The sequence below is a fragment of the Panthera tigris genome, chromosome D2 (genome assembly GCF_018350195.1).
Source record: "Panthera tigris isolate Pti1 chromosome D2, P.tigris_Pti1_mat1.1, whole genome shotgun sequence".
Classification (NCBI taxonomy): Eukaryota; Metazoa; Chordata; class Mammalia; order Carnivora; family Felidae; genus Panthera; species Panthera tigris.
In genome coordinates, this window is record NC_056670.1 from 74,630,348 (window position 1) to 74,903,821 (window position 273,474).

General features: G+C 50.7%; 1 protein-coding gene across 3 annotated transcripts; it reads left to right on the forward strand.

Annotated features, from left to right (window-relative positions):
• Window positions 1-21,179: 21,179 nt before the first annotated feature.
• On the forward strand, window positions 21,180-232,284 carry GRK5 (G protein-coupled receptor kinase 5). Of its 3 annotated transcripts, XM_042960773.1 has the most exons (16): window positions 21,180-21,481; window positions 118,386-118,481; window positions 166,033-166,145; window positions 177,504-177,581; window positions 204,687-204,787; window positions 206,788-206,880; window positions 211,518-211,581; window positions 212,475-212,615; window positions 215,157-215,347; window positions 219,108-219,145; window positions 220,866-220,955; window positions 223,049-223,257; window positions 227,668-227,805; window positions 228,613-228,750; window positions 229,313-229,444; window positions 231,647-232,284. In XM_042960773.1, the coding sequence occupies exons 1-16, from the start codon at window positions 21,430-21,432 to the stop codon at window positions 231,743-231,745; spliced, it is 1,773 nt and encodes a 590-aa protein (XP_042816707.1). In that variant the 5' UTR covers window positions 21,180-21,429; the 3' UTR covers window positions 231,746-232,284. The 3 variants fall into 3 exon arrangements, with proteins under 3 accessions (XP_042816707.1, XP_042816709.1, XP_042816708.1); XM_042960775.1 differs by lacking the exons at window positions 21,180-21,481; window positions 118,386-118,481; window positions 166,033-166,145 and adding an exon at window positions 173,263-173,369; XM_042960774.1 differs by lacking the exons at window positions 21,180-21,481; window positions 118,386-118,481; window positions 166,033-166,145 and adding an exon at window positions 176,212-176,623.
• Window positions 232,285-273,474: the final 41,190 nt, after the last annotated feature.

Below are 273,474 nucleotides of genomic sequence, written 5' to 3' on the forward strand. Positions count from 1 at the left end.
GGGCAATAATTTTCTCACTTTGGAGCCTGATGTTATTTGTTTTGCTCCTCACATAGATCCTTTTATGCAACACTAGTATGGCGGTGGGTACTAGCCCCATGCTTTGGAAAGGATTATCTTAGAAGCAAGAGATGAGAATCAAAAATGGTCTGACCATTTTGGAAAATTCTGTGTCCGTATTAGTAAAGCTGAATATATGACTCAAATAATTTCAGTCCTAGGCATATGCCCAAAAGATGTGTGAGCATCAGTTTATGAAAACAGGCTAGAATGTTCACAGCAACACTATTATATGGCACAGAGCTAAAACTACTCACGTGCCCATCACCCACAGAACGGATAAGTAGATTGCGATATTATTAATACCATACAACAACGAGAATGAATGTACCGCAATGACATGCAACAGAGTGCCAGAGTCTCACAAACGTAATACTGAGTGAAAGAAGCCAGATGTAAAAACATTGATAATCTGTGGTGCCCTTTACATGAAGTTCAAAAACAGGAAAACCTAACGTATAGCGTTTGAAGTCAGAATGGTGGTACCTTGAGAAAGAGAGAATTGGGGGCGGGTAATGAGAAGACAAGAATGGGGTGTGAATGATATATTGTGTGTTGACCCAGCTTAAAGTTAATAGTTGTATTTACTTTGTGAGCGTTCATGAAGCTGTACACTTGGGCACTTTTAAATGTTATACTCCAATTAAATATATATATATTATATATATTAAAAATATATATAACTATAATATAAGCAAATATATATATGCTTATATATATTTGTAGCCCATTGCTTTATATATATATATAAATTTATATATATAAGTTTATATACATATAAATTTATATATATAAGTTTATATATAAACATATATATAAATTTATATGTATATAAATATAAAGCAAGGGGCTACACATTTCTCAACAATTTCCCCTTATTTTAAAAAAAATGTTTATTTATTTATTTTGAGAGAGAGATAGAGTGAGCAGGGGAGGGGCAGAGAGAGAGGGAGAGAGAATCCCAAGCAAGCTCTGCACTGTCAGCACAGAGCCCAATGTGGGGCTCGAACCCACGAACCGTGAGATCATGACCTGAGCCGAAACCGAGTCGGACACTTAACTGACTGAGCCACCCAGGCACCCCAAGTATTTCCCCTTAGTACCTGCCTTCTTTTTAATTGCTGCTCATAATGTGTTTATGAACAGATGTTTGAAAAGGAAAGGGGGTCAAACTATTGGAACTCAAAATCATACTGTAGTCTTTAGGAATATTATTAATCCATACAAAGGAATGAAGGATTGATACCTACTGTAAGAGGGATGAGCTCAAAAAAAGCATTATGCTGAGTAAAAGAAGCCGGACCCCAAAGGCCAGATGTATGATTCCTTTCATATGAAATACGTAAAACAAGTAAATCCATAGAAACTGAAAGCAAATTGGCAATTGCCAAGTGCTGGGAGGAGGAGGAGGCAAGGGGACTGACTGCTTAATGGGTACGGGGTTTTCTTTTGGGGTGACGGAAATGTTTTGGAACTACATAGAAGTGGTGATTGCACAATGTAGTGAATGTTCTCAATATCACTGGACTGTACACTTTAAAGTGGTTAATTCTATGTCATGTGAATTTTACGTCACTTTATCTGAGTTTTTCTTAGGTACGTATTTATTTATTTAGCGTGTGACCTTGCGAGTTGGGGAGGGGGGCAGAGAAAGAGAGAGAATCCCAAGCAGGCTCTGCACTGTCAGCACAGAGCCTGACATAGGGCTCGAACCCGCAAACTGTGAGACCACGACCTGAGCCGAAGTCGGACAGAAGCTTAACAGACTGAGCCACCCAGGCACCCCTACCCCAATTTTAAAAAAAGAAGAAGAAATAGAAACTAACAACAAATACAAAAATGATGCTGTGGTCTAGCCCTGTGATCTTGTAGACACTGTAAAAACAGGCTCCATAGCTCAAGGGTTAGAGCACTGGTCTTGTAGACACAAAAACAGACTTTTAGAGATGGAGAGACCTTCCCAAAGTCACGCAGCTGCTTGGAAGGAGAGGACTAGAACCCAGAACATCTTCACACCTGGCCAGCCAGTATGTGAGCTGGCAAAGGTGAGGGGGAGGAGGCAAAGAAAAGGCAAGGGGTTGCATTCTCTTTCCATGTTCCTTAGACCCATAGTCCTTTACTGTCCACCTCTCCTTTTCTCCAGCATTTGCAAGGGCACCTCTCTCTCCTATTTTATGCACATCTAAGTTTCCACACATAGGCAGTTTGGTTCATAACTAAACTTCACTGTGATGAACCACAAAGCACAGCGGAGTTCCCTCATGATTAGGCTTATTCATCTTGGTTTCAGTTTTAAAATCTTGAAGTTTTAGTTAGTCCTGTCTGTTTGGGTGGGGCCTGTTTACGCTTAAAGATATCATTACCTTCTGTCCATTTCACCCATCCTCCTCCCGCTGCCATTCATCTGAGTGTGGTTCCTGCATTCTCCCTGCCCCAAGCCCGTTTTAGCGTTTGGAATAATGCATTTCCTTTCCTACTTAGGTCCCAGGTAGAGCCTTCTGTGTCGGATGACTTTGCATCAATTAGCCATGTGATTTTAGGGCGCCTGCATGGCTCAGTTGGTTAAGCGTCCGACGGGTCACGTCATGATCTCACGGTTCGTCGGTTCGAGCCCAGAGTTGGGCTCTGTGCTGACAGCTGGGAGCCTGCAGCCTGCTTCGGATTGTGTTTTCCTTTCTCTCTGCCCCTTCCCAGTTCACACACACTCTCTCTCTCAAAATTAAACATTAAAAAAAAAAAAAAAAACCCACCAAATCCAAGATCCATCATACTAAGGGGCATGACAGGAATAATGGTTCAGAATGTACAGCTGGGGTTCAGACACCAGTTCTGGCATTTAGTGCTTAACTCTCTTGTAGAAGTTACTTAACTCCCTGAATGTTCTTCCATCTGTAAAATGGGAGTGATATTAATATCTCCCCCAAGGATTGTTGTGAGGAATAAGTGAGTTAAATTTTAAAGCACTTAGCACAGTCATCAAGTACAGAGTGAGCACTAGAAGCGTTTGTTACATTAAATAAAAGGAATCCAGACAAAGTGCTATGGGAGTTTAGAGAAAGAGAGCTCAAGAAGGGTCTCACAGAGGAAACAAGTGTTATTAGAATAGATAGATTCTGTCCTTGAGGGTGGAATGGGAGAAGATGAAGGGAAAGATGGCACATAGGGGCACCTGGGTGGCTCAGTCACTAAACATCTGACTTTGGCTCAGGTCATGATCTCACGGTTGGTGAGTTCAAGTCCTACGTCGGGTGAGCTCAAGCCCAGCTTCAGGTGAGCCCCACTGCTCTCTCTCTCTCTCTCTCTCTCTATCTCTCTGCCCCTCCTGGTATTCTCTCCCTCTGACCCCTCACTTACTTGTCCTCTTTCTCTCTCAAAAAAAAAAAAAGAAGAAGAAGAAGAAGAAAAAGATGGCATAGAGAATTGGTGACCTTTGTCTCCTTGTTTTTCTATCAGTGTCAGCCAACATTTATTGAGAACTTATAGGGCCAAGATCTGGCTGAAAACAGTAGCTTCTATGGTCTTCACACAACCTGTGACATTGGTACTGTTTTTAATTCACCATCCCCATTTCATTAGGTGAGGATACTGAAGCTTAGAGAGGTTTAGTAATTTGCCCAAATTCTCACAAGTGGAAAGGGAAGGAGCCAGGATTTTTGGAGCCAGTCCCCAAAAGCGGACTGCAGAAGCCCTTCTTAACCTGATGTTGTCTTCCCTTCTGCCATATTTGTTGAAGCATAAGGTGCTTAATAGGGCTTAATAGGAAATATTTGTAAAAAAGGTGGTCTGAATCTGAACCTGGGGGAGTATTGGCCATCTGTCCTTTGGTGAAATGTCCCCAAATACTGTTCCTGAGCCTGACAGGGATGCTTTCCTTTATGTGTTCTGTACTCTCTGTTCTTTCGTCTGAGCAATTCTTGTTGATTCTACCCCTGCAATTGATGTTCACCAGTGTGGGGAACTGCCTGGTATTACCCACTCTATTCTCAGCCTTTTCTTTTCTGGTTTTTTTTTTTTTTCTCAGCCTTTTTTTTTTTCTTTTCTAGGTTCTTCTGCTCCTGTCTTCCTGCAGAGCTTGTGAGAGAAAGGCATCCACTTAGATGTGACAACCAAAAATATCTGCCAAATATCCCCTGGGGGACAAAATCATCCCCATTTGAAAACCCACTGCGCTAATGGTTAATGGTTAATGCCACAGGCTCTAGAGCCACCAGGACTTGGGATCAAATTCTTCTCTTGTCATTTGTGGTCTTAGAGGGCGGGGTGTGTGTCTGGGGCATCAAGCATCCTTTGTGGCTTAACTTTTCTACACCTCAGTTTCTGCATCTGTAAAATGAGAGCAGTCACCGAAATCGACCTTAAATCATTAGCTGTGCAGAGAGAGAGAGACAGTGCAGGCAAAATGCTTAGGGGAGTACTTGGCACAGAGTAGGGTTAAATAAATATCAGTTACTGTTTTGCCCACCAGCAGACCTGCAGCATTTTCAAACAGCAGGCACACACTTTGAATACATTTTGTTTTTCTCAAAGTAATGAAGTCCCTCTCCCTTCTCTCATTCAGGAATGAAGAACGAGGCTTTTGCACAAGCTCTGATCTCCAAATGCCTCAAATTAGGCTCTTCTGGATGTGAGAGGGACATGAAGTCAAGGAAAGGAAGGAGTGAAGTAACGTACCAGCTCACTGCAGCTCAGCGTTCTCTGCCTAACACAGTCCCTGCCCCTGGACTAGGCTGTTACTCAAGAAACCTAGAGTTTTTTATTTTTCCTTTTAACACTAACTCTGAGGAATAAGGGTGACCATCATGGTAAGGCACTTATCAGACCCCCGTCTACCTGAGATGAGTTTTAGCTCTGATTAGAAAGAAATAGTGACCATATCTAGGCTTGATGCAGATTTCTGTTTCTTACCTGTTGGGTATCCAATAGCTTGGTAGAAGTTTGAAAGAAATTCTCTTTGTCAGATGGAAGGCATTAATTTCTACTGTATTAACTTGTGTCTACATTTTGTGTGTGTGCGTGTGCGTGTGTGTGTGTATCTAAATTTGTTATGGTTTTAATACATGGTTTAACTTTCACCTTGTGAAAGTATTGCCTTATAGGTGTCTTTTTGCCTTTTTCCTCAATATAAATCAAGCCAGGACATTTTGTAATTTTTATCTCCATAAATCTCAATCATTCCAAAGTCACTCTTCACACTGGCATTTTAAGCATGCTCAACAAAGCATCACTGTTTCCCTCAACACCAAGCAGAGGCCCGATTTTCAAGTCCTTTGGCCATAGGAGAGGAAGTCTCACTGCTTATCACTTCTTTTCCAAACAGGAAGCTGAGGCAGCTGCCTGTGGTTAACGAGCTTTCCTCAAGTTACACAGGGATTCATTGGCTCGGGGACCATTAGAACCAAGAACCCTTCAGTAAACATGCTGGGTCTCCTGGTCTGCTGATCTCTGACTAAAGCCTGATTTCTCTTATCCTAAAGGGAATGAAATACCCGAGAATCTCAGGCCCAGAGGCCCAGAAGGAATTTTGTGCAAGAGCCTTCCAATGCTCTGTTCAGAACTACAAAGTGAATGGCCTTCAGCTCATCCCAGGCTGCAGCCAGAGACTTCCCCTAAAACAGGAAGCAGAGTCCTCCAATCGTTCATTCCATGCAAACGTAACCGTGACTGGTGTTTAATCACCATATGGGCACTGTTCTGCCAAGCCTTCCCTGCCCACCTCCCCCGTCCATCTTCCAGGTACCTAGAAAGCATTGTGCACATGCCTTTCTGGTTCTCCTTATTCCTGTCATATTATAGCGGGATTTTCTGTTGCCTTGTGTGGGTCTTAACCATACTGCAAACTTCTTGGGGATAGAGTTCCTGTCTTACTCGTCTTTAAGGTCCTAATGGCTGGGCTAGTGCCTGGCTCATAGCAACTGCTCAAAAAAAAGTTTGTCAAATGAATGAATAAGCAGTGGCCGACATGGTGGCCAAAACGTTCCTTCCACACTCGTCCTGGAAAAAACATCTTTTTTATTCAGCTTTCTCTCACTGTCACAACAAGGACACAAAGTGTTCTGCTAAAGGAAAAAGACAAACTGACCTTGTGCACATTACCAAAAGAGTAGAAAATAACTAAATTCCTACCTTCTGAGTTTGGGAGAAGAATTTTTGGACCTTTTTGAGAGAAAGGCAAATGAAAAGATATATGCTATTTTTTATGATGATTAGGAAAATACCTCCCTGGAACCACAAGTCACATTCTGCGAGTTGGGGCCACAATTAGAGACGGTCAACATTACTCTGGGTTTTGCTTAGTTCTTCCTCTTTCTTTTTTTTTTTTAATTAAAATTTTTTTTAAACGTTTAGTTATTTTTGAGACAGAGAGAGACAGAGCATGAACGGGGGAGGGTCAGAGAGAGGGAGACACAGAATCTGGAACAGGCTCCAGGCTCTGAGCTGTCAGCACAGAGCCCGATGCGGGGCTCGAACTCACGGACCACGAGATCATGACCTGAGCCAAAGTCAGACGCTTAACCGACTGAGCCACCCAGCCACCCCAGTTCTTCCTCTTTCTATGGCAAAAAGCATTCTTTTTTTTTCCTCTCTCCTTTTTTCATTGACGAGGAGCCCCAAATTCAACTCTCTCCTGGGTTCAGGGGAGGTGAAGTCTCAAAGCAGAGACATACCTCCTAGCAAAGCCTTCTCCTTTGAGTCTTATCCCCTGGCAATCCCTTCATTGCCTTACTACTCCAGGTTGTCCTCTGTATGGCAGGCAGCAGAGTGATGGAAGGAGTCACTTGTCCTCAGTTTAAACTCCGTGGGTTATTTCACCTTTCAGAGTCTGAGGGTCCCCATCTAAGAACACCCATCTCCCAGGAAGCTGCAGTAAGGGGGGTGCCTGCACCCAGCAGGCCTGTGGTTAGTTCCTGTTTGCTCGTCCTGTGCAGGTTCCTCCTCTGCCCAGCCCCTGGCACATCGTTGCTCTCTTCTGAACCTCTCCCCTGCTTATCTTTGTTGCCTATCCTTAACCTGTCCCCCACCCCCAACTTTTTAAAAACAGATTTTATTTTCTAGAGAAGTTTTAGGTTCACCGCAAAATTGAATGAACTTTCAGGGAGTACTCATCGATTCCCTCACCCCACACCCACACAGCCTACCGCCACCGACAGCCCACACCAGGGTGGTACATTGGTTACAGGACAAGAGCCTGCAAGGATAGGTCATCACCAAAGGCATCACCTGCACGGATAGGTCATGGGATAGGTCTCATTACACTGAGACTCATTCTTGGTGTTGTACGTCCTATGGGTCTGGACGAGTATGTAAGGATACATTTCCATTAACGTGGAATAATTTTACTTCTCTAAACATCCTCTGTGCTCCCTCAATTCTTCCCTTCTTCCACCCTAACCCCTGGCCACCCATCCCCTTTTTATTTTTTATTTATTAATTTAAATTTTTATTTATTTATTTTGAGAGAGAGAGAGAGGGCACACGAGCAAGGGAGGGGCAGAGAGAGAGAGAGAATCCCAAGCAGGCTCCACACTCTCAGTATGTGGAGCCCTACATGGGGTTCGAACTCATGAACCATGAGATCATGACCTGGGCTGAAACCAAGAGTGAGACACTTAACCAACTGAGCCACCCAGGCACCCTGATTTATTTATTTATTTTATTTATTTATTTATTTATTCATTCATTTATTCATTTATTGTTTATTTATTTTGAGAGAGAGCGCACACGCGAGTGAGCAGGGAAGGGGCAGAGAGAGAGGGAGAGAGAATCCCAAGCAGGCTCTGTGCTGTCAGCCAGAGCTCACTATGGGGCTCGAACTCACAAACCATGAGATCATGACCTGAGCTGAAACGAAGAGTCAGATGCTTAACTGACTGAGCCGCCCAGTTGCCCCCGACCCATCCGCTCTGTGGAGCTGTGCCTCCAGTCCTGCCTCGTCTCCCCTTGGATGTTCCTTACACCCCGAAAACTTAACAGACACAAAACCAAACTCTTGTTTTCTCTCCTCAAATCTATTCCTTGCTGCCTTCCTCACCCCCAACCAGCACTCAAATTATACACCGATTTCTCTCTACCTCCATGGCCACCTCCTCAGTCCAAGCCATCATCCTTTCTCCCTGGAATCCTTTCCTAGCTTCTCAGGGTCTCCTGGTGATTAAAGAGTTTCGGTCACCTTCATCATCTGAGCTCTATTTCAAAAGTGAAAGAAAACACAACGCAGGGTCCAGGCCACTCTGTTGTATGTCTCCAGAGTCCCTCAGACCCTGCCACTTCTTTGGGCTCCAGAGGTTCCCAACCATCGACACCTGCATCTCTGTGCTGAGGGCTTTCTTCATAACTGGGGAGGGGGGATGGGCCCATCCCTCCAGGAAGGCAGAAATGAGAGAGAATTAACCCCCTTCCTGGCAGCCAGCCTGCAATGGCCGGGTGAACGGATTTGGTGTAGAAATACCACAGCTCCCCCGCCACTTGGGTAGATGAGCTGAGCTGTGTTTCCCGGAGTGTCCACACCAGTTAAGTTCTAGTCACCCACAGAAGTGACTTAACACACCCTCGCCGGCCATTTCCCCATACGATTTGTCTCAGGGTCTAGGAGAACCCAAACTAGGACACAGCACTATAAAAATTGTAACACAGAATGCTATCCCCAGGCTGGTCATAGGATTTAGGTAGAAATATTCATTTGTAATGCGCTCTGGGCCAGGAGTGCTGGTCATGGGAACCAGGTTGAAAAGCGGAGGATGAATGTCACCCTTCTTAGCCCCATCAGCTTCTCTCTGTAATGCTAAGCGGAACTTGGTTTGGAGACACTACAGAAGTCTAAGTGAGCCTTCCTCCTCGCCCTCTCCCCTCCCTGAGGCCTCCTAACCCATCTCTCTGCCTTCACTCTTGCCTCCTTCCCATTTATTCTTCGCTTAAGCAGCAACAGTGGCTCTTCTTCAAACACCAAGCAGGTCAGTTCATCTCCTACTTAGAACTCTCCAATGGCTCCCCAGTGCATTGGAGTAAAACCCAAATTCATACAAGGCCCTACACAGTCCGAGCCTCTGCCTCCTTTCAGAAAACACATTGGGCTCCTCCCACGCCATTCCTGCTTCAGCCATATGGGTCTATTCCTACTTTGCCCACACAGGACGTCCAGCACAGGATGTGCTCTTTGGTGGGAATGCTGTCCACTCACATCTGGCTAGCTCCTTCTCCTTATTTAGGTCACAGCTTAGCTGTCATCCTCACCAAGAGGACTTCCTTAAAGACCGTGTGTGTTGGGGTGCCTGGGTGATTCAGTCAGTTGAGCATCTGACTTCGGCTCAGGTCATGATCTCACAGTTCGTGGGTTCGAGCCTCGAGTTGGGCTCTGTGCTGACAGCTCGGAGCCTGGAGCCTGCTTCAGATTCTGTGTCTCCCTCTCTCTCTGCCCCTCCCCTGCTCACACTCTGTCTCTCTCTCAAAAAACAAACAAACATTAAAAAAAAAAAAAAAGGCTGCATGTGTTATTCTCTCTCGGCCCTTGTTTGTATCCTTTGTTCAGACACATACAAGCCCCAATAAGGGCAAGGGCTGCTCCTATCTTATTCATTACTCTGTCCTCAGCACCTAGCACAGTGGCTGGCACATGGCAGAATCCTAGCCCATTTAGACGAGTCTGGTTGAAGACCTGGCTAAAAACACACGTATATAGGCACTTCTGACCTCCCCAGCTGACACTTATTTCTCCTAAATGCCTTTGGCAGCTATCATCAACATAATTCTTTTGGAGCTAAATCCTGTGTGTTTGATCAAAAACCTTCTGGGGTGCCTGGGTGGCTCAGTCGGTTAAGCGTCCGACTTCAGCTCAGGTCACGATCTCGCGGTCCGTGAGTTCAAGCCCCGTGTCGGGCTCTGGGCTGATGGCTCAGAGCCTGGAGCCTGCTTCCGATTCTGTGCCTCCCTCTTTCTCTGCCCCTTCCCCATTCATGCTCTGTCTCTCTCTGTCTCAAAAATAAATAAACGTTAAAAAAAAATTAAAAAAAAAAACAAAAAAAACCTTCTACCATTGCCTTGAGCCAATATTTGAATCATGTTGTGTGTCTTAATCATTTCTGATGGCTGTCTTAGTTTGCAGCTTGAATGACACTTCACTTTTCTGAAGCCCCTCATTGCTTGAGAGTGTATCTCCTAAAAACAAGGACATTCTTTTTCATAATAACCATGGTACAATGATCAAAATCTAGGACATTAACATCAACACACTACTGCCTGATCCCCAGACCATATTTAATTTCATCAATTGTCCTAAAAATGTCCTTACAGCTGGCCACACAATCTTCCTCACCCCTCCATGATCCATTCCTAAATCACACCTTGCATTTGGTTTCCTGGTCTTTTAAGTTTCCTTTAATCTGGAACAGTTCCTCACTCTTTCTTTACCTTCCTTGTCCTGTTGAAGGACACAGGCTGTCCCTTTGGTAGAATGTCTCTTAGTCTGCTTGTCTGGTATTTCCTCATGATAAGATTTGGGTTGAACCTTGTTGACAGGTATACCACTGAAGTGTTGTTCCAGAGCTTACTTAACCAATCTGCTATTGGTGGAGGTTTGTGTTGCTTGAAATTTCTCTCCCTATGATGATCTTTATCCATCCTTGTAGGCCATCTTTGCACACATTCTTATCTGTATCTTTGGGGTGTATTTCCACCAGTGAAACTACTATGACTAAGTGTTCTGTGTGTATTTAGGAGTTTTGGTATGTTTTGCCAAACTGCCTTCCAGAAAGGCTGTGCTAGTTCACGCTCCCTCCACAATGAGTGAAAGTGGTGGCTTCTAGATTTTGCCAACACTGGATCCAAGCAGTTTAAAACCTCCTTTCAGCAACCTCCGCTTCTCACATTGATCTGTCTCCTATTCCGGTTTCTTGAATGTGTGACTGGTTGGTCCCAAGAGCCTAGAAGTTGTTTAAAGGCAGGACTCGCATGTTTTACTCATCTTTGTGGTCTCCCACGGTACCTAACTAGGCTCTCTGCCTAGTAGTCACTCAATAAATGTCAAAGGAAGGAAATAACAAATGATTGAATGATGACGGCGTTGTTATGCCCAGAATTCGTGATCCCCAAATACCGCCAGGGAGCCGAGTCCGATGTAAAAGCAAAAGAGCCTTTATTCGAGCTAGCTCGAGCTCAATCCCCCACCTGCACCGATGCAGCAGTGAGATACCGGGGAGAGAGAGCGAGTTTCAAAAGGACAAAGGTTTTATTGGAGCCTAGGGGCAGTTGGTGAGGTAATGGCTGTGGCCTCAGCCGATTGGCTGGGGCAGGGTCCCAGTCCTGTTAGGCAGGTGAGGGGGGGCGGGTTACTCAAGGGGAGGAGGTGTGGTCAAGGTGAAGGACACAGAACAAGATGGAGTCGGCTGGCATAGGCCCGCCCTTTCAGGCGTATATGTTCATTGATTCTGTTCTGACATGCTGGGCAGAAATGGCATCAATAGTGGCAGCCCAAATTCCTACCACCAGAGCCTTTATTTACCTAGATTAGCAAGTGGCCCAGCCTTTTACCACTTTCCATTCCTGGGCCTCTCCAGAGCCCTAAAGAATCTTTCTTGTTGCCCATATTGATCCTAGGTGTGTTCCTCACCTCAGGCATCTGCCCCATGGCAGACAGCCGCTCTGGGCTTCCCAGCTCCCTTTTTGCCCTTGGTCCAGAAGCTTCTTTGGGCTGCTGCCAGTCTTCCTGCACACAGCTCTGGGTCTCAGTGTGGTCACATGCCTTTCTCTCAATTCCCTAGTGCCAGCTGAGACAAGTGATTGTTTTAAAATGAAGGCGTGGGGATCACACATGGGAATTACAATGCAGACAAAGGCAACGATAAAGCAGGACCATAAACCATCCTGTTCGCATATCCTATCATCTGCCTAGCTCCATGGGAACACATTAGGGACCATTTTTGTCCTTTGTAATATCCCTCCTTCCCTCACGTCTGCAGGGATCTGCTCCTACATGGACCACCATAGATCTTGTGTCTTTTCCCTCATCCCAGCCCTCCTGCACCCCTCCCCCCACTCTGGGCTTCTCCCAGAAAGAGAATGATCCCCAGCGATGAGCTGTCCCTCTATGAGGACATCCCTTTAGAGTATTATGCAGCACAATTAAATCCCCACTCTTCCCGACTTCTCCATTCCAGAGTAGGAAGTTGGCTTCATTTTCAAACAACTAAAGCCTCTCCAAGTGTTCTCCCTAAACAAAAGAGCCTTCTTCCCCCTCAGATGAATTTTTTCCTCCATCCTTTCCGTAACAACAACACAACAAAATATTTACTGTTTGCTCAAATAGTTTGTGACTCCTTTTAGTCATCAACATCTCAGAAAAGCTGGAGCCAGGTCACAGAGCACATAGCCTATACAGCACACTCACTACGTTCAAAGCCTTATTATGGGCTCTATCTCTCTGCTCTGTTAAGGCTACTTGGGTAAGGGGCCCCCAGTCATGTGCAAGGAGAAGCTGCTTTTCATTTTCCCAAGGGTTTGAGATGTTGGAGCAGGAGGTTGACAGGGTGAGCAGAAGTGGGACAGGAGACCATGAGGAAAGTAAAGACACAGTTCAGTTTTGCCCTGTCTTTGGTTCCCCCTCAAGTGGGAAAACTGACGTATCTCAGAGAGAAGGGGGAGGAGCGTGAGGGCCGCAGGAGGGGAGCTTGTGGAGCGCTGACCCCCACGTCAGTGGGGCAGCACGGCTCCTGGTTTGGAGTTTCCTAACGGGGAGACTTCACGTGGCTCAAACCTTCTTCCTCCGGAGGAGTCCCACCCCACGCCATGCAAAGCAATCTGTTTGCCTGTTGTCCTCCCGTTGCTCCCCGAGTGGGTCAGCCTGCTGACCTAGGTGTTCTGTTTGTTACTTCTTCCTCCTCTCCTTTGCCTCTCCCTTCTGTTCATCTCTTCTCACCACCCCCCACCGCGCGACTCCTGCAAGATTGCTGCCGCTCAGTAAAAATGCTGCAGTTTTGAATCATTCGAGAAAACCATGCAGTAGAATGGAGCAGTGCTGCATCTAGACTCAGGCACTGGTCTGGGGGTCCCAACCCTGCAGCTTTCTGGTGGGGGGTCTTGTATTTCTCTGGCCTGTAATTTTCTTATACTTCAGATGGGACGAATAGTATCTACCTACTTTTCAGGTAGTTTGTACCTTGTTGTTCAGCACATGAATATCATTCATCACTTGCTCTGATCCAAGTATTCACCTATCACTGGGATTAAACATTAAAAAAAGTTTGTTTTTTTAACGTTTATGTATATTTGAGAGAGAGACAGAGACAGAAAGAGAGTGGGGGATGGGCAGAGGGAGAGGGAGACACAGAATCTGAAGCAGGCTCTAGGCTCTGAGCTGTCAGCACAGAGACCAATGCGGGGCTCAAACTCATAAGCTGTGAGATCAGGACCCGATCTGAAGTCAATGCTTAACTGACTGAGCCACCCAGGTGTCCCTAAACATTTTTTTTTCTTAAATTCAAGTGAAATTCACATTAATGAAATAAAAGTAATCATTTTATTTATTTTTAAAGATTTAAAAAAAATTTTTTTTTTTAATTTTTTTTTTCAACGTTTTTAATTTTTATTTTTGGGACAGAGAGAGACAGAGCATGAACGGGGGAGGGGCAGAGAGAGAGGGAGACACAGAATCGGAAACAGGCTCCGAGCCATCAGCCCAGAGCCTGACGCGGGGCTCGAACTCACGGACCGCGAGATGGTGACCTGGCTGAAGTCGGAACCTTAACCGACTGCGCCACCCAGGCGCCCCTAAAAAATTTTTAATGAATCTCTACACCCAATGTGGGGCTTGAATTTACAACCCCGAAGCCAAGAGTTACATGCTCCACTGCCCAAGTGAGCCAGGTGCCCCCAAATTAATCTTTTTAAAAAATTTCTTATTTTTAAGCAATCTCTACACCCATTGCAGGGCTCAAACTCACAACCGTGAGATCAAGAGTCATATGTGCCACTGACCGAGCTAGCCAGGTGCCCCCCCAAATTAATCCTTCTATTTTTTAATTTTTAAAAAATGTTTGAGAGAGAGAGCAAGAGAGTGCACATGTGCAAGTGGGGCAGAGAGAGAAGGGGAGAGAGAGAATCCCAAACAGGCTCGGCACTGTCAGCGCAGAGCCTGATGTGGGGCTGGAACCCACCAATGGTGAGATCATGACCTGAGCTGAAATCAAGAGCCTGTTGCTCAACTGGCTGAGCCATCCAGGTGCCCCCAAAAGCGAACAGTTTGGTGGCATTTAGTACATTCACAGTGTTGGGAGACCACCATCTTTATTTAGTTCCAAAACATTTTCATCACCCCAAGACGAAGCCTAGTCCCCCCGTACGCAGTTTTCCTATTTCCTCTAGCCTAGCCCCTGACAACCACCAATCTATAATTCTGTCTCTATGAATTTTCTGGAAATGTCATATAAATGCAGTCAGACACTGCCTTTTCACGTCTGGCTTCTATCACTTAGCAAAATGTTTTTGAGGTTTCTCCACCTGTACCCTTGTACTTCATTCCTTTTTATTATTAAATAACATTCCACTCTATGGACACACCACAATTTGCTTATTCAGGCTTCTGCTGGTGGACATTTGGGTTGTGTCCATCTTTTGTCTATTGTGATCATGCTGCTGTGAACATTTGTGTACAAACGTGTCTTCTTCCTCTCCAGTATATATGTGGGAGTGGGAGCTGCTAGACCATGTGTTAATTCTGTTTAAAGTTTCAGAAACACAGATGTTTTTTTAGGGAAGAAAAAAATTAATGTTAACAAAATCAGGGGTGATGGAATGTTGCTACATCTTGGTTATACAAGTATATACATTTGTCTAAACTCATAGAACTGGACACCAAAAAAAAGGCGAATTTCATTTCAAGTTTAAAAGGTGGAGGACAAAAAAGTGTTCATTAATTCTTTAAAAAAATTATTGTTTCATTGTTACGGGAGAAGATTGGTAATAATAAATATGTTCATCCATGGACAGCTAGTTAAATGGGTCATGGTCCAGCCGTTCAAGGGAATGAACATCCTGCATCCTAAGTAAGAACAGGCTAACCTTTCCCCCACCTCTTCACAAAGAGTGTCCAGATTCAGCCCAGAGAGGAGGGGATTCCTTGGAATCCTAGTTGGATCCTGAAGCACATGAGGGTTGTAGAGCTTTGAGATGTAAGTAATGGAAACGTTCCATGACCCAGTAATCACTTCATGAGCAGAATTCCCTTCGTAGTATGTAGGAACAGTTTGCATCATATACCAGCTGGCTTAGCCCACCCATGGACAGATTTTCGGCCACAAAAACGTGGACCCTGAGGCTTGCTTTTGCCATTTGGGGGCTGGCTGCAGCTCTTCAGAGTTCATGCTAGATGGCATCCTCTCCCTATGGATGGAGGAGACCAACTACCAGGAATGAGCACTCCACCTGCCAGCTCCTGCACGAGCTCATTTTTACATCACAATGCCCGTGCCTTTGCTTTTATAGGAGGGGCTCAGCCTGCCCCAAATCGATTGGTCCAAATTAGATATGATATTCCATTTCACGTAACCGTCAAAAAAGCCATCTGTGCAAAGCATTACATTTTTAAACTCCGAGTATTTGACAGATTCCATTTAGCATATAACTGGCTAGCTGGGACTTCAAGGAGGGAGCAGGTATGTCCTCCTTTTATTGGGTCAAATGTTCACGTACCTGCCGTGGCTTATTTTAGGACAGTAAAACCTTCATATTCACGTCTTGGAGATAATTGGGCCCAGAGTCTCGGGAGTAAGAGAAAGTTTATGTTATTGCAGCATTAAGCTCAAAACTGCTGGAGAGCCCTTTTCACCTATGAGTTATCTGGTTTTAAGGGTGCCAAATTTTGCATTCAATTCATCTCACCTCCTCTTTAAGAAGAAATTCTACCTTTATTGCCATGATGGTATCCATAGTTCCACTGTAGGCCTCCAGGCTCCAACAAATGAACCTGGATTTGGTCACGTCTGGCCTCATAGATGCTACTCCTAAGAAGACCAGAAGTGGGTTTTTTGTTGTTGTTGTTCTTTTTTGATGATGGTTTGGATTCTTTTCTTATCTGTATTAACAGAAAATCATTGGCTTTTAAGTAGATTACTAGAAAAGAGACTATTTTCCCTCCTTCCACTCTGGATTAATTTTTATACTTTTGCTGTGCAATTTCCTTACCAACTTAAACATTTTCCTCCACCTAAATCTGAGTGCTCAGTGCTGAACGAAACAAAAAATGTCCAGCTTTCTGTGCACCATTTTTGGAGTGAATATCTTGTGTTTCACTCTGTCTGAAAAATGAATTAAAATTCGTCTGCTTAGTTTAAAAAAAAAAAAATTGTGCTATCAGTTTAACTACTGGGCTGATTGCAGGAGACAGCTGGATTTGAGGGTGGAAGTGTAGCCAGAGAAGCGGGAGTTCTGGGGACTGAGATTGTCCATGACTTTCTGTGATACTGACCTCTGATACCAGGAGGTAAGTTTCCTACTTTTCCTTTTTAATATCTGATCTGGCAGGGACATGGGGATTTTGATAGTTAACTAGAATGGATTAACCGGATCCCAGAGGCCTAGGTGGGGTGACGTCATGCCATGTCTGCTCCAAGTCAGAAAATATTGCTATATACTCACAACGTGCAAGGCATTTACTAGATTCTATAGACAAGGGAATTGGAAGATGATATAGACACATTTCAGTCTGTCAAGTATAGAAGGTAGATACCTAAATGACTAGCCTCACTGCTCACTTACCCGTTGACCTTGGGCAACAGACCTAATTCTCTGAGGCTCAGTTTCCTCTCTATACAATGGAGGCAACAACTTTGTAACTATTCAGGACACAAGCTGATCTACTGTGGAGACATTCCTAACTGAATATGGCACCAAGAAGGAGGCCTTTCCTTCCCACTAAAGAAGGCCACGTTAAAGTGCTGTAGTTCCAAGAGCATAGAGACCACATGTGGCTGGGACCATCAGTAGACGTGTGCATATTGGCAGGAACCTCTTTTCTGAACTTGCATGCAAGAACCCGATAGATGGGTGTTTAGATGTCTAAAGGTCATAATCATCTGACAACAACAGGATGAAGCCTCCCAACACATTTATGAAGATCAGCTGGTTCATCGTGAAACCAAAGGCTGCGAAAGCCCCACATGTTGCTTGGAGGTCACTTGTTTCCAAACTGTGATGGTTCTACTACTACCCCCATTTCATAAATATTATTAATTAGAATGAATAAATTTTTAAAAGTGACTTGACTGTTGGGGCGCCTGGGTGGCTCAGTCGGTTAAGCGTCCGACTTCGGCTCAGGTCACGATCTCGCGGTCCGTGAGTTCGAGCCCCGCGTCGGGCTCTGCACTGACAGCTCAGAGCCTGGAGCCTGTTTCAGATTCTGTGTCTCCCTCTCTCTCTGACCCTCCCCCATTCATGCTCTGTCTCTGTCTCAAAAATAAATAAATGTTAAAAAAAATTTTAAAAGTGACTTGACTGTAAAGATAAATATTAAGTAAATAGAAGAATGATCAGCGGTCTACAGCATGGCAAAATTTTTAATGTCAAATTTGGTAACCCCTGGGACCATCCACGAAGGCACTTCTCAGAGGAGGGAATGTAACTGGAAACTTCACACTTCCAATCCCACTTTCAGCTCTCATTTCTCCTCTCTTGGAATCTTCCTCTCTGTTTCCAAAGTCCTTGTGTTTGTGTCCAAAATGATCCTTATTCTATTCTATCTTGGTAGTCTGCCTTCCAGTTTGCTTTCCTTCCCACTGGCCAGCTCTCATGGGAAATCACCGTTGCTTTCCCCACAGCGCTTGGCACATGGCGGTAAACTCCGAAGAAGGAAAGGATAAACGGAAGAATGAAAGCATTATCTCCAGCTGTTTCCTGATGATTAGGAAGCTGTGATGCCAGGAAAGGCTTGAAAACTCCAGATCCAGTACTATTCAGAAAGCCAGTTGGATTACTCTGGCAAAAGCAATCTATATTTTAGGACCAAGATAAGTTTGTGGCTTTCCTGAATAGTTGATTTCTATTTACAAGAACTCTGACCCAGCAAGCAACATTAGCCATGTAATACAGGTGCCAAATGAAGAGTGAGACACTGTGGCTTTTTTGCATTTCTGGGTCAGCTGATCCCAAGCGGATTTGGAAGTCAGTATTTGACATATTCCCATCCCTCTCAAACTCACCCACTTTTCCATTTGGATTTCCATTCTTGCGCTCAGCTAGCAAGATTCTCTACTGATCTATTGATATTTAATAGACGACTCTTTCTCGAATCAAACCCAGTTCTCTAGAAGACTGCAGCTGTTAATGCAGTTAATTGAAAGGAATAAGGCTATAATGGTGGAATTATAGGAAGCTGTAATGGTGGAGTGGAAAACCCCCTTAAGTCTTAATCACTTAGCCAACTGCCTGCTTTGCTTTCTTACAACACAATTTAAGTTCACTCTGGCAGCCAAATAGGTCAATTGCAGCCAAGTTTTGCTGGCTAGCCTGAGGTAGCCAGAAATTAAGTGCATAGACTCTGAGTCAGACTGCTAGGTTCAAATCCCACATCTTCTGCTTCTTAGTTGTGTGACCTTAGGCAATTTATAAAACTTCTCCTAACCTGGTGACTTTATAAAAGTGGGCTATATTCTCTACCTCATCCGGATGTTGTGTTCAATGCAATAATCCATGTAAAGCACTTAGCACAGGACCTGGCCCACAGTTGGATCCAGTAAATTTAGCCATTATCATTCCATTCTCCCTTTGGAATGTCCTAATTTCCTCACAGAGGCACAGATACTTGAAGTGTAACCATTTATTTATTTTGTAGGCAGGATGTCTTACCATGCAGCAGAGAGAGTAGCTAGGCTTTCACTTGCTGAATGACCGTGCAGAACCCACTTATTCTCTCTGGGTCTGTTTCACATCTGTCAAATCAGTCGGGACAGGCAGGATTTTCCAGAGTTACAAACTCAAATGTCTACAAAGGCCAACTAGGTAAAATTAGGCAATCACTGGGGACCTGGGCTGGGTATAAGATAATAAGAGTGTTGGCTAACAACATAATATGATAACCATAGATAGGATAACCAGATAATATGGCTAACCATAAAACTTTGCTACTCAAAGTGTGGTCCACTGACCAGCAGGATTGACAGAAACTTGGTGTTTGTTAGAAATAGCAGAATCTCAGGACAGACCTAGTGAAACAGATCTGCATTTTAACAAGGTCCCTAGGTGATCTCTATGCACATAAAAGTTTGAGAAGGCTGCTTCGGAGCACAAACCATCTAAAGGCAATCAACTTTGCTTAGTTTTATTTTGTTTTGCTTTAGTGTTCAGTCACACAAACTTTGGGTTCCAACAGGCCTCGGGCTGTAGTTGGTGAGCTCTAAGATGCGGCCAGTTCTAGGATTCTGAGAAATACCCTATCATTATAAATCACGGCTCTGGGCATGTGGATATATAGCCAAGACCAAGCCTGGCTGGGTTGCTTAGAACAGTAATTCCTGCAGTGGAAGATGCCTAAAAAGTCATCTGCTCAGCTCCCAGTCTTCTGACAGGCATACTGTTATTGCCCCCACTCTGCAGTCAAGATCAAGTGAGGCCCAGGGAGACCCCCAGACCCGAACCCAGACACCAGGAAGCGGTGGTGGTGGGTATATGGCATCAGGAACAAGACAATGCTGTGCTGTTAAAATCTGCGACCATTCCGGTTTCCAAGGCTTCGAAAGTCTATTAATTCCTGTACATTCTCCAATGTGTAGTAATTGTTCTCTGTTTCTCCCGGCACCTCCCTGCCACTTCCTGGCAGCCCTAGGGACAGAAGGTTTCCTCCTTTTTGGCAGAGAAGGCCCAGAGCCAGGTTTCTGAACGGATATCCGGCCCACAGGATGCAGAGGAGGCAAAGCCCTCATTGTTCCTTGGGGCCAGCCGCCCCTCCCCCAGCCCGGAGGACACTCGTCGCCGACCACGGGTGACTGAGGGCCCGTTTCCCAGGAGTGGGACGTTCAAAGGAAGCAAGGGAGAGAGGCTGAGAGTAGATCTGAAGGCTTGATGTTCTGAGCAGACAGCTGAAAGGCGCTCAGAGCCCCAAGATAAATACGCTCGGAGTCTGAAAACGTTATCTCCAACACAGGCTCCCCGCCGTTACTCGTTACTGCTGTCCACGGCCGACTCGGGCGATTCCGTGTGCGTTTTCATAAATCGGAATGTTTGACTGTAACGAGGGTCGTGGAATCGCGGGTCCCGCTTGCTGCAAGGCACTTTATTAGCAGAAAGGAGCCGCTTCCCACGCCCGGATCCCCCGAGTGCCCGCCAGCGCGCGGAAGCGGTGCCGAGCCCTGGGGGGGCGCGGTCCGCGTGGACCTGCCGCCGCGCCGCCACCCCGTGGCCACCAGGGGGCGCTCAGGCCGCACGGCTACCCACGCCGCCACCAGCGCCGGGTCGCCGCCGACTCGCAGACCCCTTCGCGCCCTCGGCGGAAACAAAGTACACCTTTGTCGGCGTCCCGGCTCGTGTGCGTGTGAGACCGCGCACACTGGCCGGCCGCAGCGTGCCGAGCCCGCCGGGCTGACCTTCCTCCCACCCGAGCACGCCCGGAGGGGCGGCCAGGACCCGCGCCGGCTCCTGCCGGAACGCGGCGCTACGCCCGCCGCCGCCGCCGCCGCCGCCGTGGCCCGTGGACTTCGCTTTCCCGGCTCTCGGCAAGGCGGGAAGCGGGCCAGAGGGAGCCCGGCCCCGGGACTGGGGGGGCTCCGACTCGGCCGAACCGCCTTCGATTCGCCCGCTGCCCCCTCGCCACCCCGCGCCCCTAGCCTCCCCGGGCCGCGCCCGCCTTGACTCTGGGTGAGAGTCCCGGGGCGGGTCTCGGACTCCGGCAGCCGCGCGCCAGTCTGGCCCCAGCGCCGCGGGTCCTGAGGACTCCAAGTCCCAGCAGGCCCGGCCCTGTGAGCGCCGAGACAGGAGGCGCGGCCCGCCTGGCGCCTGCGCAGTGCGGCCGCCCAAGCCTGCTAGTACCACACCCCCGGGAGGGACGGAGGGGAGGCAGAAGCATCCGAGGCATTAAAGCATCCGAGGGAGCCGGAGGGGTGGAGAATGGAGTGACAGAGAAACGCGGAGGGTGGGGGGTGGGGGGGAAAGTGTTGAGGGAGGGGGGAGGGGGGACACAGAGGGAGGAAGAAGCGGCGGCGGCAGCTCCTCTTCGCAGAGGGGGAAAACTCCGAGGGATAAGAGCAGGAATAATGCGGTAGGCAAGGCGGGCTGCTCGCTCCCGGCTCCCGGCTCCGGCAGCAGCAGCGGCAGCCCGAGCAGCGGCAGCAGCAGCGGCAGCACCCCCAGCAGCTGACAGCCCCGCCGGCAGGCTCCCTCGCTGACCGCCGACTGTCAATGGAGCTGGAAAACATCGTGGCCAACACGGTCTTGCTGAAAGCCAGGGAAGGTAAGAGGCAGGGCTGGTGCGTGCCTGGCGTATTCGCCACGGGCCAGGGTGCGGGTGTCGGGCAGCGAGTAGGCTGGGGTTGTGCGTGTGCAGGATGCCTGCAGTGAGTTGGTCGCGAGCAGGACACCTCGGAGAGCTGCCCTGCAGACGCTTCAGGGTTCCTGCCCTTGGGATCACAGAATCTGGACTTGAGTAGAGAACGAGAAACGTAGAGGTTGCAGGGATTAGGATGTTAAAATATCCCTTAGTTTCCGGCTCTAACCTTACAGACCGTGCCTTCTCGGCAGCTGTTGAAAGGTCAGTTGGAAAAGCATTCATTCAGGAAGAGATGGGCAAACATGCAAACAAAATAGCTTTTCCAGTCGGCCCGGGATGTTTCTGTGAGTGTGAATTGGTGTGTGTGTGAATTGGTGTGTGTGTGTTGGGCGGGGAGGGGGGGGGAGTGGAATTAGCAGAAGCCAAGTCTTTGCTTGCGCAGGCTGAGTTGATATAGGCTATTGCTGGAAACCATCCGCTGGGAATGTTTCTTAGGGAAATCCCGTCGTGTGGAAGGAAGCTTTTTAAAGGCAAAGTAAGATGTTAAGGAATTAGCCTGTTCATAGAATAACGGGAGAATGGCTGTACAAATCACCTAGAAAATAATTCGGTATTTCAGAGTTGGGTTTTTTCCCCTTTGGTGATGGGAGGGAGAGGTAACTGAACTGCCTGATCTGGGTTCAGTTAAAAAAAAAAAAAAAAAGGAAAGGTAAGTGTGCTGGGTGCTTAGATGCATTTTGGGTGCAAATTATTAGATTTCCTGCATTTAGCTGGCAGGAAATATCGTCAAAACGAAGTGGGTAAAAGCCTCGGTCAAAGCTATAAACACACATTTGGCCTCTTCCTTCAGATGAAAAGAAAAGAGAAGAAAAGAAAAAGTGGCCCAGAAACTTAGATGCTTCCTAAAATGATTGCATGTAAACATACATATTTAGGAACACCTGGAATTTATGTAACATCTCTTTTGCCAAGATTTGAGCTCTGGCGTGCAGTCGTTTTACAAAAAGGGGAAGTGGTTTTTCTCTTTCATGGGAGGAGGCTTTATTTGACGCCCCAGGTAGAAGGGAGCCTAAGTAAGGTCTTGACTTCAGAAGGAGACTCAGGGGGCAGCGCACAAAAATGCCTTACCTACTTCATATTTTCATTCACCCACTTTGATGAATGAAGGAAGAATTTCTGGCTCGCAATAAAACGATTCATGTTTACCCAGCCAGTTCCATCACCTTGTGGCTCTGTACACGCTGTGCGGGTGGGTGATGCACAGCCCAGTAACTCAACCCAGGCTTCACGTCGTAATTTCGTCGTCACATGTGCTCTAAACCAGCTGCCTGGAAGGTTTGCTTTGAAAACCCCAGCAGAGTTTAAAATATGCACGTCCGTCCCCGCTCCATTGGTCAGCTTTGGTGAGAACAGATTTGTAGGCGAGGCTGTTACTTGGTGATTTCAGGCTGTAAGCCCTGAGCTTTTTTCTTTTTACCTAACCTGGCATTTTAGCGAACAGGATCGAGGTGGGATCCAGTGGGCTTTCCCCTGGACTGGGCTGTGCGTCCTGGAGGGAAAGAAGTGGCGAAAACAGCCCCCCTCTCGCTGCCTTTGCAACCGCCACCTAGTGGCGAGACGTGGTGGCATATCTTAGGGCTTGGGGGCTGGGAAAGTTTTCCACCCTCCCTCCATTCTGAAATTATTTCTTGGGAAATCACTGGATATGGTGGTGCTGGAGGCTTTGCAAATTTCACTGGTTTCTCCCCTAAGGAGAAATTCTGTTCTTTAGATTTGCCGCTCTACACATCCGTTTGCCTGGGGCATGCTGTTTTCTTCTTTCAGCATTTGGTGGCTTCTTTTAAAATGTTTTGCTTGGAGTTGGCAAAGTGTTATCAATTTTCTCTCCCAAACTGGTCTCTCTCGTTTTTTTTTTTTTTTTTTCCACAGCCTGATATTTTTGTTTGGCAGGTTAACAAATTGGGTTTTTCAGAACAGTAGGGAAGAGAACTGAAGGCCGGAAGCCTATATGGAATGACCGAATTACAGTGATAAAAAGTGCTGGAGAATGTGCCTTTCACTTCCTTTGCGTTTGGAAGTCTTTTCAATTTCTCGGGGAGTTTGGTAGTCATCTCACAGTGAGAAAATAGCTCTGGACGATGTCTTTGAAATGGAGAGGGCCTTGTCTGTAAGGAAACAGAGAGACTGACACATGAATGAGAAAAATTAATCACTGACATGGAAGTTGCATTTTTTAATGTGTGTTTCTCTCTTTATTCCTTTCTTCCTTCCTTTCTTTCTTTCTTTCTTATGTTTAAAGAGAATCCACGATTTTAAGGGCTTCCACTTTCTTCTCACTGGGTCTTTATTAAATATCTGAGCACATGGCTTCTAGTTAGTGTGGAAGGTTTTAGAAATAAAAGCAATTTTGGGGGAAAACTCCTTAGTTTGAAAGAGTGACTTCAAGTATATAACTGAGAAGAGAAAAATAAATTTTCTAAATATTCAGAAATGAAAATTTCAGTTTAATGAAACATCTAACATAAAATTTCTAGTATCTTTAATAATCCAAGTTGTTTAGAATGTTCTAAAGCACTTCTTACTTGGAGATTCTTGTGAAAGGTTACAGATGAGAAATATAATGGGCGTATGTGAAATTTAATTTAGTTCACTTAACAAAATACATTGTAAACAATTTAAAATGTGGCTTTCAAGTAAAAGTCACATTTGTCCCAAACAATAGAGAAACAGGCCTTGAAGAAAGACAGACACACTTTGGAAATGTTATAAAGGAAATTGTAGTTGTCCATGTTGGTGGGTAATTTTGGGGCCTATCTTTTGTTATTATTATGCATTCTTAAAGGCAGATGGCTTCTTAATTCACTGTATATTCAAATTCTTACCATAATAAAATATGTATGAGGGGAAAACATGAATATAGCAATAAAAGAGAAAATCTATAAGTGGATTAGAGTCAAATGATTCATTGTTAGTCATTACAAAACAAAGCAAACTCACGGCACCTTTGTGAAAATTGTTTTGGAATAAGAAAAGATAGATCTCGGAAGATCTAAGTTCAAAATTTTAAACCATCCAAATGTATGTTGTGGGCTGTTTATTTGTCCTGGTCTCATGAGAAAACATTGCCTTGATCACTCTTAGGAACTTCAGATTACTCTCCTAAAAAGTGGTTAAGGAAAAAGAGAAGTTGAGGCTGAATTCATGCCAGTTTATGGAAATGAGCTAAGTGATTAAGGATTTAATGAAAAGAGATCCAGACTAACTCTCTCTCTATCTATCTGTTTACATTTTAGAATCTCAGAAAATTGGCACGCAAGCTGGCGTTGAAATAATAGTGAGAAGGAGTGTTTGCAGAATTCCTTTTGTGTGTTTCTTTTTGGTTTTGTTGTTGCAGTAAAGGTTTTTATGTTTTTCTCATATTCTAGATCTCTCGCCTCACTCATTGAGTGAACAGTGATGAGAAGCCATTCTGCCAGGGCTCACCTTCCTTCACAGGGCCAGCAATGGCCATATCTGATTGATAAGGACGACAGAGGGAGTACTGATCATATTTTCCCGCTCATGATCTCAGCAGACACTGAGCACAGGAACCCAGAAGTCAGAAATGTGATGACTTTGCCATTGGTCACAATTGCCAAAAAGCAGAGTGCGTAGGAACTTTTCTCTCCGACAACTCTGTGACTTGTTGGCCTGGCTCTTCCTGATGAGATAGGGGCCTGGGGAAAAGGTGAGGCTGTGTGCTAGCAGAGGCTAGCAGAGGCTAGTAGGAGGAGGGAGGGAACCTGTGAGGGGCAGGCGCGAGGGGCAGGCTCTTCCCCCACAGCCTCAGCATTCCACAACAGGACCGAAAGTCCGTGTCTCGCCACCCCCCACCCCCGCTCCCCATCCTCTTTCCCTTGCACCCCTAGTTCATGATGATAAAACCGACATGTCCGTATACTTCGTTATTAGAACGCTGGAATGTCTCTGAAGCTTAAGCCTCCTTACTGCCATCGGCAGGCACACTGATTCCACCCCGCGGCCTCTCGCTTCGATCTTAACCGTACGGGAGAGCAAGAGGAACAGCATTCACTGGCGAGAAGCTGCCTGGCCCATTAAGTACAATGCCGATAAATGAAACTGCCGTGGATTTTCTCTAAGTTTCTTTTCAGTACTGACAACTGTAAGGTACAGACACCAAAAGCGATGTTTTCAGAAGGCCTAGCTCTCTTAACAGAAAGACTTCAAGTGACGGTTTTAATTAATCCAGCTGCCTGTTTTAAAAATCATCGGATAAATGCTCACAAGGCTCTTATCTTCCGGTAGCTTAGCTGCTTCTTGTCAGCTTCCAAACTCCAAAAAGCTTGATTCGTGCTGTAGCTCTTGCAGTGGCTTGCTAAATGATACACTTTGGGTCCGGGCTGAAGTCTTTAGTAATGTCCATGCGGATTCAGGAAAGAGCTCAATATATGGCCAAATCCACCTTTACCAAGGGCTATTCACCTCACACCTGGGAGCTCCCAGTGTTCTTGGGAAACCATCCAGGACTGCGGGCGATAGTTAAAGTTCAGATTTGTTGCCAATATATCTGTGGCTCAAGGTAAAGCATTATGATAGCTAGACATTTGTTTTGAAGTAAAAAAAAAAAAAGTCTCATGGTTACCAAAAGATATCACTGCGGTGGACCATGCAACCGAAAGGAAACTTGAGAACATGAGAGAAGGTGACTACAAACAGGTGACAGGTAGAGAAGGAATTTCAGGAATTTCTCCAGTCCTATTCCCTCCAGCCCCCACACCTCATATCAAAATAGAATAGTGAAGATAAAGGGTTTTAAGGTGTGATTTTAAATGATTAAAATGGCTCATACGGGCTTAGATAATGGGAGTGATTTCTACTTTAAAATACTTTCTGTTCTATTTCAGGGAAGATTTTATTTTAAAATATCCTAAAGAAAAGATTTTAATCAATCAATCAAACATCTTAAACTTTATCTTTTTGGGGTAAAGACCATGTTGTTCCATTTACTACCATTCAAACACTGGAGGACACACACCATTTTGTATAAATCATGCTACCTTTTTTTTTTTTTAAGTTTATTTATTTATTTTGAGAGAGATCGAGAGAGTGGGGCTCAGCACGCACACTGAAGCAGGGGAGGGACAGAAAGAGAGGGAGAGAGAGAGAATGCCAACGAGGCTCTGCACTGTCAGTGCAGAGCCCTACTTGGGGCTCAGACTCACGAACTTGTAAGATCATGATCTGAGCCTAAATCAAGAGTCAGATGCTTAACCGACTGAGGCACCCAGGCACCGCCCCCCCCCCCCAAATCATGCTACCTTTAATTTTTAAATTATTTTTTAAATAAGAAGGTGCTATTTTATTATTTTTTATTTTTTTAATGTTTATTTTTGAGGAGGGGGGAGCGGCGGAGAGAGAAGGGGGAACAGAGAATCTAAAGCAGGCTCTGCACTGTCAGCAGAGAGCCTGATGCGGGGCTCCACCTCATGAACTGTGAGATCATGACCCGAGCCGAAGTTGGATGCTCAACCAACTGAACCACCCAGGCGCCCCAATCATGCTACCTTTTAAAAAGAAAGCAGTTGTTTCCTCACTAGACCATCACCCATGCCCCTCCAACCATTGGCTAACCAGAGGTTAAGAAAACCATTCTTAATTTGTCTTCGGAGATTCTTAAGAGTAGAATTACTCACTCATTCATTCATTTATTCATTCATTCAGCATCTGTTGTTGAAGGACCCTGTGGGAGGATATCAGCCTTATACACATGCTGCTACAGGTCAGGGGCCTGTCATCGTTTTCATGTTAGACTTTTAAAAATTTTGTTTACTTATTTATTTCGAGAGTGAGAGAGAGAGAGAGAGTGCACTAACAGGAGAGGGGCAGAGAGAGAGAGAGGGAGAGGGAATCCCAAGCAGGTCCCACGCTGTCAGCACAGAGCCTGATGCAGGGGCTCAAACTCACAAACTGTGAGATCATGACCTGAGCAGAAATCAAAGAGTCCAACGCTCAACTAACTGAGCCACCCAGGTGTCCCAAGTCTTAGGCTTGTTTTTTAAGTTTATTTATTTATTTTGAGAAAGAGGGAGCATGCGTGACTGGGGAAGGGGCAGAAAGAGAGGGGGAGAGAGAGAATCCCAAGCAGGCTTTGCACCGTCAGCACAGAGCCCAATGTGGGGCTTGAACTCATGAGCCATGAGATCATGACCTGAGCTGAAGTCGGATGCTCAACTGACTGAGCCACCCAGCCGCCCCTTGTCTTGGGCTTTTAAACTGGTAAATCAGATATGAGTAGAACTAGACTCCCCCCCCCCCCCCCCTCCAAAAGCTGAAGTTGATGGTGCTGTGACCTGCATAGCTAGGTTACTGTACTGCCTTCGGCGTTTCTAGAACTTGGAACTTGGTCCTCAGTAGCCTGAGGGACCAAAATATACTTTAAGGATAATTCAAAGGTCATACTTGAGGGACAGGCTGACGTGTGCAGGACAACTGCTAATTTTCCAAGACATTGTGATTTCCTGAAGGTCAGTTCCTGCGTTCCTGCAAATGGAAAACACTCGAAGCAGTGGCAGGAGGACCATTTGGTTGAGACATGGCAAGATCCAAGAGGAAGAGTGGTGTGCCGGGGTGCCTTCTAGGTGGAACCTTGGAGCTAGGGCAGTGGCCTGGGTGGGGCTGATGGGCCGCCCTTCTGGAGTGACGACGGAGGAGGCCGCCTTCCTTTCTGGCTTTTTGTTGGGACTGGTTTGAGCACGTCCTCTGATGCAGCCTGTCACCTGGAATGACCTGGAAGGGTTGAAGGCATCTAGTTCTCTAGCTTGGTGTGCTGTCCAAACATGGCAGCTACTAGCTGCTTGTGCTATTTACATTTTAATGATTAAAATTGAAAATTCAGTTCCTTAAGAATGCTAACCACATTTCAAATGCAGTTACTGGGTTGGACTGCGCACATATAGAACATTCCCAGCACTGCAAAAAGTTCATTTGGACATAGCGGCTCTAGGGTTCTGCATATTCAGTTGAAGAGGGCAATAGCCCCCTAGCTTCTGACATGAAAACTGGGGGAAAGGTAAAGGAGTGAGAGTGAGGGAAATGGGAGGGTGTGGAGAAGAGAGAGGGAAAAAGGCAGAGGTAGGGAGGGCAGCTGGGGGATTAGGAATGAGTCACTTCGGAGAAAAATTTAGTTCAAGGACACTCATAGATATTAGTGGTGGTGATGAGCCAGTCATATTTTTATTTTTTCATATCTTGTTGAGAAATTTGCCTAGATTGAGCAACTATCTGACTTTCCTGATTCAAATTAAGTGCATATTATAGATGCAGACAGAGCCCTATGTTCCTTCTTGAAACTCCTGATGTGAGGATATTTTATTTTATTTTATTTTATTTTATTTTATTTTATTTTATTTTATTTTTTAAAGTTTTTTAAATTTACTTTGAGAGAGAAAGAGAGAGAGTGGGGGGCATGCCCGTGTGTGAGTGCAGGAGGGGTAGAGAGAGGGAGAGAGAGAATCCCCAGTGGGCTCTGTGCTGTCATCAAGGACCCTGACACAGGACTTGATCTCACGAACCATGAGATCATGACCTGAGCCAAAACCAAGAGTTGGGCAGTCAACCGACTGAGCCACCCAGGCGCCCTGAGGATATTTTAAAACAATCATTTTATTAAGAAAAAAAAATTATATATACAGTAAATCCACAGAAGGAAGGGGGAAAAAAACCCCAACAACCCAACTCTTTCTGTGGACTTCAAGAAGCTGTTTTAAAACAAGGGTGAAAATAGGTAAAACAATTTTAAGGCTTTCCATTTCTTCTGAACAGGACGGATTGGAATAAGACGGTGGAGAAAGATGTCAAAAACACACCATCTTTGGATCTGCTTTCAAATGATTTCTTCTTAAAAACTGTTGCCTGTGAGATTTGAAAGATTTTAAAGATAACCCAGTTAGAGCAGGCTTAGAGCAGCATAAGCATTGGAAACAATAAAACAGTTAGTTGCTGTTCTTTGGTGTCTGAAGCAAGGAACTCTATTTGAAGTTGTGCCAGAGTCGACTGGTAACATCCTCCTGACAGAAGTCAGTAATAAATTAGGCTAATTTCCATAGGGCCTGCCTTGTCTCTAGGAATTTGCAATCTGTGGAGTATCAATCTTTCTTTAAAAGGCAACAATGAAATGAACCTGGAAGGACAACTTCCGGGCATGTGGGGAAAGCCAAAGAAACTGAGATAAACAGATAAGATGATTGCCCTGTTGTGCGGTGGCAGAGGCTCACTGTGGCCAGTGCCTTGGCTGCCCCAAGCCTTCTCAGTTGGTCTATTAGTCTGTTCCCTACTTTCCAGACTAGAGATTACCCTGGTTTAATAGATGGGGAAACTGAGTTGAGAGAAAGGAACTCACTTGAACTGTGGACTTTCCTCAAGCCACCTTCCGCAGTCCTTTAATGTTCCAAAATAAGTCTTCCCCCTCCATGTCATGTAAGCCAAAAAGCAAACTCATTTCTCAGGGCAGTATGGTTTCTAAATGTAAATGCCCGGGGCGCCTGGGTGGCTCAGTCGGTTAAACTTCCAACTTTGGCTCAGCTCATGATCTCATAGTTTGTGAGTTCAAGCCCTGCATCGGGCTCTGTGCTGACAGCTCGGAGCCTGGAGCCTGCTTCAGATTCTGTGTCTCCCTCTCTCTCTGCCCCTCCCCTGCTTGTACTCTCTCTCTCTCTCTCTCTCTCTCTCTCTCTCTCTCTCTCTCTCTCTCTCTTTCAAAAATAAACATTAAAAAAATAAATGCCCATGAGGTTGCAATTATGGAAGAGAAAGAGGGTCTCTGTCAGATTTCCTGACGAAGGCAAAATGGGAGTATAATTGTCCTCACACACCCTGATTTCAGGTCAATGCCAATTTGAGACATTGGATGAAGTAATTCCTACTAGGTTGTGAATGACTACTGATAGGTGAATCCTCACATTAGGTGTTTCCATTTTATTTATTTGTTTATTATTTATTTATTTATTCAGACAGAGAGAGTGAGCAAGCACGAGTGGGGGAGAGGGGCTGAGGGAGAGAGAGACACCCAGGTGCCCCATAAACAGTTTTACTCTAAAATGGAAACACCTAAACAGTTTTACTTTATTTTTATTTATTTTTAATTTTTTAAATATTTATTTATTTTTGAGAGAGAGAGAAACGGAGTGTGAGCAGGGGAGGGAGAGAGAGAGAAGGCACAGAATCCGAAGCAGGCTCCAGGCTCTGAGCTGTCAGCACAGAGCCCAACACGGGGCTCAAACTTATGAACCGTGAGATCATGACCTGAGCCAAAGTCGGATGTTTAACCGACTGAGCCACCCAGGTGCCACCAAACAGTTTTATTTTAAAATGGAAACACCTAGGGTGTCTGGGTGGCTCAGTTGGTTAAGCACCCAACTCTTGATTTCAGCTCAGGTCATGATCTCACAGTTGTGGGATCGAGCCCTGTGTCGGGCTCCATGCTGAGAGTGGAGCCTACTTCTGTCTCTCTGTCTAAATAAATAAATAAATAAATAAATAAATAAATAAATAAGTAGGTAAGTAAGTAGAACTGTTTATCAACTCAAATGAATCCGTGACTGAGGAGGGGGCTATATGTGTGCACCCATGGCTCTGGTCCTTTCTGGAGCCTCATTACTGATATTCTCCTTCTACCTGCATCTTCCTCCCTCCCCCATCCCTCACACGTAGGGACACATCAAAAGAGCAAGGTCAGCCTCTTGGCCTGTCGTCCTGGCAGAGCTTGGAGAGAATCTTGCCACAGAGGCCACAGAATTGCCCCTCAGGGACAGGGTGTTAAACCAGATGGGTGGTGGTGAGGGTATGTCATTGCCAGCGTGCTGCTCCCTTTCCTCGGCAGAGCTGACGCATGGCACTGGGCAGGCCCGTTCCTGCTGGCATTGGCTTACCCCTTGCCGGTCACGTCTGCCCCATGCCCCCCTTCCTGGGGTGCTTGCTACCCCTTGGGAGATCCCTGCCCTCAGGCACCTCTGCCTGATGGCACCTTAGGTGTGTGCTCGGGTCTCTGCAGTTTTCTTTACTTGATTAAAAAGTAGGGGGCTGGGGTGGGGGAGGTGGGGGGAGCCCGCCAGAGTGAGTCCTCTGCCAGATCTCAGGGCATCCCTGTCTCCGTCCCGGGGCGAGGCAGCCTTTTCCTCCATAAAAGCTTTTCAGGGTTAACCTCTTTCCATTTTTCAGTGGTAAACTTTAAATGTTTGCATTTAGAAGACAGTAACGTGTGTGTGTGTGTGTGTGTGTGTGTGTGTGTGTGTGTGTGTGTGTGTGTTGCATTAATTTAGCAGCTTTCCTTTCCAAGGATCTTTGCAGCTGAGAGGGTCTCTTCCTAGGGGGTCCCCGTCAAACTTGAGATGCTGGAGAGGCAGCATGATGTCACTGCCTGCTAAGGAGGGGACAGGAAGTCAGGCCTTTGCTCTGCCCCTGCAAGGGAAGGTGAACCTTCTAGCTTAACCAGGTCAGGAAGGGAGGGAGGGGTGAAGGATAGAACTACTCAGCTGCAGGACAGAGGGAGCCCAGCCAATGTAATTGGTGGGCATAGCTGATAAAAGGTCTGGAGAAACGTCATTTGAAAACGGAGTTCTACCTTGGCAAGGGTTTTACACCACTTGTGAAATGAAAACAAGCTGGAGGGTCAGCAAATGGCCCAAGAAAAACAGCTTGGTAATGGCTGATGCAGAAATGTGTTCTGCTTCATCTCGATGTTGTCTGTTAGTGCACTCGGGAGGAGCTTGTTGGGATGTTCGGATAACATCTGTGAGGAGGAACTCCAAGCCCTAGGAAAAATAGGGGAGGGGTGGGGGACAAGGAATTGGGCCCCAAACTTGAATGGCAAACAATGTCTTAGGATCCAGCTTTTCTCAAGTCTAGTGCTGTTGTGGGTCCATGTGTCTAAGCCTACAGTCACTGATTAGGGAGGGTGTCTGCCAAATGAGCACGTGTCTGGTCTGTTCAAGAAACACTTGATGGATGCTCCAAGTTGCGTGGGGGAGAGCGGGAGAGCAGAGAAAGTAAGATCTTCAAGAAATGGCCTTGATGTCACAGTAGATGGTAAATTAGGAAACGATTCGACGTGGTTAAGAAAGATTAACGGAGGGTATAGGGCAAATTGGAAAATGTTTTCCAAATGTTTGTCTTAACTGTGAAAAATGTCTGGCAAACTCTCCCACCCCCACCCCCAATTTGGAAGGGGTTTGTTTTATTTGTTTTGGAAGAAATAAATATTTGCGTTAGATCAAAACATTTGGGGCAAACAGTTCTCCCCAGTTCTGAGGCTCTGTGTGGGTTGGAGGAGATGTTTCATGCTCGTGACGCTCATACCTTTTTTGGCTAAATCGAAGGCACCTTAGGACACAATCTTCACATGTTTTTCACATCACCACTTGAACGAGGCTGAGCAAATGGGAAGAAAATAGGAAGCCAATGATCCTTCCAGACCTAGGAAAGGCTGATGGCCTGCCCTGTGAAGGATGCAATCATTATAGAAACGTTGCTTTTCTGCTTATGGGCAAAGAGGCTGGATCCAATTAAGACTAGGAAAACGTATGTTAACTTGGAGAAAAAAATTTCTAAACAGGCAATTCTGTAATCCTCTCTGGAGAGGAAGAGGCCAGCATGGCGGGGCTTTATGGATGATGCCAAACCCTGTGATATAGAATAATTAGCAACCACTGGTTATTTTGCCACACACTCATTCTACAAACCACTAACCATTGCTTGGGATGGAACGCACCGAGCCTAGATATTTGCCCCAGATGTCTTCCCATCAGTACTATCCAATTAGAGGGATTTTGAAAATTAAAGCTTAATTCTCTATAACGTATAACAGAATATAAATTAAAGAAGGACAAACCTGATTTCCTCAGTGGTTCCGTGGGTTACCAAGGTGAAGGTTAGTTTCCGGGTACGCTTCAAGTACACTTCTCGGTTTACATTTTGGTAACTGTTGGGTGGCTGATGGTTTTATATCATGGTGCCTGGTATTCTCACCAGTCTTTCTGGCAGCTTAAACACATCTTAGGACTGAACGTGAGGGGGTCAAGGGTTTGAGAGGTCTGTTCAGAGTCGGCTTGTTCCTGGGCAAGTGCTTAGAAGTGAACCTATGTCTGCGTATCATTTCATTCACCCAGGGTGGGCCTTTGCACTCTGAATGTCTGCTTTAAATATGGGAGCTTGGGGGTTCCACGGAAGCAAACATCTGATGGGAATGGCCCTGGATCGGCTCCTGTGTCTTGCCCGGTGTCATAAATCCAGTATCTGGTGTCTGTTTCCTGTGTACTTGGCACCGTGGCAGGCTCCGGAAAGCGGACAGGGCGAACAATGGAGTCTCCCATCTTATGGAGTCTCCCATCTTTCTAGAAGAATCATTGAGAAATTATAAAGCCCTTTGTGTCCATTGTTTTTTATTTGATCTTTATAATCCTGTGAGTACGCTTTATTCTTCCCGATTCTTGTAGACGAAGAATTGGAGGCTCAGAGGGTTGAACGATTTAGCACAGAGTACTCTCCTAGCTCCAGAGTCTGGACACAACACCAGGCCCCGTCTCCACGCCTGACCCTCTTTCTGCTCTGTCACAGCTGTCACAGCCCTCATCAACCTTACCAGTTATGGGAACGTCAATACTAGCATATATGAGACATTTGAAAAAGAATCCAATGTGTGGCTGTGACTCACAATGAACTAGAAGTCATTCTGTCTAATTTTTAAGAGTAAAAAAAATTTATTTTCACGGACAATATGCCTGTTTGCTAAAGAACATTCAAACAGCAATGTGGAACATCAAGACGAAAGTAAAAATCTGTGTCTTCCCATGCGTCCCGGCTACGAGTTCCACCCCTCAGAGATAGTTACCGTCCGCATTCAGGTGGACATTTTTCCCGATCTCTGTGTCCACGCATACGTTAACATACACATACATTGTACACAAATGACGCACTGTGCACACACCATTCTGCAGCTGTGTTCAGTCAGCAATATGTTGTAGAGCCTCTGCGTATCTGTGTTTATAGTTTCCCATGAAACAGAGTGGTGTTGGGAAAAATTGTGAAACGCTTTGGAAACCGAGTGTGAGTGTCATTTCAGTGAAATGCTGAGTGTTTTCTACCAAAGCCTGAGGGGTAATCCGGTTCTAAAGGGGTCTGTGTCTTTCATCGTCTTGGGCGAGTTTAATAGTGTATTGAACCAAGCACGTATCGTGGGCCATTTAGGTTTTATGATTTTTAAGAATATTATAAACAGCGTAGGAATATCCTATATGTTGTATAACATCTTGATACGCTTATTTAAAGACTCTTAGTTCTAGGAGTCTCACCTTGAGAATCAAAAGCACAAATGAAAACAGTAGAATACAACAAAAACAAGTCACTGGCCCTCCCTTCCCTCTCTGTCTCCTTCCAAGAGAAGCTTGGCATGAGGGCAGAGTCTGAAGCCTAGGGTCTTCAATATTTATTTCAATATTTTCAATATTTCAATATTTATTTCAATATTATTTAATATTTCGGTTTTTAACTGTTGGAGGAGAGAGTGGCGTTTTCTTCCTGGAGGCATTTGTAGATGTGTTGGCTCATGTGTTGGCTCGTACTCCAGTGCTCGCTGCTGCCTGGAAGCAGCTGGGTGACCAAACGGAGAAGGGTTGCCCATTGACTGGATAATTAGTCTGTATGTGGCCGTGGGCTCTCGGTCATCTCTGAGCTCCTTTCTGCCTCAGGAGAGGGGTCTGAGGACCAGAGGAAGCCCACACAGAATGTGGTGCCAGAGCAGAAGCAGCCTCTAACGTAGGACTGGTCCCCAGGCCAGGATTGTCCTCTGAGGCCATTCAGCAGCTCTGGGCCTGAATCCCAGGCTGCCATTTGTTTCCCAGGGCTACACAGTACCACCGCATGGGCAGCTTAGAGCCACAGAAACTCACTGTCTCACTGTTCTAGAGGCCAGAACTCCCTCTGGAGGTGCTAGGGAAGGGTCTGTTCCAGGCCTCTCTCCTTGCTTCCGGTGGCTTCAGGCATTCCTTGACTTGTAGATGTCCATTTTCTTAGCTGTCTTCACACGGTCTTCCTTTCGTGTCCGGAGTTTCCCTTTTTATAAGGACATCCAACTGGATTAGGGCCCAGCCTAATGACCTCATTTTAACTTAATCACCTCTGTAAAGACCCTGTTTCCAAATAAGGTCACATTCCGAGGTTAGGGTTTCAACATATCTTTTTTTTTTTTCTTTTTGTGGGGTGGGGGAGACACAATTCAACCCATTACAAAAAGCCCTACCCATGATCTGAGTCAGAAGCTCCTGGGTAGTACCTAGGAATTTGTATTTTAAAAACTCTCCAGGATCAGCCAGGCATGGAAACCACTGCTCTAAAGATTTCCTGACTTTCTCCTGAGATGATGTTGAGCCTCTGCTCCAACCCAGCTCTCCAAATAGGGCTCCCTGCAGCTTCCCTGGCAGTGGGTATCTGTCCTCTGCTCAAATCTTTCTAGTGTTGGGGAACTCAACTCCCTCCCTCAAGCAGCCCATCCTATTTCGAACTGTTGAAGTAAAGAAGAATATTTATTAGATAGGCTTCTTGCTTTACCCATTAAATTGCAAACTCCCTGAGGGCTGGGACCAGAGTCTTTTTCTTTCCTAGTATCTCCCGGGCCTCACCAAATGCTACTGGTAAACCAAAGTCTGCAGTCAAGCCCAGGTATGCCTGGTACATTAAGTCCTCGTTCCGCTCTTTGGAGGCATCCAGAAGAAATGCACCACCCTCTGCTGAGAGGGGCCCTTCTAATATTAGAAGATAACTGCGCTCCCTACTGTAAAATTGAAACCAGAACTTCCCGCCTCTAGGTTCCCAGGTCGGTGCTTTCCTTGCACATCACATTCAAGTAACAGACACATTCAGCCGAGGATCAGACTCTGTTAGCGGATGGGAGATATTGTGTTGCTAACATCTGGCAGAGCTCAAGGACACAGCCATTTAATAACTTCCCAGAGGTGGGGTCAAGACACCCACTTTCTTTCTTTTCAAGGTAATATTGGTATTTTCTGTTGCTGTTAAGTGTCCTAAGCGAAGATGTTTCGATTCCCGAAAGGTCTATTGAGCCTCTCGCGAAAAGGTTGAAGGGGAAGGCAGAGGTGCCATCGACATGCTGTGTGGGCTTTGGCGCATCACTTGACCTCCCTGAGCTGTATAAATGTACACTTTGCCCGTGTGGTTTCCAGAGTTCTATTTACCCTTCAGATCTGAGAATTTGCTGGGTGTATTTTCCACTGATAGTAATTCAAGTGCAGGTACTTCACAATAAGATTCAAGGTTTATTTGAAGAGCAGCCAGAACACGTTAAAATGGAAATTACTCCAAGGAAAGAATTAGTGCTGGGAAGGGTTACATTGTAATAGAAACAAACAGGAAAAAAACCCCACCGCTGCTAATTTAACTGATGCCTGCAATCTAAGAAAGGCAAATGCATGATTCTAGTGCATTTTCTTTAGTGGATTATAGAAAGGAAAATTAAATCAAAGTCAAAAATAAACATTTTGATTGCTCTTCACTGTATTATCTTAATAAACAGTCTTCCTGGAAAGTTTAAAAATACAGAGTGTTCTGTCTGGCCAAAGAAAACAATAAGTAAATATTGTTGAGAAAATGCGAGAATTTTCCATCTAGACATGAGTGATGGCAACGTGGTCATGTAGACCTGGAGATATCCTACAAGGAGTTCGAGGTTGATAAGCATTGCCTGCTTTTCAAGGCTTGTGGTTGGGGACCTGTTGTCACCCACGGGGTTCGAATGGGAATGGGCACCACCAAGCGTTCTCATAGGCTCCTGGCAACTCCTGACCCACTTGTGCATTCGCCTGCAACGTTTGGTCTAGGCATCTGCCTTATCTTGACTGGCCACACAGATTTCACAGTCTAGGGGGATACTGACAGGATTGGCGGTTCTCTTTTGCTTCAGTTTTCTGTGGCTGTAGGTGGCAAAAGGTGGGTTGGCAATTTGGCAAATTGTCTGAGGTCACAGAGCTAGTAACTTAGCCCCTCAGTATCTTTCTCATCACGTAGGAATAATGCCCTCATGATTATAGAGACCACGTGCCAAATAGAAATAAGAGAGAAGGTCCAGATACAGATCCAAGTGTCGCTAAAACTTGGTATATAATAATGGAAGCATTTCAAATAAAAGGGGAAAGAATGGTTTACTCAGGAAACGGTGTTGAGATAATTGGCTCATGAATCACTGGGGAAGACATAACATTGGGTTCCTACCTTACGCTAACTAAACAAATTATAGATGGATTGAAGATTTAGATTTGTAAAGAATGAAACTATAAGCAGTCTAGAGGAAAGTGTGGGTGAATATTTCTTACAGTTCTGAGGCACAATCATAAGAAAAAAGGCTGGCATAGTTGGCAAGGCAAAAAACAAAACAAAACAAAACAAACCTCTGACAAAAGAGGTCATAACACAAGTTGAAAGTTGAGTGACAAACTGGGAACATAGCCTTAACATATGAGATACTTTCAGAGAAATCAGAAAGAGAAAGTGCCCAGTAGAGAAATGACCACATAAAATGAAGAGGTATTTCACAAAAGAAAGAACATGTAGGAAAGAAGCTATATTAATTGTATAGGAGTCTTGGATGCAAGTGACAACAATCCAGTTTGAGCTAGTATAGGCAAGTGGGAACTCTTCTGGCGGGAAGTTGGGGTATCTTGTATGTCAAGGAAGGGTGGGAAGTACAGGGACCCAAATGGCCTCAGAACCCCTGTGACCTGGAACTTGAACATTACTAGTGCTCTCCGTCTCTCTCATCTGCTTCTCGATCTACCAGCCTCCTATTTTCCTCACCACTTTCTCCATATGTTGGGAAACATGTTTCACATCTTATAACTTCCACCAGTAGAGAGAGACTGGTGTTTTCCTCCCTGATCCTGATTTGAAAAACTAAGGAATGACTCTGATTGGCCTGTCTTGTGTTGGCTGAGCACTCTGGAACAATTAATGTAGATTGCAGGCATTAATTCTTGGAATCTTAGGTTAAAGCCCATAGGGGTGAAATTGTAGGAACAGGGTGGCTCTAGTTACAGCTAGAGAGGATGGGGGTATTAAGTGGGGAGGTGGTTTCTAGGGGGAGAAGAAAGGGTGTTGGTCAGACAAGCACTACATAGGGATTCGCTACACCTGAAAATATGCTCAACTCACCAGTAAACAGAATCTCGTGTATATGCAGAATTTTAGAATGGCAAAAATGTAACATGTTGATAAGGAAGTGTGGGTAGATGGTTTTTTTTTTTCCAAACACTACACTCCCTTTGCTGATATGAGTGCAAATTGGTGTCTTTCTCAAGGAGTCTGATAATATATACATCAAAAGACTTAAAATTATGTAACCTTTGACCTTGAAATTCCAATTCTAGGATTTTATCTTAAGAAGAAAACTGTGTACAAGGATATACAGAGGGTTATAAATGGTAGAGAGTATTTATAACAGAAATTGGAAACAATTTCAGTGACCATTGGTAGGGATTAATAAAATGGATTTTGGAATGTTCAAATAACAGACTCATATGTAGCAATTAAGAATTATGGGGATCTGGGGCACCTGGGTGGCTCAGTTGGTTAAGCGTCCAACTCTTGATTTTGGTCATGATCTCACAGTTTGTGAGATCAAGCCCCGCATCAGGCTCTGCACTGGCAGTGTAGAGCCTGCTTGGGATTCTCTCTCTGCCCCTCCACTGCTCACACACACGCGTGCACACACTCTCTCAAAATAAGTAAATAAACTTAAAAAAAAAAGTATTATGGTGATCTATTCTTATTGATGTGGAGAAATGATCATGACCTAGGGGAGATTAGGAGAACCTAGATTTTGTATAGTGAGCGTACAATATATTTATAATTGGAAAAACAAGATATTTTCATTTGGAGAAGGGAGGATGGCAATTAGTGCCTTGTAAATAAATGTAAGTCTGCTTGGTGGGATCATAAAGAAATAAAACACTTTTAAAAACAATGCATGTTAGGCCCTCCAGATCTCACCAAAGGTTTTCCTCTTTAGCATTTCATCATGGGAAGTCATAAGATTACTCTAGCCATCTTGCTTAAATGAGCCTTGACGTTTCTCCTGGACCCATTTGTTTACTGACTGGCTTGACTGAACCTGTGTAATAAATGCCTTAGTGCATCTGGCACATTTTTTTTTTTTTTTTTTGACTCGGCTAAAATGGTGAATTTGCTTTCAAGGATGAATTTGATTTTTGGGAAAAGCCTATGTTCCTTTATTGTCAGGTTTGGTGCATAAAGAAGGTAGCCCCCCTGGGTAACAGTTTTGGAGGTGGGGAGACTGGGGCAAGAAGGAAGAATGGGAACCTTCCTAGTGCCCTGACCAGCGTTGTGGTTTATCGAAACCCCCTAGGGCATTCGCTTTGTCAGGTTGGATTTTTCTGGTTGCACAGGCACGGTATGTTTGCTTTAATGGTAACCACTGTCATTTGCTTATTTTCTCCTTATGTAATAGTTTGTGGGAGGTGAGCATTTTGATTCTTATGTGACAGGCTGGGCAGTTGGTGAAGAGAGAGACACCGTGACTGTCAGGAGTCCTGTAACCAGGGATGTGCCCAGTTGGTACTGGATTTCTGTCACCCCTATCTGGTGAACTAGTGACTAATAAGCAGGAATACTTTGGGATGCACATAGTCGGAGTTAATTTCACTAATGCGATTCAGGCACCTCCTGGATGTATAACACTAGTGGAGATCTTCAAGAATGCAAAGATGAAAGAGACTGCCCCTCCCTTTCCAGAAGTTCTGATCTCCTTGGGGAGGACAGGTGCATGGCCAACTACATTACAAGGTGGAATCTAAGTACAAAGACGGTCATGATGGGGGGGGGGGGAGATTCGTAAAAGCATCACAGAGAGACGGCATTTGGGTCGCGCCATGAAGTCTCGTGGCTGATTGTGTGGAGCTGCCATTAAAGGGCCCCTCTTGGGTGCCAGGTCTGTGAAAGGGACTTTGTAGAGACCGATTTTGCATTACAATCTGATAAGTTAGGTATCACTGTCGTTTGCACATGACAAACCCACAGAGCGTAAAATACTTGTCCAAGGTCAAAGGGCAGGTAAATGTTAGAGCCTGGATCTGACTGACCCTTAAGCCAGTGCTGTGGGAATCCTACTGCATGAGGTTACCGTGTGGGGTATGGTGAAGACAGGCTCCTGGCAGTGGGGACGGCAGAGCCAAATGGTGGTGATGGGGGAATAGCCTGAAGTAGTCGTTCACCTGAAGCATGACGAAGTTGTAGGGGGGCACAGAACAGGAAGGCTGGACCATCATATGGGGAGGTCTCTGAGTGCCAGGGTGAGAAGTTGGAGTTAAGTTTTTAGGCAAAACAGAGCCACTGAGAGTTTTTGAGCAGAGGAGGCTAATACTGGCCGAGCTGGAAGGCAGTGAATCTGGCAGCAGAGGCTGTGAGGACAGACGGGCAGTAGTTCTGAGAAGCATGTGGTCCTGCGAAAAAGAGGTGTGGGGTGGGTGGGAGCAGCTTTGGGGAGGCTGATTCTACAGAACTTGGGACATGAAGATGTGTGGAAGGACAAGACTATTAAGTTTGAACCCAGGTGACCCTGCAGGGCAGCCGGGAGATACTGCGGGCTCTGGGGAAAGATACAGGCGTGGCCTGGGCCTCACTGAGTGGAGGGATGGCCAGCTCGGAGCCTTGGAGGTCCTCAGGAGGTGAAGGCAAGGCAGCAGCTTTGAAGAACTTGGGAGCAGATGGCATTGTTGTTTTTCCCTGCCCGGCACCAGCTCTTTCTTTTTCTAACAGCACTTCCCTTTTGCTTTGGGACACCACCCCTCCTCTATAGTCAGTCCTCAAGGTTAGGTGGGGGTGACTTCTCATTGGCTTGGCCAATCAGAGCCCCTCTGTCTTTGACCCTCCCCCTCCCTCTGCGGATTTAGGGATGAGGATGTGATTCACTGAAAAGTGCTGCTCTTCTGCTTCTGGGGTTGCCAAGCTGATGGAAGTGAAGCCTGGAGCTGCTGGTGGCCGTTGCCTGAGAATAAAGACAGTATGAATGAGAGAGAGAGAGAGAGAGAGAGATTCCTCAACACGTTATCTGATGTTTGGTCTCTAGCTGTCTCAGGAGCGAGATGTACTAACCTGGGCTTCCTGTGTGGGCAAACCAATAATTTGATGCTTACCAGTTAAGGGGTCCTGGCTCACTCAGGGTCAGAAGCCATGTCTTTAGGGGATACCTGCCTTAAACGGCCCAAGAAGGCAGGCCTGGAGGGGTGGGACGTGAATCAAGAGAATGTGCCCTGAGTCAAGGAAGGCTGGGGAGCATTTATCCCAGGCTTCGCCTGAGCATAGGGGCAGGTGCATTTGATGTTTGCCACAGACAGTACAATCCGCAGCCTGGTTGCCCTTGTGGGACTCTAGTTGTAGAAAAAAAAAAATCAGGAAACAAGTAAACAAACATGCTGGTCACCATGGAAATGTAAACTCAAGGTATTAGGAACAATAGCCGTGTGTGGAGTCCGGAAGTGGAGGCAGACACTGGTTTCATCCCAGATCTGTTTCCTTGTGGGAGCCTGGACATATCCATAAACTCATTATATGGACAGCTTCCCCCAGAGAGGGTAACACCTCTTGTAAGCCTTGGTTTCATCGTCATTAAAACAGCTATAAACTTTACATGGTGCTTATGCAAACCAGGGCTCTCCTCCCAACTGCTTTCTGATACTAGTTTTATCCCCAGTTCACAGACGAGAAAAATGGAGAGAGTTTCCTTAACTTGCCCAAAGCCACAGATATTAATGAAAAAGGTGAGATTTGCACCCAGGCCTCAGTCTGTGCCCTTTCAACAGCCATGTTACTACCTCACATTGGTGTTAAAAAATTTTAGTCAGAGGGGGGCGCCTGGGTGGCTCAGCGGGTTAAGCGTCCGACTTCGGCTCAGGTCATGATCTCACAGTTTGTGAGTTCGAGCTCCTCATCGGGCTCTGTGCTGACAGCTCGGAGCCTGAAGCCTGCTTCGGATTCTCTGTCGCCTTCTATCTCTGCCCCTCCCCCACTTGTGCTCTGTCTCTCTCTGTCTCAAAAAAATAAATAGATGTAAATTTAAAAAATTAAAAAAAATTTTAGTAATAGTAGCTAATACTTTTGCTAAATAATACATAGCACTTGTCTTATTTTCCTGAGTCCTTACCACAAACCAACGAAGCAGGCACAACTGGCTAATCCCACTTTATAATGAGAAAGGGAGGCACAGAGGATTTAAGAATCCTGCCCAACTTCCACAGCCAGTAGGAGGCAGAAATATATTTTGAGGTTATTTTTTTCAGATGGAGTTGAGATGCTGATGTCCCTTATTCTGGAAGCCCAGGATGGGTGTAAACTCTAATTTCTAAATCTGGCTCTCATCAGTTGTGATGTTCTTCATGTGTAGGTTTATGTTAAAGAAACAAATCAGGGGAGCGGACAGAGAATAACAGTAGCTTGATCTGTCTATGAGCATGGGAAAACCCTATCCCGGAATTCACTGACATATAAGTAATTGGACAGCGTTAAAGCAGGGGAATAAGCTTCGAAAACGAAATCATACCTTTCAAGTCTATGCAGATCAGTTCCTTGGTGAAGGAGAAACCAAATGTACTACTGTTTGTGGGCTGGCTGGACGTGTTACCACTGCTGTGGAGTGGGAGTGTATGACAATTTTGTCTTCCATTGAAAGCCCATTATAAGACATACTCGGGCCGCTTCAACTCCCCCAAACTCGTGAATTGGTTCAATAACAAAAAAGCATGAATCATTTTAATATGAAGATGCAAGAACATCTGCCTGAGTAATTTCTGATGCTTTTTCTTTCTTTTTGAACATGTGTTATATTTGGGATTTATTGTTGGAAATAACAGTGGATTTGGGGACTGGTAGCCTATAAGCTTTGTGAGGACAGGGCCTGTCTTATTATTTATTGCTCTTTGCCATATGTCTGTATACAGTAGGTCTCAATGAATACTTAAAAATTTTTTTTTAATGTTTAATTACTTTTGAGAGAGAGAGAAAGAGAGAGAAGAGAGAAATAGCATGAGCTGGAAAGGAGCAGAGAGAGAGGGAGGGAGACACAGAATCCGAAGCAGGCTCCAGGCTCCGAGCTGTCAGCGCAGATCCCGATGCGGGGCACAAACCCACGAACTGCGAGATCATGACTGAGCTGAAGTGACACTCAACCGACTGAGCCACCCAGGTGCCCCTCAAAGAATACTTTTTGAATGAAGGATGAATTTAGGGACACCTGGCCAAGTCCAGGCCCCTCCAGGAGGTTCCTTAGACTGGCAGATGGCCAAGAGCTAATAGAAGCTTATGGTAAAGTTCCAGTTGGTTTGGGGCCCCAAGGTGGGGCTCGGGACAACTAGTCGAAGTGGCCCAGTTTGGGAGCCCAAGAGCCACTTTCCTCCTCGGGCTCAGCCCCAGTCTCAGTCAGCTCTCGCCATCCTGCCAGAAAGGGTGAAAGTCCCTCTCCGTCAGCACAGGAGGGGATAAAGCCGGGGGAAAGCCGAGGCAAAAGACTCCAGAGGCCTCCAGGCCTGGCTTGGAGCAGACCTGAGCCTCAGCCAGATAGGGGCTCTGGGTCTGGCTGTTCCCAGAGATGTGGGGTTGGGCATTGTGGTGACCTGCCCCGGAGACCCTGTTTCTACCCTCTGGGACCTCCAGGTCACCTCCAGCCTCAGCCCTGGGGAGCTGCCTTCATTAAGAGCTAACTGTGTTACACATGTTACATGTGTGCCATGTGCTGTGCTGGGCACTGACCTCATTCTTACCGCTTTTCCTGTTGGTTTGCCAAAATACATTGTTTTTCTAGAATAGCACTTGTATTTCACTTTCCCTTTCTGTTACAAAACATGTTACTATCTCCACGCACAGTCCGCAGCTTAGAACGCTTTATCTCCTTGTACTTACTGAGGTCCTATTGGGATTGTGCTGTCATTGTCCCATTTCACAGAGGGAAAGATTGAGGCCTCAAGAGGATAAGTAATTTGCCCGGCATCATGTGTCTTCTGAGTTGCTTAAACCAAGCAAGGGAATACGACACTTAAACCTGCTTTTCTTCTCTGCTGGGGCAGGGGCCTGTTCCCCGGCTTTGTGTTCGGGAAGGAAGGTACAGGTGTTTGTTTTATAGAGTTATTTATGCAAGTTACTGGTTTTTGCTCAATCACAGGGGCTGGTGAACTGGTTTAGAGCTTTAGGCTCAGTGTTCCGTGTGTATTTTTATTGAGAATAGGCCACCGCCCATCATATCTCTGCTAGATCTGTTTCAGCAAAGCTGGCTGTAAAGTGTATTTCTGTAAAGTGAGCTCATGTAAAGTGAATTACAGTAAAGTGAATCCTATTTCCTGATTGGTTTCCTTCCTAAAAAATAAGATCACTCCCAGAAAGTGTCCCAGGAGGAGTGGGGGTCTGGGATCCATCCGCCTTTGGCCACATGTTTGTCCTCATGCCTGCTCTCCTTCACCCACTAGGCCATGGGTACTGCCCCTGGCACTGTGTTTCTTTGTGCAGATGGTACCAGTGCCCAATGGCACCCGGGCCCTGGTTGTGGTGGTGGTTATTTACCATCTAGTCAAGGAATTGCCGGTTATTCAGACCACACAATATTTAAAAAATTAGAAAAATTTCACATAATGTTCCTGATTTAAGATTTATTTTTAGAAAATTGGAAGTTCTAGGGGCACCTGGGTGGCTCAGCTGGCTGAGCATCTGACCAGCTCAGGTCATGATCTCGTAGTTGGTGGGTTCGACCCCCGTGTCGGGCTCTGTGGTGACAACTCGGAGCCTGGAGCCTGCTTCGGATTCTATGTCTCCCCCCCTCTCTGCCCCTCCTCCTCTCACACTCTGTCTCTCCCTCAAAAATAAATAAACATTAAAAAAAATTTTAATAAAAAAGAAAATTGGAAGTTCTAGCAATATTGGGTAAGAATTTTTGCGTAACAACATTTGTCTACAATTGAGTATAGGTTGTCTATTTTGGGGCAAAGTTCCAGGCTCTCCATTTCACCACAGACCACACTTTTCCCTCTTGCCTCACATTCAGTCCTTTCTACTCAGTTATGTCACCTGGCCAACGCCTGGGCTGGGGCCCTGGTCCTTTTCCATAGCATATTTGCCTTGTAAACTTTAAGTTGTATAATAAGAACAAGTTTCCCTTTAAAAAAAAAAAAAGCAGTTTTGCAGGCACAGAGTTTACTTAAAACGCAATTTCAGCAGGCGCTGATTTTGCTCATTTAATGCTGAGACCTGGCAAGAACCTTGTATGAATACCTAGCAGTAGGAGTAAGTTGGAATGAAGGACAGGGCGGGCACTATCTGAATCTCCAGCACACTAAATGGAACGGCTTCCTGTAAAGAAATGAAAAGTAACATACAATGCTCAGTGATAGAAGCTGTATTCAAAGGGCAGAACCTTAAACTTCAGGGGGACAGGAGAGGGAGTTGGGGAGGGTGGGTGGGGTGAGGTATGTGTCCCATGGGGACACTCCACAACAAAGCAAATGCAAGCAAGGGAGCTGGGAAATACCCCAAGTATAAGCCTGAATGATGCTGTTTACAAGTCCTTACAGGAAAGACTATTACGGGCAAGCTCTTAATGGGTTGTCTGTCTGTCAAGGGGAGAGAGGCTGGGGCGGGGGAGGGGCTGGACTTTTGACGGAGTGACTCTAAGCTTTGCTTCTTGTATTTCCTGTCTTTCCATTTACAATCTGCTTGGGGATTAAAAGGCTCCAGGAGGGAGGGTGCTGAGCGAGGGAGGAAGGAGGTGTGTGTGTGTGTGTGTGTGTGTGTGCGCGCGCGTGCACACACACGCACACGCACACGCACACGTGTGTTTCTGTTTCACGTTCTGAATATTTTCTAAGCCCAGAGAGGGTTTTCTGGTCTGCCAAGAAGAAGATACCCCTTGTAGGCTATGGACGCTGAGGAGATGATGGGTGGGAGAGTTAGATGTTATCGGTTTCCTGGGTGGAGTGTGGGCTGGAAGGAGGGGTGCCTGGCCCCGAAGATCTCAATTAAACTTTGGACTGGCTCACCCAGGGAGGTGGCATGATTTCCTCTGGAGGTTTAAAATAAAGAGCAGAGATTCAATTCCATCTGGAATGATGGGTGTGGCCCTGCCTGGCGGCTGGGATGGACCCAATGATCTCCCCAGCCTTCTTTGTTCTGAGACTAGACACCCCACCCCTCACCCGCCTGAGACATTTCTGGGACTGGAAAGGTTCAGTCTCAGCACATTAGAATTACTGCTAGAAAATAAAGATCCTTAAAGCTGGGTCCTCTGGCTTCTTGGGCAGCAAGCAAGCAAACACCCGCCTTCTGTTAGACCTGTGGAGTCTGCAGGGACTTGAGCTCCAGTGCTAGCAAGTAGAGCAAAGAGAATCTTACCCTTACTTGAAAGAGGCCTGCGCGGTTGTTGATTGTCTTAAGGCCTGACATTAATATACCCTGATTCAATTTGCTGCCTGGAACTGGTTTGCCACATTCTTCTGGGCTTGGATGAGAAACGGTGACCCCCCGCCCCTGACACACACACACAGAGAAGGGTGATCCTATGGTTGGTGTCAGGATTAATAGCGTCTCCTTTCATCCTTCAAAGGGTCCCTGTTTGGACAATAAATTACATAGCCAGCCTACCCGGAAAGACCAGAAGAATCTCAGTAGAAAACTGTTTGGGGAGGGGGCATTGAAACCAAGGCTTTTGAAAGGCGTGATTTCCCATTTAAATATATATGTGTTATTCTTTTTTGTAATCTAAGTGACATTACAGCATTCAGGGCCTGACTTCTTGCAGGAGAGAGAGGAAGGAAGTTTTATAATTGAGAAAGCTCATTAAAAGAACCAGGAGCTTCCCAGTCGGGGGCCGTAATCAGGCTGCCGCTGTGGGGGCCCAAAGGAGGCTTGGAGCTGCCTTCTGTGAGCACGGGGCAGGCCCCCACAGAGCATGGGTTTGAAAGGAAAGAGGACGCCAAGACATCCAGGACTTGATGTGGCATAGCTAGAACATCCGGGAACGCAGATGTCCGAGCCCAGGGGCCCTGAGGTCGGCGGGATGGTGCCAGGCCTCTCGGTCCTTTGCTGGGGCCCCTGAGCCCATCCTTGGCCATGGCTGAGTGCAAGAGTGGGGATTAGGACTTGCAAAAACAAACAAACAAAGCAACCCCACAACCCTAAGACCTACTCACTTCTGTTAAAAGAGAAACTGAGGCATGTGACAAAATTTAAGTTTACTCGAAAATGGATTCAAGTCAGGCAGTGCCAGGTGGGAAATGGGTAGGAGGACTCCTCTGAAAGAACCAGGGGCAGGACTCACACAGAGAAGGTACGCAAGCACAGGAAGACAGTTATTTGACCGGCTACGGCTTAAAGCCTCGTTGGCGGTTTATGATTGGTTGACCTTAGCATTTTGTTTTGATAACCTTGAGGCATTTACAGACTTAGACTGTAATGCCTCCTAGACTGCCACTCAATCGGATGGCCTCCTCGGTTAATTAACTTAGTACTTCCTAGGGGGAGTGACCTATGGCAAATAGCCTCGGTTTCCTCATCTGTAAAGTGGGGATGGTACCACCGCCTGTCTCCAGGGCTTCTGTGAGAACCAGATGGACGAGAGCAAAAGGCATCAGTAAGCCGGGCTAAGCCACGCCAACATGAGAGGAGAGCTCCGTGGCCCTTGGGTGGTCACAAGGACTGGTGTTTCCTATGGGCAAGAGGGAGCAGTAACACTGAGCGCCTTCGTGTCAGGGACATGTGACAGATGGCCTTTAGTGCACTCTCTTCCCAGCCCTGTCAGCGACTGACAGATTCAATGAGGCTTTGCCAGGATGTTCAAGTAGCTTTTCCTAGCATGTATCTTTCTTCAAAGTCTGTCCCACACTGCCGACCACAAACTTCACTGGGAACATCTTTTGCCAAGACGAAGCTGGCATAGCTGTAGAAGGAGGCAGTGTTAGGTATGATTGTGAAAAACGACACAGCGGCTGGCACATAGGATATGTTCATCCGTTCACCCGCCCTCCCAGCAAACGGCTACCAAACCCAGCTCTGGTCCCAGGCACTGGGGTGACTGGGGCGGCTTCAGCAGACACGTTATCCACCTTCATCTGGAACTGGCTTCCTTGAGGGAACAACCTGCAAATAACACACGTGACTTACGATCTGTCAAAGAAAAAACAAAGACCAAGAGACCAGCGACTGAGCACTAAGTGGAAAAGTTTTATTGCCAAATCGGGAGCCTGACAGCACAGTCTCGGCTGTGAGGGATGAGGTCTAGGTGAGGAGGGACGGGGCTTTGGTCTTTCATTGCTAAACATCCTGGAGCTCTTTCTCATCGGGAAGTTACTCTGGGTGAGCATTTTGGGCTTGGCTGGTGATGCCTGGGCTTGTCGGTTAGGTGGGTACGTGGTTAACTGGGGGTGGTCTCCTGTGTAACAAGGGCTGCCCGTGGCATCGTGGCTCTCCTTTGTGTCTGCCACATGAAGGGTGTACTGAGTCAGTATCGAGGCACCCAGTGAGCTCTTTGCTGGTGCCAGCAAGCTGGGTGGCCAGGTAAGAGTTTGGCCCATCTCATGGGTTATGTACCCATTAAAGATGAAAATGATTAAGATAGTGTAGAAACATGAAAAATAATACATAAACTCTTCAATGCAAGGAGTAGCACAGGAAAAGATCACAATTGTAGTAGTCAGAAATCCTGCGGCAGTGAGTGACAGAAATGCAAATGTGTCTGGGAATCCAGGGGTATTCCTGGATTTCTGGATCCAGAGATTCAAACGCCGTCCCTGGGGGCTTTCTGTCCCTGTGTCTCAGCTCTGTTGGTCTCTCGTCTGGTGATCTTCACTTAACAACTTCGGTGCAAAGAGAGCCCCTTTTTGGAAAAGAGACAGGAGTGCCTGGAAAAGACTCTTTTTGGTAACATCATATCACCTGCCTGTGTGGTGGCTGGAGTTGAAAGGAGGGAAGGATGGTGGGGATCACGTGGAATAGTTGATAAAGGAGTGCTAAGTAAGTGAAAGCCACAGTTGTCCACCTCAACCTTGTAAGAATAAGGCATCTGCTGGGAGGACCAGAGACTCAACGGTAACTCATATGCCTGGGTGCTAGGAGCTTGGATTTTAAAATTGTTTTCAGTGACAAAAATCACAGTGTTTAAATGAGAATGATCTGACTCAGAATTGTCCTTCCTGTCACATTATGATTGGGGCCAAATTAGACATATGCTTTTAAGCCTTGATCCAGTAATCCAGGGTTCAGCAAACTTTTTCTATAAAGAGTGGGGAGTAAACATTTTAGTTTTATGGGCCATGTGGTCTCTGTTGCAATTACTAACCTCTATTGTTTCAGGTTTAAAGGAGCCATAGCCTATACCTAAACAAAGGGTGAGGCTGTATGTCAGTAAAACTTTATTTTTAATGGGCACTAGGCCAGATTTGCCCCACAGGCATTATCTTGTTGACCCCTGATACAAATGTCCAAAAAATTTATATTCCGGTAGGCCATAAGACACTGCAGTAAAGTAATTGTTTATTTGCAAACCACGTATCTGATAAGGGATTAATATCCAAAATACAGAAAGAACTCCTAAAACACAACAGCAAAAAAACCAAGTAACCTGATTAAAACAGAAAGGACTCGAATAGACATTTCTCCAAAGAAAGACATACAAATGACAACAGGTACACGGAAAGATGTTCAACATCGCTCATCATCAGAGAAATGCAAATCAAAACCACAGTGACGTATCACCTCACACCTGTTGAGATGGCCATTATCAGAAACAAAAAAATAACCAGTGTTGGCAAGAACATGGAGAAAGCTGGAACCCTCATGTGTTGTTGGTAGGAATGTGAAATGGTGCAGCCGTTATGGAAAACCGTGTGACTGCTCTTCAAAAATTAAAAACAGAATCATCGTGTGATCCAGCAATCCCACTTCTAGGCATTTCTCTGAAAAAACTGAAATCAGGGCATTGAAGAGATATTTGTACTCCCGGGTTCTTTGCAATGTTATTCACAATAGCCAACAGGTGGAGCAGACTAAACGTTCTTCAAAGGATGAACAGGTTAAGAAAATGTCGTATGTACACACAGTGGAATGTTATTCAGCCTTAAAAAAGAAAAAAATCCTGCCACATGCAACAGTGTGGATAGATTTTGAGGGCATTATGCTAAGTGAAATAAGTCGGTCACAGAAGGATAAACACTGTCTGATTCCACTTATATGAGAAATCTAAAGTAGTCACATTCATAGAAACAGAAAGGAGACTGGTAAGGGCTGGGAAGAAAGGAGAAATGAAAAGTTGCTGTTCAACTGGTATAAAGTTTCAGTTATGCAAGATGAAAAAGTTCTAGAAAGAGCTTTACAACACCGTGCCTATTTAACAGTCTGTGTTGTATATTTAAAAAAAATTATTGGAGTGCCTAGGTGGTTTAGTCAATTAAGCATCCGGCTTCAGCTCTAGTCATGATCTTGAGGTTCGTGAGTTCAAGCCCCGCGTCAGGCTCTGTGCTCAGGCCTCGAGCCTGCTTTGGGTTGTGTGTCTCCCCCTCTCTCTGCCCCTCCACCGCTCATGCTCTGTTTCTCTCTCTCTCTCTCTCTCTCAAAAATAAGCATTTAAAAAAATCGTTAAGAGGGTAGATCTCATGTTATTATTTTTTTTCAATCACAAAAAATATACGTAAACTGAATTGTGTTAATAGTTTATTTTTTGGTTCCTCATATGGCTGGGAGCATTTGGAAAACATAACAGTGATCCTATCACAAAAGCAAAGCAAAGAATTAGAATTGCCCTGACTAAGGGGGTAAGTAATGTTCCATCACAACTGAGGATGTCAGTCGTGGTCACATCGAAGATATGGCATCTAGAGGCCCCAACAAGATGGCTCGGTTTGAACACTGGCTAGGTTAGCTTTGTCCTGCCAGTTTGGGCAGTGCATACAGTTATGTCATGAATTTGGGGTTAGCGAGGCATGCATACTTGAAGTTTAAAGCTCCTTCCTGTACCCTCCAGACAAGGTGTTGCTTAGGATTGAAAACATTCATTGTTTGGTCAACAGAAAGCCCTCACTGTACTACTGATGGGAATGTCACCTAAGAAGGCCCTTCTCCTCAGATTTGTCTTTTAGCGTCTTCAGACTCTGCTCCAGCCAGCTGCTATTTTAATGGGCACAGAAGGACCCACTGGGGTCTGTCTGCTCTAGATCTGAGAAGGAGTCTGGGGTCCTGGGTCAGAGATGGGATTCCGGACTCTCTTATTTTCTGCAGATGTGATTATCTGGTGCATGGAGGCAGCCTGGAATGCAGGGTCTCTGTAACCATCCTGAGGCATCATCCACTCCAGGACTCTCTTACCCAGGCCAATGAAAGGCGGAAACTCTGAGAACATTCCATTTGAATAAGATGCGTTTTTAATAAAAAGCAATGGAAAATGGTAAACCTGGCTTGAGGAAAGGGAATGTACTCTTTCATGTAAAACAAACAAACAAAAAATGTGACTGTGGGAAGCATCCAAAAAAATAAGAGGACCTGGAGGCTGGATTTAAAAATTGGCACTGAGGGAAATCTCATTTCCCCAGTCCATGACTCCCCCTTCAGCTGTGCTCATGCCAGTGGAGCAAACCAAAATAACTTCATAAAGTAAAGTTTATGCAGGCAAGAAAGCTATGCCTGGAATATCACACACCAGACGAAAACCTTGAAGCCTTTGTTTACAACTGACATCCTTGGTTTGAAGGTTAGTGGTATCTAGAGAAGATTAGGTTAGACACGTATGCAATTAAAAAGAAGATCACCGTTGACAGTCAAAGAGAGACATAACTGTGTTTATTTACTGTACTTTAGGCCACCTTTGTTTGCTTATTTGTTTTTCCCTCTAGAGATCATGTCTTTGTCCTGCTGTAATTAATTTAACCAGCTTGGGATTAGACCTGGTACACGGAAACTGCTCAGAGAGCTCAAAGTATGTTGGCAAGTGAGGCCTTGTAACTAGCACCTCAGTTTTTTTCTTTTATTATACTAGTAAGAGAAGTTTCAGATTGCGTATAGAGCAGCTTATAGAAAGCTTGGGATTCCATCTCGCCATCTCCACCCCACGGTCCTCTCCTGCTGCTTGTACTTCCTGTCCTTTTTTTTTTTTTTTTTAATTTTTTAAATTTATTTTTGAGAGAGAGAGAGAGCGAGCAGGAGAGGGGCAGAGAGAGAGGGAGACACAGAATCTGAAGCAGGCTCCAGGCTCTGTGCTGACAGCGGGGCTCGAACTCATGAACCGTGAGATCGTGACCTGAGCCGAAGCTGGACACTTAACCGACTGAGCCACCCAGGCGCCCCTAGATCTTTTTCTTATGTTCACTGTGTGTATATATGTAACATACACATGTACATACTTAGTTGTAACACGTGTGTATATATGTATACATACACATGTACATACTTAGTTTCATTTTGAATACATACACTGGGTCATGATACATGGATTAATGCACAACTTGCTTTTTTCACTTAGCATGCCCAGAGCTCCTTCAGGTCAGTATGTGTATGTATATATATATATAAATATATATATATATATACATATATATATATATATGACTTTTAATGTTGCAGAGTATCCCATAATATGAATGCATGATTTATCAAACCATTTGCCTACTCTTTCTTCTTGCTCTTAAATGAAGTAATGATAGCGTGAGATCGTGCACATGCCTTCTGGAGCCTGACTTTGACCAGAACTTCACAGACTGGGGGAATGACCCAGGGCAGAGGATGGCAAATGACTGCCCTCAAGCCAAATGCATCCTCCTCAGTTTTTGTATGGCCTGCAAGCCAAGAATGATTTTATGTTTATGTGGTTTAAAAAAAAAATCAATAAATAGTGTTTCCTGATACATGAAAATCACAAGAGATTCAAAATCCAGTGTCCATAAATAAAGTTTTGTTGGAACACAGCCATGTTCATTTGTTTACCTATTGTCTGGGGCTGTTTTCGTGCTACCACAGCAGAGCTGAGTAGTTGTGACAGAGACCATCTGGCTCACCTAAAATATTTACCATCTGGCCCTTTACAGAAAACATTTGCCGACCCTTGACCTAGGGCAAGTTACTAATCTCTTCATGTCTCAACTTCCTTTTCTGTAAGATGGAGATAATAGCAATAATACCTACCTTGGAGAGCTAAGTAAGTTACTTAATGCATGTATCAAAGAAATATCACATGTGGCATATGCCAGATGTATCATGTAGGAAATGTACATACATAAATTACATGTAAAATGCATAGAATTTTTTAAACGCTCAGTAGAGTTTGGTTACTATGTTTGCATCATTGTTATTAGCGTGAGTCTGTGTGCACATACAGAACAATATCACAGATGCCCAGAAGTGGGCTGGATGGTGAAGGGTATGTTGATAAGTGCTACCTTAATTGCCTTCCAGAACGCTTCACCAGAGTTTGCTCCCATGGATGGAGTCTCTGCTGTCCCACATTCCTGACAATACCAGATATAGGGGCCCAGGCAGTCCATGAGAAAGCTGAGTCTGGGAGGAGCCTGGTGGGCTCTCTTCGGAGGCCAGTCTGCCCCTCAGAGCCCTGTGCCCAGACCTGTGGGCCGTGGCTGTTGCTGGAAGCTCTCTCCTCGAATCAGCACATACTCACCGTTTATTGTGCTCGGCCCTGCACCTGCAAATTCTCATTTTTAGTTTTCACAGCCACCTCTGTGTCACAGATGATGAAACTGGGGGTGGGGTGGGGCGTGGGGAGGGCTCAGGGAAATGAAATAACTTGCTCTGAGTCCCTAAGCTGCCAATGCTAAGTGGGGTTGGAACCCAGCTGTTGGAGACTCCCTGAAACTTTCTGCTGGAGTCCCTTACTTCCAGAAAGGGGTGAGGAGATCCCAGATGCACTGTATCTTCTCTCCTTGCTTTTCCACATTGGCATCCCAGAAACTGGGTACAAGCTCCGGGAAAAATTTGCAGTGAGCCTTGAAGGGAGTGCCTTAGCTGCAGCTGACTTCATCTCCTTTCCTTCTAAGTGAAGAGAATTGGTAATAGTGCGTCTGTGTTTTTCACGCTCCGACGTCAGAGTGTGTGCTGCTCAGTCATGCTAAGAAAGATGTAGTTCTAACAGATAACCCTCCTTTGGGCGAAATGTCTATTTTTAGGCATCTCCCTGCGCTCCTGTCAAGGGCCTTTGCCCCAGCATTCCTCATGACCCATTAGCACGTCTGCAAAACACGAGGCAGATTTACCAACGTGTTCTCGACCTTGTGCACTAGGGAGATGTTTCTGGTTTTGTGTGTGTTTTCAATGACGAACATTTGCATTCTTTCCTCCCCACGCATTTTTTTTTCTCACGTTGCCATTAAGAAACAACAACAAGACGTGGCTTACCCCGAAATTTAGAACTTGGGATCTTAACTCGCATAGACAGTAGTTCTGTCTGAGGAATGTGAACCATTTGACAGAATTTCCTGAAGGAACAAAGAGCCACGATTCCCTGATTAAAACCACATTAAAACAAAAAGCAGCCTATATCCAAAAGACCCTGTAAGAGTACTTTCTTATTTAATCAAAAAGGCAGCCCATGCTGGTTGTTTATGGCCTCACGGAGGCCTTTCTTTGATGCTTAAACTTTTTAAGAACACTCAGAACTTCCTCTTTAGCCTGTCTTTGCTCTGAGTTATTTTCCCAAAAGGCAGCCTTCTTTTCTGCAGCCCGGTTACTAATGGTCATTGTAACAGATGAAAAGCCGAAGCTTCCATTCTGATAGGCTGTGAACATTTATCTGAAGTTGTAATTGTCAGACTCCCCTGTTATTTTCTTGCTGTCTTATAGAGCAATGATGAAAGGGTCTGGGGGAAAGGAAGTAAAAGGAAAAACCTTCTTCCGGAAGGCATGTGCCTGAACCAGGATCTGTCAGCCTCGACACCGCTGACATATGTGGCTGGAGAGTCCTCGGTCATGGTGGCTGTCCAGCACCTTGCAGGTGTTTAACAACACCCCTTGATGCCAGTAGGTGCCAGTAGCCTGCCATCGTGATAACCAAAAACATCTCCAGACACTGCCAAATGTGCCAGCACTGACAGCTACTGGCCTAGATCTTGGTGGTCTTGAACTTGCACCCTGCTTCTTTGTCCTGGGCACCTCCCACCCTCAGCTCTCCCGCCAGGAAGCTTTGTTTTCTTTTTCTCATCCACCCTCACTGCCTCGGGGTATTGCTACATCTGGTGCGCCAAGCTCATCCCAGGCCCAGGTAACGGAAACAAGGCATGTGACTTGGAGCGCGGCAAGCACGGTCCCTCGTGGGTTCCTGTTGCCGCTGGTCTGCATGGTGTGCTGGTGCTGCCGGGAGCAGGTGTGTGAGGACGCTCTGGAGACAGGTGTGCAGAAGGGACACATCAGGTTGCCATGGAGTGGAGCCGGGCAGCTCCAACCTCTGGCCCTGGTGACCTGGGCCACTGATGGAGCCCCGTGCTCTGACCCCCAGCGGCCCAGGCCTGCCATAGGCAGAGCGCTGCCCTGCTTTTCCCCCTTTGGGAGCCTGAAGAGTGCACAGGGTGAAGTTCCCAGGAGGGGTTTGGCTGGGCCTCACTGAGCAGGAGTGCAGCCCCTTCCCAGGTCCAGGAAGTAGGGAGGCTCTGGGAATGTTTCTTCCTGGGACGTGTGGCCCCTCCAGCCTCCAGGGCACTGAGAGCTGGTGCACTGGACTGTACTGGCGAGGCAGGGGAAGGTCGCTGGACCAGGAACTCGAGGCCCGAGTATGGTTTCGATTCTACCCAAAGTAGCAGCATGACCTTGGGCAAAGAGTGCCTTCCTTCTGGTCTTCATCTTTCCCGTAAAGCCCCCTTCCCCTGTTCCTGTAGAACATTCTTAAAAAAAAATTTGCTTTAGTTTATTATTTTGAGAGAGACAGAGCGCAAGTGGGGGAGGGGCAGAGAGCGAGGGAGACACAGAATCTGAAGCAGGCTCCAGACTCTGAGCTGTCAGCACAGAGCCTGACGCGGGGCTCGAAGTCACAGACCGCGAGATCATGATCTAAGCTGAAGTCAGACGCTTTAGCCGACTGAGCCACCCAGGCGCCCCTAGAACATTCTATATTTCTGTTTTTCTCCTGTCTTACAGGTAAAGGTGATACTATTAAGAGATGGAATTGTTACCTTCCTGACTTGCTTTTATTTGTGAATTCCTAAGTGTGTGTGTGTGTGTGTGTCAGGGGGCGGGGGGGGGGGGAGAATGTCGGTGAGGGGCTTAAGGGTCATTTGGTGGTTTTGGCTTTATGTTTATGGGTCTTGGAGGAGACCCCAATAAATAGCATTTCTCTTCCCTGAGCAAATTGAGAGATGAGGTCATGATTGAAAGTTTGAACTTTGGAGCTTGCCCAATTTATTTATCAGGCAAGTCCTCCTCCTCCCCTGGGACCAGTGACTCAGGCGTCCCCAAGGAGTTCTTAGGGAAAGGGACTGACGATGGAGGGTGAGGGTCAGGGTCAGTGTAGACTGCAAAGGCCCTGTCCCATACTGGTTAGGGGATGTTAGCCTGTCTTTCCTTGACATGCTCCCTCCTTGCTGCAGACTGGCCCTAAACCCTGGCTGTCCTAGCCTGTCAGTGACGGAGTACTGCTAGCAAGTCCCTCTGGCTCAGCGGTGGCAGCCCAGGGATGGCACAGCGGTGTCCATAGCACCCCGTGCCCTCTGAGCTCGGTAGTAGAGCTCAGCTCTAGAGAGGTTACACGGGTCCTTGATGGAATCCTTAGATTCCGAGGAAGAGCATGGGCGACTGGAGCAGCCGGGAACTAGCTCAAGTTTAGCATTGCATCAGAAAATAAGTCACCTCAGGTCACCAATGTCTACTTCTCCAGGCTCAGTGGTCTCCTCAGCCTCCTGGACCCTGCGGCTGTGAGAGACCTTGGAGAAGGGGGCCAAGCCTGCTGTCCCTTTTTCATCAGAAGCCTGGAGCCCTCAATGCGGCTGCTCAATTGCATGCGCCCAGTGGACTGAGTCCAACCCCTGCACGGGCCTGTTCCCTGATGAGCACGGAGGGCAGAGGCGTGGCCTCTCCAAGGCTGGACCAGCAGCCTCGGCACCCATCCCCTGCACACACCCAGCTCATTTGGAGGTCATAGCTCACCATAAAAATGGTGTGAGCGGCCAGCTCTTTCTTCACTGTGGCTCTGGGCAGCCCAGCCCAGCTCCAGGCTGAATTTGAGACCTGAGAGTGAACCTCTCTGTGAATAATGACACAATTCTGGAAAAATGCAGCATCTCCCGGATACAGCTTCTGGAGCTTTGCCTCGGGGAAGAGGGCCTGGAGGGTGTTTTTCGTTCAAGCTCTTGGTGGTTCTTTGCCCCAGGGGTGTGTGCTGTGTCGGGTGTGTGCTTTTGCACAGGGCACACGTTTTCAGGTGTTCCTGGGGGCCATTTCTGGGAGTCCCCTAGGGAAAAGAAGAAAGCACAGAATGCTGTGACACTTAATGGACATTATCATGCCTTTGTCGCAGGGGCTGGTGTGCCTCCTCTCACTGTTTCTTGCCTTTAGACCAAACCAAACCCCAGCCGGGGAGGATGAGCCACATGTGAGCCTGCTGGGGCTGGTGGCCGTCCCCTTGCAATGGCACTCTCTTAGTTCTAAGTGCCTCGTCAGTGCTTGTGTTTGCGGTCGGAGGAAGGGGCCCTGGAAGGTCATCTTGGCCAAACGGCCTGTTTTGTAGGAAGATGAAACTGAACTGTCAGTAACTCCAGTCACAGCCCCCTGCTGTCTTCTTGGGTTCTCCGGTGAGTGTTTGGAAGTCGTTTCTAATTTTTCTAATGGAAACTTTGGTCAACATTCTCCACCTGGCAGACTGGCTATATTGGACACATTTCCCAAGTGGGCCTAGGGAGAAACAAAAGCAGTGATTCTAAAACGGGAAGGAGAATGTCCTCTCTCCCAGCTCCCCAGGTCTGACACGATGCCTCTGGAGGCACTGGTAAACCTGGGAGTGTGTCATATCTCAGGAGCTTTGAGGCAAAGTCGCTGAGCCCACTGGGAAGGATGCTGTGGATGGGCTGGGCTGACTGACCAACTTGCAGTCTTGCAGTCTTTGTTTACGTGGCACGTGGGCCGCCTGGAAGAGGGGTTGTGGTGCAGCCAGTCCCAGAGTATGTTTGGGGCTCTGGCTGAGAGTATTGCCATCATTGTCTATTTTCCCACTTAGCCATTAGTAAAATTCACCCTTTTAACGTGCATGGTTCTGCACATTTTAACAAATATAAGCAGTCATGTAACTGCTACCGCGATCAAAAGCATTTTTTATTATGCACTGAAACTCCCCCAGACTCCTTTCTAGTCACCTCCTTCCCCACCCCCAGCCTCTGGCAACCACTGATTTGTTTTCTGCCCCTTCGTCTTGTCTTTATAAGACTGTCACGTACATGGAATTACACAGAATGGAGCCTTCTGAGTCTGTCTTCTATCTCTTGGCATAATGCATTTGGAGTCACCCATGTTGCTACGTGTATCAGTTTCCTTTTATTCCTGAGTATTATTCCATTGTTTGTTTATCTGTTCCCCAGTCGAAGGACATTTGGGCTGTTTCCAATTTTTGGCAATTATGAATAAAGCCACTATAAACATCCATGAACAGCTTTTTGTGTGAACATAAGTTTTTATTTCCCTTGGGTAAGTATCTAGGAGTGGGGTTGCTGGGTCATATGGTAAGTTTATGTTTAACTTTATAAGAAACTTCCAAGCTGTTTCCCAAGGAGTGGTAGCATTTTGCATTCCCACCAGTGATATATGAACATTCATTACCTTTTATTATGTTCTAGGCTCCCAAACTGATCAGAGCCAATATGCACAAGGAACATATTGTACATGTTGCAAGGAACAAAGACTCACTCTGTTTACCTTACCCCTTTTAGTTTGAGTTCCCCCAGAGGTAGACTCTGAGGCAGTGATTTGAATGTAAGTGGTTTATTTGGGGGGTGGTCCCAGTGGAGAAGTGAGGAAAAGGAAGGAAGCAAGCCAATAAAGGGCATGCTTTCAAGCAACGTACCATTTTGGGCAGCTCACTCCATTCCACTGGGAACTCTTGAGAAACAGAATAGAACATGCCTGAGTTCTCTCCCAGCTGAGGGGCCAGGCATGCTCCCCATGCTCTCTCTTTCAACATGACTCTGTCCACTCGTGACTTCCTTCTCTGCTTCATAATTTCTGCTCTTGTGTGTCTCCGGTTCCCATTAACAACTAACTCTGTTGAGCTCACACTCCCCAAAGAGAGAGACTGGTTGGTGAGTTAGTCACTGCCTTTCTGGTGGGCAAAGCCTTCAATTTAGGTAATGCTGTGGAGACTCCGGCTGTCCATTGGCTGCCCTTGGGTCACGTGGTCTGGTCTGGCCAATCAGCTCTGACCAGGAAAGTGAGTCAGAGCATTTGGAGTACCCCTGTCCAATAGAACCTTTCCCAATGACGGAAATGTCCTCTATTATCTGTCCAATACTATATATGCTGCTGGCCATATGTGCCTGTTGAACACTTGAAATGTAGCTAGTCCTATGGAGGAACTGAATTTTTCATTTAGTTAAATTTTAATTAAGATTTGAATTCATATAGTGGCTAGTGGCTACGATACTGGGCAGCATAGTTCTAGAACATGGACCCAGAAGGGTCATTGGCTTCTTCTCTTGGACATACAATGTGATAATAACATTCTCTTGAGATCAGGTTTGTTTGTTTGTTTTTACATTTATTTATTTTTGAGAGGCAGAGAGACAGAGCACAAGTGGGGAGGGGCAGAGAGAGAAAGAGACAGAATCCAAAGCAGGCTGCAGGCTTTGAGCTGTCAGCACAGAGCCCGACAAGGGCTGGAACTCACAAACTGTGAGATTATGACCTGAGCCGAAGTGGACGCTTAACTGACTGCGCCACCCAGGTGCCCCGAGCTCAGTTTTTTAAAAGCTAATTAGTATCCTGATTCAGAATCCTTATCATTCTGATTATGAATCTTTTAAAATCTTTTTTTTTTTTTTTGCCATCTGCTTCAAAAATTAGAAATACCATCATTTTAGGCAATGATGTTAAAACTGACCCAATAATATGTTGGTATGAATTCTGTTATGAATCTGCCTCTGACATATTTCCTTTTTATTCTCAGAAGTTCACTTTAATTCTGTAACCCACTGTGACATTTGTTCCAAACCAAGTTTGTGTTGTCAAACATGCGTGTGACTGATACTACCCCTCACACATGGAGACACTTGGCAGCTGGTCAGGCCCACCAGGAGGTAGGGCTGAAGTTGTCTGTTGGAATTCGGAAGCATGAGTGGTATTCCTGATGGCAACTGAAGTGTGGATTACTGAAGTCAGAGCCAAATTAGTTTCTGTGCCGTCCGAAGATTACATACAGGTGTCTTAACCTTGCCTTTTAATATTACTTTGCCTTGCGTTCAGGAAATGACCAAAAGACGCCTGACTTAAATTCCTTTGGAGTCATTATAACAAGATGGAGCTTCAAGGAACATTGGACAGGGGGTCAAGGAACCAGAGTTCTTATTCAAGCTATACAACTGATTTGCTTGCTTCATAGGACCTTTAGCAAGTAACTGCATTTTTCTGAGCATTGCTTTCTTCACCTGTAAATACAGAATTTTGATTAGATCTGCATTTTATACATGTTCCATGGAACACCACCTGCATATCTGAGAATAAGGATTCTATGGTGAAGTATTTGGGGTAGTATATTGCTTACTATATGTTTTTGGATATTCAGAATGCACGTTCTTATATCAAAGGCACTGAGAAGTCCTGCAGACAAATAAAATGTTCTTGTTCACTGTACAAATAAGGTATTCCAAAATTATTTCAGCATGGAAGCCCACCTTTTTGCTGTTGTTTTATTTTTGTGGACCATCTCTTGGTATTTTCTAGAGTACTGTTGGTACTCTAGATATGTACCTAGATATGGTACTGATATATCTATAGATATATCAGTTTGGGTAACAGGAGTGGGTGATCCTTTCGGTTTAAAAGATTTTTTAAAAATATTTATTGAGAGAGAGCATGAGCATGAGCATGAACATGAGTGGGGGAGGGGTAGAGAGAGGCAGAGTCACAGAATCCGAAGCAGGCTCCAGGCTCTGAGCTGTCCGGCACAGAGCCTGATTTAGGGCTCAAACTTGCTAACCGTGAGATCATGACGTGACCTGAAGTCGGACGCTTAACTGACCGAGCCACCCAGGCGCCCCAGGAATGGGTGATTCTTAAAGTTTTCTGGCCTGGAAGTCTGAGCCCTTGGCTAAAGAGGAAGTTGCCTTCTCCATCATGCTCTTAGCTTTTCTTTTCTAATCTTCACTTCTCGTTCCTTTCTCTACTCCTTCTCCCCCCAAGTTTGAAAGCCTCGCAGATGACTAATTATGGGTCTTTTCTTTTTTCATAATACACATTCTGAGAGGTATGGTGGGCAGCTCGTTGGAGAGAGACTCAGAGCATCACTTGTCTCAAATGTGATATGCTCCAGGAAGCTCTATGTTTTCTTTTTTAAAAAAATCAAACCAAGCTGCTTGCATGCCACCTCGAGTGCTCTACGTTGGTGCTTTCAACTTGTTTCTGTGTCATCGTGCTGCTTGCATCTTCTGAGTTTCAGCAAGATAAGTGAGGTTAGGTACGTGTCTCCATTATGAGTGACAGAAGCTCAACTCCAACTAGCTTAAGTGAAACCAACCGACCAACAACCAACCCACCCACCCCGGGGAACTTGTTGGCACATGTGTCTAGGAAGTTTAGTCCCGAATGGGGCTCAAGTTCTATCATCGGGTGATTGTTCCTCTCTGTTTCCTGTCTCTCCATTTCCAAAGCTCTGTATCGGCTCTGCTTCTCCCTGAGAGTTGGCCTCTCTCTTTGCTGTGATAGCTCATCTCTTTCCCCATCATGGGAAAGCTAGCCAGCTGCTGTCTGTTCCTTAAGATCTGCAACTACACCCCTACCCAAAGAAAGACGCCCCTGTCCCAACACCCATATCTCAAACTTCATTAAAGCATGCTGATCAGCTTTGCTTGGGTTTTGTGTCCATACCCACAACTGATCACTGTGAATGTGGGGTTCTAGGAGTCATGTGCATGTAACAAGGCGGTGCTCGGCAACGTAGCATAGTAAGTGGGGGCAGGACAACTTTTCAGCTGAGAGAGGGGCCCGGGGTGGACTAAAACAACAGTCACATACTAATGGTGCCCACGGTCTCCTCCTCGCAGCCAGGGATACCCTGAGAAGCCACGTGGGGCATGTCTCTTTAATCTTTGGTTTTCCCGGTTGGGCTTTGGAATTCAAAACCTGATCAGACAGGGCGACTTTAGGTTTGAGTCTGGCCTCTTGAGTGAGAGGCCAGACCTTGACCACATGTGTAGTAGCTGTGAGGCCACCGGCGTGTCAAACATTTAACAGTAGCTTTCTGGAAATAAAAACGTCCCGATTGATAGCATTCGCCCAGGTCCATATTCCCTCCGTGGCCTAGTTCAAGCTACCAACCTGACTTCCCTCAGCAGGCAGATGGGAGAAGATACTCCCAATTGGCCAGGTCCAGCACAGCGCAGCGTGAGGCCCTCCAGGAAGATTGTCTGGAAGTTGAGGAGAGGCTATCCTATTCCTAGCTTGGGAATTCTGCATTCCTTGGGAATTCAGCATTCAACATTCCTATGCGTTCAGCAGACGGTTGAGGGGGGAGGCCAAGAGTGGGAAGCAGAAGTCCTCTTGGAAGTCGGATGACCTGGCTTCAGATTCCCACCCACCACGCAATAGGTGTCTGGATCTTTTTCCCCTTGTGAACCAGGCATGCATGTTTGGTCTCAGAGTGCTCCCCTCCAGCCCGTAATGTTTGGAGCCCTCCTCATGTGCCCGGCTCTGTCCTCCCTGATTTCTGCTCCTTAGTTTTCCTCATCCTGTGAATTCCTCTGTGTGCCAAACATCACCAGCCTTGTTTACAGATGAGGAAATTGAGGCTCGGGATAGAGCAAGCCTTTGCTGAGGCTCCCAGGCAGGTGAGCGGCGGAGCGGGGATTTGGATCCAAAGTCGGACTGAATGTTTGCATCCTCCAAGATCCATAGGCTGAAGCCCTCACCTCCAGTGGGATGGTAATAGGAAGTGAGCCTTTAGGAGGTGATTAGGTTTAAATGAGGTTGTGAAAGTAGGACCCCATGATGACATTAGTGTCCTTACAAGAAGAAGAAGTGAGACCAGAATTTTCTCTTTCCCCCATGTGAGGACCTAGTGAGGAGGCAGTCATTTGCAAGCTGGGGAGAGACCCTCACCAGGGAACCACATTGGCTGGTCCCTGGATGTGGGACTTGCCAGCCTCCGGAACTATGAGAAATAAATTCCTGCCGTTTAAGCCCCCCAGTCTATGGGACTTTTTATGGCAACTTGAGCTGACTAAGGCAGTTGGGTTCAACCCCCATTGGAGGGCCTGGGTTCCACTGTGACAGAAGTAAGAATCACTCCTCTAGAAAGGCGTGTATGTATTTCCAGGCATTCTGGATCCTCTGGGAAATCCCTGGGCTTTGCTGGTCCTAATCTAGAATTGCTGGCTCATCCCTCTTAGCTGCACTTAATTCAAAGAGGCCCCTGAGACTGCTCTGGCCAGGTCCCAGCCCCTCGGACTGAGATACCTCAGGTCCCTCTCTAGGCCTCACCCCTCCAGCTGATCCTGGGACCACCTGGAGACAGAGGATACCCCTGGCTTCTTCTAGGAGGATGTCCTGAGGTGAAACAGTTGTGTCTGTTGTCTTGGGGAAGTTCATTTGAGGCTGCTGTGGGCCTGAGCATTCTGAGTGCTTAACCTGCTCTTAGAAACGATACTGGTTGTTTTTACCAGGAAGAGCCCTTCCCGAATGGTCAGCCGCCATCCAATGAGATTTCCCTCCCTTCCGTAATTTGTATGTTTTAATTTTTTATTTTTATTATTATTTTTCATGTTTGTTTATTTTTGAGAGAGAGAGAGAGAGAGAGAGAGGGAGAGAACACAAGCGGGGGAGGGGCACAGAGAGAGGAAGACACAGAATCCCAAGGAGGCTCCAGGCTCTGAGCTGTCAGCACAAAGCCTGACGCAGGGCTCGAACCCATGAACCATGAGATCATGACCTGAGCCGAAGTCGGACGCTTAACCGACTGAGCCACCGGGGCAGTTTTGGTATGTTTTTAAAGGTAAGGAAGTTTAAATAGTAAAGCTGCAGGGTCAGCCAAGGGAACGCACTGTCTAACCCTAGCCACAGGGTAGGAAGCAAGGAGGGTGGGTCTACTGGAGCCAAGGAGGCCTAGCTGCTGTTTCTTGCTGGGCAGCTGGTTGAGAAACCAGCAGGCTTTTTCTGCCGCTTTCCCATGAGGCCTGGATTTGGCCAGTTTGGGAGGGTTGGGATAGGGGTGAGAAGATGTTTTATTATCTAGTTCTGGTTTAGATGGTCCCTCCTGCCAGTTTACAAGTCTGGGAGTGGGGTTCATAATTGCTGGATAAGCTGGCCACAGACCTTCTTATCTTGGCCAGACAAGGGGTTCTAAGTTGGGGCTGGACAACCCTCCCCACAGGCTGGCCAGGGGCTGGAGGCTGAGCCATACTCTCTCTGATTTAGGGACTGAGGATGGTGGCAAGTTGAGAGACAAAGTCTTAGATCAGGTCCCCTAAGGGTGGCATTTGTGCACTCTCTTTGTAGCTGTGGTGTGAAAGAGCAAAGCTGCTCAGGGAAACGTAGGCTGCTGGGGGAGTGGTGTCAGGTGGGAAAGAAGGAGCTGAGCTGGTTGGAGACTCCAGCCAGAGTCTGGATACCTCAGTGAAGAAGTAGGGCTTTAGCACTAGGGAGCTGTAAAGGTTTTAATGTTGGAGCAGCTAGCGGTTTAGAAATCTGACCCTGTGGCCCTAGGTAGCCTCATAGGCTCAGAGGGTTGGACCCATACCCTGGAAACCATGAGAAGGCCTTTTTCTCTCTTTCTGCAGCATGCTGCTCTCACTTTAGCATTTCTCAAACTCCCATCCCCCCTCTCTAGTCCAGGTCTAGGTCCAGTGGAGTGCTCCAGACCCTCCTGTTGGTGATTCCTCCAGAAGGGCTGTGCTTTGGGTACGACTCTGACCTACAGGGATCACGTGGGCTCTTTTCAACTGCCTTTGAAGGCTCTGCTTGTCATGTTGAACCTACCCAGGGGCTTTTATGCACCAAGATGGAATGGTCTGATCTCAGGGAGGGAATCCCCATCAGAGCCCAAACCAGTAAAGCAGGATTTATTGTACCTGTACAACAGGTATCTCAAGACAAGCTCCATGAGGATTCGAAATGGGCCAGAAAATAAGGAGTAAAGGCTGTTTTGTTTTCCTGTATTTCAGGGGCTGCCTCCTGACTTAGCACGTGACCCAACATGGCAGCCTTGTTCCTCAGGTGTGTGGTCCTGTGCCCCTTATGTCTTCATAACTGAGCACCATGAGTTCTTGGAGTCTCTGGGACTGAGAGATCATCTGTCCTGTCCATACTACAGAAACCTCTTGGGTCAGGTGTCTATCCTTGTCTAAGTGGGCACATGATTGGCACTTAAAAAAAAAATTTTTTTTTTTAGTGTATATTATTTTGAGAGACAGAGCACAAGCAGGGGAGGGGCAGAGAGAGAGACACACACACAGAATCTGAAGCAAGCTCCAGGCTCTGAATTGTCAGCATAGAGCCTGATGCAGGGCTCGAACTCCCGGACTGCAGACTGTGAGGTCATGACCTGAGCCGAAGCCAGTTGCTTAACCGACTGAGCCATCCAGGCGCTTGTGCCTGATTGGCACTTCTAAGTGACAAATCGAGATGGGCAGAAGTGGGGGTGAGGGTAAGGGGGATGGCTTAGGCCCTCCCCTTCCTGGAAGAACTGCTCATGGTCTTTTAGCTACGGTTTGACAGAACACTTCAAATTCATCCCGCTGCTCTTAGAAGGTGCCTTTATGGTGTAGGGGAAAAAATGCATTTGACTTGGGTTCTACAGCAAGTAGGTCCAGCAACTACCTGTAGGAGCCTGAGTTTTAGCCTGCATGAAGTGAAGAGGTCAGATGACATGGCCTCTGGGAATGTTCTCGTTAGGTTTTGATTGGGGGCTTTGCCCTGGCTCAGCCACACGGACAGTGGCATGGGACTAGGGAGGCTGCTGGAGCATTGGAAAATAGGCGCCCCCTGCCAGATCCAAAATGGTGGTTGCGGCCTTGCAGGACACGGGGTCCCCTGGGGAGATGAATAAAAGCCGACCAAATTTTTGCAGAGTGAGGAAGAGGGGGATAGGGTGTCCTTGTTTGTGCCGACCCCCAAATGAGTGTCCTCTCTGGAGCCCGCCGGGTTCCGGGACCTATGGATGTGTCACTAGGGGGCAGAGAACAAGGCAGAGATGTGCCAACTCCTCCCCCATTCTATTCACTGGCCTTGCCTACACACCCCCCCACCCCCCCACCCCCCGCCGTGTGCGGTCCCAGATGGAGAAATTCTCCGTATTTGTTGTTTTTCTCCCACCTACTCATGAAGCAGCAGATGGAAAAATGGCATTAGCAAAGTCAACTTTCAAACAACCTTTGTGTTAATTAGGTGGAAATAATGAGATTATTTAAAAACAAAATCCAACGCAGTGCTTTTCTAGTTTTTGGATGCAGTAGTTTTCAGTGCAAAGAAGTGAATTCACTATTGGGGAAGCCCAACTTGGCTTCCCTCTACCTCTAGGCAGACCCGTTGTATTGGGGGGTCCCAATGACCAGCCCCGTCAATAGCTAGGCCCCAGCCCCATTGCTGCCTTCATTGTACGAGACGGGGTGTGATTTTATGGTCAGGCCAGGTGACCTGGGCTTGAATTCTAGATCTTCTGCCAATTAGGACGAGACCTCAGGTGATTTATTTAATTACTCTGAACCTCTGTCTTTTCATCTGCAAGATGGGCATAATAATAGAGTTGTTGAGATTTAAGTCATTAACACGTGGCACATAATAGATGCTGACTAAGTGGGAGCTACTGTCATAAAAGTCGTGTGGCGGTAGCCATCATTGTCATCATGTCAGCATCTCAGGACAGGGAGGAGAGGTGAGGAATGGCTGGGTCACACTGTCTCTGTGATCCCTGCGGAATGCTGTCCTGGATCTGTCTCCAGGCCTGAACGCCAAGGTGGGGTTCATCAGTTACCCGCACAGGCCTGGGCCCCAGCTGGCCTCACTCCTGGGTGACTTGGAGTGGGTAACAAAGGGGGTGCCCTCCTCTGGCGGTTGAGCCCCTGTGGACCCAGGAGGCCATCCTCCAGAGGAGTAGGCTGTTCTGGCCCCTCCTCAGGTCAGGGTAGAAGTGGGGCCTTGGTCATAACCTCATTCTACACTCTTCCGGGCAAGTTTCTGTTTGTTCTCTAATGGAAACACAGAAACAAGCTGGCATCATTTCTGAACAAAGAGGGACTTTTCACAGGAAGTTTGTAGACCTGACACCTTCTCCTTGCTTGCTGTGGCGCGTGGCCCCTTCTCTGACAATGCGCTAGACTTTCTTGGGAACAATAGACGATTGTCGAGGCTTGCTTCCTGTGAGCAGGAAGAATGGGCACAGGTGGGTGTCAGGAGGCCCCGGTCCCCAAGGAAAGGATTTCCTGAGAGCATCTCGCAGCCCCTACAGTGTGGCCGGGGATTCCTCACGGTCACGGCAGCTATGTGTTGGCCCCGTAGCGAGAGCCCAAGGGCCCACGGTATCCACGGATACAGTAGAGGCGATCCGGACTGGTGCAAGCTGCCGGATTCTGCTCTCCTAGCCTCTTCCTGGGAACCATCTTGGAAGAGGCTTCCCAGCCCCAGGCCTAGGATGTTGACCTCCGGTGGGGAGGCTTGCCCCAGCTCGCCTGTGCTTCCAGCTTCGTCTCACACCTGTTTCCTTTCCTTTCTGTTCCTTGATGTGCCTTCCTGGGTGCTGGTCCCACTGCCTGGAACCCCTTCCGTCCTCTCCCTGCCCTTCCCGCCTTGGGTTCCTCACTGACCTTCAGAATTTGGCAGAAACCTCACCTTCTCAGGAGGCCTCGTGTGCTGTCCGAGGTAGCTAGGCTCCCTTGGGGACCGCTGCCAGCCCCATGATTCTTAACCACAGCCCCTGTTCATTTCTTTCTGTCCCCATTACTCCCCGACATCTGTCATTGTGCGTTAGTTGGTTTACCCTTTGCGTCTTGTCCCCCTTCCTGACGCAACAGGTAAGCTGCCCACTGCTGCCTCTGTGGTGCCGGCCTGGCTCGCAGAAGCCCTGCAGACATTGGGTGAAGGCCCGAATTGGTCAAAACGGGGGTCTCTAGGAGACTTTGAGATGTTTCTTCTGAGAGGTATGGCGTTGAGAGTTAAGTATGGTTTTGTAAGTCAGACCATCGGCATTTTCCTTCCAGCAGCTCAGACTTTTTCAAAGAGGAAAAAAAATCACTTAGTTCCTAAGAAGGTTCTGGAAATTTCTTCTGCATTTGGGCGAAGTGGCATGCTAGCCCTCTGGAGCAATACAGATGTGGAGTCTGAACTCTACCCTGCCTCAGAGGGCAAGGCTAAAGTGATAGGACAAAATGCATTTAAATGTCATGAGTGTTATTATTAGTTGTAATCTTATCTTTGTTAATAATAATAACAGGACCCGCCTAGAAGTTGCTGAATAGCAGATAGGCCCTTTCCTAAGCTCGGGCCGTCTGATAGGACTGTGGAGCCCGGGGAGGCGCTGACTGACCCAGTTAACACCACTGTGAGGGACCGAGTGTGGGCCGGAAGCCCCACCCTGGCCACATTCTCCGCGCCCTGGCCATTCAGAGAGGCGCCCGTGGAGGCCCATGGCCTCTCAGACGCTGGCCTCGCCTCTTAGAGGCTCTTCAACCCCCTGCCCCCAGCTGCCAGCACCAGCAGACGGTCTGTGGGTTTGGGAACTGCAGGGCAGTTTGCCTTTAGAGATCTCTGCCTGGTCTTTCCCTTCTATTACCTTCTATTGTTTGCCACCCCAGTGACTTGCTGAAACAATGTGTTTCCTACAGATTTTGTTTGCTGGCATTGATTTCTTTGTGTTGCTCTGGTAAGCAGACATTTAGCATATACAGATCTGTGCGCTCGACAAAGAGAAATCTGGAGTCCTGGACCAGCGGCTGCGCTGAGTCACCGCTCCTTGAGCCTGAGGACCTCGGATAGTCCAGAACTCATAAATGACTCATACCGTCCACGCTGGCCCGCATGTGTGGAGGTTCGGTGGCCAGCTAAGGCGATGGGGGGCGGGGATGTTGGGTCTCCTACTGGTCAGGGGGAGCCTGTGTTTGAGAACTGGATTCGTCGAGTTGGACGAACGTGTATCAGCTGTGAGACTCAGGGGAGGTTGCTTCCCTGATGCACATGTGTTGCCTCATCTGTCAAAACCGTGCCTACCCCAGGGTAGTCGGAGGGGGAGGGCTTATGGAAGTGAATGTTCAGAAACCATCTGGTACAGAGCCTGGTGCTACTCTTGTTTGTTGGTCAGTTGGGCCCTGTTCTGTGGTCTCTCCTCAGAGGTCCCACTGGGAAAGGCTTCGCGTGGACCAGTTGATCTGGAAGCGGAATCGAGGGGTCCGCTACTGTAGGCTGATGTTTTCCTTCTGGACGTCGTGGTGGTGGTCTGTTCGTCAAAAATTGTTCAGAACGCTCTGCACGCCTGCCTTGTACGGCGTGTACAGCTGAATAGGACAGTAGCTAAAGGAATTGGTACTGAATGGGATGGACCTGGGTTTGCACCCCACTCCTGCTCTGACCAGCTGAGTCATCTTGGACATGCCACCTCTCTTCTTTGAGTGTTTCTCATCGGTGAAATTGAGCGTGCAAAATCCCTGTTTCTTAGGGGAGCCATAAGTGTTAGCTGTACCCACGTTCGTAAGGTGCTTAGGCGAGCCTGGCACAGAGCCAGCCCACGGTGGGGCAGGGGGGTGCCCTGACCCACGGGCTGTACCTGAAAAGACCAGCATTCCACATCCTTAGAAAGAGCATTGGAAATACAACACAGTCTTGAAGAAACGGTGGGAGCGGTGGAAGCAGGGAGCAGAGGTGATGATCTACCTTTAAACTTCTCAAGGCCTGACCCTATCGGGTGATCTGGGTCATTTGTGGTCCAGCTCATAGCACAGAGTGGCAGGAGGCAAGACCCTTCTGCAGGGACCTGAGCTGCCTTGGTAAGAGTGGATTCTTGTTCTAAGAGAGCTTCAAGCAGGAACTAGATGGCCCCAAAGTGGGGTTAGGGATACGGCAGTCAGTCTTGGTAGCCTTCAAAGTCCTTTCCAGTCTGGTCACTCTGGGCTTCTTATACAGAACCAGAGAGAATACTCCTCTTCCATACCACACCCATGCCAATCTGTGCACTTTGCAATATGAGTGCAACTAAACTGGGGGTCATTTTCACCAGTTTTAAAGGCCTGAGTTGGAGAGGAAATTACATGGGGTCTTGGGTAGACTTAATGTGGATTTCTGGAAGGAGGCCTTCCTGCTCCACCCTAAGCTCAAAGAAAGTGATTTGGAGATGCACCTACTGGCACCTGTTCTGAGGCCAGTAGTATCAGGTGCCATGGCAAACACTGTGGCATGACGAAGACTTTGATGTGGTCCCTTCCAGATGGAGCTTCATTGTGGGATTCTATTGCCTGCCTTGGTTTGACAGGTTGTAAATAGCAGGAGTAGGTGACCTCAAGAGCATGCAGACTCCACATGACCATGTAGAAAAGATTTCAGGTAAATTCAGCCACAAGCAATTCATGTGGCCCTTAGTGGATGTGGGAAGCGGGGTACCAGCCTCCATGCTCCAGCCTCAGGCTTCCTCAAGCCCACCCAACGTGCCCAAGGTGCTGGCACCTTAGACCACAGGTGCAGGTGGGCCACTGCTCTCTGATCCACAGGTGGGACTGGACTTAGTTCCCTAGGTTTTGTCCCTGTTGGCCACCTACTTTTTGACTCTAGTTTTGGGGTTTATTTGATGGTGGGAAAGTGGCTGGGTCATATGTTAGTTTTATTTTGTTTTGTTTGTTTTTAAGACTTATTTTTTTTTAAGAATAGTTTTAGGTTTGCAATCAAATTGAGAGGAAGCAATGTAGAGTTCCCATCTGTCCCCTGCCCCTGTCCCCTTGTCCCCGGCCCAAGTGTGTGCGGCCGCCTCCATTAACAACATCCCCCACCAGAGTAGTGCATTTGTTAGCAGTTGATGAACCTACATGGACACGTCATAATTGTACAAAATCCATAGTTTACCTTAGGGTTCAATCTGGGTGTTGTGTATCGCATGGGTCTGAACAAATGCATAATGACACATCTCTGTCACTGTAGCATCATACACGGTATTTTCACTGCCCTAAAGATCCTCTGTGCTCTGCCAGTTCATCCCTCCCTCCCCCCAACCCTTGGCAACCACTGATCTTTTCACGGTCTCCATCGTTTTGATTTTTCTGGAATGTCATATAATTGGAATCACAAAATGCATAGCCTTTTTCACACTGGCATCTTTCACTTAGCAAATATGCTTTTAGGTTTCCTCCATGTCTTTTCATGGCTTGATAGCCCATTTCTTTTTGGTGCTAACATTTCATTTTCTGGATGTGCCACAGTTTCTTTATCCGTGCATCTACTGAAGGACATCTTGGTTGCCTCCAAGTTTGGCAATTATGAATAAAGTTTCTATAAACACCTGCATGCAGGTTTTTGTACGGACATTAAGTTTTCAACCTCTTTGAGCAAACACCAAAGAGTATGATTGCTGGAAGGTAGGTAAGGAAGAGTATGCTTCATCTTTTTTAATGTTTATTTATTTATTTTTGAGAGAGATAGAGAACGAGTAGGGAAGGGGCAGAGAGAGAGAGAGAGAGAGGGAGACAGAATCCCAAGCAGGCTCCACGCTGTCAACACAGAGCCCTTTGTGAGGCTCGAACTCACAAACCATGAGATCATGACCTGACTTGAGAGAGTCAGACGCTTAACTGACTGAGCCCCCCAGGTGCCCTTGAGAGTATGTTTAGTTTTATAAGAAATTACTGGTCTTCCCAAGTGACTGCCATTTTGCATCCCCACCAGCAATGAGTGAGAGCTGCTTTTGCTTTATGGCCTTACCAGCATTTGGTGTTGTCATTGTTCCGGATTTCGGCCATTCCCTTAGGTGTGTAGCCGTACCTCACTGCTGTTTCAATTTGCATCTCCCTGAGGATTTATGATATGAGGCATCGTTTCATACGTTTATCACCTGCATATCGTCTTTGATGATGTGTCTGTAAAGTTTTGGCCCATTTTCTAATCAAATTGTTTGTTTTCTTATTGTTGAGTTCTAAGAGTTTTTGTATATTTTGGATAACAGTCCTTTATTAGTTGTATCTTTTGAAAATATTTTCTCCTAGTCTGTGGCTTGTCTTCTCATTCTCTTGACATTTCTTTTACAGAGCAGAAGTGTTCTTTCTTTCTTTCCTTCTTTCTTTTTTGAGAGAGAGAGAGAGGGCACAAGTAAAGGAGGGACAGAGAGAGAGAGCAAGAATCCCATGAGGGGCAGACAGTGAGAGAGGAAGGAAGGGGGAGAGAGAGAGAGAGAGAGAGAAAGAAAGAGAGGCAGGGCTCACCCAAAGCAGGGCTCCTGGTTTTTTGTTTTGTTTTACCTGAAGTGGGGCTCAAGCTCAGTAGGAGCAGGGCTCGAGCTCACCCAGTGTGGGACTTGAACTCACAAACCGTGCGATCGTGACCTGAGCCGAAGTCAGATGCTTAACAGCTGAGCCACCCAGAAGTTTTTAATATTAATGAAGTCTCGCGTACCAATTCTTTCTTTCGTGGATCAGGCCTTTGGTGCTGTATTTCAAAAGCCATCGCCATATGCAAGGTCATCTAGATTTTCTCCTGTGTTATCTTCTAAAACATTTTTTTTAAATGTTTGTTTATTTTTGAGAGAGAGACAGAGAGACAGAGTATGAGCAGGGGGAGGGCAGAGAGAGGGGGAGACGGAATCTGAAGCAGGTTCCAGGCTCTGAGCTGTCAGCACAGAACCCGACGTGGGGCTCGGGCCCACAATCTGGGAGATCATGACCTGACTGATGTTGGCTGCTTAACCAGCTGAGCCACCCAGGCGCCCCCGTGTTATCTTCTCATACCTACGGGTTTTCAGTGGTGTTGCCATCATCTCTGGTTGAGATTTCTGGGTAGCCTTCCCTCAATCTTTTTCTTTAGCTAGTTTGAGCTGGGTGTATGTCATTCGCGAGAGAGCCCTGAGGTGCTTGGTTTGAGGTGGAGCTCGGTTTGCCTTTGACATCTGATCGGGAACTGGTTCCAGCCCAGCCATGCTTCTGAGGAACGGGTCCCAGGCACTGGCTGGCATCCAAATTGTAGCACTGACACAGGAGGCCAGCGGTTTCCCTTGGGCCACAGGAACACAAACCACATTTATCTTGGAGATATCTGACCCTGACAAGGCTGGGAGATATGAGCCAGCAAGTGATACACATTCCGGGGTGGGCCGCACATCAAGGGAAAAGCACACACATGGAGAGAGAGTCCAGGCGGAACGTTGGTTTCCTGGCTTCATTAGGCTCTTCCTTCCCTCAGAAGGTGATCAGCGCATTGACTCTGCCTGTCGCCCTGGCACTGACAGTGGTGCCTGGGTCATCAGAAACCTGAGAGACTCGGGACAGGTCTCTTTACATGGCTGTTCTCTGGTGGCTCTGTTTCCTTCAGTGTTGCCATCTTACCTCTTAAAAGCACAGGCTGGGCGTGTCTTCTCTAAAGTGTTGCCTGTTAAAGGAACTTGCGGTTTTAGGTTTCTCTGTCCCCTTAGCTGGCAGGCTCCTGCGTCCTTTAAAAGAGCTGGCCCCCTCTGGGTGGGCTGTGAGGCCCGGGCTGCAGCGCCCAGAATACTGACAGAGGAGTCAGCATCGAAGGGTTCTCACCTCGGACCCCAGCTCTCCCTAGGTGCCCTTGGGCAAATCTCCTGGCTGCCGTGAGCCACACCACAAAGTTGCTGCAGAAATGCAAAGACCCTTTTCGTGTGAAATTTCTTGGAGAGGGCGATGTTGCAAAGCAGATTTGAATTATAGTTTGACCACATGCTAGCTTCCTAAGGCTGTTAGTTGCCTCACCTGTAAAATGGGCTAACGCTAGTCCCTACCTCCCTGGGTTTGGGGCAGATGAAACAAGATGGACACCGGAGCACTGTTACTGGCACTTTGGAAAGACTCAGCAGACAGTGGCCTGTTGTGGGTGTGACCGTCGCCCCGTGGAGAGCGAGGTTCCTGACTGTCACTGAGGGTACAGCCCAGATAAGCACCCAGAGCCACGTTTTAAGGGCACACAGCTGATCAACATCTTTGGTCTCTCTTTTCCAAGCAGTGGTCTGGACTGGTTGTGGTCATATGACCTGCAGCTGACCTGGGACAAACGGATCAGGGCAACCTGGGAGAGGTTCCTTTGCACTGGGCTGGATTGTATCTGTGACCACTGATCATGTTACTACTTCCTGGAGACAGCGAGTCCTTTCAATTTCGTCTTTCATTTATTTAAACTTTCCTGTGAAGGAGATTTGATACAGAGGAAGAGCCCGTGTGGCAAACCCTTCATTTCCTGTGATAAATGATGACCTTTGGAACTGGGGTCAAGTCTGAATTTTCCAAGGCAGGATTCTTTTTTTCTGCCGTGGTTTTAAAGTCACAACATGCTGTTCCTTTTGGCTGCTGTTCCTTCTGGCTGCTGATCCCAGTGAGATGCCAAGAAATTAAATGGGTGCCGTTGGAAGGCATTCAGAAATTACTCATTGGACTAAAAATGCAGCATCTGTTGGGGGACAGGGCTGAGCATGTGTAAAAATGGGTCTGATGCACTTAGCGTCAACATCAAAGAGGAAAGAAGGGCCACTGGCCTATTGCTGGGCAATATTTAAGAAGCAGACGGGGATCAGGTTGTATACACAGCTGTCCCGGCATCGAAGTTGGTGGAGAATGCCCCTGGCTGGGGTTGGAAGGAAGTCTTGCTGTCCTTCCTCATTCTTCTGCTAGATGAACATTTCAAACACATTTAGCTCCAGAGATGGAATATGCTGGGCTTTTGCTGGAAAGGTATACAGTTGAGATCCTGGTGTATAGGATGAGTTTTTAGAGTGGAATCAGAGTGTGGTTTTGGTTTTCTGGAAGTTGCTTTGACATTTTAGAAACACAGCTAGTGGAGCATGGTAGGAGACTCCAGTGGGGTATGAGATGAGCTCCAGACTGTGAAAGTGAAAGCAAGGAGGGATTCGGGGGGGAGGAGAAGTTCTCCTTTTACATATGAGAAAACCAAGGCCCAGAGAGGGTAAGTGAAAGGTCTAACAGTATACAGCTAATTAGAGCCAGTTTGAGACCTGATCCCAAGACTTAACATGTAATCTTGGGACTCTCCCATGAAGGCCTATAACTTGTTGCAGTTCACAAGATTTTTTACAATGATCGATTATTATGCTATTTGTCACTTCTGTACCAATTTTTATTGGCAAATAAAGTTTATACCATATGATGTGGTCTTTTTTTAAAGGGACATAATCATATCACAGAAATTTTTTTTTTAAGATTTATTTATTTTGAGAGAGAGAGAGAGAGAGCGCATACACGTGTGAGCAGGGCAGAGGCAGAGAGAGAGAATCTCAACCAGGCTTTGCGCTATCAGCACAGAGCCCAATGTGGGGCTGTGAGATCGTGACCCGAGCCAAGATCAAGAATCAGATGCCTTAAGAGACTCTTAAAAACTGAGAACAAACTGAGGGTTGATGGGGGGAGGGAGGGAGGGGAGGGTGGGTGATGGGTATTGAGGAGGGCACCTTTTGGGATGAGCACTGGCTGTTGTATGGAAACCAATTTGACAATAAATTTCATATATTGAAAAAAAAAAAAAAGAATCAGATGCTTGACCAACTGAGCCACCCAGGTGCCCCTACCTAAAATTTTCTATAAAGAGCGAAGTCCACCCACCATTAGTGTTTTGGCACATTTCTGTTCTGCCTTCATTTGTGCCTGAGCAAGTGAATGAGAAGAGAAAGGGAAAAAAAGGCCCACGAAGTAAATACACAAGCAGATATAACTATAATATTGTTAGATCTATCATTTAGCATGACCTTGAAGTTTATTAGAAATTGAGTTGGAGTCTCCTGATGGCCATATTTCCTGCCTTCTCCTGTGACTTGGGAAAATTTCTGTTCCTTGGCCAAACCTGGATTATATGATCCAGCTTTAGCCTCATCTGGTGAACAAAATTCTAACCTAAATGTCCTCAAGTGAAGAATTAGGTGGTGTTGGGTCCAGAAGGTGGCTTGGTTGGAATCGTCTTGCTGGACACTGTCCATGGGTTACTGACATCTGGATCAGCTTAACCAGAACCATGAGTGAGCCTACCAGACCACCGTGCCACAGTGTAGAGAAGTGACAGTGGAAGGTGGCAGCCTGGGTTCCTCGCGGCTGGTTCTCATTGCTCTGCTCCAGGGTGTTGGGGAAAGCCTCAGTGCACCCCCTTTGCTCTCCTTTGTAACACCTCCACCATGACTGACTTCCACTCTCCAGAATGGCATTCAGGAATCTGTATTCTTTTAAAACGACTTTACTGGGAAATAATTGACAGATGTTAAACCATACCTACTCAAATACAAAATTTGAGAAGTGTGGGCTCCCTCTCTGCCCCTCTCCTGCTCTCACTCTGTCTCTCTCTTTCAGTGTCAAAAATAAATGAACATTAAAAAAAAAAAAAAAGGTGGGACCTGGGTGGCCAACTTCAGCTCAGGTCATGATCTCTCAGTTCCTGAGTTTAAGCCCCGCATTGGGCTCTGTGCTGACAGCTCAGAGCCAGGAGCCTGCTTCGGATTCTGTGTCTCCCTCTCTCTCTCTCTGCCCCTCCCCCACTTGCACTGTCTATCTCTCTCTCAAAAATAAATAAACATGAAAAAAATTAAAAAAAAAAACAATATGAGAAGTATGGGGCAAATCCTCACACCTGTGAAGACACCACTACAGACAAGCGAGTGAACATATCCATCACCCCTAAAGGTTTCCAGATGCCCCCCATAATCCCTGCCTTGTACCCCTTATTGCCCTGCTTTCTGACACTATGGAAGAGTTGACATTTTCTAGCTATTTCTATCAATGGAAGCATATAGTAAGTGACTTTGTTTTTGGCTGGCTTCTTTCACTCAGCATTTGAGATTCATCCAACTTGTTGCATGTATCAATAGTTCACTCCTTTTCATCACTGAGTAGTATTCCACCATTTGGATAGACCAGAGTTGGCTTATCCACTCACCTGTTAGGACATTTGGGTTGTTTCTAGTTTTTTTGTTATTATAAATCAACCTTCCGGGAACACTGTATATGTCTTTCTATGGACATATATATTTCCTTTTCTCTTGGGTCAACACCCGAGATGGCATGGCTGGATCATATGGTAGGTATAGGTTTAGCTTTTCTAGAAATTGGCAAACAGTTTTCTGAAGCAATTATACCACTGTACAAGGAATCTTCTTTTTGTTTATTTTTTATTTATTTTATTTTACTTTAGAGAGAGAGTGAGGGAGAGGGTCAGGAGTAGAGGGAGAGAGAGGGAGAGAGAATCCTAAGCAGGCCCTATGCTCAGTGCAGAACCCAACATGGGGCTCGATCCCACGACCCTGGGATCATGATCTATGCCGAAATCAAGAGTTGGGCGATCAACTGACTGAGCCACCCAGTTGCCCTGGAATCTGCTTTTTAAGTAAGCTTTCCCAGTGATTCCCCTAAAGCCTTTTCCTTTCTGAGATCATCCATCTAATGGCCCTGTGGTTGGCCCTGAGTGACAGGTCTTGTGAGCATGTCTCTTCCACCTGTTCTCTCAGACACAGCTTGGCTTTGGCACCTCCCCGCAGGCTGCCCCCTCTGCATGGGGGAGCTGGAGAAGCAGAAAGGGCCTCTCAGACTCTCTCTGTCCATACATGCCTTCAACCCACCCAAACGACAGCAGGTGCATTGACTTTCTGTAGGGTTGACAAGCTGTGTGGCAAGGAAATGCCTCATCCTTGGCCACAGTGTCTCACACAGAGGCCTTAAGCGAGAGGACAACTTCTGTGGTCTCCTTGTGAAGGCTCGGATTCCTCGGGGGTCATTTCTCGGCTGACTTCTGGATTGACGAGAGCCCCTGAAGGGACAGTCTGTAATCTGATCTGCCCCGAGAGGTGAGTCCTCTTCAGAGAGCTCCTCTTTTCTTTCCCCTCCCCGCCTCCTCCCAGTGCTTCTAGCCATCACCCAGCCATACCCTGAGCTAGGTGCTCATCGCAGAAGGAGGAACAGGTAGCTTTGTCCCTCGTGGGGCTCAGCATCCTGGGAGGAAGGACAGGACGGCTAGATTTTCTGATGAAAGGAGGCCCAGAAGGGGGCAGGCCTGGTGCTCCCAGTGGGGGTGTCCGTGGAACGGTTAAGCCAGACTTGACTGCAGTGGCGAGGGCCAAGGCTGCTCATCCCCGTCCGCGCACACCCTTCACGGCACACCACGACTCCCGAGACGTGACCAGTGGCAGCCCCCTGGCATTCTGTGGCGAAGGCCGACCCGGGCCCCGCAGGGTGAGGATCGTGTGCCAGGCCGTGGCCAGCGGTGACACGCATGCCAGTTGCTGCTTGGTGTTTCGTGGCACCATTTTCTGGGGGCCGACGAAATGGAAGGAAGACATGCCATCACTTCATTCCTTTTGTGGCGGAATAATAGTCCGTGGTGTGGATGTAGCACGCTTTGTTTTCCCCTCCACGCATTGACAGGCCCTTGGCTCGTTGCCGCCTTTTCGCGCTTATGAAGGATGCCCCTCCTATGAACTTGGGTGCACTAGTACCCGAGTCCCTGCCTTCAGTTCTTTGGGGGTGTACGCTTACGAGTGGAATTGCTGGATGATAGACGGGGAGCTTCTGTGTTTCGTTCTTTGAGGATCTGCTAAGCCGTTTTCCTCTCGGAATGCTGCCGGAGGCACCGATTTCCCATCACCTGCAGGATGAAGCCTCAGTGCCTGCCTCTTGCATTCAGGACTCTTCTGATTCTGGCTCCGCACCAGGATCTACTCCCACCGGATGGATTTGCCACCGCGTGGCCTGCGTCCTTCCTCTCACCTGAGACACCCCTTCCCCTCCCTCCTGGACCTAGTGCGCACGCTAACTTCACTGCCTCCTTTGGGAAAAATTGTCCCTCCCTGCTGCTCCCAAGGCGGTCTGGGACCCATGATCCCGACTGACTGGCTAACGTGGGTTAGTAATCTCCGCCCTGAGGTTACTCTCTGCCCCTCACCTCTCGCTGTCTCGCTCCCGTTAGGGTTCCAGCGCATGGAAAGCAAGCTCAGGCTGTTCCCTGCGGCCATGCCCGTGCCTGGCATCCCCAGTCGGTGACTGCTGGCCCTTGTGCAAGCCGCTGCTCTGCTGTCGGCCTCCCTCACGTGGCGTCCTCGTCACACAGAGGAATCTGGCTGGCCCCGGCATGAGTGTGCTGAGCTGAGCCTTCATGCTGGCAGGCTGCCCCGTGTTCCCAGGGTGGTGACTGGCTGCCTCCCCCTCCTGGGCCCCTGCCCATCTGGAAGCATGCCCTCGAGCGCTGCCATCCCCGAGCCAGGCCATCAGGTCACCCAGTCCCCTGCTGCGGTGGCTGGGAAGCCGGCTGAATGCTCCCACTAGGAACAAGTCGCAGAGAAGCAGCCTTTCGGGGGGCCGCTTCTCCTTAGGGGCTGACTTGTGGCACTGAGAGCAGCCTGAGTGGCCTCTCGCCCCAGCCAGGAGCCCAGCGTCTTCTTGCAAAAGCCCATCCAGCTTGTCACACTGCAGACTCTTCCTCGGAAGGACGCGTCCACGCCTCCAGCTTAGACGAGCGCGGGGGCTTCCTGCACGTCCGCTCAGCTCGCACTCCCGGCTGCCTGTCCACGCCAGTCTTCCCAGGGTTCAGATCCGAGCTGCACCCTCCAAGCCCCAGGCCGCTGATTCACTCACTGGCAGCCCCTCCCCCACCAGTCGGGTCCTGGGGGTCCTGGGCCGTCTGAACGCGCCCCCCTCTCCCTCTCCCTCTCCCTGTCCTGTTTCCCGTGCGCGGTGTGCCAGGCCTGGAGCCTGCTCCCAGCTCTTCACCAGGCCTTCCTCCCCGGGAGGCGTATTCTGACCCCCGCTCTGTTGTCCCCGCGGCCTCCCCCACTTCCCTTCACAGCCCTGCTCACCAGACTGTCTTTAACGGTCTGTTCTCCTTCTCTGTCTCCCTTGCCGACCTCACCACAAATTGTCCCGCTGTGTCCCCAAGTCCTAGGCCAGGGCCTGGGCATGACGGGGCTGGAGAAACCCGTGCCAAGTGTGGATGAACTAAGAGGTGGATGGACCGACGGGTGAATGAACGGAGGAGCAGACAGATTTATGGGTGGATGAGTTGTCGGGCAGTTGAGCTCATGGGCGGATGTACTGACAGGCGACAGGCAGACAGCGGATGGGCTGAGGCCCTTTGTGGGTGCAGGTTTCCCCCGGGAGTGTGAAGGGTGTGCCCAACCTGTGACAGTTTCCTGCTCTCACATTCAGCAGCTGGGCATTGAGCTGTCAGTAGGGCCCAGGGTTGGTGAAGGCCCCGAGGCTTTTAGGAGGCTTTCTAGAAGCATTAGAGCTGCTATCTCTTGAGCAAACAAGATGGTCTAATCTTAAAGGCAGTTCTTGCAGGCAGGTCTTCAGCGGGGCTAGGAGGAGCCAGCATTCATTCCAGTGGAGCTGGTCTGCTGAGCCAGGCTGTTCCTCTTCTTGGCCTGGAGGGTCACAGATGTCCACTGGCGATGGTCCCTCTACTGGAGGGGGCACATCTGGGGGCCTCTTGAGGTTGCCGAGAGGCCTGGCCTGCATCTGATTTTTTGTTTTGTTCTGAGGCTCCCACTTTAGTAAAAAAATTAATTCCATAGGAAGGTTATAAACATTATGGGATTTAAAACTATTTACCTTTATTAAGATGGTGCTTTTTAAACAAAGACTGCATAGGAGTTGTAGTCACAGGGTAATGACAAAATTTATAAGAACTACTGATTTATCGCATGCTCCGGGCAGGCCAGAGCTGTGATGACAGAGTCCCCTATCCCTGTGGCTGAGCATAGTCACATTTGGAGATCATATAAAATATTTGACCTTGAGGCTTCCACGAAAGTGAGGCCAAGGCACCCCTCCAACCCTCATCTCCTGTTTTCCTCTCCTACTTCCACCCCCTCAAGTCCTCCCAGGCTAAGAAATGAGGATATAGAAGTGGCGCCTGGGAGAAGGGGCAGGTCACACACATTCCCAGGGCTGGGGGTTGCCAGGTTTCAGGAATCCCGTCCCTGGTTTCCCTGGCCAATCAGCACAGGGCTGGGGTTGCAAATGCAATCACCCAGAACCGCTGTTCTGAGCTCTGATGCCAGCCTTCTGGGAATAGTGCCTGTTCTGTCGGGCCCTGATTGTGCTGATGGTCTCGGAGTCCTCACGCATCAGTCCCGGCCGGACATCCCACCTCTCCCTCTGCAGATGGGACCATGAGCCCCCCTCCCCGCAACATGACTCGCTCAAGGTCACACGGTAACAAAGCTCAGGCAGGAACCTGCTTCTTCAAGGCCTGGGTTGGGGGTGCCCCTGGCAGGAGGATGTTTTGGGTTCATCTTTTCCGTCTCCAGGGCTTAGCGCAGACTCTGACCTGTCAGTGGAGGATCAGGAAATCTTTGTTGAATGAGTAATAGCAGCCGGCATTTACTGAGTGCCAGAACTGCGGTAGCTGCGAATCTATGTGATTTCATTGAATCCTCCCCCGGCTCGGGGCAGCACCTTCATCCCCTGGATGATGTGCAGCTGGAGTGCACGCAGGACCAGAAACCTGCCCAACCTCAAACTATTAGTAAATGGAGCTGAGGTTTGGACCCAGATAGTGAATCAGAGCCACTGCCGAGACCAGCGCTGTCCGATAGAAAAATCGTGTGAGCCTCCTGTGAAATTTGAAAATTTCTAGTTGTCGCTTAAAAAAACCAAAAAAGTAAAAGAGAAACAGCTGGAACTACTTTAATGATGTATTTTGTTGAATCCCATACATGTAAAATATTATCATTTTAACATGTAGTCAATATAAAACTATGAATAAGATAGTTTAGATTCTTTTTTTTTCCCCCCAAGCAAAGTGTTCCATATCCAGTGTGATTTTAACTTACGGCACATCCCAATTTGGACCGGCCACATTCTGGGTGCTCAGTGCCTACCGGTGTCCGGTGGCTTCTGTGTTGGGCAGTGCAACTCTGGGCCACTCTGCTACTGGGAGTTGCCGTTTGGAGCTGAGGGCAGCGTGAGTGTGTGGTAAAGGCGGGGGTAACAGATCGGACGGCGGACCCGAGCATGTGTGTGGGGTTCCTGAAAGCACTCACTGGGTCTCTCTCCCCAAGTGTGAGTGCTGGGTGAAAGCTCCCTCCTTAGCAAAGGAGTGTCTCCTGGGGGGCCGCCCCTGAAAAAAATCAAGCATCCTGCTCACTTTCTGGGAGAGCCTGGGCAGGGCTTTGGAGAACGCAGACATCCCGAGCTTCCGGCCTCTGAGTCTGCTAGTCTGCGTGGGGATCTGGCTCTGAGTGGTTGTTGCTTTTGGCCAAAGGTGGTTGCAAAACTCCTGGAGCACAGAACAGGTACGGTGTGTTCTTCAAAAAAAGGTTATGAGGTTTCAGACACAACAGAGGTTCAGAGTGTAAAAATAGAGGATGTCTCAGGGCCGATGTCAGAAGTGAAGTCATCAGACCCATACATACATCATGGGGTCAACTTCGGCTGGCGCATTTAGGGCACCTTGGGCTCAGAAGTGGCCTGTGGCAGGGGGGAATAGAAATTACAGACCCAGGAGGGGAGGTGGAGGGGTGGGCAGTAAGGAACCAGTGTCTTCTCAAATGGGTCTCAAATGAAAGGGGTCAGGACTGTCACTTAAAACAGTTTCTAGATTGGTCCTAAGGTGCAGTGGGAAGACGGTGGATGGTGACAGAAATCCTCCCACCCCAGACTTCCCCTAGGTTGATTCCTGCCTTGGGGGCAGAGATGGGAGGAATCTGTGGCCAGTCTCTGCCCCCACAAGGTTTCTGAAAAGGTGAGTTGGGGTTGGAATAGCTAAGGCCGGCCAGGGGCAGCGCTCGTTAGAAGGACTTGATTTATGTTGCTGGAAATGTTTTATACTGAAGACCATCCACTGGCCAAACAAGCGTTTGGTTGAAAGATCCAGCAGGGAAGATGGATGCTGGGCCAAGAAGCCCTGGTGGGCCGCCGAACAGTCACCGTGGCTTGTGGGGGCCGTGGCATGGTTCTTAAAGTCCGCCATGCGTGGTGATAGGGTGGTGGCTAGGAAACCGAGTGGGGACCAGCAAAATATTTTAGCATTAAAAAGGCCTGACAAGGTCGGTTGATAACAGCCACATTCTTGGAGGCAGGAGTGGAGGAGCAGGGAGCTGCTACGGGGGTTGGGGCTGGGCCACATGAAGTCCACATATCGTCCCCGTGGCTGGGTTCATGTCCCCACTGCTTGGCTTCCTGGTAGAAAACCCTAGGGCAAATCTGAGTCTCAGCTTCCCCGTTTGCAAAATGGGGCTAATAACCCCTGCCTTCCTTGAAAGTTCAAATTAGAGGGGTGCCTGGTTGGCTCAGTCTGTTCAGCATCCGACTCTTGGTTTCGGCTCAGGTCATGATCTCTCGGCTCATGAGTTCGAGCCCTGAGTAATTAGATACCGTACATGTGGAAGGACTCTGTGGAGCAAAACGCCCCACAAATCTGGGGGTTATTATTTTTAGTAACGCCAGTGTGGATGTTTTATTTTTATTCACTTCACTGCTTCAAGTTATTGTCTTGTTGGTTTATCAGGACTTTTAAAACATTTCATTATGATAAATTTCAGACATACTCAGAAACGGAGAGGACGGAATACTGGACCCGCTTCAGCGATTTTTAACATTTCATTAGGGAGCTTTTGAGCTCATTTAATAATAATCCCTTTCGTTAATTGAGTTCCCAAAATGCTTAAAGTCCTTTGAACTAAAATCTCACTGGACTGAATTGCCAAAAAAGAAAGCTTCCCCCTCTTTTGGGGAAAACAGTGCTTTTGTATAGTAGGTTGTGGTTGGCTTTTCAGCAACGTCTAATTGTTTGGTGGACAGTGTGGCATCACACGCAGGGCCTGGACAACCCTGTGACCCCCTTGCCTTTCCTTAAACCACAAGGGCAAGGTCAGCTCTCTCAGGAGTTTGGGGGATTCTGTTGACTCTGCTTTTCAACTTGCTATAATTTGAAGGCAAAAGGTTGTTCTGGAGTCTAAATGATTATTTACAAGAGAAACTTGGGAGTGGCTGGCAGGAGTAATGAGGGAGTCTGTCGTCTCCATCAGCCCGCCACGCAGGCGCCCCCCCCCCCCCCGCCGCCCCGGAAGTGGTCACTTTGGGGGATGGTCACTCACTCCCTTGCCCGGGTGCGAAGGTTCTGGTGGGAAAGGTTGGGAGGTGGGGAGGCGGGGGTGAAGGCTGACTGGGCCTGCCTCTGTCTGTTCTGGCTCAGAGCTCCTGTGTGTCATTTAGGCTTCTTAACTTGTGGTTCCTTTTCTCATCTATAAAACGGGGTTGATGATGGTACCTGGCCAATCTTACTGTGGGTGGCTATGAGGGTCAAATGTAAGCTCCAGGAGAGCACCATCCCTTTAGTTCACTGATCTGTCCTCTGTGCCTAGAACAGCACCTGGCACATATTAAGTGCTCAATAAATTTATGTCGAAGAATAGGAGGATGGGGGGGAAGGAGGAAGGAGGGAGGGAGGACAGAAGGGAGGGAGAAAAGAAAAGAGGGAGGGAGAGAGAGAGAGGAAAACTACATTTATCTGTCTATTCATCACACGTCTTTCAGGAATAAAGAAATGTCATTATAAGGCCCCTGAGGGGAAAAAAAAATGCCTGATCCTTCTGGGCTTGGAATGCCTCTCTACTTTTTCTTCTGTAGAAATTATGTTCTTATTCCAGGTTTAGCTCCAGTGACGTTTCATCTTTTTTTAATTTTTTTAAAAATGTTTATTTATTTTTGAGAGAGAGACAGAGACAGAGCATGAGAGGGAGAGGGGCAGAGAGAGAGAGATACAGAATCCGAAGCAGGCTCCAGGCTCTGAGCTGTCAGCACAGAGCCCGACGCGGGGCTCAGACTCACGAACTGTGAGATCGTGACCTGAGCCAAAGTCGGACCCTTAACCAACTGACCCACCCAGGCGCCCCAGACGTTTCATCTTTTAATCAGAATGTTTTGGATTTTCTCTGGCAAAATCCACGGCCCCCTGCCCTGTGGTCCCACCCCGTTGTTCACGCTTCTGGAAAGCCCAGATAAGAGGATGGTCATTGTTCCGCTTTGTCAGACGGCAGCAGCAAGCTGGTCATCAGATGTACATCTACGAGGTTGGCATGGTCATCTCCACATTACCATAGGGGACACTGAGATTCAGAAAGGTGAAGTGACTCTCCCGGGTGGACACAGCTAGTAACACGGTTGGATTTAGATCCAAATTGAGCCTTGTCTAATTCCAAAGCCACGCTCAGAGCCCTATTCCCGCTGCTTCTGAGTGCATCCTAATCCTTTGCTTCTGGTTCTCCCTCTCTGGGTTTGGCACTTCTCCTAGGTAGAAATGGAGCCCGTGCCCGTGTCCGCTGCTCCCAGGGTTAGTGCAGAGCTAGGGACACCGGAGGTGTGCAGTAATCAAGTGTGGGTGCATCTCTATGGATGGTCAGTGTAACTCCACGTTATTATGGACAGCGGGGTGGGATCTTCCCCCCTCCTCACCCCGGCTGCCTGCAGGATCCCCCAGGAGTTCAAGAGCCCCCTGGGGCAGGGGCCTGGCTTACTCCAGCCCCTGTGCAACAGGGCTCAGCACATATCAGTTCTCCGTGGGACTGGCAGGTCCACCAGGGTTGTGGGCAGGGGGGTTGGAGGAAAGAGTGGAGGGGCTCTGGACACCCAGATGTAAACTCTGTGCAGACAAGGGCCTTGTCTAGCTGTCTAGTTGCAGGTGCAGTGCCTGTGGCAGGATGCAGCATGCAGTAGGGCTTAATAGATACGGACTGCAGGCATTGTACAGCCGGTGGGCCAGGCTGAGCGACTGCCCAGCGTGACCCTGTCTCCTGCGTGGACAGCAGCTCTGCTGCCCCTCACTGGTGTCTCTGGTCCGGCTTTTGCCTGGAGCGTGGCCTCATAACCTGGTGTGGTTGGATAAACATCCCCTAGGCCAGAGCCGGCCCCGGGGCCCTTGCTGCACCCACTATTCCTTCCGGTCGTCCTCCCTGCTCTTCTCACACACCCGCCTCTGCTTCTCAGTTCCTGAACACTCCTATCCCAAGTGGCCAGCAGGATGGTCCTCTGGAGAGGGGGACACAGTGTCCGAGCCACTAGTCCCTGGCCTTGGGCGTGCCCTGGAGCTTTCCTTTAAATGGTGTTCCGACCCCCAGCTGCATTTCAGGTCATATTCCCAGAGAGCCTGCAGATGAGGGCTCAGTCTGTTTATTTTCCGAGATTTCAGAAAACATGCCTCTTTTTTTTTTTTTTCCCCTCTGACCTTAAACAAAACTTCTCCCCCTCCGACACTTATTTGTATTTTTAACTCCATGAGAAAGTATGGTAAGGGAGCATATTTTCGTTTCAAAACTGTCATTTTAAAAGATTTTTTTTCCACTAAAAAATAAGCTTTGGGGGATGGAGAGCGTAAGGTGGGGTTTTTTGGTGATGGTGGTCCTGTGGGAGCTACTTGGAGCTGTTTTGTGCCTAGAGCTCCTTGTACGTGGCTTCTGCTTGAGAGAGGGCTGTGCAAGGTGAGCCTGTGGCTGTTTGGGTCACTGTTGCGATCAAGGATTTGGGGGCCTCTCTCTCCTCTCCCCCCCGGAAGAGCTGGGGCTGCACCAGCTGAGAGCTGTAAACAAGAATTTCCCTCCCGTGAAAGGAAGTGCTTAATGTCTCTGCTTTTGAGGGCTGGTGTCCTGGGCAGGGTACGGGCTTGTGCCTCTCCTCCCACCATGAGGGTCAAGGATGCCAGCAACCCAGGGGCGTGTTTGCAGTCCCTGAATTCTCTTCTGGCAGATGTGGGCTCAGAATTCCAGAGAGGGTCGAGGACTTGGCCATCATCTCACAGCCACTCGGAAGATGATGAGTGGAGTTCTGAACGAGAGCGGCTTCCCTCTCCCTTGGTCTTTGTACCGTGGGCGCCCTACTCTCGAGTCTCCCTGTGGCCCAGCAGTGGTTTGTTGATTGGCTTCCTGGAGGCATTTTGCTTCAAGCACAGACTGAGCTCTTTGGTCTGACTGGGATAGCCTAGGTGTGGTTCCCCTGTGTTCAGTTTGTACAACTGTGTTCTTTGTTCAACCACTATCGGGGCCAGGGAGGTTAAGCACATCTTTTCAGAGATGTTTCTAGAGTTTAAAACTTAGTTCAGTAATTACTTATTCATTGGGAAGCCGCTCTGCACTCAAGTAAAATAGAAAACGGGTCACTTCTCACAAGGAGTACTTGCTTAGCAGAGGAGGTTAAATTATGAGAGACCCCCAGATGCTGAAAAGCTTCTGGAAGAATGTCTCCAGCCCCTTCTCTCCCCTCTGCTGCCACTCTGCTGGGTCAGTCTCATTCCTTCTCTCTCCTGGACCTTTGCAATGGCCCCTGACATGCTTCCTGACCTTGCTGGCATTGTGGTGGCTCTAACCTTGCATCAGACATGCTTCCCTTCCACAGCCTGCCTCCCACTTCTGCCCAGACACCTCTGCCTTCCCAGGCACCCCGAGATCCAGGCATTCCCAAGGATCCCTCTCTGCTTGGACTGCTCTCCCGCCCTCTGCTTGGCAGACACCTTCTCGTCCTTCTGGGTCCTCCATTGTCCCCTTCTGTTCTTCTATAGCCTTCTGTTCACACAGGTCCTGTAGATCTCCTTGTTGGGCATAATCCTCTGTTCCCATGTCTGTCTTGTCGTCCACACTGGGCTCCTGTAAGGAGGGAGGGGGCTTTTATCCCTGTGTTCCTGGCAGCAAGCCCAGTGCAGTGCAAGTCTAAGATGGGCGTGTGTTTATTTAGTAAATGCACCCGGGATAGATGGGGAGGGTTGTAGCAAAGCGAGAGGGACAGGAACGGGGGGTCCCTGGCTGAAGTAGAGGGAGAAGCTTTGCCGAGGTGAAACTTGAGCTGGCCGTTGAGGGGTGAGTAGACATTCGCTTGGGTGGTTTGGGGTACAGGGTCTCAGGTAGTGGCAACAGTGTGACAGAGGCTGCTGGAGCCAGCTGTGGGCCGATAGAAGCCAGGAGGCCCAGCTGCAGCCGTGAGCAACGCCGGAGGGTGATCTGATGGGGAGTTTTTCTCTGTAACCTTTAAGTTTCCTGTGGGTTGATGTCTTCCACTTTCTGTAAGCTGACATGAGAGGCAAAGGAAGGTTCTTTTGGACTTCCCAGGTGTCACCAAATTCAGCAGGAAACTCAGGGAAGCCTGTGGCACCCTTTCAGCTACATGCCTGGCATCCTTGGAAAGACAGGTGTCTGACCACAGGCGCCTTTTGTGATCCCCCATTCGGAGGTAGTGGCTGGGTGAGTGGGCATGACCTGAATGTGGTGGCCACCGAGGGTGTGACCACAGCTAACCGTGGGCACTGGGGGATGCAGAGCTGTTCTGTGGAGCCAGGAAGGAACTGTCTTCAAGGACCTCCTCCTTGGCTTTCACAGTCGCCTGGTGCCTTCGCTTAGCCTTATCCGCTCATTGTTTCTGGGTTGTGCCCTGGGCTGGTAGCTATTCTGGGGGTCTTTCAGAGAATTCTAAAAAAATAAATAAACCCCAAACTTAGTTCTTACCCTCAGGGAATAAGTACTTTTGAAGTCAGGCACAAACTTAAGGATGCCATTTGCCAGGACGGGGTGGGACTCTCCAAACACTTTTGACTTCATGGTGCTGAGAGAACACTGCACAGACCCAAGTTCAAATCCCAGCTACCGCTTATAGAGCGCTTACTGTGTACCTGTGACCTCTCATTTGATCTTCGCAAGCACAGTCCCCTGCGGTCTGTGTTCTTTGCTCAGTTGTTCGTTCGCTTGCTCGCCAAGATTATTGAGCTCCTATTGTGTACCAGGCATGACTGCAGGTGCTGAGTAAGGCAGACCGACGTTTCCCCCAGGAGTTTCCACCCCAGTGGGAGTTACCGAGGGTGGCAGAAAGCAGCATAGAGCTACAGTGTCTTCCCCAGGAGCGGAGCAGATCCGACAGAGGCTGAGATGCTCATTATCTTTTGTGCCACATTAGACGGAATCCTGGTTTTAGCTTCATCTAATTCCATAGTTTCCAAACTTGTTTTTAAATGTCTTAGGAACCTGTTGTTCAAGTGAAATCCCCCACTTTAATGGTTTCTAAGGGGTGCCAGGGGCACCCTGTGGGGCCCTTGTGAAACAATTTGAAAGACCACAGTCTAGCCAAGCTCTCGTTTTATCAGTGAGGGCTGCAGGAGAGACAGTGCCTCCAACTTCCTGATGCCATTGTGACAGAGCGCCTTCCAGGGTGCCACCATATCCCCTATTCAAGCAGCCCTTTCTCCTCCCAGTGCGCTTGGCTCCAGGGACCGTGCCCATTGCACATGCTCACTGGCCAGCACTTGGGATTTTTCTTCAAACTTAAAGTGTCGTTCTCCCTAAAGAAAATGCTGAAATGCTGCTGAGGAGTAGATAAATATGCATGCCCTCTGAGCCTGGGCGCCTGAGCCACAAATGCCTATGAACAGCTGTGTTTTTAAAATTGAGAGGTGCGGGGCACCTGGGTGGCTCGGTCGGTTAAGTGTCTGACTTCGGCTCAGGTCATGATCTCACGGTTTGTGAGTTCGAGCCCCGCGTCGGGTTCTGTGCTGACAGCTCGGAGCCTGGAGCCTGCTTCGGATTCTGTGTCTCCCTCTCTCTCTGCCCCTCCTCTCTCTCTCTCTCTCTCTCTCTCTCTCTCTCTCTCTCTCTCTCTCTCAAAAATAAATAAACATAAAGAAAAAATTTTTCTTTAATTGAGAGGTACACAGGATGTGGGCCTGGGAGGGAGGAGAAAACAAATATTCCTTTTTGTAGCCACACAACTGACATTTAAATATATATATATATATATTTTTTTTTTCTTTAATGTTTTATTTACTTATTTTTGAGAGGCAGGGAAGGGGCAGAGAGAGAGGGGACAGAGGATCCGAAGCAGGCTCTGTGCTGACAGCAGGGAGCCCGATGTGGGGCTCAAACTCACGAGCTGTGAGATGGTGACCCGAGCTAAAGTCAGACGCTTAACCGACTCAGTGACCCCGGTGCCCCGAACCACTGACATTTAACTGAAGACTAGTGTGTTACCTTCCAGAGGACTAGCCACAGGGTTCGACCCCCAATCTGGGGTTAGCACTGCTAGCAACGCTCCAACAAGAGGCAGGAGCCCGGGCCCAAGAAGAGTGAGCGGTATGTGTTTTGTGGGGATGGGGAGGGGAAGGGGCAGCCCAGTCTGGACAAAGATGTCAGTGTGCAGTTAGCGAAAGACAGAGGTTGCCCCCGCTGTCATCTATATGGTGGCTCAGCTTAGAAACTCATAGTCCCAGAAAGAGGACATGTTTCCCTTGGCTTCCTCCCAATCACAGGATGGAATAGGAAGGACATCAGGACATTGTCTCACCTGCTGTCTGCTTCTAGGAGATCAGTAGCACCTGTGTTCTAGAGCATTCTCCTTTATATTAATATATTGACCTAGGGGTTTACAAAAGATCATTTTTCTGGGTAAGCTTTTCATTGAGGTGTACTGTCCATGTAGAAAAGTATAGAAGCCAGGGCGCCTGGGTGGCTCAGTCGGTTAAACGTCTGACTTCGGCTCAGGTCATGAGCTCACAGTCTGTGAGTCTGAGCCCCGCACCAGGCTCTGTGCTGACAGCTCAGAGCCTGGAGCCTCCTTTGGATTCTGTTTCCCCCTGTCTCTACCACTCCCCTGCTCCCACTCTGTCTCTCTCTCTCTTTCTCTCTCTCTCAAAAATAAGCGTTAAAAACAATTATTAAAAAAAAAAAGAAAGAAAGCATAGAAGCCGTGATGAACTGCTGGGTGGGTTTTCACAGGGCACACACATCCTGGAACCAGAGCCCCCACCCTGGAGCCTTCTCCAGGCACCATCTGCCCCAAGGTGGTTCTAACACCATGGGTTGGTTTTGCTCACCTTTGAACACTGGATGACTAGAATCTTATCATGTTTGCCTTTTACATCTGGCTTCCTGTACTCACCCCTGTGTTTGGGATCCAGCCACATGGTTACATGTAGCTGCAGCAGGTTCGTTCTCCTGCATAGAATCCCACTGTCTTCCACTTACCTTTGATGTTCACGGCAGCCTGTAAGCGGCACAGGGTGGGGATTGTTGTTCCTGTCTTATGGAGAAGGAAGCCCACAGCTGGGAGAGGGAGGCAGCCTGCTGCGGTCACGCAGGTCATCAGAGGTGAGCTGGGGCTCCCCCAGAAATGTGTCCCCTTAGTCTCCATTCCCCAGAAGCCGAGACAGTGCAGTGAGAACCTTTTCCTCCCATACCATGTAATGTGTTCTGGAACTTTCCCCTCCAGTCCCCTCCGTGCTGCAATAGGAGTTAACTTTTACATATTCTTTTGTTTTGGAGAAATGGAGACTCTGTCCTTCACTCCTCTGGGAAATAATTCACATTCCCTGGAAGTCACCCTTGGCTGGCTGGCTGAGGGATGCCAGCCTCCTGAACTCACCCTCCTTCCAACCCTATAATTATCCATGTTGCTCACCCCCAAGCCCTTCCTTAGTTAGCTGTGATTCCCAAACTGTGAACCCAGCTAGCAAACCTCCAGAGGGTTGGCTTTTCCTGGGAAGGCTGCCTCAGGTGGTCATGTTGGGAACCTTTTCCTCAGGCCTAGTGTTGAGGTGGGCACATAGGCAGAGGTGCCTACTTTGTCCTAACAAATCACTAGGAGGCCCTGTCATTTTCTCCTGCTGTAAACCCCACTCCTGCACAGCCCTGGCACAGGCACAGAAGCCTGCTACTGGAACATTCTGTGCCCCAGCTGCTCCTTATTCTTTGTCTTTAAATGGGACGCCTGTTGTCCCACCCCACCACCGCCTCCCCAGTGCAGCAGCAAAGTGTGTTCATAACTCTAGATCTTTATTTCTGGGCCCTAAAGGTCAAACGCCCTTTCGTCTCCTGGAGAAGTCTGGAATTGTGTCACCCTGAGGAGCTGGGAGCGGATTGTTGGTTGAGCGATAGTCCAGATGGCAGTGGCTCGGGATGTGTCCCATCTGACAGCCTGCCAAGGAAGTGACTTGATCTTTCTGGGAGTGATTTGTCACCTTTGCCCTAGAAATCACCAGTGGCGCTTTGGTCCTCCAAAAGCCCCTGGCTCTCCGTTTTGACCATGTTTCCTTACAATTGAATCCTGGGTTTTCTGAATTCCCATGCTGGTTTTGCTTTGCAGCTAAGCCTAAACAGCAAACATGTAGCATGCATAGCATTTTTCTCCCTGCCTGTGCCAGTGGCAGACATTGCTAATCGATTGTGGCACTCCTGTCCACTGAGCCTGACCCCTGTCTTAGGTCCTGGCACTCCAGGCAGCCACGGCCATCTGTTTGGAGCTCGCGGGCTTAGCGAAACCTTTTTGCCATTGTAGCTGCAAGTGGTACAAACAGAAATCCTGCTTTCTGCCCAGGAAACTTGACTTCCAATGAAAGTGCCCAGAAATGAATGAAAGATACCTTTCTGAAGCAGTTGTTAGTTGCCTGGACTTTTTCTGGGTGGGAAGGCAGGGAGTGGGTGATGAGGCAGGTCTTGGCTACTGGGTATTTTGAATTCAGGAGTACACATTCCTTTAGGATGTCATTTACTGCCTCCAGAATCACACTTTGAAGGAGACTGGAAGATAGTAAAATAAATACCTGGGCTTAGTCCCAGCCTCCTGGGGTCTCATAACTGTGGGTGGTTAGTGGAGTCCTCTGGTCACAAATGTGACTTGATACAAGCCCCCACTTTGGAACAGACTCACTTTCTGCTTCCTGAGTGAGACCCCACCTGGCGGAAGGCAGGCTCTTACTGGGGGTGGGGGCAGCCCAAGGGTAGCGGTCACTTTCCCGAGGCCAGGTTTGGTCTGGGCACTCCTTGCTCTGCATGTTTATTTCCAAGGCAGCACTCCAGGGCTCACTGGAGTGCTGACCACCTCTGTTCACAAGAGCTGGTTGTTCGTTTTCTCCAGCAGGCGGCTTAGGCTGAGGATGGGGTCGGGGGCCACGTGGAACCCCGCGATTCCTCCTGTGGTCCCACCTTTGTTACTCCCCGCCTCCCCCCACCCAGTGCACTGTGTTATTACAGCTGGACTGGCTTGGTGTATCGGCCTCTGGCCAGCCTACCTATTGGTTTAAAACCAGACTTAATCAAAACGTAAATACTTCTTGGGGCCAGAAAGCAGGTCTTTCCAGGCGTTTGAGCAGAGGCAGCAGAGCTCAGGAGCCTGAGGAGAGGGTGGGGCCTGTCAGGCTCCTTGTACGCAGAGACCTGGGGTTCCCCGGGGCCTCTATCCGGGGCCTCTAGAGGAGCGCCTGTTGCCAGGGTGACCGACGCCCCACCTGCCCCACTGCTGCTTGTGGACGCTATCACTGGGGCAAAGGTTGTTCTGGTGCTGACAGTATCTGCTCCCTTCCTCCTTCCCTGACTCCCCTCGCCTTCCCCACCCCCTCAGGGTCAGTGACAGGAGGTAGCATTTCACAAGGGGGAACTCAAGGCTCAGAGGGGCTCAGATGTGACCCTCTCAAGATTGCTCAGTGAGTAGAGGATGGTCACGTGCATTTATGGAGGGCTACCTTTTCACATGGTCTGGACTCTGAGGCTCAGCAGTGACCAAGGCAGATGCTCTCCCTGCCCTAGGGTGGGGGTGGTAGACTGGCAGTGAACCAGGAAGCAAACAAGATCGTGTCATGTGGAAAGAAACAATTTATAAGTACATAAACAGGAATAATTCCTGATAGTGATAGATACTGTAGAGTCGATGAGATAAAGCAGAATTCGATGAGGGGAGGGGACAGTCCCTGCAAGGGGAAGTGTCACTGTAGAGGGGCCCAGGGAGCCTCCACGGGGGCATAGGATCACAGGGGTCAGAAAGGAGCCATCAGAGGATGGTGGGGCAGGAGGCACAGCTGGTGCAAAGGCCCGGAGGTGGGCATGAGAAAGAGGTCAGGTGCCCAGTGGAGTGTGCGTCTGGGGCGTGGCAGGGGCCGAGCCGAGAGGCAGGCGGGCGCGGGTCGTGCGCAGGGCGGTTGCACGTTGGAGATCATTGGAGGACTTTAAGTGAGAGAATTCCATGGTGTGCTTTGAGTTCGGCCAACCCTGGCAGCTGGGCGGGGATGGTTTGAAGGGGGCGAGAACAGACTGGTGGGAGAGCAGGAAGGAGGCTGGGCCAGTTGAGTGGCAAGAGAGGATGCTGGCCTGGTCCAGGTGGCAGCAGTGGAGACGGAGGGAGGGAACAGGCAGGTGTTTTCGGGTAGCCCCACAGACTCGGAGATGGACTCAGTGTGGAATGTAAGGCGGGGAGGGCAGGTGAAGATCCGGGGTGTCTCCAGGGTTTGAGGCTGGAGAGGGCTTCTCTAATCCGCTCGCCACCCAGGGTTGCACTGTGCCCCGCGTCCCCTCCCCAGGCAGACCCGGGATCCTGGCTTACCCTGAAGTGCCAGTGTGATGCCCGGCTCCTGCGAGTGTCCATCATCCCGCCTGGAGGCAGGCTGGCCAGTGTGATGTTACCCGGAGCTTGGGGATGGGTCTGGACTGTGTTTAGTGCCCGAGAACAGCTTGAGGGGCCGCCTTGGGCACCCCTGGCTGATGGGCGCAGGGAGCGAGATGCGGCCGGCAGAGGAGTGAACCGGGGAGAGGAAGGGCATGGGGAGAAGTGGTTGGTCCTTGGTGACAAGGATGGGACAATAGTGAGAGCGGCGGGGGACGGAGCTCTCACCGTGCACTGAGTTGGGAGCCGTACGTGTTTTCTCAGTTATTCCTCCCAACCCTGAGTGGCAAAGCAAATCTCATTCTCATTCACAGATGCAGCGAGCAGGGCTCAAAGAGTGTTTGGCCCAGGGTCACCCAGCTAGTGAGTGGCCGGGCTCCCTGACCTGCCCCGACTCCTTAGCACTCCAGCACCGTCCTCAGTGTCCCATGTTGTCCCATTGCCAGTCGTCTGCTGAGGGCCTGTGTAGGGGTGGGAGCCCGACAACCCACTTCCCCAGGGAGGTGCTCACTCTGTGCACGCGGCTGAGACTGCAGGGACAGTGCCGACAGGGCATGTATCTTAATGGGAGTCATCTGAGGGCTCCCTTCCCCTTCTCCTCCCTCCCTTTCTTTCCTTCCTTTCCTGGAGGACTTGCTTCTGGGGTCAGGCCTGGTGGCAGCTATAGGGAGAGGGGACCTTTGGGCCTGGGCAGGAGCTCTGCTGGGCCTGCCCTTGAGGGCGTCTGAGCCCCCACAGCTGCCTGGGGCCTGCCACCTGCAGCTTCCTGCCAATGGGTGGGAGGTGGAGTCCCTTCATCAGGTGTGGAGGAACTCAAAGGATTCCCTTAGGGTCTGAGGGTGAAAATAATGCCAGGAGGTTGTTACATCAAGTTTTCTTTAGCAGGGAGGAGGGGTGGTCATTATTCTGACGTCCAGGAGAGGGGGGTGTGATATGCCTACCTTTTCCAAACCGCAGTTCAGGGGCTCTGGCCTGAAAGATGACCATCTCTGTCTTTATGGGGATAGGGTGTGAAACTCTGGGGCTGAACGGTGAGGTGTGGTGCCCTTCATTGCTGCCTTCTCTGTGTCTACCCGCCTCCCTACGGAAACCCCTGGGTGCAGGGCTGCTTCTGCTGCTGACCCCCGGCAGACACACAGGAAGTCCTGGTTGGTGGGGCGGGTGAGACCGAACGAATTGCCCGTGGTCTTACATGCTTCTGTCTTGCTGTAGACAGGCACTAGCCAGGCCGGTAGCCGCTCGCCACATGTGGCCGTGGAGCCCTTGAAATGTGGTCAGTCTGAACTGGGATGTGCTCTAAGGGTACGATATACACCGGGTGTCAAAGACTTTGTGTGAAAAGAAGTAAAAATGCCTCATTAACAATTTTTTATGCTGATTACATGTTGAGTGGTAATATTTTGGATTTACGGAGTTAAATAAAATATGTTCTTAAAATTAATTTTACTTTCCTTTCTATACCTTTTAAAAATGTTTATTTATTTTGAGAGAGAGAGAATGTGAGTAGGGAGGGGGCAGAGAGAGAGGGAGAGAGGGGTAGAGAGAGAATCCCAAGCAGGCTCCACGCTGCCAGCACAGAGCCTGATGCGGGGCTTGAACTCACAAACCATGAGATCATGCCCTGCACCGAGATCAAGAGTTGATGCTTAACCGACAGAGCCACCCAGGAGCTCCTCTCTTTCCTTTCTAATTGGCTAGCAGCCAATTTAAAATTGCCTACGTGACTTGTATTATATATCTTTTGGAGCTTCTGACCGTCCAGCTTCCAGGTGTCCCTACCTCAAAGGCATTGATTGAGTGTTCATGTTTGAAAGATCTGGGTTAGAATACTAATTCTACCGTTCCTGGCTATTACCAAAGACAGGACCCTAAGCCTCAGTTTCCTCACCTCTGAAATGAGGATGGTCAGTCAAACCTTACAAGCCAGTGTCAGAATTAAAGGGAGGAGGCAGGAAGTGCCTCGTGTGTAGGCCAAGATGTTTCTCAAGGAGGCAGGCTGTGATTCTGGGGGTGTTGGTCAGATCATGATGGAGTCCTGCTCCTGGGACTTAGGTACAGGCGAGTGACATAAAAAGGAAAATGAAACCACCACTTTTCACCGTTCCTCAGTTTCCTCATCTGTCAGAGCCAGAACTGACTTGTCGAGTTGTGGGATTGGGGCGGGTCAGCCTGTAAAGAGTGTCCTTTGGCAACAGCACCTAATGGCTGTTATTATTTTTATTTCCTTGGCCGCCCCCCACCCAGTTTTCTGTATCCAGCACTTTCTCTTGAAGCTTTAGAAACAGAGACTTTAAGTGATTGGTAGCAAGCGAAGGCACACAGCTCAGGCCTACTCCTTGGCCTGACCTCAAGGTCAGGTGTGGCCAGCAGGTGGGGGCTGGTCCATTCCAGCTGTGCGGGGATGCAAGGGAGGAGGTACAGACTCTGGCTCTTGGGGTTCCCAGAGCATCAGCATGGCCGTGGCAAGTGTCGCCCAGACCTGCCGTGGTGGCACAGGAGCTGGTGCCTGGCCATGAGGAGCCGTGGGAGGGCCCGGGTGAAGGTCTCCTTAACCTCACCTTGTGAGTGAGGGTACACTGAGGGTCTGGCCCAGAGCCTCTGGCCTTCCAGTTCCCAGAGCTCCCTTCATCAGGGCACAGGGCTCTCAGACGCGGCAGGAACCCGGGGGTAGAGCAGGGGGCAGGTGGAAAGATGTGTTGGGTTCATCTCTGAGTCCTGAGTGGAAAGGAACACGGCATAGCCTGCTTCTGGGGTGATGCCTTTGCTCGGTCATTCATTCAAATACTTTCTTCTTTACAGACACTTCACTGGGCGCCAGGCAGTGTCCTGGGCACCGATCACTGGTGGCAAAAGGGATGTGGTCCCTGTTCTCTTGCAGGGAAACCTAATAAAGACACAGATTATGACATGTGCTTTAAAGGAAAGACTGGGGAGCAGTGGGAGAGAGGAAAGTGGAGACATAACTCTTGGGTTGACAGAAAGGGGGTTCAGGGAATGATGTGACGCTAAGTGAGACCTGAACACGTGGCCAGTGAAGCGGGGGCGATGTGTCTCAGAGTGCTCAGAGAAGCCTTATTTGTGATGGTAAACATTTGGAAATAATAGCCTACGTGTCTCTCAATACAGAGTGAATGAATTATTTTGACAAAACCTATGTGAATGCGTATTGAAAAAATTTTATTCTCTTTAACCTTGAACTATGTCGTTAAAAACAATGAAACGGGAAGTATATATCTGGCAGAGGGAATGACGTGTGCAAAGGCCCTGAGGCAAGAAGATATAACTTTCTCAGTGAGGAAATAAGTGAAGGCCTGGCTTTTGCCCTGGAGGCCACCCCACTTTGGGCCTCTTTCTGTTCAAAAGCTGCCCCTGAGACCAGGAAAGACCCCGTACAGAACCTTATGAAGACCTTTCTAGGAGGAGCCCTTGGAGTCAGTTTGAGGACAGTGTGATGGTGGGGGAAATTGAACCATTGGGGCAGTGCCTGTCTGGGCCAGATTTATGGGAGGGGAAAGCCTTTGGGGTGAGTCGGCCCTCTGGCTGGAAGAAACAGAGCCTAACTGAGCTTCCACCGAGGACCCATGGTGATCCCCGTCTCCTTCTAGGGAGGCATTTTGCCTGCGAAACAGGCGATCTGAGTGAAGTGAGTCACTGTGTTCCCCCCTCTGTTAATCATAGACACCTCTGAGCAGGTCTGTTCAGCCTGAACTGCACTCACTGATGAACTGCGATGCCTAGACAGGCAAGCTGGACACGTGCCTCAGCTTTGTGTCCATGCACGGCTGGCTCTTCTAGGACTCTCTGAAAGTTAGTCAGGGCCTCCCGGACCCCGGAAACCTGGATTGCACAGAGAAGACCACAGATCTGTCCAGCACCTTGCTTTTCTGATGTGGAAACGGAGGCCCAAAGGTGTCCAATCTGAGGTCACATAGAGAGACAGGGGGCCTGGCTGCCATTTGCGCTCCAGAGCACTTTCTCTTGGCCCTGAACGTGGGTCTCTATGTCCCTAGCCAAGGTTAGTCCTGTTGACCTCTTTTGGGGAAAGATGCGTTGTGTCTGACTCTGACCCCTGAGCCTGGTGGGTGGGGTGGGAACCATACATGTGAGGTTCTGGCCGGGGCCTCTGCACCTGCAGATGTTTCCTGCAGCTGTTCTGCTGGGGAGCACTTCCCTCCTCCACTGTGTGACTCTGGCTGCTGCGTCCTTTAGTAGGTACTGGGCGTAGGGCAGGGTGCCAGGGGACCATGATCACCCTGCCAGACCCTCCTTCAGGCTAGTCCGTATCGGGTGGTGGTTAAAGGGTAATGGGGAGTTGCCTGAGAAAATACTGTATGACCTGGTGATTCACTTCTCCTCTCTGGGCCTCTTTGTCCCCAGCTGTTCACTGAGGGGCAGGGCTGGGTGATCACCAAGGTCCCTCCCAGCTCTGACATCCATTAGTTCTGACTCTGGTGGAGAGGAGGGGATAATTACAGCCCTCTCTCACTGAGCTTCACTGTGCCAAATGCTTTACACACATCATGTCCTGACTCCTATGTCTGTGAGGCACACAGGAGTCAGTTGAAGCAAAGAGAGGTTGAGTGATATGCCCAGAGTGGCACAGCTAGTAAAGGACACAGCTGGGATTTAAACCCAGGCAGCCTGGCTCTGGAACATATGGTCTTAATTATCACTGTGCCAGGCTGAATCAGGGCCCTTCAAAGATGTCAACATCCACACGCAACCTGAGTGTGTTACTGACATGGTGAAAGGGACTTTTCAGATGTGATAAAGTGAAGGATCTTGAGATGGGAGGTCATCCTGATTATCCAGGTGGGCCCAATGTAATCACAAGGGTCCTTACAATAGAGAGACTGAGGAAGATTGGACTACAGGGCAAGAGGCCAGAGTGGTGATGCTTGCAGGTGACTGCTGGTTTTGAAGATGAAGGAAAGGACCATGAGCCACGTAACGCAGGATGGATGGCCTCTAGAAGGTGGAAAAGGTGAGAGCACAGAGTCTCCTCCAAAGCCTCCAGAAGGAACCGGCCCTACTTGCACCTTGATCTTAGCCCAGTTTGACTTCCAAAACTTTAGCGTAATAAATTCATGTTATTTTAAGCCACTGAGTTTGCAGTGATTTGTTACAGCATTGATAGGAAGCTAAGTCACCCACGTTCCACTTGCTGTCGCCCTGTGGCAATCTCTGCTTTTTGTATTTGGATTTGATTCTGAATTTCTAAGGGTAGAAATCTCATCTGCCAAATAGAGCTCTCCTTGGCCATTTTACAGTGAAGGAAGGATATTTTAGAGGAAGACTTTGTAAGGCCAACTGCCTTGTCCCTGTTTACTCTGCTGTGTAATGGAATTAGGAGGAGAAGGTACAGAGGGAACATGGTCATGGGGGGCCTGGGACCCCAGTATAGAGCCTGCCTCTGCAAGTCCCCAGGTAGACGCTCCACTTCCCCAACCACTGTCTTTAGTCTCCTCTGAGCGTTCCCGAACACTGTATGCCTGCCACATCTTTGTGGGCCAAGCAAGCAGAGCCAGGGCGAAAATCTATGACAGCAGTAGGTGGTGGGCTAGTCCTCAGGTCCTTGCAGGGAACACAGGTGGTTCCTGGGCTCATGGTTCAGGCTCATGGTTCATTCTCAGGTACAGTGTGCTCCTGGTGGAAGTAGCCCATGAACTTTACTGGGTTAAGAATTTACATATCCTCTAAAGGAAACAGTTCTTTCCACAGAGATGCTGCCTTGAGCTGATCTTTAAGGACAAAGTGCCGGCTCTGTAGACCCCAAGGTGAGGCCCTCTTGTTGCTTCCGGGAGCACACAGACATCCCCAGAATGTGGCTTTACTGCTTTCAGATCCATCACAAGGACCATAGGACCTGAGAACTCCTCCACCCAGCTCCTTGTCTGGAGAAACTGAGGCCCAGAGAGGGGAAGGCACACCTAGGCTCTCATGGCTAGTTAATTAATTGTTTCCTTGATGGAGATTCCAAGGTCTCAAACGACAGGGGATTTTTCTGGGATCACATTAAGACAGGAAATGCATTTATTCATTCATTTAACAACATTTTATTGGATACTTGCTTGGTGCCAGGCACTGGGTACATTCATGGTGCCAGCTTCCAAAAAAATAGCCTAAGGGATAGAGAGGAGTGGATGGTAATAAGCAGGATTAATAGATAAATGAATAAACTAATTTCAGGTCATTATAGTTTGTAAAGGGAATCCACAAGACGTAGCAATGGGGAGTACTGATGGGGAATCATGCTCAGTAGACAGGGTGATCAGTGAAGACCCCTCTGAGGAGGTGATTTCTCAGCTGGAAAGTGAAGGTAGGGCCATGGGAAGAGTGTTTCAGGCGGAATAAACAGCCAGGACATAGGCTCCGAGTGGGGAGAGCTGATGTATATGAGAAACAAAAGACAGCCCAGTGCAGCTGGAGCTGAGTGGACCAGGAGATGAGGCCAGGGAAGGGAGACAGGTGGGCTTTGGCCTGAAGGGCCTTATGGCTCGTGGCAAAGAGTTCAGGTTTCATCCCGTGGGCCACGGGGAGCCACTGGAGGGACTGGAAGTAGTTTGCATTTGTAGAATGCTACAGGCTGCAATGGGTCAGGCAGAAACCAGATGGAGGCAGAGAGGCCAGTCTGCAGTCATCCTATGAGATGTGATGGTGGCTTGGCCCATGGCAGTGGCCGTGGAGGAGAAGGGAGATGGCAGAGTCAATATGTCATTTAGAAGTAGAATCCATAGGACTTGATGGATGGTTGCAGGCAGAAGGCAGTGTTAGTTAACTGTACTTGTGTAACAAATTGCTCTAAACTTAGCAGTTTAGAACAACAAACATTTGTTGTCTCGTGGTTTTTGTGGGTCAGAAATTTGGGAGCGACTTAGCTGGGTGGTTCTCACTCAGGGTCTTTTATGAGATTGCAGACAAGATGTCGGCTGGGGCTGCCATCATCCGAAGGCTTGAATGGGGCTGGAGGCTCCACTTCCAAGGGGGCTCGTTCACATGGTTGGCAAATTAATGCTGGCTGTCTGCAGGAGGTCTCAGCTCCTCCCCACAGGAGCCTCTTCATAGGTCTGCACAAGTGCCCTTCACGAGAGTGATCCAAGAGAGCAGGGAGGAGGGCACACTGACTCTCATGACCTAGCCTCGGAGTCATACTCCATCACTTCTGCCACATCCTGTTGATTACACAGGTTCAGTATGGGAGGGGACCATGCAGGCTATGAATGCCAGGAGGCAAGAATCACTGGGCCATCTTGGAGGCTGCTTACCATAGAGGCCAGGAGGAGGATGGAATGAGGAATGACACATAGGTTTTTGGCCTCAGTGCCTGTATGAATGGTGGTGCCATCTGCCAAGAGGGAGAAGCTGGGGGAGGAAGCACGGATGAAGGTAGATGGGAATCAAGAACTCTCTCCTGGACCCCAGTTTGGGAGGCTTCATCTCTGCATTGGAAACTCTTTTCTCTGTAGCTGTCTCTGTGCTGCGCCAATTTTGGGCTTCTGTGGCCTCAGGCTTTGGGGGAACGTTCTGAGGGGTCAGTTCTCATGTGTCTCTTGAGATAACTCCACATCAGCCTCGTGGGCTGGGAGTTAAGAACCAGGCGTTCTCGGGTTCAAATCCCAGCTTAGCCACTTAGCGGCTGTGTGAACCTGGGCCAGATACTTGGCTTCTCTGGGCTTGTTTCCTCATATGCACAGTAAATCAACTTTGCTGTGGTGTCCTGAGGCTCAGGGAAAATGGAGCACTCAGACCAGGGCCTGGCCCTCCCTTTCCTCTTTGTACCTCAGACCTCCCAGCCCTATATGGGCAGTTGCATCTACACCACAGCATACCCAGGTCGCTGGATGGATAATGATTGGGAGGGCTTTCTAAAGAATCTGTTCAGCTTCTTTTAGGTAGGTGATGCAAAAATTCTGGGGGCAGCAGAAGTAATTATTACTCACAGGGAAATGCAAATATTTTTATGAATATCGTATGAAAAACTGGGGCGTTTTTTTCATGAGCAAATAGTCCTGTTTATTTCTCCAACAAAATAGCCACAGCTGGGCCGCTGGAGCCAACTTACAGCTGCCAGTGGCTTTTCTCCGGGGTCAGCTCACACCCCCCTGTCCCCCCCACCCAGCCTTTCTCTTCCTTAACCGAAAGAAAACATAGCGAAGACAAAAGTAACCAAATTTGGGCTTTGCTGAGAGAAGAGGATTACTTTTGCAGTGAAAAGTTAGTTTTTGTGGCCAAACTTTCTCAACTGTGAAAACCGGTGTGGACAAAGTGTAGTAAGCCCCAAAATACATTTGAAATATGGTTTTCCTTGGAAAGGACATTTTTAAGAAGGTCATCAGTGTTTGCAAGAGGATGAGGTGTCTGCTTTCGCTTGAAGGAAATTTCTCTCAAGCCCTGAAGAGACACAGAGGAATGGAGCAAACAGTGGAAAGCCCCAGGGAGGGGAGGGGAGGTCTGGGGGGGCCAGGATGGGGAGTGGCGGGGTTTAAATCATGTTAGTGCCTACCTGGTACCTGGTGCGGCGCTAGGGTTTTAAGCAGGTGCTCTGTCTGACCCTTACAAAGGGCTTCTGGATGTTTTCCAAATCAGAAAACTGGCCCAGAGAGGTTGGCGAGGTGGCCTGGGGCCACTCAGGCCACAGACAGAGGCATCAGAAGTCCCACGCTGCCCATTTGATGAGAGCCCCCACCCTGCCTTTCTGCGCTGCGCATGGAGAAGGGGCTCTAAGTTCAGGGTTGGGAGAGCTGACGTAACTGAGGGGAAGGGCAGGAGAGGCTGTCTGCACCCTGCCCCCTCCCAGGGAAGGCAGCTGGATTCCCATTTTGAGGGAGGAAAACACAAGCTCAGAAAAGGCTATGGTGTGTGGTATGGTTTTTTGTTTGTTTGTTTGTTTGTTTGTTTGTTTGTTTGTTTGTTTTGAAGTCCATTTGGAAACCATCTCTTCTCTTCTGGCCCTGCCTCTCTGTCTATCCATCTACTTACTCATAAATGATTTATTGAGCCTTTACTATGTGTCGAGCACTGTTCTGGGTGCTTGGGAAATAGCAGAGAATAAAACAAGATTCCTGCCCTCATGAAGCCTACATTCCAGTGGAAGGAGGGGCAGAGATAGGTGACAAACAATGGACAGAATAAAGGAGCCACACAGAATGCTACAAGGTTATGCGTGTAACACAAATGAAAAAGTAAAAGGGTTCCAGGCAAAGGGAACAGCAAGAACAGAGAAATTCAGACGAACTAAGACCCTGGGGCCAAATCCAGTCCGCTGTCTGCTTTTGGAATAAAGTTGTATTGGAACACAGCCCGTTTGTTTACAGATTGTCTGTGACCCAGAGACTCCATGTGGCCCTTACAGAAGATGTTTGCTGACTCCTGAGCTAGAGCAGAGGTCCTCAGGTGGGAAGGTACCCAGGGCATCTGAGGATTTTGAGGAGAGTGTGGTGTGAGGGAGGGAGTCGGGGCAGGTGAGGTCAGAGAGGAAATGGGTCCATATCACGGAGGCATGATTTCCCTGTGGTACCCTCTGACAAACATGGGATAGATGCTGACATCCTGCTGATGGGGAAGGTGTGTGTGTGTGTGTGTGTGTGTGTGTGTGTGTGTGTGTGTGTGTGTGTGTGTGTGTTGGGGGGAGGAGTGGTAGGATGGACAGATGGCTGCACCTGGAGTCAGAAGAAAGACCTGGGCTGGAGACCTGCTGTCTGTCCCTGGCCAACTCCGTGTTCTCAGTTCTCTTATCTACACAAGTCGTGTGGCTAGCGTGTTGATGGTGGCAGTGGTGGGCAACTGGGTGGTGGTGAGGATGCTGGTGGTGGCAGCGGCCATGTGAGGGGGGAGGAGGGCGTTCTTGTTAGTGATGGTGGTGGTGGCGATGGCTTAGTGGGGATGGTGGTGATGTTGATGTTGGTGGAGGTGAGGATGGTGGCGGGCGATGGTCGTGGGGATGGTGGTGAGGAGGATGCTGGGGGGCGTGGCGACGGTGGTGGTGGTGATCACGGCTGCATTTAGTGAGCCCCTACTGTATGCTGAGAACTTTGCACACTTAGCTCTAATTCTTAACCCAGCCAAACAGTTGCATAGCAGCCTCATCCTCTGCCGGAGAAAACACCGAGTGACTTAGTGAGACCACGCAGCCGCTGTGTGGCATGGCTCGGGTGACAGTGCGGGTGACAGATAAGTACCCACGTATCACATCGCAGTGAGGAAGCCTCGAGGCAGTGCGCATGCGAGTCCCTGGTCCACAGCCCAGCTGTCACTCAGGGGCGGCAGCCTTTGGTCGAGGTGGCCCAGTCTCAGCCCCGCCCTCAGCAGCAAGCTTTCCTACCTTGCCTCCCCGCCCTGCCAAAGCCACACCAGCGGCCTCCTTTCTCACAGGCTCAGTGTGCTGGAGAGGGGCCATGTCTCCCTGTCCCCATGGCTACCGTTTACCAGGCCTGGTGTTGGTTTGGGTTTTCCTAATTTGAGGTTGTGGGATCCTTCTGGTGGTGGCTGAGGTTTTTCTTCTCTGGAAACCCCACTGTGGTGAGGCCGTGAGGGGGGCCCGGAGGTGCTGGGACCTGCCCACAGGCCACAGGCCCCACGTGGCTTGTGCCACCCTCCGTGTTTCATGCCACTTCCACACTGCACTTCCGTTCAAGGGCATGCTGGACGTTTCAGGTTCTCACGGCTGCAGCTGCGGCTCGGGGAGACGATCTGGGGTCGGATAACTGTGGGTGTTTGCCTCCCCACGTCCTCCGGGCCTGGGGTGTGCGACTGCCTACCGTGGTTTTTGCCCGCCTTCCTGGTGGGGGCGGGGAGTCCCCTGAACAAAGGGAGCCCCCAGCTAAGCAGCTGAGCTCAGCTCCCAGGCGGGTTAATGGGGCCTGGAAAGGCCTTCAGTCTCTCTGCCTTCTCTCTTCGCTGACTCTGGGCAGGTGGCTCCTTGGGCTGGCTGCACCTGCACCAGACTGGCAACCTTTTGAACGGAGCCTGGGCTCAAGCCTGCCTTCTGGGCCTATCCCTTAGGTCTCTGGAGTGATAAGAAGGGTCAGTGTCTGCTGGGAGGTGACGCTGCTGGTTGTGTCGGGCCGTGGAAAGCAAGCAGACTTGGGCGGGGAGAGGCTCAGTGCCCCCCCACTGCTTCCCCCTCTGGCCCACCCCTGGGGGTCCTATGCCAGCTAGGAAGGTGCAGAACACCCTCGAAGACCCTAGGCTCTGTGATGCTTCCTGAGGGGCCGTGGACTGTGTCCAGCATGAACGGCACAGTCTCATCTCAGGAGATTCTGGGCCAGAGATGCCTTTGGTGGCCCCAGGTTACATTTTCCTCCAAACATTCCAATCAGCGGGTAGTTATCGGGGCATCTCCACCCACCCTGTCCCCGGCACCACCAGATCCTGACCTCCCAGCTCCAGCACTCTGGGACAGTGTGGTAGTGGAGGAACTGAGGGCAGGAGGCATCTAGAAACTTCACAGAGGAGGGCGCCCTGAGGCAGAGACCACGCAAGTGCTGCGGGGCCCAGCTGGGTCCTATAATTGGAAGTTGCCTTGTTCAGGGCTGGATGAAAAGAGACTTTGAACCAGTGAGATGCTGCACACCCGCCTCATCAGCTTCAGCCGGGGGGCCGCTCTGGTGGTGGCAAAGGCGGCCGAGCCCGGCTGGATGGGACAGAAATATCAGTGCTGGGAGGGCAAGGGTAGGAGGCAGCAGACGCAGGGGTAACCTACCTTATCAGAAAAACCGGCCTCCTCCGCTTTGCCCGTGGCCTCTGAGAACACTCCCAGCCTCCCCGTGGCGGCATTTTCTGGAAAGCCAGTCCTGCTGGCAGTGCTTTGGAAACCGAGTCTTGAAAGCTCACCTGGGTAGAAAGGACTTGAACAGATTCTTTAGCCCCACAGACGTCACAGGCGAAATTGTAACACTACCTTCCACTTGACTGGCCAAGAGTGGGTGAGTCATCGGCCTCTTGTGCTGGGAACACAGAGAGAGATCCTTCCCACGTACAGTCACCAGGATACTCGAGAACTTCCCAGACCTCGATCAAAGTGCGTCGAGAGAGGCTCCTCCACTTTTCATGCTCCCCGCACCCCCTAAGTGTTGTAAAGACCTGCTTTACCACATAATTCGGATTTCTAACAGGTTTAGTCCCTTGCGTTACCATAATGCTGACTTTTTCTGAGCCTTGTGGCCCCCAGCAGCCCACAGGCCATCCGCTGGAGGGAAGACCTTGTGGCAGCAGGAGGAAGGAGGGGCCCCAGTGGGAATCCGGGGGCTCCTGAAGCCTGCGCCCCTTCCCGCCACGGCCCGTGCCTTCAACCGGCAGCACCCAAATGTTCTAGAAGTGAGGATGGTTGCTTCTGTGGTCTTGCCCAGCCCACCTTTGGTGATGTCTGGCACTGCTGCCGTGGGGGCTTCTGTTCCGAACGTTCGAGCCCGAGCCCCAGGGAGGCCTGCTGCTTGGCCAGCCTGCCTTCTTGCCCCGGGGCCTCCCTTCCGCAAGGGCCAGAACTGATTGGATTGTGCAGAGTCTAGGCTGGCCCATGACCTGTGGCCGGGACTTTAGAATCAGGGTTCTGGGGACACCTGAGTGGCTCGGTCGGCTAAGCGTCTGACTTCGGCTCAGGTCATGATCTCATGGCCTGATCTCACAGCTGGCGAGTTCGAGCCCCGCATCAGGCTCTGTGCTTACGGCTCAAAGCCTGGAGCCTGCTTCAGATTCTGCGTCTCCCTCTCTCTCTGCCCCTATCCCGCTCATGCTCTGTTTCTCTCTCTCTCAAAAATAAATAAACATTAAAAGAATCAGGGTTCTGGGAGGCAGGTGGTGAGCCAGGCCAGGGGGACCTAAGGACTTGGGGTCCTTGACAGCTACAATACATTTCTTTTTTTTTTGAATTTGAATTTGAATTTGAATTTGAATTTTTAAAATTTACATCCAAATTAGTTAGCATATAGTGCAACAATGATTTCAGGAGTAGATTCCTTAAGCCCCTTCCCCATTTAGCCCATCCCCCCTCCCACAACCCCTCCATTAACCCTCAGTTTGTTCTCCATATTTATGAGTCTCTTCTGTTTTGTCCCCCTCCCTGTTTTTATATTATTTTTGTTTCCCTTCCCTTATGTTCATCTGTTTTGTCTTTTAAAGTCCTCATATGAGTGAAGTCATATGATTTTGTCTTTCTCTGACTAATTTCACTTAGCAGAATACCCTCCAGTTCCAACCACGTAGTTGCAAATGGCAAGATTTCATTCTTTTTGATCGCCGAGTAATACTCCATTGTATATATATACCACATCTTCTTTATCCATTCATCCACCGATGGACATTTGGGCTCTTTACATACTTTGGCTATTGTCGATAGTGCTGCTATAAACATGGAGGTGCATGTGTCCCTTCGAAACAGCACACCTGTATCCCTTGGATAAATGCCTAGTAGTGCCATTGCTGGGTCATAGGGTAGTTCTATTTTTAGTTTTTTGAGGAACCTCCATGCTGTTTTCCAGAGTGGCTGCACCAGCTTGCATTCCCAGACAGCTACAATACATTTCTGATACTAACTACCCCAGAGTTTTAGCACAGACTGCACAGATGAAGGGCACAGTCCCAGAGACTGACCTCCCTTCAGACCCCAGCAGCAAGTTTGGGGGTCCCGGGCTGCACTCACTTCTGACCGGCAGGCTGCAAATTCAGGGATTCTCTCACCCCCTCAGGCTGATAATTCACTAGAATGACTCACAGACCTCAGATCACTTTACTTACAATGTTGTTAGAGCAAAAGGACACATCCAAACCAGCAAACATGAGAGATGCATAGGGCAAGGTCTGCAGGAGACACATCACCTTCCCGGCAGCAGCCGGCAGATTCACCTGAGCCTGGTGCCTAGAGCTTTTACCGGAGGTTTCATTACTTAGGCGGCAGTGATGGAATCGTTGGCCATGGGGTTGAGCCCAATCTCCAGTTGCTCATCTCTCCCTGGATAGTATCACCAGGCTCAGAACCTACCCGATCATATGGTTGGTTATTCTGGCATGGTCAGCCCTACCTTGAGCCATCTTGTTAGCATAGACTCTGGTATGGTTTTGGGGGCCCCGCATGAATAAAAATGCCATTCTGTCACTTGGAAAATTCCAAGGACTTAGAGGTCACCATCCAGGAACCAGAGACAAAGGCCAAATTCTTCAATGTACACCAGTGGCCAGCTGGGCCTGTGCAAGGGGGTGAGTGAGTATGGTCTATAGAGGGGCAGCTGGTGGAGTGAGGGGCAGACACCCCAGCCCCAGCTTCTCCATGTCTCCATGGCCTTCTTATTCCCAAAACCCAGCTGCTCTTGGCTGCCTTTCCTTGGATTCTTAGAGGCCCCCATGATCCTGGTAACAATCCCCTTTGCAGGTCAACTCAAATGAGTCTCTCTTCCTGCTAACCTTGGCTGGAACTGTATTCACCAATACTGTTTTTCGATTTGAGTTGACAAGTCTTTCCTAGAGGAACATACTCTGTGGGAAAATATTCTCCCTCCTCAGAGCCCTCGAAACACGTCAGGTCCTCTGTGGACCCGGCAAGCCCATCTCCAGAGGTGGTTCACTCCTCTCTGGGATCCGTAGAACAATCAAGGTCCAGAGGCTGTCAGAATGTAGAGGCACGTGGTAGGGGAAGTGTGTACTTATTGTTGGTACAGGAGGGGTTTGTGGGGGGTCCTGTCCAGCTTGTTAGGAGCCAGGCCAGGGCCTGGGGGCATGGAATAGGGTTCCCTGAGACTGGCTCCCCCACCTGGACCCTTATGGGCCAGCACCGAGCATGTTGGAAACAGGAGGGCCCTTGTACAGTTTGCCTCTTGCCCTGGCTGGTGGCCTGGTAAGTGGCTTAAGCTGATTCAAGTCAGGCAGGTTGCAGGGACCTCGGTGCTTGTCAGGCAGATCCCAGGATCACTGAATATGGGGGCTGGGAGGAACACTTTTGGTGGTTTGTCCCAACTTTGCTGTGTCTCTTCAAATCCTTTTTTAGAGAGAGAAATTCCCAGAGAGAGTGGTTCCATCTCCCATTTCCCATGTGATGTTCAGGGACTTTCTCTGAATTTAGGGCAGTGATTCTCAAGCTTGACTGAGCATCAGAATCACCTGGAGGGCTCATTAACACACAGGCTGCTGGGTGCACTCCCAGAGTTTCTGAGTCAATAGGTCTAGGGTGGGGCCCGAGAATCTGCATTTCTAACAAAGTCTCCAGTGATGCTGATGCTGCCAGTCCAAGAGCCACATTCAACCTCAGATTCAAGGGCATGAAGGAAGGTTTTTCCACCAAATGCATGGAAGCTTCCCCTGATGAACTGCTCGTTGGTCAGCAGGGAAGAAAGAACTTTAGACTGAGAGTCCGGCACCTGGCTCCTGGCTCAGGTTGTGACACGGCCGCTTGAGTGATTTAAGGCAAGGTTTTTGCCTCTCTGAGACTATTTTCTCACCTGCAAAAGGGGTTCCGTAGCAGGACCTGCCTCATGGACTTGATGTGAGAATTAAGTGCGATGATGTCATAGCTGATTGTCCCCTGACCCCAAGAGCACAGGAAGTGTCACGTTGCTTCACTTTCCGGATCAAATATATCATACCATAAGGTTAATGAGAATTCCAGGGCCAGTTGTTTTGCAGAGGTCTGTCCCACTTCCTTCCAAGGATGGGAAGAGATGCTCCAGGGCCCGAAGGAGTCCAGCCAACGAGATCACAGACCATCGGGGTCACTGCCGCCGCTGGTTTTGTCAGTGTCCTTCGGAGGAGGAGCCTCTGCTGGCAGTTCCACTCGGCTGTGCCTGTCTGGCCACGGGCCTGGAGGCTGCTCATTGCTCAGAAGCTGTCATCGCTGGGATCCAGCTGCCACAGAGCCAGAGCCCTCCCCCGTACCCTCCCCCCCCCCCCGGAGTAGTCATGGGTCCACCTTGCTCTGCCCCCTCTCGTTCTCAGTGCTGTCTTCTCTCAGTCCTCTCCTCTGCACAAATAAATACCTCCCTCTGGCACAGTACAAGCAACAAGAATAACAGTAAGCCAGTTTCTTCCCCCATAGTGACAGCTCTCTTGTGGCAGTTTATTTGGGGTGATCCTTTTATTGTTCCCTGGGGGTATCCATGGGAGCACAAGAAATGAGTGCGTGGCCCATGCTTAAGACATGGGAGCCACTATTACTTTGCCTTTTGTCCCCAAGTCCCACACTCCACTCCCTGCTAAGACTTGCCCTCCTGCCAGAGGAGCCCCCCAGCCCTCTCTGTTGGCTGCCTCTCTCCTGCCCTGCCACCCCCTTATCACACTTCCCTTAGCCGTGCACCCCCCCCCCCCCCCAGTACACCTGTGTGAGGCCATTGCTGGCAATAGAGGGGGACGCTAGGGACTAGAGAAAGCAGCAATGCTTTGCTAAGCAATTTCCTTCCTGCAAGCTGTCCCCTCCCTCCTATGGGGACAGTTGGGGGTGAGGTCCAGAGTCAGAGAAGACTCCCATCTTCCCATTGCCCACCTTTCTCCAGGCTTTGCCTTGAGAAAAGGCAAAACTCTTTCCCGTTCCAGGATCAAGACCTGCCATCCTGATTCTTTGGTGCTTTTCCTCAGAACCGTGGCTGGCAGACTTCAGCCCATTTCCCCCAGCATCTTGGCCTCTTCCCCCTTCCTGTCTGGCCCCCTGGTCCCTGTTGCTGCCATCCCCTTCCCGGCTGGAGCTGCTCCCCACCACCCCCCCCCCCGCCCCGCCTGCCAGGCCACCCCCATGGTCTCTGCTCTTTGAAGCCTGGAATGAACTGGATGTCCCTGAGGGCAGGGACTGTGTCCAGTTCACTGATTGTTTCCGGCACACAAAAGATAAACTATGAGCAGCAGTGGGTCAGATGGTAAAGCAAATAAAACCCAAAGCTGCTCAAGACAGGAAATGGCTGGGAGTTCATTCACCGATCCCATTAATTCCTCTCCCTGAGCCTCTGGCTTCTCATCTGTGAAATGGGGCTAATGCCACCTTAATGAACACCAAACATACAGAACCCAGTTCAGTGCTAACCTCAGACTGCTGGGGGTAGGGTGGGGTGGACATTGTCATTTATTCCGGCAAACATTCATTTACCCAGTCAGTCGTCCTAACTTAATGAAAGCTTGTGATTAACCAGGCATTGTGTTAGGTGCCCCACCCCCGGAGGGACACTGAATAGGTCTAGGCCGAACCGAACCGGCAGTAGGCTGTAGGCCTGGCAAGTTGGGGGGCGGGGAGTCTTCCTCTCAAGGGCAGCCCTGGAAGGGACAGCTGGCTGGGGCTTGAAGAAAGAGCGGGCTTCAGCAGGTGGAGGGGTCAGGAACTTCTCCTGTGGGGTCATGGGGGAGAGGATGATGCATGCAGAGATCACAGGGACAACACTTGCATCTGGTTGGCAAATACTGTTTGCACATCCACAGTGGGCCAAGGAGAGAGCAACGGAGAGCAGAGAAACCAAGGTCTCTGCCACCATGGTCTTCCTTCAAACAGGGAGACTAAGGATTGGCAAGTAAATCACTAAATAGGAAGATGTCAGGTACTGGTAAGAGCGGGGGCTGGTCCTGGAAATCTGGTAGTAACTTCACACATACAGGTTGGACCCGTCAGTGAAAATGTGCTTAATGTGTTGGGAGAACAAGTGAATCTGTTGGGACAGATAAGTGAAATCTGTCAGCTGATGAGTGTGTGCAAGAGAGACAGGCTGCCCAACTGACCAGGGCTTCCCAAACACTGTTTAATGGCAGTGGTGAAGGCAGAGAACGGGCCCCACTTCAGCTACTGAGGTCAGAGAAGGCCCTCCTGGATGGCCATACGGTGCACAGGAAGCCTTGAAGCCGAATGCCTGCGTTAAGACTTGAAGCATGGATGAAAGTCATTTACACAGTAGGTAGGCAGGAGATGTTACTGCCAGAAGGAACAGTGAGTGCAAAGGTCCTGAGAGCAATGGCAGGGAAAGAAATAAAGCTTGGAAAGACTGTGACCACATGGTGAAGGGCTTTGAAACTGGTCAAGGAGAACGGATGAGCAATGGTTGATGGGCAGGCCTGGGAACTGGCCATCCCAGCTGCTGGGGCCTGGCTGGGCCCTGAGTAGTGGAGACGTGGTGGCCTTAGCTCCCTGTAGGCCTGACATCCTCCCAAGCAGGGAGGTGGGCCTGGGGCAGCTGGGGTCACAGGGCCAGGACACGCAAGGAACTTCTGCAGCAGGGTGTTGGGCCTCACCACCTCAGGGTCCTGAGAGACAGTCAGGTCTGACTGAAATAATAGAGTGTTGACACTTCAGTCATCAAATATGTCATCTAATAACCCAACAGCACACGTAAGAGTTAACTATTTGTCTGGAAGTGGCGACCTCTTTGAGTTATGGAGGGGCAGGGTTTGTGTCCAAGGAACTGGAGGCCAGGTGAGTTCAGGATCCCAGTGGCCATTTAGGGGGACACCCCGTGGACAGCATCCCTGGATTAGTTTCCTTTCGCCGCTGTAACAAATACCACAAACCCAATGGATTAAAAGAACACAAATTAATGAGTTACATTTCAGGAGGTCAGAAGTCTGACATGGGTCTTACTGGGTTAAAACTAGGGTGTGGGCAGGGCTCCGTTTTTTCTGGAGGCTCCTAGGGTGTGGGCAGGGCTCCATTCTTTCTGGAGGCTCCCAGGGAGAATCTGTTTTCTTGCCTTTTGTGGTTTCTAGAGGCCACCCGCCTTCTCGTGGCCCCTTCCATCTTCAAAGCCGGCAGTGGCTCTTCTGGTCTTCCTCACACAGCATGGCTCTAAACTGACTCTTCTTCCCCCTCTTCCACATGTAAGGACTCTAACCATTACACTGGGTCCACCGAGACCACCTGAGATAATGTTCCCGCTGTTATCCTTAATTCCATCTGTAATATTTGTTCCCCTTTGTGATATAGGCTAACATGTTCAGGTGACACTTTGGGGAGCATTATTCTGCCTACCACAGTCCCTGCCCTGTTCTGGGGGCTCCTACTCCTTAGGAGGAAAGGAGCCCCACATGGGCCGGAAAGTCTGCCCCCTTGGCCCGGGACAGCTCCCTGGGTGGTACCCCCTCCCTTCCTAACTCCAGCTTCAGCGACATGTTGCCCCGTTACTAATGTCTCCCCCAAACCCTGCCCTTCTGAGTGCTGGTCCAAATGCTTGTTAAATAAAGCAATGTGTCTCCACCTCAGCACTATCGACATTTTGGGGCAGATCGTTCCGTTGTGGGGGGCTGCCTCACGCATTGTACAGTGCTCAACTGCATTCTTGGCCTCTGCCTACCTGATGCCAGTAGCACCCCCGCCCCGGCTGTGACGACCAAAAATATCTCTAGACATTGCCGGTTGTCCCCCAGAGGACAAAGTTGTCCCCCCGCGTCGAGCCACTGAAATAAAGCCTTTGATGTCTGTCTTCCTTGCTAGGTTGGAAGCCCCAAGATGGTGACACCCTGTGTCTCTTGCCCCAGCTCCTTCTAGTAGATGCTCAACATATATTGGCTGAGTGAATGAATGAGTGTGGGTTAATGTTCCTAATGGTTCAATTAATCTGTAAGAACTATGCGCACACACACACACACACACACACACACACACACACACGTATATGCATGCAAAATAGGCTCCTGGTTTCCGTACGCTGGCCACCTGAGAATCACCTGGCGGGGGGTAGGGGGATGGGCCTTTCCAGAAGTCACATCCCTGGGTTCTGATCACAGAGAGTTGGGAGACAGCCTGATGCAGTAGAGCCTGGTGATCTGTACTGTCCAGAAGACTTCATCAGTTCTGCAGAAATGTGGAACTACAATATGACCCAGTGATTCCACTCCTGGACATATACCCAAAAGAGTTAAAAGCAGGGACTCAGATATCCATAGCAGCACCGATCACAAAAGCCAAGTGGTGGGAACAACCCAAGTGTCCATCAGTAGATGAATGGATGGTGGCGCCTGGGTGGCTCAGTCGGTTAAGCGTCTGACTTCAGCTCAGGTTGTGATCTCACAGTTCGTGGGTTTGAGCCCCATGTCAGGCTCTGTGCTGACAGCTCGGAGCCTGGAGTGTGGTTCGGATTCTGTGTCTCCTCTCTCTGCCCCTCCCCCACTCACGCTCTGTCTCTCTCTGTCTCTCAAAAATGTATGAATGTTAAAAAAATTTTTTAAAAAATGGATGGAATGGATAAACCAAATGTGGTACCTACACACAATGGAATGTTATTTGGTCTTAAAAACTGAATGAAATCTGACACACGCTGCAACATGAACGAACCTCGTGTACGTTACACTAAGTGCAATGAGCCAGTCACAAGTGGACATACTGTGTGATTTCACTGGAGGAGTGAAATTCACAGAGACAGAAAGTAGAATGGTGTCTGCCAGGGGCTGGGGGGAGGAGGGAGCTAGTGTTTAATAGGTCCCGAGTTCCAGTCTGGGGTGATGAAAGAGTTCTGGAGGTGGATGGTGGTGATGGCTGCATAACAATGTGAATGTATCCGTGCCATTGGACCGTATACCTAATCATGGGTAAGATGGCACATTTCATGTTGTGTATATTTTATCGTACACACACAAATGTGCTTTCTTCCAGCCAGATCTGGGAGTGAATAGTGCAGGAATAGGAAAGGACAAGGACTTAGTTCTTGTTCTAATGGCCCCTTTTGACCTCCCAGCCTGGTGGGGGCTGAGACGGGAGCGTCTGACTTTGCTGATGTCTCCAGAGGGCGGCCCTTTTCTAGGGGATGCACATTTTAATCCCTACAGAGGCCAAGCAGGCCACAGGGCCTGTCCACGGGAGCAGCTGTTCCCTAGCTCTAACCCATTCTTGCCATGTGGGATGCTTCGTTATGGAGAGAAATCTGAAATCTGAATTTGCATGTGAAGTCTCCTCGTGGTTTGAAATCTTGACTACTGGTTCAGTGAACAGCAAACAAATAAGCCACGTGTGGGTCAAGCAGAACAAGTCTGCAGGTGTCTGGGGTGACGTCTTTTCTCAGAGCTTGCAAGCTTGGGCCCCAGCTAGAGAGATCCCCTTTCCTGCTCCTCTTACTCGATGATGCATCACTTCTGTGGTCTGACCCCATCAAGTTTTTTTTTTTAATCCCTGAGAATTTCCCTGGCTTTCAATGTACCCCAAAGGGAGGTTTACAGACAGAAGGGTGAGGGTGAGCGCCTGGGGTCCAGGGTCTACTCAAGTTGGCCTTGGCTCTGCTATTAATAAGCCAGTAAAGAAAGCCACTTGCTTCTTTCTTCCCCATGCCTCAGTTTCCTTATTTGTCAGGGGGGAACAGTAATAGTCCTGCCTTGTAGATTTAGAGTAAGGACTGCAGAGAGTCCAGGGAAGGGCCCCGGGGAAGGACTCTGCAGTGTGCGCACATGTGTGTTGACCCTGGTTAGAGGAAAGAGCAAGTGTGGAGTCAGATGGGTCATCAGCCGGCGAGTTGCTCAACCTTGGATATTTGTTTCTTCATCTGTGACGTGGCTCACAGTGATCTCTTCCTCAACAAGACATTCTGAGGATTACACAAGATAATGTTCAAATGGTGCCTGGCCACAGCAAATGCCCAATGCACACTTGTTCTGTCCTGTAGAGTCTGAGGCCTTTGCCCTCTGCAGAGGCTTGAGAGGAAAAGAAGACAGGACAAGCAGAGAGCAGAGAAAGGACACCTCCACCATCAGCTCCCTCTCCTATTTCCCAGCCCCCAGGGTGGCGGTCCTGGTCCCAGCCTCAGAAGCCAACCCACTTGCTAATGGGGAACCCGGCCTTAGCTTTCCAGGGCAGCAGGGTTGACAGTTGGGGATCCCCACTCCTTGAGACCAGCTCCCTGCCAGCCCTGGGGCACACACTGGGCCTGGGTGGGAACAGCTAAGCCCTCCTGTATCCCTTGGTTTGCTGGTTGGAGAGGGGGGCCCAGGTACGCTCTGGAAGGGTTAAAGGCTGGAGGTGCTGCACACCCAACCCAGAGCAAGGAGCAGGCCCAGGGTGCCGAGGCCCTACCCCAGATCCTGTGTCTCTAACTGGGCTCTAAAGTCCACAGGTGTTGGGGTGTTGACTACATGGAGGAGGGTGAGAGGCCCTCAATATCCTAAAATACTGAGAGACCTAAAGAGCTATATGATCTTTAGTGATGTGGTATCTAAGGCCACTCTGGAGGTGGATGGTGGGTAATGGCATCTCAGTCCCTGGAAGGTCCTGGCCACTAGACACAGAGGGGCCTCCAGGTCTGGGGCTCAAATGCCGGTGGGCTCAGGAACACAGGCCAGGGTTGGTGCCTCCCCTTGCTCTTTGTACACCTGAGCGTTCAGACATCTGTCCACTGTCCCTTGGATAAGACTAGTGTGGTTGGCGGGAATGCCCTGAGTGTGTACCTTACTCAGCTCCACGTGTTTATTGCATGTTCATTACGTGTGCATGTTCATTGTGTGTGCAGATTCATTGCACGTGTGCTCATCATGCGTGCACATCCATCACACGTGCGTATCCCTAGCATGTGTGTGTTCATCGCACATGCACGCAGAGGAGGATGCAAGGCAGGACGGGGCCCTTCAGGAGTCCTTCCAGCCTTGAGTATACATCCTCTGAGACCCTGGGGTTTGTGGGGGAGGGAGAAGAAGGGGGTACACAAGACAAGTGGAAATTGAAGTCCTTGTTCCCAACATCTGGCCTCCAGTTGGGGAACGGGACTCTCCACAGGAAACAAGAGGACAAAAGGAGGCAGTGAGGCGGCTGCAGTCCACTCACTTGTGGATCCATTCCGCAAGGACTTCCCAAGCCCAAAGGCAATATTAAGTCCAGCCGGCCTGGCCCCTGCTGTGGGAAGGTTGGGGTCTAGTCTGACGCCAGAGACTGGACACCCAGGGGGCCTGAAGAGCAGGGGGAGATGTGGAGAAAGAACAGGGCAACTGGTGTGGGTTCAGGCACGGATGACCGGAGGGGCTCGTCTGCTCCTGCTGCTTGAGGAGCCCGGCCCAACTGTGTGGGGAGAACACACAGGCTTGATGCTGGCCAGGAGGGAGTGTGTGTGCCTGGGGGGTTTGGGGTGTGCCACTGATTTGACGTTGAGCCCCCTGGCTGTCTCCCAGCCCCTGGAGCTGGTGGACAGGCTCGCCGGGATGGGAAACAGGCTCTGGAGCCTTCCACAAGACTAACATGAGCCCGACATCTTTTCCCCCCATTTCTGCAGGGGGTGGAGGAAAGCGCAAGGGGAAAAGCAAGAAGTGGAAGGAAATCCTGAAGTTTCCTCACATCAGCCAGTGTGAAGACCTCCGAAGGACCATAGGTAAGCTGCCCCGCCTGGAGGGGGCATGGGAAGGGGCTGGGAGGGGAGCAAGGAGCCCACTTACAACCAAACTATTTGGACAGTGAGTCAAATACGAACCAATTAGTGCAGCAAAGTGATTCCAGATAGGAGCTCCAGGCTGACATCCTTGCTAATTGACGTAAAGATGGAACTAATGCTCATTGACTCTTTGGTGTGTGCTGGGCAGGATTATCTCCCAATTACCCTTGGAGGCAAGTACTGTTTTGTTTTGTTTTTTAAGTTTATGTATTTATTTTGGGAGAGGGGATAGTGGGGAGAGAGAGAGAGAGAAAGGGAGAGAGAATTCCAAGCAGGCTCCGTGCTGTCAGCTTGGAGCCCAACGCTGGGCTCAATCCCATGAACCGTGAGATCGTGACCTGAGCAAAATCAAGAGTCGGACACCCAACCAACTAAGGTACCCAGGCGCCCTGCAAGTACTGTTTTTTTTTTTTAACTCCATCTCTTGGGTGGGAAAAGTGAGGTTCTGCAACCAGCCCAAAGTTGCACAGCTTGTAGGAGGGTGGTGGAGGTGGGCCAGGCCTGGCACTGAGCGCCCACATATAGCTTTCCACCCTTCTTTCCTGGAGACTGTGGGCTCTGCCCTCAGCAAGCAAAGCTTTGGGAATTGAGGGTGAGGCGAATGTCTAGGCTCCCTGTCCTCTTGCTGAGGATGTTGATGTGCTCACTGAGGGGCCACCCTGTTCAGTGGTAACAGCCCAGAACTCTTTATCCGGCACCCACACAGCAAAGCACCTCGAACAGCAGAGGGACCTTGTTTCTTAAGGGGCTGGCACAGCCAAACTCACCAAATGAGGACACAGGGCTCCCACGGAGGGGGTGGGCATGGTGGGGCTCCTCCTTACTGGTGGGGGCCCTGACCCTTCTCCCCTGTGTGCCCCATGTACACCAGCCCCTACTGCGTGAAGGCTTCTTATCTGCTCCTGTCTGTCGGAGCGCTTGTGGATGTGCTAACCACTGTTTATTAGACCGAGATCCATTGAATGCTGGATAGAGGATGGCCCTGTCACCCAGAACTCTGTGGGCCTTGCTGCTCTTGGGACTTCTGTCCAGGGCTGTGGGTGAACTTCCCAGTGCCTGCTATGAAATGTGAAGCCACTCAAAACCACTTAGCTTTTCCGAATGGCTTTTCCATGTGGCCTGGTCTCCACCAGTCCCCCAGGCCAGGCGGGACTTACATGGCCCTCCCAGGGCTGCTCAGTCCTGGCCGCTTAGCCCACCCTCCAGATTCTTCTGCCTTGCTGTCGCAGCAGATGACAACTGCTTGTTCTGTGTGCCCTGCATGCCCACCATGGAGGGAGGAGCTCGCTTAATTAGTGTTTATGAAATGAAAGTAAGCCACCTGTACCTGATGAAGACAGATGTGAGCAGGTGAAGAAGATGGGGTGCTAATGCATGGGAAGTGTCCTCAAGACCTACCTCAGATCAGACCCCCACGGTGTTCTTAGGGTGAGTGGAGCTGGCCTAAGGGATCAGGGTCTCTGGGTCCAGACAGACTTGGGTTCAGATCTCACCCTCTCTACTGGCCCCCTGACGAGTCACTTAATCTTACTGAGCCTCTGTTTCCTCGGGTGAAAGAAATGATCATGAACCCAGTCAAGTGAGACCATGTGTAAAGGGCTGTCCTCAGGAGCCCAGGACACCTCCCTTAGCACTTCAGCTTTCTTTCTGGGAGGCCCGGCAGCCATCACTCTGCTAGGTCCTTCCTGTGCTGGGGGTGCCACATTCACCCTTGATGTTCACCCTTTGGGGCACATGGGGCAGGGTGGGAGAGAAGATGGGCACATCTCCTGGGGCTGGGAGAGTTTTGCCAGTTAAACTCCAAGTGGCTTTCAGAGAGAAGACAGGAAGAGCTTATCTGGAGTTGGCCAATTATTTCATGGGGCCATTTTGTTCTTCACTGCTAATTTATGCTTGGAGAGAATAGGGCTAGGGGTGGAGACCTCAGTTGCCATGGTTGTCATACCCCCTTGGGGAGACAAGCCCTCTCCTGTCCAGGGTGAGCAAGTTCACCGGAGACCAGAATGTCTTTCCTGGGTGCTGAGCCCAGTTTTCCTCGGTGGGCCCAAGGAGGGGCTCCCACTCATGCTTACAGCCAAAGGACTGATGCAAGAGACCTTTCTGGGGTGTTGATTTAGAGGAGAGAGCTTGAATAGGAGGTAAGAACCCCTGCCCTCAAAGTGGAGAGCTGTGCAGAGAGGCGGGGTCATTGTGTGAGAGCCAGGCTTATTTGGGAGGGCCTTACCTGCAAAGCTTGTTCTTGGGAAGCCATTTGCTTCTCTGCTTTTGGGAGGACTGCCCACAGGTGGTGGTACCAGGAATGCCCTGTGGGGCACAGTCAGGCCCCAAGACCACTTCCTCAGAGAATTTATTTATTTATTTATTTATTTATTTATTTATTAAAAAATAATTTATTGTCAAGTTAGCTAACATACAGTGTATACAGGGTAGTCTTGGCTTCAGGAGTAGATTCCCGTGATTCATCACTTACATACACCACCCAGGGCTCATCCTAACAAGTGCCCTCCTCAATGCCCATCTCCCATTTTCCCCGCCCCCCCAACCCCCTGCCCCCATCAACCCTCAGTTTGTTCTCTGTATTTAAGAGTCTCTCATGGTTTGCCTCCCTCTCTGTTTGCCATTTATTTTTCCTTCCCTTCCCCTATGGTCTTCTGTTAAGTTTCTCAAATTCCACCTATGAGTGAAAACATATGATATCTGTCTTTTTCTGACTTATTTCACTCAGCATAATACCCTCCAGTTCCATCTATGTTGTGGCAAATGGCAAGAGTTCATTCTTTTTCATCACTGAGTAGTATTCCATTGTATATATATACCATGTCTTCTTTATCCATTCATCAGCTGATGGACATTTGGGCTCTTTCCATACTTTGGCTATCGTTGAAAGTGCTGGTATAAACACTTGGAAGCATGGGCCCCTTCGAATCAGCACTCCTGTATCCCTTGGATAAATTCCTAGTAGTGCTATTGCTGGGTCATATGGTAGTTTTATTTTTAATTTTTTGAGGACCCTCCACACTGGTTTCCAGAGCGGCTGCACCAGTTTGCATTCCCACCAACAGGACAAGAGGGTTCCCGTTTCTCCACATCCTCGCCAATATCTGTTGTTTCCTGAGTTGTTCATTTTAGCCACTCTAAAGTGTGAGGTGGTATCTCATTGTGGTTTTGATTTGTATTTCCCTGATGAGGAGTGATGTTGAACGTCTTTTGTTCAACATTTCCCTGATGAGGAGTGATGTTGAACGTGTCGGTTGGCCATCTGGATGTCTTCTTCGGAAAAGTGTCTGTTCATGTCTTCCTCAGAGAATTTAAATTACCCCACTGGCCAGGGTCTTTCAGAGCGCACTGTTCTCTTCTGTGGGGGTACCCTGCCTCAGCTGTGGTTTGCTGTCTGCTCACCCCAAGTGGGAAAGGCTCTTTGGGAAGGACCTTTTAAATTCTCTACTGTGTACCTGGTGCCTGGAGGCTCACAGCAGACAGCTGGGTGGCTGAATGAGCAAAGGAAAGGATGAAGGGGCATAACAATCAACTTACACAGTGTTTCCAATAAATGGAAGAGCATTGAAAGCCGTGTAAAGGGCATTCCTGCCATGCAGGTTAAAGAAACCTGAGTATTCTCTATATTTGAGTCATGTGTTGCTTAAAAATAGAAAACATATAAGTATGAAATACAGGACTTCTGGTTCCAGACACGATAGAAGAGATGTATTGTCCCTGGCCCTCCCACCAAGGACAGGCCAAAGCTCTGGACATTACGTACGAAACAAATATAGGAAAATTCTGAAAAGTGGAGACAAGAAGGCAGACTGGCTGGGGGCCCGGGAATGTGAAGAATGACCTGACAGTGAGCTCCTGGGTTCTCTTTTCTGCCTTCCTTATTCCCAGGCACCGGGTGCGGGAGACACTCACAGCCCAGAAATGCCAATGGGTGTAGACAAAAAAGATCAACCCCCTCCCCCTCCAAAGAAACCCCAGCGTGTTCTTTTCTAGTCAGAGGCCTGGGAAAGGGGCTCTGAGCTGAACGGGCAGCGGTTGGTTTAGCTGGCTGCTAGAGCTGTCTCTCTTCTGCTGGTCCTCATCAGCAACGTGGGTGCCTCAGTTTCCTTTTCCGCTCACTAAATCTGGTTCCAAAGACCCGGTGCACGCCTCCTCTCCACTCCTCTCGGATGCTGTTCTGATCCTTCGAGGTGAGCCAGTCCTGCCCTTCCCAGCCCCCTCCCCCATACCCCACACTGCATCCCTGCCCCCCATGAGCTTCCTAGCACCACCCCAGAAACACCACAAATGTCCCTCACCTTCCAGTTGGCCAGACCTCAGTCTCACCTCTGGTCTGGGGGATCTGGGAGCATGGGATTCAGCTCTCAGATTTTCTGAGGACCCCACCCGCGGGCCCCCTCCCCATCTGCCCCTGTATGTCCATAAACAGGCCTCCTGGCAGGGTCCACCCCCTGGGGAGGGTGAGAGAAACGTGCGTGCTGGCGTGTGCAAATGGATTCTTCTGTTCTCCTGGAGGGCATTGAAAAGACTCAGTGTGTGAGAGAGCAGTGTGAAGAGAGGCCCGGGGAAAACAGGAAGGCCGCCATAAAGCTGCCGCTCGGGGCAGCGGGTCCCTGTGCTCGGGCCTTCCCGAGCGTTCACCGTCCATCAGCCTGGTGTTCGCCCAGCCTCTGCTGGGGTCCTGCTGGAAGGCTTTCTAAAGTACAAATCTCGTTTCTGTTCTGGACCAATATTCAAACCGAACAGTGGCAAAGGCCGCATTTATTTTTCTTGTGGATACGCGTGCTCACTTTCTGAAGCTCTTTGGGAGGATGCCCTGGGGTGGGCTTTGGGCCAAGTGACAGGGCTCCTCTGGATCAAGAGGGCAGCATGAGGTGGTGTGGTGGGTGGGTGGGAGAGGCTTGGGAAGAGCCCCCGAGGCCCCAGGGGCGCTGCCCCCTCCAGATTGCCCAGGACAGAGGTCGGAGTAGGCCATGCCCTCACTTGCCCTTGGCACCACCCTGTACGGGCACAGTCTTCTCCCACAGCCAGGGTGACTTTGCAACCCGGAGGCTGCAGCCCATGAAACCTGTGGAAAGCACGTCAGCAGTTCTCTGTCCCTCCTGGAGTAGAAATCGAATTCCTTGTGAGCACTTTAGCCGTTGGGTGAAGCCTAGGGACCCCTTCTCAGAATAATGCTTTTCCTTATATAAAACAAAATACGTAGGGTTACAAAGGAAACCGGTTCTTTTCAGATTCAGTTATGAGATACTTTAAAAATTGATGATGTTGAAATATGTGTGCTCCTTTGTTAACACTTTAGATAGTAGTGTCCAACTGGCTGGTCTAACAGCTGTAACTCTGGGTTTGTGATGAGCGGAAGTGATGTTTCCAGATGCCTGCCACAGTGGTGTTATGAATGCATCTGCAGTATCTTGTTGACGAATGCTTGGCACCACTAACGTCACTGTCGGTTGTTGTTGGCATACGTGACTGAAGGAAGTGCTCATTTTCAGGTAAAGGCTGGTGAAAAGAGAGATGACATTTTTCTCCCTCCAAGTCCACGAACCCTCTCAATCTTACCCACGGACCTCTTGGCAATGCCCTTCCCAGCCTGCCCTGCATGGGCAGACCCTCACCCTCGTCTCGGGTCACCCCCTCCTGCCCCATTCACGAGCCGCACGGGTTACCTTTCTGTTCTCCAATTACGCCAGGTATGTTTCCAGCCTGGAGCCTTTGCACCTGCCTTTCCCTCCACCTGGAATGTTCTTCCTACGTTTTGCCAGGTAGTTGTTAGGTCTCAGCTCAGATAGAAGCCTTCCCAATCAGCTTCTCCCTCTACTTGCTGCCTCTCACATGGTGCAAAAAAATTTTTTATGTTTACGTTTGTTTGTTTGTTTGTTTGTTTGTTTGTTTGTTTATTGAGAGAGAGAGAGAGAGTAGGGGAGGGCCAGAGAGAGTGAGGACAAAGAATCCAAAGTGGGCTCTGTGCTGACAACAGACAGCCCAATGAGGGGCTAGAACTCACAAACCATGAGATCATGACCTGAGCCAAAGTCGGATGCCTAACCCACTGAGCCACCCAGGCACCCCTCACAATTTCTTAATGTTCTTTGCCCATAACTGTATCTGAAATCATCTTTTGTTCAGTTGTTGATTTGTGTATTCTCTGTCTCCCCAACTGGACTGGATGTTCCACAACAGTAGTGACTGTGTCTTGTCTGGTTCACCACTAGAACAGTGCCTGGCACATAGTAGGGCCTCACCAAATATTGGGTGAATCAAGGAGTGAGTGAGGTGTGCAGTGTTGGAAGTTGGGGCTCTTTTAAAAATCATGTGACCTGTGCTTGCTGTACCCAAATTTCATCTTAGCCAGTGTCCTCCACTTAAAGTACAAGAAGCTTGGACTTGGGAAGCATCTAGTCTATGGCACCCTTTCCCCAACCCTTGCTGTGTGCATGAAGAAGCTTCATACACTTACAAGACAGGGCCGTGGTCTCACATCTGCTAGATGGGGGAGTCCAGCCAGGCCCCTATTCCTTGAGGCTGCAGTTTGACCAATTCTCCCAGGGATGTGAGGTTTTCATAGAGTGCCTGACTCAAGGAACTGAAAGTATCTTCTCCAACCACACATTTCGGACCTAAGTATACAGGCTCCAAGAGTAGAAGTGACCTGCCCAGGAGGGTCCGGGCCCCAGGCCCTGAGCTACAGCTTTCCACTCCCCAACATCAGATTGACTCATAAACATCTTGGGCATCAGGCCACAGCCAGTATTCAAAGCAGAGTTGGTCTTTTTCTGTCTTTATTTTATTTCATAAGAATGGATTGTGTGTTCATTTGCTTATTCAAAAAGTACTTATTGAGCAACTTATTATTTTTTAAGTGTTTGTTTATTTTGAGAGGGGGGAGGGGCAGAGAGAGAGGGAGAGAGGGAGAATCCCAAGCAGACTCCATGCTGTCTGCATGGAGCCAGATGCGGGGCTTGATCCCACAAACCATGAGATCATGACTTGAGCTGAAAATCAAGAGGCGGGTGCTTACCCCACTGAGGCACCCAGGCACCCTGTTGAGCACTTATTATGCACCACCCACTGGGGAGGTAGACCTGGTTCTTGCCATCTTGGAACTCATTCACAGCTTTGCCCAGGAGACTGGGAAATAAGGAGGTGATAACAAATCAAGAGAGTTGCATGATGGAGATACCAGCTGCTGAGCTAGAGAACAATACTGAGGTCTCCACCCATGAGGAACATTCCTGGAGGACGTGGCCTCACTCTGAGCCTCCCAGGGCATCTCTTTGCGTGAGATCTCTGAAGGTATGGACCATGTCATTTCTATCATGGAGGTCTCCATGGCTGGCACAGTGAATGGATGGATGGGTGGGTGGGTGGATGGATAAAGTGGCTGAATGGACATTGCCTCCCTACCCAGCCTGAAACCAGACCTGTGATTGTCAGCAATGAGTATTAAGACAGAGATTCCTTGCCACACGTATCTGTTTCCAGTGTGAGCCCAGACGTGAGTAACTGATTTCAGACAGCCCTGGTGGAGGGTGGGCAGACCACAAGGGAGGGAAGCGGTTCTCTAATGTCTGTTCAAAGCACCATCGAATAATGACATTATTAGTTAATAAACTAATTGTTCCCATAAGACAATTAGAGAACCCAAATCAAAGACGTTCTCAGAATGCCCAAAACTGAGAAGGTTGGACGTCATCATGAAGATAAAAGATTGTTGAGGTCTGTAAATATTCCTCAGTGACGCAGAAAGTTCTGTTGGGCAAAAGTGTGGCATTTTTATTTATTTAGTTCAGGCTCATTGCGTACTTTATTCTTTCATTAAAAAAAAAAAAGTATGAGGGGCTTGAGTGAAAGAGTTGATTATTCCTCTGTTTGGCAGTATTTCTGGAGGAACTGTCCAAAAGCCATATAATAAATCAAGTCCCCCTCCCCACCCCCTGGCGGGACTGACGTTCACGAGGAGGCCCTTCACAGAAAGTAACTGCCGTGATGCCCTGTGCACTCACAGATGGATGGGGGACATTTCGTTTGCCTTGTGGGAGAGCTTCTTGCCAAAGCCTTAACTCTCCAGGAGCAGAAGCTCTAGATTATTGGGGATGCCTAGAAGAAAATATAGATTCTTAACTTAAAAACCAAAACAAAACAACCCCAAACACTGTAATAGCGTGAAAATTGCCTTGGACTGCTCGTTTATTCACCCAACAATGCTCATGCTCTTTACACAAGAAGTCAGCCTACAACTATTTGTGGAGCCCCTGATGTGTGCCAGGCATTGTTGAGGCCCAAGAGCTGTAGCACTGGCTACAGAAGCTGTGCAGTCCTGTGGAGGGACCTCCAGCATTGGCACTATGGTCAACGGTGCCCCCAGCCATGTGACGTTAAGCAACTTGCTTAATTTCTCCGGGCTGCAGTGTCACTGCCTGTAAAATCGAAACACTGATGCCACAGCAGGAGAACTGTTATCAGGGCCAGCAGAGTGCCCGGCACATGCCTTCATTGTCATTGTCCTTGTCATCCTCATCCTCATCGTCATGGTGCTGGTGGTGGGAGGGCAAAGGCGAGGACCCTTTGGGAGGGCTTTAGAGAGGCTGAATTGGCTACAAGTGACGAATGGGGCTCTTTTTGTGCTGACGTCACATGGGTCCAGTCCCCAGGGACACCTGCCTTGGGGTCATCGGTGAATCCTACCTTTCCTCGAGCCCCTACCTCCAGACCCCTTCTCCTGGAGGTTCACCCTGATTCCTGCAGTCCTCAGCCTTCTTTCCTTCCCTTTGCCCCACCGCACACCTTGGGAAGCCCATAGTGTCACACACTCTGCCCTGACCCCTAGCCTGGTAGATCTCTTTGAAAGGACGTGTGGATGTCCTGAAAGGTGGCACCCCATAGTCCTAACAGTGGTTGCCCCAGGGGAGGCATGGAAGTCAGAGGGGACATCAGCTTTATCTATAAGGTGACTTTTTTAAAAAAGGAGAATGCATTGGCATGTTATTTGGGTACTTAAAAGTTGAATGAGGGGCTCCTGGGTGGCTCAGTCGGTTAAGCATCCAATTCTTGATTGCGGCTCAAGTCATGATCTCATGGTTTGTGGGATCGAGCCCCGCATTGGACTCTGCGCTGACAGTGCAGAGCCTGCTTGGGATTCTCTCTCTCCCTCTCTTTCTGCCCCTCTCCCGCTCATGCTCTCTCTCTCTTTCTCTGTCTCAAAAAACAAACAACCAAAGTTGAGTGAGTAAAGACTGAATCCCCCACCTGATTCCACGGCAGGGCAGAATCTTCTTTCCTTGTTGACTTTGTGTCCCCTAATGAGTCTGTGGGCTCCGAGAGGATGGTCAGAGCCTCATCCCCTTTGATCTGCAGGACCGTGGCTGAGGGGCGCCTGCTCCATTCTGCTTGGATGCTGGCAGGCAGGAACCGTCCTGTAGCCTTCAGCAGGTGGGGTTGTAGGGCCTCTGTCTGGTGAGGGAAGCCCAGGCCCCCATCAGCCCAGTCTGACCCTGGACACTATCCCTAGAGACTGGGCTGCTCAGCTCTGCTTTCTGACCAGCAGTGGCCCCTTAATCCAGCTCCCGGTGGTCTGCCCGCACACTGTTGGTGCTCACTGAGTGTTCTCCTTCTTCCTCTTCCTGTGTGGAATGGGACGCCTTGGGTCCTCCCCCAGGGATGCAACAGGGACTGGTCTTACTGCAAACAGCCTCCCCTTCTGTGCACCCTTCCTCAGGGGCCATTGGCTCCCCCTCCCCGCCCCAGCATCCCGAGGCACACTTAAGGGTCTGGAAAGGAATCTGGGCTCCTGGGACAGGTCCCACCCCACCTGAGGGCCTGCGTGACCCAGTCCCCGTCCGTCCTCCTGGCACATGAGCTCTTGATTTCATCGTCAGGGAGACCAAGTCTTTCTGCGGACGTCATTCCCGTCCTTGGGGCGATAAGGGCGCGTCACGTCTGTCATTCTGCCACTTACCATGCTCTGATAAGGCACAGCATCTGCTCGTCCTTGGAGGGCAAGATAAATTTAGATGTGGTGGATTTAGAACATCAGGTGACCTGTTTGCAGCTGTAGCTCTCAGGAGGGACAGGGCAGCCTGGCTTATCTGCTCGGTTTTCTGGGTATTAGCCTCACCTCTCCATCAAGACCAACAGCCTCTTGAAGGCAAAGGGGTTGGGTTCCCGGTGTCCAGAGCAGGCTTGGGTGCATGTGAGATGCTCAGTGATCCTAGTTGGTGGGTTTCGAGTTTGGAGGTTCTTACAATAGGGTATTGACCAAGATTTTACAGGTGATCTGGAATTGTTTTCAAAGGCTGCTCTGCAGGGAGGGGGTATGGTCCAGAGCAGGCTTCTAACTGCTCAGGGTTTCTTTTTACCTTTTATGTTTGTACCGCTTTGTAAGATTTTATTCCCAAGGTTAAAACCATGTTTAAAACCCACTGCTGTAGGCCAGGTCTCCCATTTTCCATGTAGATAAACCGAGTCCCAGGGAAAGAAGTGACTTGCCATGTTCTCCCCGTGACTTGACTCCATGGTAGGCTTTCCTTTGCTGTCTTGGTTTACTTTCACTGCCATAACAAAGCGTCACAGACTGGGTGGCTTAAACAACAGATTTACTGTCTCACAGTTCTGGAGGCTGGAAGTTTGGGATCAAGCCTTTCCCCTAGCTTCTGGTGGTTCCTGGCAATCTTTGGCTTTGCTCTGTTTGTAGAAGCATCACTTTGATCTCTGCCTTCACCCTCACCTGTCCTTTTCTGTATGTGTGTTTGTGTGTTCACGTTTCCCCTTTTTATAAGGACTCTGGTCATACTGGATTAGGGTCTACCCTAATGATCTCATTTTAACTCTATTACCTCTGTAAAGACCCTATTTCCAAATAAGGTCATATTCTGGAGTATTAGAAGTTAGGACTCTAATCTGTCTTTTCTAGGGTATTCTAATACCCACATTCTTACCTGGTCTTTGGAAGTCAAGTTCAAGGGGCCAGAGGCTCCCAGTTCCCACCAGGTCTGAGCATAGACCCCCCCACTCCCTGCTGACCCTGGCTCAGGGTTAACTCTGGCAGGCCCAGGCTGACTGCTTCCCCACAGGCCACAGGACCATCTAGAGAGGATTAACAGTTTTCTGAACCATGCTGCACGCTACGTTTTTATTCTGTCTTTATCATTGTTGTCTTTGTTCAAGTCATTGTAATTGGTAAATTACTTTGCTTAAACACATACAGAAAATTGTAAGGAAAGTTCACCCATAACTTTAGCACTCAGCTAGTCGTAGTCAACACTTTTCATGTAATTCCTTCTAGCATTTTCCCCCATGCACATACTTACCTTTTCTTTCTTACTTTTTTCTTAATATAATTTCAAAAATATTTCTCATGTCATGAACATTCTCCATACATGTGATTTATGTTTTTCCATTTGATGCATATTTATTGAGTGTCAGGCACTGGGGATACATCAGTGAAGAAAACACAGAAATTTCTATTCTCATGCGCTGCCCTTCTCCAGGGGAGTGGGCATACAAATGGGCAATGGGGAACTGGCCTAATGCCTTCTACCTAGCATTGGTCCAGGTCTGCAGTCTATCCTTACCTGTGGCTTATTTATTTTTTGTAGGCGTATTCTTCCTTTAAACTATCTTGAAAATAAGCCCTTGCCCATAAGTATAGCATAAACTTGATTTTTGAAGGCTTCATGTTGATTATACATACACATATATATATATATATATATACATATATATGTGTATGTATACACACACACACACACACACAATGAGAACTATTTGTTTTCTTTTCCAGTGGTTTTTACCATTACAGTTAGTATTCAGATTAACACCTTTGTACCTCATTGTGGCATTTTGATCTCTGGCTCAGAGGCCAGAAAGCCCATACTGTCTTTTTGAAGGCCAGACACATTAGCTAAACTCAAGCAGTGAGTGTAGTGGCCTCTCCACCTCCTTTGCTTCCTCTGGAATGTTCCATTTCCAGCCTGTGCTTGCATCTGCAGACGCCATTAACCTGAACCGTGTCTCTCTGACAGACAAAGCAAACCAGGTTTGGTGAGCGCCCTGGGCCCTGCTTGCCAGCCCCAAGTCACGGCAGTCGTAGGCATGAGAAGGGCTTTTCTGTCTGTTTTAAGGCTCGTCGCCGAAAGTGGGAAAAACAAGCTAGTTTATGCAGCAACGGGGACCTCAACCCAGCACAAGGGGCCAGCTGACCCGCAGCAGCCTGAGCATGACAGCGTTCTGCCCCATAAAGAGACACTAGGACAACACTTTTAATGGTCTCTGCCCAGACTCTATTTACGAATTTATTTCCCGGGCTCCGTCTGCTCAGCAGCCCCTTGGCAACATCTCTCGCGGCATCTGCCTCAACGCATTAAACACCCCTTGTTCCGAGTACCTCGGAGCTAGCACCCAAGAGAGTGAGAAGAAAAAATGTGGGTGGAAGGAGATTTGGGGCCAATATAAACGTTTAAATGAAAAAAAAAAATCACCAAAGAACAACAACAAAAAGTTTATCCCCTAAAGAGCGCCTGTGGGCACGGGTTCCTGTTGACTCCTAGCTGTGGCCCTTCGCAGCCAGTGTCAGAAAGGAAAATGCAAACTCAAGAAACATTCTGAGTGCTGGTGTTTGTTTTTTTCTGTTTCATGGTTGTGCTGTCCTTGTATCATCTTTAAAAATTATGTTTAGAATTATCTTTTAGTTCGTTGTCTCTTTACAAAAATAAATCCATCCGTTGATGACATTTCCAAAATATAATCTAAAGAGAGGAAAATTTAAATGGCCAGTGAGATACCCAACTACGAACATTTTGGTCTGTGGCCCCGTCATAGTTCTGCTTATGGCAAGGGAATTGTATCCTCTGTCATTTGTTTCCCTGCCCAGAAATCAGATACTGTTTTATTTTGTTTTGTTTATTTTATTTTATTTAATTTTATTTTTTAAATGTTCATTTTTGAGAGAGACAGAGAAAGAGAGCACAAGTGGGGCAGAGCAGAGAGAGAGAGGACAGAGGATCTGAAGCAGGCTCCGTGCTGACAGCGGTAAGCCCGATGCGGGGCTTGAACTCATGAACTGCAAGGTCATGACCTGCACCAAAGTCAGATGCTCAACCAACTGAGCCACCCAGGTGTCCCCAGATATCGTTTTAAATGGAAACATATGGCTGTAGAGTCCCTGCTAAACTGGGAGCGAGAAGACTGAGACTCTCATGCCTCCCCCTTGATTCCAGGGCCTTGGGAAAGTCCCTTAACCTTGATTTGCTCATCTTTGAAATGGGGACCCAGCAGTCCTTACCTTAGTGGATGATCAGGTGGCCACAGGAGTTCCTGGTAGGAAACGCTTTGTAAAGTGCTCGGCAGTTTGTTGCTGGCTGTTTTCAGTGTGGTCGTGTGATCCTTGGGTAGGACAAGCGGCTGACATAATTTTCCTGTAGCCCTGATGAACTGCGTGCAACCCTTTCTTCTAAAGCTGCCTCTGTGTTTGATCTTGGTGCAAATCACCACCCTAATCCGTGCTGCCCAGAGACCCGGGGGCCTCCCTCTCCCTCTGCCCTGCCTCCCTTCCCCTGCCCAGCACACATGGCCAATCCAAGTCCGGGCCCCTCTGCATCCCAGTATCTCTGGAGTCAGGCCTCTCTCCCCTAACCCTAACCCTAACCCTAACCCTAACCCTAACCCTAACCCTAACCCTAACCCTAACCCTAACCCCCACTGTTTCCCTCACCCTGGCCACCTCCCTCTCCTGCCTCAACTCCTTTGTCTCCCCCTACCCTGACTCCATCCAGGCTTACCTGTGTCCAGCCACGCTCCACACAGCAGCCAGGAAGCTCTTTCTAAAACGTCCATCTCATCATGCCAGCACCTGCTACGATAGGCCGAGGGTCTTATCAGAGCTGACCAGGCCCTGCCTCACCTGTCCTCGCTTACCACTCCAGCTCCTCACCCCCCACCCTGCCCCCGACTCAGCCGCTCCTTCACGTTTCCTCTCTTCTCCATGCCTTCGCCAGACACACTTCCCTAATTCTGCCTGGGAATCGACTCAACCCTGGGCCTCTCTACCTTGCAGGTCACTTCCCCCTGGAAGCCTTCACTGGCGACCCTACCAGGCCTGGGTTTTGTCCTTATCCTTGCCACAGTCTGATGACTGACCTCTGTCCTCCACTTGACCACAGGGCTCCGTGAGGGTGGAGCCTGGATCTGCCTGGTGCTGTTTCCCAGCCCTCAACACAGGTGTTTCCTCTTCACCAGGCTCTTTTGGAATCTTGATTTTCTTTCTTTCTTGTGTTATTTTTAAAAAAAATGTTTATGTACTTTTGAGAGAGACAGAGACAGAGCATGAGTGGGGGCGGGGGGGGGGCACAGAGAGAGAGGGAGGCACAGAATCCGAAGCAGGGTCCAGGCTCTGAGCGGTCAGCACAGAGCCCCACATGGGGCCCGAACTCATGAGCCGTGAGATCACTACCTGAGTCAAAGTCGGATGCTCAACTGACTGAGCCACCCAGGCGCCCTTTGATTTTCTTTTCTCGCTCAGATATTTTTGTTCTCCCCTGGGGATGGAAAACATAAAAATCTTAGTCTTCCCAAATCCTGGAATGATTGCTGATGGGTCTTTTTTTTCTCTCTGAGTCCTTTTAAAAGACACTGCTTTTCTCTCCCCTTCTGGGCCCCGGCTGGCCTGAGGGGGGAGGCATAGGAGAGTTGAGAGAGGGGTGCATGCTTCCAGCTGTCATGCTGGCCCCTTCTGGCTGTCAGAGCCTGATTGGCCAGGCAGAGGTGGACACAAAAATGGATGCTGCTCCGGGACTTTGGCTGAGCCCAGCTTGGAGCAGAGCAGAGCACAGAGAATGGCTTTGCCCAGAGACTCAACATCAGGCTTCGGTGTCGGCCTGGGAGCGCCCAGCCGCTGTTGGCACCGGGCTTATGTCTCAGGGACAAAGCTCCTGAAGGGCTAACCCAGCTCAGTCAAGTCTGGGGGGAGACAACAGTGAGGGGCATGAGCTCTGGTATCAGAGGGACCTGGGTTTGGCGAGGCTCGATTCTTTACTGACTGTGACTTTGGACAAGTGATTTGCCTTCTCCAATCCTCAGTCTCCCTACCTGCAAAATGGGAATAGGAGGGTCACAAGGAGCAAATGAAGAAACGCACCGGGAGGGCTCTGCAGAGGGTCTGGCACGCGTCAGGCACGCAGACACCGAAGCTGCCCTGTCACTGCTATCCACTGCCATCATGTCGGCAATAGTCCTGCTCTGTTCGAAGCTTTGTTTCCTGGTTCCCCTGTGGATGGTGGTTGCCAGGTCCTGCTGGGTTTAAGTTTATCTGTTCATTCATTCGTTCATTCATTCTGTTATGCCCTTGCTCTGTGCCAGGGATCTGGGGAGCTGCCAGGTGGTGGAGAGCTGCTTTCGGGAGTGGCTCCTGGCACCACGGGCTGGGCCACCTTTATTGCCTTTATGTAACCTGAGTATCACCGCTTTCCCCTTAGCCTACTTCCATCCCTCAAAGCTCTGTTTACTAACTCTGTGCAGACCTTCGAGGTTCAGGATGGTACCCCGCCCCCTGAACAAAGGCCACCTGACCCATCCCTCCGCATCCGGGCAGGAGGGGCCTCAATCAACTCAGACACATGGGGTGATAGCCAGTTCCAGCCATGAACCCCTGTTCAGCTTTTACTCTGGGCAGGGCCCTGCCGAGGGTCCCCAGGGGGGAGGTGAAGAGGTGTCCTTAGTTGGGAAGACGGGGCAGAAAGCACACACGTGATGCTGGGTAACAGCCGTGTGAAAGTGGGCAGCTGTCAGATGTTCGTCTTCAGTACCAAGTGCATGGAGGTGGGCTGGGACGGGAAACAGACATCTCTGCGGGATGGGAAGGTGGTAGAAAAGGAAGACTTTTGGAGTCAGCAGGCGCAGCATCGTACAGCCGGCAAGCATTTCCCTTCCTAGGCACTTACTGCGGCCAAGAATTGGGCTATTTGCTTTACAGGCACACACTCATTGAATCGTTATGAAACCCCATGGGCCAGGCGCCATTTCCCTCACCCTCTATTTTATGAATAAAGATGCAGAGACTCAGAGAGATTTGTAAACTGCTCAGAGTTACAGAGATTTGGAAGAAGCAGAGCCCAGATTCAAACCTGGGCCCGAGTCAAGCCTATGCTGGCCGTGGATCCCCACCACGTTGGCCACGCTTTCCCCGTGACAGTAGGGCACCATGGGGCACCTTTGGGGAGTGATGTATGCACTGCTTCGACGGGCTTAGTGCAGACAAGTCATGAGGGAAAAGGTCCAAGGGAGGCTGCGTCAGGCCCGAGACACCATCTGTGCCTCTGGCCTGAAAGGTTAGGTCTTTGTCCTACAGGTAGTAGGGAGCCACTAAATGTTCCTGTGAGAGCCCCTGCAGCAGTCCGCAGGGTGAGAACAGAGAACGAAGGGGAGCCATGGACAGAGCAAGCAGGGCTTTCAGAGTGATATGAGATCCATTCACTTCTCCAGATATTTATCATTTACTTTGCGCCAGGGAGAAATGAGACAGTGCTTCTCAAGTGGCCAGCCAGGACCTGAAATGTACCATAAATGGCCTCCATTCCTGGGGACGCTCTTCCATAGCTCAGGTAACACCATGGGAGGCAGGAGCTGCTGGGGCTTTGGTCCCCTGTGGTGTCAGGCTGGGAGCAGGTTTCTCTGTGACGCTGGGTCACAGGATGCCTTTCACACCACCCATGAGGTCTCTGCTTTGGCAGCTGTTTCTGCTGTCCACCTGTCTCTTCCTCCCTCTTCTCAGAGGTGGTTTCTCGCTCCCCTGCTGTCGGTCCCCCGCCCCGCCCAGGCCTTTCGGAAGGCAGCAGATGGGCATGAATGTGACACTGGCTGTCTCTGAGAGACCACCTTGGGGGCCACCAGGTGGGGCTTGCAGGGCACGTGCTAACTGGGGGTCAGGATGTGGGTGTGGATGCAGAGGGGGCTGTCCACCCCGACAGCCTCCTGGTTGCCTCCTTGGGCCAGCCGGCCATGAGACGTATTCTGTTAGGGCTTTTGCTCCCCTCCATTCCCATCTGACTTTAACATGGAAGGAATAGTTCTCAGCCACGCTTACCTGCTGCTGGGTTAACTTCTCACCCATTCCCACCCTGCACCCTTCCTAGATTTCCATGACCCACAGTGGCTTTACCAGCCTCACCAGGTAGAAACCTCAGAGTTCCTGTCCCCACTCAGTTAGGTCAGCCCCCTCTTCTCCATCCTACTGCCCTGACACTCCTCATCCTGCCGGGACTGATGCAGTAGCCTCTTCTTCATTGGTCCACGATTAATGGCTCGTTTCTTTTTCCTTCTTGCCCATCCAATCTGACCTTGTTTGCTGACTTTAGCACTTAGAAGCTTCTTAACTTTTCTGAAGACATCAGAGCTGAGACTTCTAGCAGATCTAAATGGCTCACCCACTGTCCAAGCACATAGCCCTAAGGCAGGGCATCTTACCAAGCCTGGCCTCTGCCCCCTTAAAGTGGCTCACTGACTTGCTGTGTGAAGCTACCCAGAGTGGTCCTCTCCCCAGCCCCGGAAGCCTTCGGGCTTCTCATGCCTTTGAGTAAACCTCTACCAGCATGGTGGTTATCAGCACGTCACAGCACAAAATCCCTGCTTTTTATTTACGAGCTGTGTAGCTTCAGGCAATTTGCTTAACCCCCCTCCCCTTGCAAAAATAATAATGATAATGATAGCCATCACTGACCATGTGATAACGATAGCCATCACTGACCATCATTTATCATGTGCCAGATACTGTGCCCAGCACTTTGCATTGCCTCTTTGTACCTACCCCAGAACCCTAAGAGAGAGGCGTTTTTAGGCTTCTTTGACAAATAAGGAAATCAGGGTTTGTGGCAGTGAAACCCCTTGCCTAAGGTGACACACCACTCAGAAGCAGAGGCAGACTCAGGTCCTGTCCTCGCCTGGTCCTCACCTGTAGATACGGGGACCACGCTGGAGGTGGTCTCAGAGTTGCTGGAGACTTTAAATGCAGGGACACATTTGGGAACATCTGTCCAGTGCTGAGCACCCAGGGCCTTGGTAAACAGGTTTTCTTCCTGCTTCTGGCTTTGCTCAGGCCACATCCTCTGTCCTCCTCCCTACCTGGCCAGGTCCTACCTCCAAAGTCAATGGAATAACCACCCACCCCCTCCCCCCGGGGCCCTAGAGTGTTCCACACATGCCGCCACCAAACCCTGGCCACGGGGAACAGAACTGGGCTTCAGGTGTCTATTTTCCTAGAAGGTGCGTGACACTTTTGTAAGCCCTGGCCCTCCCCTAGTGCCTGGGCCTCCGTGGGGAGATGGGAAGGTGTCCACAGAGCCAGCGAGTCATCAGAGGAATCTACGAGGATGGGGAAGGGAGGAGCGGAAGATGAGAAGCCACTGTCATGCAGGGACCCGAGGAGTGGTCCTCTGGAGCCCGTGCAGCTGGACACCTCCCTCCACCCCTGCCTGGCAGTCCTGTCCTCACACCTTCACGATCTGCCGTTTGGGGCATTTGCTTGTTATTCCCTGACTGTGACCTCCTGGGTCAGAGTTCTCATTTCCGGGGACAGGAAGGAAAAAGCCCCATGGGGCCGGGTTTATGGAGGGTGAACACTCTCCTGTTGCAGCTTCCTGCCTGTGGGGCCCTGTAGTCGAGCCTTGGCCTCATGGCACTGGCTGCCCCGCTCTGGGAGTGGCCTCAGGTCTCTGTGGGACGTGTGAGCTGGAGCTGTGAGGCTGAGCACCTCGGCCAGCTCGCACGCCACCCGCCTGACCATCAGACGCCATCAGAGGGGGCTAGCTGGCCGACCTGTGGGCCCTGCTCGGAAGGACTGGGGGGTCCTCGCTGTTCACCCGATCCCTGGGCCCTGGCTGGGGCCCTGGTGAAACCAGCTCACCAGGGAGCTCAGTAGAATGAGCCGGTCTTTCTTGTTGTCTTTTGCACCCCTCTGAGGACACAGCCGGCTGGGCCCTCTCTCAGGCTAGAATCTTTCACCCAGGAGTGGAAGGCATTTGGGCTGATTTGCTGTCCGTGGGACTCCCTCTCCCCACCTCAGCATCAAGGTGTAGTCCTGATTTCTGGGAACCATTTCATTTTGGTTGACTGCCTCGTCCTGAGGCCTCAGGTACAACCGTGACCCAACTTATGTGAGAGGAACCTCGGCTTTTGTTATCCGTTGCTGTCCAGCCTTCTGGAAGAATCTGCAGGGATTCTTTCTTGTTGATAGGACACAGCGTGGCATTTGTGATCCATCCCTGTATTATGTGAGTGAGTGTGTGTGTGTGTGTGTGTGTGTGTGTGTGTGTGTGTGAATGTCTCCAGATTAAGTACCCTGAAGGCAGGCTGCTGGCTGTCTTGCAGGCCTCCCACCTCAACAGATGTCAGGGAAAATGACTCTGACCCGGAGACAAAACTGGCAAGAGATGGTCGTGGTTATGGTAGAGAGTCTCCTAGGCCAGAAGCTAGATCTTTCAAATTCTGTATGGCCCCTGATTATGAGTCACACTGCCTCCCTACGGCTCAAAGAGAAGGGACTTGTCAGGGCCACTGGCTGGTGAGTAGGAGAGCCTGACCCAAGGGTCCAAAGAGGCAGTGTATGTGCAGGGGAAGGGGGAGCTGCCTCTGCTTCTGCCTCCTGCTGAGAGGGTCCCAAGGGTTGTAAGGCTCGGAGAATCTCCCCAGGAGCAGCTTTGATCTCTTCCATGTTGGTTTGCAGCAGGAAGTAAGCTCAGCCCCTCCCTTTGGCCACCGAGCTCACGAGTCCTTCCGTCCTGGTGGCTCCTTCCAGGTGGCGGTGCCAGTGCCTGGAGCTGAGGATCCACGTTCTGGTCCAGTTTCCCCACTAACAAGTTAGGATTTTTCTATAATGTGAGAGCTGGAAAACCTCCGTCCTGTGTGAGCCTTACTGCCTCGCTGCCAGGTGGGGAAACTGAGGCCCTGCAAAAGGGATGGACAGGGCAGGCTGGAGGCTGAGGATGTCAGGAAACAAGGAAGAAGCAGGTCTGTTGGCTTTGTGGACCCAGGAGGTGCCTGGCAGTTCCCAGAAGTGGCATCTCGCGTGTGGGGCGTAGGGCTAGAGCTGGGGAGAAGCATTTCTGGGCCTGTGGCAGGAAGGGACTCGGCCCTGGTTCCTGACCTCCTCACATCCTGCCTTAGAGGTAACTGCAGGGCATATAGGCAAGGCTGTGCACTCCAATTTAGGGAAGGCCTTTCTCCTAGGCTCCGAACCTTCCCTAGGGGACGAGGACAGCTTGGCAAGTGGAGAGGACAGCCTCACTTGTTCCTGTGGGTGTGGCCAGGGGATGCCAGGTGACACTGTCCTTTGTCCCATTCTGTTCCAGTGTCTCTACCATCCCTGCTACTTGAGGGAGGGCAGAGTGATGCCCCCCGCCCCCCGGGAGCTCTTCGCTTGCCCACCAAACTTTGCCTGCCTGCCCTCGTGGACAGGGGCTGAATCTCAGTCCCCGGTGCCCCCGACATGTAGCCAGTGCCTGCACACAGTAGGTGCTCGTGGTCTGTTTACTTAATGAGGAGCCCTGAAGCCTGGTTTTAGTTTCTCCTCCCCGCCCAGCACCGCCACGAACCACCCACCCGTGTCTCTCTTCGTTCAAACTGCGAGGAAGCCCACAGCCAAGTTTCATGCTGAAAGCATAGCGCTCCTGCGTCAGATGTCCTGGGGGGAGCTCATTTTATTCTCCCCTCCCTCTTCGCTGCTCATTTCCTGCTCTTTGTCTTTCATTGAACAATTGAAACGTGCTTTTATTGGGACACGCTGCGGGTCCTTTTTGGAAAGTAAGCGAGCAATAAATAACTCCGTACATTAGACATGAAAAGGTGAAAACTCTTCGCGCTGCCCCTGGGAAGCGGGTGTGTCTGAGTCCTGCTCCTCCTCTCTGCAGAGTGGGCAAAGTGGCAGCCGTCCTTGCTGGCTTCGAGGAACACAGGAGAGGACTGTATTATGACAGGCCAGCGTGCCGGGCTGTGCCAGGCCAGGGCCTGCCCCAGGGCTCTGCGAGGTGGGGTTGCTCAGGCAGAAAGATGCAGTGGGCCTCCACGGAATTGGCCATGGGACAGCCGGCCTGGGGGGGCTCCGAGCTTGCCCAGCTGGGCACAGCTGGCCAGCTCCCCGTTTTGGAGAAACTGGCTGAGAGCTTGGCTAGACAGGCCATCGGAAGGTGCCCTGGAGGGGAATCAGACATCACCAGCTGCAGCACTGGTGGCAGGCCAACTATGTTTGATGCGTCGCTGTGCTTCCCCCTTCCTGGTAAAGAGACACAAGGACCGAGCTTCCACAGTGAGCCCAAAGGGCAACATTGTCCAAAAAAGGAGATAGCTGGATCGAGAGGTATAAATAGGAGTGTGTGTGCTGGGGGTGGGCCGGGGGTGCGGGGAGCAGATGACAGGACTTCTCTGCTCACTCCCTCGGCCACCGCAGGAGGGCTGCTCTTGAAGTCCTGGCCACCACAGGAGATAGATTTTTTTTTTGAGATGTCGGCAAGAGAGGAGAGGCAAGCTATCCCCTACCGTCCTCCACTCCCCTCCCCCCTCCCCTTTGCTCTCGCCATGCCCTGCCATCACAAGAGAGAGAGTTTGAGAGAATGAGCTCTAGGTGGAGAGGTTAAACATAGTCCGTTTGCTGAGTTCAGAGGCGAGCTCGTGTGGGAAGGACACAGGGAGGGAGCTGACGGGCTGTTAGCCCTGGGCCGAGGCTTCAGTTACAAAGGCAAACAAAAGGAAGACGGCAGCTACAGGCAGGGGCTTTGGGAGGTGGGCTGAGGGGATGCTGTGTTAGATCATATTTCTGATGGTTCTGGAAGGAGAGCGATGTCTTTAAAACCAGACTAGTCTCCTTCTTTGTGTTTCCACTTACTCGCTGAACAGCCTTGGGCAGGTCTGTCACCTTTAGGAAGCAGTTCCTCACCTGTACTCTGGAGTGAATAAATAACACCTCCTGGCATCTCCATGAACTTCAACTAAGACCCCTGTGCACAGGGCGGGCCCCTGCAGGGTGGAAGGCATCTCTCCGGAGCCTGAGATGGTCGTCAGCAGTGGGTGTGGGGTCTATCTCTCTGCAGTTCTGCTGATAGCCTCTCCAGGGTCTCTGGCCGGCAGCCAATTATTTTCCCAGTTGGGTCTGGATGGGGAAAGCCAGCTCTCCCTTCGGGGAAGGATTCAGCTACTGGTACCTCCTATGCCTCTGAATTTCAGGGTTTCCTATGATCCTCAAAATCACCACCGGCCTGTGGGGCTCACTCAGGCCACATGCCGCTGGCTGTTGCTCTGAGTGTGGCTGTGTCCCTCCCCGTGGAGGCAGCGGGCTGCTGTGCAGCTTGCCAAGCTCTTCTCACACCCCCTGAGCGCACGCCGTCCCCCAGCAATCCTGCGGGAAGTGGCATTTTCCTTCTCCGATCAGGCTTCCAGAAGTTGCCTAAGTTGCCGGTTTACAGGCAAGGCCTAGATGTGACTTCGTACTGCTGCCTCTCGGGGCTTGATGGTTGTGACGACCACCCAGCATCCTACCCAGGACGGGGTGAGGACACAGTGCAGCTGGGGCCGGAGGGTCGAGCTCATTCCTGCTGGATGAACTTCCCGCCAGGCGGGCATCCTCCAGCTCCGGCATGTCGTCTCTGGTCCTTTGGTCCCAAGCAACCTCCTGCCTACACCTGCCTCATTTTTTTCAGTCTGCCATTTGGCCACGGAAGGTGGAGGTGGTAGGAGAAGTGAGTTACCGTCCAGTCTGAATTGGCGTGGATTTGCCAAATGAAACATTTTCCTTATGCCCCAAAACAGTTTGCTTGGTTACTCCTTAACAGGCCAAGTGCACTATTTTCCGTGAAAACATTTCCACCGTTAAAGAAGTATCTCTGACCCAGAAGCTGGGTCCTGCTGCATCCTCGTTACAGCTCACATTTTATTTGGGATCCAGTGTTTTCATAATGTCACCACCTCTTGCTTTGCATAAGGACTACACTCCCTGATGGAAATATTTTGCAAGAATGTATTCAGCTGTTGAGGAGGTGCAAAACTCCTTCAGAAGGTCCTCTTTGTCCAGCTCAGAGAAGGACCCCTTTTCTGTGAAGTCCCTGCCACGTTTCACCGGCCAGTACGGGGCTCTCCAGGGCGTCATGAAATGGATCAAATCCCATCACAGCAAAAGCCATTTAAGGTCCATGGAAGTGTTTGTGGAAACAATTGCAAACTCCTTTGCTGACAGCCCACTTCTTACGTGTGATTTTTTTTTTTTTTTTTTTTTTTTTTTTTTATGGAACATGCACCCAGCACAGCAGAAGAATTTGGATGGCCCTCAGAATGTGCTGGAATGGAATTTGGCTGGGCTCTCCGATAATGGCTGCGAGAGAATGTTTTCCTGCTCATTAGGCAGATATTCAATGGACTTCCTTTGTGTCCCGGATGCTGGGTTAGTCAGAGAGACAAGTGCCACCCAGGCCCCATCTTCAAGGAACCTGGTTGATAGGGAACAGAAGATGTATGTACACTTCATTCCTCAGTACATCAGATGACATTAGGAAGGGTGGCAGTCACCTCTTGGTGTGTGTGATGATTGTAGGTAGCACACTGAATTGTGGTTATGCATTTAAAAAAAAATTTTAATCTTTATTTTTTGAGAGAGAGAGAGAGAGAGAGAGCACAAGCAGGGGAGGAGCAGAGAGAGAGGGAGACACAGATTCCGAAGCAGACTCCAGGTTCTGAGCTGTCAGCATAGAGCCCAATGAGGGGCTTGAACTCACGAAAGCGAGTTCATGACCTGAGCCGAAGTCGGACGTTTAACCGACTGAGCCACCCAGGTGCCCCGTGGTTATGCATTTTTTTAAATGTATGTCATAAAAAATACACAGTAACAGCAGTAATTTCCCATATGTAATTGCTTAACAGGTAGGAGGGAGAGTCCATTAACACCCAAGTTAAAGAGAAATATCGAGTCGATGCTATAGTAATGGGAACTGTTGCAGTTGATAGATTATGGCAAAGGTTGTGGTAAAAAAAAAATCACAACAGTGGCTTACAAATGGCTGATGGCTACAAAAGTTAGGGTCATGTTTATTGTGTGCTGATGGAATGCCAGGGGCTTTACCTATATTATTGTCCAAGCCTCAGGAAGCTCCCGAAGATGGTAGTGTTTCCATCCCAACTGACAGCAGATGAAACTGGGTCTGAAAGAGGTGAAATGATTTGCCCGAAGTCACATGACGAGTGAGTGGAAGAACTTGGATTTGCACTCTGGTCTGTCTGGCTCCTGATAATAAATTCTTAATTGCTATACTAGAGGACAAAGTACTGCAGTTGGTCAAATAAAGAAGTGATTTTTCCCTCCCTCGGGTATAATCCAAGAAAACTTCCTGGAGGAGGCAGCCTTGACTGAGTGGTAGGATTTAGCAAGGGAAGTTTTGGTGGTAAGGCAAGTATCCCATGGATTAGATACCCATGATTACTGGCTGGATGGTTTGAACAGCACATTTTTTCTTCACATAAATGAAGTCTTGAAGTAGGCTGTGGATTGGCAGTTCTGTGTCATCAAGGACCCGGGTTCCTTCTCTCTTTCTGCTCTACCAGATACCTCATGGCCTACCATGGCTGATGCAGCTCCAGCCATCACATTCTTGTTCCAAGCAGTAGAAAAAAAGAATAGAAGGAAAAGGAAAAATGCACATTTCTCTCAATGAGTCAATGACCTTGAAGGAGCTTTTCTGGAAGCTGAACCTAACAGCTTGTCCTCATCTCACTGGCCAGCTCTGCTTCTGAGGGAGGCTGCCTACTGTGTGTTGGGCATATGCAAGTGGAGGACAGACGTCCTGTCCTAGAGGCTCTTCCAGTAGAGTGAGCTGCTTCCAGTTTGAGGCGTTAGAGGGATCAGCAGTTGAGTGGAGAGGAAAAAGCTTCCTCTGGACTGGAACTTGCTTTTGGAGGGGTCCCCGGAAGCTTGGTCTGTTTTGGATTATTCAGCACGTTCATTTGGTGTTTAATTGGAGTGTAGAGTTGCAGCAATTAGGCTGCCTGAGGCGGCCCCTGCCTGCCATCCCATCAGTGCCTTTGAAAAGACAAGAACCACTCTTGAGTACAAACGAATCCAGCTCCCCGACCTTCCACCCTCCAGTGCAATTAGAGCAGAAGCCACAGAGCCCGCTTTTCACTGAATCCTGGGCTGTGATTTAGAGCCCAGCGTGGTGCTCACAAGCCCCAAGGTGGGCATGGGGGGTTCTGCGCAGCTCGCGGGCAGGTGTGAGACCTGGGAACCGCAGCCTGCCTGGTACCTCCCTCCCGGCTCAACACCCCCACCCCTACCCCGGCCCTGGGGGCATGCGTTTGCTCTTCACTTCTCAGCTCTCAGGGGTGTGTGCTGGCTGGTTGCCGGGAATATCAGGTTTGGAGCGTTCTTTAAAAATCAGTGATGCTCTTGTGAGTTGCCAAAGTTGGCCTGGGACTCGTTCATAGAGCGTCGATCCTTATTCGTGTGAGGCCCTCTCTGCTGGGACTTGGGTTCTTTGGGGTCTGAAATGCTCTGTTTTCACTTTTGGGGACTCAGGTCATCAGACCATGGAAAGGTTAGGGCTAAAATGGGTGCGAGTGGGGGGGATCAGCCTCCACGCCTCCGTGTTCGTGACCAGAAACTTGGCTGCAGGCTGGTTGGAGGCAGAACTGGGAGAGCAGGCTTCCGCCCTCTGGTGCTCTGTCTCTGTTCTGTAATTACCTCCAAGCAGATAATATTGTAGAGGCTGGAGAGATGCTTTCCTACGGCCTTAGAAATCAAACCGCTATTAATATGCTAATTAAAACCATTTGTATTTACCATCAAAGCAGGTCCTGGAGAGCTTCTCCTCAGCAGCATTATTAGACATTCTGTTCTTGAAATAGAAAGTCCATATTATTTTTTAATGAAAGCTCTAAATCCAGAGCTTCCCTATGTTCTGCCAGCCCCTTTCCTTGAATTTAGCGGGCCCAGCCCTGGGCTCCTGAAATGAAGGCCAGGTGGGCGGAGGGTGAAGACAGATTGATCACCTCACAAAGCAGACCAGAACTCAAGATGTCGGTTAGATGCTGGGGCCCTGCAGTTCCCGGGTCAGTTACCTGCTGATGTCATCATACGTGTAAGCATTATTTTTAGCAGTGGCTTCACTCCTAAAACCAGTCCGACTGGATTTATTTTTAGACCGGATGATGCAGGTGCTGTTTGGAAAATGTCTGTTTCTCCCCATATCACTTTTGTCCTGGAACTACCCAGTTTATGAGGAAAACAAAATGGCACCCACAGCCAGGGACAATACAGCCACTTGTTTGGGAAACAGAGGGATGAGGGCCTTATTTGCTTTGAGGGTAGATTCCAGGGAATCCATAGCTCTTGACTTTCCAAGGAGCTGTGTGGGACAGGAGCCCCCTCTGATCTGGGGGCTTTCGTTCACCGGCAAACGAGAGAGGGACTTCTTGTTCCATTCATGGATTGAAGATATCCCATGAAGGTTGTAGGACTTTCCTAAAGAGTAGGCTGTAGATTCCAGAAGAATAATACATTAGCTATGGTATTTTATACATCTAACAAATATTTAGACTTAATGTGCCAGACCTAAATGTGCCAGACCTAAGTTAGAAATTTAGGAATGTTCCACCTACCATCAATGAGTGATGTAGTGAAATAAAACAAACATCATGCTCATGGATTCTGTAGATCCAGAATTCAAAGAGAGTAAAGCAGGGATGGCTTATTTTTGCTTCATGTTGTTCAAGGCCTGAGTGCAAGACTTGAAGGTTGGAAGACTAACCCACTTACACGTCTGGCAGTTGATGCTGGCTGTTAATGGGTCCCCAGCTCCTCCCCATGTGGCTTTACCATGTGGCCTGGACTTCCTCACAGCATGGTGGCTTATCCCACGGGTAAGCATCCCAGAAATGGAGAGTGAAGCAGGAGCTACATCCCTTTTGTGACCCAGCCTCAGAAATCACAAAGCATCGCCTTCGCCACATTCTACTCATTGGAGTAGTGACAAACCCCTACCCAGATTCAAAGAGAGGGAACAGAGACACCAGCCCTTGGCAGGAGGCGGGGCCTCAGTCACATTGCATGCAGAACATATGGGATATAGGTATATTTTAAGAAGTATAAGAGAGACTTGGAAATATGAACAAGGAAGAAGAGGGTATAAAAATGGCAAAGCACATAAAAGGTGAGGAAGAAAACTCTAAAAAAACGAAGGTGGAATAATCAGAATTAAAGCATTTGAAGCTCTGTCTTTTGGAAGCAAATATTGATTAACCTCAGATTTGTTAAGAACAGACAGCAAAGGGGCGCCTGGGTGGCTCAGTCGGTTAAGCGTCTGACTTCAGCTCAGGTCACGATCTCGCGGTCCGTGAGTTCGAGCCCCGTGTCGGGCTCTGGGCTGACGGCTCAGAGCCTGGAGCCTGCTTCCGATTCTGTGTCTCCCTCTCTCTCTGACCCTCCCCTGTTCATGCTCTCTCTCTGTCCCAAAAATAAATAAACGTTAAAAAAAAAATTAAAAAAAAAAAAAAAAAAGAACAGACAGCAAAACTTCAAAACTGATAGAGTAGCAGTTTCTAAATGTGAATTGGGACTCTCCGGGGTCCCTGAGACTCTTTAAGCAAGATGGAAACTGTGTTCATAATGATACATAATAACCCATAACGGTACTATTCTCTTTTTTCACTCTTATTCTCTCACAAGTGCAGAAATTTCTAGAGCCCATTTGACACAAGATGATATCATCACTTGAACAGTTAACAGAATATATATGCTTGTGTATTCCTGTGTTTGCATTTTTTCTCAATTTTATTTTCTAATATGGAAAGTATTAATAGATATAACCCACATAAACAAAAGCAGTTGGGGGGGGTGTTGATAATTTCTAGAGGTGTGACGATTTCCTGAGGCCATGAAGTTTGAGAACCTCCATTGTAGGAGAGGGCACAAAAGTGGGAGAGAAACAGAGACAATCCTTGTGAAATATCATTTCCTGGGCTCTGAGAAACAAATGGTGGTGATTGTTCATTATAAGTTATTCTTCTATAACTTCATTCATAGTTATTCTTCATTCTAAGATAATTCAAGATAGAAACTTTTAAATCTAGAGGACTGATGGAGAACGGTACTAACCTGTGTGCAGGCTGGAGAACAGGGACCTGGAAGAATTTCAGGACTGGGTCATGTTCATCCTGTGTTACAGCGACACCTACTGAACACCGGGGATATTGCAACCCAGCTGTATGGAACAAATGACCAGCAAGAGTAAATACTGTATTCATACCAAAAAGGACATAGAAAAGAGCAAATTCTGTCAGGCAGAATATGACATTATACCAGGCATAGACAGACATTCTTAGACAAAACAGAGGGCAACTCAAAAAAGACATAGTGAAATTTCCATTGCCTATGCACCCTCTTCCTCAGTTAGATGGAAAATTAGTGGTTTCAACCGGCAGCCCAGGGCAGAGCCTAATATCAGAGCCACCTTGGAGCATTTAAGAAATAAATAGTTCTAAGGCTTTATGGAATCAAGAGTCTCTGGGCCCAGAATTTTATAATTTTAAAAAGTTCGCCAGAGAATGTAGTCCTAGCTACAATATCTGGCCCAGAATGGGTCTGCTGACGATGGTTTCTGTCCCATAGGAGCCATGTCAGGGCTGGACAGGCTGAGCTATTCTGGTGTCAACCCCAAGCTCTTCCACTGGTCCCACTGCTGTATTCCTTCCACTGCTGTCAATGCCCAGGTTTGGAACTCCAAGTCCTTGGACTTTAGACCGTGTTCATGCCTCTTGATTTCTGGGGTCCTGTCTGATTTCCAAGTTTGATCTTGCTCAAGTCCTGTTTGCCCAATGCCCTATCAGAGTACCCCCTTTACTATGCCTGGGTGTCTACTCCCAGCATGGCCTAAATCCAAATTTGGGACACTTTGGGCCCTTCCGGCTCCTTCTCTCTCCTTTGATCCTAGGCTTATTTCCATTTATGCCCCAGAACCATCAACACGGAAGGGTCTAGAATCGAGAGAACTATCAAAAATAATAAAAACAAACAAACAACAAAACTGAACCCCAGCCCTTTGTGTGCCAAGGGCTAGCCTAAGCCACCACTGACCCCTCTTGTCACAAGCTTTCAACACAGCCTATGGGGGGATTTGTCTTCTCGTATGAGAACCTTTCTCAAAACTGACAAAAGGAAAAAGGCTTTGCTTTACTGAAATTTGCACGGCCAGCCCTCCCTTTCGCAACCTACCAGTTCCAGGCTGTCTCATGATACCTCCACGGCTTTGTCAGCAGAGAACCAGCCCCAGGACAAGGAGCTTCCACGCCCACAGAAGAACAGCATGTGGGTGAAACCTGGCTAGGGAAGTGAAAAATTCTTAATAACCAGTGGGGTGTGAAAGGGGGTGGTGGCCAACCAGAGCCCAGAGCCCAGGCGGAGTGAAGTTGATGCCAAATGCTTCGCCCTATCCAAGGTAATGAAAGTGATCTGAGTGGTGTTTTTTTTTTCCTTTTAAATGACAGAGCAGAGCTGGCTGGGGAATAGGGTTTGACCAACGTAACCATAAATGTAGGCGAAGCTTATTTACACTTTGAAGATAAAGCAGCAAACGGGAGACAGGGTGGGCTGTGGCCTTCCACTGCGTTTGGAAGCTGTTCCCTTTCTCTGGGCAAATTCCCTGAAGTCCGAGACCATCCCAGCACAAGGAGGAAGCGCCTTCGGAAGGACCTGCGTCATGTGTGCAGGTCTGCCCCCGGGAGATGGTGGCTGAGGCACACGTGGGAGTGGCCCACTGAGGTGCCTGCGCTCGGGGAGATGTTGCAGGGGCTGTGGCCCGTAACAGGGAGGGCGTCCCTCCAGCCCTGGTGGGGAATGTTCCATTCTGGTGCACACCTGGCTGTTCTCCAGAGATCTGTGTCCTGAAATTCGTTCAGTGTTAGCGATAGCAGCTCAAACTCGGCACCCCTGTGCCGGCTCCCACCGTTTACTGCTCTGCAGGTGTTTCTTTCCATGCGAGCAAGGGGCCCTTGGTTCCCTGGTGGCCTCTCACCTCCCTGCCTGCCGACATGGCCATGCGGTGAGTCAGGGCTTCCCATCTTCAAGCAGCCACAACATCCGCATGTGGGTGGCGGGTGGGTGGGGGGATGCTTCTTCACGCATATGCCCTGGCCCCTTGGGGACTGGATTTTAGATGGGTGTTGAGGCAGCCTTCTGAGCCAGGCTGGGCAGTGTCTGCTGAGGAGTTCCCATCCCCTTGGGGTGGCTGTGTCAACGACACCCCAAGGGGAGAGGCCTCAGGGTGCAAAGTATATGAGCTTTGGACATTGCTGCAGATGGCCTGGAATGCTTTGGCCCCTTCTTCCAAGGCCCCGACTGATTTCCCCATTGTGCAGTGGGAAGGACCAAAGGGCCAGCTCTCCCCAGTTCCTGGAGCACCAGCCAGTGTTCTGGGGCCAACAGTGGTGAGGGCTGGGAGGCAGCATTCCGGGTTGGCTGCCCAGAGGGCATGGCTCGTCCCGACTTGGGTGCTGTGCCCACTGTAGCAGGTGGCTGTCACTCCCACGAACAGCAGGGTTCTCATTGCCATTGCTCAGCTGATTGTGCCTGGTACATAGCAAATGCTCTGCTTATGCCAGCTGCCCTGATCATGTGATCTGTCTGGGGTCACCCAGAAGGTGAGTGGTGGGGCCAGGATTGGCCTCATGTCCATCTCACGCCCCGGCCCAGGCCCGCCTACCCTGCAGTGGGGCCACTTTCTCGCTGGACCTCCATAGGCGTCTCAGGGAGGCAGGGTAGAGGGTCAGTAGCTCCATTTCACAGACCAGGAAACTGAGGCCAAGGGATTTGTCACAGATCACTGAGCTTATAAATGACAGAACTAAGCCTCAGACTTTGCTCTTTTGATCACCCGCCCGATATTAGCCACGACTCAGGTTGCCATGAGAAAATGACACAGGCTCAGGGGCTTGAACAACAGAATTTATTTTCTCACATTTCTGGAGGCTGGAAGTCTCAGGATGGGTTTCTGGTGAGACCTCTTTTCCTGGCTCGTAGATGGCTGCCTTCCTGCTGTGTCATCACAGGGCCTTTCCTCTGTGCTCATAGAGAGAGAGACAGCAATCTCTAGTGTCTCTTTACCTTCTTATGAGGACACCAGCCCTCCAACTAGGGCTCCATCCTTAGGACCAAGTTTAACCTTTACTATTTCCATAAAGGCCATATCTCCAAATACAGTTGCTTTGAGGGTTAGGGCTTCAACATGGTAATTGTGGAAGGGGCACAATTCAGCCCATAATACACCCTGAGCCCCTTTCATGGCTTTGAGCCCCCACATCACAGCAGGAAATAGGTGCTACTACATATCAAGGTACTCGTTTTTGAGTGGTTGTGCTGGAGCCTAGAAATGGGTTTGGGCCAATCTGGGAAGGCTTCCTGGAGGAGGAAGGGTGTGTGTGTGTGTGTGTGTGTGTGTGTGTGTGTATGTGCGCGCACATATGCTAGACTTGGGTAGCATGTGTACTTAGGGGGAGTCTAGCCCATTTCAGGGAACCCCATATACAGTCCACCCCAGTAACTCAGATGAGCTGTGGCTATTTCCCAGGAGCCACTTTCTCTCTGTGGCCATGGTAAGAGGGGACCGTCTGGTTCCTACTTGGCCCAGCAAGGGAGCTGTAGCTCCATTCAGCCAATCAGGTGGCGTTTCAGGTCTTCAATGTGGAAGGGAGTGGGATTCCAGGTGGGCGGGGAGGGGCAAAGGCAGGCAGAAGTAGAGCCAAGAACCCGTGGAACCCCCTCCAGCAGAGAGAGACATCTGCAGGGCAGGGTGGCAGCATGTGGTGGCCAGGCCCCTGCCACTGTGGTCTGGCTGCTGGGAAGGCCGATCCTTCCGTCAAGATGGACTGTGTTAGGACAGCACTGTGTGCACAGGCCCTTGCCGTAATCTCTCTTCTTCACCTCGTGTCTGTCCTCTGCCCTGAGACTCACACGCCAGATTCAGCTGGTAAAGGGAGTCCTCACTGCCAGGTTTAGAAAATTGAAATGTCTGCAGTGTCTTTGTTTCTGGAGTGAGGACAGTGGTCTTGGGGCAGGAGTGTGGGTTCATGCACCGAGTCCTATGTGGGGTCCAGAGAAGATCCAGGTCCCAGGCAGGGTTGCAGAAGGTATCAGCAAGGAGGCTGGGGAAGCTGAGGAGGCTGGGAGGCTAGGCAGGCTGGGCTGGGAGGCTGGGGAGGCTGGGAGGCTAGGGAGGCTGCGAGGCTGAAGAAGCTGGGAGGCTGAGGAGGCTGGGAGGCTGGGGAGGCTGAGGAGCTGGGGAGGCTGGGGAGGCTGGGAGGCTGGGGAGGCTGGGAGGCTAGGGAGGCTGCGAGGCTGAAGAAGCTGGGAGGCTGAGGAAGCTGGGAGGCTGGGGAGGCTGGGGAGGCTGGGGAGGCTAGGAGGCTGCTCTTTTGGTGGAACTTCCTATTTCTCACATTTCCTCCATGAAGGCCACAGGACCCAGCCCTCCCCCAAAGTAGAGTCTGTGAGCCCATCCATACTGGGGGTGCAGAGCCTGGTTTTGGCCTCTCTCGTGTCTGTCCCTCAGCTTAGCTCACTTGGGCCCCTGGTGGGCTCCAAAGGTGTTCAGTAAGTTGCTCTTTTCAGAGTTTCGACCCGAGCCTGTCTGTGAGGGAAAACTCCATCCTGAAGTACGGGACGTGGTTGCATCCCCCTCGTCATGGGAATATTTATTCTCCCTGCATCTCCCATCCCTTATATTCCTCCTCTGCACCTGGCCCAGGGCCCTTTGCTCGGGGTCATGCTCTGTTCCCAGGCCCTGTGTCTCCCCGGGTCTCTCTTCCTCCCTGATGGAGGCCCCGAGTGTTTCTGAGCCTGTGTGTCCTTGCTTCTCTGGTGGGAAATGGTCGCTTCCTCTTAAGGGAAGAGCAAGTTGCTGGCTTCCCTCTGTTTCCCAAGGGTGAGCCTCTCCACTGCCACTTTATGACCTTGGGCAAGTCCCTGAGGCTGGCTGTGCCAGGGGGCGGTACTCTCCACCCGCAGGGTAGCAGTAAGTGAGAGAGTAGAGTCTTAAAGCATTGGGCTCCTAGTAGGTGCCAAGTACCCGTGTGCCCACCACGGTTTGAGTGTTCTGGAGTCCGGTTGGTGACCGTGACCAGATGGCCACACACACATGTCAGTGTATGGCCTCTGCTGCTGTCTGACTGTCTAGGTGGAGAGGCCTCATCTTCATCATGCTCGAAATCATTGCCTTCTTCAGTAAGCGCCAGCCACCGTCCATTCATCCGTGCTCCCATTTCTGCGAGCCTGCCTTGCACCAGGCTTTGCTCTGGGGAGCACAGTTAGGAATCCGACCGAGTGGGGCTTATGCTCCATATCCAGGCAGCAGGCGGGGAGGGAAGTAAATCAAGCAATCTTACCCGGGCCGATTTCGAAGATCACCAGGAGCCCGGGTGTTGAGTGCCAGGAGCCCGGGCTAGGGGCCCATGCTGGTGCCCAGCACCGGGTGAGGCTCAGAGAGGATTCAGAGTTGAAAGGCAGCTTAGCTCTTGGAAACATGGGCTCCAGCTGCAGGCTGCCCCCACTCCGTGCTCTGTGACCATCAGAGGCAGTGATCCTGCAAGAAGGAAGTCAATATTTAAAAAAAGGAACGTCAGTTCTTAGGAAGCCCTTAGTTGCCCTGTATACAATCTTGCATTTAGCCACTTACATAAAGCCTGGGGTCAGAGACTGCCTGGATGTCTTCCCCTTGAGTACACACACCTCACCCACCTTCCCAGGCAATATCGGCCCAGGTGCTGGTGTGGCCAGCTTGGGATTGCCCCTTGCCTGTGTCCTTCGGAAACCCTAGAGACACATGAGTCTGATGTGGCCGGGAACAGGGGCAGTTTGCACAACACATGCATCTTGGGAAAACAAATGTGGTTCTCCATGTGCTCCCTGGAGTTCCTGGAACCAGAGTGTTTATTTTATGTAATATACAGCAAAACCAGTTCTGTTGACTTCAGAACCTTCCAGCATCCGAACGATAATTTTTCCTCAAATACTCTTTCAGTGTGGATTACTCAGAATATCGTAGGGAAGGAAGACTGAATTGTGTTCGCTGGGGAGGAAAAATGTTCTGCATCTCAGGCTACCCTCTTTCGAAATGAACACAAGCTTTTTGAGACTCGGGTGCCTTAAATCCATCAGGGAAACAGTCCTGCATGTGCTCACGTGTAGGGCCTGCCAGAGGAGCGGAGGGCCCCTGGAGCCTTATAACGGCAACCTGGGTCATGCCGAGGGAGGTCGGGTGGGTATGTTGTGTGGGAAGCAATGCCACGGTCTCCCACTCTGCGGCAAAGGAGCATGTGAAACAATGCTTGATTTAGATGAGGCTGAAGTGGGCGAACATTGGTTCTAGTTAAGCCCTCTGTGGCCGTGCGTGTTCACACTCTTTCCTGGCTGAGCAGTGAAGGGGGTGGGTGCAGCGGATTTGGACAGGAGTACCGGCGGCGGCTGCTTATGACAATGGTGGATAGGTCGTATTTACTGAGGGTCTAGCGTGTGCCAGGCACTGTGCTAAGCGCCTTGATTGAGCCATACCTATGAGGTAGGTCATCGTCTCATTACCTCCGTTTTAGGACCAAGAAAATGAGTCTCAGGAAAGGTCATACAGCTAGTAGGTGGCTGGATCAAGCAGCCTTGATACAGGTTCTGCTGCTATAGCCAAGACCCAGGCTAACACTGGTTTAAACAAGGTGGAAGCTTATTTCTCTCTCCTGGAACAGTGCTTGGGTAGGAGCCTAGGGCTGCTATGGAAGTTCTGTATGGCTATTCAGTTCCAGTCCCTTCTGACTGTAAGGTGTTTCCTTCTTCTTCATGGTCCCATGTGGGACCCCACAGCATCTGCCTTGTAGGCATGTGTGTCTATGGGAAGGGGGACAGTGAAGGAAAAGGCACACGCCCTTTCCCTTGAAGGGCATAACCCGGAACGAACTTGGAGCCTTTGCTTCTGCACACATTCCTTTGACAACTTGGTCATATGGCCACACCTAGCTGCAAAGGTGGCTGGGAAGTGAGTTCCTGCTTCTGCCTCTCACCTCTCCACTGCTTCTCATCCTGGAGGAGTTCTAGGTTAGCTCCAAGGAAGAGAGCCCAGAGCTGGACCGGCTTCTTGGATGCTTGGGGTAGTAGGTGTTTCTGGTGATCACTTGATCCTCTGGCCTAGCACAGCTCAGGGCACCAAGTAGGTGCTCAGTAAATTAATCTTAAAAGAAAGGTGGGGAAGGGCGTCCTGGCCTGTCAAATCCAATCCCAGCTAATGAGTTGAACAAAGCTGGATGCAAATATGAGGGAGCTGGAAACTTTGGGGACAAACTACCAGAAGGCAGCCAGGTCCGGGGGGATTCCCTTCCACAGTGGAGCTCTGGAGCTGTTTTGGTCTGGATCAGAGGTTCAGGGTATCCTGTTGGCTCCCTGGCTTTACCCCAACCGTGAACAACGTCTGTGAGCTGTGCTTCAAGTTGGAAATTTGATTCCGAGCCCCCTTCGGGAGGAACTGGATTCCTTCGTAGTGGTGGACACTTGGGCTGTGCCACGTACATTCCTGACTTGGTTCCAAGTGTGCATAGGTCCGGTTTGTCAGCTGCTGGCCCCCAGGCGGACCCTGTCTGTAAGGAAGGTTCTCAGCCTCCCTCCTGCGGGCCTCTGGTCGCCTACTTTAGCTGGCCCTGACTCAGCTAGAGCAAAATGCAGTTACAGGCTCGCCTGTCAGAACCCAGGTCCCCACTACGAAGTCCTCGGAGGCTTTCTGGTACAGCATGCTAAGAGCTGCTGAGAGTTCCCCTATCCCTTTTACCACTTACATTTTCTGAGCAAAGCTTCTTTCCGTGCAGGTGCTCAGAAGGAAAAATAAGTAAGCATTGGAGGTTCCAGTGTGGAATTTTTCAATCATCTGAACATTGTTCTTGGCAAGGAATAATTTAAAACAAACAGCCGTTATGGGTTACATTTTCAGACCAGTTAGAAATAGGAATATTCTCTGATCATCCCAGTCACTTCTTTTTTTCTGTTCCCAGTTATCTGTCTTGTGCTGAGTCGCTGAGGAGGATCCCTATTAGGCTTAACAGCAGTTAAATATTTGTCAAACTGTCTGTCACGAGCCTGGCAGCCAGAGGGAAGGGAAAAAGCATTAATGGAGAGCCGAGCTCCAGGCTGAGCCGGTGCTTACGTGGTCTAGACAGTTAAGAGATACGTGGGGCCCTGAAAAAAGAAAGAGAGAAGGGATGAAAGAAAAACATGTGCTTTTGGGTCCTGCATGCTTTGATTCTGTACTTGGATGTACAGAAAAAGAAAGCTTCAGTTGAAAATAAGTGGTTTTTGGCAAGAAGCAGTGCTGCACGTTGCAAATTGATTGTGCTCTTCTACTTAGATAAAAATGAAAATGCATGAGGTATTTTGCTTTTTTTCTTCTTGACGATTAAAAGCCTCTACTTGGCTCCATGCAGAGACAGCCCTTGAAGATTTATATGAGGCACCTGTGTGGCATCGATTACAGGTCTTCAGGCTGCCAGAAGCAGCTACACTTGCCCGCGCACAAAATGCCAGATCCCAAGAGGGACTTTTAAAAGATTCGACTGGGCGTCTCTGTGCCAGGCCTGGGTGGGACCCTTGGGTGAGGGTCTTTGAGTTTTACTAAATGACTTCCACTCCCTGATCACTATTGGAACGTCCGAGGCGGCTGAGCGAGCCCTGAGGTGATGGATAAGATGAGACCCTTTCCCTACCCGGGCCTCAGTTTCCCCACATGGGAGGTGAGGGTGTCAGACTGGCTTTCCTCCAGGTTTTCTGCAGAGTAGATGGCCACGCTCTGCAACATGCCCTTTCTCCAGCTCTGACATTATTGCATTGTGAAGGGGGGCCATGTCAGTGCTGGAAAGGGGCTCCATTTCCAGTATGGCAGATCCATTCGTTAACTTGACCCAGCGCAGGGAGGAATTTGGAAACAGGTATGTTAGGACATAGCCAATGGCTAGCAAATTGATGAGTTAGGTCGTTAATGTATTCTATTCATTCACTCGTCGAATGTTCCTGCGCCACGGCTCCAGCCAGGCTCGGTGCCAGGTGCTGGGCTTTGCAGGGAACAAGGCAGCCTGGCCCTGCCTGCTCCAAGTTGGGTCTGGCCCTGCTTGGACTTCTGTCCTGTTGGCTTAAGGACTTGCCTCCGTGTAGGTCCAAGCCCAGGAATGTGCTATGAAATGCAGTTCCAACACCCTATTAAAAGCCAAGCATTTACTTCTAGACACCAAGGACTTTAAGACTTCTATCTTCAAGGAGCAAGGGATTTGTTTTGACAAAAGAAGTATAAACAGGATCCCAGTGAATAACTTTTCTCATGGCTGTTTCTGCTTCAATCAATCCTATATTTATTGGTGACCTCATAGTGTCCAGACTGTCCCAGACTCTACAGAGGATCCAAAGGGGGTGGCAGCGGAGAGAGAATTTACAGTTTGCAGCTCAGCCAAAGAGGCAAGGCCAACTCTGGGGATAAGAGCCTGAGGAATGAGACAGCACATAAGTTACGTGATCACAGGTGTGCTGCAGGCCTCGGAGCTGAAGGAGCTCAGAGCCAGGGAGGGGACAGCATACTTGGATCAGGTGTTCTGGAGGAGGAGAGGAGAGAAGGCATTCCAAATCATTCTCCTGTGCTGGCCCAGCCCGCGGCGTGTAACTGTCCAGCTGATAGCCAGCCGCTGAGCTGTCATGGCTTTTCCAGTACTTCGTGTGTGGAGGCTGGAGCTCCCAGGCTCAGCGTGCAGAGCAGCCCTGGGCCCGTGATCGTGGGACGACCCCTGGCCACAGGGAGGTCCGGGTTACAGGGGTGCCCCATTCCCCATGGACCCCCCAGAAGTTGCCAGATGGTGCCACCGGTGAGATCTCGCCCCACTTCTCGGGGTCTCGGGTCCTTGCCTGCTGCTGCTGTGGATCCCTGGAAGCTAAAAGTTCCAGAACAGTTGTCCCACTACCAGGAAGAGCTGAGTTCAAATCCTGCCTCTGTCATTTGCTGCTCTGTGGCCTCGTGCTAATCCTTCTCTGTGCCTCTGTTGGCATCTAAAAATAGGTTGATGATAGCATCCTTTTCATAGGCCTATTAGGAGGACTGCAGGAAACAAGCATGTAACATGCCTAGCAAGGTGCCTGGGATACAGCAAGCAACCCATTCACGTCAGCTATTATTGTTCCTACTATCGTCGTTATACATCGGGTGGCAAAGTGGGAAAGCCGCTGCCTGGCCCAGAGGTCATCTCTTTCTGGAAACTAGCTCTGCCAAACACTCTAAAAGTCCATGTCTAGAATCCTCACCCCCTTGAGCTGTAGCTCAGCCAAGCATTCTGAATCGAGACTGCAGCTTTCTCTGTGTTAGTTTCTGCGGAAACAACATGCCTCTCCCGTTTCTTGTCTGGAACATGGACATCGGGTGAACTCTGTGCCGTGAACATCTTCCCCGCTCTAGCCCCTCGTGCGTCTGGGGCTGACTTAGGCAAGGACGGCTAGATGGGAGCTGTTGACACGGTTTCACGTTTAATTGCCAAAAACTTGGATCGGGTTCCAGCAGGCCAAGCCCTCCAGGGAAACAGTTTAGGTGCATCATGTGACTGGTATTCTGGGAAGTCATAAGGTAGCGGCTAGAGGAAACCAGTTTACCTGCAAGAAGGCTCCGGGACCAGAGAATAACTGTCACCTGACATTCATTTTCTGCATCCCAAGAATGAGAACCTAGGAGCAGATATTACAGAAAGGCAGGTTTGACCTCACAATAAGAATGGACTGTTAACATGATGTTGACAAAGGGCACTGGACACTCTGCAGGTAAAGCGCTTCCAGTTCCTGGAAGTGTACAAACTCAGGTCGGCTGAGTCTCTGATGGGGCTCATGGCAAGAGGATTATTGTAGCTGGGGGTCTTCAGACCCTGAGACGTCACGACTTTCGGGAGGTCATCAGTTGCTTCCACCTTCCCGGGCATTCATTTCTCAAGTGACCTTGGCCAGCACAGCTGTGAGCCTCACTGGGCCCTGGCCCCCGGCCCAGGAAGAAGCAGCTGCCTCTCTGTATGGAGGCTGCTATTTGCCTTGGCCCCTGCTTGCCCAGCCATTTCCTGGCCCCGCCCTGCCGTGGCTTTTGCTTCATGAGCTCACAGCTCCAGGTGAAGCCAGTCCCTGGGGCTCTGGATGGCGCAGCCCTGGAGGCTTCAGGGCCCCCACACCTCCCAGGCCAGCGCAGCTCACAGTAAGGGTGGGCCAGGCATCGCCATCGAAGAGTAAACCAGAAAAGCCCTCGAGAGAGACTGAGGCACAGAGAGCAGGGAGTAACAACCCCAGGGCCTCATGGCAAAGTGTAGTGGGCTTTGATAGAAACCAGGGCTCCCGGCCCCCAGACAGCACCCTTCCTGGGCCTTCTGGACATTTTGCCTCTAAGCGTGTGCTTGCTCTGTTCCTGCGCTGGTCACAGTGCAGATGTGGGCGGGAAGGCAGCTTTGTGGGCTGCAGGCCCCCGAAGGTTGTGTGCTCTACTTGGAGTTCCCATGTTGGAGAAAGGCCCCATGCCCCGTGGTGTCTCCATCCCCACGAGGCTCCTCACAGGAACTGCCAAATTGGGAGTTCATTTAAGCTCCGCTCATTCATCAGGCTCACTTTGTAGAAGGGGAAACCAAGGTCCAGGGACAATAATAATGGGTCTGAGGTCATAGAGGGGTCAGAGAAGGTGCTGGAGGCAAAGTCCAGTCCCCTGGCCCCATTCCTATGGCTCTGGCTGAGCTTTCCGGAAAGCAGGGTCGGGCAGGACCCCACGTTCAGGCCCACCTCACTTCTGGGGGCTCTGGACCCACCCCGGTGTCCCCTCCGAGCATAGCACGCAGCCTTGCCTCGGCTCGGGCACCCTGAGCCCTTTTGTTTCTCTTGGACTGAAACCCTGCTAGGAACGACTCTGTCCTCTAGTTCTACAGGGGGACCTTCATTTCTGGCAGATCACCCACTGGGGGGGGGGGGTGTCGGAGGGCGGGGTGTGGGCCCGAGACGTCTACTCCCCTGTTTGGCAGCCAGTGGCCTCCACGTCACATTGATTTGTTCATTCCCTGGTTCCATCTTTTGTCTGTTGACACATACACCTGCATTTCTGCTCCAGCCGGGCACTGCTCCAGGGGCTGGGGCTGAAATGTGAGCTCAGACCTTACAGTTAACACAGAGCCGGAATCACCCCGGGAGCTTTAAAAACCTCTGACGCATCTCCAGAGATCTGATGCAGTTGGCCCGGGCATGGCCTGGGTATTTCAGTTCCTAAAACTGCCTGTATCTGCATGGAATTTTTTTTTTCCAAGGAGAAAAGAGCTGGTAGAAAGAATGTGACTGTAGAGAATAGCATCCTCAGGCTGGTTGTGGGCAGAGTGGGGCAAGGGAGGGCCTTGGGTCACAAGGGAGGGACAGCGTCCACCATTGGTGTTGCTGTCCCCGTGGCCAGCACCACAGCAGGCCTGGCACCAGTCTCCAGAAGGTTGCATCGCAGGCCACTCAGGGTGAACACGGAGTGCCCATAAGACCTGCATGTGACCCAGGTCCTGCAACTAAAAGGGGGACATGTCTGGTGGTTACAGCTCCTTTGCTTCCAAGGGCCTTCTTGGTCTCAGTGATTTTGTAGCTGTGTTTTTAGAACAGGCGCTCTCCCCTCGTTTGCAAAAATACTGAAAATCTAGACACATAGAAAGAACCAGAGGTCACACATCGGCGTGTCTCCCGTTTTGCCGGGAGCTTTTCAGGAGCTACCACGGCTGATATACCGGGGGCCTTCCTGCTAATGCCCCTTGGTTTGCCTCGCTCAGCTAGCGCTAGCGTGGAAGGAAGGCTTCCAGTCACAGAGCAGTGGGCTCACAGCACAGGAGAGGGCTCGGAGCACAGTGGTTCGGGACTCTCATCTGGTGGGGGCAGGTAGAGGAGCCGGGCCTGGAACCCGGGTCCCAGCTCGGCCCCCGACCCTTTCCAACGTGCCACGCTCATCCCAGCTACTGCCTGCACAGTGTCTCTGTCCACCTGGCTGCTCCCTGGGTCCACCTGCACCACCCACTCCTCCGCTTCCCCACCCAATTCTTAGTTTCATCACCACTGCGAGGGAATATCTAAATTGTTTGCTTTTCTTGGCCTTGAGGATAAGGGAAAGGTCATTGCCTGACTCTGGGGCCCCATTATTGCCCAGAGGGCCCTGCGGCGACAGCATATGCTCTGTGTCCTGTCCAGCTCAGCCCCAGCTCCTTCCCAGACTCGCAGTAAAACTCGAGACCAGAATGAGGGGGACAAGAGGCCCAGGAAGATGGGGCTTGGCTGGGGTGTGTTTGTGTAATGTGCCATATGTCATTTTCTTTTCACATAAAAACATCTCTGTTGAAGCAATAGGAACCCGCTCAGCTGACCAAATACCAAATGTTTCCCTTCTCCTCTCTTGCTCCTTCCAAGAGGTGGGCTGTGAGGAATTGCCGTTATCCGTGATGCTATCTCGCCTTTCAAACGTCAGAGAGCTTCTTCCTTAGAGCAAGCACTTGATTGTTTTTTCCAGCCTTGGCAGGAATTTTTAAGAGAAAGCTCTCTTCAAATCCCTTTTCTGTTTATTGTTGTAGACCTGGGGTATGGCAAGGTGAAGGGCTCGTGGCCCCTGCCTAATCCACTCTCCTCACATCTGTTTTCCTAAATTACCTTAGGACACATCAGCGCCTCCCCACCCCCCGAAAAAAAACAAAAACCTAAAAACAAAACCAACCCCCAAAACCTGGTATTTTGGAAAAAACAATGTTAAATAAAACAAAATGAAACAAAATGAAGTAATATAAACCTCCAGTTGGTAGAAAAATGGCTCCAGAAATCGCCTTTGGGGCTCCCCCCGCCCTCCAACCCCTCATGTACAATAAACATGTGGTTTCATTTCCAAGGGCTCCGGTGTTAGCGTTTCCATTTCCTCAGGAAGCCGCCTTTCTTGCTCTTACTTCTGAAATGGAACGTGCATTTTCATTGGCCCAAGTTCAAGGAGCGCCTGGGGCAACAATGAAAACAGTCCCAAGCAGGTTTCAGTCAGCGACACCCCCCCCCCCCCAAGCTGTGACTTCTCCTTGCTCCCCATCCGTGAGGGACAGAGGCCAACTCGCCCAGCCGGGGGCAGAGGGTGGCGGCCTCGCTCACTTGGGTCTGTGGCCTTCTGAGGGGAGCCACGCTGTCCTCGCTGCCTGCGTTCTGGCCTTCAGTTGGGAAAATCTGGTTGCCCTCCAAGCATCCGCATACCACAGCTCTTAATTAAGAAAGTATGTTCCCATTTCATGTCACTCGAAAAGAATGAAAACAGTGACAGCATTTATTTATCTGCACTATCAATATCATTCCTGGTTCTGAGTCCACCGGGGGTTATGAGTCTTGAAGGAATTGACTGGGTTGTGAGAGCCTAACCTCGGCCATGTGCTGTGGGGACGTGTGGCTTCTCTCTGAGAGGGAGGCTCCAAGTGAGGCAGAGGAGGGCCGGCAGCGCCCTGGCCCCTGCCCTCTCCCAGCCGGGAGTCCACTGCTCAGCGACAGGAGGGGCGGCCTTTGCCTTCTTTGGTGTGATGTGGAGTCCAGTCCCCTTTCACTGGCTACCTCCCATTTTTTTTCTGAACCTTCCGAGAAGTAAAAGCCACCATTTCTTGAGTCTTCTAGAAGAGCTGCGATCTGTCTGAGGGGCGACTTTTCATGTGGGACCTGCCAGGTGCTGACACCGGGCAGGGGCTCTCCCGTCTTGCTAATCCCCCCGGGCGGCCTCGGCCTAACCCAGCGTGTCCGGGTGAGACGTGAGGCGGCTGGGCCCCTGTTAAGAGACTTGCCCGAGACGATAGAGCAAATAAGTCCATGCCGGCTGCTGGAACAGAACACCACAGACTGGGGATTTGAAACAACAGACATTTCTTTCTCACAGCTCTGGAGGCTGAGAGTCCAAGATCAAGGTGCCGGCAGGTTCGGTGTCTGCCGAGAGCTTGCTTTCTGGTTCACAAACGCACATCTGCTTGCTGTGTCCTCGCATGGCAGAAGGGGTGAGGGAGCTCTCAGGAGTCTCTTTTGTAAGGGCACTAATACCGCTCTTGAGCAGGCTCCCTGCTCGCCACCCCATTGCCCAGCATCCTGTGCGCTGTACTTGAATAATATGTGCTCTAATATGATCCGTGGTGGGACACTGAATCCATTCCAGTCTCCTTGGCCTTGGAGCCCAGCCCTTTCCTGGGCCCAGCCTGCCTTTGCAACATATTATCTCCCACCACACTCCTGTGTGCACCTAGGGGCTGGTGAACCCAGCCTCTCCCTGGGGCACTCAGCCCTTTGATCAAGGACACAGCTCGCTGTCCTAGAGCTTATAAGGGGCCTAGAGCCTTCCCCATGTCCACACCTTCCTCTAGATATGCTCCAGCCTGCCATATCCACTAGACCTCTGTTAACCACAGCGAAGGTCAGATGTCATGTCACACAGGCCACACCCCCATTCTTGGTCTCAACTGACCACCAGCTGTTAACACTAAGCCCATTACTGGATCATTAACCGGCCAGTAAGTTTAAGATATGTTCCCTCCCACTCTTCCACACACCCCCCCAGTTGTTGAATTCAAGAAGAGAGGCTTAAAGTTGAAGGAACCTTTTTGTATCAAAAATCAGGGGAGCTTGGTAAATGAAGGACCCACAAGAGTAAAGCTAGAATAATTAGATGATTGGTGGGTACTTTGGGATAGAGGAGCCCGATGCTCCCTCATAACTTGAATAACGATAGCTTCTTTCTGGCTTGGAGGGAAGGGCCAATGAGACACATAGCCCAAAGCAGGATTTTCACGTTCTAGAAGAGTGGGCGTGTGTGTGTGTGTGCAGCACGTGCATGCCTGTGTGCATAACATCCCAGGGTTCTCTCAGCCTGAGAGATAGAGAGATTCAGAGACAGAGAGAAAAAGCTCTGCCCTTCTTTCCTGGAAGATCCTCCCCACCAAGCCCAACAGATCACACTTCGGAGGAGGGGTGTGGGCAGGGCCCTTGCAAGCTGGGTTCCAATGACAGGGAGGCTTCTGTGGAAACCAAAAAGAAAGGTCCCCTCTGCAGATGTATTACAGACCTCCCTGTGCTTCCAACTTGTATGGTCTGACTTTGCAGAAGCGACCAGCACCTTGGGTTTGCACTTGCCAATTTGCATCTCCTCCTGTCATTCTGATCAGTTTCCAAATTCATAGGCTCCCTTCTATGGCCTCCGTCTTTATTTCTCAAGGAACCACAAATGTTGCATTTTGATTTTGGTGGTGGTGGTGGCGATGCTTCCTCAGAAGATAAGCCCATTTATCTTTATAGAAGCCTGAGAAAAGAATCCAAATAGATGATTACCGATTCTTTTCTTTCTTTCCGGGCTTCCAGTGAGTGGCTTTCTTGCCTGGGATCCTCTGTACAGCTGGGAGAGGCATGGAACTGAGGTGCTGACAGCTTGTGTTGGAATCACATGGTGTTTACTGTGCTGCGAGTTTATAACAGTCTTGTTTCCATACTGACAGCAAACGCCATATGGAGAGAAAAAATCCTGTCAGATGAACCCTTAAGGAATCACAATATGGTACATGAAATCTCTTAATTGCTTTTGGAAATGGGGAGGGGCCCATCGTTCAAATCACATCAGCCATGCGGTTCTCTCTGCCATAACTGAATAAAACTGGAGTTGGACACAAGGTACTTTACTTCCATCCTGTCTGTGCTGGGAAGGTTTGGCTGACTGGGAAAGGATGAGGTAGCTTGCTTTCCTCACCTCGGTGGGGGGATCAGGTTCAGTGGGAGGCAGTGAGAACGCAGGCTGTATCTACAGGGCATCATGCTAACAGGTGCAGGCCACAGACCTGTCACCCTCTTAGCTCCCTCCCTCCCAGATTCCCTGGTGTGGCTGATGATAACACTCATCTAACTTGACATTTTATTACTGTCACTTGGGATCTTGTCTGCTCACGCACACATTCCACCCTGTTCAACAGAATCCAAGCCTCCTGAGGGCTGGGATTGTATCCCGTTCCCTCCCCCCCACCCCCTCCCACCAATTCTGGCACACATCGAGGTGGGTTAAATGTTTGTTGGAGTGGCCATTTGTGAACCATCTGTGCATGGAAAGGTAAGGGAGTTCAGGCAGCAGTCCAAGGCGAGTTTCATCCCCGAAACCACTTGACGAGGGATCAAGAGGGGGAACTTGGAAGGTGGCTATCTGTGTTGATCAAAGCATCCACTCAGGAGAGAATGAGAAATTTTTGAGTGCCTTACACAGTGTACTTAGAACTGGTGACTGCCCACAGAAACAGTTCCTGCCTTCAGCCAGTTTACCCATGAGAGGAGAAGTGGGCTGTAAAACTCTCCAGCCTGTATGCCTAGGCACTTGCTCTTTTGGTTGCCGGAGACACAAACCCAACACCAAATTACTTCAACATTCTGTCGGGTAAATAAATGTGCAGGCACCAGGCTGGCCTCGGTGAGGCTGGCTTCACGGGCTCCTGAGATGTTCACACCACGGGGTTTCTTCCTTGGGCACTCAGTCCTGCTTTCTCCCCTGCTTCATCCTCTGTGGGTTCTCACGGCCCAGTGGGAAAGACAATTGTGCTAGCTCTTGGTGGACTGGTCCTAAGACCTCGGCATCCAGAGGAGAAGCAAATGTAACTTCCTGTAACTTCTACAGGACTCCCACCAACTCAACTCTTGCGCCCTGGAGATGGAGGGCTCTGATTGGCTAGCACTGAGTCACATGTCTGTTTCTGAACCTATCACTCTGGCAGAAACAGGGACCTCTTATTGTTTAGGGCTGAGTCCTTTGTCCGGTCTTGTGGCTGGGAGATGAGGGCTCTGATTGTAGCACAGGGTCATGTGCCCGTCGTGCGGCTCCCTTCGAACCCAGGGCTGGATTTTTGCAGACTCAGCGGAGATTCCTTGAAGGAATGGAGATGGAACAGACCAAAAACCCGACAAACACAATGATGACATGGTGTTTAGTAAGCACTTTCTATGTGTTATGCTCTGTTCTGAGTCTTTCCTATGCATTGTCTTAGTCCTCATGACAGTCCTAGAAGATAGGTATGACTACTGTCCCCAGTTTACAGATGGAGAAACTGAGGTATAAAAGTGTTAAGTCAGTTGCCTCAGGGCACAGGCAGTGACTGGTGAGGCTGGGGTTTGAACCCAGGCAGTTTAGCTCCCGAGCCGGTGCTCACAGCCACCACTCTCCTTTCAAGTCAGAGCTTTACTTTCTGTAAAGCTCTTTGGGTGTGAAAGTGAATTGACGTGATGGTGGCATGCATATCCTTATTGTGTTCCTGATGTCCAGAGGAACCCCCCCCCCCGCCCCCCGCCCTTGCTCCTCCTCTGCATTTGAGGAGGATACAGTCGTTCCTTCTGGTTTGCCCCTGAGGTCACCTGACTGTTTCTAATGCAGCTGCACAACCAAAGATCCAGTGTTCAGTGCTTGAGAGGGCAGGAGGCACCGTGTCTCAGTCAGTCCTCTGAACATCTTTCTGGTCAAAGAAATCACCTGTGGAGGCTTTGGCATCATTAAGGAAGAACCAGAAGATCCCCTCTCCCCCATCTTACTTCCAACGTGTGCCTTTATTTTTCAGAGGAAGACTGAGGCCTAGAGAGCAAGTGAGTTGCTTAAAGTCACATAGCAGGTCATTGGCTCACACCCGGTCTCCAGGCGTCCAGGCTTGGAGTGTTACACTGCATTTCCTCTTTAGAACTCTCTTGGCTGCTGAGTGGCTGAGGGCTGGTCACTTCTCGTTTCCATGCCTCTAGCTCCTCAGCTGGAAGATGCAGGGTTTTCAAAATTTGAAATGCTTTGAATGATAAGTAATTTTGAAATCAGCTCATAAATCAAGTTTTTGGATGTGGTTTGAGCTGCAGGCATTGATTCAGAGATTCATGACACCGTGAGGACACGGTGGTGGGTGTCATTTTCCCAGCTCTGACCTCTTCTGTGCGTGAGCCTCATTATCACAACAACTTTCCTTGCAGGGTCAAGAACACGGCAAGTAGACCCTGGCCTCACCCCCATGCACCCCAACACCCAGAGGGAGAGAGAGCACTTCTGCTCGGTGTGCCCAGGCACAGTCTGTGGTCCACTCTGATCGGAACTGGCTTGGGTTACATGCCTGCCACCCTCATCCGGCCACTAACTGGGGAGTGTGACAGGGTGATCGGCCACCCAGGGCGTGGAGGCATCATCCCCAGAACTGCTGGCATCTGGCATCAGGAAGGAGGAGCGAGCTAGGAACTAGAGTTTGGGTCATAACCAGTCCTTCCTCTACACCGCCCTTGTCCCCTCTGAGTCTGCACAGCCTGGAGATAAATAAGGGGTCCTGAGAATTTGCCAGTCATCTTGCTCCATCCATCTGGGGCTCTGGATCCAGGTGTGGGTTGATTGGACGGCCCAGCCTGGCTCTCTCCTGCATCTCACCACATTCTTTTTTTTTTTTCCCCCTCTGTTTCCAGACAGAGATTACTGCAGTTTATGTGACAAGCAGCCAATTGGGAGGCTGCTTTTCCGGCAGTTCTGCGAAACCAGGCCCGGGCTGGAGTGTTACATTCAGTTCCTGGACTCAGTGGTAAGTCCCTGCTCCTGGGGAGGCCCTGTGGTCCTCTGTGACCAGTGATTATGTTTGCCCAAAGGAGAAGATAGACCACATCGTTTATAAGGGTGAGAATGAAACTGTTGCTCAAGAGATGTCCAGCGCAGACTTTGAGAGTACTGACTTGTCTGCAAGTCTGTACCTGCTGGGTGACCACGGGTGACCCGCCTTCCTCTGTGGGCCTCGGTGACTGCTGCTTTAAAGTGAAGCCCTGTCAGTTCTCTGATTCTGGGATCCTGGGTTAGTATACCAGGTAGTGCCTGAGGAACTTGGATGACACCCCAAGATGACGCTTTACTGTCTACTTCTCTACTAGAATGCAAGCTCCGTGAGGCCAGGACCCTGAGATTCCTAGCACAGGGCCTGGCACCTACAGGCATTAAGTGAACTTTTGTGGGATGAACATGTGTTGGTCATTTCAAGCCAATCTGACAGTTGCTGGCTCCAGCGGCTGCTGGCATGTGTAGCTATGTTTGATACCATATGGAGACTTTCTTCAGATTTCCTAGTCATTGGTTTAACAAATGGTGCTTGATCTGCATGGGCTTTTAGGACAGGGTGTAGGAATGAGCAGGAATTTCTCAGCACTTGTGCAGGAAGGCCTCTCACCTCAGCCTGGAAGACCGCCCTTTGGGTGTCTATCTAAGGAAGGTGGACAGTGGGTGGGAGGGCAAGGAATGGAGACCAGTCATGAAAGGAGTGGGGTATTTCCAGGCTCCCGAGAGACCGCTGTTTTCTAGTGGCCCTAATGCCACCCTTGGCTGCGGCCATCCTGACCTCTGTCTCGGTTTGGGGGACAGCGCTGTGGGGCCCAAGTTTCTGTGTCTGCTTCAGGGTCTCAATGTGGATCTGTAGATTTGCAAGCCAAATTGCCCACTGAGCGTCTCTGCCAAAAGTCGCCTTCCCCCAGATCCCCAAAGCTACCAGGCCTGACATGTTCCCCACTCCAGTGACCAGCACCCATAGTCACCCAAGCCTGAAATCTTTGCAATGTCCTTGACCTCTCCATCTTCCTCATCTCCTCCCCCATCTAATCAAAGACCATGTGCTTGGTTCCTTGGCCTCCCACGGACCAGTTCCCTCCATCACCTCTGTCTTGGTCTCAGTGGAGGCTCCCAGCATGTCTCACATAAGCGACTACGATGGTTTTCAACCTTGGTTGAGCAGTAGAAACACCTGGGGAGCCTTCAAAAAATACCAGTGCCTGAGCTGAAGCCCAGACTCATTAATTTGAATCTCTGTGGGGTGGAGGGTGAGAGCTAATATTTTCATAACTTCTCATAGTTTCAAACTGTAAAAAGTAAAGTCAAAGAATAGTCTATGCGCCCTTCACCCTGCTTCAACAATTACAAACTCTTGGCCGGTCTTGTTTGACCATGTCCTCCCCGTCTGTAGCATTTTGTAGTAAATATCATATATATTTTGCCCGTGAACATTTCAGTAGGTATCCCTACATGATAAGGGCTCTCTCTCTCTCTCTCTCTCTCTCTCTCTCACACACACACACACACACATCACCACAATACCCTTAGCGCAGCTCTAAAAAAGTAATTATTATCATCAAATATTTGTGTTTAAATTTCCAACTTTCTCATACTTTTCATAAATGCATGTTTTGACAGGTTATAACCATCTCCCCTTGTTCATCCAGAAGAGTGACCCATAGTCTGAATTCTGCTCTGTCACCCCATGTGTCATGTAATAGGTTTCTCTGTGTTGCTTATAAATTGCTCATCGAATCTAGAAACCTGATCATATTCAGGTTCCCTTTTTTTTCGCCCCCCCCCCCCAGCAGGGGCTGGGGGACTGACTTCATAAGTGGTTTTGTGTTCTTCCATCAAGGGACATTACTATCTGCTTATCTTTCTTTTAGAGATGGCAGCAGGTTTAGGTATTCAGTGCCTAAATCTGTTGATAAATTAGGGGTTGCAGCATGCTGACATTCTAATTTTGTCATTCCTTCTTCATTTGCTAACTGGGTGACAGTTCCTTTCAATTACTGTTTGGTTACCCACTGATAAAGTTCGTTCATTCTATCCCTGTATCTATGCTTTTAAAGTACCAAATCAGTTCACCAGCACCCTTCTGTAGTAGTAACCAATTTGTTTTGAAGGTGTGGATTTAAACACGGATGCATTTCGATGCATGGTGGTTGATTCTCCATGCTCTCATTCTTGGCCCCCGGGTTGGCTTCTGAGCCCTTGAGAAGACCCAGGAGTCATGGACAGTCTCTTTGCTAAGTGGTAGGATGTGATGTGACAGCTCATCTTGTATGTTTCCTGCCCTAGACGTAGAGTCCATTGTATCTCCAAGGAGCCCTGGTTCCTTCTACTGGGAAATGGTACTTGGAGACCACAGTTTGACACTAGGGGTGCTCATTACCAGTGGATGGGCCCTTATTTCTAATAGACATTGGTATTTTCCAAGTCACCCATGACTGTACTGTGTATCCAGGGCTGGGGGACATGGACAACCAGGATAAAGTCCACGTTCTGAGGCCGAATACCAGACCTCCCTCTGACAAGCCCCTGAACCTGCATTTTCATCCTTGACCTTCGCCTGGGTCTTTCTTGAGCTGTGCATTCCGGCCCTGCCACCTGACTTGCCGCCACAGAGGCTGAAGTCTCTCGGCCCCGGCTCCCTCACTCTCGATGCCTGAAATGCCCCCCACCTCCCCTCTGCCTGTTGAATGCCTGCTTGTTGTCTCGTACCCTACTCTCAGAAGCATTCCCCAACACCCCCTCCCTGCTGCACCCTCTGCTCTGGGTCCTCCCTCCAGCACGCACCCGAGCCTCAGTACTGGGCTGTGCTGGCAGAATGGTATGTTAGTAGGGAGTGCGGGCTCCAGAGAAAGACTGAAGGAACTGGCTGGTGGGGAGACCTTGGGCCGGGAGACCTTGTGGAACCCTCTGTGAGAGTTAGCCAGGTGAGTGTGTGGTGGAACAGCATGGCAGGCAGGGGAACAGCTAGTGTGGTGGCCTGCAGGCATGGAATCTGTGGCTGGAGTGGAGGGAGCAAGGGCAGAGGGGGGTCTAGGAGAGGTGTGGTCATGAAAGACTTTGTGCCATTAAAGAACTTTGACTTTGACTTTGAGTGAAATGGGGAGCCGCTGGAGGACTTTGGACAGAGCAGGGGCATGATCCGACAGGTTTCTAAAAGATCCCTGAGGCTCCTGTGTTGGAACAGGTAGGAGCTCTGATAGGAGCTACTAACGATGGGAGCTGATGGTTGCTCGAGCCAGCGTGGGAGCATTCGGCAGTGGTGACAGTGACTGCATTTGGGGCGTGTTTTTGAGGCAGAGTTAACAGTACTTTCAGATGCAGTGTGGGCGAGACAGAAGACTTATGGATGGCCTCAAAGTGTTGACCTGATCGGATGGAAGGGTGGTGGGAGAGAAAGGCTGTGGGAGGTGCGTTTGGGGGAAGACCAGGAACTCCGTTTTAGGCACACGCGGCTGGATGGTCTCTCGGACACCCAAGTGGAGATGATTGAGGGGAGATTGATGTTCAATTCTGGGGTCTGCGAGAAAGTTCTGGGCTGGAGATGGAAGACTGGGACTTGTCAACACACAGCTGGTATTTAGGGCCATGGGCTGGGCAAACTGACCAAGGAGACAAATGTGGAAGGAAAGATGAGGACCAGAGCCTGAGCCCTGGACCAAGACTGCTCCCCATTTGGAAACGATGAGGCATCACCAGCTTTGAGACTCATCTAGAGAGTTGATGAGGCAGAGCAGGGCAAGGCTAAACCCAGGAGCCAGTGGAATTTTCCAGCCACGTGTCTTGTTAGACACTTATAGTCAGTTTGAGAAGAAGAAAAAAAAATCCAATGGATGCCCATTTTCATTCTGGTCGTGCAGACGCTCCCTTTTGCTGGGCCTGTACCAAGAGCTTTTTTTTCTGGAAAGGAAATGTGAGTCTGGCTCCTCTGTTGATGCGACAAATGCTCTTTACATACGTCTTAACGCGGCCGCCACTCCTAGAGCCGACCCGCCCCTTGCATTTTGTCTGCATCTCTGGGAATGAGCGGGGCCTTTTCATCACCCATCTTGACGTCAAATGACCAGCCTTTGGAACACCTCTTTTACGCAGGAAGACTTTATTGAGTTTTCCAGGGCTGGCGCAATTCTTGTCTGAAATATGTTTTTTCCTTCCATCCTGCCTGGAACTCCAAGGAGGCAGCATACAGCCCCGGTGCTCCCTGGCTCAGCCAGCACCGTCCACACCATTCCCACCTCTGTGTTGAATTCCTACCAAGCGGAGTTTATTAAAAATAACCCGTCCTCGTCAGGCTCTGACGTAGTCCCCGGGAAAGGCTGCTCTCCTGCACAGTCCTAATGTCTGAGTTTCTCAAGTCAAGCAGGGGACTCATGGCTGTCTTAAAATGGGGCCTGGGTGATTCGGGGGTGGGGCACAGGACGGTGTGTGTATCGTTCATCAGAGGTAATTCTGCAGGGGTCATTCAGCCCTTCGTCTCGGTTTTCAAGGGCTTTCTAGGAGTCTCAGAAGGACTCTCTCATTGCCTCCCACAGAGAAACAGAGCCAGTGGCCAGAGTCAAAGCCATGACTAGATTTGGTTTCAAAGAGGATTTGACCATCTGGTCAGGGTTCCAGTGTAACCTCCTCAGGACAACAGAGTCTTTGCACGGACTCCTTAAAGATTGATGTACTGCCTCTCTCACCTGTTTTCTGGGAGCCTTGATGGCATCCCGGCTCACCTGAAACCCTCCTATCCCCCCACTTGGGTGTGACTGAAACTTGGCAGGTTTCTTCTCTTTGGGGTTAGGGGAGGTTTGGCAGTTTTTCAGCACTCCTTTACTGAATATATCCAGTATATCCTACTCCGTTCTAGCAGTTGGTGGCTACACGCTGAGCAGAAATAAGTGCCCGCCCTCGTGGCACTGGCTTTTTGATTAAATGAAAGATTGAAAAATAAATACGTAAAGGAAAATTTCAATGAAGTGAGTGATACTAGCCACGAGTTTAGAAAACTAAGTATTCATCATCTATTGCTGTGTAAGAAATTACCTCAACACTTAGCGGCTTGAAACAACAAGAAACACTTACTATCTCACGGCTTTTGTGGGTCAAAAATTTTGGAATGCTTTCCCGAGATGCTACTGGCTCACAGTTTCTTAAAAGGTTCTATTAAGATGTTGGCTGGGGCTGCAGTCATTCAAGGCTTGATCTGTTTCCAAGTTTATGCACTTGGCTGGTGGCTGTTTCCAAGTTTATGCACTTGGTGGTGGCTGTTGGTTGGAGGCCTCTGTGTTTTCCATGTGAACCTCCCCACGGGACCGCTTGAGTGTCCTTCTAACATGGCTGGCTTTCCCCCAGAGTCCGTGGTCCAAGACAGCCTGCTAGAAGCTGCAATGTCTTTTATGACCTAGCCTCAGAGATTCCATACTATCATGGCCCCATTATCATGTTTACACAGGTTAGCCCTTTTCAGTATGGAAAGAGACTTCTCAAGAGCATGAGTAGCAGAAGGCAAGGATTATTGAAGTCTCCATCTTGGAGACTGGCAGCTACAACTATGAGGTTACAACGAATGAAATCTTGTATCAGGAAATGCTGAAAGGCACTTCAAGCCATTCATTAGACTATAGGGAATCACTTGAAATCAGTGTGCAATCACCTGGCTTTAAATATGCCTGGTTATTCTGAAATTATTTGTAAAACAATTTGCTGTGTCTCATCAGAGTAGTCAAGCATCCTGCTTCTCTTATAATTCAGACCCAGTATTTGTCTTGTCTTTCTATCACTTTTGTGCTCTCCCCCAAAGAGAAAGCTGGGAGGGGAGTAACCATTCTTCAGATGGACGTAGAGACCCTCAGAACAGTTGGTGAAGCCAGACCCAGGGATCAGGGTCATTTGAAGAAGTCTAACGCTTATAAAATGGGTTCATATAGCAGAAGCCTATAGAATTTTCCAGTGTCCTGGATACCCCACCCATTCTCCTGTCCTAGAAGCTGCCATGTTGTTAATGGTGTGACCCACAGTCCACAGTTTTCTGGAGCAGGGATGAGCATGTGAGCCAATGTAGGCCAATGAGCTCTTTCTCTAGAATTTGTAAGCTGGAGAAGAAGTCCTTCTCTGGTAAAGAAGCCTTAAAATAAAAATGTTGAGAGCTGTTGACTGCCATGTGCCACTGGAGCAAGCCAGTCAGCACTGAGAGAGAACGAGGCACGTGTGGGCACGTGCACACACACACACACACACACACACACGTGCACGCGCACACACAGATGAGAGTGGGTTCCAGAAGCCCTCACGTTGCTGGTTCCTGGTGGTCCAGGCCTGGCTGCATTTTCATTCTCCTCACAATTTGGTTATTCAATCCATCCTTGATTTCTAGGAGCTAAGAGATAACGGTTCTGCCCGAACTAGGTTAGGTTGCTGTTCTTCTTCCTTAGACCTGAAAGAGTAATAGAGAGAGTGAAAGGCCTTTGCACAGTGGCCTTATGAGCCTTGTTGGAGAATGAAGATGGAGAAATAATTCTGGGGCTAGGGGAGAGAGGAGCAGCAGCTAGGCAGCCCAGGGGTGGTGGACGGGGTGGGGAGAGAGCCACTCTGGGCTGAGGCTGTCAGGAGGACGATGGGATAAGCAGAAGGTGAGGGTGTGGCCCCTTTGCTATGGGAGCCTGACAGCTGCTGGTGAATATGTCACCTCACCCCAGAGGTCCTTCCTTCTTTTTAACCTTTGCCCCAGCCAGGGTATGTTGCACAAGCACACAAGGACTGTGGTGCTGTCGAGGATAGTCTGGGGTCCCCTTGGGGTCACTGCTACCACTCTCGGGTTGTGTTCCTACATGGCCAGGAGGCAGCTCCTCCCTCCCTTCTTTGTCTGGTCACATCCCATCTGTTGCCTTTGGGGGGGCGGGGCCAGTGGCTCCCTTCCTGACCTAGGCCCAAGAGGGCTCTTCAGATGGCAGCTGGAGACCACAGAACATTCTGCCCAGGTAGATACAGGCTTTGGGGCTGACCAGGCCCACCCCACTGTCAGACCCCTGGGGGATGCCCCTTTGTAAGTACTTCTTCATTCCAGCTGGGGAGCAGAGAAGCAGCAAGGTCAGGGCCCAGCTATCTGAAGGACTGTTCAGTCAGGATCCCGGCAGGAGATGGAAGGCCCACCCACGAGTGAGTGCGGGGCTGCTGATGAAGTGCCAGGCAGGATGGGGACATCAGTGGCGCTGATGCGGTAAGTCAGGGCCTTTGCCACCTCTAGGTCTGCAGGGACCAGGGAAGGGACCGATGCAGGCCAGCATACACCAGCTGGGTCTTTAGAAGTGGGGTCCGGGAACCATGGTGCCCAGGTGGGCAGGTGACTGCCCACCCTGTCGCCTGCCCAACACCAGGGTGGAGAGTGATTCCACAGAGGCACATGGAGACCTCCAGACCACACGGGCAGCACAGGCAAGGCGCCGAGGCCGGTGTGGGTGGAGCTGGGTGTTTCTCCAGAAAGGGCCGTGGTGAGCAGCACTGCCAGCCAAGCACGTCACTTGTCCCTGCCGCGAGGACTGTGGAAAAGCTGACCACATTGGTAATTACAGCAGCCGGAGGTGGCAAGACCTCATAGCATCTCTGACTTCATCTTCTTGTCGGGGCAGGAGAAGGTCTCCCAGGAGGAGGAGGTGACATCTGAAGTTGGTCAGAGGCCGAGAGGAATCCGGCTCAGCCTCCTCTCTTTAAACCAGTGCCGGCTTCTTTGAAAACGTGGCAGGTCCCCTTTTACTGGCTTGCGGGCCTTGCATTTTTAGAACTCATCAGAGGAAAGTGTGTTTTAATAGGCCATATTTTCACCGGCATTTTCTGAGATTGATGATGTAATTAGAGCAGACCAAGAGGATGAAACATTAGGTTTATAAACTAGGATGCGCACAGATGTTTATACTCTTCGGCAGGCACAGATCTGTAAATAATTCTTTTTGCCTTAAACCTAACGTAGTGTTTTGCTCTTTGTGTTATAGCAGCATGTCCTCCACAAAGGCCATTTCTGCGTTTGGCATAAATCACAGCGCGAACAGAGGCTCATGAAATGGTGCCTCCCTCCGTTGGAAGAGAAATGCCCTCCAACTGGATCGGCATAGGTGCCCTTTGGCACTCTGGCTGTTAGGGTTGAGCTCACAGGTTTCAAATGGGCCTTACAGCAGGGACGACGGCTCGTGTCCCCTCTGGTGAGGGAAGGGGAGAAGACCTATCACCCTCTCTGGGTGGAGGGAACCCCCTTACAGATGGAGGTCACGGGGGCATTCCTCGCATGTAGTTTTCTCTCTTCTCATTGAAGTCTTTGTGTGCCCTTGCCCGAGCCAATGCTAATTGTAAATTTCTAGGCTGTTGGCCCAACCTCTTGTTTGCTGCTTATGTTTTCTGGTTTTAGCTGATTTCAGCAGCTTCTGCCCACTACCTGGGCAAGAGTGTTCCCATAGCAGTGGATTCCCGGGTGGTCCCCTGCCTCTGGTGCTGTGATCTGCCTGAGCTCTGCCGGCCAAGCTGAGCCGCCATGGTGCCTTCTCTCTGTCGGAGGCCTCTCGGGGGTCACTGTAGAGACACGGCCTGTCACTCCAGGTGACTTAATCAGTGTGGAAAGCCCAGCTGGAAGCCTTCTGTTGGTTTTCTGCCTCCCAACACAAATGCTCTTCAGGTGGTGGTGACCTGACATGGACTCTCAAAGAAAGGCCTTTTGATCCTGGGCTGGGGATGTCTGTCCCCGCGTGCTCCCGGCTGCCTCCCTGTGGAACTGTGGCGCCCAGCCGCCCAGCCGGGCCTCTGCTGGGAGGCAGCTGACCTGAAAGTGATGTTATTTTTTTAACGTGGGTTTTAGTACCCAGAGCAATAATATTTTCAGCTGGTTATTGAGGCTGATTAATGAGCTTCAAGCCTCCATTTGGTTAAATAGAGCTGCCTTCACAGATGTATTTTGGGACAGTGCAAATCCAGGGTTCTGCATGGGATTGAGTTACCCCGAAAGGTGGTCGGCCATTTGCCCGGGGCCTGGGCCCTGCAAAGCAGTCTGGGTAATTCCCATGGTGCCAGACCACTAGGCGGGTTTTCAGGCCAACGGGACACTGGGTGCTTCTCTCTTCATCCTCGAAAAATGGTGGTCAGTCGTGCTCTAGAACGATGAGCCCCTTTGGAGACATAGTTCCCAGCCCTCTCACATGCTCACTTTATTGTATTTGAACTGGTTATTGGTGCTCTCAGAGCCTCAGTTTCTTCATCTGTAAATTGGGTGAGCCTATAACCTACTCCACACTATGTGTGTCCGGGGGGCGGGGGGAGGGCAGATGTGCACACATGTGTTAGTTTGGGGGGATTGTTGGGGAGCATATGGGGGACAATAGCAGGAAAAACTCCAGGGGAAAGAGCCACCGTCTCTCCTTAAATAGTCTCACGAAATCATCAATCAAATCAATTCAAGAAATGATCAATCCCACGAGACTAGTCTTAATAAAGGTGTGGAGGCACTGGCCTTGGCAGGGACATGCACTGAGATGGGTGGCCCAATGGAAGTCAGGAGGCTTGTGCTCCTGTCCTGGCTCTGCTGTGACCAGCTGTATGATTTTAGGTCAGTCCTTTCCTTCCCTGAGCCTTGGTGTCCAGCTCTGAAAAGTGAGGGAGTCGGATACCTTCCAGAACCACGATCCCATCACTCTGTGATTCAAGTGATTGAAGTGTTCATATTTCTTCCTTGGTGAAAATCACCGAGTCTTGATTCTCTGTGAGAAGAGAAACGGTAGCACAAGGAAACTCAGCCACGTTGTGGGGAAGTGTGCCAGGCTGCATCCGTGGGCTTTCCAAATGTGCCTGTGCTTTCCCTCGTCCAGGAGGCTCTCTTGGACTGGCCTGGGGGAGAAACTGGACCCTAGGCACTGGGCTGAGGGGTTGCCCTGAACCGCGCCCGGAGGGCTGGGGCGCCTGGCTCCACGGTGTTTCAGTCTGTCTGTGTTGACGTCATTTCCTCTGTCTCTTTTGAAATAGCTGTGCTTTTGGACCGAGGTTGACAAATCCTTGGGTGGTGGATTTTGAAATGGTTGTAAACAATGTGCAATTAGTTCTCTTGTCTAAATGAGAAAGGCAGGCTTACCCAGGCTTCTTGTTAACCGGAGGCCTTTCCTCCTCTTGGCAAAGGCATCAGATGTGAGTGAAGGAGCCCCTTTTGAGGTCAAGGAAAATAAGGTTTGTCTTTTGGAGGTCCACTGACTTGGCCAGCGATCTGGAGTCCTAAATTCCTTGGTGTTGTTGACAAAGAGCTCTGGTGTGGAGGTCGGCTGCTACCTCCCTGAATGACCCTGGGCATGTCTGCTGAACCTCTCCTGCCCTTCACATGCAGATGAAGGGGTATGGCAGTGGCCCCCCCAGCCTCCCATGTCACTATCTGGGCTTTTTTAAGGTTAGATAAGAACATATGAAAAATCTCTGTGTGTTCATTTTATAATCTGAAAGCTGCAAAAGGTAAGGCATCGATATTAATGTTTTCTCTTGGAAGGCATAATAGTGACGGGGTGATAATTATGCAACTGTTCATTGAGCAGTATTTATTTTTTTTAATTTTTTTTGATGTTTATTTATTTTTTAAGAGAGAGAGTGTGAACAAGGGAGGGGCAGAGAGAGAGGGAGACACAGAATCCGAAGCAGGCTCCAGGCTCTCTCTGAGCTGTCAGCACAGAGCCTGACGTGGGGCTCAAACCCACAAGCTGTGAGATCATGACCTGAGCCGAAGTCAGACGCTTAACCGACTGAGCCACCCAGGCGCCCCCATTTGAGCAGTATTATTATGTGCCTGGCTCTGGGCTAAGAACTTTATCACATTCTGTCTGCACAATTGCCTTGTAGTAGGTGCTTTTTCTATCTGCATTTTAGAGTTTAAGGAATTTGTCTAAGGTCACGCAGCTGTAAGGTCTGACTGACCTGAGGGCAGGACAACCTCTCTGGACCTTCCCGTTTGGTGGCTGGTTATTTTCCAGGGGCTTCCTGTGATTTATCGAAGTTGGTGGCTCTCAACCCCTAGCTGCCAGGGGCCCTGCCCTCGCAGCTAGAGGGTCTGTCGGTTGGTGTGGGGTGGTCTGTTTGCTCCTGATGATTCTAACGTGCAGCCCGAGAGGAGAGGGCCTGCCCTAAGCACGTGTTCACGGATGGTGCCAAGTAGGCTGGGCTGGGCGTCAAGGCTCCTTGGCCAGGTCGGCTCCCCAGTCCAGGCCTCAGCTTCCTGCCCTGTGGAGGAGGGATTAGTCCCTTGACCTCCATGGTGTCTTCTCGGGGGCCGCTGAGGTTGTGTAACCATGAGCAGCTCATGAGCAGTTCTGATACTGTTCTTGTGCTTTTTCTCTTTCAGGCAGAATATGAAGTTACTCCAGATGAAAAACTGGGGGAGAAAGGGAAGGAAATTATGACCAAGTACCTCACCCCAAAGGTAAGAGGCTGCCCCAACCCCACGGCAAGAGGAAAAGGGAGGTCTTTTAGAGGAATTTGGGCCCTGGATCCGTGCCAGGCCACGTGGGGGGCTGTACAGCACATGTAAAGCACGCACAGCCACGGGGCTGCAGAGGCCCCGTATCTCATCCTCCCCCAGCAAGTGCCCAAGACTGGCGAGGCCCAAGGCGGGTGGGCCTGGGTGGGGAGGCCTGCTCGCTGGGGCCCAATCCCCTCCAGGGACCCCATGCTGGCCATACCCAAGGATTTGTAGCTGGACGGGTGGAGGCCTGGCCCAGCCGGGGTCAGGAGTGCCCAGAAGAAAGGGCACAGCGGGCGTGGTTTGGAGAGGTTGGTGTGGAGGGAAAGGGCCCAGGGGTGGGCAGGAAGGGAATGGGGTGGCAGAGGCCACATTGGGTGAATACATGCAGAACGTGGAGGACCCTAAAGTGTGTTCTGGGTGTACTGATGGGAGAGGGGCGCCCACGGCCCTACCTCAGGAGCACCCACACCCCAATGCTGAAGGAACAGTACCAGCCCCTGGGGTCCTGGTGATCTTGGTTCCCTGGAACCTGTTCCTTCTCACCCCCAACTTGACAGATAAAGGTGGTCTCCATCTGGTTCAGAACTTGGCCTGGGAGCCTGGGGTTCTAGTGCCACTTTTTCTCCCCATACAATCCAGTCGTGTTCCCTCACTGGGCCTCAGTCTCCGTTTCTTAAATGTGGCCCTCCCTGCCAGACCCACCTTCTAGAGGTCTTACGAGTCTGAGTTGAGACCTGTACCCACACAGTTTTGGGTGTGTCCTGTACCCTTGTGGGCCAGCAGTGGCTTCCTCCTCCTCTGGGACTGGGCACGCCCTCTGTCCCAGGCTGCTGGTGGACTGGGGCTGCCACAGCCTGTGTAACGGGGTCCCGGCTGTTCACCCGTCCACACAGAGTGTGGCAGGGAGTAGCAACACAGGCGTGCAGATCAGGAAACGGCTTCAGCCCTGGTTTACCATGTGCCCTTGGTCCTCCTCTCCCGGGGTCTCAGTGTTCTTTGCCGTAAAGTGGGTGAGACTTGACCAGATAATGGCAGAGGGTCCCTGCAAAGGGGCTCATCGTGGACTCCGTTCTCTCAGCCTACACTGAATGACACGTGATTCACAAGATAAGAACCAAACAAGGAGAAAAATGGGAGATGCTTCAGTCAGAGAGAGAGGGGTGTTGCCAACGAGGCATAGAGACTCCCCAGATGTGACATTTAGCCCCTGATAAAAGACCAGCCCTGCCCCTACCTGCCTGCCACCTTGGGGGTGCTGCCCCGTGGCTGGTGTCCCTTCGCAGCCGCACCAAAGCAGGATGCAGTTACACTGGTTTTCGGCCGCTGCTCAGGGTGACTCCACTCAGACAGGGAGGGCTGTGGGCAGAACAATCCGGGTCACGTACAGCTCCTTCAGCACCAGGTGGCCTTCTGACAGCCAGCGACACCCTTGCAAAGGCATCCAGGGTGACCTCAGGGCTTTCTACCCACAGCAGCTCCTTCAGACTTTAAAATCAGGCCTCCTCTCCCCTGCTCGTACAGACTGTCTCTGCATATTTGTGTAGGTTTTAACTCCGTGACATGAAAGTCCCTTGAAGTGGTACACCCCATCTTGATGTTCTCAGCAAGGGTCCCAGGGGGTCCTTGGCAGCTCTGGTCCCACCTCACACCCTTGCTGCCCTCTCGGGAGTTACGGAGGTCCGGGGGGCCCTGAGCGTGTGGGGTTCCCCCACCGCCAGGGTCTCTCGTACCACACCGAGTCCCGCTCTGGGTGCTCATCTCCAGCATCTGCAGGTGGCCGGGGGCATCCCTGTGCAGTCTCACACCCAGAGATGTCTCCTGCGTCACTTCCTGCCACTCGTGCCGAGCCCTCACCCCTACTTGTCATTCTCTCGCTGCCTTCCCTTGGGGTCTCTCTGTTTCTGCTTCCTTCTGTCCATGTGACGGGCAAGCGCTCGCGGTACGTCGGCACATTTCAGAGATGAGAGGATTCAGTGCGTAAAACGCCCCCGGACGCTGAGCGGGGCCGGCTCCCTCTGCACACGGCGTGGCCCTGGGCACATGTGGCTGCCCGCTCCGTCTGCGGGGCCCCTGGGCAGCTCTGCCCTGCTTTGTTTCAGACACGGGCCTCTTTGGCGTCTATGGAAGCGCTCAGGTTGAAAGTGGTCAAGAAGGAGACGTGTCTGAGCGGGGTCCCTGTCCACCCACACTTACAGCTGCTGACGTGTGGCTTTTGACCTGGTCACCTCTGGAAACAGCAGGAACGCCTTGGGCATAAGCAGGGCCCAGAGGCCCGGGGAGGTGGGTGAGAGCAACAGCTCACCAGCTGAGCGCCCCCCAGGCATTGTGTGTGCTGGCTTCCGTCTCTGGGACACGAGAGGTGGCCAGGTGGCGGCCAGGGCCCAGGGAGGCGAGTAACATGCTGCGGCCACTCAAACGCTAGAGTCTTCCGCTGCCCTCAGCAAAGGCGGTTTCCTCAGTGCCTGAGCTTTGCCAGTCTGGCTCTGCATCTGCGCCCAGTTTGGGGCTGCCCGCCCGCTTGTCTTCCCCCAGACATGTGTTGAGGACCCACTGTGTGCAGACACGCTCACCTGATCCCTGCAGCTACCACGTGATGCGATTCTGTTGTCTCCGTCTTATGGTTGTGCCCGGGGAGGCTCAGGAGGGGCTGTCACCATCCCAGGTCATGCAGCTGGGACTTGAGCCCTTGGTCTTCACCCCGTGGTGCACTGTTTCCCACTCCTGGCCCCTCACTGCCCTCCTGCCACCCTGCCCGGGAGCATCTGCGGGCCTGGCTGTGATCCACAGTGAGGATGAAGTGTTCCTCTGCTCGGCCCTGCCAGCTCCTCGGGCCCATCCAAGGGCTGCTGCAGGGGACTGTTTCACTCTCTGCCGACCAGAAGCCTCTGCTGGTGGACCCCATCCCGCCCTCCAGACCTCCCTGCCCCTGCTCAGCGCTGCCTCCATTTCCTGGAGGGATGGGGCCCAGACTCCTCATCAGCTCAGATGGTTTTACAAGTGCCTCAGAGCCTGCCAACATTTTTTCCTTAAGTACTCCTCAATTTAAAGAATTTAAACCACACCATGTGTTATGGCCCAGGGGCCTGGGGGAGGTGGTCGAAGCAGTCCCATGGGGTGACTGTTTTCCTACAATAAATTTCACACTGCCTCCCAGTCCTTCCTGTAGACAATCTCTCAGGAGCCGTTTTCGCTTCTCAGTTCTGCAGATGGCCCCGGTGCTGGAGAGCCAGGGGCTGAGGCTCCGGCATTGGCCCTCAGGTCTTTGAACAACCCCCAGAGTCATTGTCCCCAAACCCAGACTGTCCTTACCTTGAGCCTTTCAAGGCGTAGCCCCCGTGTCTCAGCTCTAAGCAGCAATTCCAAAGGGTAGGCTGAAGGACACTGATCATCTGAGAAGCTCTGTGGGCAACTACATGTGGGCAACACTATCTGCTGCATGTGCCCTTGTGAAAATTCACCTGGCACGTGAGCATCTCAAAGGCCCTAAGAAGTCCTGCAATAAAGAAACCTGTTTAACCGCAGACAAAGCATTTCCCAAACTTATTTGACCATAAAACCTTCCACCCTCCCGCCGCCCAAATTTTACACCCTGCTGAATACATCTGTGGCTACAGAACACATCCAAGGGGCTTCATGACCTGGTTTCCTTCTGCTTCAAAATGCTTTCTCCTGATACCCCTCCCACAGGCCCCACACTGGGCTTTGGCCCAGTCTCTTCTTGACGACCACATCTCGTTGTCCCTATTCAGGCCGTTCCCCACAAGGCCCTTCACCTAGACCCTTACTCTGTTTTTCTCCCTTCCCTGTTCCTCAGCCTGATACCTTGGCTGCACACAGCCCCTTGCCACTGGTCAGATGCCATCACACCTACTTGGGCGGTCACCAAGCACGCCGCGCTGTGTACTCATGCAAGTACATGAGGTCGGTGCTTCCGTGCCCCGGTGCAGGGGTTCTGAGGAGCCCGCCCTGCAGAGGGTGACACACATCAACGGGTCCGTCAGCGGCAATGTGACGGGAACAGTGGCGGAACTGTGCAAAGGGAAAAGGGAAGAGGGGAGGAGGATCCTGAGAAGCTGCCCCTAGACCACCCTGGACAAGCCAGGGAGGCTTCTGGGAGGTGAGGCAGCTGAATCAAATTTTAAGGTGATGAGGAGGAAGAGACCAGGTATGAATGAAAGGAAAGAAGGGCGTTTCACGGGCAAAGGTATAGAGCATCACCTGGGAATGTTTTGCCCCCCAGGGGACAGTTGGCAGAGACTGGAGATATTTTTGATTGGCACAACTGGGGGGAGGTGCTCCTGGCATCTAACAGGTAGGGGCCAGGGGTCCTGTTGAGCGTCCTACGATGCACGGGACAGCCCCATAACAAAGTATTTTCTGACCCCAAATGTCAGTGGCGTTGAGGTTGAGAAACCCTGGTATAGACGTGGGCAAGGGTGTAGCAGGAGTAGAAGGTAGGGGGATGGGGATCCCCTGGGCAGCAGGGCCTGGCAAATCATGCTGAGGAGATTGACAGCATCCTGGAGGCAGTGGGAGCCGTTTGCGGTTGAGGCTGGTTCCTCTGACCACATGGAGAACAGGGGATTGGTGGGGGGACTGGAGGCAGAAGACTAGGGAGCTGATGCAGGTGCCACGGGAGTGACTGTGACCCACGCTGGGACATGACAGCACGAGGGTCTTGGGAAATGTTAGCAGGAAGGAGTTCTTGGGGGCGGCTAGGTGTGGGGTGTGAAGGGGAAAGGCAGGAGACCCAGGTGACTCCTGGTTTTCATCTTGAGTCACTGAGTGGGTGCAGCGCCCCCAGGAAAGACAGAGGACATGGGACGAAGGTCATTGCTGCTCACTGGGCAGAGATGGTGGCATCTGTTCTTTGTGGGTGTCCCCTGCACCTGCCAGTGCTGGACTCACGGCTTGCAATCATTGTGAGCTGCTTTGAATGAGACCGCGAGAGGGCCCTGGGAAGCTTCCTTCCGCGAGCCCCTCACCTCGTGTCCCTTGTGTCTTTTCTTGGGGAGCTGCCGCTTGGCTGGTTTTTGTTCCCCGGCGTCTGACATGGTGTGTTTGCTAGGAGTCTGGCTGGAAAATCCCTCTCGTTCTAAGTCAGAATTTATGCCTGGAGCTGAATTCTCACTCCCTGTGCGATGACGCCCTTCAAACCCTGGCTTGAAGGCTTCCTTCCTGAGAGGCAAGCCCACTCCTTGGATACTGCCCAGATCTTGCATCGGTTGGCCAGACATGGCCAGCTTTGCGCTGGGGGCTGTTGGAGACACCAGCCCTGGGTGGGCTTTGGAGTGCACCGAAAGCGGGGCTCTAACACAAAGGCGGCAGAGAGCTGCAAGAAGACCTTCTGGAACCAGGTCGACCTGGGTCAGAGGGCAGACTTGGCCTCTTTCAGCTGCGTGGCCTTGGGACAGTTACTAGCCTTCCAGCTGTCAAGTGGGTGGGGTGGTGGCGAGGGTCCCAAATGCCAGCAAGTACACAGCCCAGGGGCTGGTCCGTGTTAGACACTCGCTCAGTGGGGGCTAGCATCTGACTTTCCCCCTCCTCTCTGTGCTTTCAGTACGAGGCTGTTGAATGAGGAAATCACTCAGACATGAACTCCAGCTGTGGGGTTGAGCGAGGCCAAGGAGGGGTCTGGAGGGCCCCCAGCCGCAGCGGCTGGCCAGAGAGGCCAGGCTCGTTAGAAGGCAATACGTTCGTCAGGATGATTAATACTAGCCGCTACAAGAAACAACCCCCAAATCTCAGGGCCTTCGCACAACAGAGATCCTTTCTTTCTTAGGCACAATCCGATTGGGTCTTCAGCTCTCCTGGGTTGAAGACCAGGGGTCCTGGCTGCTTCTGTGGCCCCACCATCTTGAAGGTGTTGTCTCATGGTCACTGCCAAAGGGGAGGAGATGAGTGAAGGAAGCGCTCAAGCATGAACTGCCTTGTTAAAGCTCCCCTGGCCAGCAAGGGAGGTTGAAAGATTTGGGGGAGCATACGGAATATGTCTTTCTGCCTGCCTTCTCACCCCCCAAACCCCTAAACTGAAAACATTGTCTCTGTGGCAGGTAGTCTCTGATGCTGGTGAGACAGCCATGAACATGGCATGTCCTAGAAATAGTCAAAGGTATGTCAGCTTGGAGAAGCTGGCCCCCGGGGCAGATCAGATGTGTGTGCTGAGCTCTGTAGAGATCCAGGCGGCTCATCTTCCAGGTACCTGCAGACCAGAGGTGATATAGGTGTTCGGAGTGGTGGGGGGAGGGGCAGGCTTGCTCTGAGCTGGGGTGGACCAGGAAGTAGTTTTAATTATAGTAATAAATAATAATATGTGATCACGAAAGCATCCATCACTACAGACTTTAAAATATTGGCTTTACGGAGATATAATTCACATACCTTAAAAGTTATCCTTTTAAAGTGTGCAGTTCAGTGGTTTAAAATATTCACAGAGTTGTACCACTATCACCACTATTTGCATCCAGGACATTTTATCACCCCCAATAGAAACTCTACTCATTAGCAGTCACCCCCTGTCTCCCTTTCCTCCCAGCCCCTGGCAAAAACTAACCTACTTCCTGTCTCTGTGGACTTGCCTATTCTGGACATTTCATATAAATGGAGTCATAGAGCGCGTGCCTTTTGTATCTTCTTCTACTCAGTATAATGTTTCAGGGTGTACCCGTGTTGTAACGTATTTAAGTACTTCATCCTTTTTCATGGCTGGATAGTATCCCACTGTATGGATAGACCCCATTGTTTTTATCTTGTCACCAATGAATGGACACTTGGTTTGTTTACACTTTGGGGCTATAACGAAAAACATTGCTGTGAACATTTGTGTACAGGTTTCTTCCTGGACATGTGTTTTCATCCCCCTTGGAGAGATACTTAGGAGTGGAGTAGCGGGTCACAGGGTAACTCGGTGCTTAGTCATGTGAGGAACTGTCGAGAATACTCTGGAAGGGGCTGCGCCATTTTGCATTTCCCCCCCCGGCTGTGCATGAGGGTTCCCGTTTCTCTGCATCCTCACCAGCACTTGCCACTTTCCCTCTTTTTAATTTTATTCATCTTAGAGGGTGTGAAATGGTATCTCGTGGTGGTTTTGATTTGCATTTTCCTGATGACTGACGATGCCGAACGCTGTTTCATGTGCTTATCAGCCATTTGTGGATCTTCTTGGGAGAACTGTCTATTCAGACCCTTTGTTCATCTTTAAATTAGGTTGATGATCTTCTTAAAGTTGAATCCTAAGGCTTCTTTGTATGCTCTGCATACGAGTCATTTATCAGATATGTGACTTGCAAATATTTTCTCCCATCCTGTGAGTGGTCCTTTTACTTTTGTGATAGTGTCCTCTGAAGCGCAACGGGTTTTAATTTTGATAAAATTCAGATTCAGTTTTGTTACTTGTTTTTAAATGACTTGCTTCCACTTTGTCTTATCTATCCTTGTCAGAAGGCCTCGGGGTTTTGGGGAACAGGGTGCATATGGGGACAAATAAATCATAGTGCACGTTAGGCGCATGAATCTGGCTTCCCCTGGAGAACCAAAGCCCCATTGCCAGTTGGGAAAAGCAGGGCCAGGCACGGTCCTTCACGAATATTCAAAAAGTCCCTCTATATTTCTTAGGCTGTCTGTGTCCAACACTGCAATGCCACCTTACACACCTGCTCTTGGCTCCTTCTATAGCAACGCTCCAAGCTGGGTATTAGTGTACCCATTTTACAGGTCAGGCAGCCAAGGTCGGGGAAAGGAAGAGGCTGGTTTAGAATTGTGGGGGCAGGGCTTCAGGCGAGTCCCCGAGTGTCCCGCGTCAGCCATGTTGTTTGTAGGACGGTTCGCCATGATTCATTTTAACTGGGCTCGTAAGCAGTTGTGCTGGGCCTCCGTCTTTGAGCTGTGTCAGCCCAGTCACTGAGGCCTGGCAGATGGCACCCAGTTTCGATGTGGGTTTGCTAGGTAGCAAAAGGGGTAGCTCAGACCTGGTGGTGGGTTCTGCTGAAAGGGCCTGGACACCAAGGTGCACTGGTAGGTTGGGTCAGCCTTCTGGCATGAACCGGCTTGGCAGCCTCTGTGGGATGCTGGGAACGCCCAGGGCGGGCAGCTTCTAGAGGGCACTTCTTGCCGGAGGTCTGCCGGCAGGATATTGTTCTCTGGGCCCCACATAGACACATGCCTCTTTGCTTCTATAAACAATGATAGGGTAAAGCAGGGAAGTTTGTTCTCGTTAAGGGGAAGTTACCCATCAGCCTGAGTTTTTGCACAAAAGAAATCTATTCCTAGTGCTGGTGTGGCTCTCCGGAAAACATCCACCTTTTAAAAAGTAGAGAGCTTGAATGAAAGGAAATAATAATTATTCTGAGTTCCTCTTTCTCTGGCCCCTTGTCCCCTGCTCACTTCACTGGCACCTCCCCCTTCCCGACCCGGGAAGCAGATCAGCAGTCAGCTAGCCCAGGCTGGCTAGCTTCTTGGTGGGGACAGCTCCTCGGCCTTTGAGGAAGGCAGTCGGTGGCTTCAGTCCTTGCCCTGAAGAGCACACAGAGCCCCAGTTCTGCCCCTTCCAGCCCTACATCCTTGGAGCCTCAGTCTCCCCATCTGAGTATCATGGCCATCCTTCATTCCTTTCTAAAAAAAAATTTTTTAACGTTTATTATTTATTTATTTATTTAGAAATGTTTTAATGTTTATTTTTGAGAGAGAGACAGAGACAGAGACAGAACATGAGTGGGGGAGGGGCAGAGAGAGAAGGAGACACAGAATCTGAAGCAGGCTCCAAGGCTCTGTGCGACAGCTCAGGCTCCAAGGCTCCAAGGCTCCAAGGCTCTGAGCTGTCGCACAGAGCCTGATGTGGGACTCAAACCCACAAACTGTGAGGTCATGACCTGAGCCGAAGTCTGGCGCTTAACTCACTGAACCACCCAGGCACCCTTATTATTTATTTTTTGTGAGAGAGAGAGAGAGAGAGAGAGAGAGTGCAAGGGAGGGTCAGAGAGAGAGAGGGAGACATAGAATCTGAAGCAGACTCCAGGCTCTGAGCTGTCAGCACAGAGCCTGATGTGGAGCTTGAACTCATGAACCGTGAGATCATGACCTGAGCTAAAGTTGGACACTTAACTGACTGAGCCACCCAGGCGCCCCCCCCCCATCCTTCATTGTTGCTGTGCCTTCACAGATTTTGCTGAATCTGCATACCAACCTTACACTTGTTTATAGTTTTTTTTTTTCTTTTAAGTTAACTCATGTCTTTCTGTTTAATTTAAAATAAATGAGTTTCGGGGCACCTGACCGGGTCGATCGGTGGAGCATGCAACTCTTGATCTTGAGGTTGTAAGTTCGGGCCCCACGTTGGGTGTAGAGATTACTTAAAAATAAAATCTTTTAAAAAATAAAGTTTCAGGGGCGCCTGGGTGGCGCAGTCGGTTAAGCGTCCGACTTCAGCCAGGTCACGATCTCGCGGTCTGTGAGTTCGAGCCCCGCGTCAGGCTCTGGGCTGATGGCTCGGAGCCTGGAGCCTGTTTCCGATTCTGTGTCTCCCTCTCTCTCTGCCCCTCCCCCGTTCATGCTCTGTCTCTCTCTGTCCCAAAAATAAATAAAAAACGTTGAAAAAAAAATTTAAAAAAAAAAAAAATAAATAAAGTTTCAGAAGAAACTTGTATTCAGGAACATGCCTGGAAAACCAGTATTTGTTTGTCGTACAGAAAGACAACTGGGAAAGTGGCATTAAATCCTAGCTGGATCCTCTTGTGCCTGCCTAAGGCTCTGAGCCTAAGGCCACCTTTCTCTTTGTTTGAAAGGGAGATTAGTGAGTATGGGAGAGGTGTTAGCAAGATGGTGGTATCACACCGAGACTTTCTTCTTGATGACAGGAGGCTCAAAGGAGAATTGAAAAGGGAATACCTTGTTCACCGAGAGCGATTCAGATTATCGTGTCCCTGCACCTCCTAAGACCATCTCATCATCTTCGGAAAATGCTGGGCTGGCTAACTGTCAGTTTCCCAGCTGTGATGCATTTTATAAATGCTGGCCTGTTGTTAGGGAAAGCATGATCTAGAGCAAGGAGCACTGGACTGGGAGACAGGCTCATTCCCCATCTCCCTTCCTGCAGTCTGTGGTCTGGGGGGGAGCTGGCTTGGAGTCTGCCTAACCATCTAACCAAGCCTTGGTCACCAGGGTAATAACCCAAGGCATGGGATATGGGGGGCTTGGGCAAATCCCTCCCTTCCATGTGCCTGCCCCATCCTTCATGGGGTTTGGGCTTCCAGACACTAGCCCCGGACCCAGCATTTCATCTCTGCTAGACTGCTTGGCCCTCATCTGTCTCCCAGCACCTGGAACAGCATCTCTATCCTGTTGTCAATGAACCCAGGGAGCTCGGAGTCCGCCTTCGCTTGAGCCCCTCCTGAGCAGCATGCGGCTGGGCAGCTGGCTGGGCTGGAGGGGCAGCTGGGCCATGCACCCTGGCTTTTCCCGCTTTTTGCCACAGCACTGCAAAAAGACTCCCAGAAGAGGACTGAAAAGGAAACTCAAGAGAGCAACTTCTGGAGTTTTCTCCAGCAGTGGGGAAGTGGAGGCTGGGTCTCTTCCTCTTCCAGTTTTGGGAACAGCAGAGAGCGGAATTCAAAACGAATTGTGCTTACTAGCTATCAGGGGCAAGACAGAAGGGATCTAGCATCTATTGAGCAACTACTGCATGCCTGGAACTCCGTGTCCCTGTTGTACTCAGTCCTCATAACAGCCAGCTGAAAGGAGGAGAAATGAGAGCTCAGAGGGGTTGAGTAATTGCCCAAGAACACCAAGCTTGAGCAGAGTGGGGAATTGAACCCGGGCCTGAGCTCCAAATTCTGCCCTCTTCTCACTCCCCTCACAGCCAGATGCCTCCTCTCCCTGAGCCTCAGTTTCCATCAGTAGAGTGAGGAGGTTGGCCATCCAACTCCACATCCCTGTACATCTAGGGACGGCTCTCACTATGTGCCAGACAGGAGTCCAAGGGCTTTAAAAAACTCACTTAATCCTCACATCTACCCCCATGGATTACTGTCTCCATGTCAAAGGTGAAGAGATGAAGACACAGAGAGGTTGAGTAACTCTCTGAAGGTCTCAGGGATGGGGGAAGCTGAGACTTCAGAGTCTGTGCTCTTGACCCTACCCATCCTGCTCTCTTACGATGACCTAATCTGGCTCTTGGGCTCTGCTTAAGTCTCTTCTTGATTGAAAGTTTGTTAATGACACAGAAGCACTCACCAGGGAGCTAGGGTGCTGTTTGGAGAACAGCAGGGCCTATGAGGGCTCATTTGAAATTCACCCCAGTGCCTACCACAGCACCACTCCTGATGAAGGGCCCCCTGCTGCTTAAGCCGCCTTCTTGAATGAAGGCCTGAGCCTCAGAACTGCTGGTACGTTGGGAGAGTTGCTGAGAGCCCATCCTGCAGGATCATTCCTCTAGTTTACACTGAGGGGACAGAGGATACCTCCCGGGGTGGGCCATGGCATCCAGGGGAATCTCATAGGCCACCTAATCCATGGCCTTGCAAATAGCTTTAGCTAAAGATTCATAGTATGTAAAGACACAGACCAGGGGCGCCTGGGTGGCTCAGTCGGTTGAGCATCCGACTTCGGCTCAGGTCACGATCTCGCGGTTCGTGAGTTCGAGCCCCGTGTCGGGCTCTGGGCTGATGGCTCAGAGCCTGGAGCCTGCTTCCGATTCTGTGTCTCCTTCTCTCTCTGCCCCTCCCCCATTCATGCTCTGTCTCTCTCTGTCCCAAAAATAAATAAACGTTAAAAAAAATAAATAAATAAATAAAAAAAGACACAGACCAGCTGCAGTTGAGCAGCCTGGGGGCTGGACTCCCTTTTGCCTCCATCCCCATCCCCTATCTTTTAAAGAACACTTCGGAGTCGGGGGGCACCTGGGTGGCTCAGTGGTTGAGTGTCCAACTCTTGACTTCAGCTCAGGTCACGGTCTTGTGGTTCATGGGATCGAGCCCTGTGTTGGGCTCTGCACTAACAGCATGGAACCTGCTTGGGATTCTCTCTCTCCCTCTGTCTCTGTTCCTCCCCCACTCATTCTCTCTCTCTCTCTCTCTCTCTCTCTCAAAATGAGTAAACTTAAAAGAAAATAAAGAACACTACTGGCTTGGTGGAACCCAGCTTTAAGACCAGAACTAAGCCCAACTTCTCATTCCCTACGTGAGGGGACTGAGGCCCAAAGAGGGGCTGCACCCTTCCCCCATAAGTGTCACATGGCTTGGAAGAGGAGACTGGAATGTTCCTTGCCAGGCTTTCCCCAACCCTACGCTGGAAGCTTGGTGAGAAGACACCAGAAGGAACTGACTTCATTTTCCAGTTCCTACTGTCGTTGGCCTGCAGCTGGGCCTGAATTCCCCCGAGGCTCTTATTCTTCTGTGTCTAAATACGGAGACCTTTGCTGCATCCAAGCCAAGCAGAGAAGCTGCTGGTGCCGGAAGTTCCACCATGTAATCATCCGTGTTTTTAAATGGAGACACTTGAAGGGGGAATCGTTAACTCTTTTCTAAGAGTGGATTCTAAGACAGGGGTGGGGGGGCTATGTGAACAAGTAAGGTTAATTTAGTACCGACTGTATGCTATATGCTCTGTACCTCTCTCTCGTCCCATCTTCATGGCAGTCCCGCGGCCTGGATGCACTTGACCCTTCTGTGTTGGGCAGAGGTCTCTCGCTATTGAGAGGGCAGGCTGGGAAAGTTGAACACAGGGACTCCAACAGGTACCTGTATGCAGGTATATATATATAGCAGCACTATTCAGTCTCCAGAAGGTGGAAAGGACCCAGTGCCCGTCAACAGATGAATGGATAAACAGAACATCGTCTGTCCACCCAGTGGAGTATTATTCAGCCATAAATAGGAACAAAGTCCTGACATAGGCTACCATGTGGGTGAACCTTAAAGACATAACACAAAGTGAAGGAAGCCAGACATAAAAGGCCACACATTGTATAATTGCACTTATGTGAAATGTCAATATAGGCAAATCTGTCGAGACAGAAATAGATTAGAATTTACCGGGGACCCATGGGAGGGAGAGATAGGGTGTTACTGCATAACGGGGTGATGAGAAAATTTTGGAAAAAGATGGCGGGTGATGGTTGTCATTATAAATATACTTATCACCACTGAGCTGTACTCTTTAAAAATGGTGGAAATGGCCATTTTTATGTTACATATATTTTATAATAAAAGAAAAAGCTCAACAACAAAAAAAGTGAAGCTGAGATATAAGCCCAGTCTATCTGATTCAGAGCCTGTGATCTTTCTCCTCCACGGTGCTGTCTTCTCAAAAGTTAACCAGAGATAGGGGCGCCTGGGTGGCTCGGTCGGTTAAGCGTCCGACTTCGGCTCAGGTCATGATCTCGCGGTCTGTGAGTTCGAGCCCCGCGTCGGGCTCTGTGCTGACTGCTCAGAGCCTGAAGCCTGTTTCAGATTCTGTGTCTCCCTCTCTCTCTGCCCCTCCCCTGTTCATGCTCTGTCTCTCTCTGTCTCAAAAATAAATAAACGTTTAAAAAAAAAAAAAGTTAACCAGAGACAGACTTCACCCCAAATCAGTGTCCCAGGTGCTGCAGGAATGAGCAGGTCTGGGAATACCAGGGTGCTGCCATCTGTAGGCTGTACGTGCTGGCTGCTCTTTCCTGGCCCTTATCCAGCTGCTGGCCCTGAACCTGAGGCTTGGCTTTCACTCTGCCCCGGGTCATTAGCACTGTCTCTTGTCCGAATCTCCCCGCACAGCCCTTTTAACGACTGTGCATTTGTCCTTCAAAGAGACATACTTATCTTTCTCCCCTAACCTTTCCTGGAAAACAAATTCTCTTTGCCCGCAGCCTGACTTCTTTTCAGCTCCTTCTGACATCCTGGAGGCAAACATGCCAGCCCGGGCTCCTCACAGCATGCCCGTCTGGGTCCCTTTCCTTTCTCGTGACCCTCCAGGTCAGAAAATTGGATGCTCCTTTGATGCCGATGGAGCCAGCTCTGCCTCCGATCCCCATTCCTGAGTGTGTGTATAGTATTTCCTGCCCGGCATTCCTGTCTTTAGAGTGGCTGGAGACAGAGCAGTCGGCCTTAGGGTTCCTGAGGACACCCGCCCTCCCCCACCTCCCTAGATCTGCCCTGGGTGGGCAGCGATGCTGGGCTCTGTGCTGCCTGTTCTCCGCTGACTGTGTAGCCTGACGGGCCCCTCCCCGTCCCTGGGCCTTGGGCAGAGAAATGACATCATGGGGGGTAGGGGGTGGGGGGTTTCGGTTAAATTCCCTGGATCTTTGGAAATTCCTGCCCCTCCTTCACTCCCAAGCCCCACGGAATGAAATCTTCACTGGAGAAATACCTTCCAAGGCCAAGATATTTCCAACACAACTTCAGACTGAAGCCGGTTTGGAAGCCGGGGAACGGGAGGGTGTTTTGGAAGATGGAAAGTTGGCTTGCTGTGCCCGCGCCTCTCACGCACAAGGAATGAAGGACACTCCCTGCCCTGAGCGTCCTGCACGCCAGCCCCTTCGGACCAGAGCACCACTCATGAGTTACCTGCATGCGGCTGCACTGACCCAGAGGACAGGGGGCTGGATTCAAACAACTCGCCAGGAAAAGTCACGCTTCTCTGGGTCCTGACAGCCAGTGTGTGCGGCCTGCGGGTAAACAGCACATCCTCCCCCATCCAATGCTTTGCGCCCACAGGTCATGACCGGGGATTATCAAATTGACAGAGCCCGGCTGGCCCCTCACTCCACGTCCAGACACGTTTCATTCTGTTAATTATCGTCTCTTGCTTTTGACGTAAAGAGTCAAGGCCTGGGTCAGGGTCACTCATGTATTTTCCTCTTTCTCATTAAATTGCCCAGCTCTCGGGGCCCCTGGCTAAATTCTGCCGATGTTTAAAAATGTCCTGTCTCTCTCTCTCTCCGTGACCCCTAAAAATCCTTCCTCCCGATTTCTGCAAAGCCACTTGAACAGCAAAGGAAATACAGGTCAAGCCCCTTTAAGCCCCAATCTGCTTTTCCGTTTTTGAAGGGTTGTGGCCATTTCTCAAGGGCTGTGTTTCTCCACTTTGCTGACCCAGGAGACGTGACACCTTGTGACTTGGGGCGTCCAGGTCAGCAGGGGCACTGTCCGAAAGGGTGGGAAGCCCGTTCAGAGGCAGCAGGCTTGCTCAGAGCACTTCCAGGCCTCACAGCCCTTCACTCAGTTGGTGACCTCTGTGAGTCTGCTGTTTGGGGTCCTCAAAGACAATGCTGCCATCTTAAATTCGTCCAGAAATTTTTGCCACAGGACAAGAATTGATTTTGTTTTTAAGCTTTTTTTATTTTTGAGAGAGAGAGAGAGAGAGAGAGAGCGAGAGAGAGAGCACATGCGAGCCCGAGATGGGGAGGGGCAGAGAGAGAGAGAGGGAAAGAGAATTCTAAGCAGGCTTCATACTCTCAGTGCAGAGCCTGATGCAGAGCTCGATCCCACAAACCATGAGATCATGACCTGAGCCAAAATCAAGAGTCAGATGCTTAACTGACTGAGCCACCCAGGCGCCCAAGAATGGATTCTTCTAGAGCGCTGGGCTTCTCACAGTACTTCAGTGTGCAAATGCCAGGACCTAAAAGCAGGAAAGGTCCTCCTCCTCATTGCTTAACCAAGCCCCCTGCATCCTCGGGGACTTAGTCAGACCTCACCGGTGATCAGCCTTGAAGCCACTTGTATCCTGATGATACTGCCTCTCTGAGCTCTTCTCCTGGGGGCTGAGAGGCTGCACCACGCTCTTAGTCTCTTAGCCATCCTTAGTCCCCAGCAGTCTTGAACTGCTTCCTGCCATTGGCCGAGTAAGTTGGTCTATGAGGTCCTTGGGATGCAACTCATGACCTGAGCTCAGAACAGACACTCAGGGAACCTATGTGGCTGACGGACTAATGCAGCTCAGACTCCAGCAGGAGAGGTGGGGAGCTCCTTGCTTCTGACTGTTCACAAGCACCTCCTCAGCTCTGCTTTCAAAGACAGCTCCCATCCCTTGCAGTGTCCTCCTGGCCTGGTGGGGTAACCAGCTATCTCCAGACTCACCTCCAAAGTGGTACAAGAGACTGTTCCTCGGGGGCGCCTGGGTGGCTCAGTCTGTTGAGTGTCTGACTTCAGCTCAGGTCACACTCACACTCCGTGAGTTCGAGCCCCGCGTCGGGCTCTGTGCCGACAGCTTGGAGCCTGGAGCCTGCTTCGTATTCTGTGTCTCCCCCTCTCTCTGCCCCTCCCCTGCTCATGCTGTGCCTCTCTCTGTCTCAAAAATAAATAAAAACATTAAAAAAAATTTTTAATAAATAAATAAATAAAGAGACTGTTACTCAAAGAATGAAGGAGATGGCCAGGGTTGTCCCGCGTATCTGCATCATAATGGGATCGTGGGCCTTACAGAGGATGCCAGGCTACTTCTCAACAATGTCAGGGTATTGCCTTCTGAACCTTCTCCCCTTTCCACGAGAAGCTCCAGGGAGCCCCGTGAGCTCCTCAGACTCTGGGTCTTTAGCTGTTCACCATGGAAAGACAAAGGTGAAGATCGGTCTCCTGAAGACTTGGTAGCAGACAGAAGGTGGACTCCTGGGTGTGTCTCCAGAGAAGGCCCCTGTGAGACAAAGTGCTGTCCATTGGAGATGAGGGAAGATCCAGGTGTTGTGGGGACTGAAGCTGAAATAACTTGGAGACGGTCCTCATTCCAAAAAGGAAGAGAAGATGAGGTGCAAAAGCATTTCCTGAGAATGAGAAAAGAAATCACAACAAATGACTGGAGCCTCGGAGACTCGGGCCCTTTTTATCCGAGATCTCAGTTTACCCAAAGTGAGTGAAGTGAGTATCTCAGTGCCTGTGCAGAAACGCTTCCCTCCCACCTAGAGCTCTCGGTGGCTCCCAGGACAGCAAGCAAAGGGCTCCACAGCTTAAGCTTTCTCTGCTTCAGGGAATCGCTTCTGACTGGAGACTGTGCCCACCCTGAAGGGAAGCGGTGAGCTCCCTTAGAACTCAAAAGGGGCACAATGGGACTTGTCGTTTTTTGGCTTCTACCCCCGGGACCTCTGGCCACCGGCTGCCTGTCCAGCCTGTGTCTCTGCCCAGTGGGGCTACATCTGGCACGGTGCTCGGGCCTTAAAGCCCACCAATCAGGCTGACCACGTGGACCCTCGGGGAGGCATTGGGGACGGTTCAGCTGAGAGCCGGAGGGTCCAGACATCAAGCCTTGAGTGGAGGGAGCCACAGCCCCACGGCGCTTTGCTCACGAGCATTTGTCTGGGCTGATTTATTTCTTCCCCCCGGTGGCCAAGAAAACAAAACCCTGACTTTGTCCTTCGGTTCTATTCTCATTTGGGGCTCGCGGATTGTGTCTGCTTCCCGGCCGTGGTCAGAGGGAGGAACTGCTCGACAGTGGCTTTTGCACATGGCACTGAAGGTTTTGATTAAAAAGGTGGGATAGTGGTGCTTTTTCTTCCTGCCAGCCGGACCTCACATCCACCCTCGAGTGAGGAAACTCTCTGTCCAAGGCTGCCGTTCAGGAAACTCCCTTCTTTGTCTTCTTGGTCAAGATTGTACAAGCAGGTTTCATTTCAAGCCAGGATTTGGGGTTAAAAGGAGCCCTGCCCCACCCGCCTCCTGCCAGTCCTGGTTCCCATCCCTAGAGTCAGGGGGGCTGGGCTGAGTTCACAGAGTTTAGAAGCAGCCGACTTGAGAGGTGACGGGGAAGGAAACGCAAGGAGAGAGGAAAGGTCTGGTGGCTCGGGTCGTGTTTGGGGGGTCCTCCCTGCCCTACCGCCTCATTTTACACGTCGTGAACTCGTCCGCGTTATTGGCGGCAAGCGGCAGATGCCTAACTCCCAGTTGCTCAAACAAAGGAGGAATTTATGGGGAGGGTGGGGATATGATGAAATGAAACCAGAGGGAGACACAGCTGTGCTTAGGCCGAGGGACCCGGGCACCGGGATCTGCCCCCGAGGGCAGCTCCCGGTTCTCCCCCAAGCCTCCAGCCCACAGTTTCTGCCCGAGGCAGGCGCTCCCAACCAGTTGTAACTAAGAACATCTCGAAGAACTCCAGCCTGGTTGTCGCAAAGGCAGGGTAGACCAGATGACCTCATAAGGGTATTACTACTTCTTCTTTTCTTTTTTTTAATTAAAAAAGAAATTTTTTTAATGTTTATTTACCTTTGAGAGAGAGAAAGAGACAGAGCACGAGCAGGGGAGGAGTAGAGAGAGAGGGAGGCACAGAATCCAAAGCAGGCTCCAGGCTCTGAGCTATCAGCACAGGGGCTTGAAGTCACGAGCCGTGAGATCATGACCTGAGTCCGAAGTCTGATGCTTAACCAACTGAGCCACCCAGGCGCCCCTCATGAGGGTACTTCTGATGGACAAGACAGCGTTGCTCTCTGCTTCCCTCTTCCCTGCTATAAATGTGAATGTACGCACACACATTTATTCAACAGATACATTGAGTACTATTGTGTGCCATCATCAGTTCATTTCAGCAGAGCAGAGCAGAGAGATAAACAGGTTTTGGAGGCAGCCAGGCCTGGATTTGAGTCTCAGGCCCACCTTTTGCCAACTATTCCGTCTAGGAGCATGTAGGGGGTACTAGATGCCCATCTAGTATTCTGATTCTGGTAAGACAGGAATGACCAACTTCCCTGCCCTTCAAAGAGCTGTCTGTGGCTCGGTTTCCATGTCTACAACCCCGGAACAACAAGCCCCACCAAATGGCATTGTTCTGGGGAGTAACAGAAGTATAAATCTGTGGGAAAACTCACACCGAGGGGCCGTAGCTATCAGGCCGGCCCCCCTTGCAGGCACCCACACCGCCTCTGGCCCTGGCCCTGCTGGAGGCCTGGCTCCTACCCCTGCCCCCGCCCACAGCCAGGCCCTGGCAGCTCCGTGCGCAGGGCTTCCCGAGGCTGACGCAGATCCCCTCGGGAAGGTCAAGGGGTGGCCAGGGTACGGCTGTGGGCGCACCCTTCCCCTGTTCCCTTCCTGGAGGAGAAATGGGAAATGGGGGTCGCCCCCCAAGAAACAGCTGTCTGCACCCTGGAATGGGCCAGACAGGCAGACCTCTCAGCAGCCCTTTCTGGAAGGCAGGGGGCCCTCCAGATGCCCTTTCCCACTCAGCTTTTCCTGAAAGCGGAGCCCGTCCACACTGGGAAATTGCAAATAGTTTACATGGGGAATGTCAGCTGCCCACATATGAAAATATACACATCATTAAGCCCTAAGTGCTTGCGTCTGGAGATAGAGCGGACAGTCTCCTGGGCTGACCTTTTGTTCACTGATGCAACCACGGCTAATGAGCACGGAGCTCCTCGGTGGGATGTTTTCATATGTTGAAGCGAAGCATATGTTGGCTATTAGCCTGTGTGTGTGTGTGTGTGTGTGTGTGTGTGTGTGTGCATGCACGCGTGTGTGCACACACACACACACGAGCACGTGTCTGTGTGGTACGAACAACACTGTACAAATAGTGTTTACCCAAACATGCAGAGTCCATTTATCTCATTATCTAGCCCCCATGGACCTCTAAGACCAAAGTCACATCCTTCTCACAATGGCATTCTTGGAGGACATGGTGGTGTTTAGGAATAAGGCTCTTTGACCGGATTACCTGGCTTTGAATCCTGTCTTTGCTCCCATGCTAGCTGTGTGACCTTGGACGAGCTATTTCACTTCTCTGAGCCTATTTATGCATCTGTAAAATGGAGATTGTAATAATTAAAACGTACCTTGAGGGAATTTAGAACGATAACCCCATGTAAAGCTTCTAGGACTTAACATATAGTAGGTGCTCGGGAAATAGCAGTGGTGATGATGGTGACACTTCTTACTGGGAGCTGGGATTGGGTGGAAGATCTCTCCTGCTCAGAAAATCAACTTGGATGAGGTTGTATTGGAAGTGGGTCCTGAAGACTGGGTGGAATTTGGACATGTCCTGATGGGGCAGGAAGGGCTTCTTCCAAGGGAATGAGCAAAGGTCCAGCAGTTAGAAAGCGAGAGCTTGCCCAGGAAGCGATGCATATGGGGTGAGCATCCATGAGCCAAAGGCAGGAAGGGGAAGCAGGTCAAGAAGGGCGTTTGGGTTCAGGACCAAGAAGGCAGTGGGCTCTGTCCTGTGGGGTGGAGACCATCTCTCCTGTGTGGTATGGAAAAACTCCCTTGGGGACCATTGTGTCAATGCTGGAGCAGGCGGTAGCAGGTGCGAGAAGAGAATTCTTGAATGCAGGGCAGTGAGGTGGGGGATGGAGAGGAGGGGTGGGTGAGAGAGATACCAGGGCTGGCATTGCTGTATGTGCATGTCCCCTCTGTGAGGTGAGGGACAAGCTGGATCTCAGTGGGTCCAACGAGACCAAAGCTATGCCCTTCCCCTAGAGCTGGCTCGGGACACCTGGTTTAGAGCCAGTGCAGCTCAGATCCACTCAGTCCGCTCAGATCTGCCATAGAGGACCTCCAGGTGTTACTGCTGGCTGTGCCATGGGCCACAGTATGACCTTGGAGGGGTCTCCTTCCTTCTTGGTCCCTTGTCTTGTTAACACATCTATGCTATGAGAGGCTTGAACCAGCTAGACTCTGACAGGTCTTTCCAGGAAAGCCCTCTGTGATCACTTCCTCCTGTTCCACCTTGGGTCCTGAATCTGTGAACAGTGCAGGGCATGTGTTTCCAGAAGGCTCTGAGGGTGACCCCAGGGGCACTTCAGGATTATTGGCAACTACTAAGGAGGTAGGGGAGGTAGTTCTGAAGGGCTTTTCACAGCCCAACCATGCCTCCATCCCTGGCTGCCTCCAGAGACACCAGCCACATACAACTGGTCCCCTTTCTCACGTCTTTACACAAGAGACTTTGAAGCTGGGGGATGCTTCAGGAACAAGGTTTTCAGACACGCGGAGTTCCTCACTCATGCGGGAAATGACATCCCTTCGTGTTGCCAGTTGTCACGATGCAGGGGGAGACAGCAGTGCCCAGGGGGAGCAGGTGCAGCCGCTGGGGCAGCCGATGGCAGGGCCCTCAGGATGCCACCCTCGGGCTAACGATTCAGCAGTCCGCGAGAAACAGCCTCGCGGAGACGGCAGTGTGCCATCAGCGTCAGCTCTTCCTGCTTTTTTAACATCTTCTAGATGAGTTCTCCTCACCCGGCGCGCCCCCTCCCTGCTTTCTGCGGCCTCCTGGCCCTTGTCCGTGCCGTGCCAGCCTCCTCCACCTGCGTAAACCCGGCCTCTCCCTCAAGGTCCAGCTCTCGCCTTCCCTCCCCGGGGCTCCCTCCCGGGCCGATTTCTCATTTTCCCCCTCAACCGTTCCGGCAAGGGCTGCACGCCTCACGTCTGAGATGAATCACTGGGTAATTATTTCAGGTGTGCCATCTGGCCTCCCTCTTCGGAGGCCGGGGAGGCTGGGCCCCCCGCGGGGTGAGTGCGCAGGGAAGCGCGCAGCGAGGGGCTCCGTGGCGCCACCGTGTGGGCGGACTCCTGGGCGGGCCGAGGCTGAAGGACCTGGCTGTGGAAGCAGAGCTGGGGTTGGGCTGCCCTGAGACTTCAGCACCTCTCTGTGAAGTCACTGAGATAGGTGTTGGCGCCCCCCAGGAGGCAGATCCTTGGGTGCGGTGGGTGATCAGCGGCTGCTTCCTGCACCTAGTACTGAGTAAAGCACCCTGGGGTGGCTTCCTGCCGAGGCCAGGCCCCTGCATTCCCCACCACCATCTGTCCCTCTCTAGCCCTGCCTCAGTCCCCGAAACGCCCGGATTGTCCTGCTTCGGGTGTCACACAGAAGGCCCTTAGGAAGCTGCAGTTATGACCTGGGAGGGTGGACCCCTGAGCAATCACAGCGCCCAGTGGCCCTGGGGTAGTTCTAGACTTCCCGCGGGTATTTTGTTAGCCGGAAGTCACCCAAACCAAGTGTGGAGCGGGGGTGGGGGGTGGGGTCTACAAATGCAGCTTCAGGCCAAGTCCTCAGCTCTTCCACCCCCACCCCCACCCCCTCCATCCTTCCCCTTACAACCTTCTCTTTAGAAACCCTGAGGCCTCCGGGGCATTGATTCGTTACTGGTTACTGGTCATCAGTACTGTGCCTCAGTGTTGCAGAGGCTACTCTGGATGGAGCAGAGGGTAAGAGGAGTCTAGCTTGGGCCACCTGTCAGAATTTAGGGTCACGGGCAACAGTAGAGGCAGCGTGACGGCACAGAGCACTCAGCCAGGGTGGGAACAAAGGGGAGGAGAGGGACCCACGGGACAGTGATGGTGCGAAGCCCACTGGCCCCATTCACCCCCTTCAAGGGTCTTCCCTCCCCGTGTTCAAAGCGGCAGGAGGGGCTCTGCTCACTCTGCTGTGGTGCCCAGAAAAACACCCATGCGGCCTCCACCTCTTGCTGCCTGAGAAGGTGGGTTCTGATTAGCGCGGACGGCAGGAGCTGCCCGTATCCCCAGAACCCGTGGCGTAAGCATTGGGAATGGCAGAGAGTGAGTCTGGGCCACCAGGGCAGGAGGTAAGAGGGAGCAGATATTCTGAGGGATTCGGAGGGGCAGTTACCGCCCAGCACACACGTGCCAAGTCTGTCCGGCCAGCTGCGGTGCTGGCAGCCGGTCCCCAGCCAAGAGGGGCCCAAGTTCCTCTGGTACCGGAGATAGATTCAAGGTCAATTTCTCACTCCAAAGGAGGTGGAGCAGGTTCTTTCCCCTGGGGGCGAGGGGGGCTCTTATCCAGAGGCACAGAGTCACGGAGAGTGGATAAAGCACACCCAAGGTTTAATGCCCCCTCTCTTCGCCAGCAGCTTTGGGGGAAAACAGTGGGGAGGAGCCTTAGCCAACGAGGGGAGCATAGTACAGATTCTCTTGCTCTGGTTGTGATTTCAGGGGCAGGACAGGTGCCCCGTGCAGCTTACAGTTCCTGAAGGAAGCTGAGTTCTTTCTTGTCAGTTGTGGGGCGGGGGGCAGAGGGGGGGGGATGGAGAGCAGCCCCTGGCAAGCATAGCCATGTCCCCAAGGCATGTCTTGCGGTTTTAAGCTGTCCTAGGAGTTGGCCATGGAGCACTCCTTAAGAGCAGCTGGGGGTCATCCTGACTGTCATCAGAGTGGGCTTTCTGGCAGGGCTGGGCATACGATCACATGGCGGTTGGCCAGCTGGTTAGCTTCAGTGCCCAAGACCATCAGGAGGCCAGGCATTCATGACAGGGCCTCCAGCAGAGAAACCCTGTCCCTAATTCCTTCTTCCTGTCCTCCGAAGATGTACCACCAAGAGCTAATTCCACACCTTTCGCAGGAAACTTGAGGCCTAGATTCACACTGCTGTGTTACAAATCAAGGCTTGCTGGCTGGAGCTACTTGAGGAGACCATCTGGTGACCAAAGAAATAAAGCGTCACTTCAAAGTACTACTGGCCCCAGGGGACCTTTTAGCAGAGACCTCCATTAGACCTGCTCTCCTGGCCGCTTTCCGCCCTGCAAATATCTAAGGACCATAGGGCCTTTTCTGTTTGATTAGAAATTAGGGGGACACCTTTGATATGGAGGAGGATGGCTCCCACCCTTCTCCCCGCCCTGACCTCTGCTTCATCCCAGAGGGACAGTTCCTGCTAGAAAGGGCCACACTGCTAGCCGTAGTCCCCCTGCATCCCTGAGCCTTCTCGCGGTGAGGGTGACATTCCTGTCCAGAGCCCGCCTGGCCTGAAGGATTCACCCCTCCCTTCCCTGGCCCCCCTCAAAGCCTCCTGGGACCAGAAGGGATTAGCTTCCTGGAATGAGATCTGAAACTGTGGAATTCTGTCTTCAAGCCACAGGGGGTGGATTGGGCTGTGGTTGCTCTGGGTGCCTGGGGGCGCTTTGTCTTATGGGGTGTGTTAGACCTTGCCTGTGGACTGGGGAGAGCCTTCCTAATGTGTCTCCCTTGGAAACTGACTTCTCTGACCTGGAGGGGAAGGACCGATACCCTCCGATTCTACTGATGCAGGTTGCAAATGTCCCACTGAAATGTCCCCTAGGTGTCACTCTCCTGGTGGGTTTGGGTTTCGGCTCCCAGCTTAAACTGGCCAACAGCTTCTGATTCCCTTACTGGCAGAGGTGTTAGTCCCTGGAGTCACTTGAAAGGAGGGTTGGTGGGAATCACTTAATCTCTTCATGTTGAGCCAGAGACTGAGTTTAAACCCATGGTCGTTAAACCTACTCATTAACTCCTATTGGGGCTTTGGCCGTGGGCAGCGTCCCCAGAGAGAGAGAGAGTAGTGTGACTTCACACACACAGCTGGGTCACCCCTAGACCCTGCACGGCCCCTCCCATCTGCTTAGGAAGGAAGCAGAGTGCGGTCATCCAGGCATGTGGAAAGATCCATGAGGAGTGGGAGGTCTGAGCCCAAACTCTGCTTGGTCTCTCACCCTGTCTTCCATGAAGCCTTTCCTTGATGACCTCGCCCCTTAATGATCTCCTTCTCTGAGCTCAGGAACTCGTTGCCCTGAGCCGTATCATCCTCCATTTCAGTTCTTCCTGCCTCTGCTGGAGGGCTGCACAGTGCCCTGCTCATCCTGAGGGCTAAGGGACTCCTGGGAGACGGGGGAGTGAGTGGGAGGAGCACAGGGGGCCCAGACATCCCCCCACCTTCAACCACACTCGCTGTAGACCCACCCACCCAACCTGTGTTCAGATCGCCTGTCTGCCACTTATTGGCTGGGTGACCTTGGGCAAGTGACTTAACCTTTCTGAACCTCAGCTTGCTCATCTGTGAGATGAGCATTATAATAGTATTTACCTCACAGAGTCTTAACAGAGATTAGATGAAATAATGCATAAAGGTATTTCTCACAGTGCCCGACCAGAGTTGGCTTTCAGTGGAGGCAAACCAGGGCTACCCGTTAAGTTATTTCCACTGATTTTAGATACTGGATCTGTAGATAAATTTCATGTGGAAGAGGAAAAACGACGTTTGCTAGTAAAAAAGAAAAAAAAAAAGTTTGAGAGCCATTGAGTTCAATCAGCCCCTTTTATATACATCACCACAGATGCCCAGAGAGAACTTCCCCGTTAGGGTATTGCCTGATTTCTGTGTTTTCTGTCTTTACTGGAGAAAAAGTGATTTATAGTCGAGGGCTACCCTGGCTTCACCTTTTAACACCCTCATAATGTGCCCGACACCAGCTTCAGCCACTGCTGGTGAGGGTGGATCCTCCCTGGGCGGAGTCTGGTGACAAGACAGGGGCAGAGTGGACTGCATGCAGGTGGGCAACTCAGGTGCCTCTTCTGAGATCCAGGAAATGGTGGTTTCCCCCCATGACCATCCCGCCCAGCATCTCCGACTCCTCCCAGATTCGAGTCGCATCCTGGCACAATACCTTGTTTCACGTGATGTAGTGGGGACACCAGCCCTGCGCCGGGCCCTTCAAACCAAGGCTGCCCAGCCATCAGCTCTCTTGAAGCAAATTTGCCTGTGGCCTCTGGGTTTTGTTTTAGGATCCGATTGCTCTGAAGTAGCCCAGAGTTACTGATCCCCAAGAGATTCAGCTGCCAGAATTCCCAAGAAAGTTCCCCGAGTCTTAGATGCAGCCCTCCCCGCCCCCCCCCCCAACTATCAATTCCTGAATCTTGAAAGACCCACAGAGCATCTCTGCAGCAGCCCTTTCCTGTAACAGAGGAGGAGACAGAGGCACAAAATGGCCAATGGCAGAGGGTGGACCGGTGTGTGGGGCTCCCATTTCTCTGTCTTGGGCTCCTTGTGCAACATCGAGCATCATTTCCGCAAAACGAGCATCAGAAGCCAATACACTACAGGCTGCTTTTCTGCAGTTCCACTTTTCAACATTTTTAGCTGGGGAGGGAGGTATGGCCAGGGACAGAAGGGGAGGCAAGGTGGGAGAGAACCACAACCACCCAGGACTGGTGATGGCAAACAAGCCTGCTGTGTGGTGTAATTGGGTGCGCCCACGGCATTTGCCATCACTGCGGCCACCCCCCCCCCAACATCTAAGGCTCCCCCATATAGGGGCCCTCCTCCAGAGGGGGCAGGACCTAGAAGAGAAGAAGGAACTCAGGAATGTGGGCTTTCAGAGGCTTGATGAATAGAAAATGAGCCACTGATTTCATTCATCAGGACCCCTTACTGCCAGCGCCCCTCACATGGACCCCCCCACACACACACACACAGACACTGCCCAGTGGGCTTAGCAGGGAAATCAGCTCCATAGTCGCATTTCAGTAGCTGAAAGGAGAAAGCAGGCCTTTCCAATTTCAGCATCTTTGGGGGAGAAAGATGTATTTACCTCCCCTCTGTCTGAGCCCACTCCTGGCAATTTTCTCAAATATCCCTGCCATTTGTTAAAAACCCAGCTTGTGGCCCAGCTGGTGCACGAACAGCTGATGGAGGGTGAATGGTCGTGGGAAGAGGGAAGGTGAGGCCGCCTTCTGGTGGGCCCAGCACCTTCCCAGAGCTGACCGCTGCTCTTGGGTGCAGAAACTCTCAGAACTGTCCTTTCAAGCTGAAACGCTGAGGCCACACACAGCTTCACCTGGAAGGAGAAGGAAATGACGGCAGTGATGTTTATTGCAAATTCTCCACCAGGTGTCACATCTGGGCCACATGCCGGACCCAGAGGTTTCACTGATTCTCTTGGGGAGACACTCTTATTCCTGATAATCTTCCCGATAACAGGGGGCTGAGTCCAGACCAAGGTCCCACAGCTACAAGTGGCAGATCTGGGATCCGAACCCCCGTCTGTTAGTTGTAGCTGTGCCCGCCGAGCACCCTTACCCTGGCGCTGTCCTTTTGCTGGCCCTTCTGCCATTCCAGACCCTGTCACAGAGGCCCTGAGGGCTGGGCAGGTGTTCCCCTTGCCTGCTGAGCAGACAGGCCCAGCACGGGCAGGGGTCATCAGCAAGGTCACAGGGGGCTCCCCGACCAGCCAGGCCTCGTTGCACAGCCCCGTAACCACGAGCTCTCACACATCTCGTTTGAGTCTGACCACAAGCCCGGGACACAGGGACATCATTATCCGTGTTCTGCAGAGGAGCCAAGTGACCACGCTGCACGTGGCCCAGGGCCAGGTGGCGCTCCGCTCCTGCCCCTCACTGACGCCCCACTCTTCTCTTCCTCCAGTCCCCAGTCTTCATAGCCCAAGTTGGCCAGGACCTGGTCTCCCAGACGGAGGAGAGGCTCCTACAGAGGCCCTGCAAGGAAGTCTTTTCTGCCTGTGCACAGTAAGTGCTCGCTCCCTCCCCAGACCGAGCATCGGGGCCCTTCAGCCTCCTCTGGGCAGCCACACAGCCTCCCCCCCGCCACCGACAGAGCCTGCCTCTCCCCCACACCTGGCGTGCTGGGCACCAGGGCAGGGCTTCAGTGCCCGGGGGCCCCAGCCAAGCCACCCAGCTGTTTGTATACTTCTTATGAAGGGAAAAGATACCAAAGATCCAAGTCCAAAGAAAACATCTGCCTCAAAGGGTGTTGAAAGCAAGTGGTCTCCAGGCTGTTGAGACAGAGGAATGTGTAAAAACTTGACCCCGTCTGGGTGGTTTGGAAGTCCTTCCCGGCCCCCAACCCCCACTGCTGCCACCAACCAGAGCTGGGTGGTGCTGCTGCAGGAAGGGGGGCTACAGGCCGCCTTCTCAGTCACCCCATCACCTTGTCTGCAGGCCATACAGCGATCCTGATGCAATAGCAGACAAATCGGTGTATGTGCTGTTGGCCAGGCACCAGTGAAGTCCCCACTGGTCCCTCACACACATACTATGAAGGCCTGAGCCACTAGGCACACACACGTTCATGTGTCCACATGTGTACCCTTCCATATAAGCCAGTATGTGCACCAAAATCTTCTGGAGCCTCATCACCTCTGGATGAGTCTGGGGACTTGCTGTGCGCCCTTGGTCACCCTTTGTACCACAGACAACCAGGCATCTGCTGTGTGTCTGACGCCTAGCACAGGGGATACCATGGTGAGCAAGAACCCAGTCCCAGCTTTCAGGAAGCTTACAGCCAGGCAGGAAAACCAGTGCCCCTGTGCACTGTGGGAAGAGCCGGGAGCACCATCATGAGAATGGACATTTGGGGAGGGCCAGCTGGGGACCCAGCCCTGGTAGGTGCCAGGGACAGACCCCCCATAAGCAGAAACAAACGTGGTTGCTGCCCTCTTGGAGCTGGCTGAGGGTTAGATCTGACAGTGGGTGAGGTCCCTGGGCTGTCACTGTGACCCCGAGGGAGTGGACAACCTGGTCCCCTACACTAGCCCCTGCTGTCATGTCTGGCGGGACACAGTGTCCCACATGCCTCTACTGTATATGCCCCGCACTGTACCCCCCCCCCCGGCCCCCGCAGCCATCTGCAGGTCCCAAGTGCTTGGGCTACACTTGGTCAGCATTGCCACTTTTTTTTTTTTTTTTTAATTTGAGGGAGAGAGGGAGAGAGAAAGAGAGAGCCCAGGCTACACACGCCAGTAGAGGAGAGGGGGAAAGAGAGTCTCTGAGCGCAATGCAAGTCTCCATCCCGTGACCCTGGGATCATGACCTGAGCTGAAATCCAGAGTCAGACGCTCAACTGGCTGAGCCACCCAGGCATCCCAGCGTTGCCACTTTTTAAAGGGAAGAAGCACATCCATCCCTGCCTGCAGCCAGTTTCAGAACCCTCCCTCCAGGCCTGGCCCAGAGCAGGCGACCAGGAAATTCGGCTGTGGAGATGGAAGCTTCCCAGGGGCTTCACTGGTCCTGGACCAGATCCAGAGCCTGGGATCTCAGGGGCTGCATCCCTGCTCTGCCCCTACCCCCCACACACCCCTGCACCCCGTTAAGTACTCCTCTGTCCTCATTGCAGCTCAAGAGTCCCTTCTTGGGGTGCCTGGGTGGCTCAGTCAGTCGGTTGAGCATCCGACTCTTGATTTCAGCTCAGGTCATGATTACATGGCTGGGGGTGGAGGGTGGACCTCACTTAACCCTCTCTCATGAGCACATGCCTCTGCAGCGGTTTATTAGATGTTTGTTACTTGCTGGTTGTGTCCCAAATCGCGATGCCAACTTCGTGCTCACGGCTGTACCCCATGCCTAGAGCAGTGCTGTGGCAGGTACCCAGTTAGGGTTTGTAAGATCAGCCCATCACTTTGGCAGGATGCTGGGCCTCTGAGGCTGGTGGTTAACCTGCTGGATATATGGCTCCGTCCGTCTGCTTAAGGTCAGGATTATAAAATGTTTGTTGGTTCCCTCCGAGCTAGGTCTGTCCACGACTACCTGAAGGGCGAACCATTCCATGAGTATCTGGACAGCATGTATTTTGATCGCTTTCTCCAGTGGAAGTGGTTGGAAAGGTGAGTGCTCCCCTTGTACACCCACCTACAAGTGTGTGCCAGGGTGTGGGGGGCAGGGGGCGAGAGTACATGCCTGTCACCTGAAAACCCACATACAAATCCGTTACCTCCATGGGTCCATGGTTCAAATAAAATTAGCCATCCTCCTCCCGTTGCTGAAGTTCTTGGCTATTCTTCTAGAAACGCTCTGTTCTTATTAAAGTGTACACGCGATTCACACCCTCATACATGCATACATACTTATCCTTATTTTTTTGGTTCACTGTCTTTGGGAATTCTTCCTCTGCCAGTGAATAAAGAGCTGCCATATTTTTGAGCAAATTGCACATCCCTTATTTAGCCCAATCCCCTGTTGATGGACATGGAGGTTGCTCTCAATTTTATGTACCATCTTCCCTAAATAATGAATAGCTTTATACATATGTCTTCCTGCCCTTTCGCAAGTACGTCCATAGAAATCTCTAGCAGAGGAATGTCTGGTCACAAAGCACTGCTTTTAAACCACGAGGGACTGCTAGATTGCCCTCCCAACAGCTGCCCCCATCTCCAGTCCCAACAGTGCCCCAGTGCCCTCTTCCCTCTCAGCTTCATTAACACCAGTCTCGTGCCTTCTCATGTGAGCATCGGGCTTTCCCTCTTGTTTATGTTTTCATCTCTGATAACGGGTGAGACCAAGCATCTTTTCCTGTTTTACTTGCTGCCTTTCTGCTGCAAAGTGCTCTCGCAGACATGGTGGTGGCTTGGCCTGACAGCTGCGGCCTCCATGTGACCGATGAGGAGGGAGACCCACAGAGAGGGCGTGGTTGGCCTAGTCACACAGCAGGCGAGCAGTGCAGCCGAGGGGGACCCCCAGCACCAGGCTCTGCCTACCATACTTTTGCAGGATTTGCAGAACGGGGCGATGCCTATGTTGTATCCGTGCTGGGCTCAGCTGCGGGACGAGGGTGGGAGCATCCCCTCCCACAGCCCAGGGTTCCCTGTGCCAGAGTTCCAACACTCATGGGTATCTGGGCACATTTTGGTTAGAAGGCAAGGAGCCATCTTGCTTCTGTGTGTCACCACCTTTGCTGGCCAAGTGCCCTGCAGACTCTGAGGAAGCCGCAGGACAGGAACGCCCTAGAAACCCCATTCATGACCCTTCCCTTCCCACTTCAGGAAGCCCAGAGGAAAACACCCTGTTCTGTACCACTGGGGGGGGGGGCATTTCTTTCCACCCCCACTGGTGGGAATTGACAGTGGAACAGGGGACAGTCTTCTCTGTTGGCCACTCACTGCCACTGGCCCTCTCGCACTTGCACATCATGGCTCCAGGAGAGCCAGAGAAGTGAGGGGTCAGTGCAGACATCCTGCTGAGGGCCCCAGAGCCACAGTCTGGGTCTGAGTCCCGGCTCGACCGTCTCCAGAGGGACCTCAGGAAGGGTTGCTCACCTCTCCCCGCCTCAGTCTCCTTATCCGAAAAATGGGGATAATAATAGTGCCTGCCTTTGTAGGCTTGGGTGGGGATGAGATGAACTAAGCATAGCCCACGCCTAGAATAAGGCAAGTGCTCCAGAAAGGTCAGCCGTCTGGCCCCAGGAAGTCAAACTGCTGGATACAGTTGTTGTGGTTGCCGTTGAGGTCATCAGTGTCGCTGTGTCTGTCATCCTCAAGCTTCTGATATGGGAAGGAACAGCTGGCCCTTGTGTTTCTGATGATCACAGGAAAGTCTGGTGGGGACGTAGTCATCGTGCCCCCTTGCCCCGCCCCAGAGCCCTAGGCTGTGTGCCACACGACCCGATCTGTACCCGCCTTCCCAGGGTGGCAGTGTGGGTGTGTCGAGACGTGGGGTGTGGGCTCTGCGACATCCTTCTTGGGATCCCGGCTTCGACACCACCACCACCCCCCTCATGACCTGGGGCAACTCACTTCCCTTCTCAGAGCCTCGGCATTCTCGCCTGCAGAAGGGGGACAGTCCCACCTCCTGAGGCAGGCGTGAGGATCACATTAGTGTGCATGCAAGGTGCTTCAAGCAGTGGGGACTGTTGCCATAAAGACCCCCAGAGGAGACATGTCCTTTATTCCTGGAGTTTTAGTAGGGATGGCTGACTACATCAGCCTACAAAGCTGCCTTTTCAGTATCTCCATTTTACTGAAGACACGAGCCTCAGAGAGGTTGATCGATTGACCCTGGCTCGCACGCAAGGGCCTGGCACGGCTGGAACCTGAACCCAAGGTTCTTGATCCAGTCCTTCACCCAGTCCTCACTCCACCCAGCACTCTGTTCCAATAGAATCCTTTAGCTGTGGCCACTGGCTTGCATTTTACTTGTCTGTACTGAACACTCGAAATGGGGAAACAGACTTTTTGAATCCGTGCGCTGGCTGCAAAGAAGTCAGGCCCTTTTGTGGGCGTTAAGTTGTTGAAGCCGGTAGGGCAGGACTGGCCTAGAAATGCCCCAAGTGACTGACAACAGCCTGCTTCCTCCCTTCCTTTTTTTTTTTTTTTTTTTTTCCCTAACAAGATCATGGCCTGTTGGTGCTGCCCTGTTGAAATATTAAAGGGATTTTTTTTTTCCCTCCCAAGGTTAACCAAGAAATTCCTCGGAAATTGTATTACACTCATTTCCCCTAGCAGAGGAGCTCTGTGGTAATGTCGACCGACTGTTTGTTCTCCATGTATCGTAAACTGTTAGGCCCGGGCGCCTTCATGTGGTTTCGAGGGCGGCTGTGGAAAGGCTTCCCAGGGCCACATGGCGGGTGCAGCCGTATGGCAGGCCTCGCTGCAGCCCGTTTGCTCGCGTGCAGAAGGACATGGGGCCGGGGAGAGCCCTGCGGAGGGGTGGCCCTGTGCTCCCAGAGGGGTCGGGCCCCGCTTCCTAAAGAAACAGAAGAGACAGCGGGTCAGGGCGCGTGAACTCCAGGCAGAGCCCTGGCATCTCAGGACTGTCCTGAGAGAAGTGTGGTGCCCAGGACCTGAAATCCAAATCCTCCTCGGGACCCAGCAGCCGGAAAGGTTTCCACAGAAGCTTCATTCAGGAGCTGCTGGGTGAGCAGAGGCTCACTGGTCTTTCCCAAGCTGACCCAATTATTTGGGCCAATTCAGTCACACCCCGGCCTCTGCCCTGGTCCGGCCTCTGGGGTGGGGTCGGATGCTCAGAAATAGTCCTGGAGCTCCAAGAGCTAAGTTCAGCATCCTAAAAGTGGGTTGTTCTTTAGCCGCTCATGGTCCAAGGACACTCAGGTTTTTCCATATCTTCGCCGTTGTGAATAATGCTGCCGGGAGCACGGGAGGGAAAGTGTGGCAAATACATACAACGGAATATTATTCAGCCTTCAAAGCGAAGGAAATCCTGCCATTTATGGTAACAGGGCGGGGGGGGGGGGATACCCGGAGGACATTACACCAAGTGAAATAAGGCAGACACAGACAAATACTGCCTGATCTCACTTATATGTGGAATCTAAAATAACGTCAGAGTCCTAGAGGCAGAGTAGACTGGTGGTTGCCAGGGGCTGGGGGTGGGGGAAATGGGGAGACATGTAGGTCAAGGGGTATAAAGTTTCAGTTCATCGTGCAAGATGAATACGCTCCAGAGATCTGACGTACAGCGAAGTAACACTAGTTAATGGTACTGTATTGTGTGCTTGAAATTTGCTGAGATGGTAAATCTTAAGTGTTCTCACCAGGGAGAGAGAGCGAGAGAGGAAGAGAAAAAACGGTAACTATGTGAGGTGCCAGAACGTTGGTTAGCTTGATCATGGTGATCGTTTCACATGTACATGCATCGTTTGTGTACGTGCATCAAAACACCAAGTTGCATGCCGTTTGTCAGTTATACCTCAGAAAAGCTGGGGTGGCGGGGCGAAAGGAAGCTGGTTGTTTTTAACCAAACAGGCCAGTGATGAAAAAGCCCAAGCTGTCTGCACCATAGGGTTCTTTGAGGCAATTTTAGATGACTGATTATTTACTCTGTGAAGTCCCACCCTGGCCTCATAGAGGGCCTGCCTGATTAGACATCATAAATGGCCTCAGCTAATTAAAATGGGGGGTCAGGAGACACAAAGCGATGATTACTTCATAAATCCCGCTTTGGGCAGACAGGACCGTCTAGTGTTCTGGAGCTCAGGGGGAAATGTGATAAAGGGACCCTCGGGGGTGGAAAGGCTGGGGACCGGTGGTAAAGGATGACCAGCAGCCTTTCTCCCTGGGGACCGGAGGTGGGCAGGTGGGCGAGATGTGCAGGTGTGGGGAGGACTGCTGTGCCCTCCCTGGGACACTGAACCTCTGTGGCTCCTGGGCCCCTCCCTTCTCCCTGCAGAGAACACAGCTTCTTTCTGAGCTTAGCCACCTGATTTTCACTGGGGAGAGAGAGGGGAACCACACGGAAAGTGTGGTGAAGCAGCTTTAGCGCACATCTCCAGGCCTCCACTCTTCCCTCCAAGCCGGCGAGGACTGGCAGGTGTCCCAAGCCGCAGGGGGCCGAGGGCGGGTGGCCGGGGATGTGAACACCCAGCCGCGGAGCCGGTCCTCGGGGGTCCCACCCACAGGGAGGATTCCTGGCTCGGTCGGGAAGTTGTGCGATGCTGCTGCTGTTGATTTCTTGTGGATTCTGCATCTCCGCAGCCTGAGACCCATGTTGGATTCTTGCTTTTTTCCAGGCAACCGGTGACCAAGAACACTTTCCGGCAGTACCGAGTGCTGGGAAAAGGGGGCTTTGGGGAGGTGAGTGAACGTCCACGTCTTTGGAAGTTCCCAGACTCTGTCACTGTTTTTGTCCCTTCCGGAGGCACCTACAGTGCCCTGCGCCCCCTGGTGGAGAGGGAGGTGGGGCGTAGGGCCCGGAGGTGCCACCAAGGTGAGACACGAGGCTGTGCCGCAGGGCCCGTGGGACAGAGGTCCTCTTGGAACCAGCCTCAGTCAGGGTTTGAGTCTGAAGAGGAGAAACGGGTGTTCTTAGCTGTCTTTGGAGGGAGGAGTGGCCAGATGCTGCTGTTAATAGGTGCTGTTGTATTTTGTCTGATGTTCCCAGACTGGGAGGCAAGGCTTGTTATTCCCATTTTAGGGATGAGGAAAGCTGAGGGTCAGAATGGTTGATAACCCGGGCCAAGGTCACACAACCAAAGAGGCGTGGAGTCAAGAAGACGAGACCCCAAATGCCCCGGCTCCTGTTCTGCTGAATTACAAAGTTGGGGTTGTTGGGGGTCCGACACCAAAAGAAGCTTCCCTTACCAGCAGCTGGTGCCTGGAAGTCCCCAGTTAGCAACGGCTGCATCCGGTTGGAAGCGTGGGACGGAGAAAATCTAGTTGCCTCTGAGAGAGGGACAGTACTTTAGGCCTTGGCCAGTCCTCTAAACATCTGCGTAAATGGCTGATGGTGCACCTTCAAGGGCCAGGATTCATGTGAAGGACGAAGGAGGGAGGGTAAGGGGGCACTAAAGCCAGATCTTGAGGGCAGGGCCTGGGGCAGGGGTGGGTCCAAGGCCAGGCATCCTTGGGCCCCGAGACTGGGAACACCCTTAGGCTTATCAGTTCCCAGCCCTGCAGACCCAGCCACGGAAGAGCCTGGGGCAGACCTCCACCTGTTCCGTACCCTTGTCGTCTTTCTTGCACCTCAGGTCTGTGCCTGCCAGGTCCGGGCCACGGGAAAAATGTACGCCTGCAAGCGCTTGGAGAAGAAGAGGATCAAAAAGAGGAAAGGGGAGTCCATGGCACTCAACGAGAAGCAGATCCTAGAGAAGGTCAACAGCCAGTTTGTGGTGAGTGTCCAGGCCCCAGCGACAGGCCACCCTTCTGGTGACCAGGGCTTCCGTGCCTAGGGAAGGGAGTGGCCGTCCAGTGTGGCAGCAGTAAGCTGCGGAAAGGCGGCCAGGCATTCCCTCCATCACAAGGCTACTCGTGGTCAATTGTGGCTGCCTTGGTCCTGTCACTAGAACTGGCCTGGCTCCCCTCTGTGTGGGACCATGGCCTCTGTTCTCCGGGACCACCTGGGAAACTCCTCAGAGGACAAAAGCAGCCCACCTTGGGCCCGGCCAAGGAGCTTTGTTTCCACAGATCCCTGTAGGCTGGTTTCATCACAGGGGAGACCTAAGCGTCAGTATCCTAGAGAGCCGCCATCTGTTTACGTGCCTTGTGTCACCATGACCAGGCCAGGCTCTGCTGCAGGAACTAACCCCCAGCTCGAAGTAGCTGGAAACAACACGGGCCAGCGTCACACACGTAGGGTCCAGCCAGATCCGGCCACCCTCCCCCACCTTACAGCTGCCCCACCTGGAGTCTTGAAAGCGTGTGCCGGGGGGCTTGCCCAGGGACCCTCACTGCCTCAGCTGCAGGAACATCCCTCACTCCGCCCACAGGCTGTTGGCCAGAACCAGTCCCTGCAAGGGACAAACCAGCTGCAGGGAGGTGTGGAAGAGTACGTGGGTGTTTGGTCAGCTCGAAGTGCCTCTGCCACATGTCACTGTAAAAAACAATATATATGTACAAGGTCGACACTCAAACAGCACGGACAGGCTCAAACTGAAAACAAAAGCCTCTGTCTTTGGGTAGCCATTCCAACATGTCTGATTCATGTATCGGCTTTATTATTTTTAGCCAGGGGAGTCCTACCAGACATCTTTCACTGCAGTGGTTTCCCCTTAAATTGTAGGTCTTTTCCTGTGGCCAGATCTAGGGTGGCACCTCTTTTTTTCACGCCGCGCACCATCCCCTGCGACACAGCAAAGAGATAAACCATAAGCTGTGCAGCCCATCCCCACAGATACAGATCGGTTCTGGTCTCCAAGCCACTGCGAACAAGGCTGCCGTGTCACCCCTTGAACATGCCTTTGGCACATTTCCGTGTGTCCGTAGGATGTACTCCCTGTGGAGGAAGGCAGTGTCAGAGGGTGTGCGCGTTTTCCATTTGGAAGCAGTTCCCAGATGGCTCTCCGTGAAGGTTGTGCCAGCTAAACGCCCACCAGCTGTGTGGGAGCGAGAGAGGCCATCAACCCAGTGCTTCAGTCGTTCCCCGGAGGGCGTGGTTCTGTAAGGCGACGCTCAGAGGAGACGGGAGCGTGCATTCTCCCCGTCATCTCAGGCTGCCCTCGGCTGCCGGCCCCATCACACCGGCAGTGTGATGGTGCTGTGCTCCCACCAGCTGGCATTTTGGCCCTAGGCCTCTTTGAGGCCAGAACCTTCCTCTCTGCTGCCAGCCCCCTTCAATTGGGACCATAGGTCACTGCCTCAGTGCTGCCTGTGGAACCCCCATCATTAAAGGAAGGGGCAGCACTGGCTCTCATAGGGGTTGGTGATGGTGGGTCCTCCTCGGGGGAGAAGGGCCGTGTGCCTGATAAATGGGGTGGCACATCATCAAGGACCCAGACCGCCTTCCACTGTGCCCTGTCCCCTGCCCCTGGCAGGGAGTCCCTGTAGTGCCCTCCAGGAGCCCTTCCTTGGTGATCGTAGGCAGGTGTGGGAGGGAGGGCCAGCTCAGAGGCTGGCACCCAGCACAGTCCCCAGAGCCCTCCCACTCGGCTCCCGTTCTGTTTCCTTCCCTCAGAAATAATTCCCATCGTTCCTGACTTTTGCATCCGAGTTTTATGGCCCAGCCTATCCCCAGCCTGGTCCGTGGTGGCCAGATTTCATTTGTATTGGCTCCCTAAGTGGAGAGGGACGAGAACCACCCAGCATACTTTGCCTCAGACCCAGCCCTGCCGCCTCTCCCACAGTCTCATGGCCTGCATCCATCCTTGGGCAGCTGGTCTGCACCGGCAAGGAACTAGGTCCTGCCTGTTGATGGTCCCTGTGACCGGATGTGTCCTGCATGCAAGAGGCGACAGTCTTTGCCAAACTGCGTTCCACTTCACAGAGTCCCACTGGCCACCTCCACAGCCTACTCCCAGCGTCCCCGTGACAATGAGACCCCAGCCCAAAAGGCATCTGGGCCCTGCTTTTCTTAACTGGCCAGCTAAGGCAACCCACAGTTTTAACTAAATGAAGCAGGCACGTGCTTTTGTCTGTGTAAACGTATAGGCACCATCTGTCAGGCTTCCCGAAAGGGCCGAGTACCAGCCTGCCCTCCCCCACTTTGCCTCCTCGCCTGGAACCACCATATTGGAAGGTCCGAGTCCTTCGTCAGCCAAGAGGGGCAATGGGCAGCGGTGCCGTGAGGCTGCCCAGGTGCAGGGCGATGGCACGAAGCTGCTGAGAGCCCCCCCCACTCCGGCCCTCCCCCTCCAGCCTCGAGGACCCTGAGGAGGAAGAGTGGAAGCGGATAGCGGTGGCTGGAACCTCACCGCAGGGCTGTCTTGTGCTCCCAGGTCAACCTGGCCTATGCCTACGAGACCAAGGATGCGCTGTGCTTGGTTCTGACCATCATGAACGGAGGCGACCTGAAGTTCCACATCTACAACATGGGCAACCCTGGCTTCGAGGAGGAGCGAGCCTTGTTTTATGCGGCAGAAATCCTCTGTGGCTTGGAAGACCTCCACCGGGAGGACACCGTGTACAGGTGAGCGGGCTCGCCGCCTGGTCCCGCCACCAGCGGCTGAGTGGGGGCTGACCTTCCACACCCGGGGTCAGGCAGGGACCCCCGCCCTGGGACTCGGGGCCCGGCCGTCACCAGAGAAACTCACGCCCTGGACCACGTAAGTGAGGCGGGCTGCTTGGGGGGCCAAGTGTATGAGGTGCTAGTCCTTCAGAGTTGATGAGGATGGGCCAAGGCCACCGGTGCCTTCCAGCCCGGCCTGCCAGAAGCTCGGTGAGCCGGTCCCAGAAAGACAGTAGGATCGTCACCACAGCAGCACGGACCTCGGTCCATCCCATATTGTTTGACTTTATGGGTTCCATAAGCAGTGGTTTTCAAACTTTTCTCACTGCCCCTCTCAAGGAAATTTGAAAATCTGTGTGCCCTCATACATCAAGGAGACATCCTAAATAGTATATCATTTGTTAAAACAGTAGCTGATATTTTGAAGCTCAGCAATTAACATCGCATTTTTGAAGGTAGCCAGTGGAATCTAATTGCTACAGCAAATGGATTTCCACCAAAAATGCATGACGGGGTGCCTGGGTGGCTCAGTCGGTTCAGCGTCCCACCCGAGCTGCTTTCGGCTCAGGTCATGATCTCACAATTCATGAGTTCAAGCCCTGCATTGGGCTCCGCACTGACGGTAAGGAGCCCGCTTGGGATTCTCTCTCACCCTCTCTCTCCTCCCCTGCATATGCGCTCTCTCTCAAAATAAATAAATAGACTTAAGAAAATAGTTTTTTTTAAGTCAAAACACCTGACGGGGTGCTTGGGTGGCTCAGCCGGTTAAGCATCTGACTTTGGCTCAGGTCATGATCTCACAGTTCGAGAGTTCAAGCCCCATGTCAAGCTCTGTGCTGACAGCTCAGAGCCTGGAATCTGCTTCCAATTCGGTGTCTCCCTCTCTCTGTCCATCCCCCCCCAAAATTAAATAAACATTAATAATTAATTAATTAATTATAAAAAATGCATGAAAACTCTTTAAAGGTGAGGGATCTATCACTCTCTTCCCCACTCCCTTCCTCCCCCACAGAATGTTATTATAACGTCATCTCTTTTTTGGCCTAAAAGTCTATCATTGAGCAGCATGTGGACCTGAAATGGATGGATATATATAAGATTTTTATTTTAATTTCCTTTCACCATAGGCTCTCAGTGTTAAAATAACTTGTGTTAAGTTGCCATTGTAACGATTTTAGTAGAACCCATTTCTTTTTTTTTAAATTTTTTTAAATGTGTATTTATTTTTGAGTGGGGAGAGGGGCAGAGAGAGAGGGAGACAGACAGAGCACCAGCAGGGCAAGGGTAGAGAGAGACAGAGACACAGAATCTGAAGCGGGCTCCAGGCTCTGAGCTGTCAGCACAGAGCCTGACTTGGGGCTCGAACTCACGGTCTGCGAGATCATGACCTGAGCCGAAGTCGGACACATAACCGACTGAGCCACCTGGGTGCCCCTAGTAGAACCCATTTCTGATTGGGGTCCTGGAGCAGGACACCATAGCAATCAGAGCGAGAAGGAGCCTGCTTTTCTTCTGTCAGTTGGAATCTGCCCATTGAGAAAGGGCACGTGGTGGGGAGATCCCAGAGAATGCCAGGACAGGGCCTTCTCAGGTTAGAGATCTAGAAATACACGTTCTTGAAAACCTCAGCCCACAGAGAACCCCCTGGACTGTTCCTGCAGACCCAGTGGACACACACACCCCAGTTGGAGACCTTTGCCACAGAGCTCTTGGCAGGGATGATCTTGGGAGTCCAAGAAGGTGTTGAAACAAGAAGGAATGGCCTTGACCACCCCCCCAACATTCTCACGCCCCCACCATTCTCACACCCCTAATATTCTCACACCCCTGACATTCTCACCCCCCCCAACATTCTCAGCCCCCAACATTCTCACCCCCCAACATTCTCACCCCCCCCAACATTCTCACCCCCTCAACATTCTCACCCCCTAAACATTCTCACCCCCTAAACATTCTCAACCCCCAACATTCTCACACCCCCAACATTCTCACCCCCTCAACATTCTCACCCCCCACAACATTCCCACCGCCCAACATTCTCACCCCCTCAACATTCTCACCCCCCACAACATTCCCACCGCCCAACATTCTCACCCCCTCAACATTCTCACCCCCCACAACATTCCCACCGCCCAACATTCTCACCCCCTCAACATTCTCACCCCCCACAACATTCTCACACCCCAACACTCACACCCCAATATTCTCACCCCCTCAACATTCTCACCCCCAACATTCTCACCCCCCAACATTCTCACACCCCAACATTCTCACCCCCTCAACATTCTCACCCCCACAACATTCTCACCCCCCCAACATTCTCACACCCCCAGCATTCTTACACCCCAACATTCCCACCCCCAACATTCTCACCCCCTCAACATTCTCACACCCCAACATTCCCACCCCCCAACATTCTCAAACCCCCAACATTCTCACACGCCAACATTCCCACCCCCCAACATTCTCACCCCCTCAACATTCTCACACACCCCAACATTCTCCCCATTTAGGCTTTTGTTTTGTTTTCATTCAAGTGAAAAGAGAAAAAAAATCCCTTTGGGTTGAAAAAAGAAATCTCCACTTGATGGCTTTTCTCTTAAAACAAAAAGAAAGGCGGTCCTCCAAGCTCTGGCCCTTATTCTCGGGAGGAAGAGAACCACAGCGCTTCCCTGGCTTCCACCACTTGGACCACTTGCCGTGGCCTCTCCATGGGTTTGGGCTCTGGCCCTAGTCCGCCAGCTATCTTTCCAACCCTGTGGCTGCTGGCTTACTGAGAGGGTGGCTCTTGCCCTTATTTGGAACGGTTAATACATCAAAGAACGCGAATTAAATAAGAGCAACAAAGTATTTGTGTTTATTTGTGATAAATAACCCCATACAAACGCATTATCACCTTGTGAGGCTTCCCCACTGGATTTGAACACATTAACCATTCCCCATGAGGACAGCTGCCAGCAGTTAAATAAACAAAGCCAGTCGGTGGAGAGTCGGATCCTCAATCCAGATGCTAATGGCTTAACTGAGTCGCACATGCTATCCTACTGGCTGTTCTTTTACCCGTGGAAAGGACCTTCTAGTAAAACCAGACACTGCTGCTGCCTCCCTACCCCAGTTGGGTGGGGAGGGGCTTGTTATTATGAAGAGTGACTGTGTCATCAGAGAGAAGAGAGGAGGGACAGATGGAGACGGGCACACCTACAGCTGTGCTTTCTTGGGCTTATGACTCTGCTGGAGTTGGGGGACAAGGGGTTTCCTTCCCCAAGGGGGCCTGCCCTCTACAATTCTCTGCCCCAGTTCTACAGCTGGTGCTGTGTTCTCAGTAACTTCTCCTCCCTAATTCCCAGGCCCCGCTCTGCCTTCAGGGCATCCCAGAGCATCCTGAGACCTCCGGGTGTTCCCAGCCCTAGAGGGGTCTGTCACCACACCAGCCAGAAGTATTCTCCGCCCCTGGTGTGGTCAGTGTGTGGATAGGAGCCAGGGCTGGCCCTTGCCTGACCCCTTCCCAGTCATCTCCAGGTCGGGAAGATGCCTATGGCAACAGCGACATTTGTTTTACATACTGGGAGGAAGGAAATTAGTCCAAGACTGTCTGGATCCAGAAAGAGACCAGACAGCCTGAGCCAAGAGATGGGAAGGAAACACGGCAAGAAGTCAACCCAGACGCCATGCCCTGGTGCTGAGTGCCCACACTCACATGCTTGTCCTCTTCCTCTTTCAGAGATTTGAAACCCGAAAATATCCTGCTAGATGATTATGGTAAGTTGGGGGGCCGCTTGGGAAACCCCTTTCCTGCTCTGTAGCCAAGGAGAGCATCATAATCCAAAAGGAGCAGGGGGCCTTCCTGCAGAGACTCTCAGAGGCACGACCCTGGGACTGGGGGAGAGCAGTGGGCAAAGAGGGAGAGCACCCACTCCCTCTCCCCAATCCTGGGTACCCAGGGCAGGCAGTGGGCATGGTGAGGCAGCAGTGTGGCTTGGCCAAAAGAGAGACAGAGAGACGGAGAGCACTGACTGAGGAGTCCAGAATTTCAGAGATCCTGGGCAAGTACTTCACTCTCACACAACTTCCTGGTACCCCCATCTCCCTTGCTGGTGAAATGGAAACATGGGCCCTGCTCTGCCTACTTCAGAGGGTGGGGTGGAGGTGAGGCTCCAATAAAATAGCTTAAAGGGCAATTGTTTCACCAGCTATAGCCAGCTCTAAATGTGTTAGGCATTATCTATGCATTACCATTGTTGTTTTCCTGAGTGTGTGTGTGTGTGTGTGTGTGTGTGTGTGTGTGTGTGCATGCACACATGCATATGCGCACATGTACACACACACAGGTAACATGTTTAGCCTCTCACACCTGGGGAATGGTGTTCACATCTGTTATCAGACTAGATGTTCCCATTTCTGCAGAGGGGGCAGGGCCAGCATCCCTGTGCCCATATTATAGATGACAAGATTGAGGCTTAGAGGAGCCGACAAGCCAAGGTCACCCAGCAATCAGTGGCGAGCTGAGACCAGCATGCCTCAGATGCCAGGCAGCCCCTGGCAGGGGGAGGGAGAAAGGGAGGCAGGTCATTGGTGACTTGGAGAGAGGTTTGAGTGGGGAAGTGGGCAGAGGGCCCAGGGCCTGCGCCCTTCTTGGATGAGCCCAGGGCCCACTGGGGTTCTTGTCCCCACTGGGGTTCTTCTGCTGCTCTCAGAACCATGCCCACCACTGATCTGCAGCCTGATAGCTGGAACCTGTGTGCTCTCTTCTCCCCTCCCCACCTTCATCAGGGCTGCTGAGCCAGGGAGTTTGCACCCCTCTGGCCTGGTGGGGAGTCCCTGGCATTGGACCTCACTGGGGTCCGGGCTGTGGGGCCCTGGTGTGGCCATGACCCTGCCTCAGTGGGCCGCCAAGCAAGACAGAGCTGTAAGCGCTGTGTCATCTTGGCCTTTGGAGGGGAGTCCTGGATTCCATTTCATCTCAGTCTCCCCATGGCCTGGATGACTTCACTCTTGTCTCTCCAAAGGCAGAATGCAAAGAACCTCCAAAGAGCAACAGGGAAGGACAGGGAGTTGCCTCCCGAATTGCTTTATAATTTTTCCCCTTAAGCAAACTGTAAAAGTTCAGGAAAATCTCACATTTTTCCCATGAAGCAATCATAGAATCAGGCCAAGGTCTTTTAAACTTGGTGATCTCAGCCTTCCAAGAAGCCCATTAGGGCATTTTATGGGTAGGCTGGCCATCGTCCAGCCAAATCCAGACATCCTTTCCCGTCTTTATGTTTTCCTCCTGTAAAGTAATGATTTACCCACGTCCTCTGACACCTGGATGCCCCCAAGGGTCTGCAGTCACCCTGAGGTAGCTGATTGGGATGCCCCTCTTGGGGCCGAGAGTCTGTGTACCTTGACCAGGGGCAAGCAAGTCTCTGGACCGCCCAGGGTGGGCCATGTGTCCACTGATTGTCCCAGCGACCCTTTGACTCTGCTCTCCCCGCCTCAGGCCACATTCGGATTTCAGACCTGGGTCTGGCTGTGAAGATTCCCGACGGAGACCTGATCCGCGGCCGGGTGGGCACCGTGGGCTACATGGGTGAGTGTGGGCCCGGACCCTCTCTGAGCCCACCTCTTGGGCCTCCCTCCTCTATGCAGCTCTGATCAGAAGTGGAGCCACAGCAGGCAATGGGAGGTCTTAGCTGGGGCAGGTGGAGCGTTGAGGCCCAGGGTTCATCTTGCCTAAACTGAGCATTCTGAGCCCCCCACCACAGCCCCACCTGCACCTCAAAGCCAAGCCACTCTCAGGATCAACAGTCAGTGTGGGCACATGGTGCTGTTTGGGGGAGGCTAAACCCAAGTAGGGGTCTGGTGATTGGCAGGCGGCCTTTCAGGGGGTCCCTGAGAGGAGTGAGGTCACTAGGAAAGGCCCAGAAAGGAGAGGACTGCACCACCTGCTGTGTCACTAGGCATGATGCTAAGTGGAGACCAGCCTGAGCCTCCTTGCCCTGCCCCCCAGCCCCCTACCACAAGCCTACTCTAGGACCACCATCCTGGGGGCTGCAGGGAAAAGACTGGAGCTACATCTGGTCCTCCTGAATCCCTCTCTGGTGATGGGCATCCCCCGGGCTTCCTCCTGCATGTACCTCACACACATGTCCACTTGTCCCAGGGGGTAGGGGGCTCCAGAAAGCTCTGGGTACTGAAGATGCTGCTGTCCTCCACTAGGCTCATGCCAGCAGCACTTGTACAGGATTCTGTGTGTTGTATCTATTGCTACAAGGTCCTTTTCAGGTTGCATGTTATTGGGGAACCTGTGTGTATCTATGTTTATGTGGCTGTGTGTGTACCCATGCAAATGCGGATAGATGGATGGATGGATGGATGGATGGAAGGAAGGAAGGAAGGAAGGAAGGATAGAGGGAAGGAAGGAAGGAAGGAAGGAAGGAAGGAAGGAAGGAAGGATAAATGGATAGAAGGAAGGAAGGAAGGAAGGAAGGAAGGAAGGAAGGAAGGAAGAATGGAAGGATGAATGGATGGATGGAAGAATGGAAGGATAGATGGATGGATGAGTGGATGGATGGAGGGATGGATGGATGGAAGGATAGATGGATGGATAGAAGGCTGGAAGGATGGATGGAAGGAAGGAAGGATGGATGGATGGATGGATGGATGGATGGATGGATGGAAGTATGGATGAATGAAAGGATGGATGGATGGATGGATGGATGGATGGATGGATGGAAGAATGGAAGGATGGATGGATGGATGGGTGGATAGATGGAAGGATGGATGGATGGATGGATGGATGAAAGGATAGATGGATGGATGGAAGGAAGGGAAGATGGATGGAAGGAAGGAAGGAAGGAAGGATGGATGGATGGATGGATGGATGGAAGAAAGGAAGGATGGATGGAACGATGGATACATGGAAGGAAGGAAGGAAGGAAGGAAGGAAGGAAGGGTGGGTGGATGGGTGGAAGGAAGGAAGGAAGGAAGGAAGGAAGGAAGGAAGGAAGGATCTGCACACCTTTGTGTACCTGTATGTCTGTCTCGCACAGAGTGCTGCCTGCCTCCATCTGCAGGGCCTCTGTTATACGTGTTATCCAGCACATGTGTGGATGCATTTGCCTCTGGATGCTTGTCACCTGCCTGAAGACATGAAACTTAACCTTTTTTGCACTTCTATGGTTAATCTAAAATTCATTTTATCAAAGTAGTAGGGAAGCCATAGTGAGAGGCTGTTTGAATTCCAGGTGAACTTAAAATCCTCTTTTCTTTGGGTGGACACACTTTCCTTCCTGGCAATAAATATGTGTGCAGCACGTACCCTGTGCCAGATGTCATACCTGTTACTGGGACACAGCAGTGAATAAGGCAGCTCAGATTCTAGCCGGGGAGACATGAAGGGAACAGGTCGTTTCCATCCACTGTGATCAAGCTTCTGAAGCCAGAAGCACAGAGGAGAGCAGTCAGGGTGGGCTCCCTGGAAGAGACGGTATTTATGGCATTTGGTGAGTAGGAGTCAGCAGGGGAAGCATGTCCTTGCCATGAAGCTTCAGGCGTTCCATGAGCAACACCATCACTCGTGGATGCAGTTGGTGTGAGTCACAACCCTGGCCCCGTGTGCCCTGACTCTGCCCTGCCGCCAGCTCTCTCTTACCTCCCTTCGCTCCCCCCCTCTACCCCCAGCCCCAGAGGTCCTGAACAACCAGAGATACGGCCTGAGCCCTGACTACTGGGGTCTGGGCTGCCTCATCTATGAGATGATCGAGGGCCAGTCGCCATTCCGGGGCCGCAAAGAGAAGGTGAAGCGGGAGGAAGTGGACCGCCGCGTCCTGGAGACGGAGGAGGTGTACTCTTCAAAGTTCTCTGAGGAGGCCAAGTCCATCTGCAAAATGGTGAGCTCCTGGTGAGCCAGACGCTGCCCGTGGGCTGGGTGTCCAGTGGTGTCTCCCCTCCTGCGCAAACAGGCTGACAGGGACAGGGTCAGGCACACTGGGGTAGGAGTAGTGGCAGCACCGAGCCAGAGGAACGAGCAGTCCTGGTCGTGGACTGGGGTGGTCGGCCACGGCTGCCAGGAGAAGGCCTGGGGTGCAGGCAGGGAGGCCCCATGACAGGGAAGGGGCTGGGGCGAACCGCGGGAGACACTCAGATCCGGCTTTGTTAGGGCAAATCAACGTCTTGGAGAAAGGAGATGATCCCAACTGGTTCCCCAAGACACAAAGGGATCTTGGGGCATCCCCTACCCTTGACCTTGGCGCCCTGCAGCCTCGAACTCTGGATCCCCAGGCACTGACTGAGGCCAGCAGGTGCAATGCAGGTGCTGGGGTGGTGATATTTTCAGTCTTTGAACATCTTACAATAGAGTTTTCCTTCCACTCCATGGAATGCTGGCCACACTAGCTTAGGTCCTGCATGACAGCAATCTAAGGACCGTGGGACTTCATCGTCCATGGGGAGGGGGAGGGTGGGGAGGACCGTTTAGACAAGCTGGGTGGGCAGGACCAGACTGGGGCTAGGAAGCCTGATAGAGGAAGTAGTGACTGGGGCCATCAAAAATGGAGCTGGGCAGGGGGTGGGGCACGTGGGTGGCTCAGTCGGTTAAGTGACCGAGTTCGGGTCAGGTTACGATCTCACAGTTCGTGGGTTCAAGCCCTGTGTCAGGCTCTGTGCTGATGGCTCAGAGCCTAGAGCCTGCTTCACAGTCTATCGTCCTCTCTCTGCCCCTCCCCCACCCTCTCTCTCAAAGACAAACATTAAAAAAAATTTTTTTTTGAAGTGGGGCTGGGAGAGAGTCCACCCCTGGCTGCTGCCCCTCCCCACCCAGCCCAAGTGGCTCGCCAGAGGCTTTGTGGGGGGAATGGCCCCACCTGGCTCTCATGCTCCCAAGTTCTGCCTGTGTCCCCTTGGGGCCTCTCCCTCTGATGCAGGCCCAACTGTGCTGCACCCCCACCCCAGGCAGCGGCCCTCCAGTGCCGGCCGCGCATGGACAGGAGGGCCTGGATGCCCCACTCCGGGTACCCATGAGCCCTCGGACCGCCTCTCCCTGGAGCGCTGCTGCACCTGGAACAACAGACAGCAGGGGTGAGGCTGCCCTCCCTGCCTCCTCTCTGACTCGTGTGTATAAACCACAAGGCTGGAGGGTACAGAACGGCAGGCCCGACATACTGATGAAAGTAGTGAAGCTTCTGCTTCCAGAAAAGCCAAGGCCGCACTGTTAGTGGCCCAGGGACCGTGTGGCATAGCTCCCCACCCTGAGGAGGACCCTCTCTGGAGCTATCCGCTCACTGCTTGACCACTTCCTCTTACCGGCTTCAGTCTGACGTCACAGAGCCATGGGAAGAAGGATTCGGGGCAAGATCTGACCATTTGAGCACTTCTAAAAAAGAGGACCCATAGATCTGCCATCGACATGTGTGGGAGTCACTGAAGGAGGCTTGCAGACACACACCCAAACCACGTGGCCTGTGGGCTGGCCCGTAGCCGGGCACTTGCCTGCACCCCTGGGCCTCCCAGAAACCCAAGGAGTCACGGCAGCCAGAGTCGGGGTGGGGGACAGAAGTCAGGTAGGTGGAAATGTGGGACCCTGAGGACATTTGAAAACTGGGGTAGGAGACCCGCCAATATTTGGCTTAGACGCAAGGTGTCTGTCCAGTGGGGCCAAACCAGGCGAAGGATAGAAGAGGGAAGTCATCAGCCATGGTCAGAGCATCACCAAATATCCCAGGTCAGGGTCGGGGACTCAGAGAACCAGAGCAACCCCAGCAGGACACAGGACACGCTGGGAGGACGGGAAGGCAGAGAGGCTCCGGCCCGCTGTCTGGGTGCCTGTCCGGGCACCAGGGCTAGAGGCACTGCTGGCCCTCTGCTGCCCCCTGGTGGCTACTGCGGGAAAGGCGGTGGCTGAGCCTGGGACTCTGCGTGGACCTTGGCCAATGGCTTTCAAAGGTCGAGCCAGTGTCCCCTCATCTTTCTCTGCTGGAAGAACTGACAAAGCCCTCTGGCCTTGCTTCATCTTCTTAAAAATGACCATAGGGTCATGGGATTCTGGCCTTGGGCTTCCTGGCCACCCCTCCCCACAGCCTGTCCGGTCTGGCAGCCAGGCTGGCCCTGTCGCCTCCAAGAGGTGCCAGCTCAGGACACAGCAGGGCCTGTCTGTGAGGAAACCATGAAGGCTTGGGGCACATTGGACTGTTTCTAGACCCTGGCAGCTCCAGCCCTGCCTGCCCAAGAAGGCCACTCCACAGACTGCAGGGAGGCTGGTCCCTGGCCGCCTGTTCCTTCCCTGATTCCACCCTGGTGCCACAAGACCCTCTCCACTGCCCCCTGGGGTCCAGAAAATTCATACGTGTCAGTGCCCGGTCCGCTGGTCCAGTCCCTAGGCCCAGACCTCAGCCCCACCTCTGTAGGTCCCTGCTGAGTTCCAGAACTGGCCCTGACCTCCTCAGAGGACCCTCCCTCTGGCCCTTCAGCCACCTCAGCCTTAATCAGCCTTCCAGCCCATCTCTTCTCCTCCTTCAGGAAGCCCACTCTGCCTGCCCCACTTGCCCAGCTCACACCATCTCTCCCTCTCACTTCTGGTGTATACCTGATACCAGGGCTGCAATCAGGTAGCACATAGATGGGTGTTCAGCCTGCACGGTGTTTTAGAAAGAGGTGGATGGCAGGTTAATTGCCAAGACTTCAAGCAGGAGAGATTTCACATGAGAACCTGGACTTTCGGCCCTGGGCACAAGCCAACACTCCTGGCAGAACTGATGGGCGGCCTGGCACAGCCCTCCCAGCCCACCTCGCCTTTATTGTCCTTGTTCGTGTTTCTGGCTGGCTGGCCCTGCAGGCTCTGGGGTCTACGGCTGGGAGGACCAGCCTCTACGCAGGGAGCCTTGCCTCTTTGGGACTTCTCAGAACAGGGAGGAGCCCTGGCCCAGCAGAGCCTGATTCCTGGAGCCTTTGTGGAACTGCAAAGCCTCCGGAGAAGACAAGCTAAAGTCCCGAGGCACCGGCTCACTGGGCAAAACATGCCTGGGTGATCGGTGGACCAGAGGTTGACATAGTGATTCTCACAGCTTAAGTCTTTTCTAGGCTGTGACCTGGTGTTTGCCCAGGTGCCGCCTTTGAGTCCTCTGTTTGAAGGGAAATGGGAAGGGAATGGCTCCTGCAAGCCTCCGCCTCTAGACCACAAACCTCAGCAGGCCCACCTGCCCGCTGGCCCACCACCGCAACCCCAGCCCCCACGGCCAGCTGCAAATGTACATTTTAGGAGAGCACACACGGGGTGCCAGCGTATTGGAGAGAGAATAGCCTGAGGTCAGGCCATCCACTCTGATTCTGGTCTCAGAGCAAACAGATGCCCGGGGGTCAGCTGGTGGTCCTCCAGCATCACAGCCTGCCCTTCCCAGCCCCCTCCCAGTGCCGCCCCCCACTCTCCTGCCGCCTCCCCCCCCCCCCCCCCCCGCTCATACCTTTACCCGTCTGGCCTGGCTGACTGCTTCTGCAGCCTCTTCCTGCCCTATGAACCTCCCCACCTGTGGCTTCTGAGAAGGACACTCCTCTACCCTGACCAGCATTCTCCCCAGCCAGTTCACCCTGGCCCATCCCCCGCCCCTTCATCCTTCGCCCAGACTCAAAGACAGGTGTTCCCCAAGGCTGCCCTCGGGTCTCCACCACCCGCTTTTGCCAGCCGATGCCTTCCCCACCTCCCCACTCCTGGAAAGCCTGTAGCAAATGCCCTTTCCCTGCAAAGCTTCCCCGTCCCCCCAGCTGGCAGCCAGGTCGTGTTCCTCTGCCATCATGGTGTCGTACCTGTATTGCCCTGATGGGTCCTCTGAACGTGGCCTTGCTGAGGCCAGGTACTCCGTGCCCGTCGCCGGTCTCTGCACAGAGGTTTGTGCCAACTAGATACCTATCTACAGGGTACTCGGGCGTTGAGTAGACGAATGAGTGAGACCTGCAGAGACCATCCGTGCCCTTTGTAGCTTGCCTGTAGCAGAAGAAGTTACACAGGGCCACAGACATGGGTGGTGCCCAGTGTGCCGCAGGGTCGGTGTACTGCTGTGGGGAGGGCAGGCAGGACCCCCCGCCCTCCTGAAGCCTCTAGGCATCTAAGCACGCTGCAAGGCCCGAGCAGGCCAAGGCAGTGTCCCCTGAGTATCTGGGGGCGGCTCGGGCCCCGCAGAGGCTGGAGGAGGACGTGTGGGAGGCTCCGGGGTGCACCTGTGAAAGGAGGCCTGAAGCCCCAAAGCCCCTGTGGCCTTCAGCGGGACGAAAGGCCCACCCAGCCATGACCTCTCACGGCTCTCTTGTCACAGCTGCTCACCAAAGATGCAAAACAGAGACTGGGCTGCCAGGAGGAGGGGGCTGCTGAGGTCAAGAGACACCCCTTCTTCAGGAACATGAACTTCAAGCGCTTAGAAGCCGGGATGTTGGACCCTCCCTTCGTTCCAGATGTGAGTTGCCTCCCCGACCCAGGCTGCACCTGTGCACAGACTCACGACTTCAACTTAGTGAATGTCCACACTGGGCCCTGGGAGGCCACCCCGACCGACCTTGAACTCCTAGAGGGCAGGGCCAGTGGGCAAGTGAGAACAGCGGATGTTAGTGCTCTAACAGCCACAGCTCATGGTTCCGGTGCCCAGCTCCATGGTGGGCGCTTACATCAGCCCCACGGCATAGGTTTTTCTAATGTCCCCACTTTGCAGGTGCGAAGACTGAGGCCAACAGGGGATATGTGACTTTCCCAGAGTTCCTAAGCATCACAGCTGGGAGCCCAGCCCAGGCCCGTCCGGCTGCAGAGCCTGGGTGCCCGGTAGTGAGAACTACCTGGAGGTTGTCTCTGGGCTACGTGTCTCTCTGGCCCTGGGTCCCCAGCATCAGTTCTCTCTGTGGGGGACAGGCTGGAGGCCCCAGCTGGGGCGGCCCTCGTTTGGACGGAGATGCCCGGAAACACTTCCATCATCCTGATCCTGTGGGCTTTGGGGAACAAGAAAATCTGCTGGGGGCGTGGGGATCCCCAGGGGTGCCAAGGAACGTGAGGTCAGAGAGGGCATGTTCAGTCTCCCCACCGTGGCCCCAGCCTGGAGAGTGGGGAGGCCTGCAGCCGGCCTGAGGCCGATGGCGGGAAGGAGCCCCTTGGCAGATCTGGGAGAGAGCAGCACCGGTCCCTTGCAAGGTGCCCCCTGCCCCCCATCAGAACCCGAGGCTGGGGGCACCGGGCCTGGGGCGGGACCCTGTGTGACCGAGCCCTCCGCCCGCAGCCCCGCGCCGTGTACTGCAAGGACGTGCTGGACATCGAGCAGTTCTCCACCGTGAAGGGCGTCAACCTGGACCACACGGACGACGATTTCTACTCCAAGTTCTCCACGGGCTCCGTGCCCATCCCGTGGCAGAGTGAGGTGAGCAGGGCGGTGGCCACACGCACCCCGAAGGGGGCCGCTGGGTCGAGGGCACCAGGCCTGGCCCAGGGCACCGTGGGCATGGGGTCAGAAGAGGAATAGGAGGTGACATGGACACGGCCGTCTTTGCCGGCTGTCTCGGGAAGTCTGGCTGGGAGAGAGGAGGAGAACAGGACTGTGGCTGGACGCACAGGTGGGAATGAGCTGGGGGAGTCGGTGCTGCTTCCAATGGGTTGGAAATGATGGGGCAGGGGAGGGGGCGCTGGCAGGGGGAAGGGCCCGGAGCATGTGGGTGACCTGGGCTCGGGGGGGTGTAGGGGGGGCTGGGGTGTGGGCTTGGTAGCTGGATGATGAGCACACCCTTGCGGCCAGCCGGCAGGGGAGAGGCAGTGGCAGGCGAGGAGCGGCCTGGGCCCGGGGCCCCTGAAGGACGCAGGGCAAGGGGAGGACCTATTGGAAGCCGGCTCCGGGCAGGGTGGTGGCCCGGCCTCCGGGGCTCCTGTCCACCTAAGATGACGAACACAGCTGTTCACGCTACCTGTGGTTTGCACCCCTTCCCCAGATGATAGAAACCGAGTGCTTTAAAGAGCTGAACGTGTTTGGACCTAACGGTACCCTCTCGCCGGACCTGAATAGGAATCACCCTCCAGAACCGCCAAAGAAAGGGCTGCTCCAGAGGATCTTCAAGCGTCAGGTGAGGGATGCCCCCACCATGGCCGGCTGTCCTGGCGTTGGCCCCGGGGACGCCCTGGGGCCCAGGTACTTCCCTGAGACCAGAGCTGTGGCCTTCTCCCAGTAGCCCATCCAGCCCCTGAAGCCCACCGGCTGGGTAGAAGGGGCAGGGCCGGCCCAGAGCTCACCCTTCACGAGGGTTTGTCAGCCTCGGCACCGTTGGCATTCTGGGTGAACTCTCTGTCGTGGGGGCCGTCGTGTGCAGTGAGGGATACCCAGCAGCCTCCGGGCGTCTCCCCGCCAGGAGCACCCCACTCCCGCTGTGCAAGTCAAAAACGTCTCCAGACCTTGCCCAGTGTCTCTGGGGCGCAACCTCCCTGACAGAGAGCTAACTGCCCCATGTGGCCATTGTAAGGACTCCAGTTCTGTAGGTAACTGCTGAACGTGACAAAGAACGGGGAGAACAGGTGTGGGAGAGGTGGTCCCCACAGAGCCTCAGCGGCTCCTGGGCTGGGGCCCCATACATGGCAGCTGTGCCCCCCAGCTGGCAGCCAGAGGACACTCTGCCCCTTGGGAAGACGCATTTTTCCTCAGAGCCTGCCCCTGGATTAAGGGCTGGTGTGGGCCAGACAGAAGACGTGTCCCCACAGGCCTGTGAGTGAGAGGCCACCGAGGCCCCCACCTCATCCCCTCGTCCACCCTCCTGGCCTGGCCCCTGAAGGAGGCGTGGCCCCCCATTGCGCCCATGCCACAGCCTGGGAGGCTCCTGTGACTTATACTCCTCCCCGCCCCCCACCCCAAGGGAGCTGTGCCCCTCCCAGGAGGACGAAGAAGGAGAGGCTGTGAAGCTCTGGTCCCCAGGCCCCAGGAATCCCGGCTCCCCTAACAGGATGGGGTGGCTGTTTATGGCATTCTGGTGTGGACCAGCTCTGCACTGGCTGCTTTTTGAGAGCTTCTCCTAATTAAGCTCCACAAAAGCCCGGGCCTCCGTCCAACCATTCATTCCTTCAGCCAATATGTATTGAGTGCCTACTCAATTGAGTGTGCTAGGCTGTTTTCTCAGGGCTGGGGATGCATCAGCAAGCCAAACTGGGATCCTTCCTTTGGGACATGCTGGTGCCATGTGAGCCCAGCGTGTGTACGATTAACCCACTTCACAGGTAGGGAAACTGAGGCTGAGGGGGTCAAGGAACTTGCCCACAGTCACAAGGCCAGTGAGCCCCTGCGAAGGATCTGGGGTTAATGGTGGGGAGCACGGATCAGACATATGGAGAGAAAATGCAGACTGATGCCAAGTTTGGGGTTTTATCTAAAAGCTTCATGTGAGTTTCACATCCTGTTCCAAAATATACTCATGTTCATATACTATAAAAATATAATTTTTAAGTGCTTCTACCAAGGAAAATGGAAGCTCCCGAAAGAAAGGAACCTGTCTCCTCCCACATGGCTGAGTCCCCAGGTCCTGGGACAGGCATTTGCTGTGGAGGCTCCCCGACTTGGGGTTCAAATCTGGCCCTGACTCTTCCTGCTACTTGGGTGGCACTGTACCGCCCCTGTCCCAGCCTTTGTGTGCCCGTCTCAAAGGTCAGTGCCCAGAGCAGGGAAGAGGGAAGTGGAGGTCAGCGGCCCTCTGCACAGCGCCCAGCACTACCACCAGGGAAGCAGATGGCCCGGGTCTCTCTCCTCCTCCCTGCAGGTGTGGGGGACCCGCACCCACGGGTATGCCAAGAGGGTGCCAGGGGCACCAAAACAAGCAGCCTGTGGTTCTCGGGCCAGGCACTCACTCAGGCCCTCTCTGCACACAGCCTGGCCCTGTGGAGAAGCAACTCTTCCCCTACACTACAAGCAGGGCAGCCAAGACATTTAATAACTCACCCAAGGTCACTCAGCTAAGTGGCAGGTGTCAGGCTCAAACCCATGGCAGTTTAACCTTGGGCCTGCGGTACTTAGCCGCGTAGATGTTCTGGGAGGGGCCACCTTCTCCCTCCCTGCCTGGGATTTTCTTAATTCCATACCTCCCCCTGCCTTGAGGGGTGGCCTCTGACCCTGGGTCTGTGGCAGGTGGGGGCGGGGGGGGGGGCGGTGATGTACAAGGCAGCGGAAAAAAAGAGATGGTCAGCAAGCCCTAATCGTGGCCCTGTTTTCAGATTCAGAGGCCTCTCCTGTCCACTAGGACTAACTCTCTCTCTCTCTCTCTCTCTCTCTCTCTCTCTCTCTCCTCCAGCATCAAAACAATTCCAAGAGTTCACCCAACCCCAAGACCAGTTTTAACCACCACATGAATTCAAACCATGTCAGTTCAAACTCCACGGGAAGCAGCTAGTTAGCGCTCTGGCCTTGAAGTCCACGGTGGGACCAGCCCTAGACCCTTGTCCTTAGAAACAGAACTTACGGACAGGGGAGCCCTCCAGGAGCCGGGGACGGAGGCCACTCACCCCCTCGACGCAGAGCCTCCAGGTTTCTCAAAGAGATTTCCACTCAGGTCTGTCTCCAGAGGTGGCCCTCAAGCCGAGGTGGAACATTGCAATAGAAATCCAATTGGATACGACAATTTGCACGTATTTTAATGGCGTCATACCTAGAACTGAATTTTGTCTTTATTATTTTTAAAGAAAAGTTTTGTAAATTTCTCTATTGTCTCAGTTTACATTTTGTATATTTGTATTTAAATGAAAGTCAGACTTTGAGGGTGTATATTTTCTGTGCAGCCACTGTTAAGCCATGTGTTTTAAGACATTTTAGAGTGGGGGGGTGGGGGGTGGGGATTTACAAAACAAAAAAATGTGACTCAAGACTTCCAGAGCCTCAAATGAGAAAATGTTTTTATTAAATGTAGAAAAGGACTCACATTTCACCTTTAAAGGATTGGTCGTATCCATCTGTGTAACCTTTCCCTCACATTGATGTCACCGTGCTTTTGGCTTGTAACAATCCGAATTAAGTGCTCAAGACACAATTGGGACTTGGCCCCTCAGTCAGAATGTCCTCTGTGGGGTCTCCGGGGTCACCTGGGGCCGATGTGCACTTTTCCTTTAGAGGCACACGATGCCAGTGTTGCTTCAGCCTTGGCCTTCTCTTCCTTCTGGAACGTGGCCGGTACGCAGAACTGGGTCTCTTTCTTCCTAAGCAGGTTCTGACTGCTAAAACCGGTATGCTTTAAGAGGCTTGCCTTTGGGGATTTTTGTTTTATTCTATTTTTAAGAGAAGCATAGCGGTGATAAGGTGTAGTCATGGAACCCCAACTATCCCAAATCCTCACGGCCCAAGGAAGCATCAGGGAGTGAGGGTCAACGGAATCATCCTGAATGAGTCCCTGGAGGGGGAGGGAGGCTTGCCCAGGGACTCCTGGCACATTCCTTAAGCGTTTACGGGACCAGAGGGTCTGGAGAGCTTCCCAAGGCCCCACAGATTCACCGGCCCAGGCGGCATGGATGGAGTTCGCTCTCTAAGCAAATGGGATGCTCTAGGGGAGGGCCGGGACCCAAAGAAGCTCAAGGCCACTGTCCCTTCCTGGGAGGAGTGGGACAAAGGCAAGATGTAATGGGGCATCTCAAAACTCCAGGCACAAATAGCCCTCAGGAGGACTCAGTGGCTTTGCTAGACCAGGGTCTTCTGAAGGCAGTGTCCAGGCCCTCTGAGCACAGCCGTCCAGCAGCAAGGAGCCACCGGCCCCTTCCTGTTGCCTCCACAAGGTGACAAGAAGCAAATCCACCCTCGCCTCCCCCCACTCCAGAATAGGGTGAGTGGTTGACAGCCCTGCTCCCCTGCCTGGCTGCGTCCCCGGCGGCTGAGCCAGCCTCCTCCTTCTGACGGCAGCCGCCTGGCAGTCGCCAGGATTTCACCCAGTGTGGAGCCTGCACTTCTGTGATCCGCATCTCCCGTCAACATGCAGATTCCTGGGCTCCACCCCAAGCCTGTGGGATGGGATGCTTTAGAAGCAGGGCCCCAGAATCTGCATCTAAAGAAGTTCTCCAGAACATTCTGACGCACCCTCAAGGAAGGGCACGTGAGCCTTGGCTGCAGTGGGGCTTTGGATGTGACCCAAAACGATTTCTTTAGGTGACACGGGCAGTGCGAAGCATGAGCTTTTAGGGAGGAGACAGTGGCGGGGCACGGCAGCCCCATGCCCCACGCCCATGCTATTGCCCCCAAACTGGAGCACGCTGCTGGAGAGGGGCTGCCTTTGGGACGGGTCATTTTAGGGCGTGTGACCGATAAGTGGGAGAGAAGCAACCGGTGGGCTTCCCTCGGGTCCTCTAATGCGCAGTATTATTTTCTTCAAGACCGGCTCTCGCCTCACGAGGCTTCTTCTGTTACTTTCCTGGGCTGCATACAAGATAAGTACAAACAGCCATACTCCGTTTCTGCCAAGGAAGTGGAAAGGCCCCTGGCCAGTATTTTAAGAGCCTCGAGATCTTGCTGACCCTCCTTTCTTAATGGAAAGGACAGTCATCTTCCTGGGACCATCACCAGCCCGAGCCCCCACTCTCCTTCCTTCCTTGTGCCCCGTTCACAGCAACTCAGTGCTTCCCGGTGACCCGTGTAGAGAAGCCATCTCTTAATTCCTCAAAGCTCCACACTGGCCATTTGTAGGACCAGAATCGTCAAGAGACAAGAGGGAAAAACATCCATCGCTGTGTGTTTCTGCATCGTGGGAGCTCAGACGATACGCACAGGCCTTTGTGGGACTCTTAAAACGACTGGAGTCTTCCTTCTCATTCGCTGCCTGTCCCCACCCAGTGCCCGTAGGACGTGGGGCCAGAGTCACCCGCCTTCCTGATCATCCTGTTCCTACTGCCCATTGTTCCCTATGAGAGAAGGGAAGTCCGTTTCAAACAATGCCTGAAAATCAGCCCTCCTTTCCACCAAGTCCAACAAGTAGGTCCTGCCCCCCAGCCTCTCCCTAGCTTCTACTCCGACTTGTTTTCTGTAGCTGCATTTTTAAAAGGCATTTTTAAATTAAGGAGGGGGAACCCACTTTCGCACCCATCCACTTATCTGGGATGAGGCGTGTTTGGGCAGTGAATGAATTTAATTTTTTTTTTTAAACCGCATTTGAGCTCTTCATAGAAGGGCCTCTCTTTCTCCAAGCATGACATTTGTCTCACTGGACGCTCGCCGACCTCGTGCCTTTGAGGTGAGACGCAGGGCCTCGCAGAAGCATCTCTGCTTCTACTTTTCCGGAGACAAGCTGCTGCCCCCAGTGGGACGGGGTGGTCTCCGCCAGGAGCACCACCACCGACAAGTGTCTATCGAGCCCCCAGGGGGGCTCCCATAATGTCGCCCATAACCACACACACGCCTGACCCCTGCCTTCACAGAGGACGGCACCCTCCCCCGCCCCCCAAACGCACCACTCACTTTCTACTCTTTCTAGGCCGGGAACATCACTTTTTAAGCCATGAGGTCTCGAGGTCACTTGCACCGTTGCTAAGTGTTGCCATGTCTGGAGCAGCCCCGGGCTTATTTCCTGAAATGCACTGTTCTTAGCAGATACTGGGGCTCCGAGGGGCAGGCAGCAGGGAGGCCGGCTGGGTGGAAGAACGCAGGGTGCCTCGGCTTGATGCACCCTTGACACGCACCACTGCAAAGAATGGTGGTGAGTTCTGGGGACTCGTGTGGACGCCACCTTGGCCTCGAAGGCACAGCAGCATGCGGCCGCTTGCCCTTGAGCCTGGCAAGCCCCGACAATGCCGAGGACATGCCCTCTGAGAAGCCAGGCTCTCCACGCCCGCTGTCGAAGCTCCTCGTTCTTCCACACCCCTGTCCTTTCCCGAGAGGTTCAGGGCGTCGGTTTCCCACGGACTCGACTGAGCTACTGACCCAGACCTCAATTCGGAGGGAACACGGCCGCCTCCTTGCACCTGGCGTCCAGGCCTTGCCAGAGGAAACAGGAGCCTCGCGGACGAGCAGAAGCCCACCGAGATGAAGTGCCACCCGGGTGACATCAGCTCTCCTCTTGGGCTTCTGTGGACTCCCCCGTCCGTGTGAGCACCTGCGTCCTTCCAAGGGCAACCTCGCCCGGTGTCCCCTGGCCTCATAACCCCACCCTCTGACACAGGACCTCCTAAACTTTACAGCCTTTGTTCCGAAGAAGGAGTGTGAAACCTCCACGCATTTTGAAGGCACAGGGCTGAGACGTGACCAGCAGGGAACTCACTTCTTTCTGTCACAACAGACCAGTGAAGCCTCGTCCCGAGGCCCCTTCCCCTTCCCCCGGACCCCACCCCACGGGCTTTCACAACCAACCCGTCCAGCTGTCAAAGCCCAGAGGGTGCGGGTCAGAGCCTGCTCGGGTGCAGGGCAGGGTTCTCGGCTGGTCTTATGCTGGGGACGGTGGTTACAACATTTGGAAACTTAGCTCTCCCCAGGACGGAAAGACGCTTCCTCAAAGAATCTAGATTATCGTTCTCCAGTCCATCAAGACGTCATTTTTGTAATAGATCAAAAGCAAATGTTCTCGATTAGAAGAGCTTAGTGGCTGTTGGTAGCGTTAAAATAATCCTTCTAGTATCCAAAGGTTTCTATTTTTTTTTTTCAGGGAAATTTAAACTTTGATGGTGAATGAAAATAGTTCCCTTTTGGAGGTCATTCCTGAAGATAACGGCTTTTGTTCTGTTCTGAATCTTTGTCCGTTCCGTCTCCTATGTCACTGTGCTGCTGTATCTAGATCGAACCACTGTTGTTGTTTTTTTAAGAGAAATAAATTCCTTAATGAAAAGAGTATTTCTTTCTGCACACGGCTGTCACCGCTGAGATGCCAGCATCTGCTGCCACCGCGTCTTGATTAACCCTCTCCTTAGGTGGACAGCTCAGGCCCCGCTGAAGCTGTGGCCCATATACACCACCCCCCACCCCCCCCCCAGACCGCGGGAGAGAGTCCACTGGGGGAAAGGGCATGCTCTGAACCTCTGAACTGGGGGCCCCGTCACAGGGGGGCTGTTCCCTCGGGGTCCCCAGGGCTTTCTCTGGGACCTTCTCCAGAAGCCTCCACTGACTGAGCCAGCCTCCCAGGCAGACAGAAGCCACCATCCTCCTGGGACACACGGTCTGAGGGAGAAACTCCCGGCCCACAGCACCCACCCACCCCACCACTTACACCCCTCTGCCTGGCAACTTTGGTCCCTTCCCAAGCAGACGGGCAGGCTGGGGGCAGGTGGCTCCTTCCCTCACCTCCTGCACCCACTCAGGTCCCTTCCCTTCCTCCAGCTCCAGACAGCCATGGATTCAGTAACCAGGGGCACCAGAATGGTCTCCACCTCCTTCGTTTCCAGGATAGGTTCAAAGTGGGCATCCCCAGGGCACCAAGGAACTTAAGGCCACTATCTCCCTGGGAGGGGCATCCACAGGGTTTCAGGATCTAACTGCCCCCCTACCCCAGAGACCGTGAAGAGGAGGAAAGTCGGGGCCTCAGGAACTGGTTCTCAAGGTGCAGAGGGCCAGGACTCCTGGCACCACTTTGCTGCAGGCATAGGTCAGTTGCTGGGGGCCTCGCTCCGCTGTTTTGGGGGGAGCAGCAGGAAAGAGGCCCGTGCAGTTGGCTAGAGGGTGAATTCTCCTTCCTACTCAGCCATTCAGCAGGTGAACTCCTACTATATCCTCAACACTATCTCGGAACCAAATCAGATAAGGCCCCTGCCCTCCTGTACCTTGCATCCCAGGAGGACGTTGCCACCGCTGGTAGATAAACCAGAGGGCGTGGGAGACAGGGCAGTGCCTCGCACACTTTGAGGAGCATAGACTCACCTGGGCGTTTTGAGAAAATCCAGACTCTCAGTAGGTCTGAGTCTGGGTCTGCATTTCTAACAAGCTCCCAGGAGAACCTGCTGGTCCAGGGACTGCCTTTGCGAAGAGGGGCCTAAACCCCAACATCAGGCCAAGGTCTGTAGTCAAATCAGGACCTACATTCCCATTGCTGTCCCTTTCTGGAACTGCATCCAGAAGTGTAGATGTCAGGGAGGCACCTGGGTGGCTCAGTCGGTTAAGTGACGGCCTCTTGACTTCTGCTCAGCTCATGATCTCACAGTCATGAGATCGAGTCCTGCATCCTGCTCCACACTGGGCATGGAGCCTGCTTAAGATTCTCTCTCTCCCTCCTTTTCTGCCCTCCCCCACTCACACATGATCTCTCCCTCTTTCTCAAAAAAAAAGAAGAAGAAGTATAGATTTCTTATCAATATTCACATATGCACTACCCTTGAGGGGAGTTCATACTGTCTTCTCAAAGTCCGGCCCCTGGCCCAGTAGTGGCCACCGCCCTGGGAACTTGGGAAAGAGGGCATTCTCCACCTCCACCCCGGATCTAACCAGAAGCTCGGAGGGCAGGAGCTGGTAGCAGGCCTGCCAGGTGATTCGGATGCACAGTCAAGTTTGAGGACGGCTGATTTACAGAGCGCTTTCCCCTCCTTAAAATCTCATTGAAACACCCGGCTGACAGATTCCTGTGAGGAAACGGCAGAGGCTCCGGTGGTTGAGATGCTCACCTGTAAACGGGAAATGGTGTGGAGACGTGTTTGCCTTTGTTCTTTAAAACTAGGAGCGAGGAAGGGACGCCTGGGTGCCTCGGTCGGTGAGGCGTCCGACTTCAGCTCAGATCATGATCCCGAGGTTCGTGAGCTCAAGCTCCGTGTCGGGCTCTCTGCTGTCGGCACAGAGCCTGCTTCATTACAGTTTTGTTTATTTATTTTTTTTGAGGGAGAGAGAATTCAAAGCAGGCTCCGGGCTGACAGCACAGAGCCTAATGTGAGGCTTGAGCTTGAACTCACGAACCAGGAGATGACGACTTGAGCCAAAGTCAGACGCTCAACTGAGCCACCTGCGTGCCCCACAGAGCCTGCTTCAGATCCTCTATCCCTCTCTCATGAGCTCTCTCTCTCTCAAAAATCAACATTTTTTAAAAATGGGAGCAAGCGGGGGCACCAGCGTGGCTAAGTCAGTGAAGTGTCCAACTTTGGTTCAGGTCATGATCTCCCAGCTCGTGAGTCCCACGACATTGAGTCCCACGTCAGGCTCACTGCTGTCAGCCTGTCAGTACAGAGCCTGGAGCCTGCTTCGGGTTCTGTGTCTCCCTCCCTCTCTGCCCCTCCCCCACTCGCACATGTGCTCTCTCTCTCTCTCTCTCTCTCACAACTAGACATTAAAAAATTTTTCAATAAATAAAAATGGGAGCAAGGATACAACATATATTGTTGTCATATTGCCGTATATTTTTAAAAATGAAAGGATAAGGCAAAATTGAAAAAAAAATTATACAGAGAGGTGGCCAACAGGGGGACAGGCGGAGGGGGTAGATATAAAAACCAGACTTCGCTGAATGTGTCTTGTCTTGTAGATTTGATTTTGGAAGCAAGTATCAAATGGAAAACAAATCTGGATTTAGTCAGGAGAGACTTTTATTCGAAAGGAACTATTGCAACAGTGGGTAGAGATAGCATAGAGGAGAAGATACTTTGACCCTAAGATCTGCAAGGTCTCAAGTCTCAGGTGAATAGGGGTTTGCTTTACGGAGAGGAGCAAACAAGGTTCCTCATATCCCACTTGCCCACACCCAGATCTTTCTAGAAGAGAATGCTGGAGGCCAACTTATTGTCAGAAGGGGCTGTATGCTGACAGCCATATTGGGTGAATATGGGCCAAAGTTCAGGGTTCCGGAGCAAGGGGAGAGACTGACCCAAAGTTTGGTTACCAAGCACTTTGATGAATCAGTCAGGACTGATCAGACGGTCCAGGTAATCATTTATGAGGCAAAGGATGGGGATTTGGAGGGCCCAAGTCATAGTCAAACAAGTGGCGGTGGGGGTGGGGGTGGGGAATCCCTGGGTCTTATCTAAGTCATAAGGAGAAGGGTGGTTTGGGGCTGTCCTCCCAGAGAACAAAATGGTAAGAGGGACTCGCAGAGAGGTGAGCACAGGGCTCAGGTAAAATTCAACAATGTCACGTGTAAATGGTTTAGATAATTATAAATATTTTTTTATTACATTTATTTATTTTTGAGAGACAGAGTAAGAGCACAAGCAGAGGAGGGGTAGAGAGAGAAGGAGACACAGAATCCGAAGCAGGCTCCAGGCTCCGAGCTGTCCGCACAGACGTGGACCTCAAACCCACAAACCGTGAGATCATGACCTGAGCCAAAGTCGGTCACTCAACCGACTGAGCCTCCCAGGCGCCCCTGGTTTAGGTAATTATAAAACAAAACTAACAGTTTTTTAATTAAGTAGGTGTCACACCCAATGCAGAGCCCAAAGTGGGGCTTCAACTCAAACCCTGAGATCAAGACCTGAGCTGAGATCAAGAGTCGGATGCTTAATTTGACTGAGCCACCCAGGTGCCCCCAAAACTAAACGTTTTTAAAGCAATCCCTAAAAATCAAAAGATGAGTAGAACAAATCTGGCTGGGTATGCAGTTGGTGTCATAACCACACAGAGAACATTTCCAAGTGGCTTTAAAACACAGAAATGAGACGTGCATTCTTCTGGGCCATATCCTAAGGACAAAAAGAACTGCCAAAAAATGTTAAACTATCTTCCCTAAGAATATTGTTAGTAATAATATGGGTATTATTATTCTGCAATTCTTATATGTTATAGGGAAAAACAAGTAATTCTGTCAATGACATTAAGAACAAAAATTTTCAATGTAAGGAAAAATAATAACATAAAGTCAAAGTGAGGTAAAAGCAATTTGATACAAAAAATTAACTTTCTCTTTTAAAAAAAAAATGGGTACCCTTTAGAAGAAATGACCAATCTGGTGGCAGGGAGGACCATGGGTCCCAGATGGTGTCCTCAAGTACCATTTCCAACTTAAAAGCCACCAGGGCTCCCAGAGAAATGGCTGATTCCAAGTCTGGAGTAGGAAATGCCCGAGAGGAGCCTGGAGCATTTTGCTCATCCCAGCAAACAAGGACGTTATCAAAGATTGTTAGGATTGTGTCCAAAATACTCAGGAGCAACTTGAAGGAGTTCCCACTGGCCCAACAGGGGACAATTGGAGCATTAGTTAGAATAATAAGTGACAGAAATTAAAACACATTAAGCCTGTTTAAATCCAAGAGCTCAAAATAAAATTTTCTTAAAAACAACAACAACAAGAACAAGAAAAAAAAAAACAAAACAAAAAAAAAAAAACACCAGAGATGCCTGGGTGACCCGGTGTCGACTCTTGATTTTGGCTCAGGTCATGATCCCAGAGTCATGAGATCGACTGGGCATGGAGCCTGTTTGAGAGTCTTTCTCTCTCTCTCTCTCTCTCTCTCTCTCTGCCCCTCTCCCCCACTCACACTCTCTCTTTCTCTCTCTAAAAAGAGTAAATATATTAAATAAATAAATAAATAAATAAAAGCCCCGTTAGTCACCTTTAGAAAAGTCTAGGTGGGGAGCCTGGGTGGTTCAGTTGGTTAAGCATCTGCCTCTTGGTTCAGATCAGGTCGTGATCTTACAGTTGGTGAGTTCAAGCCCTGAGTGGCCTCCTCACTGACAGGGCAGACCCTGCTTAGGATTCTCTCTCTCTCTCTGTCCCTTCTCTGCTCACACATGTGCGTGCGTGTGCTCCCTCTCACTCGCTCTCTCTCAAAATAAATAAACTTAAAAAAAAAGTCTAGAGAACTAACACATTATCTTGAAAACTAGTAAATAATGAGAAAGAATCAAGTCCCATTTGTCACCCAAATAGTAGATGGAGTTGATGCTGGCCAGGAATACAAGTTTAGTTTAACATTCAAAAGTCTATCAGTGTAATTCAACACATTAAAGAACAAAGAACAATCATATGATCATCTCAAAACATACAGAAAAAGCATTTGAGAAAAAAAAAACAACTGAGCACTCATATATGATAAAAAAAAATCTCAGAAAATTTAAGATAGAAAGGAATTTCCTGAACCCAGCAAAGCATCTAACATCATATTTGGTAGTGAAATTTTGAACACATTCTCTCTAAAAGCAGGAAAAAAGGAAAGACTTCTAATTAACACCAAATTAGAGGTTCTAACCAATGTATTACCGGAAAAAGAGTTTGAAAGACATAAGATTGGGAGAAACTAAGTAGAGCTGTCTATTTATAGATAACATAATTGTATACAAAAGAAATCCAAAAACAAAAAACCAAACGCAACACATGCACACATGAAATCTGATAAACTCAGCAAGGTCTCAGGACACAAAGTCAATATATAGAAATCAATGGTGCACCTTTATATTTATATTAGCAACAAACAGAAAATGAAATTTAAAAATTTATAACATCTGAAAACATAAAACACCTAGGGATAAACTTAACAAAAAATGTAAAATATTTCTACGCCAGACAAAAAAAAAATGTTGCTGAAAGAAATTAAAGAAGATGCAAATACTCCCTGCTCATGAATTGGGAGACTCCATACTATAAAGATATCCATTTTTCCCAGTTTTAACTATAGATTCCAGGTGATTCTCATCAAAACCCCAGCAGGATTTTTTTTGTACAAATTGTTGGGTTTGTAGGATTCTTATTCCTTGTTCCTAAAAAGCTAGGGTTGCTAGTCTTTCTAAGCAACCACATCTCTGAGCCTCCCTCATTTCCTCAATACAAATGGGTCTCTAGCCTCCTTGTGCTAATTCTGTCCTCTTGCGCAGATTGGGCAGCCGTATTTGGAGCATTGTGTCTACACTGGGAGTGTGGACTCCCGATGAAGGTCTGATTAAGCTAAGTATGCACTTCGAGGGCGTGGACTGAAGTTAGTTTCCACACATGTATTATTCCACTGTTTGTACCAAAGTATTTCAAAGTAAACTACACACAAGATAACCGTGGGGGGAGGCAACGCCTCAGACCCCCAATATTACGGAGCTCATCTAAGCGTGGAAGAAACTGAACTTGGCTTTTGCCCAAATGTGGAAGTAGAGGTTTTCAAAGCAAATAAATGTTCAGCTACTGGGAGAAAATACACTCAGCAAGGCTAGGGAAAACATTTTACATTTAAAGTTGGTTTCTTGTGGGCCACCTAGAGTTGGGTCTTGCTTTTTTTTATCCAATCAGACAACCTCTCTCTTTTAACTGGTATGTTCGGACTAATCACATTTAAAATAGTTATACAGCAATTGCACCACTAGGTGGTTACCCAACGAATACAAAAATACTAATTCAAAGGAATACATGCATCCTGATGTTTGTAGCAGCATTATCTACAATAGGCAAATTATGGAAGCAGCCCAAGTGTCCATTGAATGATGAATGGATAAAGAGGATGTGATACACACACACACACACACACACACACACACACACACTAGAATATTACTCAGCCATCAAAAAAGAACAAAACCTTGCCATTTATAACGGCATGGATGGAGCTGGAGTACATTATGTTAAGCAAAATAAGTCAGAGAAAGACAATTACAATGTGATTTTACTCATATGTGGAATTTAAGAAACAAATGAGCAAAGGGGAAAAAAGAGGGAGAGCGAGAGAGGCAAACCAAGAAACAGACTCTCACCTGTAGAGAACAGATGGTTACGGTGGGGGTGGGTGGTGGGGGGATGCGTTAAATAGGTGATGAGGACTAAGGAACACACTTGTTGTGATGAGCATTGGGTGATGTACAGAAGTTGAATCGCTATATTGTACCTGAAACTAATATTACACTGTATGGTAAGTAACTGGAATTAAGAACATAAAAAATAATTATAAATATGGGTGGATTAAAATATACCATCTTGTTGTTTGCTATTCCACTTTTTTAAGTTTATTTATTTTTGAGAGAGAGAGAATGAGCGGAGGAGGGAAGAGAGAGAGGGGGACAGAGGATCTGAAGGAGGTTCCATGCTGGCAGCAGAGAGCCTGACGTGGGGCTCGAATTCACAAACTGCAAGGTCATGACCTGAGCCGAAGTTGGATGCTTAACCAACTGAGCCACCCAGGTGCCCCACTCTTTGTTCTATTTGTTCTTTGTTTCTCTTTTCCTCCTTTTCTGCCTTCTGTGGGTGTAAGCGAGCATTTTTTGTGATTTCATTTAACTCCTCTATTGGATTATTATGCTTCTTGTTAAAGATGGGTAGAGACAGGGTGTGTCTGACCAAGGGGGAGAGGAGCCCCCTCCACTAATGACGGGCCAGGAGGATGGGGAGAGATCTTCCTCTCCTCATACCTGCCTCCTTCTAATTCATTCTCAAAAAGGCATCCAAGATAGGGGCACCTGAGTGGCTCGGTCGGCTAAGGTCATGGTCAGCTCAAGACGTGATCTCATGGTTCGTGGGTTTGAGCCCCTCATCGGGCTCCTCACTGTGTGGAGCCTGCTTGGGATATTTTCTCTCTCCCTCGCCCTCTCTCTCTCAAAAGAAGTAAATAAACTTAACAACAAAAGACAGCCAAGATAGAAAACTTGCTCCTCTGATGGGTTTTCCCCCTTGTAATGTGACATGAAGAATAAGCCTTCCCCCCACCACCACCTCAAGGGTTTGTCCCCAAGTGGAGGGTGGCCTCCAACAGAGAGAGAGAAGGGGGCAGAGAGCGGGGACACTGCAGACAAATTAGCTAGCAATTTAATTAACAAATTAATGAAGTAGAGAAAAGCTTCCAAGTTTCTGCCCGTCTGCATAAGGAGTGGGGCCGCTGTGGGGCCCGCTTTGTAAATGCGCCTGTTTCCCCCATGGCTCTGCACACAGCGTGGGAGCCAGGGGAAGGAGCAGCCCAGCATCAACACGTGAACACCCAGTCAAGAGCAAGGAGTCTGGGCAGATGATTCTGATTTTGCATTTGCAAAAGGTCCCCTTCCCAGATAGAGACCCGGGTCCCCCGGGCTCTGAGTGAGGATCGCTCCCTGGGACTTGCGGGTGGGCACCAATCTGTTACTAGTTACACACCTGAAGCCCGGGAGAAGATCTGGAGGCTTTCATGGAGGGGATTTGGTGAAAAACCACTGGAGTGCTTGTACTGAAGCCCCCCAGGGGGAGAATGTTCTGAGAAACTCAGGGCCTTGTGTAGATACTAGGTTCTTGAACTGCCCGAGTGGGCAAAAGTGGCCAGATTGGAAAAAAAGACCAATGTTCTGTAGTGACTGTTTGAAAAGTGGGTGGAAAGGGTAGGTCGGCTCTGGGCCCGCTCCCAGGAAAGGGTCCACCTTGACACAGGGCTTGGACCTGGGGTGTGTCGTTGGAGAAGCCCCCGGGAAGGACTGACTCTGCATCTTTGGGTCATGGGAGCATATTCTGGGTCCAGTTTCAAGCTGTGCCTTCCCACCCTGTGGTGTAATTTCTTCTGGGTCCCACCTTCAGAGGGTCTGTTATAGATGCAGGGCCTCCTGGGGGAGGAGGGGAGACTGAGGGACTTGGGACCTTCCACACAAGTCCCCTCTGCAGCATTCAGGTGGTTTTAGAGAACAGGCAGGAGCCCACAGCCCAGAGAGAACCGTGGAGCCCACGGTTTTAGAGAACAGGCAGGGGCACAGGCCCAGACAAGGACAAGTGAACACAGAAGGGGTCTGAAGTGTGAAACAGATGCTTTGTGGATGACACCCCCAAGCGTCTTTCTTAGTATACTGAAAGAAGGTGAGCTTCAAAGAGGGGCAGAGGGCTATAGACAGAATGCTCATTCCAGAGCATAGGCTAATCATGTCTCCTGCTGCATAAAACACTCTATAGCTCCCCATTACCACCTCTCACCTCTCACTTCCAGGCCTTGCACATGCTGTGCCCCTGCCTGTACCACCATCAGCTCCTCTTCTCAGCTGACTCCTTTTTTTTTTTTTAATGTTTATTTATTTTTGAGAGAGAGAGAGACAGAGAGCTGGGGAAGGGGCAGAGAGAGGGAGATACAGAATCCGAAGCAGGCTTCAGGCTCCGAGGTGTCAGCACAGAGCCCGATGCGGGGCTTGAACTCACGACCATGAGATCATGACCTGAGCAGAAGTCGGACCCTCAACCGACTGAGCCACCAGGTGCCCCTTGGCTGACTCCTGTTTGTCACTCGGGTCCTCAGTTGGCCACCCCGCTCTGGGCAGTGATACCTTGCCTGTCTGGGCTGGCTGCCCTCCCTACGTGCTCTTACCTATGCAGGGTTGGACTTGGTTGGTAAGCTTCTCTCCTCTATTAGAACATGAGCTCCTTGAGGGATTGTGGTAGGCAGAACAGTGGTCCCTGGAACCTCTGTATGTTATGCTGTATGGACAGGTGGAATTCAAGCTGGGATAGAATTCAGGTTGCCAATCAGCTAACCTTAAAGTAGGGAGGTTGTTCTGCATTACTGGGCGGTGGGGGGGGGGGGGAGTCAATGTCATCACAAGGGCCCTTAAGAGTAGAGGAGGAGGCAGAATAGTCAGGGTGATGTGAGGAGGGCTTGACTGACCTTTGCTGGCCTCCAAGATGGAGGAAGGGGCCCCAAGCCATGAAACATAGTTGGCCTTTAGAAGCCAGAACAGGCCAGAAAACACATTCTCCTCCAGGGCCCCCAGAAAGAACATAACTGCTGACACCTTGATTTTAGCCCCGTGAGACCCATGCCAGCTTGATCTCCAGAACCAAATGTATATTGTTTCAAGCCACTGAGTTTGTGTAAGAAGCCGTAGGAAACCAACACAGCGACTTGTTCATAGTGTCCCCAGAGTGTAGAGCTGGGACCTGAGAACGAATGCAGGAGGATGGCAGAGCCACTGTCCCATACGCCATCTTTAACCTCTGTGGCACCAGCATCAACTTTACACCCAACTTCCCCTGGGGGAGCCGTCCTAGGGGACAGTTGCATGGGGCATATGGGACATCAGCATGTCCAGATCACCAGACTCTGTGGTCAAGTCAGGCACGCTCCAGGCTCCAGCCCACATGGTCCCCTGACCAGCTGTCATGGCCCCACCGCGACAATCTCAAGATTGTCCTGGGGGTGCCTGGCCAAAGTGACTCCTCGGGTCCATTAGGGATCCCTGGGTTGGGCCTTCTGGTCTCAAGGCTCCTGAGGGCTGCCGGTGGCATGCCAAAATAGCCCTGCAGATTCTATCTGAAAATCTCTGTCTTTGCACAACTCCCTATGGCTTGGGCCAGAGGAGTTTCTGGTGTCTTGGGCTAACATTGGATCAGTTCCCTTTTCTGAACGCCCGGGGATTTGGGCTCATTCCCAGAGCCCTGAAAGTCCATCATGTGGTGAAGTAGGAGGGAAGAGGAGGAGAAGAGGAGGAGAACTGATCACAGGGCCGATGGGAGACATCTATGGTGCTACTGAGCCCTACCCAAAACTTTGACAAAGACCAAGAGAGCATAGCAGGCACTTCAAGGTCAGGCTGTTTAACCAGCCCTCCTGAGAATTATTTTCGTTGGCTTGATTATCATGTAATTACATGCAATGAAATTCAACAATTTTAAGTGTACAATTCAATGAGTTTTAACAAGTGTATATAGTCAGAAATCCCTCAGTTAAGATATAGGACATTTCCATCACCCTGAAAAGTTCCCCGGTGTCCCTTTGCAGTCAAGTGCCTCCCATCCCCCCTCCACATTCCTACCTGCTATCTGGGAGCCAGGAGGATAGATGTGTACTAACCCAGATAAAGGACCACAGCCCAGTGGGGTCTCCTAACATGAAGCTTATTTTCGTTTATGGTTTTCATCATTATTATTATTAATTTAAAAAATATTTGGGGTCACCTGAATGGCTCAGTCGGTTGAGCATCTGACTGCTGGTTTCGGCTCAGGTCACAATCTCACGGGTGTGTGGGATCGAGCCCCACGTCAGGCTCTGCGCTGACAGCACAGAGCCTGCTTGGGATTCTCTCTTGCGCCCTCTGTGCCCCTTCCCCGTGCTCACTCTCTCTCTGAAAAGAAATAAATATATATATATATATTTTTAGCGATGTACTCTAGGTCAGTAGAGGTCACAGAGCACCGCAAGTGTAGGCAGGTTTCCAAGGGACATTTCCCCACCTGCCAGTCCCACCCAACAGCCTTGCCACCTGTTTTGGACTTCTGGCCTCCAGAATGAGAGATAATAAACATGTGATGTTTTAAGCTACTAAATTTATGGTAATTTGTTACAGCAGAAATAGGAAACAAATGCAGTAATTGATATGAATATATTCATTATATTAATCGTGTCTCACACGAATATTGTGCTCCACTAATTATCAAGCATTTTACATCCTTGTCTCCCCACTTAGATAATAAATGCCTTAAAGGTGTGTGTCACCTTCTACCCTTCTCTTGCACCCCAATAGCGCCTAACACTGCTCTAGGAACTTAGGACGTGAGGAGGAAAGGAAGGAAAAGAGTAGTGTTTATGCAGTATACGTTATGTCCCAGACACTATCCTAAGCATTTCATATGCTTTATCTCATTAAATCTTCACACTCCTTAAAAAAAAAAAAAGAAAAAAGAATCTATTTTACAAATTCAACATTTTATAAGTCCTCATGTTTCCCTTGTTTATTTCCCTTTGGCTTTGCGGGTTGTCAGTAAAGTTCCATTTTGAAAACCCCTGCCGGTGTCCTTTAAGCCAAGGAAAACACAGAAACGGGAACCACTTTGCCCATGCTTGGCCAGAGAGAAGAAGGAGCCGGGGGCCGGCGTGGGGCTGAGCCTGGGGCTTTGAGCAAAGAGAGCTGGTGCAAGACCGAGCTCTGCAACCTACTGGCTCCAGGACGTTGGGCAGGTCACCTCCAGTCCCTACATCTAAATCTCTTCCTCTGTCAAACCCATGCAACAGTCCCTCTGCGGTGTTTATTGAACTATTGCATGCCAGGCACTGTCTCTGGCCCTAGAGATACAGCAATGAACCAAAGAAGCCAAAGTCACAGCATTAAGGGGGCTGGTCCTCCAGAGGCGGTATGGGAAATAAATAAGACACATGAATAAACACAAAGTCTGTTTGTCAAAAACGCTAAGGAGAGAACAATAAAGCAGGGAAACAAATGCCTTTTGATAAGTGAACGGATAAATACACTGTGGTACATCCGATATCGTGGAATACTACTCAGCAAGAAAAAGTATCTATACTCACAACCTGGATGGATCTCAAGGGGATTATGCGTCATTCGCAAATTCTAGAGATGGGAGACAGGTTAGAGGTTTCCAGAGCTTGAGGCGGCGTGGTTGTAAAGGGTGGCATGAGAGAGATGTCTGTGATGATGGAATAGTTCTGTACCTTGGTTGTAGTGGTGAATACACAGATCGACACATGGATAAAAATGGCGCAAAACTACACACACACATTGGACCAACGTCAATTTCCTGGCTCTGGTATTGTATTATCATGACGTGAGATGCAGCCATTGGGGGAAACTGGGGAGAGGGTACCAGAGACCCCTCTGTACTGTCTTGCCACTCGCTGTGAGTCTATAATCATTTCAAAATTAAAAGTTTTTATTTAATATGTAAGAAAAAGTAAACTAAAGTAGGGAGGAAGTATAGGCACTGTCTCTGTGGGCAGCCAGTGTTGAAATTTCAGCTAGGGCATAACATTATGTGACCACTACAGAGGGCAGGTAGGTGGTTTAAATGAGATATGATGTGAATCCAGAATGCTGCAAATACTGAATGCTAGTGTATTATTATTCTTGTTAGAGAATGTAGTGTTGTGTTTGAAAACCTCCATTCATATTGCTGTGGTCGCGTTTCTTTTAAAAGTCCCTAACTTTTGGAGATGCATACAGAAACGCTTACAAATGACATGACACACGGTCTGGGATTTCAAAATGAAAAAGAAGACAGAGAAGCGGTTGGAGAATGGATGCACACAGGGTTGGCGATGGCTTGGGGCTGGGCTGGGCTGGGTTGTGAAGACAGTGGTGACCTTCCTTGAATTCTGTCGCAAGGACACAGCAGCCTCCCTTCCCAATCCCAATCCGAGCCCAGCAGAGGTCGTGCCTTCTGCACGCCCGTGAGGTCATATCGTTGGCTCCCGGTGTTACTCTCATGGACTCCCAGTGGACCCACATCTTTGTGGGGGGTCGGTAGGGGTACATCTAAAAGGGCCCCTCTTTCTCCTTTTCCAGCTCAGGCCGTTTCTTTGGTTCGTTGTTTGGAACTGTTGTCAGTTCATCGCTGTTTTCTTTCTCAATCATCTGTTCACTAGAAAGCCAGAGTTGGAGAGGAGGCAGGGCAGCGGAACGGTGTTCCGGCAAACTTGTTCTAGCAAACAGAACCTTCCCCACCCCGCAACAAATCCTCATGAGTCGTCCAAATGCCAGAAGCAGACAGCCTTTCGATATTTTTGTTGTGTGATCTTGGGGAAAGTGCTTCTTCTGGGTTTTGGTGTCTTTTGCAAAGCACTTTATAGTTTGGCCCCAGCTGCAAAGAACTGCTCAGCTCCAGATGGCAGGCAGTCTGGGAGGGCACGCCTGTCTTGGAGCTGGGAAACTGGGCACAGAGGGTGCTGTTGTTTGCTCTGAACTGCATGGTGGGTGATGGTGAAACCACATATGTCTTCCACCATGCCCCACGGAGGGCAGACGGGCAGCCTCGCCCCTGCAGCCCCAGGCGCCAAGTCCAGTGATGCAGGCAGGCATCTGCCAGTGTGCCTTCGAGGCAGTCAGAGCCCGACAGCCCCCACATGGAGAGAACCACCTAGTGTCAGACTTGTCTGCCCCCTGACCACCCAGGGGATAGTCACAGCACCCCAGCCAGGTATCTTAAGGAAAAGGGGGTTTCCGCTTCCTGCAGCCCTCTAAGGAACAGTGGCCTAGGTGAGAAGTCTTTATTTTCTATAATTTTTTTTATGTTTATTTATTTCTGAGACAGAGAGAGACAGAGCATGAGCGGGGGAGGGGCAGAGAGAGAGAGAGACACAGAATCGGAAGCAGGCTCCAGGCTCTGAGCGGTCAGCACAGAGCCCGACTCGGGGGCTCGAACTCACGGACCGCGATATCATGACCTGAGCCGAAGTCAGCCGCTTAACCGACTGAGCCACCTAGGCGCCCTAAGGGGGCTTTATTAATAACGACAATGCTAACGATACTTTGTGGGTCATGTGCTTAGTGCATTTCTTACTCAATTCTCCCAACTACCCAGACTGGACGTCATTATGATTATTACCTTTATTTCACAGATCGGGACACTGAGGTCTGTAGATGTAAAAGAATCTACCCAAAATCATCTCGCCAGCAAGGAACACAACCAGGACACAAAGACCAGGTCTGTCTGATTCCCTAGGCCTCACTTTTTTTTTCTTTTCTTCTCTTTTCTTTTTTCTTTTCTCCCCTCCCCCCCCCCTTTTTTTTTAATTATCCCTTTATCAGTGGAGGACAGTTGTTATTTCTCCTGAAGCTCTCCGGAGATACTCTCTGCATACGTATTCCTATCTTACTCAAAACAGGGGCTCTGTAGACACTCTCCACCTGGCTTTTCCCCTTAACAACACACTGTGAAGACAGATCCGTACCAGCACATACAGATTTGCCTCTTCAGTTCTCATCTGCGTGGTGTTCTGTACGTACGGGCATACAGATTCTTTCCATCGGTCTCCTATAAATGACCACTTAGGTGGGCTCCAGAGATTTCTGACCCCAACACCACTAATGCCGACTCCCACACCCTGCCCACCTTGCGAATGCCTCTCGTCAAACAACGTGGCCGCATCTTCTCCCTGGGCTGGGTGTCTACAAGTCCTTCCAGTCCCCACTACAGCCTGTGATCCTTCCGTTGGAGAAGGGCTGAGTGCCTGTTCTCAGTCCCTCCTGGTTTGGGGGGAAGGCCCTCCAGGAGGGCGGGAGGGCAGTGAAGCGTCCGCTGGTCCCTTTGCCCTCCTCCTCCAGACAGGGCCCTGTGCAGACCCCCCCCCCCCCCCACCGCCCCAGAAGACCCGCCTGCTCCCTTGGAAGAAGAAACCCACTTGGCACTTTGTGCCCTCATCATCCTTTCTTACCCTCCCTACCTGGGCCTGAGCCTCTCTCACTTTTTCCTGTTTTGTAACCTCAGGACAACTTTCCTCCCTTATGCTCCCTCTGCAGAGAGCTGATGCTGTCACAGGATGGGGTGGACGGAGACTGGTCAGGGTCAGCACCGCCTCTCCGGGGAGGTGGCCCTCGGATGGCGTGGGGACTCTGTGTTGGCAGGCAGCAGGCCCGGGGCCTGTGACAGGAGCCGCCTGGACATAAAGCCACGGCAGGACAGCAAGGCCACAGTCAGGCTGGTGAGTCACCCCAAACCCAGAAGTGCCCCCTTGTCCTGACCAAATCAAATTCATCGCTGATTGAACCGCACCAAAGCTTCCAGTAGTTTCCCTCTACTCTTACAAGACTTAAGAGAAAAGCAGGAAGGGGAAGAGAAAAGAAGCGTCAGGGTGGCACTAAAGAATGTGGGCCTTGGGGGCAGTGAGAACTGGCTTTGAGTCTGGAGCACAGCAGCGACATGACCTGGGAATTAGTTACCCACTCTAGGCCTCAGTCTTATCAGCTGTGACATGGGGGCAAGAGTATCCACCTCATGGGGCACCTGGGGGGCTCAGTCCATTAAGCATCTGACTCTTGATCTCAGCTCAGGTCATGATCTCACGGTTTGTGAGTTCAGGCCCTGCATCGGACTCTGAGCTCATGGCTCAGAGCCTGCTTAGAATTCTCTCTCCCTCTCTCTGCCCCTACCCTGCTCATGCTCTGTCTCTCTCTCTCTCTCTCAAAAAATAAATACACTTTAAAAAAAAAAGTGCCAAATCACACATGAGTGAGCCCACGGTTCTGTCACTGACAGTCATTCGATAAGGTCTGCCAGGAAGGGCTGTGTTTTCCAGTAATACAAAACCAGTCTCGAATCTAAACCTACACAATTAAGTCCTTGGATTTTGTTCATTTCCTCTTAACGTATGTTCAATTCTTTGGGCCCCTTCCATTGTTCTCCAGGTGGTGTACAACATGTTTATTACAAGATCCAGCTTTGGATAAAGAGAGAGAGTGGATCATGGCGTTGCCACGTGCTAGCTGTGTGACCTTGGGCAGGTTACTTAATCTCTCCGAGTCTGTTCCTTGTCTGTTAAACTGATCGAACGGCAGCTGTCCCAAATGGCCAACGTGACATTTGCTGAGGTAGGAAGCATCAAGCCCCGAGTACCATGCTTGGCAGGGAGGTTTGTCCCAAGAGGAAGAAGTGTTTCTGCAGAAGGGGGACCTCCCAGCCCGCTAAGGACACTTTGGGAGTAAGAGAGGCTGGTGTGATGGCCCCAGGGGCTGGGAAGGGTGGGGCCACCCAGGCTAACTTCTCTTCCAGCTTGCTGGCCGTCAGGTATCTACTACTGCCTCTGAGATCTGAGAGCCCAGCCCCCAGCAGGCCATGATTTTAATCACTCAGCAGTCAGGTAAGTCTCTGTTTCCTCAGTGCTCACAGGGCTCCTGAACCCTGAGGGAGGCTCTTGGTACAATCCCAGACCTGGTGGGGGCTTGGCGAGCCGGGCAGAGCCTGGAGGGTCACTCATCCGCTGCTGTCCCAGTGAGAGGGACTAGGGAGGCAGCCAGACTTGCTTCTCTCCGGGAGGTGCCCAGGAGTGGGGGAGAGGTAGTGATGGGGGGTGTTAACGATACTTTGGGGGTCATGTGGGCTGGAGGCACCCCTGAGCCTCTAAGTGCCCTACACCCTTCCCAGTGGCCTCTTGGGATGAGGAGGGGTGGCTGCATTCATTCTCCAAACTGCCTCCACCCCCCAGGATACATTCCAGGGTCAAAGACTCCAGAGACCCCACCTGCCTCCCCGCCAGCTGCTGGGAGGACCACTGTCAGGAGGGGCAGGACCGGTCCAAGAAAAGCCTCAGTGCCTCCTTCCTTCTCCATCCCACAGTCTGTCCTGCTCTCTTTGTCTCTGTCTGGTCTGTCTTTCTCTCCCATGCTCTCCTCCGGCCCCACCTCCCCTCAGCCCTCCCCTCACTCCTGGGGTTTTCTCTCTCTGAAACGAAGCCCGTTCCCTGTGCGCCAAAACCCCAACCCTCTGAGGTTTCGGGACTCAGGCCAGGCCCCCAGAAGCCGAGCAGGGAATCAGCAGCTCCCCGAGAGCTGTGGCTTTGGCCACCCTTTCATCTGGTCTCTTTAACTCATTTCTTTCTAACACATCCCACATGGAGTGACAAACAGCCAGTGCATCCCCTCCCCCAGGGCCCCTTCCTTCCAAGGCACTTCGTCATCCACAATTTCTTGTCTCCAGAGCAGGGAGAGATGAAGGAGCCTGACCCCCGCCAGCAGGGTCTGAGGGCAGCGAGCTGGGCTTTCTGGGTGTTTCCCACAGCCCATCCAGTCCACCTCGGTTTGGAATCAGCTGAATTTGCCACACACTGGGCTAGAATGGCGTAATATGTGCGGAAGATGCCCGGGGGCCAGGAGGATGGGTTATTGGGAGACCCTCTTCATCTGCAGGAACACATCTGACACCCTGGCTGTCACTGGGACTGGGGACAGAGGGTGGTCCCCAGCAGAACGTGTTGCTGGGCCCTCGGGCCCTGGCTGATGGCACAACAGGGCTCCGATTCAGTCGGTGGGATTCAGTCATGTCCATTATTACCTCTGCACCACCCTGTGGCATCTGGTGCCACCTGGCACAGCAGACCAGTGCCTCGGGCACCTCTCAGCAGCTGGCCAAGCTCTTCTGAGTTCACCCCTTTGCAATCGCCAGGCCTCCAGCTGTCCAGCCCTATTTTAACTGGAAGTAGGTTGGCACAGAGCAAACCCAGTGCCCTCTGCCAACTTCCTCACCACCTAGCTTCTGACTGCACAGCCATCTTTACGCCCGTCCCACAAAAGGGAGCCCAAACCAGCAACAACAAAGAGGAAAAAACAGCAATAAAATGGGATGGACTCGGTGGGTTTTTACACCAGGTGTTTTGGGGTGGGGGTGGGGTGGGGTTCAGAGAGGTCCTTCTGTGCAGCCCGGCCTGGGCCTGAGACAAGGACTGAGCATCTGGGCCGAGTTACTGGCCTCGTTACAAAGGCCACCCTTCAGTGGCCCGGGCCTCACCGAGGATGCCAAAAACAACACAAGGGTTTGAGGTTGGAAAGTGTAGTTCAGGGATTTTGCTCATGTTTTTGTAAATGATACACAAGTATTCACCCAAGTGAATGGGAAAACCTTAGGTGATTTAAACATAATGCAGCAAGGAAGGCGGGGCAGTGGTGACGCCCTTGGGCTCTGTTCCTCTGGAGGAGGAGGACGGGCAGGCTGTGGGCGGTGTTTTCAGAAAAGGCTTTGTCCTCTCAGCAGCTGGTCTCGAAGTTGGGTGTTGGGGCCATTTCTAGAGGGCCAGGAGGGGTCAATGACAACACACCTCTTTGCAACCTAACTTGTGGAAATTCTGAAAAGCTGAAGAAGGAAATGAGTTTTAAGAATAATCTTTTTAGGGGCGCCTGGGTGGCTCGGTGGGTTAAGTGTCCGACTTCGGCTAGGGTCATGATCTTGCGGTCTCTGAGTTCAAGCCCCGCGTCGGGCTCTGTGCTGACAGCTCGGAGCCTGGAGCCTGCTTCAGATTCTGTGCCTCCCTCTCTCTTTGCCCCTCCTCCACTCGTGCTTTTTGTCTCTCTCTCTCTCTCTCTCTCAAAAATAAACATTAAGAAAATTTTTTTAAAACGATATTTTTATCTTCTAAAGAATTGATCTGAACTTCATCTCTGTCCTAAATCTGCTTAATAGGTGTTTCTCTGTTCATTTCCTCCTGTTCTTCACTGACCACTGCTTTGTTCTGAGTTCACCGCTTCCCCGTTTTGTCCTATTTGCCCGTTGCCCAACGGAGGATGTGTTTCTGTCCTACGAATGAACCCCACCCCCACCCCCGGGCCTATGAATTAGATGGGTAGGTAGATAGATGCTAGATAGGCAGCCCTATCTATGAGAGAGAGCACCTGTGCCTGGGAGTGCTCAGTGATGTGCTGATACGTGTTTAGCAACAGGTTCTTCGGGGAGGGCGGCGAAAAGCCCTAACACCGGCCATCCCTGGGGTTAAGTATTCCCACCACAGCCGACTGTACCACCGACGTGATGTCCCGGAAGGCGGCCCTCAGAAGACATGCACGTGATTGGCTCTCACGGGCTGTATTAGCTGCATCCAGACACCACATGGGACATCATTATGGGATGGATACACATGGCCTCTGGGGCCAGAAGTCCCCCTGGTTCCTTCTTCTGTCCACCATAGCCCCCCGGGGGGGGGTGGAAGCACTTTCCTCTCAGCTAGTTTTACCCTTTCCCCTCAATTCCTGCTCCACTCTATCCCCCAGCAAGTGCAGACCAGAAGGTCAACAATCCTTATCAGCCTGTGGACCAAAGCCAGCCAGAATAACACGGCCTTTATTTGTTTAAAAACAGAACTATAAACCAAACCAAATAAATTTATTTTTTTCCAGATATGTAAAAAGGAAATATATGCTTGTTATTGAAAGTGAAGAGTGAGGAAAAGGAAATGGGTGGTGGCCACTGAAGGAACAGACTCCCGCCAAAGTGGCCAGGCTGGCGTTGGCATGAGGGGCCCCAGCCCCAGAAGGTCATGGCCTCTCACTATGCAGTTTGTGGTTCATGGGGCCTCAGGAAAGGAGGAGGGAGGCATATCTGGGCTGAAAGAGGTCAACTCGGAGCCTTAGGAAGGAAGAAAGAAGGAAAGGGAATGTATGTATGTATGTAGGGTCAGGGCTGAGGGACAGGACCCCAGGAATCATCTGAGAGCCACCGAGTACAAGATGGTCACATCACTTTTTTATCATTATTTTTGAGAAAGAGAGAGAGCGCGCGCGCACGCATGAGCAGGGGAGGGGCAGAGAGAGAGAGGGAGAGAGAGAATCTCAAGCAAACTCCATCCTCAGCGCGGAGCCGGATGAGGGGCTCAAATTCACGACCGCGGGATCACGACCTGAGCTGAAATCAAGAGTTGGACACTCAACCGACTGAGCCACGCAGGTGCCCCAAGGTCACATAATTTATATGACCATTTATATAGTTGAGGCAATCCCACACCCCATCCCATGCAGGGAGGCTGGCTCCCCTGAGTAAGAGCAAGGGGGACACGGGAGTCTGATCAGCTGGCCCCACTGCCCCGCTTGGCGAGGTCATCTTGCCACCAGGTATGATTCTGCTGTTTAAAGATGCATATTTTTCACCAGGCCCGGGCCCTCCATCGAGGCCGACCACTCCGCTGGGCACTGGTCCTCAGACCCGGGAATCTGTCCCACCCTGGAGGGAAGCAAGACATGTTGGTCTTCAACCCAGCGCCCTCCCGGGGGGTTTCCACGGGAAATTCTGACCCAGCACGATTTTTTACCTGAGGCAAAGGAGCAGGGAGAGGGGGACGATGAGGCTCCTGGAACCAAAGGAGGGCAGACTTAGGGGTCTATCGGGTCTCGGGAACTTGAGAGAATAAAGCTGCTTCCCTCTGACCCAAAGTCTCCTCAGGCTGACCTCGCCTTGTCCGTAGGAGGCTGGACAACTACTGCTACCAACAGGTCCCCGTGGTGATTCTGGGGTGAATCCCGGGCACTTCCAGGGGTGGCCACCCCCACCCCACCTCACCCTCGCTGAGGTCTTAGCCCCTCCTCACTTTATGGCCTTAAGCCTCTGGTGAAATGGGGCATAAAGTTCTCCCCTGGAAAATTTGGGGACCCCCGAACTAGATGTCCAGCCACTTCCCCAACATAGGAGGTGCTTGTGGGTAGCGTTCAGACCCAGACTTAAATAACATAAATTGACATCCTGGAAAAATCATTTCCTTTCCACGGATTTTTAAGCTTTCCTGTTACCTTACCGGGAACGCCTGTATGGGTCCACTAGAACTGCCACCGAGTGCCACAGAGTGGGGGCTTAAACAGCAGAGATTTATTCCCTCACGGTTCTCCAGAGCTGTGGAGGCCAGAAGCCCAACAGGAAGTGTCAGCAAGCTCGTTTTCTCCTGAGGCCTCTCTTCCCGACTTGCAGACGGCCGTCTTCCCCCTCAGTCCTCACGTGGTCTTCCCTCTCTGTGCCTCTGTGTCCCCATCTCCTCTTTCCGCAGGGACACCAGTCAGAACGGATTAGGTCACTCTCAGGACCTCATTTTCACTTACTCACCTCTTTAAAGGCCCTGTCTCCAAATACGGTCCCACTCTGAGGCCCTGGGGGCTGGGACTTCTACCTATGAACTTGGGGCGAGGGAGCCATAAACATTCAGATCATAGCATTTTGAGAACATGGTCTTACGAGTCTTGCCCCCCCCCCCCCCCCCCCCCCCGCTTTCAGGCTGCGACACGCCAGGCAGGTCTCTTAAATTCTGTGGGCTTCTGTCAGTATCTCACAGCAGGTGGTGAGGATTAAGTGAGCTAATAATATACATGGAGTGCTTAGCCTGGTTCCAGGCCTGCAGTGAGTCCTTGATTAATATTAGGTATTGGTCATGACCAGAAACAGAACCACAAAACAGCTGAATCCAAGTGTGTGTGTGTGTGTGTGTGTGTGTGTGTGTGTGTGTGTGTGTTTCTTTTTTAAAGGAAAAAAATCTAGAAACCAACAACCCACACAATTCCAGCACAGGTAAGCAGTCACTCTGTGGAAGGAAGGGAACGTGTGCACAGCTCTCCATGGGCTCTTCCTGGGGCCATGTTGAAATGCAGGTCCCTGGGCCCATCCCAGAACAGGGACTCTCCAGGCAGGGGGGGACTTGGGAATCTACTTTAACAAGGGCTCTGGGAAATTCTGATGTCCTCTACGTGTTAGAGTCACTGACCCACAGCCAAGCTTGTCTTCCTGTAGGGCCTGCAGGCCGGTCAGCCTTTAGACAGGCCCATCGTCCTCCCTGCTAGCTTCTGAATGAAACAACCTTTCTCAAGAACATACATTGTCAGAAGTATTTCCCCATCTGGACTGTAATATGGAGACACAGGGAGTTTTGTTGCTGTTATGTTCTGTTTGTTTGTTTTTAATATTTTTAATGTTTTTATTTATTTTTGAGAGACAGAAAGGGAGCAGGGGAGGGGCAGAGAGAGAGGGAGGAAGACACAGAATCCAAAGCAGGCTCCAGGCTCGAAGCCGTCAGCACAGAGCCCGAGGTGGGGCTCCAACTCACAAGCCGTGAGATCATGACCTGAGCGAAAGTCAGACACCCAACTGACTGAGCCACCCAGGCACCCCCACTTCTGTTTGTTTTTTAAGTCAACTTTTTTCTTTGGAGATCACCGCAGATTCATAGGCAGTGTTAAGAAAGAATAGAGAGAGATTCCATGTACCCCTCACCCTGTTCCCCCCAACGGTGGCATCTTACAAAACTCTAATACAACATCACAACCAGGATATTGACACGGATCCAGCATACAGAGGACATCCATCACCACCAGGGTCCCTAATGATGTCGTTTTATAACCACCCCCTTACTCATGCCCCCCCCCCACTGCCTCCTTAATGCCTAGCAGACACAAAGTAAGTGGCAAAAAGGGAGGCCACTGCAGAGTGCACATGCTTGAAACAGAGCTACCGGTCCAGAGGTAGGAGAATGCCGAGGGCTTGGCAGCATGAGCCAAAGGGGCTCATTGTTCTAGAAAAATACTCCAGAGACAAGTCTGTTAAACAAATCAGCACTGATTGAGGGATTGAGGGAAGCTGTAAGGGGGGTGTGCGTGAACTTGACCTCTACAAAGACTCAAAGGGGCAGCGGAAGGGATACAGGACGGGGCATCAGGGCTGCATGCTCTCTGCCAGCTTCTGTTGGGGAGTTGGGGGCACAGCCCATGGTGGTGGGGGAGGGTCACGGGATTTCTGCCTCTAACCCTAACCCTGCATCTGGACTGACACCAGTCAGCCCCTTCCCACTCTAGACCTCTCTGATACTTCAAGTAAGTTTCGTAGGGTAAATAGCATCTTGGAACCTGTTTTTTCTACAATACAATAAAAAATAGGCCAGTGAACTGGTTCCACCTCTGAAGAAACTGTGTGGTTTCTACAGCCCGAGCTTGAGCAACCCTGGAATATCAGGAAATTCTTTCCTTGTGGAAAGAATGTGGAAAGATGTGGCGCCTTCTCGCTCTTATTCCCTCTTCCATTTCATGCAGAAAGCAGGGCAAATGAGTTGTCTCAAAAAATACATTTTATGGTCCCTTTTTCTCATTCCTGTGCACCCTTCCAGCACCCTCGCCTCCGCTGGGACCCACAGAAGGAGGGTCTCGTGGGAGGAGCGGCACACATCCCCTCTGAAATAAGCTGCCAAGTGGTTCTTCTTTTCTTTTTCATCTAAACTCCAAGTACCTCAGACCCAGCACCTGCCGTCTTCCCTGACGGATCCTTTGAACTTGTTGCACGTTAAACCATGGAAGGTTCCATTTCTCAGTGGCCTTCCCCCACCCCACTGGTGTCGGAGAAACACCCTGTTCCTCTTTTTCTATCTGCCCCCCCCCCCCCAGCAACAACAAAAATGGAAACACAAGCCTCCACAACGTGCTGGGCTCTCTGTAAACACCCGGGAGAAACCACAGCCCTGTCTCCCTTGGTCCTCTGCCTTTCACGTCTCGGCTGAGAACACCATAAACAGTAACCGTGCTGAGGGCACACGGGCGCATCCAGACGGGACAGATGTAATTAGCAGCATCGTTCCTTTGTCTGTGCAGAATAGATAGCAGAATGCCACCACCCACATGATGCTTTGGCAAAAGTACTGTCACTCATTTTCACAAACAATTCGACGGGCTTTTAAAAAATGCCTACCACAAGCAAAGAACGGCCTGGGGAAAAAAAAAACAACAAACAAAGAAGAACAATTCAGTCTTGCGTTCCAAAGTTATTTGGGAGTTGTCCTGGGGACAGAGAAGCCAAACCAACTTGGTGACTCTTCAGGCCAAAGTTTGGATGGAGAGACAGCCTGGTGCTCACAGGGCAGGCAGGGGCACAAGAGCCAGATTCGCCGTTAGAAGTGAGTTAAAACCCGGGTGTTCCTTGCACCATGATATATGCCTCTGAGCCTTGCTTTTGCCATCTGCTTAATGGGCACAGCGATACCTGTATGTTATCTCCGGACTTGCAGTGGGGCTCAAAGGAAATCATTTGGAAGAGTGAGTGCTTTATGGGGTGGGCATTGTTGGTCAGGGAGCTCCTAAGACCGTCCCGTTGCTAAGGTAAAGCAAGGGAGCAGAGCCTCCCTCACCACACCCTACAACACCAGGCACTAACTCCTCCACGGTGGCAGTGCCACCAGCCTCTCCTCGTGAACTCCAGAGTTAATGAAGTAACCTTTAGAAAACCCAGAACCTACACGGCCCAGACTCAGAGCAGAGAAGAAACACAGTCCAGTGCGTTTTCCTTCTGTTCCCCCAAAACGCTGAAGGAGCTCAAAATACCAAGTTCCCGGAACTTAATAAAATCCCTTTTTCTCTCCCACCTTCTTCCCTCACCCCTCCTCTCCCCAGTCCCCCACCCCCAGCCCTCCCCAACAATGTTTGGCATCTCCCCCTGCCCCTCCCTCCCTCCCTCTCCACCTTTCTGGGTCGTGTGGCTCAATCTAACCTCTCTGGGCCAGAAAGAACCCCTTCTTCTTTGTGTGTGGGATGGACCCAGCTGGCAAGGATGGGGTTCTTGTGGGCAGCTGGTAACCGAGGAAGGCTCCCGGGTTAATATTTATTATTCTATTGAAATTGTTTCATTTCATGGTACCCTCAAAGCTCTCCAGGGCCCAGACTTAAGAGCCTGTACAAATGTTGAAACAACTCTTGCCACTTGGGATATTTTTTCTGTCCTAAATCTTTTAAGCTCACTTCCTGCTTTCCCTCAGGGTGAAAATGAAGATGTGATTCCTGTCTTTCTTAAGAAGCATCTTCCAGGGGTGCCTGGGTGGCTCGGTGGGTTAAGCAACCGACCTCGGCTCTGGTCATGATCTCACAATTCGTGAGTTCAAGCTCCGCGTTGGGCTCTGGGCTGACAGCTCGGAGCCTGCAGGCTGTTTCGGATTCTGTGTTTCCCTCTTCGTGCTCTGTCTCTCAGAAATAAATAAACGTTAAAAAAAAAAAAAAAAAAAAAGCATCTTCCAGAACATAAATCCATGGCCTCTCAGAGGTGAAAGAGGCTTCAGGGCTCAGCTAGTCCAATCGCAAGGGACGTCTGCACATTGCCACGCCACGGCCCACAGGTGAGTGCCAGGCCCCTGCGCGAATATCTCCAGAGTCAGGGGACTCTCCTCCTGCCTCCTGAGGCAGAGCAGGTGATGCCTGGCTTCTTCCCAAGCAAACCCCCCTGAAGGGTACTCTGGCCTTCGATGCCCGACTCTGTACCTCCCCTCCCCCCATCCTGGCTCCCTATGGGGTCTGGAGGAAGTCAAAAGAGATGACCCGGAAGCATCTACGTGGTGCCTGGTGGATAAGAGGTGCCCCCAAATGTTCGAGCAGATGACAATTTTGAAGGCACACAATTTCACCTCAACCAATCAGAATTTCGATGGCTTCTTCTCAGATTTGCCAAGAAGGGGACAGGAAAGTTGCTGCAGTCAAGGAGCCGCAGCAGGTCGTGGGAGCAGCCCGGCCAGCCACCAGCCACCTTTCTACCGGGGCCACATTGCTTTCCATCTATAAGATGGGGCTACCGTTCCCTACTCCTCCGGCCTCACAGCCTGCTTTTACCTTCGGTGGAGATAATGTAGGTGTATATGGGATATAAATTTATGAAGGAATGAAGAAAGAAAACCTACAAAGACCCCCGATATTTCCATTCAGAATTTTAAATAATTCACTCTGGAAATGTTAATAATTGCATAGAAAAAGAGCTCCCAGGGGCACCTGGGCGGCTCAGTCAGTTAAGCGTCCGGCTTTGACCCAGGTCATGATCTCACGGTTGGTGAGTTCAAGCCCCGAGTCGGGCTCTGCGCTGACAGCTCAGAGCCTGGAGCCTGCTTTGGATTCTGTCTCCCTCTCTCTCTGCCCCTCCCTCACTCGTGCTCTCTGTCTCTCTCAAAAATAAACAAGCATTGAAAAAAAAGAAAGAAAAAAGAAAGAAAAGAGCTCCCAATCCCTCCCCCAAGTACTGAGATTTGGGGGAATGGCCTTATTTGGTATGGAATGGGAAGGAGCAAACACAGTGTGACATCAGTCAATAGCCCTGAAAACTGTAACACCACTGTTTAAAGCTGTCCGGACACTAAGCTGTGCCTCGAAGACACATTATCTCCATCCCTCTCATCTTACTCGGCTGGGGGACCTCAAGAGCTGAGTGGGCTTGTCCACCTCTGGGTCCCCTGCTGCCCAGAGCTCAGGAACTGCCACCTGAGATGTGCTTAATCAGTGTGCAGTTCAAGAGAACAAGCGAGTGAGAGGCATTCCCAAGGCCATGGAAGTCACTCTGTTGGCCAGAGCAAGACCCAGGCTTTGTTGGCTGACTTTCCTTTTCTGTCTTTTCCCATTTTCTTCTCTGAGAGTGAACTCTGTGTCAGAGATGAACGGGAAGTCTTGTCCTAACACCAGGGTCTCTAGATTATTTAGACCACTGGGGGGTTGCTCCCTTTTTAAACAGATACCTGAAACCTGGATCGGCTCCTCTGGGGTGGGGCTCAGGAGTCTTAGGTGGGGTCAGGAGTTTCCCAGATGTTTCTGAAGCAAAGCCGACTTAAGACAACAGCTCTAGGTTACAAGGCGGTGTTCTCTGTTCACTTAGTTGAGACAAACCTGTGCCGTTCACTGGGCCTTCAAACAGCTTAAAATCCTTGCAGAGGAAGTTACCAGGGGCTGTAGTCACACCATAGTCCCCAGCTGCCCACTGAGGCACCCAGATGCCACAGCAAACCAACAGGAATGCCCTAGGATATTTTAAATTTTCAAGGGAAATATAGTGACAGTTGATACTGTGAATTAGCTCAAGTCAGTTCACAATTTCAACATCACTTCATGCTACGTTCTTTCTGTCTTTGCAGAGCTGGGTTTTTGTGGTTGCTGTGACAAAAAAATAAGTACCACACAAAAATCACTGTGGGACGGGGGCCCCTGGGTGGCTCAGTCGGTTAAGCATCCGACTTTCGGCTTCGGCTCAGGTCATGACCTTGTGGTTCCATGAGTTCGAGCCCTGTGTGGGGCTGTGCACTGGCAGTGTGGAGTCGGCTTGGGATTCTCTCTCTCTCTCTGCCCCTCCCCTGCTCACACAGTCTCTGTCTCTCTCAAAATAAATAAACTTAAGAATTTTTGTTAAAAACCATTGTGGGACGAGACGTAAGGCTGGTGGCATCGATCTGATTCCATGGTCTGAGAAGCTGTGTGGTGCCCACAGGGGCACACATTCCGTTAGTAAGTATTCTTGGTTATTTTTAAAAAGATTTTTTTAATGTTAGTTTATTTATTTATTTGTTTGTTTATTTATTTTTGAGAGAGACAGAGTGTGAGCGGGGGATGGGCAGAGAGAGAGGGAGACACAGAATCCGAAGCAGGCTCCAGGGCTCCGAGCTGTCAGCACAGAGTCTGACGCGGGGCTCGAACCCACAAACGTGAGATCACAACCTGAGCCAAAGTCAGATGCTCAACTGACTGAGCCACCCAGGCATCCCTAGTATTCTTGGTTATTTTTGAATGAAAAAAAAAATTCTTATAAATTTTTCAATTTATGTTAGGTTTCCTTTTCTGTTTTTTTTTTTTTTTTTCCTCAACCAGCTACTAAGCTGTTAGAAATACTTGTGAAGTTCTGTGGACCTGTTTCATAAATGTAACAATTACATTTTTGTTTGTTTAACCTAGGGACGCTGTGAAAAATTTCCTGAGACCCCAGTGGCATCATGAACTGAGAAAATTCAGAAGCATCTGGACTAACGGGAAAGGTCAGCAGAGGTAATGTTATTTCCTTTTCAGAAGCAAAGGAGCGGCACCTGGGAAGCTCAGTTAAGCATCTGACTCTTGATTTTACCTCAGGTCATGATCTCACAGTTTGTGAGTTCGAGCCCCACATCAGGCTCTGTGCTGACAGTGTGGAGCCTGCTTGGGATTCTCTGTCTCCCTCTCTCTCCGCCCCTCTCTATCCCCTCTCAAAATAAATATATAAACTTAAAAATAAAAAAGGAAAGGAAATATAAATTAAAGGACACAATGAAGAAACAAGAAACCAAACGAAAACGTAGGGCATTTTACACTATATTTAACCTGGTTTGTTCATTATATAAAAATTAAAAAGATTGGGAGAGTGGTCTAAATTGAGAGACATTATAATGCCTGCTCCTTGATTGTCCTGGTTTGAAAAAAGGTCAATTTCCAAGTGTGCTCTAACTTGGAAAGTTTGAATATGGAGTAGGTATTAGATTATATTGGGAATAATTAGTCATTTTATTAGATATGATAAATGTTCCTCTTAGGTGAACCATCATGTCTAACTTTTTTAAATGTTTGTATTTTTTTTATTTTTGAGAGACAGTGAGAGAGACAGAGAGTAAGCAGGGGAGGGGCAGAGAGAGGGAGACCCAGAATCTGAAGCAGGCTCCAGGCTCCGAGCTGTCAGCACAGAGCCCGACGCGGGGCTCGAACTCACGAACCACGAGATCATGACCTGAGCCGAAGAACTCGGACGCTCAACCGACTGAGCCACCCAGGCGCCCATCATGTCTGATTTTTCAAAAAACAGTTCGGCAAAAAAAATATGAACAGATCTAGGAAATATGGCAGAGTGCCAATAATTGTTAAATACAGACAATAGTTTTATTATAATCATAATTTAACTTTTAAATATTTTGAAATTATTCCCATAAAAAGTCTTTTTTTTTTTTTTTAAGTAATGGTTTAGTGGTAAGCTGAGCAAGACAACCTGTCAGCCCTGAAGAAGCAGGGGTCTAAAGACATGGACAAGTTCCCTGAAAATCCCTCCCAAATCCCACAAGATTGTACGAGGGCAAAATGGCACCTTGACTGCTAAAGATTTTGCCAAGCGGCTAATTTCCCTCATGGAAAAAAATCAGATGAAAGTCTCAAAGAGCTCCGTGCATGAGGGAGAGGCCACTTCGTTCTCGCTCCGCACAGCTGGACAAGGAGTCGGGGACGGGGGACGGACGGTCCCCCTCTGCTGAGATGCTGGGAGCGGAGACGTAAAATGGGAAGGTAGAAGGATGACAAGCAGAGTGGGAACCCTGGCTTCCTCAACACCCCGCCCCTCCGGTCCCAGGGTTCAGGTTATTGTTCCTTAAGAAGACGCCCCTTAAAAACTATACTCCGGATGCCGGCGGTATTCTGTAGCTGGACCCAGTGGTGGCTCCAAGTGTGTAAACAAACATTCACATTCACTGAGCTGCCCACCTGAGATTTGTCTCCTTTACCGAACATTAGTTTTATCTCACTTAATGCCCCCTCCCCAAATAGCACATCCCAGAGAACAGGGTTGGAAAGAGTAAAATTTTAGCCTTTTATCTTAGAAGCTTCAGAAACAATAACTACATTTCAGAACAAACACCAGAGATGAAAGATGGGGATTTAGAGAAAAATGTTAAAATCCAGCAATGGGAGAGGCAGAGACTTAATATCTCTACCATTTTAAACCTTTAAGCCTCTGTGCACACAGCCAGTCATTTCTTGATCTCGTTAATATAACTTTTAGTACCGGGCAGTTTATTGCACAAAGTCCTGCAGGTCTTTAAGTAATAAACTCACATCAAAACATTGTTACCAAGTGTTTTTAAAAAATTAGCAGTGGGGCATCTGGGTGTTGCAGTCTGTTAAGCGTCAGAGTCTTGACCTTGGCTCAGGTCGTGATCTCGCAGTTCGTGAGTTCAAGCCCTGCATCTGGCTCTGCGCTCACAGTGCAGAGCCTGCTTGGGATTCTGTCTATCCTCTCTGCCTCTCCCCAACTTGTTCTCTCTCTCTCTCTCTCTCTCTCTCTTTCTGTCTCTCTCTCAAAATAAATAAATAAACTTTTAAACAATTTAAAAATAATTAGCAGTGACTTTAGAAATGAATGAAATGAAGACAGTCTCTCACTGATGGCCCGGTGGGATATCTGGGGTCTCTGGAGCCAGCAGAGGTCAAGGGCAGAGGTCAAGGTGGCAGGTGAGGGGGACAGGTGGGGGATCAAGAACCAGTGAAAGGAGAAAGAAGACCTCAGAGCAAGCCCAGAACTGCCTCGTCCTCCTGCCTGAACAGCCATGGAACCATGGGGGCTGGGAAGGATACGGCAGCTGTCCCACCATCCTGCCCAGTCCCAGCCTCGGTGCCACTCACACCTGGAAGCCTTGGTCAGGTGGCACAGACCTCGTAGTGCCAGGACTGCCCCATCCCTGGGCCCATGCTCTCTGAAGCTGATTGGCACAAATACACCTTTACAACTGGACCTGGGCAGGAGCCACCCCAGTGCACTTAGACGTCGTGATGCCCAGGGCTTCAGAGGGTCCTGTGCTGCAGGGACCCAGCCACTCACTCCCTCTACAGCTCACCAGCTCCCCCGTGAGCCCGAGACAGGAACTTCAGGAAGGCTGTCCCGCCAGGTTTCTCCCCTTGGAGGAATCTGGGGTGCCCAGGCTATCCTGCAAAGCACGAGGGCAGGTCCTCCCTGGCATGCCTGCCAAGGGAAAGTCACTGAAGATACGACGGGCTCCCCAAAGGATGTCTGGTCCCAAAGGACCGTTCCCTATCCTTCCGATGCAAAATAATGCCTCCAGAGGAGACTACTGGCTCCCTATTTTCACTGCTTTTTCCTTGTGGGGTGGGCATCCCACTGCTGTCAGTGACCCCTCTCAAACTTCCTTCCCTTTAGCTTGGCCACTTGGCTGGCCTAGGAACCTGGCTATAGGTTAGCAGTGGAGCTATCCCCCGGCCTCGTTACCAAATCCCAGGCCGGCTCAGGTCTCCCCCCACCTTCCTGGCTGCCGTCTGCTAGGACCTCCTCCTGGGTCCTCACCCTCTCCTGCTTGGAGACCCACCTACTTCAACTTCAGTCATTTTAAGGACGTTTGGATCCTGCTCCCTGACCCTGGGCCTCCTGTTGCTGCCAAACAGCAGGGGAAAGAGCCCCAGCCAAGGAGTTAGAAATCAGCCCAGCCTAGGAATCTGGTATGCCTTCCCTGTGTGACCTTGGACAGACCACACAACCTCTCTGGATCACCAATATTTATTGACCTGCTAGGGACCAGGCACTGTGTTATGCACATTATGTGTCTTATCTCCTTGCATCTTATGTCGGGACCAATGTTATCCCCATCAAACAGGTGCAGACACAGGCTTGGAAAGATATGTGACTTTCCCAAGATCCCACGGCTAAAAAGTGACAGACCTGGGTTAGAATTTTGGTCGTCAAGTTCCATGACACGACCTTTTTTTAATTTTTTTTTTTTTTAGTAGGCTGCATGCCCAATGTGGGGCATGAACTCATGACCCTGAGATTGAGAATCCCATTCTCTACGGACTGCACCAGCCAGGTGCCCCTTCATGACATGATCTAAACCAAAATTCTCATGCTAACCAATAGTAAAAAAAAATAATAATAATAATTAGAGATAATTGAGAGAGTTTCTTCCACTGCTAAGATTCTGGGGAGAGCTACACATTTAGTAAAAATGGGCCTACATTTCACATCTCCGGATCATGGACAGTGACCTCACCCGCCTAGAAAAATTCAGAGAAATACTCCCTCCAGGAGCAGCAGGGTCAAACTTCCCGGGGGACCAGGGTCTCCCCTCTACTATCACCAGGATCTGTGATATTCACAGATATTCACCAAGCAGCCTGCAACACTATATCTCTTCCCCCTTTTTCTTAGGAGGGTTTGGGGGGGGTGGGGGGCGGCTTGTGGACCAAAAGCCACATATTTGCAAAGGCATCCTTCCTCTGGAGACTGAGAAGCAGCAGATTCTTTTCCTGGGAACATCTCTATCAAGCAGATATCTGTTACTCTTAGGCGATCTGTATGCCATAACAGTTTAAAAAGCAGAGTTTAAATGCTTAAATAAGAAGAAAACAGTTTGCCCGTGTTGCAAAACAGCATATAAACTGTACTGGAATTAGCACAAGGGAAACATTTATCTTCCCTAGATAATCTTGAAACTGGACTTTTTTGGAGGATGGTGTATAATTATGTTTACTGGCACAGAAAGATGGTCATGATACATTGCTAAAGAAAAAAAAAACTGGTTGTAAACACAAAACCAGTCTATTTAAAGGAGCATTTTGACTCTACCTCCCCAGATGGGGTGAAGCCCCCTCTGCATGTCCTAGAGAAGAAAAGAAAGAACGGGTCAGGAGTGGCTGGACGGCGGCCTTTTCCCTGGGAGAACCAAGAAGAAACTCTATTTTCTAGTTGGAATGGCCAAAGATTTCCCTGAGCTGAAATCTGGCCCCACTCGGTAGAGTGAAAGGTGGTGCCCTGTGGGGTCTGAAAGACCTGTGTTCTAATCCTGCCAAGGCCAGCCGTGAACCGTGGCCACCTGGTACAGGATGGGTTCCTCTGCAGATCATTTCCGGAGGGATCCCGGGGAAGTGCGCCACTGTCTACAGTGGGCCTCACACAAGCCCAACATGTGGGAGACACTCAGGAAATGGTAGGTCTCTCCTGTCCCTCCCGATTCTGCGCTTTTATGACAATCACAAGCGTTGGCCATTGGCAAGGGGCAACAGCAAGGTGCCAGACTATGCATGAAATCAACCAAAATTCAAGACATTGACCCATTTGGCATTCATGCGCTCACAGTGGAAACATTTACAGAGGGCCCGCTGTGAGGCTGCTCCGGGCCAGGCACTCCAGGAACACAGTGAAACACGCCGGGTCCTCATCCTTGGGGAGAGGGGGACACACATGGGCAACAGACGAACAGTCGTGTGCCAGGGCTCCCCAGGGACCAGGAATGGACCTAAGGTGGGGGGAAGGGGGGGCTGCTTAGCGAGGTCCTCGGGAAAGACCTCTCCCGGGAGCTAACATGTGGCCCGAGACCAGGGAAGGAGCCATCCACACCAAGGTCAAAGCGTGAGAGGCGGTGGAAAGCAGCGTGTGTGCCCTGCTCGCGAATCCGAACCGAGTCCCGGAACGGAGATCCTCAGAGGGGCAGAAGGTGAGGTGGGGCTGGGCTCGAATGTTTATTCTGAGGGCAAGGAGAGGCACGGCGGGGGCTTATGCAGGTGAGCGGCACTGACACGGGGAGGTCTGTGCTTCTACAGGATGAATGGTGACACGGTGACACGGTGACAGGCAGGGGAGTGCAGCGAGGAGGTCGGACCATCGGGGAGGCTGGTGTGGGGACTGGAGATGAAGAAGGCAGTGTGGCTGGGCCCCGGGCTGTAGAGATGAGGGGGCGTGGGCACCTTCGTGCTAGCTTTTGGAGAAAATCTAGAGAACCAACTGACGAATCAGACAGAGAAGTGCAGGAAGGGGGAGGCGCTTAGGCCACTGCCAGGTGCCCCTACTCAGTGGCTTTGTGGGAATTGCCAAAGCTCCCCCACCATCCCCAGACGGATGTAGCACCGTGAACACCCTCCACCCAAGCACCCAGGGAGGGCACGACCCGCAAGCCCCTCACTCACAGGCCCCAGGAGGGTGCCCCCCGCCCCAGGTTTGTGCTCGAGCAACTTTGGACTTGCAAAACTTGCACAGCCTATGGGAATCCGAGCAGAGCCCAGCTCCTCTGCCCAGGGTTTGGGAACCATTTGGGCAGCTGTCTCTCCCCCTCTGCCCGGGCGCCAGCCCCTCTTACTGTGCCCGCTGCCTTGTGTGCAACTAACCTTGAGAAGAAACACAAATTTTAAAAAACCTGGACGCTAATGGTATCACAAGCCCATTTAGCACTTAAATAAATGCAAGTTCTAGAACACGTGCAAATGAAGGTAAATAATGAGAGAATGCGGGTCGTGACCGCCTGCATAGCAGTTTACAAAGCTTGTAAACAAAGCGCGCTCCCAAATTCAGAGCTGGGACCTGGCAGTTGGTGCCAATTCATCAGGCCCCGACTCTGTCACACAGGAAGGGACATGTGTCCCCGTGAGCAAAACCACAAGGGGAAACTGCACCAACTAATTCTTCATTTCCCAGAATTCACCTGACACTGAGGGAAAGCTTACGCTCACAAGGACAGAGCAACCGTTCTCATGTTTCTGAAAGAGATCATTTCACCGACGTGAACATAACACTGGATGTCCTGATATTTAGGGGGAAGACAAGACAACTGGGTTTGCAACCTTAAAAGATGAACACAAGCAGCCAATCACGTGCCATTGGCCCTTCTCCAGTCACTTCCTTGTAGCGGGGTTTTTGGGAAAAGACTCCACCTCATCTCGTGACCAGCTGTTCCCCGAAGGCAGGGTTTGCGCCTCATTCTTTCCTCTCCTACGTTCCTGTGTCTCGTATTTGGTCTGGGGCATAGTGGGTGGTCATTAAATCTCTGTCCAGGCACAGGGTGGGCCTGAAAGAGAGCTGGGGGCAGGGAGCATGTGCCTGTTTGAGTCATGTCATTGGTTTTGGTTTTCCCATCTCGAAACTGGGAGACATAGCTGTTCCCCCACTTTTTAAGCTTTGGTGGGTGAAGCAGTGGGAAAGAAGCAAAGCCCCCACCTCCCGCCCCCACCCCTGCCTGAGAGGGAGAGCTGCCATTCAGAAGGCAGGGAAGGCAGGACGGGGTGCGGGGGACACACAGACCACGGTCTACTCTTAGAAAGCCACATAGGTCAGGGGCGAGTGGGTGGCTCAGTCAGTTAAGCGTCTAACTCCTGATTTTGGCTCATGTTCTCATGGTTCATGAGATCGAACCCCGCATTGGGCTCTGCACTGACAGTGTGGAGCATACCTGGGATTCCTTCTCTCTCTCTCTTCCCCTCCCTCTCCTTCTCTCTTTTCTCTCTCTCAAAATAAACTTTAACAACAAAAAAAGAAAGAAAAGAAAGAAAGAAGGAAAAGGAAGGGAAGGGAAGGAGAAAGAAAAGAAAAGAAAAGAAAAGGGAGGAAAGAAAGGAAGGAAAGAAAGAGAGAGAGAAAAGAAAGAAAAGAATGGAAAGAAGGAAGGGGGGAAGGAAGGGAAGAAAGAAAGAAAGAAAGAAAGAAAGAAAGAAAGAAAGAAAGAAAGAGAAAGAAAGAAAGAAAGAAAGAAAGAAAGAAAGAAAGAAAGAAAGAAAGAAACAGAAAAAGAAAGAAAGAAGGAAAGAAAAAAAAAGAAAGGCAGGTTGGAGAGTGGATCTGAAGTATCTCATTAAGGCCTAAGAAGTCACCGAGACAATGCTCTCTGCACAAGGGAAGTGGAGTTCGGGGCCCAAACCATGGAGTGACCAGAGAATATAAATATGTGAGTGGCCTGTCATAGGCAACAGGGAGCGACGGGTCCTACAGCCAACTGGAGGGGACTCTCATGCTCTGCCTCAGGCATTTGCATTGGAAGATTTAAAACACGTGCCCCATCAGACACATCTACGGCCTGCAGGTTGAGAGTTTGAGACCCCACAGACTGTTGTGTTAAGCATGGTTTTGCTTTGTTCTGATGTCTTGACATCCAGGGCCCTGCTGGCCCCGGAGGGATGTCCTTCCCAGGGCTCACCAATTCCTAGACCTAGCAAACAACCGGGGCTAACTCACCAACCCAGAGCTCATACTCCAACCACTTCCTTTATCAGGTTGTCACAGGGCTCTCACACTCTGGGCCACCTGCCCTCATCACCTAGGCCCAGGTACCAGGCAGCTAGGGACAGCCCCTGGGCCCCAGAGCCTGCGGGGGTTATTCAAACTGGCCAATAATCCCATGCCTGCTTACCTTGCTTTGCTTTTCCCAAGGAAACCGTAATAAGTGCCCCGGTCCACAGTTTCCACTTTCTCCCTCTGTCTCCTGACTGGCCCCCGGTGGTTCTCCACGTCACCCTGGCCTGCCCCAGCTCTTAGGACCTGAAACAAACTCTGCAGTGTTCATCATCTCCTGATCTCCTCCCCATACCTGGATAACAACAAAACCTACATTTTATAACACTTGTGAATGCCACGAGAGCACGAGTCCTCGTGGCTGCTCTATTCCCCCCACCTCCAGCCCCATTGAATCTTGGCATCTAACACAGTCCCTAGCACGTTGCAGACACGGATGAAATACTCAACAACAAATGGAGGGATGGTCAGATAGACGGGGTGAGAGTAAAAGCTGGGCAGAAGCATCTTTCTGGCTACCTGGTTTCCCCGGAAGTTCCGGCTCGCTTGTGCAGGGGCTTCAGGAAGCTGAATGCTGTATGCGCCTCAGTTTTGCAGCTGGCAGAGACGCGGGCAGCCGGGCAGGAGCAAAGCCAGAGGAAGTGGCGTGAGTTCATGCTGGTAGGAGTGATCTGTGGTTAAACGTACGTGGCTCACATCCCACTGGCGCTCAGTTTTCCGGGCAACTCCTACGTGATAGGCTTTTCTTTTGGTAGATAATCTTCTGGCTAACTCGAGCTGTTTCCTTTAGTCAAGCACTTACAAAGAGACCACCACTCTTAAGGGGTTCTGAGCCCAGTGGTAAAAGGGTAAAAAAGCCAGAAAGAGGGTTCCCAGCCCAGGACCAGCTCTGAAGGGAGCACCGAGCTGGTTGCTCAGCAATCTGATGCTCCCCAATTACCTTACATCAGCAACGGTGGGGTGGGGTGGGCTTGCGTCCCTGCACCTTTCTGGTTAAGAAACTGCTCGTTGAGGATGGCCTGTCCCTTGGGTGTCTATCTCAGTGTCACTACCTCGTCCCAAGCAGAGAGAAGGCCTGTCTGGGATGTCCCGGTCCCAGGGAAGGCAGAGAACCCCATGTAAGGGGATCAAGCATTTGCTGTTTCTGATGAATGCTGAATGCTCAGACTTCGTTCTCAGCAGTGAATGACTCCCTGAAGGCATCCCTTCCCCAGGCCTGAGATGGAAGGACAGGAAACATTCCGACCACAGTGAATGGACAATGATATGAGGGAATCTGGGGAAGAGCAGAGAGGTCACACTAGGGGAGGGTCACCATTGCAAACTGGTTCAATCAGAAGAGAACCAGTCTATGTCTATTATCCCAGGCAACTGCTAAACTGACTTCCCTTCTCTCTCAAAAGTTTCCTGGTTTGCTTAATAAACTACACAGCCACCCTCGACATCAGGGAATTTTGCAAATGGAAAAGTCTGAGTCGGAAAGCTCACAAGTAACAGTGTCTGGTCGCTCTGTTTGTACAAACATGAGTTTAAGGTTTGGCAAACATGCTGGAGAGGCCTGACAGCAGCAGATGGCGGGAGCAAGTAGCAGAAGGGAACTGTGTCTGACCTTGGGCTTTGTGGGCTCTGCTTGCAAAAGCGGGGGGTGG

What these genes read in the sequence shown, in the direction of transcription:
- GRK5 (XM_042960773.1), top strand. Translation starts at nt 21,430, where the DNA reads ATGGAGCTGGAAAACATCGTGGCCAACACGGTCTTGCTGAAAGCCAGG. An exon ending in CCAAGTACCTCACCCCAAAG is followed by an intron (nt 177,582 to 204,686) that starts GTAAGAGGCTGC and finishes CTCTTCCTCCAG; the next exon opens with TCCCCAGTCTTCATAGCCCA. An exon ending in GTCTTTTCTGCCTGTGCACA is followed by an intron (nt 204,788 to 206,787) that starts GTAAGTGCTCGC and finishes CCTCCGAGCTAG; the next exon opens with GTCTGTCCACGACTACCTGA.